We start from the raw sequence: 225,140 nt of genomic DNA, 5'->3' as shown, positions 1-225,140 counted from the left end.
AGTTCCTTCATTCTGCTTTCCTTGTAAATGGGACTCTTCATTGTCCAATGTGAATGAAGAATACCTTCAATAAAACACCCATCCAGCTCCTCGGCTGTAATGTAGCCTCAGCATCAGCCACTGGCAACTTCACATGTAAAACAGAACTAACTTCTGCTTTTAGTCTATCCCACTGAAACTGTTTCATGACTAGCTTAAGGCTCATTTTAAAAAAATGTAGGGTTTTTTTTTTTTTAGAGTCCGTTTTTTCTCTTGTCTATCTGTCCATTTTTATGGACAATGTCACACAGTAGCAAGTCTCTCTTTTGAGCTCTTAGTCTCTGATGGCTGGATTTTCGTGGTGTCTTGTCGAGGTAATCCATAGAGGTAAATAGAAATACACACCAGGAAAGCACCCACGGAGAAGGTAAGAGCTGGAAGGAGACAAAATAGTTTAAATAAACACCGCTGTATAAGAAGAAATCTTCAGAAAAGTAAGCTATATAAATTCTGATGATATCTGAATGACAGTATGGAAGTTACTCAAAACTAAGCAAGACAACAAGCTGTTAATAATTCACAGAATCTAGACTTGTCCTCTGTCACCGAAAACTCTTGATTATTTACAGTTCCCACACCATTTCAGTTAGTCTCATATCAGCAAGAACATGGTGATGGTCAGAAAAGCAAGTGTGAAACATCTGCAGTTCCAGACGCCATCCAACAGGCATATGTTACAATAAAAAAGACACAGTGGATGTGACAAAGTAGCCTGTGGTAACACATTTGGTTTGTCTTTCCACTTCTAAGCAGGGTTAACAAACACGATTGATGAGGCTTTCACAGAAAGATCACTGTCCTGGTTTCAGCTGGGGTAGAGTTAATTGTCTTCCTAGTAGCTGGTACAGTGCTATGTTTTGAGTTAGGTATGAGAAGAATGTTGATAACACACTGATGTTTTCAGTTGTTGCCAAGTAATGTTTAGTCTAAAGTCAAGGATTTTTCAGCTTCCCATGCCCAGCCAGCAAGAAAGTTGGAGGGGCACAAGAAGTTGGCACAGGACACAGCCAGGGCAGCTGACCCAAACTGGCCAAAGGGGTATTCCATACCATGGGATGCCACATCCAGTATATAAACTGGGGGGAGTGGGGGCAGGGCGATCACCGCTCAGGGACTAACTGGGCATCGTTTGGCGGGTGGTGAGCAACTGCATCGTGCATCAGTTGTGCATTCCAATCCTGTTATCATTACTGCTGTCACTTTACTAGTGTTATCACTATCATTATTAAGTTTCTTCTTTTTATAGTCTATTAAACCATTCCTATCTCAACCCAGAAGTTTTACTTCTTTTCTCCCCGATTTTCTCCCCCATTCCACTGGGTGGGGGGGAGTGAGTGAGCAGCTGCATAGTGCTTAGTTGCTGGCTGGGGTTAAACCACAACAATCACCAGTCCAGGTTTGATTTGTGTCAGCCATGAAGAATATGTTCTGCGCAAGTGAATTTTTAAAACTAGTTGTGTTTTTCACCACTTTAAGGTGCAATTTTTTCAGCCAAACACCAATGATTTTCTCCTTATGCAAGCTTTCCTTAAGTCTCATCTCACTAATGCCACATCAGAAAGCTAGTTTTTCCACCGTTACACCATACCATCTTTGGATTATGGTAGGAAAGTAAAAAATACCCAAAACTAAACAGTGAATGACTGCGCAGGAGCTACTGGGTACAGCATCAGACACAGACTTGATCAGGGAGAAAATCCATTGTAGTTGCGGGACAGCCCAAACCTGCGATTTCCTCTCAGAAATATTCACCATCTCAGTCATGACCTCAGCTGCTGTTTGACTCGCTCTCAGGTGGTGGTGTCCACAGCGCACAGGGAAGGTAAAAGTTAATGCAGTAGCAGGTATAACTTAACCAGGATGTGTAAAACCCTTGCAGAAATAGTTGAGGAATTAATTTGGCACTGGCTCTACTAAAACCAACAAGAAACGATAACTTATCAACAGCAGTCTCAGGTAAACGGCTGTATCACAAACTAAACTGCATCAGAAAGTGATTCATGAATAAAGCTGTATAAACTTGTAAGCTCTTTAAAATCGGAAAGAACCTTTCCGCCTGAGGTTGTAGGATGCCTCTGAAAGAGCAAACCGTGAATGCCTTTGAAAGCACAGGATCACCAGGCACCTTGCGTAATGCAACAGGGATGATATGTTAGTGCATAGGAGTCCTGGAGAAGACTTGAAGTTAAAACCAGAAATAATTCAAAGGAGGCACAGGTGATCGCTTTGGTATGAACTGTGTGCAGCCTGCTGGCCAGGAAGGAAACACGCACATACCATCAAATCAAAGACAAAAAGGCACTTACTTATCTGGAGGCCAAAGAGGATGTAGGATGCCACAGTAGAAAGAACAATGGCTGCCGCTGCAGAAAAGCCTTTCATAATGTTATCTGTGTACTTAACAACCACCGAAGTGTAGAGGCCACCAACGCTGGCAAGAACTGGAAAGCAGATGACATATTTCTATTAGAAAAGGTGCAGCAGGTTACTCTTGAAATGATGCATTTTACTCCACCGGTGTATTCCTTGTTTGGGCTACGTCGTCCTAATTGGTGATTTAACACAACATTCAGCAAAATAGGATGTCTACGTGGCATCTAGATCAGATATGACTCACTTAAAGTGGATCTGCTCACTACTCAGTTATTAACACTGCTGTTTCAGCACAATTTTAAACTGAACAAGTGAATAATTTCCAAGAAAATGATACTTTTAAATAAAATCCCTCAAAACACCGTAAAAAACCCAGTGTGTTAGACTGAATTTGTAGCTTCATGCCATCAGTTCTATCATAGTTAAAAAAGCAAAACAATGTAACAAGACCCTAAAACCACAAGATACTTACAGATGACAAACCAGACGTAGTATGTATAGCCATAGAAAAACCCTTTCTCATGAACTTGGGCTCCGTCTGACATGTACACACCGAATAAGGTCACCACAATCCCAGACAAGTACATCTGAATGTTCCTCACCCACAAGGAAGTATCTGAACTCTTTACAACCTTCTCAAAATAAACTCCTGAAAAAAAACAAAACAAAACAAAAAAACCCAACGGTTTCAGTGAGATGAAGTGTCATCTTTAATGATTCAGCATTCATAGTGTTTTAAAGCCACACAAGACTACTGGAATCATCTTGTCCTACAGACTGTTAAGCTTCACAGAAGTTCCCAATGCCAAGGACCCAACAACACATCCTACAAAAGCGTGCCTTCCACAACAGGATCATTTTAATGGGTACATAACATCAAAAATAGATTCTATTTCTCTTTACAGTTGTTGTAACAATGAACCTCATCGACAACTGAAACTACTAATTTCTGCTTGATTTGCCAGGCTTCTGTCCAGCAGAGTTTCTTCTGTACAATTCTACATCAGAAAAAAGTGTTTCACCTTGGCACCTGGTATTTTATCCCCCGGACAGTATTTATGTATTTCAGTATGATGTAGAACTTTTTCTTTTTTTTCCCTCCATTGGGATACTTGGCAGTAAAAAATTAAAAACAGGGGTGGGACTATATTACCTCAGTACTGAAAATTCCTCAGAAGCCTTGTGCCTGCAGAATACTTGGCAGAGTGGTGATGTTCTGAAACCACCACTTCAGTGGATTACAAGAGCAAATCAAAACCGATGCTTTCTGCTAATTGAAACTACAGATTCGTTTTGAGGAAATGGAATTCATTTTAACCTAAAGCTCTTGTTCACAATGCCACGCTGATGAGTGTGACTTATGCTCTGAATTACTGAAATTCCCCAAATACTTTCTCATTAGTACTCGCTAGTACACACTCAGGAGGTGTAGGTCAGACTAAAAGGCCGACATTTGACAAGGCCGTCACTACCTGCCTTTTTAACCACTGCTTCCACACCAGGACTCTGCTTATCTCTGGAATTTCCTCAGCATTTGAAAACACAGACAGCAGTTTGCAGGACTCTCATCTTCTCAGCCACTTCCACGAGCTTCTGTTGCGATCCCTACTGACTACAAGTTTACTGCTGATTAACATCACCCAAGATCCTTCACACGATATGAGAAAAGTATATGGAACTGACAAAGAAGGCACAGAGAAAAGACCTGTGGGTTAGAAGCCCTAGGCACACGCTCCTCTGGAAATCCCCAAGTTAGCTTCAAGGAAGGTCTTGCTACTCTTTTAGTCATGAAAAATGCAATTTATAATTTCATACAGTACAGTGAATATTTATGGTGAATAAATTAGAGAACAGATTTATATTTCAGGGGTTCAAAGAATAAAAAAAACCCAAAGAAATATGATACTATCTCATATGAATATACATTTCTGAGGTCTAAACAACAATATCAACAAAAAACCTAGTATTGTTAATGACTGCAGTGTTTAAAAGAACCCACAGTAATCTATCTTGAGATTTCTGCCCGCTGAGAAGACCCATAGAGCACAACCAGATGTAATCAATGTACCAGAAATTTGGCTTGAATATGAACCATATTTGTAAATTTTATAAACTAAAAAACCAGTAAGCAAACCAATGAAACCATGCTTTCAGATTTCTGAAAATGCATAAAAATTGCTCCACTAGGCAAGATGGAGGAAAGAACGGGTGCTGTTTAGGAGAAATCACTCTTCAGTACTGTTTCAAGTCACAAACGATCTGGCATTATATATTTTCCAATGCTTCTATAAGCATTGTTGGGCCCCCGGATACTCGGAAATTATCACAGGATCAGCAGTTGGAAGAATAAAGTTCCTTTCCATCTCTGAAGGACAAAAACACATAACTTTTTTGACTTTGCTGGAATAATATAAAACACTTAACATGGTCAGTCCAGAAACTGAAGGTTTAATGCCAGAATAACTTCTTATGTGGACATGGGAAGGAAGAGGAGGAAAGGAGTTTGAATAGGATTTATGTTTTCAACATGTAAAGCCCCAAGGGCACAAGGAGCTCCACTGATGAAATATTCTGTCCTCCCAGCTGCCTCCAAGCTACAGCTGTCAGTGAGGAAACGCCCAAGCTGCAATCCTTTTGCAGAAGAAAGCTGTATGTGTCTAAATCCTCTAGAGCCGCCTACATTAGCCTTTTCAATGGTCTGAATTTGCAGACCTTTAGAAGCACAGCTGTCTACCCGCGTTAGCAGAGAAAGCTAGAGAGCTTTAGGAGACTCCACAGGCTTCACAGTGAATGCTGTATTTTGTCTCATAGCTTGGGAGCATCTGTTGAAAGGAGTAAATTTATAACCTTCCAGGAAAAGTTGATTGAGCTCTACAGTCTTACTTAGTATTTCTGCTTCAAAGTGCCCATTTCACTGAGAAGACACCGAACAAGAACGACACCCTCCTCCTTTCTTCCCCTGCCAACCAGAATGTTTTCTACGAGTAACAAGCACGTACGCACAGCACAAGATTATTCTTGCAGGATTGTACGGTACTAGAGGTGGGTGATAGTACCTTGTTTTGTTACAGAGGGAGGGGGAAGAATCCAGTTTACAGCCAAGGAAATATGCCCTTGTGAGCCAAATTTCAAATTAAGTAGTAATTTGATTTTCCTTATTTCTCCACACCAGCTCACTTGTCCTCAAGTTCTGGTCTTCTTCTGCAGAAGCCAGAGAAAAACTACTCTGAGGGGAAACACTGGTTGTAGAACAAAACCAAACCAAAAATCCTTCATGAGGTTCATCTAGGCTTCCCGCTACTCATCTTTCTCTCCGCCTTACTCATGCTCCCTCTGCATCTCAGTTTGATTTACCACCTACAGGACTACAGCAATGTGTATTTCGGGGCTGAGTTAGCACAAGAACTGAGCAAGGAGCTCAACTGCCCTTATAAAAAAATGCAAGTATTCCATGTGATCACCATAAAGGAGCTATTCACTGTAAAGCCAATTTTATAAAATTGATGTACATTAATTAATTGTTCGGAGTGAGTCATTATGGATGTTCCCCCACAGTATTATTCTAAGCATTTGAAAGACACTTCCACTTGCAAACCAGCATTCTAAGTTGCATCACATAAAACCAATATTATGTGCTCCTAGTCATTTGCTTGACAACTGGAGTAATCATGTCACGAATCTGCCACGATTACTGCAACTAGAAGGTAATTATGGGCAGAAGGCATAAAGTCCTTTTTTATCTTCTAATCAACAAAGACTGTTAACTAATGTAGTGTTCCGTTTTAAACAAAATGAGTTCTCCAGCCCTTTTGTTGTGACCTGCGTACAGGAATAATACTATACCTGCAAATCCTGAACACAATACAGCAACAGCAATCGCTCCAAACCCTAGCCATGGATTCTGCTCCACCTGCAACATCAACCATTATTTTAAAAAGGATGCAACACTTCAGTAATTTACAGTAATCAATCCCAGAGCTACTTTTTTAAGTACAGCAAAATTATTAGCATTTCATTACAGTATAAAATGTACTAGAGCTGTCCTTCAGATTAGCTCAGTGTAGCTGTGTGGTGTTTCATTTTCTGTGTGTGCTCTCACCAACCCTTGCAGTGCTCAGAGGCACCATCTACTTGGCTGTGGCCAGTCTTCCCAGCTGCATGACCTGCCTTTCCCACTAACTCCACTGACCAGCGGCTAAGACCTAAGAAACAGAAGACACTTGTTTCTTCCTGGAACAGGATTAGGTCAGTGCCTCTGAAGGGTGTGTTTAAATGACATACCCACACCCACAAGGCACTGGAGTTTCCCTCCTAATTCCGCCAAGTGCTTCCATTCCAAGTTCTCTGCTCCAACAATTACAATGATACCAGGGCCAACTGCTGGAAACAATGTATTACTCAGATACTCCTATGATGGTCCCTTAGACTGATTATGATAGAACTGTGGTAATTTATACTAATTGTAGCAATCAGTTGCCTTTCCAACAAGTGAGACTGGAGCAATACCGCAAGCCTGCCTGAACTGGTACACAATAAATGCAAAAGTGAATGATCAAACTAGTGGTTATGTTGTAGATGAAGTGGCTGGAAACAGGAAAGGGATACTGCTGTGTAGAATGTAAGGGACCTTACCTTAATCCCAGCTGCTGTGAAGTGAAATACAAAGCATAAGGCAGTTTATTCTTCATTGTGAAGCAGCATAATGTGAACTCTTACCTGTACTTTTGTAGCCTGAGCAGGCTTCCACTGAACAAGGGTAACACCACCGCACAGCATGAAGACAGAGAACCACTGCAACTTACTCAGGGTACGGTTTAGCATTAGGACTGTACATAAAGCTGTACAAGGGATCTTCAACTGGTATGTCACCTAAAGAAGATGGGAATATAGTGTAGAGGATGTGGTTTTATAAACTCCTCCCAAACAAGAAAATAAAACAGAGAATTCAACTACAGAATGACAAATAAAATTTTATATTCATTGATTTCCTACAGATCCTTGGTGTTTTGTACCATTGCCAATTACAACGAAGTGAATTTGAAGTGACTCTAGCAGTGAGTGGGTTAGCTCAGAAAACCAGAGCACTGCAACAGAGTGTATGTTCTGAATGTAACAAAGCATCATTTGGCTTTTAAGACTGAGGCTAAAGAGGGTACCGTATGCTACACAGATACCTAGCACACATGCCTCATGAAACCGTAAAGAGAAATGTATTTAGAGATCAGCTACTGACAAAAACGTGTATTACCTGGTACACCGCCGCATCCAAGTTGCTAAGAGCCACAAATGCCATATTGTTTTGGAGAGCATACACCAAAGATGGTACACTTAATTTTAGCAATTCTGTAGGACTTCCGAATACATTTTCTTTTAAAGATGTTATTAACCTTGTCAGACTTCCAGTTTCTCTGCAAAATAAAATAGGAATATAAATGAGGGCTCTCCTAAACTGATATTTGAAACAGAAATCAAATCAATGAATCCTTTGGGAAGGCTGAAAATTTGTTCTCAACAATCAGTTGTACCTTCTGCTCATTAAAGAAAAATTAATTGGGAAAAAACAGTGAGGTTATCAAGTAGAAACCCCTGAAGGTGAAGAAGACATTCTGGAACCAGGAGGTTAGATGCATTAATGTGTAGTGTAATAAAGTAAACAACAACAGCAACCAGGAACACTGCAAACAGTGGAAATAAGGCACCAACTATGCAGGCAGTGGGACAGAAGGTTGTCGTTCCCTCCCCCTTTTTTTAGGGGGGGTATTAATATTTGTGTGTGATGTCAAATGTCTGTGATTTTCCAGATCCCCTTTAACGTGGGCCTCACAGTACAGCCAAAAAAGATGGTATCCTTGCACACTGCTGAGCTGAAAACACCTCTCATTCCTCAGCCAGCCCTGGGTTCCTCTTCTCACCTGTGCTGCGGGAGATGCTGGACTGGCACCAGCACACACATGAAGAGGTCTGCTGGGGCGTGTGGCAGCTCCCTGTCACCTTGCATCTTCACGCGTCTCCTTCACGTAATTACAGTGTGTGCAAGAGCAGGCAATGGGGAAGAACCTGTTGCTTCTTGCTGCTGTCCCCTTTTGCGGCTTGCTCCTCAGCTTATTAAAGCTGACCTCTGCATTGCTAGTTCTCCCTTATCATTTTTACATCAATGTGACATTTCTTGCTTACTTGTCGCTGCCACTCAAGTCCTCCACTTCCCTTACCAGCTTTCCCCAAGTCCCATGTTCCCCTTTCCATTCTTCTCTGGCTTGGCCACTGACAAATACCAACATCCAAAATCACTTCTGTCCCCTCCCACAGGCCTCTCAACTTGCAACCTGTATCGCTCTTGAATTTAACACTCCTTTTGCTTCCATTATACACGCATATGAACAAATGGCTCACATCCTCCTCAGCGCCCCAGGAGCCCAATTCCCCACGTTTCACCCACATCCCAATTTCTTTCTTTTTCACAAATGTACATCATCTACCTGCCCCAAACTCTTATTAGCCATCACCAAAATTAGCAAACTCTCTATGCCCCAGGCTCCTTCATTAACCACCTTATTCCTGCATATTTTCCATTCCTGATCAACCCCTGACTCTGCGCTCCAGGTTCTTAAACTTTTCCTCTCCAAAGATTTATAGACTCTCTCTTCTCATGATCATTCCAGCCAAGTTTCTCTCCTCCCTTGCCTTCCTCCCTGCCTGGCACCAAGCATATACCTCCTTTTCTCCTTTCGTTTCTTGTAGTGAGAGCAGTCTTTATACAGGCAGCTACAAGGATTCTTTCTGTCATTTTCCCGTAACAGAGAGCACACACACACACACAAAAAAAAAAAAGAGTCAGGGGCAGTGCAGTTAGCAAACAGAGGTGAGTATGGTTTCCCACACTCTTGCTGTACAATCGAGGTCACATGTGAAGCTCTGTCCTCACATAAGGGGATACTTCGCTTGGGACAGACTTGGAGACACCGAGCATGTCACAGAGGTGTCTTCTGCAAGACATGTCAGGCCACAAGGCACAATCACTGACATGAAAATCTATAGACAAATAGTACTTAAAGCTAAGTTTGCAATACAAGGAAGGGGAAGAGTTCATGATACAGCTCACCATGGTTAATTGCACTAGACAGAGAACTGCATAAAATTCTACGAGTCACGGACATTATAGGCAAAATCATTGGTTTACTTATTCCTCAATGTATTTATTATATTGCCCAGCACTGGGAGATAAGCAGTACAAGAAAACTAAGAGTTCCTGGTAACACCCAAGTGCTTCTATTTCAAATGTCTAACTGCAAATAAAATATAACTAGTGCAGATACAGTTCTCTTACTCTGTGAGAATGAGAAGTCAAAAAAAACCCAAACCACACAGTAATGGTGGCTTCTAGTCAATACTAAGGTGGGCTGTCAAACAAGAAAATAATATTTAAACTATACCTGCTTCTGTTCCAGACCATGCTCGGTGAATTAGCTGGTCACAAATTTAAAGTCAAATCTCAGCAGTAATAGTAGTTTGTGAACCTCTAACTGTAAGTTGAATTCAGTACAAAGATCACATGGAGACAGATTTAAATCTACACAAAAAGGAATTTAAAACAAGCCTCTGTGTACAGCTGCTAATGCAAAATAAGGTCCCCAAAGATGTACGTTGCAAAATCAAATAAGAAAATAATGAATGATATGGCTCGAATTCAGTGTTCTTCACATTGATCTAGATTTGACTTAAAAAACATACTCTGTTTTTTTAATAGATCTGAATAGGTGAGAGATACTAACAACAATCAGTTCTGCAACAGAAACCTGCATTTGCTAGAAAAGCTGAAGTTAAAACTAGAGTTTGCAAAGCAGCTCTACTCTTCTTCATCCATTGCTAAGTAATTAAGTACCATCTAAGAATGTAGACAATGTAATTACCAGATGGTGAATTGGACTTTAAATAAATATGAGAAGTTGAGAGTATAATTGAGTAAACAATTAACAGAGCTTAAACGATCATAAACTTCTCTTTTGAAAGACAATCGTTTGGCATTCATCCATTCAACGTGCCTTCCAGGAGAAGCCTTAAAAGTAAACACAGCGAAGGTATAGTGTAAGAATGTGTAAGAAAACAAATTCTGCAGCCAGAACAATGCGAGAGTCACACTCCAGTATCCTGTATGTTGCAGTGATCAATGCTGGCTGTTTCAAAAAGAAAAAGGTACCCACCCAAATGTATCCCACTGTACAGAAAAAACAGATTGTATTCTACCTTCTAACTGGTTATTAAACTACAAAGGCACCTTGCCTTAGGTGAGACAAATTGGTTAAGACTTTACAACTGGAGGAAGCTGTAAAGGAGACACTGCAGGAAACTGTGCTGGAATTTATGCTGCTCAGTATATTCATAAGTGATCTAAAATGGGAGATTGCTAAGAAATTGGCAAATTTCGCTGATTATACTCAATTATATGTGATATCCAAAAGGAAACTTTCAATAGTTGCCAAAGGGTCTCTCACTACACCAAGCAGAATTCACCAGATCTTTTGCCATCTGGGAAACAGCTGTTACCTGGACAGCAAAGGAAGGCATCCAGACCCACCAGCAAGAGAGACACCCTACCAAGAAGAGGTGAGCACGGCCTGATGAATAGTGTCTGCCGGTGCCCATCTCTCTCTCAATGATGGAGAAAAAAACCCCACTAGCTGACCAGATCAGAACAGAAATTTTAACCTTCAAACAGCTCAGTGAATCAGATTCATCCCATTTTAATTGGCAAATAAAGCTCAGTGGTCAATAAATGAGAAAGAATCATAGGAAATGACAACCCCAAAATAGAGCAACCATCTCTAAACCAGTTACGGGCATTTGGGAAAAAGATGCGAGTAGCTCTCTGACAGCACCAGCTCAAGGCTCAGCTGTGTTCAGTGAAATGAGCAGAACATTACAAATCCTTAGGAGAGGAACCAAGACCAAGGCAGAAAGCATCTTCACCCCTCTGCCTAATGCCATCGCATGTTCACATCCTGAATGCTGCATGCAGCTCTGGATCCTGTTTCAAAAGGAATGTAACAATACTGGAAATGCTGTGGAGATGGGTACTAGGATGATCATGGAAAAATTAGACTAGGACTTCCAGCTTAGAAAATATATGAGTGATGAAAACACAATACAGATCTGTAGACATATGAAAATAAAAATGAAGGGAGAAAGATTATTCATGATGTCTGCCAACACAAGAAGACAGAATCCAGTGAAACTGCTAGATAAAGCGTTTATGGAAAAGTACTTTCACATATACTGTGTAATTATATTGCAGAAGTCATTTCACAGATACAGTAGCGGCTAACAGTTCAAAAAGAAACTGGACAATCTCACAGAGGACAGGATCGTTAGGCGCTAACAGCCACAGCGTGCACACAGCATCCAGGCCGGGAAATCCATAAGCTTCTGCCACCAGCTAAGGAAAGCTCAGGCCGTGCTTGCCCTATGGCCTATACTTCTGTTCTAAGCATCCTCTGCTGACTACTGTCAAAGGAAGGATGATGGGCTACATGGGTTTTTGGCTGTGCAGGGCTGTTCGAAAAACATAATAGACTTCTGAGTTAAAAGTAATTGCCATTTTAATTATATCAAGGGAAAAGACCATTCATATGTTTAACGAACACGATATTACTGACCCTGAACAAAAGGCAGACTGTTTAGCCTGCTGAACTAGGCCCCTCTGGTATACTATAAACAGCCTGGGTCCCAGGTGCACAAGAACAGATTGAGAAATTATACACACAGGTGAGGCTACCAAATGCCACCCACAGGTCCCTCACTATTGAGAAACATGGGCTGCTACAGTCTCCAGAAAGCAGACTGGATCAGAGTCCACACTGGCCACAACACTGTGAGAACCACAGCACAACCACTCGTCAGCAGAGACACTTCTGCCAACATTTTGTGCTGGCAGAGTGAGAAGCCCAGGCTGCATAAAAAGAAAAATAGAAGTTTGCCACTGGTCACACTTGCCTTTTCTAACGCATTACATTTAATGAAAGGTTAAACAAAAGGCAGCTCGCCACAGCTGCCTTACCAAATTCAAATATTGTCTCATTTCTAAAGCAAGTAAAATGCCATTTTGATGTTATGTAGAAAGATCTGATAAAAATCTGAAGTACACCATGTGACTTCATGATCCTCTAGCACAAAACAGCCAGCCTTCTGATGTACCAAAAGCTACAAAGGGATAGGCAAAGACCCTAAAAGAACAAATTCTACCACAACAGCAAGAACTAGGCTTTGGAAAAGTCCACAATATAAAGATTCTTCCAAGGATGTAGCACAGGGAAGCTGAGAGGAAAGACAGCAGACTGATGGCCTCCCTACGCCAGACGCTCACCTGTGGACTAAAGTTCTTGTTCGTAGTGGCAGTCTGAGATTACAGAAACTCCAATATTTTCTGACCACAGTCTTTCAGCATTGGTTCCCCAAGGTTAAGAGAGACAGCAAAATGTCTGTCTGCAACATTGCTTGGGAAAATTTATGGGTAGGAACATTACAATTAAATATAACTCAGCAGACGACGGCTCATAGTCCAGGTTTCATCTGCACGAATATTTTAAAGATCCGAAACATCGCAGATAATCCATGCTGACATTTGAACCTAATCCAAAGCATACAAAAATAGAAAATATGTAGAAAGGACACACCTGAATATTGTGCTGTTTACAAAGCAGTTTCAGTTGAGAAGGACTCACAAGCTCTAACCCACTCTAAAATGACTCTTCCACAGCATGACTATACAGCCATGTTCTCAAATGTATCCGTACTTCGGTATCTGAGAATCTGAGGTTAGAAGCAAGGATTCGTTTTCAAATACTGATTAGCATTCCCATACTTACTTTGCCAAGATGCCGACACTCAAGAACAACTTGATAACTTCAGTGATGCACACAGCCGTCGTTGAAAAGTAGAGTTCTGTATCCACTGTCCTTGTGTACCGCAATGCGACTGTGTACGTTGCAGCAACCAGGGTCATCACTGTGAGGCAGTACAACTTGAACAGTAAGCTGACATTTTCTGAAAGGAAACAAAGATGATGACTCAGCATACCCTTGATTTTAATTTAAGAACTGCAACAGGGTGTTCTCCAGCTGGAGGACTGTATCAAATACTACTGTGGCAGCATACAATAACTACAGTGTTGTGAAACACTTGCTATAAAAAGTTTAAGTCAAATTTTAAAGTCTCTTCTCAAAGAAGCTCGTCTAGGAATTTCAGGTGTTTGAAAGTAAGGTGTCCTCTTGCCCTCATAATCATCCTTCATTCTAGAAAAACTAATCAGAGACTAACATTTATCTGATAGTAATCAAAAAGTCTTTCTGTGCTTTCCTGCTCTTTAGCTGACAATAAGTGCTTGCTCTTAAAGGGAAGCTGATCCTCTCCACGTAGTATACTGAAGTCTGACACAAAGAATGTTGGCAGACTAGTAAAAGCAAGGAGAGAGGAAAAGTTCAGTATCAGCAAAGGGAATCAATCTAGCAAATCTTAAGAAATAAGGCAGCATTTCCTTCAGCCTTATTTTCCACCTAAGTTAGTAGAAGAGTTTGGTTAGAACAGTGACAGGACTTCACACAAAGGGCTTCCTTGAAAAATTATTCACTGTAGAAAACACTAAGGTTATGGCTTTCCAAGTAAATTAAACCAAACAAGGACTATGTATCATCTGTGTTATCCCCTGGATCTTCCCCACTGCTATACTCCAACAGTAGCAATTCTTCTAACAGTTTTGCCCTGGACCAACTACTAACCTGCATAATTTGGGAGTCAGCCTGTCCCAGGTCTACTGGCAAAAGGCAGTTTTTCATACAGCTGCCCTCCTCTGAGGCCTGAGAGTTTCATCGGGTGGACGAGGCCAGGCCACGCCAGTTCATTCCCATGTCAGAGAATGGCTAAGTCTGCATCCGTACCGATAAAGAGAACAGTGCACAACTCCAAACAGGACTTCTCTGCATGAAGGCACGAGCTACAACATGAGACATGAGCAAATGTGTGGTGTCTACAAAACCATTTTTCAAACTGGCAAATTATTCTTTGTTATGTATGGCATCTGACAGGTGGATGTTGGTCGTTCAGCAGCATCTTTCAGGCAATTATCTGTCGTGTTCTGAATATCCTAACGAAATGTACTTTAATTAATATAAGTTTATGTTCCTCCGCTGATTAGGGAATGAGCTAACAGATAAGCTCCGGGCAGATTTGTAATAACTTTGTTGATTTAAGATGGGAATGAATTGCTGAATCCAGTGCGACCGATGTTTTGGTTCATTTTTCTTTCAAGCCAGTGATGTCTTCTGTTGCATAACATTTCTGCAAGGTACAGTTAATACCTCCTGCTGCTGCAATCATTTAAATTAGCTAGTTCCTTATAGATAAAAATCTTACCTACGTCAGTAACCACTTTTAAAAGGTAGAGCCAATTAGTTTTTGGACTAACAATGCTTAAAAGAGACTTACAAGCTGTAATCCATTTTCAAATTAGGTTTGGATTGCGGGGAGGGTGGGGAGGGGCAGTGGGAATCCAAGGGCATAACAACCAGAAAATAAAATTAACCCAGTCCAGTTTTACAAAAATGTATTTTCTAATGATACTTTAGTGCTGACAGAAATTATATTAACCATGTGTTTTTACACATCAAATTTAAGTCTACGTACTACCAAACTAAAACTCAATTTAATCCTTGCCTATATTAACTACTCTTTAAAAAATAAGCAAGCGCCCCAATTCGGCAACAGTTTGCAAACTTGGGTAAACCAGATGCAGCAGGACATAATGAATCTAGTAAGCACAGTAGGCAGTTCTAGCGTTATGTAAAAAGCTACCTGTAGTTAGTTTTTAGCCTGAACATTTCTCCAGCCTGGCTCACATGCCTGCATCAGTACTAGTGCAGCACTGGGGGCAGAAGGAAAGCATGGCTGGGGCGCCCATATGCTTCTGCTGCTAAGTCTGAACTTCTACCAGCTTCAGGAAAAAAAAAAAAAAAAAAAGAAGAGCTGAAGGAAGCTGTTGTTTCTTTCCCAGAGCTTCTCTCCCTGGTTTCAGTAAACCCCACTCGCAAGAAACGATTTCCAGCAAAAGGGACCAGACAGGCCAAAAGCCTCAGGATAGAAACGCGGGCCTCCCACGCATCTCCTGGAACCACTCCGCCGGGGCTCTTCTCAACGGCAGCCCCGAGGCCAAGCCTGGCACACGAAGCACAACCCGCAGCCCGCCAAGGGCTGCCGGGGCGGCGGGCACCTCGCACCCGGCCTCGCACATGCTGCGGGGAACCCTCCTGCTCCCGGGGTTCCCCCCTCCCCGACCCCACCGAGCCTGCGGCCGAGAGCTGGCGGAGCCCTCTGCGAGGCCCCCCACGGGGGAAGCCGGCCGGGGGGCAGGCGTCGCCTTCCTCAAGGGTTTGAGCCCACCTGGCTGGCCCGAGGGCTCCGGCCTCGGGACGGCCGGGGCTCTGGCGCGGTTGCGCACCCTCCGACGGAGCCCCCGGCTCCGGTGGTGTTTTCGGGGACGCCTGCGGCGCCCGCAGGGTGGGTGCCGAGGAGCAGGGGGGGTGCCCGCCTGCACCAGAGACCGGGGCCTCACGGCCTCGGGCGAAGCCCCAGAAGCGCCGCGCCGCTTCCCGGCGCTCCCAGAGCGGGAACCGGCGACGGGAGCCGCCACCGCTCCGCAGCTCGGCCGCGGCTGAGGGTGGTCCCGAAGTGCGGAGGCGCCACCGGCGGCCCCGGGCCGGGCCGGGCCCCTCACGGGCGGCGGGAGGGAGGGCGGGAAGGCGGGTCGGGAGAGCCCCTCCCCGGCGCGGCCGCGCGCGCCCCCTCACACCCCCTTTCCCCCCGCCCCCGCGGTGGTGGCGCCCGGCGCCGCAGCCCCCGGCGGGGAGGACGGTTCCACTCCCTCTGGGGCGGGGGAGGCGGGGGGGGGGGGTCGCGCTTCGCCGTGCGCGGGGCGGGATCGCCCCCCCTCGTCCCCCCTTTCTCCGGCCGTGCCTCCCTCCGAGAGCCCACGGTCCCCTCCGGCCAACCCGCGCCGCCTCGCCCCCCGCCGCGCCGCCGCCCTCACCTTTCGGAGGCGACATCGTGCCCGCAGAAGGCGCCGAGAGCGCCGGGTCGGAGCCGTCGGCCGCGCCCCGCCGCTCCTCCCATCGCACCATAGAGCGCGGCGCGGCTGCCTAGAGCGCCCCGCCTCCCTCGTTTCACCATCGAGTCGGAGGCCCGTTTCCGGCGGCGGGGCGGGCGCAGGGCCCCGTGAGGCGCGGCGGGCCGGGCGGGCCGTCATCAGGGCGGCCCCGCCGCCGGGGAACCCCCGGGTGGTTTTAAACGGCGGTGCCGATGCGTGCAAGTGACCGAGCACAGCCCCAGGGCCTGCGGGCCGCCGCCGCCCGCCTCTTGGGGAGCGGCCGCCCCGGGTGTTTGCGCCCCGCGGCCCGGGCGGTAACGGCCCGGGGGTCCCAGGAGGTGGTTCCGCCGCGGCCGGACGGGGAGGGGGGTGGCAGCCGTGCCTTCTCAGCGGAAAGGAGAGAGGACGGAGGGCGAAAGGCGTCTTCGCTCACCGGTTTTCTTCTAAATGAGTGTATTTGTGGATTCTTGAAAGAGCAGTTTGGTGGTTCGGTGCAAGTTCAAAGCAAACGACGATTAAAAATGCGCGGAGGTGACATCAACGAAAAGCATCTCATCAAGCAGCAACAGGGTGTTTTTCTCCGAAAAAAAAAAAAAGCTGCAGCTGGTAATAGCAGTCATTTTTCTATTAATAAATCTGAAAATTGGTGCCGGCTTATCATTATTTAAAAACGTGGAGGAGCAGCACATCTGGCTGCTGCTGATTATTTTCACAAAAGAGAAAACCACCTAGTGGAAAGCCATTTAGCTAAGTTCTTTGTGTGCTCCCCTCCTTCTCCTTTTTTTTTTTAAATAATGCCTTGTGGATTTGTCCCAGCTGTATAACTTTAAAAAGTGAAGCCAAATACCTTGGAGATGGTCAAACAGAAAGAGAATGCTACCCTGCACAATGCCACAGAAAAATCACCCAGCAGCTTGAATCTTCGAGCTTCATTGTCACAAGCTTGTGTAACCATGATCTGGGAAACCATGCCACACCTGGCCAAAAAAGAGATTTAGAAACCTTAGCACACCCTATGCAATCACAGTCACGCACCGGGACTTTTCACAGATAATAACTCATGGAGCCCTTTGTTATTGTGAAAAGCATCTCTGTTTTAAAGCACCCCCTACTTCCATTTGAGAAGATATTTCATCTTAAAGCTCCACTTATTCAGGTTTTCTTAAACAGAAGTACTAGCTGCAGCTGCGTTGATCAGACCTGGCACGTATTTCCCAGCCACAAGGAAATAAAGCTAAAAACCTTTTCCTGTTGCACCTTAGTTTTTCAAACACAATGAAACACAGCTTTCGAAAAGGTACCCTGAACTCACATTCCTGTGGTTTCCAGTGTGCTTACCAGCATGCTGCTTGGCCAATGAATACAGAAATTACTAGAGACCTAAAAGGCTGCCAGAGCCATCCAAGGTAGATTTCCTCTTCTCCACCTCCCTTCCGTGGCCTACACTCATAACGCCTATTACCGTGCAAAGACACTTGGGTTAACAACAGCACGAGTGGACAGCCCCAAGGACCTAGACTGATTTCGCTTTCCTGGTTTTACCTTCTTGGCGATTCTCTCTAAGGGTGGAGCTGTGACATTCAGGCGACTCTCTTGAGATCAGTTTTATTTCACACCAATGGGAATTATGCCTCCGTAGGAGCTGCAGCATTGGCCGCGTATCTCACAAAAGCCAGTTGTCTTGCATTACGCTTTTCATGTACCAAAGACATGGCTCTTAACGACAATGTTTCAGCAAGCAATCATTGTATTAAAACCTCAGGAAAATCCCAGAACACACACTACACATTTAAATGTTAGTTTGCATTAAAGTCTTCGGGAACATCTCGATTCTAAATTGTTGTTTAAAATCTGGGTGCTTCAGGCTTACCATTTCTATCACTTAATGCCAGTCAGAAGCCCCAATAGATAAATGAAATAAATCAACTGCTCCTGGAATCAACAGACACAGTAAAATCTTTTGTATCTTAATTCAGATATACGCAGGGATTTTTTATATATACTTTCAATGCATATCTTCGGGTTTCTCGTTTTCACTTAGGTTTCATCTACTGCTCTTGTTAAGTCTACTTTGACCATATGAGTAGTAGGAGATGATCCTCCTTGGAGACCTTCCAAGAAAATCTGTGGTCTGGGTACATTGCTTGAGTTGTCACGCTTAGTCTGGGTGCTGACATCTTTTGGCAAGTACACTTGGGTGGAGTTCTCTCTTCTCATATGGCTGAGATCAGTCTGCATGGCACGGGTTAATTTGCGGCGCAAATTGGCCTAAAGACACAAAAAGAATGAGATTAAGCAAAATTTTGTTTGAATATTTTAGCACTAGTGTATACTTAGGTGTCTTTGTATATTTTACGTCTATGGGCTTCATAAACCTGGAACGTGGCCCACTTCACCCTGCTATCAATACACGGTTGCAACTGCGATTTGATAACTCCTGAACTAACAGGATGTGTGAACAGCACTGGAGGTAGCCCACACAATTCTAAGTCTGCCTCTTACTGCTTTCGTGTTGTCCTTTGGTTGCTGTGCTTCAAATTTTGTTAAATGTCGGAGCCTTTGTTTTATTAGAATAAAATGTTGTTTTCATGTTAAGCTCTTCCAGAGCTTCAAATTAACTTCAATCAGTCTGAAAGCACACTGAATGAGATAGAAACCTAAAACAAGCTTGAGGATCCCAAATATTGTGGATAATCAAACTACAGGATCAAGCCTTTGTCTGGTTTCAGACCAAATGTGATGAGGTTTAGTTGCTGGTGTCACAAAGCACCAGATAGAAGGGAAAAAATGCCTTCCTTAACGACATTGCTTATTAACCCCTTGGCAAAGGGCAAAAGGTAAGGTAATTTATGATTAAAGCTCCGTTTAATCACAGAAACTGCTGTAGATACAACAACAAATCCACTTCTCTCAAAGTGTTAATATTACTGAGTCAGCACTTGAAACAACAAAATGCTCCTTATTTCACTGAGCCTCCTATGTCAGCAATGATGTAAAACACTGTAAATCATATGACATAATGTTGTCATCAAAATATACAAAATACAGTCTCATGTGGTGGGATCCAGACCCTTACATGTAAGTGAGAAAGTCCCTGGAGTCCAGTCCAGTCAGCAGAGACTGGAGTCAGTGGAAGCTGGAGCGTGATTAAGTTGGACAAATTTGGTGTTCATATCAGGGTGAGTCAAAATATTCTCCAGACTCCACTAGCTAGGTCTCTCTCAGCTGGAATGGAAGTTGAAGCACGTATCTGTAGCCGCATTTTGGTATCTTAATCTACAACTGAATCTTACGCACAGTGTCATCAAGGAAAATATAGAAAAGAACAGTAAGGAACTTACAGAAGAGACAGCATGGAAAGAAAGACAATATTTTAGTCTTTTTTTCTGAGGGTTTTGATGACAATTCAAACAAGAGCAGGAATGAGATACTGTTTCTCTGTTAAGTTTATCCCTCTTGAAAACTGAATGTATGCTGTTGCAAGGAACGATGCTTGCACAGAGAAACAAATGGGAACTGAAAATTTTACTTCTAACATCAAACAGGTGTTCTAACAGACTCATATTTTAACACTTCATATCGCTACAAGTTTTCTGGCTAAGTATGAACAACAGAAAAAAACCCCAAGGCATCTGAGCTCATCCTCTAACAAAATCTGCAAATATGGCTGATGCTCCCCTAAAGTACTGAATTCACAGACGCATTGGTAAGCTATTTCTGTTATTTTAGCACTTTGATTCTAAATGTCGTATCACCTCCATATTACAAATTCACCATAGTCACTGTAGACAAAACACTTTTGCATGCATCTGGGATTTTTTGTTTCAACTCAGCATCACTAATCTCCCATATGGACAGTTGAGGCTAAAACACCCTTAGTACTTTAAAGTACTTTCTCTAAATATTTCAAACTAACGAACTACAAATTTGTTTGTGAGTGGTCTTCATGCTCAGCTGTTGGAAAACATCACCCTTGCTTACGCTAAAGATAAACCACTGACCACATCTTGTATTTATTTATGTACTTTTGTCCATTACAGAAGCAAATGAGGCTTTTAGCTAGGCCTCTTGTAAACCTAATTGGCTTCTTTATATACCTCAGTAACAACTATACTTAGAATCCTTTATAAGCCAGTTAACACCGGCAAGACTTCTCAGTCCAAAATTTTGCTTTCTTTTTATAACATTGGAGATTTCATGGCAAAAAGAACAACAGAAAGGAAATAGGCGGCACAGCAGACCACAGGCCTCCATAGTGCATCTGTTCACAGAAAAGAAATAATCAACCCTGCAGTATCCTGCATCCAGTTGATATTGATAACTGCAATATTCCCTGTACTCACAAGTTCATTTGGACTGAATTGTGAAGATTAGGTGCTATACCTTGGCAACTGCATGTGCTGGCAAACCCTAGGAAGAAGCTTTTAAAATATATACTGTTACTTTAAAAACTTTTATGTATACCGCCAACCTTCTGTGGACAGAATGTGATGTCCAACCCATCAGAAAATCACCATAATAGTGTAACAAACATTTCCTCTGGCTTATATATACAACAGAAAACCTACTTGCTCTATTTCTTACCTCTCCAGTCCTACATGAAAGAGGGATTTTTCTTCCCCCCAAAAAAAGCAGAATTGGTTTTAGCAAACGTGAAGAATCAGGATAAAATGAAAAGTATTTCATTACAAAGAAAAAAAAAAGAGGGGGGGAAAAAAGGTGGCATGCTCTGATACCTTTCAAGGATGAATAAATTAGCAGAAAGAAAGCTTCTGCAGGGTCAAACACATCCAAAGGTATTCCTCACCATTCTGTCTGCCAGTTACTACATTTTATCTCCTCTTACTTGACAGTGATGAACGTTAATATAAATTGCTAAACTTGCAATAATGTTTTGCCTGACCCAAACCTTTCTGCCATCTTTTTTTTTTAACAAAAACAGTATATAGCAATATCTTCAAGCTGTTAAATTTATTACAGTGTAGAGAAACAACTTTAAAAATCAATGCTAATCAACAAACTCTTATTACTTAAAGAAGGCAACTGAAAAATTTGGAATGAATAGACTTAGCAGTGGAAACACTGCTCAAAAAACTGGGGAAAAATATGGAAAAAGTGGGGGAGTAAGAAAGTCTAGGAATAAGGAGAGAAAATACCGGGGGAAAAAATATTGAGCCAGTTGTAACAAAGTGTGCATCTTTGAATAAGGTTAGATTTATGTTGCAAGGAAGTTTACAATAATTTATTCTGAACTTTGTTATTCAACAATGAAAATCTGGTACAAACCAATTTTATAGCTTTTCTTCTGAGTTCCCATTCATTCCATTCGTAGGATGTCACAATAGTTGGAGGCAAGATATGAGTCTCAGTTTGAGTACTACTGTCACATTTTGTGGTTGGTTTCAAACATTTGTCTGCATTTCTTGCCTGGATGAAAAAAACCACCAAAACCAAGCAAGGCATTAATGAGAAGAATACAAATATGTAAGAAAAACAGCATATGGATATGCTACTTTTTAAAAGCAAAGAGAAACATGCAAACCACAAGTGGATAACGATTTTTACATCCAACAATATTTTTGTCTCCCCTGCCCCCGCTAAAAAGAAGAAACCATTAAGTATTTGATGGATTTAATTTCTGACAGAAAACCCTTTAGGCAGGGGCCACAGCTGAATTTCAGGCTCCCACATCCTCAGTGAGACCTTAATAATTGGATTTAGGTAAAAAGGGGTCCCACCACCACCACCAATATTTTATGGTGCAGGCACCTCAGTTTGTCTTTATGAATGGACTAAAAATCACAAATCATGATTAGGACAAGTGCTTACAACTCTGCCAGAGCCAGGATATAAACTGTCTTTCTCACCAAGGGCCTGTTCAAGACTACATTCTTTCCATTGCTAGGGACCTAGAATTCACAGTGGATCACAGAGCATGTCTATGAATCCAAATCAAGTCTTTGGATTTCACATAGTAGCATGGTTGCATTCATTATTAATGAGTCTCCTTTAATTTTGTAATATTTCCATAATTCCTGTCCCCAGATATCGTTACACTCTCATCCAGCACATACTGATGAACTGCTAAACTGAAGTTCCAGATAATACGGTATCTGGGTTATCTTCTGTTCCATTTATTTACTGTCCCTTTAAGCTACTTTTGCAAAAATGAGGAAAAAAAACATCAGACACAGGATCTTCCTAAGCCAAGGACAAACAGCTTTTATCACTGCCACAATCCTTTAGCTCTACATATTCTCCTATGAAGACATAAGGTGATAAGAACATAAAGGGAAAATGTTTTGTTATCAACACCTTGAAGACCTGGAAAAGAGGGACCTTCAGACATTCTGTAAGATAGGCAGATGATTATACTTCTTTCCTAAAGACAGGTATCATCTGTTCTCTTTATGTTCTAGAAAGGACAGATCAACCAGTGACCCAACAGCTGTTTAGCATGAGGCATGGGCAATGCGTACCTGTGCATAAGAAGCAAGGTATTCAAACTGATGACGAAGCTCAAGCAGTTGAATTAGCTCTGCATGTTCTTTTGCTTTTTCGATGTTCAGTTGAATGAACTTATCCGGATCTTGAGCAAAGATGTATGCAGCTTCTTTGGAACTGAAAACATAACATCTCTCCTTGTGCTTCAAAATTCCAATAGCGGGATTTCCTAAAAAAACCAAAACAAACCCCACAAAATAAAATAGCGAACAGTATCATATCCAATACAAAAGACATTTGTAATCAAGATTCTGTGTTTCCCTCAAGTCAGTTTCACTTCCTTTTTTCTGAAATCAGAATAAATCCCTGAAAGTAAGCTTTTTTAAATACCGAAAAGTCTGTTTTGTTAGGTCAGTACAGCTGCTTTTGATCAGTTCACATCCAGCATGCCTTAGTGCACGTTTGTCAGAAAAACGACAGATAAAACACCTATAGCAAAGGCATAACAAAACAGCCCGTACACACAAATGTTTTCCCTATAATCCCCAGCAAATACTTGATTGCAGATCAGCAGTTCATTTATACCAAAGGTCATAACACTGAAATTAACTGAAGAAGCAGATGAAGCAGCTGAGAAGCTGGACAATGAATTAACAGAGAAAATGAAATGTTAATAAAGGCCAAATAACTTATATAGGAAAACAAAAATTGAGCTCAAGGACAGTGGCAGGCTCTGCTTCAGCTGTCATTGCCCAGGAAAGACCTAGAATCATCATAGACAGTGCCCTGAAAATACTACATGGCAATACTCAGTGGCAATCAAAAAAGCAAAAAGAATGTCAGGAATTATTAGGATGCAAACAGAGGTGGAGAAGAAAACCAACATTATAACAACCTATATGCTACATTTGTAATACTACATTTTGTTCCAACACAACAGAATAAGAAAAAGTAAAATGAAGAGAGTTGGGAGTGATCAGAGGCTTGGAATACCTTTCACAGAAGGAGGGGTTAAATAAAGAGGCCTCTTCAGCATTAAAAAGAAGCAACTGAAATGAAGTAATATGATACGGGGTTATAAAACCATGAATTGCGTGCAATATAAAATTACTATTTGCTAATTTTCCTAATAGAAAGACTATCAGGTCTTTGATGAAATTATCAAGCCAGAGCTTAAAACCATCGCAAAAAGAGGTACCTTTTCATAATACATATAATTACAATTGCAGGACTCTTGACAATAACAATAACCCATGGCAAACTCTAAATGGATTCAAAAAGCAATTAGATAGATGAAAAACCTCTATCAAGGATTATTCAACAGAAGGTTACAGACTCAACATTTATCTGAGGAAATCCCATAACCACTAATTGCTAGAACAGGGAAGGATATAATTAAGGAAGGATCATGCTAGAACAGGGAAGGATATAATTAAGGAAGGATCATTCCTACTTGATTTCTCATGATCTTCAAGTGTTCATGACTGTCCACGTCCAGAAATTGGATACAGGGCTAGAGAGACCTTCAGTCCAACCCAGGACAGTTGTTCTCATATGCAATACTAAATAAGTGTAAGTAATTTACACTGCCACTAAAATACCTATTTTTTAATACTGTTAAGTAATGGCAGTAGTTTCCTCCCAACCTCCTGTAGGTTTAAAAAAATTCTATATGGATAGGTTCTATAAAGGATAAAGGATAGGGAGACAGAAACCATGAACTGATGGGGTAGCTGAAATAAGGCTTGCTTTCAAGACAAATGACCCTAGAAGAGACCAAAAAATTTCCTAAGATTAGTTGACTTAATCAAGTGCATTTTCGTGTTCTTTTCAGAGAAGGTTTTTAGTACTTTATAACAACTATTTAAAAATACATATGATGTAGGAATGAATGGGTGCGTTTGCAACACACAGATACACAAAACAGAAGGAATGACCATTTTCCTATATCTGTATTAAAACACACTAACAACAGTAAACCTGCATCCAGCTGCAGTGTAGGTTATACAGATGCACATATAGCAGGAGGAAACATTTATCCATCCCATCTTGTTTCTGCCTCTGCTTGCTCATGCCTACTTTCTGTTGAAGCCCTCCTACCCTACATTTAGGGCAGTTTATTTGTGTGTTTTTAAAAGAAAAATACTTTAACGGGGAAATAAGTTATCTGGGGTGAAAATTACAAACATGAAAATACAGTACTCCAGCTTTGACATAAGAGGATGCATTCAGAACATGTCTTCCCATTTCCCCTAGTACTTGTGTACATATAAACTATGGGAAAGACCTAACTACAAACCATACCTGGGAGGGTGAGGCCTCTCACACCAATTGCATGTGCACAGAAACCATGGTACTGGATTAGCAACTGATCAAAATTATCAGTAGTCTCTGGAAAAAGCCATTCTTGGTTCTTGAAATCAGAAACGTTCACTCTGGTTCCTAACAAAAGGTTTAACAAAGGAAGGATTTCAGTAACAAAACATCAGATGTTTATAATAATGTTGCAGGATAACCAGATTACTCTGGCCTTCACAGGGTGACCTGCAGTGCAAAGATACCAAAAGCCAAACTTCAGCCCTGTCTTAAGAGAGATCCTACTGAAAAAACAGTCCTGCAGGAGCCTTCTTTAGTAGCAATAGCTTTCTTTTGGAAAGCTTTCTTCCCCCCCCTCCTCCCCCCCCCATATAGGGGACAACAACAGGAAGGTAATACCTTACTTTTCTATTTTGTTTTCACCCACTCATCCATTACTCCCCTGGAGTATAACTTGGTTGCTAGGGATACCATCTTACAAATACTTCCAGTAACCAAAGCCTTGTTAAACTAGCTTTTTTATTCCCCCCTCCATTTCAGAAGTTCTGAAAGGTATAAAAAGACATAGACAAACTTAAGAAATTAAAAAAAAAGTAGAAATATTCTTCTCTCATCATTCTGCCATTTTTATAAGGTATGTTTGTATCTAGTAGGTATATTTTATATATATAAATAAAAGCCCAAACTACACTACATGAAAAATAAATCCACATACTATAACACTCATTTTAATTTACTCTGCAAATTCTGATTATTAAAAAAATCAATGTGTAGCACCCTCTGTAAAGAAAATTCAAAGCACAAAATCTTGGAAAATGAAGGAAAATGAAAAAGTAATAACTTTCAGTACCCATGGTTTCTCTTATCCTTTCCTCATCACTTTTCACAGTCACTCCTTCCAGAAGAGAAGTTAGCACTTCCTCAGGAAAAAGCTGTGATTGGATTTCCGAGAACTGTTGCAGATTGTTAGTCATATCTGTGAGGAAGCTTAGCAGGAGTATCTGATCCTGAAAGCTGGTCCAGAGGTTAGAAAGTGCAACAAAGAGAGGCTAGAAAACAAAGAAAATTATCCAAAATCCAGATTTGTTTTATGTCCGCAGTGCAACCCAAGTGCTGTGCACAACAATCCCTGCTATGAACAAAGCGGGGCTGACCTCCAAGGCCTTCAGCATCCAGAAATTCCAGGGGAACTCCTGGGCTTTCTAAGAGGAGCTCCCATCACATATGCCCAAAGCACATACGTCCAGCATGTAGGACCATAGGCCAGTATGGTACTTTTCTACATTTTACTCCAAAGCCTTTCCTAAATACATTACTCTGAGCCTATGCTTGGAACTGAGCACTTCACTGACAATACAGTTTTATAACTGAAAATAAGGCATACAGGAATAAGAAGGACCAGAAGAAATGCACCTGGTTAACTACCAAATGAAGTAAAACCACATATGCATGTACAAACCTATCAGATTTTGTTATTTTGTCTGCCCTGCTTCCAGAGTCAGCTCTGGAATTCATCAGCATCACTAATGCTGTGGAAATGTTATGGTTACAAAAATGGAAGAAACTAAAGGAAGGGCAGCAAGATCAAAATAATTCTTACTAGAATAAACAAAGAATTTTAATGAAATCTACTCTGTTTCCTAAAACAAAAGTTTACCACAAAGTTAGGCGTTATGCTACGCTTTTTGACAGGCAGAATGCCCTGCCTCTCTACATGTGTAGAGGACCCAGCTTCTCAGCAACTAGCTGAAGACAAGAAGAACTATTTAAATGGAGTGTTAATACAGAAATCTCTACCTGTGAAAGACCTGAAATCAAAAGAAATCACATATTCTGTCTTCAGCAGAGAAGAAAAAACAACTAACCAACCTGAAGGGGGAAGAAAATCTAGGAAGGAAGCAGACAACAGCAGACAGCTTCTAGGGAAAATGGTAACGTGTATCAGTCACTTAAGCCCCATGAAGATATAGGAGAGAAAAAACTGCTTTAAGCAGCTGGACAGGAGAGGAAAATGTTCCCCAAATGAGAACGTCTGGCTTATAAAATCACAAACACACATAAACTGAAGTGTCAGATCACATCTGAGGTGTACCTCAGTTAAAGTGCTGTTCCCATGAGTTTCCAGCTCAGATGCCCTCATGGGAGGTGTAAAAAATACTCCAAGTAGGTGGTGGGGGCATGATCTTCCTTCCTCCCTCCTCCACAGTAGACTTTATTTTGCTTTCTAATTATTTGTTTAGAAGGATGAAATAAAACCTAACATATGTATGAACTGCATGCTAGTTCAATGGCTAACTACAAGGAATTAAAATGATAGACATATAACACAAAATAATGAGCTCTTGCATGAAGAGCAAATTAAATGAAGCTGGTTTCTGACATATTTCTCCCCCATTTCCTTTACACCATGTCATCATAATAATCCCAGGTTTTCACACAGTCATCGAGCACCCTCCTTCACAACCTGCAGTTCACACCACTCATTCCCTCTTCCTCCAACACCTCCCTCCCATGTCCTGTAGCTCCCAACTAAGGGTGAAACAGTACAGAACATCAATCATGCAGAGGTACGTGGCTGCTCACTGGCCACACAGCACACTAACCAGCAGGTAACTGTGGCATTCCCATTTCAGACTTAATCTTAGGAGGGCTCTAACTGTGTCTCTCTAGTTGTTTGTTTTTCACAAAACTTGCAGAAAATGAAATATTTTGAGATCTCTGGACTCTGACAAATTCAACTGAAACTGGCCAACAGGTTCAGAAGCTATTGGGAGGGGCAAAGTGGCTGAAACCCCCACCACAGAAAGCTGATTTCTTTAGAAAAATTATGTCAAGGAGTCATACTGTAATTACAGGAACTGCTATCTGAAAGGACTAAAGAGAACCACACTCTGATGTGCCATTATCTGTCATCATTGTGTTCTTACTACTTCTGCAAGGAACAGGAGAATGTTTACACAAACCAGGAAAATATCACTGTAAATCTACAAATACTGACAAATGACTCAAGACACTTAAAGTAAAATAACATTTAATTCTTTCCCCCCCGCCTTTGTACCTTGCTTTTCTTTTACCTTGAGATCAAGTCTTTTAATTTAGTTGCCCCTTTAAAAATCACAAATGGTGTTATAATAGAGAGAAAATAATGTAGCCTTTTTCTTAACACAAACTATACAAAAATACACTGGTAAAGTATTTTGTAATACTTAAGTAATTTTTTATAATTAAGAAGAAATAGGTTTTCCATTCAAAATACTTACAAAAACTTCTTTGGTATCTATGGAAACCTTATTCTGCACTGTGTTTTTCAACTGCTCCATTGTCGCTACAAACTGCACATTCATCTTTTCAACTTCTTGAGCACTTGTAATTGCATCAGACTGGAAAGAGAATTTACTTCAGGTAAGAAGCATGACAGTCAAAAAACCAAGTATTTAGTCACAAGTATTTACTTGGATCTTTTCATTCAACTATTTTCAGACAACTGTTTTAAGGAACGAAATGCACCCTAACTTTCCACAAAACATATTTTTCCTTAAGTGTTCAGGTATAAAACCAGGTGCTTCTCTCAAATATATACTAGTAATTTTTATAGAAAACCTCTACATTTTTATAATGAAGAGAACTGAAACAAATTGAGAATAAAATATTTTTTCCAAGCTTTATAATATACAGGAAAAACAAATTAAACCCTGCAGTTTCTCGAAAGACAAATTAAAAGGTCTTCATAAACAAAACAAGTTTCAAGAATTTAAATTGTATTCTTCAAAGACTTCCGATGACTCCATATGTGTTGGGGATGTCTGCAGACTAAAATTGAGGTGATTTATGGATTGAACAAGGACATTTTTTCTCTCATGCCTTTTGGGGCAGAGTGAGTATCAGTATGCAAGCAAGGAAGAAGTCCTACTTTTTCAGTCCTTTATTAATGAAATTAAACCAAAAAAGGAAACCTCCAGAAATTAAGTGGAAGCACAGTCACACTGCAGCAAACAATTAATCCATTTTGTCTTTTAGCTGACAGTAGCCAAACCCAACAAGTTAGGTACAAAGTTCATCATGACAGATGATGTAGGTTCTCATATATTGAGATAATATGATTTCACTGATTTCTGAATCATTTTTCTTATATTTCTGTCCTGTACAAGTAGGTAACTTGAATACATTCGATCTGAAATAAAAACCCACAGGATATAACATGATGGTATCTCACCAGAAGGATGCAAAGGAAGGCCTCATATTGTCTCACATTGAACAGTGCTTCTTTTAATTTAAAAGAACTAAGCTGTGTATATCTGTGTTGGTCTTCCTGCATGGATTCCAACAGAGCTGTGTACTGGTGGGCTAGCTTATGGCAAGTATTAAGACTTTCATCAACAGCCCGGGTAGCTGATGGAATGGCTTCATTCAGAATGGCTGGCACTTTTGGTACAGAATAAATGAGATACATGTAAAGAGAATTATTTAAATCATTAGCAAAAGATTACAGTGCAGTATTTGAGCAAAGTAGACTTCCAATAAAATTTCTAAGTCTTGTCCTTATATTCATGCATTTCCAAATGCTTGCATACTAGATTCAACCGCTGTATCTTACTAGTCGAGAGGTTCCAAACAGTCAGAATTACAGGTGTGGAAATATCACAGTCAAGTCAAGGACTGTGAGAAAACTTGCTTCATAGTAGTTGCAGTTCAGTTGATGCTACTGACATGGGTTTCCTGAGAGACTTTAGGCAATCTGCACAATTTTCAATTCTTAGTTTCTTCTAAAACTGGGCTGCAGACCTTTCTTACAAAGAAGACTCCACACTGAGTTACAATACTACATGCACATTCACAAAAACATTTCCACTGATGAGGATTCAAAATCCAAAAGATTTTGAGAACATGTTAAGAATCTGAAGAGGTTACTCTAAATTATCAGAATACACATAATGCCCCAGCAACTTCTATCCCTTCTCATTACACATATGCAACAGAAAATTTAAATTGGGTTGATAGTGTTCTTTCAAGATTTTAATTAAGTGCTTTTAAAGGCAAACATTACATATTTAATTCACTTAATGGCAAGGGATCAGGGAAGAGTTATCATGAGGTAAATTAGTGCATGAAGTTAATACACCTAATCCTTCCACATCAACCACATAGGGCTCACTCTTAGCTAAAAAGTAGTAGCCTACACAGAAACCTGTAAGTAAATACAAAATATGTACTTTTCCTTCAGGTTTTCAGACCCTGAGTCAAAGCTGTTTATCTAGAGATGGGATATTACTGGAGCTGCTCCAGTGAAGGCCAGGAAGAATTAATCTGAAATACACAGCCCAAATGCAGTTGTCTACTTACAGTCATCAATGCCGCTTCCTCCTTTCCTGCATTCCTTGTTGTACAACCGAATTCCTGTGACCAGCATGGCAAGATTTTTCAGCTGTTGCTCTTTGTTCTTCTTACTGAGTGAGATGAAAGTAATCATCTCTGTCTGGGGGAATACACTCTGCAAGGCAGCTAGAAGCATTACAAAGGGTGAGGAAATTCTCAATATGAGGGAACAAAAAAGAAAATCATTAACAAGCAAAAATACCCTCTCCTGAACAACTGCAGAAAGTAGGAAATCCATGGCAAATTTAGGCTTCAAAGTTGAGCAGTGACAGTTTAGGTAGTAAGCATTCATCACAGTTTACCATATCTGTATCTAAAGATCAGCACAGAAAAGGTAAAATGTTATTTTTCAATGAGAAAAGCCCAATTTCACAGCTGGGAGTTTACTGACCTGTTACCTCCCTGACGACCTTGATATCTGTTGGCGATCCCAGGCCAGACCTTAGCAGCACATAGCTCACAATCTTTCGATACACATTCTCCACTTCTTCTTGCACACGAGGACGACCATCTGTGATATCTCTGACCACAGGAGCCAGCCTTCCCTCCAGAACACGGTGCTGCTCACTGAGTAATTCAGCTAGGAAAGAAAGACTGTTAGGAAGCGCTATTTAAATTCCTTGCAATTTGGCTTATTCAGAGGGTGCAATTCATTTCCACAGTCAGAGCACCAACTTAAGGTTTCCGAAGCACAGACAGGTGGAAGAGATGTTAATTATAAAGTTATGGTACCTTGAACAACAGTGGAGTTAAACATTAACATAATTAGCATGATTAACATCAGTCAGTAGAGTCCAGGGAACTATTCAGGCCTAATTAAGCAGGCTGTCTGGACTCCTCTGGCTGCAGTAGGACCTAACACACACACATTTCATACACACCTGAAGTTACATACACAAATCTGAACACTACCCAGGATCTCAGAATCTTACTGGACTTATTGAGCTTACTGAGCTTACTGAGTCCAGAAGACTGCAGAGCAGCTTCCTAGTTTTGCTAATTTTTGGTTTTAATCCATGGTAACAAGAAAACATTTTCATGACCTCCTCACACAGAAATGTTTGTCTGCTCTTGTTCTGTTTCCCAGCAAGCCCTCATTGTCCCATTGAGATCTGAAGTTACAGCAGAGACATTCTCCCCATCATTTTTCTTCCACATTCCCATTCTCAGACCATATGACGTTACCATGGATGAGACCAAAACATACTCGGTTAAAACTGCAACTAATTGTTAAGATTGCTCATATCTCTCAATGAGGGATATCGATAAAACATCAAGTTCCCTTTCAGATACATAAGTGCGGTTTTGGGTACTGGTTCTCTTTCAGATACACAGGTGCAGTGCAATTTTTCTTGCAGAAGGCAGCTAGCCACTGCACCTGAAAGCATAGTTGTTCTCAAGCGATCTAATACATTACATCCAGTAAATCTCTCAGACAGGATGAGTGTACTCTCAAATATAATGCACATTTTTTCCCTACTATATCATTACTGAAACACCATACTCCTATATAGTACATTTCTCCAGGGATTTTTATTTTGCTTTACTGCCAGCAGTCATTTAACGGGAATCATTATTAGCCCTACACAGAGAGATATTAAATCCTAAACTCAGCATCAACTTCTATGAAAACATATTTGACATTACCTCTGTTTGCATAGTTCATATCAAAGTAAACTTGCATCTTAATTGTGCTCAGGGATGGGTTTGTTGTGTCAAGCAGCCTGGTAACACAGAGCTAAGAGAGACAGAGAAGTGAGTTCTTTCTCATCAAGAGGGAAATGTCTGAACTGACAGTGACTATGCTACAGGTTTCACAACAGCAGTAGAGCCCCTCCCTATCATTCTCTCAACATACTACAAAGACTATGAAGTATAAGGCATTTACTAATATGAGGAAACACATACTCCAGTCTTTAGCTACAGAACCATGAGAATAAAGTAGGGTTAATATTTTGAAAGTGTTCATATCAAAATAAAACGGCATTTTAATTACAGGAACAGGTAGCAGATAATGCTATAGTCTTAGCTAAGTACTGACTCTCAACATTGTGTCAGAATTACCTGGATAAGATTTTGCACTTCTGTTTTTGTAAGGATTTGATCCACACTGAAGTCATTTCTTGGATCTAAAACAACAGCTTTCACCTAGTGATTGCCAAAAGAAAACAATTTATATCTCAATATATACTGTTTGTAACTAACCTTTTGTTTTCTGAAAAATATTCATCCCATTTATACTACCTGGCCCTCCCTAAACAGAGAAACAAACAAAAGAATCCATCACAATAGAGGGAAGAGATAAATGTCAAAGAATAAATATAGCTGCTGCAATAAACATTCACCTATGCGTCATGTCTTTTTGTTCATTTATGAAAGTGGGAAGAAATGTTATTAAAACTTGGGAACACTTCTCATTTTCATTTTAGAAAGAAAAAAATGGTTTATCTGCCTGTTAAAGAAAACTGAGGGGGAACTATGAGTCAGAGCTCAAAGAGTTGCCAGGACTCAGAACCTGCAGCCTTTTGAGGGCCTATGCCATTGCATAGATGGCGTTTCAGAGGAATGAAATACTTTTTCAGGTTTTTAGGACCCTATACTGAATATCACTGAACGCCCCTTGAAAACTTCCCAATGTGGGCTATCAGAAACCCAGACTTTCCAAAGTTCAACTCACCCCTGCAAGCCTCAGCTGTTGCCATCCCAGCCTGGGCAGGCTGCCATGGAGCTGCCATTTGAAGTTTGTTGACTTTTAAGAGCAAAGGAATCTTTATGTCCTCGCTTCACATCATTCAGTCAGAGCTGCATCAGTCAGTGACTTCGAAGGAAAATGTAAAATTATGCCCCTACCTCATGAAAGCCTTAAAAACTGGTTCGAACTGCCAAGCTGTGGGCACCCAGGTTTGAAACTTCCGATCTGTATGCTATCAATACATATTTATCTTAATATTTTACGGATGACAACAGAATTTGAAAAACGGATTAGAAAAACACCCAGATGAAATAATAATGACACCCCCCCACACCCTGAACATTGAATTTGCGCTTACCACGAACGCCACCAAGGTTTCAGAAACGGTTTGTCCCTGGGCGGCACATTCTTGTCCGATTTCGCGAATTATTTTCTTGATGACACTTTCGGCCTGGTCACAAGACATACTGGACAAACACGCAGGTTAACGGGGTTAACTTTTATTTAAGATTTCGGGTGCGTCTCTCAACGTTTCTCCTCAAGCGGCTGAGGGTCCCCCCCTCGCCACCACACGGCCGGCCGGGGCGGGGGGTGGGGGGGCCGCCCGCCGCCCACCAGCCCCCGGGCCCCGCCGCTTCCACGCCTTGGCCGCTTTGCGGGGGCACCCCCGACCCCGCAGCGCTCCCACCGCCCTGGACGCCCCCCAAATTCCCGCTCTCACCTGCCCCTCCGGCCCGGCCCGGCCCGGCCCGGCCGGCGGCAACCGGCGAGAGCGGCCCCGCCGCCGGGCGCCAGCCGCCAGCCCGTTGCCATGGGGACGCGGCCCGGCCCGGCCCGGCCTCGGCGGCGGCCGCCGGGCAGAGCGGTGTGGGCGGGCGGCTGGATGTGTGCGTGCACCTGTGGGTACAGACCTGCGTGGGCCAAACAGGAGCTTACGGACAACGCAGAGACGCGCGTGGAGGGATGCGCGTTTAGGCAGAATGTATGGGGGGGTGTACATGCAAAACATACATACACAGGTGGCCGCGTATCTACCAAACGTATTTAGGGCATGGGGATACGGTTATATGTGTACCTAAACATCTGTATGTGCATACGAACCATGTATGAGGACATCTATGGCTACACGTACCTATGCATAAATGTAGATACTTAGGTATGTATAAACATGCACACATACCATACAGAGGTGTATGTACCTGAATATATACTCATGTATACAACAGACATGTATATGCACTGGCAAAATGTGTATATGGATGTATATGCAAAACATCTGTACAGGGATATGTAAGTATGTATATATACACATAAACATGTATGTATATATACAAAACAAAGAAGTATATGTATATATATACACATACAAAACACAGATATCTTCCAAAGGAGCTTACGCGGGTAGGAGGAGGCAGGAAGAGCAGCAGGCGCAGCTTCACTATTTATTTATTTGTATAGTCTCTGTTTTATTTACAGCTCCTCGGGCTGGTGCCAGAGAGAGAGAGGCTCCCCCAGGCGCGGAGGAGCCGGCAGGACAGCTCCTCCATGGCGGGCACCTCAGGGGCCAGCCAGTCCCTCAGCACCAGGGCACAGGCCGCCATCACGCCCCACACCAGCTGCCGCCACACAGCCCGTGAGCACTGGACGTCACCTGGGTCTTTGGAGACGCGGTCATTGTCCGGGTGGCTGTAGACCACCTTCCTCTGTGGTGGTCCACTCCCCCTGGTAGATCCTCCTTGAAGGGATACTTCTCCTTCACGCCCCAGAGGAGCCGAGCCGCCTCCAGAGGCTGTGGGCGGCAGCTCCCCTCCTGATCTCCCTGTGGGTAGGACGGTCCCTCGTGAGGAACCCCAGCTGCTGCACTTCCAGCTCTCCAGAGCCAGGCCACTGACCCCCATGTCCCAGCACCGGAGACGCTCGCCCGGCTGGCGGGTGAATTCTTTCCACCTCCTGCCTGCCTCCTCTCACCCGCGGGGCTGCCCCGCTCCCTCCTCCTCCTCCCTCACCAACGGGGGGGACCTCTGCTTCTCTGAGGTAGCCGACAGCCGGGTCCCTGTGGTAGCTGACAGCTGGGTTTCTACTTCAGCCGCCATGTCCGTTTGCACATCCTGGGACGCAGAGGCCAGCTTGCCCCTGTGAGGTGCTGGAGGAAGGCCGGGTAGGCATAGGCCAGGCCCCAGCACAGCGCCAGGAGCTGCCGTCTCTTCTCGCCGTAGACGAGACAACCGGCCTCCGCCACCGTGGCAGGCCTCCGCGCCTCTTTGGGCACGAACTCCCTCACCGTCGGGGGTGAGAACCGCCACCGGCACCTGCCCAGGGCCTCCCACACACCTTCCCGCCCAGGAAGACCTGTCCCCCGGGGAGAAGAGGAGGGAGGTGCGATCGCTGACTGCCTCCACGAGATGGTCCCCGGAGCGGTGGGACGGCAGCGCTGCAGGGGCCAAACACCAGGCTCAAGGCCACTTTTATCGTCAGTCCCCCCTGGGCAAAACACAGCAACGCAGCAAAGGCTGAAAGCAGCCATTACTCTGCCAAGTAATTGCCACACAGCTATAAATTCAGTCTAACACACTCTGATCAAATCCGTTGTTATCTCAACCCCCTCCTCAAGCCCCACGTTGGGCGCCAAAAAGGACGGTGGTGCATTGACCCCAGCCACCATGAAAGCACCCACACGGCTGCTTGCTCACTCCCAACCCCTGCAGCAGGGCTGGGGAGAAGATAGGAAGAGTAAAAGCAAGAAAACTTGTGAGTCGAGGTATAGACAGTTTAAAAAGTAAAGAAAAGAGAGAAAAACCCCCAAGCAATTCAAAGGCAATCCCTCACCAGCTCCCACAAGCAGATGGATGCCCAGTCTCTGAGCAGTGGCCACCTTGGAAGACAAAACCGCCAAAGCTGAAGCCAAAGCCCTGCCTCTTCTTCCTCTACCTTAGCTTTTGCAGCTGTGCATGATGTTATATGGCACAGAATATCTCTTTGGCCAGTTTGGGCCAGCTGTCCCGGCTCTGTCCCCTCCCAGCTTCTTGCCTGCCCCCCGGTGTAGTTGCTGTGGGGGCAGAGGGAAAAAGAAAACCTTGAGGCTGTGCGAGCAGAAAGGCAAAACACCTGTGTGTTATCAACACTGCTTTAGACACAAATCCAAAGCACAGCACCACAGGGGCTCCTGTGAAGAAAGCTAACTCCATCCCAGCCAGACCCGGTACAGATAAATATATATACACTTATAAATGCATACAATACGTAGATATATGCACATACATATGTATACACAAAACATGTGTGTGGTACACAGCGAGCACTGGAGGCAGAGGTGGCACAGGCGAGGCAGCTTCCCTCTGCAACATGAGCAAAAGAGCCAAGCTTGCTGTCAGGCCTCGTGCTTGCTGCTGGAGGTGGCAGTTCCCCCAGGTATAGCGGGGTTGCAGCCTGCAAGCAGCAGCCTGGTGGGCCCCAAGTTCATCCTCAGCTCTTGCACACACCAGCGAGCACGCCGGTGGCTGATAGCAATGTCTTGCTGTAACTAGTTCAGTTAGTCAATACTCAATTAATTCAAGCTTTTCCATGTCAGATAGAGGAAAGAGTAATAGCACGTTAATTAAATTTAAAAGCCATGTCCCTAAAAGGCAATCAAGTAAGCTCAAAAGGCACAGGGAGTGCAGGGATAAGAGCTGAAAATCTACACCAGTTTTCAACTGATTTAATTTTTTCCCTTTGGTTTAAGGTGTCAGACAGAGAGTACTCTGCTGAGAATCGTGATGAGATCAAGATCATATCTTTTTTCCTCTGTGATCTCAGACAAGTCATTCTTACCAGTAAAATTAATATGATACTATGCTACCTGGCAAGTAGCTGCAGGATTACATCCACATTCTCAGTGTGTGTACCAAGGTGCAGTGCAATGAGTCCCAGCATCACCTGTGGGAAACGCTTTGGGAAGGTCTGTGGAGCAGGCATCAAAATAATCCTGCAAAGGACATTGTGAAGTCTTAGGTTTCACTCTAGGGGCACAGCTAATGGGGCTTCTTAATACATCTTCTGCATTCCCATCTTAAAAAAAATCAATACCCTTAAGCTCAGTAATTATAGCAAGACATTTATCAAGAGAACAAGAATCTACAGGACTGCTTTTTCCACAAATTGCAGGAGGAGAAGATTTCATGGCCCTTCCCAGAGCAGAAGTGTGTGGCTGTTACTGAGCTTAGGGTCACAGAGATTCCCCTCTGAGCTTCCCAATAAATTGCACAAAAACCAGCTCTTCTGCAGCTGCAGGTGGGGAGGATCAAGGGGACAAGATGACTATAGTTCTGGGGATTAAAAAAAAAGAGAAGGTGCCACTACCAGGTTTCTCTCTACAATAACAAATTTCAAAAGGCAGTGATAAAACTTGGTGCTCAAAGCAGTGACAGTAACACTTTCTCCTGAAAAGATTATTAGCTAACGGTGGACAGTTTTACAGAGTTTAACCAAACATTATGTGCAGTAGAGATGGTGGTAGAATTTGCAACTGCACAGCCACAGACAGCCAATTCCCATCCCATAACAGTCAGAGGCTATGGCTAATACATTCACAGGCTTACACAAATACTTCCAGAGAGAGCAGGAAGCCATAGGTAGGATTTGTCCAGGTTTTTAGTATGTATGCAAGAGCCCGTATAATTGTACAGTTTTGACTTGACAATTTAAACACTTTTAAAAGACAATTTAAAGACTATTTCAATAAATTCAGTTTTCTTCTGGTATCTGTGGCCACATCTACATCTGCAAGTAGCGCAACCTCTGCAGAGCAAAGCAGTTAGTGCTGAGGACCGGGCGGCCACACCATACGTCCTTCAGCTGGTTGTTACTTCAGATGAGCTTTAGTCTGGTCCCAGTGACTGGTGGTATGTTTGTGGCTAGAGTGCATTAAGGAGACTCCTGGAGCACACCTTCAAGTTTAATTTCACCCAAAAGGAATCTGGTTCACATGCTTATAGCCTGCCCTGCTATGCAAACCGAAGCACAGTAGGTGAGGATTATCAAGAGATTCTCTCCATAAACATAATCTTGATCCTAAATAAACCCCCCACACACACCCCACACCCCCACCTGAGTTACCAATATTCACAGTCATGTTAGTTTGCTTGACTATTTCCTGGAGGAATAATAAGATACAAGAATGTATTACTTCAGTTGAAATAACTGACATTCTTTGATAAACACAGACTTTGCTGTTGTCAGCAGCATACATGCAAGCCAAAGAGCACTTGATTCAGAAGACAAAACATTGGGAATAAATATTATGAGTGACTATATCACAAAGTTACTGCATTCCTTCTGCAGAAGCTAACATTATATGGAACCATATATAGCACCAGTGCTAGCTCACACCCATAAACCCCAGTAGGATACATCCAACTGCCTATACACTTTTAGGCTGCAGGCTGGAAGGAAAGAACAATAAATTTGCAGCTTAGCCCATTGAGAATTTAAATTATTCTATTGTTTTAGGCCTTTCAGTAGTATTAACCTGTATTTCAGATAGTGGGATCGGAAAGTTACAAACTACCAGCAGCATTCTTACTACAGAAAGCAAGAAAGGAAAGAAGAAGGAGAGAAAGAAAGAGAAAGGCAGCCAATCATATATTTTCCAAAGCAAACCGTGGTTTCAGGGGAGGTTTGCAGTCTTTATTAGACCACAAAAGTTCATTTAACTTGATAAGTTACTGAAGTCTTTAGGTTGCAGAACACTATTTTATGATCAAAGCCGTCGAATTTCTCCCCTAGAATTAGTATTAACTAAGTTTTAAACATAGTTCCTGGAAATGGAGGCCTGATTTATCCAATGTTCTTGTAAGTAGAATTAAAGACCCTTCTTACTCCCTCCTCATAAATTCTCAGTGTACAGCTTCTAAGACGCTGCTTCATCCTCACTTGAAAGACAGATAAACTATTCCCCCTAGTGGTGTGCCTGAGCCATTGACTTCTGACAAAACACGCTAAAAAGATTCTTGGGCTTGTGATACAGAGATTTTAAATGTTAGTTTGAAGAGCTGTTAAAACGACACAGTAGTTTTTAAATTACTGTAAAGGTTGACACCATAGTCCTTTCTTCAAGGGCAAGCATATCACCTATTTGATGAATCTGCCATCACATTAGACTGTGGCTATCGCATTTAGAAAGTCACCTCTTTCTCCAGCTACATCCAGAAGCAGGATTTACTTGGTAGGCTGTTCAAGCCAGACCACATCCCCTCATTTTGCTGGTGCGGGGACAAAGTTGCAGCTGGGTTCTCTTGCACCACAGAGCTGAAGGGGAAACAACCTAGAACCAGTGACATGACTCTGCAGGCAAATTTAGGGCACAGCCTGAGCACTTGGCAGTCACATTAGGAGAATGGTGAGCTTGCACCCCAGAAGACACGACTGCCAGGATGGCAAAAAGCGTTGCCTTATGAAGCTTCATCCATTTTCCTGTGCCCCGTGGAGAGGCTAGGATGAGGAAGAGTCTGTCGGAGCTCCACTAAGACAGTCACATTCACCAAGGGATTCTGCAGTGACTAATCCTCCAGTCATTCTCGGTAATGACAGAGACACTAATCAAGCTGACCTTCGGGCTCAGTTAGCCCCGCTCTCTACTCAGGCCTCCTCTGCCTGGGAGGACTGCTAGTGAGGGAGCATCAGCCCTCTGGCCTGAAGGTCTCCTGCTGTCACAAACAATGCAAGGCACCAGTTAAAGCTCTTTGAAGATGATACACCTAAGTGCAGGGATTTACAGCTGACAATGCGGGATCCAAGCAGAAGTTGAGTTACTGTCCCTTTCTTCGTCTCTGAAGTTAAAATGTAAGATGTGCGATGCAGATTTTTGTTTGCTACATTTCAGAGTCCTGAAACTACCTTGCTCCTTGACGCAGAAACTAATGTACGCCTGATTACGCTCGATTCTTCCAAAGAAGCAGTGCAAGGAAAGCCTGTATTCACACAAGAATGAAAAGCCTGTCTTTTTCAAGAGGGAAATACACTCATTCTATCTGGCTTTTAGTATTTCCAAAGAGTCACACAGAAGTCTCACAGTCAGAAATCTACATTGTGAGGGCAGATGTGTCATGCCACCTTCTTCAGTTTGCGAGTTCACAATAAAACTGAGTTTCAAAACTGAGAATGTTTTGGTGCAAGAATTTTTATACGTTCCTCCTCCTCAAGCCTGCACATCAGCAATTGTGCTTGTGCTGCCTTGCTTGGAGCACCACATGGTGCCAGTGGTGCCAGTGCTGACCAGCTCAGCTTTAAGGACACATTCACATGAGAGTGTGCAGCATTATTTTAATTTTCCAGCACTCTCCGGGAAAGCTATATAAGTGGTAGGTATATATCCATTTCAGGCTCACTAAGGCACAGTGCAGATTAATGGTTTACATGTAAGGGAATCCCAGATGACATCTGTAGCAATTACTTAAGATATCATTAAGGGTTTGGAGCCTCCCTTTTAGAATATATTAAAGGAATGCTAGACCGCTCTTCTGTTATCTTCTCCCAGCTCCATCATTTTGCTGCAGTAAAGGATGTCCAGGTATGCTAGTGCTGTGTCTCCCCTAATTCCCACTATATCAGACTTTCACTACAATATGAGGGTACCTAGCAGGGAGCTTAGACTTACTCATTGTACAGGGAACTCAGATCAGGGAAGCTGACAGTTGTCCCCGGGATGAAAGTGTTGCCAAGGCAGCAAGATTTTGCTGGACAAAGAAGTCCAATTTGGCTTTTAACTTAGAAATCAAAAAATTCATTCACAGATAACATGGCACAAAACGTTTACCTTCCATTTGAGCATTTCTGGGAAAAAACCCAGAAGCATAGAAACCCAGTTAATAAATGCACTATTGTTAGTCTGCATCCCTTAGCAAGCACAATGGATGCACTGTATTTGCCAGGTTACAGAAAAGGGTGCGGAGCAATATTATTTGTCCTTCAAACCTTGAGAGCTCTGGCATTCACTGTGCAGAGGGAGCGGAGAGATTCCAGACATACCATCATCGAGTGCCTCAACTGGAAACTCCTGCAACAGATGCATTATTCAGCTGTATTCAGATGAATCACTACCTAAGGCTCCAAAACAATGTTAACATTAAATTAACATTTCAGTCAAAGGCATTAATAAAAATAACACAGATCAAGAGATTTTTCCATTAAACATCCCTCTAAAAAAATAGGCTGAAAATCAGACCCAGGACTTACCATATACTACTTGATACAGATCAAGGAGTTGCCATGTATTCCTGTTGAGTTATGTTTCAAAAGAGCTGCAGTTGGGCCAGAAGCACACACTATTTCATGGGTTAGCTAGATATTAACCAGTCCTTATGTCTGTACAGCTGATAATAACTCAGAAATGTTAATATTCTTTTTACAGGAGAACACCTTCTTGTGCAATGCTAAGATGAGTCATTGCAACAGCTCCAAATCCCACCAGTAACAAAAGAAAAAAAAAAGATGCAGTAATTTTCCCACAAGCGGAACAAGTGTAAGAAACAACTTCTGGGCAGCATCTCACACTGATGGGATCCATCAGGAGATCCAGGACTGAGGACTTCCTTCTCTGTTCAGGCTCTAGGAACTTCTTCCAAAGTTATGGAAGAACAACTATCCAGTAAACAGATGAAGGAGAGAATCTTATAGGAAATAGGCTGCTGTGGCTCTGACTCCCTTACCGGAGAAGAAAAAATGCACTAATAATGGGAATGTGATTATTCCACAGTTTGTCAATTAACTTCTCACTCAGCTCACTTTTACACAGCTACAGGCTTCTCACTTATGTACAAAGATGCTCTTCATTCATCTGTCAGAAAGGAAGGGAATGATCAGTGAATCAGACAGGGAGGGCAAGGGTTTATTATGCACACTACTCCAGAGCCCTCCTTGCAGTGTTTTCCCCATGTCAAGAAATGAGCTGGGAGTCAAATGGATACCCTTGCAGTTATGTACAAATTCACAAATCCTTCTCCAGAATTCTGAATTTTGTTGGCCCAAAGCAATTCTATTCCCAATGCAGCTTCTCTCCCCTAGAGCAGCTATTAAGGCTTAAGATCCTGTCAATTTGTGCTGAATACTTGGCAGAATAACTCTTTAGAGGGCTGTGCCTGTTTGTAGCCATCTTCAAAAGCAGCACTAAGGACTGGAAAAAAAGTGGTATTTTAACATCATGGGATGCCTGGTAACTCTTAGAAAACCAGAAGGATTGCTGAATTAGCATTTCTTACCTTTTAGTTTACAAATGAATCCTATGACTTTTCTACAGATAAGCATTGGCCAGCTGTGACTGTTTTTTCAATCTGGCATGTCAGCTAATCTTGATAATAGAAATGAAAACAATATTTAGACAGAAAATATCCTGAGGAGATAGAAAACCAATTTGTAAAATTACAAGTACAGAAAACATGTGATGTAGAAGTAACCATTTAACCATAGACATAAAATGTGACCAAAAAGGACTTAGAGATGGTCATTAAGTCCCTCTTGCTGAAACAAGGACAGGGGTACTGTTCCTTGGCATGCACAAATATTTGAGAAAGACAGACAGTTTTGCTTTGAATCAAAGGCATGTCTTTTAAGAAATTTTGAAAGTTCTTTGCTAGGACAGTTTACCATGCTGACTCCCTCTGGCCTTCCATTCAGCTCCTTCCCATGACAAGGAGAAAACTGAAATGAAACTGGAGATTTCTTTGTCTTTATGAAGGTGTAAGCTGGAGGCCATACAGACATACAGACTGACTCCAGTGTAAGACTACGGCACAGAGCTCAGGAGGGTTTTGAGAACAGAGTACCTACACTTTACAGTTTTGGGGCAGTTAGAAACAGATCTGCTGGTAGGTCATTTTGAGCACAGAAAGTCTTAATGGCAGATTAGAAGAGTTTTAAGTTGTTCTGGTTTCAGCTGGGATAGAGTTAACTGTCTTCCTAGTAGCTGGTACAGTGCTATGTTTGTGAGTTAGGTATGAGAAGAATGTTGATAACACTGATGTTTTCAGTTGTTGCCAAGTAATGTTTAGTCTAAAGTCAAGGATTTTTCAGCTTCTCATGCCCAGCCAGCAAGAAAGCTGGAGGGGCACAAGAAGTTGGCACAGGACACAGCCAGGGCAGCTGACCCCAACTGGCCAACAGGGTATTCCATACCATGTGACGTCATGCCCAGCATATGAACTGGAGGGAGTGGGGATCGCCGCTTGGGGAGTAATGGGCGTCGATTGGTGGGTGGTGAGCAATTGCATTGTACATCACTTGTATATTCTAATCCTTTTATTGTTACTATTGTCATGTTATTAGTATTATCATTATTAGTTTCCTCTTTTCTGTTCTATTAAACCGCTCTCATCTCAACCCATGAGTTTTACTTCTTTTCCCAATTTTCTCCCCCATCCCACTGGGTGTGGGGGGGACTGAGTGAACGGCTGTGTGGTGCTTAGTTGCTGACTGGGGTTAAACCACGACATAAGTATTTATAGATATATAAGACAAATGCTCTCCTGTGCTGCAAGAAGACATTGCTTTACTGAGAAATATAATGTGAAGCAACAGCTTCCAAAAAGCCCTCATCCTGGGCAGCATTTTCCAGTTGGTCATTTGCAACATCTAGGACTACTTGGAAAAAGCAAAAAGAAAATCCCTACATTCTCATTGAGTTCTTGCTGCCAAAGCTGTCCCAGTTGCTTCCTCTGGCATTTCCTTAGTAACAGCTCCATGTGGAGATACTAGGATGCAAAAGACATAACCATCAGCAATGAGCATGACCTGCTCCCTTGTAGCATCAGAGGCAGCCATCATTTCAAGAGAGTCACCAGGCAATGCCACAACCCCCTTGTCCTGAGGCAGACCACACTTCTACACAACCACCCTGTTTCTTTGTCAACATTAAGTCTCATTTTAATCAGAATTTCTTCTAGCGATATCTGTAGTGGTGCCTAGGAGGAAGATTATTAATAAGTTACACACATCTTGATATGCATATATGGATACCTGCACATGAGGGAGGTAGCATGCTAATAGCTGTCTTGGTCTGAAGCATCAACCAAGAAGAGCTGAGAGCTCTAAGAAATATATTTAAGCCCAGAGCATCCTAGCTGACACCTCCCAGAGTTCCTAGTAGGTATTTTAGTAAGATAACTGGTTATAGTTGGCTGCATTAGAAACAAAGACTTCATATACCTGACTTGGACCTCTACTGACGGCAGCCTTCCTTATAGCTTTGCAGAACTCACTCACTGGTGGGGAAATCACCTGTCCTGATTTCCATTCCTGTTTTTGCCTTTCAGACCCTAGGTCTTACCTTGTAGCCCAAATCTTCAATCCAAGCCCAAGCAACAAGGAACTCCTCTGCCCACCCAGACGTGGACCAAGAGAAGGTGTGGTCAGTATTTGGCCTCTCAGGAGAAGTGCCCTTGCTGTGTTCTAACCTAGGAAGAGATCAAGAGGGAAGTGAATCCCTCATTTTCACTCCTGTTGGAGCCAAGCAATCCTTTCAAGGTTGAACTGCATATAGTTTATTCACTTTTCAGAATTCTTAGCTTTTGCAAGTCTTGTGAGTCCTGAAACAGCTACTTACATCCCGCTCTGAGGGTGGCATAAGGACTTTCACCTACCCAGATGAGTATCCCACAGCAGTGTTGCAAATTGTGGGCTTTCTGCACATGAGAGAAGAGTTATTATAGATAATCCACTAAAATCTCTGAAGATCTGAGTTTGATTTTTTCCTCTGCTATGGAATATTAGGCTCTGCTTTAGAAGACAATTTAGATTCGTTGTCAGATGGTCTTTTAAGCTAAACCAAACACCCTTAAACACAATATTTATGTAAAAAAAAAAAGCCTCACAATAGTTTCTGTCACAGCCTGATTTTCTTTGACTAGCTGAACTCCTGTGTTGTTCCATTTGAAAACTGAACGGGATTATCTCACTGAAACAAATTTTGAACCAGCTAACCATAAAGCATAATGCTCTCTGTTCAACCAAGTTTCTTTATACTATTCTTCGTGGTTAGTTTGAGCTTAACACATGTGCAACTTCATGCTATTTCACTCTTAGGCCCCCCCAATAATGGACAAAGGATACTTGTTCTTAGAAATAGTTAAACTGGGTCATCTGGTTGATCATCTGGGTGTGATCAGCTTTGTAGGGTAGACAAGGAAGTTCTTGTTTGGCTTTTCTTCTGTGGTTTTAGTTTTCTGGGGGCTTTATCTCTGGTCTGGCTTTGTTCATCTTTTTGAACTTCATTTAATTCTCTCCACTTGTGTGCCACCATATTGCTGATGTTTAAGCAGTTGTAATCTTGAAATGCTGCTCCTACCTCAATTTCATGTAGTTTCTCTATTCTTAAGCAAGTATACTTCCTTTAGTCTCTCAATTATCAACTTAATCTGATTGTAAAATTCTTGTTTTATAGTGTTTGAAGGACTGAGTCATTTGTGTTAATGAAAGACACATCACATTAGCTGTCTTTAAGCTTGCACACACCAGGCTGAGAACCTGCAGAGATTTTACCTGCAGATTTACTGAAAGCTATAAACTAAGGACAACTTATGACTTAAATATATCCGTGAAACTTCAGGTTTCACAACCTCTTTTCAAAGATCAATTAGGGATAGAATTAATTTAAAATGTAAGTAAGTGGCCTCTAGCCTGAGGTTTAAAAGACAACACGTGAAGTATTGACATGAGTGTATTTCACAAAGACAGAACTCAGGATTGAGCTTTGATCTACACTATCAAAGCAGTAATTTACAGATTTGTAAAACTGGACACTTTGAGAAAAGCAAGGATTTTCATGCCAGTTCTAAGCCTGGTGGCTGCACTTCACACAATTCTTTACTTCAGAAGACCTTCAACTCCTCCAGCCAGCTCTACTGCTCTGCAAAAGGACATCCCCTTTTACTTCTCACAGAAGAATATCCTCTTTCCCCTAGTTTTTGAAGGAAGCCCACATTGGCATTAAAGCTTATTTCTAAGCTTTGTGGACAGCCCTGAATGCACAAACTGTTCTCAAAAGTAGCTGTGAAAATCTGGAAGGACATTTTGCTGAAAGACCACTGGTCATTTATTTGACCTTTTGCTTATGCTGGAGGCTTCACAGCATTCTAGATAATGGACATCTAAATGGGTAAATAAATATAGAATATCAAAATAAGTACATAGGTTTACAGCCTGCTAAGATCTGTATCCTCTCTATATCAGACTTCTCTAGAATAGTGCCTGAAAAACACCCACAATGTAATACTTCCCCAAAAGCTTGAGTTAATAACTACATATCAACAGGCATATCTGGCAGTAAACCTGATTATGTCCCAATCAAGCAGAACATACCCAAGCCACACCTTAAAATAAGAGCAGCGGATCAAACATTTACACAATACAAGACTGGAATGTTATTGTGTTCAGGGCAGACATGAAATAGCCTCTTGCTTTGTTCCTGCATTGCATCCCCTACTTCTAATGAAGACAGATATTCCTAGCACACACATTTGTGGTCATCTGTGGGGTGAGGCAGTCATTGGACTACTTTGCTTGTAAAAAATTCCCTACCCTGGTAACTCAGTGCAGCCTTGCAATGAGCTGCAGAAAGGGCTTCTGACCAGCATGTGAAGGAAAAAGCTGTTTCCATGTCGCATGGAAGACTTGGGGCTAACTAGAGGCCCACAGCTAAAGAAAGAGGTTTCCCTCTTATCTGTACTGGCAGTAGCAGAGTGAACATTTCCACCATTTGGAGCCAAGAAGAGAAGAAAATAAAACAGGTAAGAAAAATGGGCTATGCGTACAGCATGGGGCGGGGGGGAGGGTGTGTGTGTGAGGGTGAAATAAAGCAAAGAGATGACTGTATATGCATATCATAATTCCTCAGAATTTCACACATTTCTGTGCTGGTTCTGGTTCCTTGGCTCTGACTCCAGTAGATTAGTCAAAACCATTGAAATACTTTAAAGAAAATGTTGTGGTGCCTCCCTTCTGCATACATACTATGTGTGCACAAACAGTGACACCGTATGACGGTCACTTCCAGGGGGAGGGAGAAAGAAACTGCTGCAAAATATTCTTCAAGAGGTTCCTGCCTCCAGCATACATTCAAGAAAGTGGCTCTTAAACTCTTGTCAACTCTTTTGACAGTCATAGAATCATAGAATCATAGAATCAGTCTCAGCAGACTCACCACTTCTGTGGTCCACACATATCAGATTCATTAAGATAGCTTGCAAAGAAAGGGGAAAGGAGAAGAGTTTTGCCAGCCTCAGTAAAGAGTCACACTGATACCAGCTGACATCCAGCTTTTCCAGCACATTATGGTTAGTATCATGCCAACAAGACTTTTTACTGGAAGGACAATTCCAACTTGTAAAAGATAATTCACAAGAAGGTGCTGTAAGAGCATTAGTGCCTGGAGTTGTGGAAGGAGATCTGCTGCAGCGCTGGGAGCCTTGCTCACAGTGACAAATCCACACAGCATGTTTGAACTCAGACACTCCTTAATGCCATAAATTGGATTTACCAAAACATTTCCTGTCCAAGAGGGAAGAGGCCTGACAGGAACACATTGAGAACCAAGAAAAAGCCACCACCTAACACCAGCTGCCATTCTCCCTGTGGGGTCGTAATGGTTCTTGCTCTTCCCCTGGGCTTTAGACAGTAATGTACCTCCCAGGTTTTCCAGTCTGCTTCCTGTGCCAGCATTTGGGTGAGAACAGATCAGTAAATTGCAGAAGCAGAGCTCTTTTTGTCCTACATAAGGCTGCAAGGCAATTAAAATAAGATGTATACTGCTTCTATGTTCAGGATTACAGCGTCCAAAAGCCTTTTTTTTTTTTACTAGAGGAAAAGAAAGATACACAGTTTTAGAATTCTCAAAGGAAAAATAATTTTAGTAAAGAAAAAAAAGAAGCAAGCAGCAGGGACTTTAGAAACTTGTAGGGCTTATAGAGTTGAACCCATATTATTCACTTCCAAATGAGCTGAGTTCTTTCAAGCAGTCTTCCAACACCATGAATGTCCTCTTCCACTGCCAGACTTTCAAGACCCACTCCAAGTCACTCGACATATTGCTGCTTAGATAGAACCAAGCACAGGAACAGATGAAACTAAGGATTTCAGGCTTTTACAGTATTAGAAGCTTTTTGTTCAGGAGGATCTTTGAACAATGTGCATTCCAACATCTTAACCTTGGATTTAAAGCTAAAAAGACTGGGGGCACGTACTGAAAGAGCTCTGCTGGTGCGGTGTGTGTAGAGAATCCCAGGTTATTTTCCTTGTGAATGGAATAAAAGAAAGTTTTGCTGTCTTTTTGGCAGCTTTCCAGGAATCCTCTGGCGAGATCATAGTGGTCCCACATCATACTATGAAAGGAATCCAAATCCTCATTGTCCTTGGTGAAAGCCCTGCAGAGGATGGTCTCTAAGGAGCTCAGTTCAGAATTGGCAAGCCTGCAAGAGCATGTGTCAGCTTGCACAGCATAGACACAGATCAAGGTCTCAGTCACACGGGTGCATCTCTAATTGACCAGTAATAATGTCAGCGAATTACAGTTCATGTCCCATATGCAGCAGACTGAGTGGCTGGTGGTTTCTGTAACATTGCAAGTTTTCCAACAAAGTCAGCCAGGAACTCTCCAGTACCCTGCCAATGCAGCCCCTTCTGGCAGCAGAATTAAAGGCATAAGAACTTTTCCTTGGCAGTAAAGTTAGTAATTCCAAGCTTTCACTTACAAGGCTCAACTTACTGAACTGAGTATTATAGCCTTATCCGAGTCATGCTTTGAAACACTGTTCCTTTCACATGGTTTGTGAGATGGCATGGGAAGTTTCTGCTCTTGACTACAGCAATCAGTTTCATCTAACGTGGTTTGCAACAGAAGAAAGGATAAGTCCAGTTTGTGATGGAGATCAGATTTCTCTCATTATCAAATAGAGTATTCCAAACCATTTAGGAGTCTTTATTCAGGAGAGGTCAGCAAGTCTTATATAGAGCACTATCTGTTTAATAACCAAGAGATGGATATTATTGAACGTATATATATTCATGAATGTAACCCAGTTTCCATTCTCAATTATCCATAGACAAATTACTGTTTATATTTAATCAGTCCCTAAATAGAATGGGTAACTAATATAAGCTGGTCACAAGAATAATGGTTGAACAGCTATTTTCTGATATTGATTAAAGACATTAAGAAATGGGAGACACAGCTATTTTTTATTTCCTTGAACTGCCTCCTCTTCCTCATCCCAGTGATGGCGCCTGTTGTCTTTGCTTTCTGGTTCTTCTTCATTAGCACAAGGATGCAATGTTTGGGTTAAATATATTTATTGATGAAAGTCAAAAGTAAAACACATTTACAGTTTGTTTTATTTTCTGTTGTGGAATTCAAGAGTTGCCCTGTAAAGAAACACACCTCAGGCAGTTAATTTGAAGCCTAGACTCGTCCAAGTTATTATTCACAATGTGATCATGATCATTAATGTGACTTCTAGTTTCTAGTGGAGAAACAAGTTTTGTAAAAAAAGCCCAAAACAACACAAACCAAAACAGAATCAATCTCAGAGGTGAAAGAGTTTAGGAAAAGCTTAACACAAACATTACAGCAACAGCCAGCTCCTCCTCTGCATTCCCCACATGACTGATGATAATGCATTAAACATGCCAGCAAGCATTTACCTTGTTCTCTATTGAATCAAGAGCAAAGGTCCTGTTTTATAATAGAAGATCTATGTATACCTGTGTTGCCTAGACTCTCAACTCTCCCCTTTTAAAGAGGAATCAGGTCCCTGATCCAGTTCACAGCACCACAGCAAACAGTTGGGCCAATATACAGGAGGGTGGGGAGGACAATACTTTAATCCAGTTTTACTATGGGACACTTCATTCTGTGAAAATGTGGCCTTACTTGTAGGTAATGCAAATGTCTGTTTAGCAAGGTGAGGGTGCTTTTATTACCTGATTCAGAAAGCGAAGGGGCACAATCTGTTTTCAACGTGTAGCTCCAAGTTCAGAGTAACTTCCCGGTTTTAATGAGGAAAGCCTCCTTTTGTACAAATGGGGAGAGCCTGTATGAAGATTTACCCACAAAGGATCCTATCTTTAATGCTGCCTTGTAGCCCTGCAGTACATTGAGCAACATTGACACTGGAGATTCAGTGCTGACCCAGCTGGTGTTGAGACATTAGCCTTGCCAATGCTGGAAATGTTTCAAGCCTAGTTAGTGCTTTGACATACCTGAGATGCGTGCACCCTGGCTTTTTTGGATTAGAGAGTTTGCAGACCTCTGATATTTTCTGACACTTTCCTGTAGTGTTTGCCAGCAATTCTTCATAAAGATCCTCTTCATAAGTGCCATAAGCTACACTTTCCTTTTTCTAGGACCGCCCATCTTCAGACAACTTGCACGCACGTTCAGCCATGGCATGTCCTACTATAACTTGGCAAGAGCCTCCACAAGTCTCTGCTATGGATTTTTCATAATTTTTCTCCTGAAGTACCAGATGAGCTGTATAAATTATTCACTTCTAAGTCATTACCTTGCACCCATGTTTGTTACTATAAAGATTGTAAAGCAACCTTAGCCATAAAGTGCCTTAAATACTGTGAGCCGGTGCCCAAAAGAAAAAGTGTTCCTTTTTTTATCTAGTGAAACAAGAATTGAGAGAGCATTAGCTTTGAGAGTGCAGGTTGGTTCTACTTAACAACAAACTAATGAAAAGACTTGAAGGAGCGTTATGACTTCCCTTTGCAGTACCTTTTCAGTGTTATACCCTCCTCTTCCTAAAACACAAAGGGCTCTTTTCTTGTGTATTACATTTCATGGGCAAATTTAATTTAAACCAAAATTGGTTTCACTCACATTCTCATAACCATGCACTCATAATCAAGAATATGCTTGTATCCAGGTGGTCTGACCAGGATTCACTGCGGTGACACAGAGAACAAAGGAACATATCTGTCATGCCCTCACCATATTGCCTGGGTTAGAAGTCAGATTAAAGGGAATGGGGCATGAGAACAGCAGTAATGCATTTACTTGCACACCCATTACTTGCACCATCTAAGAGCACTTCTGTTTGAATTAATGTTTTATGAAAGCCTGTTGAACACGCCTGAATTAAGCTTTGAATCTAGAAAATATGGTTAGGGAGACCTTCTAGCTAGCTTACTTTAGTTAACAAGTGTTGGCATCTTGATTCCTCCATCCTTCCGGCCAGTGAAATTCACAAGCCAGAAAGAGCAAGTATTTGGCCATCAGAAGTAAGATGTTAGACCTTAGAGGAAGAAGTTTGGGACCTTCAAGAGACACTTTCCAAGGCTATTTAAAGCTATGTCTGCAAACAACAGCTTATGTAGATCATTTATCAAGTCAGGCTGGGAACGTGAGAGAATGTGTATCCTGCTGAAGAGTATTTTGAGAGTCGACTCCTCAGTCATTTTCTCATGACAGTTAGCTCTAAAGGTTTAATGCAATCAAATATTCTAGTCCAGGTAACCTTTCTAAGCATTAATCTCCTCTTATTACAATGACCTTTATTTCAGAAGACTCCACATTTCATTCCTTTATACAAAGGAGGTGTTTATAATACAACAGTATACAGAAAACCAGTTTCCTCAAAATATAGGAAAGGATACATTCAAGTAGAGATTATTATTGCTATTAGAAATGTCCTTCGTAACTGAGAAATGAGATGCAACACCCGAAAAGTCACCAAATGTGAGTGGTGAAGTGGTTCAGCTTGTCATTCAGCCAGCAACTAAGCACCACACAGCCGCTCACTCACTTTGCCCCCACCCAGTGAGATGGGGGAGGGAATTGGGAAAAAAAAGTAAAACTTGTGGGTTGACATAAGAACAGTTTAATAGAAGAGAAAGGAAGAAACTAATGATGATAATGATAATAATAACAATAATAAAAATAATAAAAGGATTGGAATATACCAAACAAGTGATGCACAATGCAATTGCTCACCACTCGCTGACCGATGCCCAGTTAGTTCCTGAGCAGCAATCCCCCCCGGCCAACTCCCCCAAGTTTATATACTGGGCATGACATCACATGGTATGGAATACCCCGTTGGCCAGTTTGGGTCAGCTGCCCTGGCTGTGTCCCCTCCCAAATTCTTGTGCCCCTCCAGCCTTCTTGCTGGCTGGGCATGGGAAGCTGAAAAATCCTTGACTTTAGACTAAACATTACTTGGCAACAACTGAAAACATCAGTGTTATCAACATTCTTCTCATACTGAACCCAAAACATAACACTATACCAGCTACTAGAAAGAAAATTAACTCTATCCCGGGCAAAACCAGGACACAGCCAGAAGCAGAATAGCAGAAAACAGGTTTTATGGATGAGATGAAAACATCTAGTCAGCTGACCCAGAAATAAGGACAGACAGATTTAGTATTTTAAAGGGAATGTCACAGAAGGGCTTCAGGTGCTCACTAGAATAGCTAAATGTGTCAGCATCAGATTCCTACTGATACAATGAAATTATAAGACTCTTCAAGGTGAAGTTTAAGGCTGAAGGTCCAGGTCACTAACTTTTAAATCCATATTGAAAATCAGAACTGGGTATAAATCAGGATTATAAACCTCATACTAAAGAGGGACTATCAGAAAGATATCAAAGATGGTTAACACCTTAAGTATAGAGTCAAAGTAGCTCAGATGCTAGCCTCAGAGTTAAACTACTCTTTTCCAAAACCTAATACTTGCAGTACTTGGCAGGTGAGGAAAAAATCCCCAAACCGTAACAATCAGGAATCATTGTGGGATGCCATAGGCAGCACAGGGAAGGGACTACAGGTTTTGCGGCTAGCAGCAGTAATACCCAGAGTCCTGCAACTAATCTGGCATCAGCATTATAAGTTCCTGAGAAGCTGTGAGACAAGACAGAATGAAGTGGAGCTCAACTTTGGCCAGCAATATTCCATTTATAGTGTGGCTTAAGTTTTCAAATAAAAAAACTGAAAGTGCCTGTGCCTTTTGGAAAGTTTACTAGAGCAAGGAAGAATGTAATCTTATGAGAAAAATAATGGAAAAATATGGTGCTCAGACACCTTGATGGATAGGATTTTTTTCTAGTCACTCAAGTTTTAGGGCAAGCATAAAAGAGGACTGCAGCTATTTGTTGGAAAAGTCCAAGTACACAAAAGAAAGGCAAGATCCAGTAATAAGAACAAGACAGCCGTACTCTTAGAAGAAGCCAAAACAAAGTGCTAGAGACTGTTTTAATAAGAACAAGACAAACTGTTGATGATCAGCTAGAAGTGCGAAGACTTGGCCAGGCCATGTCACAGTTGGGGTACAGCAATTTTATTTATCCTTCTACTTGGAGTTAGTTTACTAGCTGTTGTTATTCAAGCTGTTTACCTAACTCTTGGTTTGCTCACTGGCCCAAAGAAAGCTAAGGTGATGTGTTAACTGATGGTCTCAGTAAACTTCAATGGAGGATGCACAGGTTTCCTCACTCCCTAGGATGTTCCTATCATTGTTGGCCCAGTCTTCCTTCTAGGATTCGTCTTTCCCTCTGGTGACTGCCAACATGTCCCCTGGCAGAACCCTGCCTAGATATCCCCAAAACACCCATGTACTGTATTAATAGCCAATATCAATGCCAGTTATTCCAGCATCTGCATCTCCCACCAGTCACTTGATACATTTTGTGATTAGTCACTCATATTCCTTTACTCAATCTGTATTTCAACTAGCAGCAAACATAACACTGAGCTGTTGTTAATTAAGCCCAGCAAAGGAAATCACATCAGTAACTTAAATCACAATTACTGGGTTTATATCTGTGTGGGTACACTACATCCATGCATAGACAGAGTGTATTCGTTCTGCGGTCAGTTGTCCATGAGGCGCTGTGGTTCCTTAATTGCCTCACACACACAGACAGCGTGCGCTCACACTCCAAATGTTACCAGCATCATTAGTTCCTTTCACACTTCATTTCTCCATGCCAGGCATTCAGAGATTTCGCAATCTGCATATCCTCCTTTTAAGACATCACAGATCTCTTCGGCAGAGCTTTGAGGGACTAACGAGCAAGATGTCTCTAGTTTATTAATTAGCCGCTTATCAGCTGTACTCCACAGTTCCCTACTAGTTCAGCTGCTGGGCTACAGTAATTAGACAACCCACTTTTCAGTCTTTTATAGCATTGCCTTAGACAGAAAGTTTCACTGTTCCTGAGACTATGGTACTTTCTGGCAATTTTAGACATCTCCTGAATGACTAATAAGGAAATCCTGCTTTCTGTATTATTCATTGCAGCATTACAGCTCCCCATTCTAGGTTTTGTCTCATGCACTCCGCCATCAGTATGTGCCATCACCAGCACCCTAACGTCCAGATGTTATCTGAAAGCTTCTTTATTTGCATCATTCAGACAAACAGTCAAAAAGCATGTATTCACACTCTCTCTGATTCAGAGTGCAAGTAAAGTGGGTAGTGTTACTTTTCATGCTGCAATCCTTCTCAAACAGGAACAAAATCAAGCCAACAAACATATGCTGTCTCTGCTTCATGCAATGAAAGGCTTGCTTGTATGTCTGAACTCCTGATTTTTATTAGCTACCAATAGCTCGCGTACTCACAGATTTCATTAGTTAAGTATCTGACATGCAGAAACTTATAGAATATGAAAAACAGCCTTTCCTTCACCTCACCAGACAAACATAATTAATATTGTGCAGTGTGTACAACTAGAAGAAGAATAAAAAAATCTCTTAAATCAGGCTTAATTAGATACAATACTTTCTAAAATACTTCCTTGAAATACCAGTGTCCATGGGCAATTGCTCTCCAGATCCCACAGTGATTCTACTGCTTGCTATCTTGTCTATCCATTTATACTGCGGAGCTAATCACTTAGGCCAAGCTGTGGCTCCTTTTATCTCTACACAACCAAGCACACAGACTTAAGAGGACATGCTGTTTCTAAGCAGAGCCAACACAACTTCACCTTGAAATTTGAAAGCAGTAAACCAGTGCTCTTCCTTTTCCAAAAAGCATTGAGAAGCAATGCCAGTGACTGACAGACTGTTACATGCTGTATGTGCTGTGCGTACACTGGTGAGTAAGTCCACCCCAGAATGTGCCTGCAGTATACAGATGTATAGACACAGCTGACCAGATCTTGGGCCCCTGCTGCATGTCTCCAAACATGCCCCCAAGGCTGTAGGTCAGGAGATGCCTGGGATGTGCACTCACAGGGGCCTGTGGTATTGTCTGGATGACTGAGGTACCCATGACTAAGGTCCATCACAGAGAACACTTACCCCTGTAGACAGCCACGGTCTGTACCAGCCACTGTATCCCAGATAAAATGTGGGCTAAGCCTGTAAAGATAGGGTGATTTCTTTTTTTCTGAAACAAATGCTAACAGTAAGGCACTGCAGAACTATATGATGTTTGTATTGTATCCCTCCCAGTAGAGAAGAACAAAAAAATCTACTTATCTATCACTATAAGAGAAGTTGAACTGTTTGTTCAAAGGGAGTTGAAACACTTCATCATCATCTTGGTTTTCTGACATGCAAGATGCAGAATTGCCCAGACAAAGGCAAACAGCATGTGTGGTAGCTGGTCCAGACTTATGACCTTACCAGCAGCCAACCCTCAGACCTCACAGCCTCTCCAGTCACTGGCTTTGACCACCTGGTTCCCTCAAGTAGCCAAATCTCGGATGCTCTGGTCTCTCCAGTATCTTAGATTTATGGCCACTCCATCACTTGGCTCCCACCCCTCTTAGCCTATTTGTCAGCTAGCCTGTCCTGATATTTGCTAGTAATTACACACTGACATGCGTACCCACATAAGATGCACTCCAGTCTCTCCAATTGCTGGCACACTGAGCCCACAGCCCCCATCATCTGTGGTCCAACTCTAGCTGCTGGCAGGTAGACCTCCACGCATATATATGCACACAGAGAAAGCCCTGCACCCAGGAAAAGTTAGAAATTTAGTTCAATGGGAAGACAGGACAGACTGCACTAATCAGGCTCAGGGCATGGTCAGCTATGACCAGCTTGTTCACATGTAACCAGCCTCTTTTATCCCCTTATTCCTCTCTTTTCCCACTCTTTTTCTTCCCCAAACCACCTTGATCCCCCTTTCCCCACCTTTGGTTCTTTCCCTAAACATCCCATAAAAAGCCTTTGTACAATGCCCGTACAATCCCAAGATGCTCTTCCCTGCATCCCATATGAAGTCCCATACCTCCAGGCTGTATCCACTCTCAGTCTGCAAGGTGCTCTAGAAAGCCTCTTCTGTTGACTCATGGTGGTGGGTCTCACTCCCAGTCCATGTGGCTGGACTGGTGGCTCATTCCTCTGACTGGGTTGTTGGGGTTCCCGCCAGCTGCCGCTGTGCCTCTGGGCTCCATGGTGTGTGCTGAGGTGAGCCTTTAATCAGCTAACCCAACAGAGATCATTCATCAGCTTTATGTATCTCATGATGCAGCTGCTAGTACTTGAGTTCCAGTACTTTACTCCTGTACTTTCAAAGATTTTTATGCTTAATGCATGTGTAAATGTCTTCTTTAAAAAATGGTTTATAGAGCTTATGGAGTATTTCAGACTGCTGAAGAACTTTTAAAAACATGAGTTTTATGTTGGGATCTGTGCAGTTTATGCATTTGATTAGACAACTGTGAGCATGAAGTTTGGATTCTTTTCATCGGGAGCATAAGAGGGGAAATGAACAGGGAGCATCAGCTCCCCACAGAAAGAGCTTCCACAATTCAGTGAGGTAAGGTTTTACAGGCATTTAGGTCAGAAATAACACCAGAGAGTGCCAAATATCTGTTCAAAGTATTTTATATGAATTAAACTGCTCCACAAGAAATCAGTGACTTCACTTGTCTTCTTAATTTGGTAGAGTGATGGCTATCTGTGAGATTATTCTGCTTTTTTGTTTTCTGGTGTTGTTTTTGAGCATGAGGAAAAGAAGGCTGCACAGACTTCTTTTAAAAATTCCCTTAAACAAGATGCCTACAGAGAGTTTCCTTCACCATATTATACTTCCTATCACCTACAGTAAAGACCAGCTCCTTTAAGTTCTTCAGCTCACACTCAAGATGCTAGACAGTGTTTTCAGGTTAACAGGTAACAAATGAGATAGACACAAAGCTTTAGGGAATATTAAGCAAATGGTGTGAGAAGTCTTATTACACAGTGAAGACAAATCAGATATTGAGGCAGGCTGAACTTCAGATCCGATGAATGTATTGAAGCTGGCCTAAAGCCACGCAGGCTTCAAGCACCTGTGCATAGATAAACTTGAGTCCTCCCACAGGAAAATTATTTTGCATGCCTGCTGGCACACACTTTTTGCCCAACAGCTGTCTGTCTCTCAAGCCAGGTGAGTCTTCAGATCATGTAAACATTCACTTGCAAGTACTCTACATAGACATACACACTGTTACATAGAATAACCGCCTTGTAAATCTCAGAACCCAAGCTGCAGGTGTTCAAAGCTTGTGTGTCTTACTCCACACCCCACTATTCAGGGGCAGAACCAACAGTCCTCACAGTCCAAGTGCTGATGCTTAACTAAGTGACAGATTTTCTGACCAGATTTTCAGATTTTTTCCTTCTCAAGGAGGACTCACTGGGAAGCTCCTCAAGTGCTACATGTTCCAAACTCTACCCTAGCATTTGCAAAACAAAAATTGATGCATAATTTCTAAGCATGGCTCATCACTTCATTATTTAATATAGTGGTGGTCATTTTTCTCTGTATCATTCTAACCACACTGATATAATTCAGTGAACAGAAATGAATTTATTTTTCAGTATCACCTATTTGTAGTTCTGTTTAGCCATGGCTGTGAATCTTGCACTTCTAATACTAGTTCTCTTATATTCCTTGTCACTGTCCTCTGCTTCTTCTGGGGTCTCCTTTTGCTCAAATGCTTTTCTGAATGGCAGAATAAAATCTGCTTGTCCAGGGGACAGGTTAGGAAATGTGGCATCAATATACTTTTGAAAAGCTTGTCTTGTTGCTTGTATTTCACTTTCCAGGCTGTCCTTCCAATCTGTCATCTTTTCCAGTTCTTGTGTGAGAGTCTTTACCTGTTCTTCTGCTGCTTTCAGTGTAGCCAGCACTTTTTCCAGCTCATCAAGATGGACGGTCTCTGCTTCTTTGAGCTGTTTTTCAGTCTCAATCTGATTCTCTTTTTGTGTGATACTCAGGGCAATATTAAACTCATGACATTTTTCTGTGTTTAATTGCTCTATATTCTTACGATATAGTTCCTCAGCTAACATACTTTCTTCTTTGAGTTGCTCTAAGTGCTTTCTATTTAAAAAAGAAAAAGAAGAAAAGATTTGTAGGGAACACCTGCTATTAAAGATTATTTATAAAAAAATTTAAGTCTATTCAGGTTGTTGTAAAACCTCTCATTCAACTACAAATATACACGAAATCAGCACTTGATGATTTCACCTCTGAAACAAAATAGGGTAAAAGAAGGCCACTGATGACGCAGAGAAAGGCAGCTGCAGAAGATTCTATTTCTGCATGTGTCACATCCAGTGATAATTTAATGATGCTTTCTTCCAAATGAAAAATATAAAGGATTACTACTTCACTCTTCATTCAGGTCTCTTTTTGAGCTAGCACTTAAGTACACACTGATTTTCAAATAGACTTTGAACAATTCTGCCCCAAAGTAAAAATGCTGTCTTGAAGTGAAATCTAAGAATGATTTCTGGACTACAGATTCATCTGTAATTTTGTTTAAGTGGTACAGAGAACATCTTTGTGCTAGTAAGTCAGTATTAAAACATATAATTTATACTAGGTAGTCAAAACATTATGGGTGCTATTCACCAGAGTTGGCTCGGGGACAAGTAAAGAATGGTGCATCAGGCATCCATTAAGGTTATTGAACAGAGTACTTCAATGCAGAGAAAACAATTTCTGGCCTTTGTTATTGTTCCCTCTACTTTGCTGGAGATATTTTCGCAGAACTCTGCTAACATGAGAAGTCAAAGAGACCAGCTAAGTTTATGCGGAATGTGGTTTATCTTTGTCAGAAAGGGCATTTTTCAATAGTGAAAATGAAGGTATTAAATAATGCATCACAAACTTAAGTGTGAGACTGTTCAGGGAAAAAAAAGCATCTTACAAAGGAGCACACCTGAACTGATCTTTTCATTGCCAGTGTATAGTGTTATTTTGTTGTTTGTGCTTTCAAAAAATGAAATGTATTCTACTCTTAAGGGAGAGGGATGTGTTATTATTTTGACATCAAAGCTGTTTCATTCACAACACTTAATCTCTAAGGGTAGACTCTCCTGCGCCCTGCAGATCTCCATATGAACACATATTTTTCAGTTTTGCATAGATGAAAGGCACAATAGGCCCCTGAAATATTTATTTCTGATGACTCTAAATCAGCCATAAAAAGCAAAACTTTTTGACCCTTGGCTGGCTTTGTGATACTTGCTTTTAGGAACAAAACATGTTTTATTTCTACATGGGGCATCAGGGAGAAAGAGTAAGCCTGCAACTCTTGCTGGTCATTTGACATTTCTAAATACGTTTTTTTCGAAAGGGTCTATCGGTCTTTTCCTAGAAGACCTGCATCTGAGCAATACTGATGCAATCCCAGTCATTTTCTTCAGCAGAGCACGTTTGCCAGCCAAGTCAGGGGAAACACTAAGAGCACCTGTGCTGCCTGGCTGCTTCCTTCAGGGCCGCCTCCCTCTCCTGCTTCCTAGCTTCGGCCACTGCCTGCATCTTCTCCCGGGCACACTCCATGAGGGTGCACTGAATTCTGTGAGCCATGCGCTGCTCTGCAGCTTCAGCCTCTCTCTTCTGCTCATCTTCCATGTACTGCTGCATCTCTGCCTTCACCTTCCTCACCTCTTCCTTAAGCAAAGTTAAAAGTAGATGTAAGTAGTGACAACAACTTGCTGTTCATTTGTCTTTAAACAATCCCCGGCAAAGCCCAGCAGAACAGATTTCAGGAAATTATGGGGCAATTACAGTGACTTACTGTAGCATCATTCCACATCATCCATGTTTTCTACATAAGGTGCAAAAAGTTTCCTCATGTATTTTGTTTACAAGCTTACATGGCCAGTGACATGGTTTTAGAGTGAGATGGAGAAGAAGCCTGGTCCTTGGTATGCTTGTCAGCAAGATATTGCTCAGGCTGATAAATAAAGGTATGACAACACTAATGTTAGGTGGTTTGGATGGACATAGATACATCTGGAATCTCAGACAACTAAATATATACCAATCTACATCTGTTGCCATCATAGGCCATGCCAAACTCATGCCAAGCATGACCATCCAGGAAAGGAATCCAACCCACTTAACTCATTGCTCAGTGATCTACACCGCTTTGCCACCATTCACAGTTCTTTCCAAGATCCCCTGACAAGGACATCCTCTGTGGAAGTGGCAAGGCATTCTTGGGAAAGCTCTGGCTGCTTAGATGTTGGTGGGTTTTCTCATACAGGATGAGCAGAGTTACATGAGGTTTGCCATAAATCTTTTGCACACCCAACTATAAACTCTGTATTCTGTGTATTGTTGTGGATACTGGTGGTTTGTCTATTGCTGTCATGAGGAGTGACAAATAATGGACCTGCCTACAAGCAGCCTAACTAAAGCCATTTGACCATTAGTGGTAGTGGAACAGCCACATCAGCACTGCTGCAAAAAGCTATTCCTGAGGCTACCAGCTCAAAGCAGTTGTCTTTGGCCTATCCTACACATAAAAACACTTCAGTCACTCATTCACGTCTTATTGGCTGCCACTATCTGTTTACTTAGACAGATGCTGAGTAAATTTTCTGCTACCACCTCTCCAAGTGGGCTGCTAGTGAGCAATTAGCTCACTGTTAAGACACCTCTTAAAATTAACTGCAAGAAACACAAACCACCAGATCTAAAGCATCTTGCAATTACTTTAGTAATATCTGCCTCTTCTTTTGTTTCAGCTGTAGAATTCTGTATCTACTCCCTAATCCTTCGTCACTGGAGCCAATGTTATCAGGACAAATGGTACATGTTCAAATCCTGAGCACTCAGGTCTACGAAGATATATAATAGGCTTACGGCAAGTAATTGAACAGTTAAACACGAGGAACTGAGCTTCTGCCAGCTATTGTCGGCAGATGCTATCACAGCAAAAGACAGAGCTCCCTTGGAAAACAGCTCCATAAAATGGAATGAACTCAGCCGGAAACTTAAGACCACTGTAAACCTCCCTGCTTTTCCTCTTGAGATGCCAAGGCCATTGCTTTGACTGCCTGCAGTATAAACAGATAGCTATTTAGAAACTTGTATAAAATAAAATTCCAAAGCAAAACACTCTGTGCACCCTTCATCCGCCAGTGGTAGGCTGCAAGACAAAGGATGACAGGTGTTAGACGGACTGCAGAGTGCCTGACTGAAGAGTGCTCGGATGCTCTAGGGGTAAAAAGCCCTGTGAAGTGGTGCAGAAAGCAGGAAGGCTCAGATCCAGAAGGCAGTTGCCTTCCTTTCTCTCTGTGTATCTCTGAGTCTTTTCTCAGCTATCCAAACAGCCATATAAAGCATGTGCTAAGCATATATAGAAATTCAAAGCCACAGTTGGTATGCTTCATTTAGGAATATACATATGCTGGCTGTTTTCCTTCTCCTTCACCCCACTTAGGGTCCAGGTTCAGTAAATCAGTTAAATACCTTTCTAGCTTCAATGAGCATGAAACGTCAGGACAGATTTAAAGTTACGCCTGTATTTAACTGCCCTTAAGAAATGCACCTGATCTGATTCAGTGGCTGGCTGAATCAAGGCCTGACAAGGAATTTTCAACGAAGTCCACAAACTTCATACGATTAAAAAAAAAAAAAAAAAAAAAAAGTGAAACGTGCTGAAAGTGAATTAAAAATCCAGCTAGCTCAAGCTCACATCTCATCTAGCACAATGACAAAGCCAGTCATCATTCACCCAAGTGCTTCTCCTGGCACTAGAGTTCAAATCTCAGATGAATGAAGGTCCTGGTTATGGCAAGCATTAACCCCCCCCCCCCCCCCCTTTTTTTTTTTTTAAGTAGAACGACATTCTTGGTTGTCAAACACATGGTTCTGTCATGCTGGCTACTTCCACAGTAATGAAAGCAAACTGGTTCATACCCTTAATTCCTTTCCAAGTTTTTGTTTAAGGTCTTGTACAAACGCACTGTGGTTAGCGGCTGCCTCTTTGAGAGCTTTATCCACTGCATCTTCCTTGTGCATTTCAGCCTTTAAAACAAGTTATTATTTAAGTACAGCTGCTCACCTTCTATTAACATCCTATTAAGATGAAGCAGAGGTTACATAAGCAATAGTTCTGTATTTTCTATTTAAGAAATCAGAGCAAGTTAAATTTAAAACCAGATGGCAAAATACATTTTGGACCATTTGGCAATTTTATTGCAGTGATTCCTGTTAAAACGTGGCCACACAATAGCACTGAGCCGCCACGGTCGTAACCACTATACATACATGTAACATAAAGGGCAGTTTCAGAATCTTACATAGCACTATGGGGAACAGCTTTAACGACCGATAATTTCTGTGTGGTTTAGAGGCCATTTTCAGACCAGATGTAAAATTTGTTATTAATTCAATGTTTTGTTGTGATCAGAAACCGGAGAAATAGGTGCACACAGAAGTCTGTGAACAAAGGAGATGAAATTAATGACAGCTCTACAGCAGTGACCTCAAAGTTCTTTATTGACTGTCTTTATGCTATAGCAATTATTCCAAAGAATAATCATAATTTAAATGACAGGAACGTAATTTAATTTACCTGAGCCCAAAGTTCAGCTTTCATTTTTTCAATGCGCTCTTGTATCTCTGCCTCCTTCTTTTCATGTTGTTCTTGTTGAATGTCTGCTCCAATCTCTGCACAGTCAACACAAGCAGATCATGCACAGCAAACATCCAAAGTGCAGGAACCTGTGCCTCTCTCCCAACCCCTTTGCTTGGCTCCACAGCTGAATTAAAAATCAAAAACATGCACCCTCATTGCACATACAGGAAAACACACTTACTATTGCTTGTGTGGTTCCATAATGTAATAGGAAGGTGCTGAACCCAACTCTCACCTCCTAGGCAAGGCTGCACAACAGGAGAGCATCATGGGTGTCCCTCCTGACTCCTTGTCCCGACGGCCGTCCACACAGCCCAAGCAATAGGTCAGTCCTCAGCTTTCTTGGGAATGATTCACCCGTTTCTGTCTGCGACCGAACCTCACGGCAGCCCAGGGGATGGCTTTGCTCCTTTTAGATGCTACGGGTGAGATGGTGCCCTCTTTGGCTCCCTGTGCCCTCAGAGTTCTCCAAGGTTTTCAGTGAGGTCTCTTGCCCTGAGATGCCCTCAGATTCCTTTATGCCACTCTTGGGGCATAAAATGAATATTCTCAGGGGGATATGGTGGAGTATTTCAGGTGTTTGGAACAGACCATGCACATACAAAGCAATCCCTCTGTCTCTAGGGCTGCTGTGCCCGTCCAGGGCCCAAGCAGTCCCAGTGCTGTCAGAGGACAGCTAATCCCTTCTAGAAAGGGGGAGCCAAGCAGCATGGAGGTGAGCCACGCTGCTTCACAGGGACTAGGCCAGCGACGCTCCCTTTAGCAACGTGGATGGCGTCTAAATAAGATGTTAGCATCACCATCCCCTCCTGTGGACATGCTGTGAAAGCAAACAGGTAGCCCTGCTACCTCATTTGAAAGGCTGGTCTTCAGCACCAAGGATTGCCCAGAAGAGAAGCCACTGCAGAGGGAGGTGGATAAAGATGCCTTTCTGCAAACCAAAACTGTCCCCCCCCCAACCGTGGGATTTCAGCTCCTCCCCCTCTGCCTTTCCTACTCAATGCCAAGCCTGCGCATTGCTTTGGATCCCATTCTCTGTGCTTGACAGGGCCAAAGAGTCACATTTTCCTGGGTTATTATAAATAGAGCCACCGGAGATCTGGCTTTCACACAGCCACAGGAGGATTAAGTCTCCCTCTCTCACTCCAGTCTTCTGCCCCACTCCACATGGGTGGGCAGAGTCCTCTCATGGAGCTACCACAAAGTACATGGAAAACAGTAGCAGGAAAGGACAAAGGGGTCAACTGATTTAAATCAGCAAAATAGAAGTCCAACAGTGGACAGAAGTCCAACAATCTTAGCAACAAGCACGTTGTGTTCTGACCACATAGCTTCTCCCCAGTCCATTATATTAAGAAGTAAAGAAAAATAATTTTAAAAGAGGCTGTCTCTGGCCTTCTGGACATGTTTTACACTGTGTGTGTTGACACAGGGCTGAAGCCTCATGTTCCAAGACATGCACGGCACTCACGCTGCTGCTGGGACTCTCAGTACACTGATCATCTCTTGATACTGTTTAAAATAGAAGCCAAGCACACTCCTCTTCACAACGCATGGCAATTAAAATGCAAAACACGATTTCTACAAAACTTTACACTGTTGATCAGAAATCTCTATGACAATTAGGCGTAACATATAAAGATACTTCAGATTCTTGCTAGATCCTCAAACATATGAATACTACCATATGCTTTCCTTCATCGTTGAGGTTATGATTGTGGCATGCCAGAAAAAAAACAATCCTCAAGAGGCTCTGCAGAGCCTCAATCTAAGGTCAGCAGCCAGAATCAGGTATAAGGTAGGATTCAGGATAAAACATCCCAGCTGTGTCCTGTTGAAGGATGAGGGGATGATCTTTGCAAATGTTAAGTCAAGCGTAGTTCTTCCCAAACTACTTGAGCCTTAGAAAACATTTGCTAACAGTCTTACAGTCAGTTCTCTTTTGCACTTCATTATGCCCAAATCTGAATGCCTTCATGCACCCACAGGACAGCTGACCCTGTCCCCCCTCTGAATATACTGGATTTATTAATATTCAGAAGGTAAGCGCAGTTCTTTCTTACCAAGATGTGAATGCCTTCATGACTGTCAAGAACAGATGGATACAACAGCTCTTGGAGCTTTCCTAAATCTCAGATTGCGAGGAGAGGATTTCAGAAACAAACTTACCCAGTATATCACGATGAGTGTAATACCGCGTTCTGAAAGGCTTATACTCCCGAATCCGATCATAAGTAGCATTGGAAGGTGGTGGTGGTATTACTTTTGAACACACAGCACAACAAACAAAGGAGTCCAGATCGGGACTTCTAATCATTGTGGTATTCTAGTATTTTTCTGTAATACAGTTACTAAAATGTCAGAACTCTATTCCTGGTAGATCTCCCGCTTGCAGGCAAAACACTTTGTTGCTACAGGAAACATGCAAGCCAGTGAAGAGAGAAAAATCATTGACCATTACTTTTTACCAAGTTAGCTGAAACGTTTGCCTTCAGATAAGGATTCACACATGCTGACAACTCAGTAACATGCTGTAGGCAGATGATGAGGGAGGGCTGTATGAAGTGACCCCTTCCTGCCCTAATAGAGCTCCCTGCATAGCAACTGTTACTGGGCAGGGCTGGCTTTGCTCACAAAGAACTAACTTTCCCTTGTAATAGTTAAGCAGCGTCACAGCAGGCTTTGGCTTTTTAAATGCATTTTTTTGTTGCTGAATGTCAACAATTCCTATTCAAACCATGTAGTTTAAGGAGATTTTAGGAGCAGTACAATAGGTACTGTTTCAGATATTTGAATCATAGCCTTTTGCTGCTGTTCTTGGTAAAGATGAGAAAGCCAGCACAGGCAGTAAGGAATTGGCAAAAACCTGAAAGACTGTCTGCCTGGGAAATCATTTTGACTCACAGTTCCTGTCAAGCCAGCTATCACCCATTGTAGATAAATATTACTGTATTGAAGATGAAATTGAGAAAAGTGGAACAAAAGAAATTATATTGGTGCTGGTTGCTTATCCTCCAGATGCATAAGAGGAGCCGTGCTTTCAGAGTTAAGCAAACAAATTTTGTTACCAATGTAGTTTTGCTTGGGTGGTTTTTCTTCCCTTTAATCCCTATACACACACAGGTTTTATAATATAAATCAGGTACCTAAAACAGCAAATGCCAGTATTGATACTATAACACCCATAATTTACTACATTCTTCTCTGTATTTGCACTGCTTTATCTCCTTTTATATATAATTTTAGTAGCATTAAGAGAGTTACCTGTACAGCAGCTGCCACAAATAAATATGGAGAAGCTCCTTAATAATAAGGACGAGTCTAAATACTCACTCTTCCTTCACCCTGGGCAGTTCTAAATTAACCTGGTTAACAGGACTTGACTCCAGCCAACAGGTAAGAGGCCCCATCACAGACAGCTTTTCTATGAAGTGCCACTGGCACGCAGATTGCCTAGGCCCTGCCCCAGTCAGTCCCACACCTTTCTCTTTCGCCCCCTGCTTCCTTTCCCCCAGATTCCAGATTCATATTCACTTTACAAAATGTAATTCAGAATTTTGAGAACCCAAATCCTGCATTATTCCCAAATATGTGAAAATGAGAGACTGGGCTTTCTCACTTTGAATTACCTGCAGGTATAAGGATCAAAGTGTGTATTTTAAAAGCCTGCAGAAAACCAGGTTAAAATCCTTACTGTAGCACTGATTCTGGAATAATTTAGTTAAATTCACGCAAACATACGAGACTTGTACATTTTCATAAACTGGAGAGAGCTAAAATCCTGTGTGACCCTTTTTAAAAGAACAGGTTAATTCTAAAGATCCATCACATCCTATCAAAGAAAACATATTCTACAGGATATGCACAGCATGTGATAGTTCTGAATATTTGATCAGTTCACCTTGAAATGCCTTCACCAATCAAAAGGCAAGTGGTTTCCTCACGTGCAAGCTTTTGGATTTGCCCAGGACCTTGCCATTGTGAGGCAACTAGGCTCACAGAGGGGAATGCCCTTTTAAAGGCTGTAAAAATGCTATTTTTTAAATGGCTTTATCAAAGGTAGAGCTCACTTCCCTTCTCAGGAAGCAGGTAGCCAAACCAAGGTCCAGCTGAATTTAGGATACAGGTAACTATAAAACACAAACAGGAGGAAAATCACAGGTTCAAAGTGAAGGATTTAGAGGGAGATACAGAGAAATCCCATAGAGCAACTGCTGTCGCTCAAGGCAGTCAGTCACCTTTTTCATAACAAAATCCTTTGATAACAAAACCCAAAGCAATTACCAGAGCGGCAAAGCAGATGTCCCTGCATGTTCTTCCTTCTTTGGCCTGACAGAAGCCACCTTGGCCAGCAGAGGTTAACAGAGAGGTCTCTCAACTTCTTTGGAGCCCTTGACGGGGCTGTAAATATGAGGAGCTGAATGCAAAAATGCAACCAGAATGTTAATAAGGGTCTGTGGTGGAAAAAGGGCCTGGCCTGGTATGCGCCCTCCCACCATGCATTCTGGAGTTTGGTTAATGAGATACCATCTAGGAAATGTCAGGCACACCAAAGTAGCTAGAGAAGCTCACAGGAAAAGACACCAGTGCTGGAACAGGAAAGCACCCACCTGTACAGTTTGCTCAAGGTAAAGGCTCACAGATGACCGACCACCACATGTGCTAAAGGAACGCCACAACGCCCGCCTGCCCTCCAGCCACACTCACGGCAGCACCAACCAGCATACTGCCGAGGGGCCAACTCCAACTCGCATGCGGGGCTGTTCAGCAAGACTGGACTTGTTCAGGTGGATACGTTCTTTCCTCTGTGCCTGTAAGAGCCTGTTGATTAGAGACTTTCCATTCCTTATTTTGAGTTCAGTAACCTATAATAAATTAATGCTATATAAGGTACTTTGCAATATAGAGAAATTTAATTTTTGAATGCAGCTTAAATAAACTAGTCCTGCTGACCAGTCAAGAACACCTCACAAGCTCTGGCTAACCTGGAGTTACACGTATCGATTGGCCAGCTGATACTGGTCTGTTCACTATCTGCTGTCTGATGCCAAACAGGAAAGGTAATGGCCAAGTTCTTCCTGCCTTTCTCTTGGCACTCGTTTCACTTTTTCTCCTGTATCTAGCTACTGATTTATTTTTTTTGTTTGTAAGGAAGAGTATATTAACATCCAAGGATTATTTTGGCCAATATTTTACAAATTCCTTTATTAAATAAACCCTTCAATGACTGCTTTATCAGATCTTTCTTGCCTTATTTTACTTGCACCACAGTTAATTATCAACTTTCAACAGATCAACTTCTTCTTTTCACACACAATATATTATGCTTTCTATTTAAAAAATAAAAAACAAATCCCTGTTTCACTTAATCAAAGCAAACAGAGAAGTGAGCTGAACTATCATGTAAATTTCTAAGGCATTTAACCAGTCTTGACTGCACGTCCAAGGTAATTTATCTTCTTGCATACTGTGGAGATCGTAACAATTCTAAAAGTCACTTTTATGTTCGCATGTGTCTTAATTGCAATTTATTTGTACAGGCACAGTGTTTTATAAAGGAACTTAAATTGGATTAAATAGCAAGAGAGACATTTATCCGTTATTTCAATGGACAGAGAAAAAAATAGTAGTTGCCTTGAAAGGTTCTGTGACTGATTTGCTCATTTCCTTCCTTATGTCCTCAGTCCCACTTAGAAGTCTTCCTCCTCATATATCTGGACCCCTCGCTGTCAACTGCTTCATAGAGGTCCTTCTTATTCTCTGCTGTTGCATGCAAATAACCAAGGTAGGCCACACAGAGGGTAATGGCTATGAGTCCAAATGCCATCACAGGTTTGTTCTGACCGGAAAAAAAAAAATTAGTATGTGTTTTTAGTCAAAACATTTTTCATTCAGCACAAACATTACATTCTTCTATCTTAGCTTAGAGAGTGAACAGTAAACTATTGTGACATCTGCAAAAATCATCACTGCCTTCTTGCAGACTGATCCAAATGACTTTGGCAAGCAGCAAGAAGGGAGACTCAATTTTCTGATAAGAAAAGGAATTCCCTTTTTTTTCCCAAAGTCGTCTTTGAAAAAGACGACTCTTTCTGGAGACAGAACACTGCGCTGCCCGGTGCTCTGTCTTTTGCTGGTCGCAAATGCTGCTTGAGCATGCATGAACAGGCCAAAAACAGTTACTAAAGGCAACAACTACAAACTTCTAACAGAATTCATCTGGATATACTACTGGGTCAATGCACTCTGCTCCTGCCAAGCAACCTTGACTATATTCCTCTAAACCAGATCATGTATTATCACCACAAAATCTACTTTTATTATATGCACAAAATTTCATCCAGTCTTGCTGGGCTCTGCAAGTGTAAATAAAACCTAAGTATCATCAACTTAATGATAAAAGCAAGAAAAAGAAAAAAACAAAATACTGAAAAGCTACCAAAAATCCCCTCCCTTCATATCAAAAAGCTTGCATTTTATGATTTGTTCCCTTTTAAATATGAAAGGGGACTCTTATTACTTAACCTGTCAAAGAACATGGGTAATATGCCTGTAAATAGTCTTTCTGAAAGCAACGTGGCTAGGTACAAAAGAATCAGACAACATGACAGTGAAATAAAAGCTGGAATAAACAACATAATGTTCTGAGCTCTTAACAATCAGCGTGGAAAAAAAGTAAAAATATTTTTAGTTACATTACTGAGTGTTTGCATAACAAGAGACGGTTATATAACGCACACAGAATTGTGATGATTATGTTAAAGCAACCGTGTCTCTCCAAGCATAGTTAGTTTCTCTCAGAATGAGCCTCTTACAGGTTTAATAAAAAGCTCTGGGTTCACAGCTCGGAAGAGCATAGTTGTTTGAACACTCCTCAGTCCTGGTTTTCTCTCTTTGAGTGTTTCTTGTTCATTTGGAGGTCTGGTGGAAGACATTTTAATTGATGTTGAATACTTCCTAAAAACAGAATGAAAGATAAATGCATTTTTATAAAAATCTGAAAGAACTACATTCACTGAATATGAGTTCACACTCAGCTTGTCTTCTAGCATAAATTTTGCGTATATATTAGCGATTGCCTTTGGTGTTACCTAACATTCCCAGCTTAAGCACACTGATTTTCAATCTTGTCCATTTTGTGCATCCTAAAATTAACTTTTGGAGATGCAGATCTTCATATAGCAAATATAAGTCTCCTGATAACGGGCTTGGGGTTCTTTACGCGCCTTTGGCTAATGCTTTAGCTACCTGTGGACTGAGTAGCAGGCTTCAGACCACAGGCTAAAAAGACAATGCCAAGGAACTTTTTTTTTTTAAACCTTACATGTGACAGGACGGCCCACAACCCATTACAGTGCACTCTATCCACCCACCCCAGCAGCCCTAGGATGGAGGTCTCACTTTTACACACAAGGGGCAGATCACCTGCAAGACGCCACGTGAGCAAAGGTGAACAAAACATGCCCTTGGTTAACCCCGTTTACTGAGGGGCAGAGGAGACACGGTACTAAGGACGCCCCGCTCCGTAGTTTACACTTTAGTGGAGCACAGCCGGGGACTCGGGGATAGGATTCACAAACTCAAACCAGGAATCGCCGCGGGCCTCCTCCCGCTAGGCCCCAGGCACAGCAGGGAGGCCAGGGCAGCGCGGAGGTCGGCTCAAGGCCACCACACGGGCACGACGGGCTGCCAAGCAGCGGTGGCACTCCGACAGTCCATACGCGAGGCGCAGCCGCCCAGCGGCTCAGCCTGACTGCCCCGTACCGGCCCCCGATCAGCACAAACCCCGAAAGCGGCGAGGGAAAAGGGCAGAAACCTCCCTCAGGGCGGTGAGGGGGGCTCCTGACGCCGCTCCCGGCTTTAAACCGGGGACAAAGGGGGCAGTTTGCTCGGCGGGGACGAGCAAAGCAAGGCCTGGCCAGGCCGCGCCGCCGCGCTCCAACGGCGCCTCAGGAGGCGGAGGGTGACGGTTAACGGTTAAGGCCTCGCGGCCAGCGGGCGCGCGCCCCCCCGCTCCCTCCCGCGCTGCTAACTCACCCCTCGCCTCGCACGGGGCCGCCCCTCGGCGGAGGGGGTGACCACCACACAGGGCGAGTCTGCGCCTGCGCGGTTGCGCCCCCTCCGGGAGAGGCGGGAGAGCGGCCGGGCCCCGCCCCGCCCCGCCCCGCCCCGCCCGTCCCCTGAGGCGGCTGGCGGCGGGAGGATCGTGTTTTCCTCTCCGGGCACAGCTCCAACTAATAAGCAGGAGGTGGGGGAAGGAGGTGGCTCGGTCAGAAGAGGAGCACTTCACCGCTCCTCACCGCCCGGGCCGCCCCAACGCCCCGCGGCCCCGGAGCAGGCGTTGGCTGGCGGCTGTTGGCCCGCGGTAACGGCCGGTCCCTCGTCATCTCCTGTAAAGTCCCTGAGAGCTGTACGTGATTCGCCCAGTTGGTGCAAATCTTGGTACTCGGGCAATTAGAGTTTAAATGTGGGAAATGGAAGAAGAGAAGCGGTGAGATTCCCCTGTCTGGTGATCCCAAGTGCCGGTATCGGGAGGGGGTGTTTCACGTGGAGATGCATCTCTGGAAGGGCAGTTGTTAGAGCAGGAAAATTACACTGCGATTTAAGCATCCAGTTTCTGGTGTTTAGATCTGAACTCAAGGTTTCAGGTGTGGGGAAACTCCTGGTTACATAAATGCCGCTTTGCAGTGGTTTTCTGTTTTCTATTATTTGTAAACAGTAAAATTTAATAAAATTACCCAGAGTCCAGAGGAAACAAAGTCCATGTGATCACATTTGCCTGCTTGTGCCTCCCTTTCTGTCTCTACTGATTTCAATGCCATGGGGCAGTTTCAGCCACGTTGGAAAGAAGGGTAGAAATTTCAAATTTTGGAAAAAACAATACCTGGATGGTAGGGAGAGACACGGATTAGTGCTTCCCCTAGGTAACAGGCGGGCAGAACTGAGACGTGATGGATAATATTACAGAGGATTAGCTGCAGCCAGCTGCTGGATTAGTACATACGTAGTTCTGGACTGGCCAACCCCAGCTCACACTTTTCTGCATCTGGAGGCTGTGTGAGAGGACTTTGAGTGTGGAGCGTCTGGTTATTGCAGCCGTGGAGGCAGAGGGGGACAAACATAAATATAGAGGTATCCAGGCTCTCAGAACTACTCGCTCCATGTTTTCTTTTGCAGTAATCAAACTGCATTATGTTTTTTGAAAGATGGCTGGGTAATAGGATATCGGAGGTTAACTTGTCCTTTCTAAACCCAGATGGAGTATCTACAGAATTTTTTTTGCTGTGTGTAAATATCATGAGGTGAGAAAAATAGTAGGAAAATAAGTTTTGGTGTCAAGAGAGGATTGAGTGGTATGTTTGGGTTTTGTGTCAACATTTAATTCACAACATACCATCTGCTAATCTGGTAGCTATTGTTTTGGCAGCATATGCCACACAGCTGATTTTGTTTGGAAACCATTGAGTAGAAAGTCATGTCTGAGTGAAGGTTGCTGCTGTTGTTTGTTTTCATGTTTGTGTAATTGAAAGAAGCCGATGCAAGTTTTTTGCATGAGCCTTGGTTTTGGGGAAGGTTGCTTGGTTTTCTTGAGGGAAGGGGCAGTTTTTACAGTACTGTAGGAGACATTCTGCATACAACTCATAAGTAATTGACACACTGTATATGGGAATGCAAAACATTTACATCACCACCCTGAGAAATGCACTCGCTTATCAGCAGGTGCACCTCTTCCCAGCAGCTACTGTCATTAACTGACCCCATCCATGCAGATAAAACTTCTGACCCAAAGTCAGCCAGGGTCATGACAGTATTTTTCCAGGTCCTGGTAGGATGGGTTTATGCCACAACACATTTGCCTGATAATGGTGGCAAGGATTGTTAGATTGCTGCTAGTTCTCTAGCACCTCCCATCCTCCTTACAAAGGACAGGTAAGTCCCAGACATCATTGATGGGGGCAGAAATCATACACCGTACAAAGAGCACCATCGGCTGGAGAGAAAATATTCTCCATATGAAGAGTTGTGGGATAAGGCTTTATGTGTAGAAAGAGAAGCAGAGAGGGACGTAGAAACAGGGTTGGGTTTTGGCGTGAATGCTGGTACTCAGCATACATCGAGCAGGTGCTGACTAACCAGATTAAGTCTGCAGTGAAGAAAAGCTTGGACTGCTTACTGTTTCTGTTTTTGCTTTATGACTGTGGGAAAGTGTCTTATTTTATCTCTGATGCGAATATTATGTTGCTATCATCTGACGCAACAGGATGTTGAAATGCTCAATCCATCAAGGCTTATAAAGTTGTCTGGCATCTTTTCATAGATGAGACTCTATAAAGGGTAGAATTGTAAACATCTGTGGTATTTTTGAGTCACCCATCCTGTTAATATCTGAGTATCTCTCATGAAAAGTAACCATGCAAAAACCCCATCCTTTTCCAAACCTGAGGCTGTTACTAAGATTTATTTTCCTTTTAAATAAATTCCTTTGGGATTCTGCATTCGGTATTGTGCTGTATGCCGTGGCCATTCAGAACTTAATAGCAGTTTCTGCTTTTCTTAAGAATCGCATCCCCTTATTGTTTGAGCTGTGGAAGATCCTCTGTAGGGAACCGAGCAAATCTGATCCTGTGTCCCGCAGATGTCATTAGCATGCGATAGCCAGCCTAATGCAGTCCAGGGAGCAGCAGCATGCCTCTGTGTCTTTGCTGATTCACCTCACAGCTCCTGCTTATTTCACGTACCACACAAGAACAGAGCTTCACATTGTCTTCAAAATAAAGATAGGATGCCTCAAGCTACCGATAAGCTTATCCCTACTTTAGAGACACAGCTACAGAGCTGTTGTAGACAGAAAAAATTCTTTTTGTATCAACATTGAGACTTCAGCACTGTTATGACTTGTAGTGAGAGGGGCAACTTCCATCACATGTTTGTTAGGGTTTTCATACTTGAATGTGTAGTGTGTATTTCCATTCCTGTTTTGCCTGATTTTTACAATGTTTTATACACTGTGAGTTTCACAATCTTTTAATTAGAGTTGGCAGTTGGGACTTTCTTGGTCCTGAATAAGTCTGGGGGAGAAGGGAGAGCAAAAATTAGGAATTACAAGTACTTTCTCCATCTTACAGCTAATGGTGAGGGGAACCATTATTGCACTGAGGCATGTGAAACTATTGCCATATTAAGGACATAAATGCAGAAGAAGAAACAAACAGATCTCCAGCGAGACAGAGGTGGCATGGAGAGCTTTCTGTGTGGTTGTTGCTCAGCTCATGTCAGTCTCAAGAGCCCTTCTGCTTGCTTTTCAGCTGCTATTGCTCGTTTGTATCATTCCCATTGAAAGAAAGCAGAGTTTTCAGACAGCAACATGCAGTGGCTGGGAGCCTACCACTGACAATCCCAAACAGTTTTAAGGCAATATGCATTTTAAAAACTAAAATCTGCTAGAGTGAATCTTCTGTGTTTCATAACATTATGTGTATGTCTCCTATAACACTTGTTAGCCAGCTGTGTTTCTGAGAGACAAACAAATCGCCCAGCTGTGCTTTCCAGCAAAGATTAAAGCAATTGTTATTCTTCAAGTTGATCAAGCTTATAAATCTTTTAAACTGAATTCAGTATGAAAGGGAAAAGGCACTTTGTTTGGTTCTACTTTCATTAATGAGTGGGCAAATTGTTTCTGATTGGGAACAGAATAGAATTAAAACAAAAAACACCCCCTCTGGAAAGAAAAAGGTAGTTTCTACTAAAAAGGAAGAGCAGAGAAACATGTGCAGCACTGAATTTGCTCACTACAACAATACACAGCCAGATACCTTAGAGTGGGATTTAAAGACAAACTTGAACTAATCTCAGACTGCACCTCTAAAAAGGAGGGGGCAAGGGAAGGCCTGTTGTCATTTGTGGTTGCTGTGGCCTTCCATGCAACAGGACTCAGAGTTGCTCAGCCTTGGAGTACACCAATTTTGCTCCTTGCTCCAGCTGAAAACTAACATTGCCAGAAAAGAAAAAAGAAGAACAAGGTTTATTTTTCAATTGGATGGGTGAGACAGTCTGATGTAAGTAGGGCAATGCAGTTGGGAAGGCAGTTGGAAGTGGGTGCATGGACCAGGACTAACCTCTGCCCGCAACACCGGTGTTCCCAATCAGCTTAAGCTGTGATAAGTTAAAATTGTTCAGCAGGTGCCCTCTCTGGTCTAGGCACCCTTCAGATCTCAGGCAGGGAACACAGCTCTTAGGAAGACTCTGGAGGGTAGAAATTTCACAGGTTTAACAGACTGAACTCTGTAGTAAGGGCCTCTGATACTCTGTTATCTGGAGCTCTTCAGATTTTCTGCACCTTACAGTTATCTGTTAATATATATATATACCACCACGTTACAAAATACAGTAGAGAGTGGCAGTGTCTACGTTTATATACTAGATATGATGGGGATATAACTGTGGGTGTCATAAAGATGCTTAAACAGCTTTGACATCTAAGTGATGGGACTGTAACCACGCAGTTCCAATTAATAAAAAATGGGCTGTTGGGGCTTTTTTCTTCTCCATCTCTATAGGACAGTTACAATCGCTCAGGTGCCTTTAATGCCATCATAAAGTTTAGATTTAAGGTTAAATTTTAGCTTTCTCAGTACTACAGGTAATCACAATATTCCTACAGTGATTTTGGCCTTTGAATTACTGATGTGGACTGAACCTTATTCAGCTGCCTGTGACTTTTGTCAGGCATTCAGCAGCAGTACCAGGAGGAAGGCGCTTGCCTAGCAGGCAGCTCCCTCCAGCAGGCAGCTAGGAGGCTCTGTGCTACCTGCAGTCCAGCTCCGAGTTCTGGCACTTTCAGTCACCCTCTGGAGGCATCAGCTTCTCTGGGGACAGTACCAAGGTCCTGATTCAGGTGCATGTGTTAGGCTATGAGATACCCTCCTATCTGTAAAACTACTGAACATTCACATAGAATTCCCAGATAAAAGCCGCAGTAAGTTTAAGCTAAATGAATTATACTATGAATAAATTATACCATGAAGAATTCATTTAAGAGGCAAGGACTTCAGTCTTTCTGCTTTTTTTGTAATGTTACTCAGCACTATAGTCACATCCCAGGTCAAAATGACTGCCAAAGCATTGATGCTTGATAAGATGCATAAAGCAGGACATAAACACTTCTTCCATTGCTTAGTTATTAAAAATAAAGTTATGGGCTTTCTGGTGGGGAGTTGTTCAGCTGCCTAGTCCAATGTGGGAATTGGTTAGCATGTACAGTAACCAAAATACATTTTATTAACAAAAAAACAGGCTTCAGTTACTTGGTAAAACCACTGTAATTTAAAATTTTATAGAAAGACCTGTCTGAACATTTGTGTAATGTATTGTTAGCAGTAACGTGTGCTTAAAAGAATATTTGTTTTTAGTGGACAATTTACTTGCCCAAGAAAACCTGAAATACAAATCTGATGTAAAATGTCAAAGAACAAACAGGGTGGGAGTTAAGGCTCTTAGGTCAGTTATATGATTTCAGAACGTTACCATAATTCCATACAGCAGTTTCAAGTTTTTCACATGGACAAAGTTCTTCTGAAAAAAATGTAGAAACCATACTATGAAGGGATGCTAAGAGTCAAGAAGTATTTCATGAAGGCCTTTCTTGCTATTTTGATGTTGCAGTAAAATTAATATTGAAGAGAGAGCATAAGTTGGATGAAATAAAAGTTAGTAATGAAGCAGCACCTGAAATGGGGAGCTAGCCGGATCCTCCAGGTCATTCCTGTAGGAATGGCATATGAAAGGCAGGCTCTTTGCGGTGAGTCTTCTGCATGTGTTCATGCATGATTGATGTGGTCGAGTGACTTCTTGGCTTGCAAGTGCACAGGCTACACGTGTCTCATAGAGGGTCACTGATCATTGCCCACTGCTTTGGACGTCCCAGCATGCATGTCCTCAGGTTGTGCCGTCACTAATGTGAAAGCACAAAGCATGCAGTGTTAGAGCTGATGCCGATGAGCGCTCAAAAGATGCAGATAAAGCCTGCGACTTTAAACAAATGCCATAGTTTCCTCATATCTTTCTGATGATACAAGACCCATTATGGTTCTGGTTTGAACTGTGTGCCAGGAGAGGCGATCAGGTTTCACTCGTTTGGTTTATATTACCTAGGAGACGAGCAGTTTCCATTTTCAAGGCTTAAAGCAGTAACTCCCTTTCTCAGAAATGAATTGTTGATTGTTAATGCCACTAGAAAGCTGAGCTCCAGCTGTAATCATTCACTGAGACACAGGTGAGTTAGAGTTTCTTGTTATAAAATATAGTTTTACAAAATAAGAAGTTGTTTTTCTAATGTCAAACAGGCTTGATAATAGCCTTGTGAAAGTGTCCCATCAGCCAGCATAAACCACAGATACAATCTTCTTTTCATTGCACTATTGCAGTACTTTGTAACTGCTAAGGAGGTGCAAACTGTAATGTGGCCATTGATGATCACTTGTTCAAGTGGAAACCTTTTGACTTCGTCAATTCATTTTTTTTTACGAGTTGACTAAAGCATTACAACAGTAGCCAGAATGGAGCAGGAATACTTACTAATGTTGAAGATCATTTGCTGCAGAGGGAATTTTTGTTTACATGAGGAGAGCATGGGAGAGATGGGTTATCTGTTTTGGCGTGACGGTGATGAGAAATGCAGTAGCAGTTGTGTAGGTAGAATACAGACATCATGACTTAAAAAAAAAAAAGAAATTAAGTCATTTTGGCTACTTCTGAGTTTAATTTTTCTTAATTACACAGTTTACCAAAGTAACAAAGAGAACAGTGAACTGTGTCTGCCTTCTCTCAAAACCCATTCATTGCTCCAGAGGAGAGACCACAGCAATTAGCAGCTGGCAAAGCATCACACTCAGCAGCTGCTGGGTTATTAAGTGGTGTTTGTGGTTTCTCTAAATACAAAACAAGATGGGATTTTGCCACCACTGGCTATAAGAAAGAATGCCAAGCGTGCTTAAGTTTACGAAGCCTAGTGAAGATGTAGTTTAGAACTGATATTTTCAGAGAAGTGAATGTTTGGCAGCCAAGATCCTGAAGCCCAGAAAGGAAGATTTGTCCCAAGCCACTGCAGAAGCCTATGCCAAAGTCAGGTGTAAAAGCCAAACCAACCAGCTCTGGTCTAGTGCTAAATGACAGATGAGCTCTCTCCCATCTAGTTTTTTCTTTTCCTTACCGTAGTCCTTACTGTTGGCTAATAAATACCTAGGCTGATGTTTTTACACACCACTTGCATATTTTAAGCACTATTTAATTGTGGAATTCTACTTTTAATATCACAGTACCCAGAAGTTTATCTCCCAAAGTACCAAAGGGCTTATTTCTTGCTCCAAGGAGTTAGAAGTTAATAATAGACATGAAACAGTGGGAGGTTAGACTCAGTAAGCTAAGGAAGATGAAAGCAAGGGATGGGGCTATGAGAAACTATGGCTCTTTTTTTTAGCTCTGCCTCTGATGTGCTGAGTGATGCTTGATAAACCACATTACCTCTCTGGTGGACATCTCCTCCTCCACAGCATGTGTTTTTTCTGTCTAGATTGTTGATGTTTTGAGTAGAGGACTCAATTTCTTATTACATGTTAATGAAGGGTTTATACCAATGAAGTTCAATCTAAAGTGTCTATAGGTTACTTTTTGTCCATCTGTGAGAGAAGAGCAAGCTATTCCCACTATGTTTACGTCTGCCATTCAGGGGCCTCCACTTCCACTGCAAGCATCTGAAGGGTGAAATAGGTAGGAAGCCTTTGGCTCATGTCATCCTGAGAAACACAGACTGCTGCACTACCACTAGCAGCGGTCGTGGCAGAAGTGAACAACTTGGCCAGTACGCAGACCAGGAAGGCTGTGCTTGCTCATGAGTTGTCAAGCCTTACCTGGCTTGTTTCTGAAGAGCCTTAAAAAGCAGTAAGTATCAATACTATGCTAGTGTTACAGCTTTACTTATTTTACAATAAGAGATGAGTTGTCTGAATGGAGCAGGGTTAATTTTTATGTCCTCTCTGTTTTCTCTTGTTGGCTCTTTCATAAGGACCTGGAAATCACCTTACATTGGCACTTTCACTGTTGAGTAAGAAACAAAGGCATTGCAAGTTTAGTGACTTGTAGCAATAGTTTTTTCAGCTCCTATCGCAGATGTGCAACAGTTTGAATAGCTGGTGCACGCGCAGCTTGATAGGATGACTTTGAATGGAGTTATACTGTACCTTGGTGTTCCCAGGGGGTTTCCTGCTCCTTCTTCTTCCGTAGCGGAGCACTGGAGTAGATGCACCATGCTGGGGTGTGGTGGGGGGGCTACTGAAGCTTCCATCAATTTCAGAACAGTATATGTACAATGAAGCCATCTTAGGGCCAGAGAATGAAGCAAATCAGTGTTTCTCAGCCTGTGGACCTTACGCCTCAGGTAGTCAGTAAGGAAGCAGTGGGTAGTCCAGTCCATGAAACAAGAACAAAGACTCAGGAACCATAAACCGGCGCACTTCCTTATATCAGCAAACAAAGAAAATAAGGGGAAAATGCAGTTACTAAATGAACATCTGAAGTCAAGCTTCATTATTTGTTTGGTCGTTTATGGAAACCATTGTGCCAATGCTTTTTCTTTTCCTCATAACACTGAGATGATCCTTGGTGTTTAAAAAAAAAAAAATGCTGTGATGATGTTTTGATTAAATTGTAAAAAAAATTGAGAGGATGAACTCCCAAGATTGTTACCAGCTCTGCTTTTTTATGATCCTATATTATCCTCTGTGATTTTCTACTTCTGCTCTCTGCTTTATCATTTTTGCCGCTATTTACGGTTCTTTCTTCCTGTTGAAAAAAAGGGGGGGGGGGTTAAGTTGTAGGTGTGTAGGTGCAGCAAAATACTCCCATTAGCAATGTTTATATCAGAAAAAGAAAGTGTTTCTCCATTTCTCAGCCTGTGAGAGTAATTCAGCTTGCTTGTACAGAATTCATAGATCCACTATTCCCAGGCTCATGTTCTTTCTGTTATTTCTCAGCGTTCCATCTCCATTTCCCATAATACTGTGTCTTCTTCCTGTAATTTGCCTGCTCTCTGAGCTGCCTGCCCTCTTTGTGCCCCTAACACTTTGGATGTTTTCCCCACTTCCTCTCTACTTAGTCAGTTTGTTCTTGCATTTTCTTACTTTTTTTCCCCCCATTTTCCTCTGCACAAAGATACCTTCTCTGCTTTTAAAGTAATTAAAATAGCAGAGGCGATTGAAATCTAGGTGAAATAATTCTCTGAGCACTATGCTTTCCAATGGATGCATTACTCAATGCATATTAGCCAACCTTCGGTAGACCTCATTGAATGACAGAAATGGTATTTGATGAATATATTCAACAACAATAGCATTATTCAAACACTTTACTCCATAAATTACATTCAGCACACTCAGAAGTTAATAGTGCATTCAGGTTGCTCTGTTTACTCCACAGAGCACGTGTGCAGCCTTAAGGGGAAAAACCAAGTTGCTGATACAACCTGATCTAGTTGAAGATATCCCTGCTCATTGCAGGGGGGTTGGACTAGATGACCTTTAAAGGTCCCTTCCAAACCAAACTATTCTATGATTCTATGATACGTCTGAGGGAAACAGGGGATGTGGAGGCTATTCTGGTCTGTTGTGTCTCTAGTGAGCAGGACAGTGTGTGTGTGGTGTTGTTGTTGGGTGTTTCCATCACATCTAGGGAATAAATGATGTATGTGAGGAGGAAGAGAGATTACCTGCTCCATTTCTTGACTGGTAGTAGAAGCCCAGACACTTGTTTTCATGCTCATCCCTAGTACTTCAGCTAGAAATGAGTACAACAAATCAACATATCTCTAATCTTCAGCTTTTGTCCAAGTTGGGGTGTGCGTGTGTGTACGTGTATAGAGCAGGCGGTTGAAGTAAATCTAACTTCAAATCCCTGCTCTTCACTTCTTGCTCCATTCAACTTTTTCTTAAGAGCTTGGAGCAAATAATCTTTCTTTTACTGTTTAAGACTCTCTAGTGTCTTCTTTGTAATTTCCAATAGACGCTAAGTCTTTTTGTGGTCTTTATGTCCACAGTGCCAAATAGATCCTCCTTTGACCCTTTTGTTACTTTTTTAAACCTTTGAGTCATTTCATTCTTAGCCTCAACATTGGACATTACCTTGACGCAAACTGATGTCATCAACATTTTCCACAATCTACTCAATTTATTTAGCCAGCTTCCCTTCTTGACTCCCTTTGATTCATTCTGCACAAAATGAACCTCCTCTGAATGCTAAGGTTGAAATCTCTCTTTGGCTACAAGGGTTTGGATCACATTTTTTCCTCTCTTGTCCTTACATTAGTCAGAATATAATTTTGCTGAAGTGTCTTACCCTGACACTACTCTTGGCATCTGCTTCCACGTGTACTGCCACTTCTACAAGTGTTACGAAACCTCATACCACTGTCATCTTTTTCCTACTGCTCAACTGTGTGCTTGCTTGAAGATTTCTCTTTTTTTGTTGTCTGAATCCTCACCTTGCCCTGAATTTCATACAGCCCATATAATGTCTTTGTCTTCTCTAGCCTCAGGTAACTTAACCTCTCATCAGTCTGTGCCTGTGCTGTCCCATGAAGTCAATTTTATCTTGTTCACCTCTTGAGTAACTCCTTATGTTTGAAGTCCATTTTATTTTTTCCATTCTGTATGTTCTTTGCAATGCTTCAGTGAATTAATTGTATTTTCAAAGGATACAAAAGCATCAGTTAACATCCACAATCTTCTATAGCAACAGCAGTGCATAAAGCAAACATAACCTTTTAAAGGCACATTTGCAGCTCCTTTGAACAGAGGAGCTGTGCTGGTTAGAACCCAAACAATACCACAAAACAGGGTCTGTGGCCCTTTAGGCTTGTGGCTGAAGGTTGTCCTATACAACCATTTCTCAACATCAAGTGAAGGCTGCAAGTGGAAAAATATAACCAAAACTCTGCAGACTTCTGGCTGCAGAAACACTGCTAGCCACAAGACCTGCCTTGCGGTTCTTTAATAAATTTCAGTTTCTCACCAACAGAGCACACAGACCAGGAACCATCTTCATTTCTGTAAAATCCCTGCTGCCTCACTACCAGACATACAGGTACAAGAATGCGTTGCTGTCTTTCAAACTAGATTTGTGGGAATTTCATCCATCCTATCTTCTGGCTAGCTGGAATTTGCCCATTGCTCAGGATCTGCTAGAGATTTTAGTCAACTCCTTGATCCCCATTTTCTTTGGGCAGGACTTTCTTTTCCCCTTCACATCCTTCTTCTCAATGTGGGATTGGCAGAAGAAGGTATAAAGTTGTTCTTTTCTAATTGTTCTTGCTGCTTGGGTAAGGAAGTAGCAGCTCAGCTTTGGGAAAAGAGAACTCAAGGTAAATTTTTCAATCTGTATTTAGGTATCTCCATGGCCTGATTTCTACCAGTGATGGTTCCCACTGATTTTTGTGCCTTGCTGGTGACCCAGCATATCTTTCCTTTCTGTTCTGACTTGTTCAGCTGGAGGCTCAGAACCCCTGTAACTCCAGTCATGGATTGATAGGTGACATTAGGCTTTTTTACATTGGAAAGGGATGGTGCAGTTCTTACAGCCATTAGCAAAAGCCCACTCACAGCCATAGTCATTTTCCATGGAATAACAAAATTCAGTCTTCCCTTCTATAGTGCTTGTGTTCATCTTAAAATCCTAGGAAAGGCCTTTTGAGGTTTTCCTTCAAATCTCCTCCAGAGGACAGCTCATCCACAAGATGTGTTCATACACATTAATATTCACGCTCGCTCATGTGAATGTTTTGTTTCCTTGCCTGTGCTTTATTACACAGTAGTGTCTTCATGCTTTGCTAGTCAGCTTCTTTGAGACTGATGTATTGACTGTGTATTACTTATCTAGAAAGCATTAAAGCCCTAGTGCTGATGTCTTGAAGAGCTTGATTTAAACTTCTGCTTGAGCTCTAATTGCAGACATGGAGGACAGAAATAGCTCTTTAATGACAAAGTTATCACCCTGCCAAACATATTTAAAAGCATATAAGCATGTCTGGTAGGATATAAGCCAACTGATATTCCTGTTACTCTTTTTTACCTGCAGCATAAAGGAGTAGCTTGGTAAACATTCTTCGTGAGAACATCTTTTTTCAACATCCTTCCCAGTATAAATCAGCAATTTATTAATTTCTGCAGCTGTCCCTCAGCTCCTCAGGTAAGTCACCAGCTCTAATGGTAGCAACGTAGGAATACCCAAATAGGCAAATAACCTTGTTTTTCAGCAGAGATCTGGCCATAGGCAGAGGTCATGATGGGCTGCAGAATCAAGGGACAGCAAAAGAAGTGCTGCGCTTTCCATCAGTGTTGAGCTTTGTGATGCTGTGGCCTGATTACTACTCGTACTCAGACTTGCCAGTTGATGAACTTGCTCATACATCACCACTAACTGCAGCTGTGGCAGCAGGGTTTGCACGTTTGCATGTGCCACTGCAGCCACAACGGGATACATTTCCTCTCCTGCTAGGCAGAGCTTGCAGGAGCAGTAGATGGGATGAGGACATTAAAAGATAGAACACACAGATCTGTAAACTTCTCAGATTTCCCACCTCATGTCTCCCAGCCGTTCTGTGTCCTGGGAATATATCTGCTTTTTGGTCTAACAAAACAAAGCAGCTTGGTATCCTCCAAGATCTGTGCAAACCTCAGAGGTGGGGCCAGATGGGAAGATGACTGTATCCTCTTAGTGGTTATCTCAGGTCTTCTTTTGACACTGAGGAGAGTCTGGCCGCCCATGGCTTCTTAGGCAGCTCCTCCAAAAGAAGGGTTCCAGGGTTAGGACAGGGGAAGACTTGTGCAGAAGAGAAATTATAAAATAAAAACATTTTTGGAGTAAAGTTTAGTGCATTTCTTAAATGATAAGAAATACAACAAACAAAATCCAATTAAACAGGACAGGATTTAAAATATTGCACAAATTTACTGAGAAGTTAGACCACAGACAAAAAGAAAACAATTTGCATTTTGGTAATCAACTTATTATGTATGGGACACATGGCTCCTACACATAAATTTGAAAGTGAAATCTGATTTGACTGTGCTTAGTATTTGCATAACTGACAGGGCTAAGTTGAGTGTACCTCAGTGGCAGAGTGCTAGCCTGAACTTGCCAGAGAAAGATCTACCTGACGCTCAGGAGACCCTCAGGAAGAACAGCCACATTTACTTGCAGAGGACAGCTTAACAGAATGATTAGGCTTCAGCCTAACTGACAAAATCTATTTTAACAGCAAATAAATTTTGTGTAATAGCCTCAGAAGGTACAAATTACCAGAACTAAGTTTGTTGTTGTTGTTTTCCTTTTTAAATGCTTAATAATTTTAAATTGCTTCAGCTACTGGTTATATTTCACCTTGAATGAATGTCTCATTTTTTTCACCCAAGAGGAAGATTCTCTCTGATCTTGTGTTTCTTTGATACAGTATTTCCTTCTTTCCTTCAGGAGAAATATGAGCTGGGGATTCCTACGTGATCTGCTGAGTGGAGTGAATAAATATTCAATAGGAATTGGAAGAATTTGGGTAGCAGTTGTGTTCATATTCCGCTTACTGGTTTATATTGTGGCCGCAGAAAACATCTGGAAATATGAACATGATGAATTTGAATGCAATATCAAGCAGCCTGGTTGTGAAAATGTCTGCTTCGACCATTTTTTCCCTGTCTCCCAAATCAGTCTTTGGGCTTTGCAATTAATCATGGTCTCCACCCCTTCACTCTTGGTTGTTTTTCATGTTGCTTACCGAGAGAAGAGAGAGAAACACCACAACCAGAAACTTTATAAAAGTCCAGGAGAGATAGATGGTGGATTGCTGTGCACTTACCTTATCAGCCTTATTTTAAAAATGGGATTAGAAATAGTTTTTCTTGTTCTGTTTTATAAATTGTACAATGGATTCAAAGTACCACGTCTTGTGAAATGTGACATAAGACCATGTCCCAATACTGTAGACTGCTTTATTTCCAAACCCACAGAGAAGATGATTTTCCTCTATTTTCTGGTGGCAACTTCATGCCTATGCATTGTATTAAATCTAAGTGAATTGAGTTATCTCATTTTCAAATACTCCATAAAACGTTATCTGAAGAGGTACATCAAGAAATGTCAAGGCTCAAAAACTGATTGCCACAAATCAGGAATCACAACAGACCAGCAGCTGCAGGACGGTTCCACAACAGCTGCCCATCCTTGCCTCTGCATATACAAGACAAACGTGAAAAAAGTTCCCTGTTAACTTAAAAGAAGGCTACAGACCACCTTCCTGTTACACATGCTGTATTTGATGAATTGCTTTTCCAATCAGTGCTTTACAGAACTGAAAGGATAGTTATGTAGGAAATACTTTTTCTCTATTAGTTCCCCCTTACTTGAGTGGATAAATTCAGTTGCATTACATATGTCATATGGAGAATCATCTAGATCTTTTCAGGTTGCAACGAGGTGTATAAGTCTGAAAATTCTGTGAAGTTTTAATATAAACACAGACACGATAAATCATGCTGAAACAATTGTTCAAACAGTTGTGTTTTGAATATTACACAGAATTGCTTTGGTACAAGCAAAAAAAGAGGCTTTTTATATGCAGAGTTGGAAGAACCTGGGATTGATTGAGACACAGAATGGTAAGGGGATGTACAGCATCTGTCAGGTGGGTGGATCTGGTAACTGTTGAAATAGCGATTGGGAAGCGCTGGCATACAGTGGCTGCTGGTGTCTTGAAGTGAGCTGGACGGTCACAAGCCCATTCCACTGGCCTACTGTAAAACATCTCAAAAAAAGAAAAAAAAAAGAAGAGGTAGACATACCTAGTTTGGCCCATGGTGCTAAAGACGGACCTGGTTATTTAGCTATTTGTGGAGCACCTCCTTCTGGAGGTATTTGAGCCCTTTACAGTTTTTAGGGTATTTATCACCAGAACGCATCCGGTAAGAAAAGGTACTTGGCTCAAACTTGTGCAGGCAGCACATACCAGAGTACAGAGTTAACTCCTGGTCGGCACCAAGCAGGTCCTGGGTCATTAGACTTTTCTTCTGCTCTGTGGCTGTGCCATTTAAGGGAAAAGATCATTCCCAGTTCCCCAGGATCTGAGAAGAACGTAGACCGCACAATATGGCAATTGTAGTAGCCAGTAGTCCTAGTATTCAGTAGCCTGGAATCTGGTCCCTTTAGTAAGGCTGAGAATACTGCTGCTCCTTCAGTACATTTCTCTGCCATAGAAGAACATGTAAAATCTAGAAATACAAAAAGCCTCTCATAGAAACAAAGATCACCTATTCCCTCCCCCCAAATTTCAGAAGTATTACTTAAACACCACACACCTCTGCTCTTTGTTATGTGTGTTGCTTGGGCTAACAGGAAAGGGACAGAAATTAGTCAAGACGTCTTCTGTTGAACCTAGACTCCTGAGACAATAGAAATTAGAGCCTAAAAAGACTTATTTCAGGGCAGTGTTCTCTTTCCATTGCTGGGATGAAAGAACTTAGGACATGCATCAGTACTGAGCCTGATCAAAATACACCCTTTAAGGAAAAATACGACCTACCATAAGTAGAGCTGCCTGAATGCTGAACCAATTTTTTTGTTCATGCCAGGATAAAGAGGAGAAAACAGTAGCAAAAGCACATTAACTATTATTGCTACCTGCATATTCAACCAATGTTATTGTTTGTGCTAGGATAAAGAAGAGGAAACAGTAGCAAAAGCATGTTAAGTATTTTTTCACTCCAAACCCCCCCAGCTTTGGTTAAAAAGCATTACTTTTATAAGTACTGCGGTAGCAGTTACAGAATTACCTTTTAAGAACTAATGAATAAACTACATGCCTTTGGCCATGATTTTCAAGCTTTTTTTGCCAAAATAAGCTTGCCTTGATAAAAGGTGAAAATACACTTGCTGCTGCTGAACTTCGCAGCACAGCAGTCCCTCAGATACTAGCTTGCCAGCTTGTGGCTGGTTAAAGTTTTACATCTGGATTGACGCTGAATCTGTGTGTGTATCGAGACAACGCGCTTTACACAATTCAGAACATTTTCTATTAAATCTCTACATACACAGAATGCGGCTCATGACAGAAATGCAGTTAGAAACTCTTTTGCAGCTACTGAACAAAACCCACCAAGGAGTGCATGAAGCAAAACCATTGCCCATCAGCCCTGCGTAACTGTGTCTGCCACAGTCTCAGTAACTGAGAACAAACCCCCAAATTATCTTGGCCCTTTCGTACCTTAATGCATTATTTTTTAAGACAAGGGTGTCGTGGATGGAGTGATGCACTTCACTTGTAAGAGAGAAGTAGCAATATGTTTATTGATATAAAACAGCGTTTTAACCAAGTTTGATAGTAAATGCAACAGTGGTTTAACAAGATTCGATGGCAGGGTTCACTTGAGTATTTACTGCATAGAGGACAGGGTCAGACAAGACTGTCAGGGAGACCCTCCCGTTGAGTCAGGAGGTTCAGAAAGGAGCCCCTTGCGTTCTGAACTCCTTCTCAGAGGGGAGTCTAGGTGCAGCTGGATCCACTCCTAGTCCCAGACTTGGTCAATGGTTTATGTCTAAAGGATTATGTATATGCGATCAATCCTTTACCTTACCTAAGATTTCAAAGTTTAGCATGCCATTAATCACTTACTGAGAATCTGTTGCGGCAAGGAATCCCTCAGCCTCGAGGAGTAACCTTGGGAGGGATCCCTGCTCAAGGGCAGATCCTGCCATGCAGGAGAGCTCAACAGGCCCTCGGCTGTCCACTACTTACGGAGTAAGATAATTGACTCATATTTACATACTGACTACAGGTATTAGTTTCTTCCAAATTTGGCTTGAGTCGGACATCGACCAGCACTGTGGTTAGGTGGGCACATTGTTCAAATTAGCCCTTGGCTGTTGTGTTGTTGTCTTGTCTTCCCCGAACCCACTCCGAGCCAGACGCAGCCGTCACGACCAGACACATCCACTCCGATCACCACTGGTGGTTATCGGTTGAGCAGGGTTATGGGAAATACAGGTCCAGTTTGGGGGGGGGGGGGCAGGGAGCACACCGCCACAAAGGGCAACACTATCAAAATAAAAAATGCTTCCAAAATGACTGTTTTTTAATTACTGAGGACCGATTTTAAGACAGCACATTAATGAAAAAGTTTTTTTTTTTTTAAAGCAAGGTTTATTTGAGAGAAAATGAAGAGAAGCAAACACAGTTTAGCCAACACAGATTTCTGATTAAATTTGTGCATTAGCTGCTCTCTAATAAAAAAGTATATTAAGTCAGGGCTTGATGGGTTTTAGAGCACCCCCTAAAGCTCTATGGCTGGTCAGAGCTTCTTGCTTAGACCAAAAATTTGCCTGTGAAATAAGAACTTTAATTCTTTGGAATGTATATTCAAGGTTTTATTTCTAATTCTATCTTCAACAGCCACAAAATGATAAATAAATTCTAAAATCAACAGGTTTCAAGTCTCAAAGGATACTTCAGTTTTGACAAAGCCAGTACCTTACATGAGAAATATTCTGAAAAATTATTATGGACCAACTCTGTAACCCCAACTCACTCGTAGCAAACCGCCAAGCGGCTTTTACATCACACGCTGCAAAATTAGTGTTTGACAGAGCCACTAATGAAAAGGAAATGAGCATCACATGAGGCAGCTCCATCAGATCTTACTTAACCTGAGAGAACAGAAACAAACTCACCTCCTTTCTGAACCCTTGCTCTTGGCCAGCATTTGGTCTTTTACTGGCTCCTTTCCTTCCACAGCCCCTTCCCTGCCTTTATACTCCTTTGTCCTCCAGTTTAAGTTTCACTCATCCACCCATCCCTGAAGTAATTTGCTCTTACATTTTTGGTTCAAATGAGTTTGTAGGCTCGGTCCCTAAACTAAAGGTTTAAGGGCTTTTTTGTGTATTCAACTTCCAAGTCACTCAAACAGGCAAAATTGAAAAAAATTCAAGTGCTACGTTTTTTCTTTTTAAAGTGTAAAAGTACAGTCTCCTCAAGCACATAGCAATTGGTAGGAATCTGATCTGAGCCCATACTGTAATGGAGAAATAACATGATCACTCCATGTGCATTCATACAAAAATATTTACCCCATTCATATTTCAGAACATCTCTGCAAACATTAAAAGATCCAAGTCTTACACAGATCCTCATTTTCTTTAAAACCCAAGTAACCTCCTTGCCTTGTGACAGACGAAGATTGAAAAAAGTCACAGGAAAAAATATTTCCCTCTTTGCTGATAGCTTCTTCCCTGTACTCCCATCTCCAGTACCCCGGCCACATTTCCCACCCCTTCAATAGGCTCATCTTCTGCACACCAAGGCTCCAGCCAGGGGTGAGCAGAGCACGAGCAGGAGCTCCTCTAGCCCGGGGCACCTAAACCTCAGGGCAGGGTGTCCCCGCCTGTGCAGGTGCAGCCCCAACCAACTAATTCTTTGGCACAGAAACTAATTGCAAGAATACAGTCAACTACTTTTCCTTGCCCGGACCACGGACCGTTTTCAGCGTTACTTTCACAAGCATCGCTCCCTCACCATCCAACAGCCACAGGCAGGACATCCCAGCAGAACGCTCTAGGACCAACGGCCACCCCAAAACACGTGAGGACAAACCCACTGCTCTTATTTACACCGAATTAGGGCTCAGACAATGTAAGATTTCTTTATAAACATAGTTAACTACAAGGGAGGCTGACTGCCGGTTTAAAGATGTCTTTCAATCACAAAATAGTCCATACTCTGCATCCAGACTCCTCGATTTGGTTGCTTCCCCATCAGCAACAACTGCGACTAGGGGTTTAAAAGAGTGTCCTTGCTCAAATGCACCAGTTCACGGGTGACATGTCTGGAAGACAAAAGACATAGAGGAGGAGGAAGAAGAAAGAGAGAGGGAAGAAGAAAGAGGGAGGGGAGAAGACGGAGCGGGACCGGGTGGCGGGGCAGGGCCCAGCAGCACCCATGGGTGCTGGGCACCCCGCAGGTGGAGGTGGTGCTGGTAGAGCTGGGCTTGGCCACCCTGGAGCCCCATCCTGCCCGGCAGCCCCAAGGGCAGGGGTACGGCTCCGGGCTCTGGAGGAGCTGTCAGTTCAGCTATAGCAGGAGGCTTTATACATCGCTCAAGGTAAAATATCTAATTGCAAATACCAGATTTATTTCCTCAGGAACTTTTGTAGGTGGCTTTACCAAACCACAGTGCCCCCTGCAGTCCATGACATCTTAAACCCGACCCTGCCTTCAGTCCCCTGCTTTAAGTTTAAAATACTTTTTTTGAAAAGGAAAAAAAAATACCATACTAGCTTACCTGTTGGACAGGCTGTCAGTACCCACCCAAAAGAGTGTGCCCCGGACGGCACTGACTATATTGGTACAGCACTCACTGTAATTGGATTAATTGGGGTAAGAATGAGACAATATTAAAAATTTCATTCTCATAAATTCAGACCCCACATTCAGATCCAAACCAGAAATTACTTCCTAGATATTTATGACATTGGAATTTTTTCTCCTTTTTTTTTTTTCTCTTTTAATTAGCATTCTAGTATAGCACTGTGTAGCTAAATAGTTGTATGCTATTCTCAGTCTAAAAACTGCAAATGATACGGTATCTATCATCAGGAATGTCAATGTTGAAACTATTTAACTTACACAACACAAAATTCTTCTAAAAATTAACAGTTGTGAGGTCTGTCAACAGTGACTGTAGTGGTTAGGTACATCTGAAAACAAGAGATTTCAGGCAAGCTTTGTGGATCCTCTCCAGAGGAGGTTCTCTGCCCTCTTCTCCCCTGCTGAAGATCTCTACAATCACTGCGGCTGGCATCCAACAGCAGCTCCATCCCGGGAGGCCACATGGCCTCTGGTAGGTAGAACGTGGCATCATGCATAATCAATGCAACGATTATAATGATTTCTCCTAGAGTTAAACCGCAAGGATTTGTTCCGGTTTTATCATTCTCAGACCACAACTTTGATTTACTAACTTGGCAGAATTATCAGTTCAGTCACTCGGGAGGGATCGAAAGCAAGAGGAGTGAACGGGCTCTGTTCAAATGGAAGCATGGGCTGTCTGAGAAGGTATGCAATTTAGCACCAGATAGCAAACCAAGGGCTATGCCCAAGTTGAAATGCTGTTGCCTTTCCGCTTTTTCATACATAATCCTCACTCGCACAAGTCACTTCATTTGGTTGTAGGAATGTGCCCTCTGCATTGATATTCAAGTAAACTGTCAAAGATTCCAGGTGAATAGCTTAAAAGCAATCAAGTGTAGCATTTAATGCAAAGCTTTACATGGCAAGACAAGTTTATAGGGAAAAAAAAAAATCAAGCCAATCTCTCCCAAGATAAAGACTATTTTATATTACTGAAGGTAGGTCACATCCAGTAATGAGAATAATCCAAGAAAAATTTTTGGTACCACACAATCCAGCTGGCTTGTCCCATCCGAGTTAAGCATAATCGCGCATGAAAACCAACACTGAAGATTCCTGGGTACTGACAGCTCCCACCAACGCATTCACGCTTTTGGTTACTCAACAAACTGGATACCTGTCGTTTTGGTTAGCAGCATACAGAGAAATTGCTCCAATCCCGGGCACTACAAGCGGCACCGCTTCTGAGGCTCGTTCCAGTGTGGAAAAGAGAGAGGTGGTGAGAGTGCTGCCAGGTACAGTCAGCAAGAGGCAGAAGAGCGCGGATGGAGCCTGTGCCATCAACAGAGCACAACCACCGAGTTTATCTGCAAGATCACAATCTCACTTCCCTTTCAGAAAGTGCCTTGTTTATTCAGTTTTTAATGGTATGGCATAAGGACTCATGTATTTTATAGATAGATACCAAATTGGTATTATCAAAATAAACCATCTGTTTTATAAACCCACTATTTACAAAAACGGTTTCTGAAGTTTTTTTGTTTTGTTTTTTTTAACAAAAATTAAACTATACACCAATCTAAGTTACAGAAACAAAAATAACCTTTATAAGATCACATGTATAAAACAAGAAATGAAATGTGATTTTATTTAAGGCAATACTGGGCTACTTCACAAATCACCACCTCAAATATATACACTGCTCCACACTACTAATTTTCTATCACATTCACAACGGATTCTTTAATACCAAATATTGTTTTAAATCTCCAATGTAGCAAACTATTTTTATTCACATTTCCATTTTTATTATGGAATCATAAATGCTTTGTATCCAATTAAAAGCAATGAAAAATGTAGCTATAAGAAAACTATTATATTTATGAGTTAACTACATATGAATATCATCCATAGATATTGGATGTTAAAATCTACAAAAATGAGAGTGTGTCAGTACGTTTAACCTATGAAATGTGATCTTATCCAGCTCCTCTCCTGTAAATAAATGCTTTATGCAAAATAAACTGGATATGGCAGACTTAACTAGTTTTAGTTCAAAAGTTCTTAATTTAAAATGATTAAAGGACAGTTTTAAAAACTTGCTCACTTAGTTACAAATTAAAATTCCGAATATAAATGTGTCATTTAATAGTTTAGACTTACAGACTGCTGGTGGCAGCAAATGATTTACAATAATAAATATATACAAAAAAAAATGTATCTACAAATAAAGAGTACTGTTATACATGAGCAGTGACCTGGTGAAAGATACCAATCACAGACAACTCACAAAGATTTAGTTCATGGAAAGGACAATCTTGATAGAAAGTTGAGGTTTTGATCAAGTATTTACAAAACTGAAGCAATTACTCTGTTCTTCAAGTCCCATAGGGATAAAAACAAATAAGACATTTACATGACTCATGTCATGTTTTTTGCTAGATTAAATCACTTCAAAATAAAAGAGCTCCACAGTTACTAGCATGCTTGATGGCTTCCTATTCAAAATAAATTTTATTACAGGTCACGGTTAAACACATTACGTTTTCAGTATTTTGACTCCCCTTCCTCGGTACCCATAACAATTACTTTTGCAGCTGTAACCTCTGGATTATCCTCCCAACGTCCTTTGAGCTTTCTCAAACTGACGATAGGTTTCATTTCCTGAAGTTGCTTCAACACACGCTCAGTGCAGTCTTTAAAAGTCTTGTCTAAAACTATCTTTACGTTATCACCACATGGAAGCCGTGATGGGTTGGCAAACGGTACAAGGGTTTCAGTTTCAGAACATGACCAAATGACATTACTACTTGCTACGGAGGTCTTCTCGTTGGATTTTCTTGAGTTCGAATGGGATCCTTTTTTGGTTCCGCTGCTGTGGTAGTCTCTTTCGGTGTTTTTCTTTTGCTTCACAGCAGACTCTTCAAGGAACTTGAGGAATGACACTTCAAAACCCATCGGCTTAAACGAGCTCCAGTCGAAAGCTGCAGGTTGCTCTTCAGCCGTTTGAATGGCAACAGCAGTCTCTTCCTCCCTGTGCATGCTACTCATGTCTGCAGGCAGTACTTCCTCAGTTTTTTCGGCTCTCCTCCTCTTATTCTGAGATATGTTTTTTTCTTTGTTTGCTCTTTTTAAATTGTTTGATTTTTGCTTTTCTGACGGGCAGGAGCTGGTCTCCTGCAAGTCACTATTTACACTGGAAGAGATTTTTGCTTGATTTTCAGCACTTGAACAATCCTCGTTAATCAGTTTAGTAATGAATAGTTCTGTCAGTTCGTCCACTTCATCCTTCTCACCTTTTTCAGTTTCCTTTTGCGGTAATGGAGATGTGCTTGAATCATTATTGCTCACTATCAAACTCAGTTCAGGCTCTTTCACATCACTTTTTTTATCAGTCTCCTCTTGCTCACAAGAGGCTTCTTTTACTTGTGAGACAGAGTGCTTTTTAGATACAATAAGAAGATTTCTGTGTTGGGAAGTAAATGCTTTGGACAGCTTGTGACATTTGTAATGCCTTATTATGTTACTTTCGCTTGTAACTACGGAAGAACATCCCTTTATCATACATGGATACTGAGTTATGAACCTACTTGTACATTCTGATAAGGCATCATTTCTAGCCTTTATTGAAAATACGTGCTTGCCGCGTTTCAGTGAATAAGCCTTATTTTCTTGAACTTGCATTCCTTTTGAGTTTTTGGTTTCCAAGTTCACATTTTTCTTTCGTTTTGTTTTCACCGACAGCCTGTTACCTTCTTTTCCCGATCGGTTTTTTAGTCCTCTCTGTTTGGACTTTAATGGTTTCTCCTGATTTGCTTTGCTTGAAATGTTTTCCTGACCTGGTGTCAATCTCCTGGGTCTTATTAGATGATCTTTATGCTTATCATTATGTTTGTTAAAAATATGCCTCAACAGGTTAGACCTAGTAGCATAAATACGGTCACAGCCTTCACAGTCACACTTGAATACACCGTCATCTTCTACTTTGTTTGGCCTTATCTTAATACCGTGATCTGCCTCAAGATGTACAATGTAGTTAAGATATGCTGTAAATGAAGACTTACATTGAGACTGATCGCAAGAAAACCTTCCTGCCTCTGGAGCTGATTTCATGTTTCCAATTTGCTCTGCGGTCATGTCATGAAGCTTCATATAATGTTGTATCAAGCTGGTAACTTCCTGGAAAATTCGAGAGCAGTCACTCACCTCACACCTGAACTCTCTGACGGCAGGTTTGGTTTCCACCTCATCACGTTCCTCTTTGCCGGGCTCGTTCTCCTCCTCCACTTCAGCAGAGAAGGCAGGGAGGTCTGATTTGTGCACAGCTTGGTAATGAAGGATTAGGTTTTGTTGTATAGTAAAAGCTGCGAAGCAACCCTGATGGACGCACCGGTATGGTCTGTAAGGGCTGTATCTGGTAGGAAACTCCAGAGATTTCGTTACGGGCTTCCTACGTTTTCTCTCCTCTTTTTCCTTCCTGTACCTCCTAACCTTGCGTACTTTGGGTTGTGCCTGCGTACTACCGAAAGAGGCTGCATTATGCTGCTCTGGTGGAACAGAAACCACCTGGGGAGGTCTTTCCAGTCTTTCAGGAATATTATTTTCTGGTAGAAGTTTTTCCAAGACTTTTACAGGCTCTACAACTTCCTTTATCTGAGCTTCTTTGACCAATGGAGCTGCAGTTTTGTTTTCTATTATTAGTGTCTGCAAAGTTTTTATTTCAACAGGTCGCGGGGCTGTGTTTACAGTTTCATTTTGAGATCTTCTGCCATAAGGCCTTTTAATTTTTAATTTTACCATCTCCTCTGTTGTAAAATGATGTACAAGCTGACAGTGTGCTCGGAGATTAGAGTTTCTTGTGAATGTTTTTGGACAGGTAGCTACAACACATTTGAATGGGGCATACTTCAGTTGATGTTTCTTAATTTCTAGTATCATTTCTGCAGTGTACTGATGAACCTTGCCATAGTGTTTAAATAATGCATCTTTTGTCATAGCACTATAATTACAGCCTGGATCCTGACATACAAAAGGCTTATTAACTTTATCACTAAACTGAATGTTACTTGCCTCTGAAGATATCTGGATGAGGGGTTTATTTTCAGTTGATACAACAGGAACTGCTGGTGATAGTGTATCTGCTGGAGGGCACTGGGAAACAGTCTCAGACACCTGAATGGGTGAATCATTTTCTAGTTTCAGTTTTTGCAAGCCCTCCAAAATTTCCAATATTTGAGTATCATCCTTTTGAGATGTCTCAGACTGAGCAGAGCTACTCTTTGCAGCAGTGACATTCCCCACGTGCATGGCAAACTGTGCGGGAGTGGGTAGTTTTACACTATGTGCAGAATTTCCCGAAGAAGCCTGTGCATTATTTACTTGTGAGTTCTGTCCTGAAGCAGCAACAGTATCCTGAATTTCAGTTTTCACCTCAAGTATCTGTGAATTCATAGCAGTTTTAATTATTTCCAGAGTTTTTTCAAAGTTCTGCATAACATTGTCTTCTGAAATCTGTTCCTCTGAATTTGCTTGCACACAGGAATTTACAGCCATCATTTGGGAATCCCCATTTTCAGTTTTTACTGTTAAAGAGGGTAGCATTGTATGAGCCTCGAGATTTGTTTTGAAGTTCTCTTTGATACTGGTCATGAATAACTGATTGTCAACATTATTGAGTTTCTGTGTGAGATTTTCCACCACCGCTTGAGAGCCACAATTTGCCAGCAAGTTGGACTGAAACCTTTCTCCCTGTATTTGCACATTTCCTTCGGTGCTTTTGGTGAGAAGTCCCATCGTTGTTGTATTATTTACTGCTACTTTCTGTGATGTATTGGGCACAAGCAAGGGCGTAGCTGCTTTTCTCTTCCTCTTTGAAGCACTGGTTCCCTTCTTATTCAAGTTGCTTGATCCTGAATTCTGGGGACTACTTATAACTGAAACTCGTGAACTGTTCCCTGCAAAGTTTTGCGTTGCTGCAACAGTATTAGAAAACGAGCTAGGACATAAGCCATTTTCAACAGTCTTTAGCATTAAGTCTTCTGTTGCAAAAACAGGCAAACTCTTGCATTCGTTTATTGGAGGAATTTTGGCATTGAGGGTCCTGTTTTGGTCTGTTAGCAGGGTACTGGGGTTACAGACTGTCTGCAGCAGAGGGGACGTGGTTGAGTTGGGGAGAACAGGTGCATTTATCTGAGTCGTACCAGTGACGCAGCTTGTTGTAACTACGTGTGGAAGTACTTCTGTGTTATCAAAGGTACTCGGGATGCCTGCAGTTTCCAAGGCTTGTTTTATAATTTGATTTCCTTCCTCATTCCCACCGGTATTAAAGTTAGTCACATTGGCCCGTGGAAACATAGTCTGCAGTAAGGCTGTGGAACGATTTTCAGCTGCAAGTAACTGGAGGAACGATGGATCTTTAAAACATGTCTCTGGACTGAAGGTAGACTCCTGGGGTTGCTGCAAGTTTAATGAATTTGAGGAAAGAATCATACTGGCAAGCAAAGACTGTCCATTAGCCTGCAGAGCTTCTGGAGAAATTTCTGATCCTTCAAGAGGCTTACAGTAAGACCTCTTAGATAAGTGACCACCAAGTGATCTAGGATTAGTGAAAACTCTGAAACACCTGCTACAGATAAATTTGCCATCCCTAATTATTGCTGGCCACTTTGCCCGCTTGTTATGTTTTGGCTTCCTTTCTTTCCCATTCGGGCCCCGGCCACGATCTTTTTTCACCTTTTCTGAAGCTGGATGTTGAGAACTAGTTTCACTGAAGTTATTTTCATTACTCAATCGTGAGGGAAATATTTGATCAACAGTCTCCTCTTTTGGGAAAGCAGAACTAGTGTTTCCTTCTAGTTGTGATGAAAAGTTATTTGTGTTATTTTCCAGTTGTGAGAAGACTGAATTTGGAGGATTCTCTGCTGATGAAGGAAAGAGAGACATTGGACCGTTTTCTGCAGGCAAAGGAAGAAAAGGATCTGAACCACCATCAATATTCAGAGGCATAACTGTTTTTGCCAGATCGTCCAACTGCGAAGGTAAGGTTGCACCAGACAAATTTTCCATCTGTGAACATAAAACACTCTCAGGCTCACTTTTAATACGAGTAGACAAACTTGGATTTATGACACTTTCAACTATAGGCAACATAGGACTGGCCAAATTTTCTAGGTGGGTTGGAAAAAGTGTACTTGAGACATGTTGCACTTGACTGGAACAGGTAGGATTCATATTAGGTTTGTTCTGTGCGGTAAAAGCAGCACCACTGGGATTGCCCACTTGCGACGGCATAAGATAAACAATCTTCCCATCGTTCGGCACATTTTGCAGATTGCTGGATTTTCGTGGTTTCTTATTTTTACGCTGCATTTTAAAAGCAGCATATTGATCGGGGTGTGCTGCCTTCATATGTTTGCCAATGCTCTGTGACGAGTTGTATGTTCGAGTACAACCCTCAACCTGACAATTAAATTTCTGAGTTGGGGCTGCTGGTGACACAGCTGGAACTAAAGAGCTATTTATGTTAGGCTGCGAAGGAATAAACGTTATACTTTCTAAAGTTTTTAAAGGCAGGTTATATAGATTAGCTGCAGCCTTAATACTGTCTTCAATTTCAAGTTTGGAAATGGGTACACTGTTTCGATATCCTGCCTGATTCTGCATGCCGAATGGATTAACAATGCTCACTTGTCTTTCTAAGCTTTTTGATTCAAGGGCTTCTGGTTTTAGTGTGTCTGAGGTCACAGAAATATTTTGAACATTCTGAGTTTGACTGAGAGAGTCTTCTTCCTTTCTCTCTTGGAAAACTGGAAGACAAGAGTCAACCGATGAGCACAACTGTTGGGCTCCAGGTTTAGTGGTATCTACTTTACTGGCAGTAGCAGCCAATTTACCTCTTTTTACAAAGTTCTCTCGGATCTTCTGGTTAACAGCAGGCACCTTAATGCTGCTTGCTGGAATTGCCACTTCTGTCTTCACTGAACCTGTAGAAGACTGCTCCGAACCAGCATTAGGCAAGGAATCGCTTTGCTGCAATATACTCACTGATGTGTTTACACTTTCATTCCCTACTGGTTCTGCTTTGATTTGATTCCAGACAACATTTTCTCCTTCAGTAAAACTACTTCGATTGTCAGCCAGAGGAGATGTCAATTCCTCTTTAACAGCAACTCCATCGGTATTTTCATTAGCTTTAGAAGGTTGACTAAGATCAGGCTGATTAGTCTGGCTTTCAGGCTGTTGCGCTTTTTCAGGCTGCTTGTTGTGATCCTCAACATGCTTTTCCAGTTCGTTCTGAGAACGGTATACCTTTCCGCAGCCTGTGACTTTGCAGGTATAGGTATTATAGTGTTGTGCTTCGTGATCATAGAGTAAATAGGCTTCAGAAAACACTCTGCCACATTTAGGAAACATACACTTGGCTCTGAAGACTTGATGCTCTTTCCTATGTGTCAGCAGCTCAGCATAACTGTTAAAACCAGCCTTACATTTCATCTGTATGCAGATATAAGGCTTGCTGCCACAGTGCATTTGTAAATGATCATTCAGGTGAGTAACACTTACGAAATGTCGTCTACAGTACTGGCAAATCACTTTTTTGCTTTGCATTTCAAGAAAACGCTTAGCTTCTTCATTATCTTTATGCCCCTTTGCATGTGCTATTAGATTTTTAAAGTATTTAAAGCCTTTTTTACAAAATGTTACAGGGCAGGTGAATTCATTAACAGGGAGTGGCTTTTGAACTGGCACTATCTCTGGTATGTAAGGTTTATCTTTGTCATCGTTCTCATCGTCTGAGCCATCGTTATCATTAAACACAATGAAGTCTGTTGAATAGAGACTGTTCTTCTTAATGGGTCGCTGCTCCTGTTTGGATACAGAATCAGTTTTCTGATTCTCGTTGGCAGTTGCTATTTTAGGAGGTCTTCCCAGTCTTCTCAGTGGTTTCATAGCAGCCAATCTCTCTTTGCTGGATTTTTTAACATGCAAAGTTACATGGGGAACAAAGTTTTCTTTAGAATTAAAATTTTGGGCACAAATAGGGCAACTGTAAATTCCATCTTTATAATGTTTTTGTGCATGCCTAACTATTCTATGACCTAGGAATTCTTTGTCACATAACACGCAATACTGCATATAAGCTTGCCAGTTCCTAAATCTAGCTGAAATGAACCCCCGCTCTCTGAGTTTTTTAATTTCTCTCTTTTTCTGCTTTTCATCTCTGATACCCTTAAGAAGGCTTGTAGCCTCATCAAAAGTGCCAGCAAGCCCATTCACAGAAGTTTCTTTAGTCTCTTCTTGGCAATCCTCAACCTTTTCATAAACTTCACTATCGTTTAGTTCATCTATTGATGACACGATGGATGCCTCCTCTCCCATAAGTGCCAGACACTGACGCTTGAGAGTTTTCCAGTCCCAGAATTCTGGATCAAAAGGCCACTGAGTTTTCAGTACAAGTAAGAGCTCACAGCGCAAAGAATTTGGTATTGGAAGATTCTCTTCATCATACTTCTGGTCAGGCTGATTATATAGCATTTCAACAGCATAATATGCATCCACAGTGGGTTCGAGAAGAAATTCACTCAGCTGACAAGCACGTTTAACTTCCAGATCATCTGGAAGCAAGCAGGAGATAGTCTTGCAAATAGATATCTTGACATCTGTATTTTCACTGGATTCCAAGCGCAATGCTTTCACACACAGTTCAATGCAGGTTGCAAGTCCAGCACCATCGATCTGTAAAGCAAGACTAATTTTAGTAAGCCAACTTATCATAACCCTTTCTACATTTGTAAATAAAAGGTATCACTATTCAACCTTAAGTGTCAGAAAAAATGCACCTGGAGTTTATAACAATACTTTTTCCTTTAAGAAACATAATGGTTTGTCTTTAGATGCTATTCCTTAAGTTGCATAATTTGTCTTCATGGTACTAAAAAAATATGAAAGTTTACAAACAACTAAACCACAAATTAATTTTATGTTCTGTCTAGTTTGAGGACTTTAGGACTGTATTTTACAGGTGTTCAGTTTATATTAGAGCCATATTGTTTCTTTTCCACGAAAGAAAGCCTGCTGGTCATGTCACAGTTATTTGAGAGAAGCTTCTATGAAGCATTAACTTAACACTAGGTAGAATTCAAATGGTAAAAAGTGCTACAGTTAAAGTAAGGGAAGCACATGATCTTCAAAAAGACCTACAATTTGGAAATCGCTTAAGGCATAAAGTTTTATTTTTATTTTTAAAGATTATGCCACTTCAAAGTCAACTGCCCTCAACTGAACACGTGGCTTCACTCCAACTGAAAGGAGTAAGTATAGTTAAATGTTCCATCATTTAAGTGTTCCAAAGGTCATGTGGTCTTTTCTCATTCATACCCCCAGGCGACATAAATTACATTTATGTCCACTTTACAGTCCCTTTATGCTGCCAAGGAAGCACAGAGAGGCTGTGGTATACATGAAAATAAAGGCCAGCGAATTTATGAATGCACAAGTCTACTGCCCACGTGGTCTCCAATTTCTACCATCAATAAAATGATCCACAGCTCACTAGAGAAAAACCAGTATGGCATGGAGCAGACAGAGCTCTTAATATCATAAGACTCTCTGAAAGTTATTTTCCTCCCCCTCTCTAACTCCAATTTAGTTCAGATCTTTGGAAAAAATAATCTTTAAGATCAGAAGCCCATGATTAGCCATACCAGAACACTGCAAAAGGAAAACATGAATGTTTATTCTTACAATTAATATACCGAGTTACAGAAATCTCCCAATTAAAAGCTTTTGAAGAGCTCAATTTAGCTATAAACATTAAATAGTGCAGCCACTAAAGAGAGGAAACTAGGAAAATTAGATGATAAGGTTAGCTGAGAAAGATTAACAGAGTTTTTAACACAACATTGTATCTAAGTCCACAAAAGGCAAGTATTTCATTTATCAAAACAAACTGCATTCTTAAATGGCAATTCAAAAGGGTTTTTTTTTGTGGGTGTTGGTTTTTTTTTTCTTTAAAACTTTCTGTAATTTTCTTATATATTAATATTCAGCCTTTATTTCCTCTCCTCATAAGCTTTTCCTCTCCATTTTCTGTAATATTTGAAATACAGAAAATAATGAAGAGAATGTTAGGACCTGCTAACAAAATACCCCATTTAGAGCACACGGACAATAGTAGAGGCTATAGCCTCACCTTCAGTTTTTCCTTCATCTCAGTTGTGGCATCCAGCTCTTCTGTTTATCCCTCAAATTTTTTTTTTCCAAAGGAACAAAGAACTTTAATGACTCAAAATGAATCAACTTACAGTTTACCTGCAGAAGGAAGTTGCTATGGCCTTTCCTAAAACCAATTAGAATCACCCCAAAGCTGTTGCTACACAAAGAGACAGGATGTCTAAGCAGCTTTCATAAATTTTCCTGATTACAGTTCCATTAAAAGTGCCAAAAATATTCTTTCAGGAGTATCCTTACCTCTGAATTAATTACTTTAATCAGGAAGAAAATGTGATAAACAGTCTTAGTTAACACAGAAAGTTGACGACATCTCTCTAGATACACTTGAATAGAAGGCTCTACCCTTTGCTGCAGTTTACTCCAGAAAAGAGTCAGTTCCCTAGAACAAGAGAACAATATTTCAGGGCCAGCAACACAACCACTAATCTGATCACAAGAAATGCAAGGTTGAGAACAGTTTCTCTTTTGTCTTTGGGAAAGGCAAAAAAATCCAAATTTATTCACACCTTATCTTACAGAGAAAAGCTTTTTATTAGTATACCCACACTATTAGTATCTAATTTTCAAGTTTATTACAATGACTCAATTCCAGAAGGACAGATCAGAATAAAGCCAGTACTACCACAATTCATGCCACATAATTTACAGACTCATGATGTGGTCTTGAAAAAAGTCTTGCTAAGTAGTTTACTCTTCACTCTACAGACTGGAATTTTACACTTCTGAATTCTTAGTAATTACTAACAGCTACAGGAGGATGGCTTTTCTCTGTGGTAGATACATTTCTCTTCAGCTGCTCTGCTTTAAGAGCTGAATTTAACTGTGATTTAGTGAGAAATTAGCCCCCAAAGCCAAATAGTACTACTGTATCTAGCTTAACTCACTAGTTCATTCCTCCTTAGGTGCAAATAGCCAAGAGTATTTAGTAGCTTGTGGAATGGTGTAACCCCCAAAACTTTAGCAGAATCTGTTTAAGCAAAATCCTGCATTAGCAGACGTTCTCCTGCTGCTGCACATAAAAAGGAGGTGCACAAACAAAGCAAATTATTCAGGAATTGTACAAGTTTGGAAGTACGACCCAACTGTTAGCAGCTGGAAATTCAGAGCCTACCAGCTCAAGTATCTGCCAACAAAGACCAGTTATTTGTTCCCACATTAATGAAAGCAAGACCCAAACAATAATTATCTTCATCTAGCTTATTATTTTGGTTAGAGTAGTAAAGAGCTCCTTCTTTTCTAGAAGTTTGTTAGAGAAAGAAATACTGTGTTGTGAAATAAGGACAGATGGGAACAGTACTTATGCATTAAATGTTGACATAATGCTGACTAGCTGCCTGCAGATATTAAATTCCTTATTTCTACAGTGTAAGATTGTTGTCAAGAAAAATTATTAACCAGCTACTGGTATTGTAAATGCCTCATCATACATGCAGCCTTCAAATACCCATAGTGGAAACTAATCTTGTCAAATACTTTCTTTTTTTTTTTTTTTTTCCTTTTCTTTTTTTAGCTTTCCAAGAGCCTTATCTCCTTTCTCTTTAGCTCATAGATTTTTATCAGCTAAAGAAAAGTTAACTTATGGCTTATGTACCAGCTCAATCTTCCCAAAACTAATTTTTGTTCCACTAGACATAAAACAATATTCAAACTCACCAGGCACAGTACATCTCTCCTTGCTGCAGCTGGCGAGATAAAAATGCTGCACATAGAATTAGAGCACTTTTTTCATCTCCATCAGATTCTAGGTTACAGATCATTTCTAGAGCATCTTTGCAATCCACTTCTGCAATCTAGAAGGGAGGAAAGAAAGCACGACCACGCCTAAGAAAGTGGTTTCATTTTCACAGTCATCTGATCCTTTGCAAAAAGACAGTGATTTAAACTTAGTGAATATTTAACCCTATCAGATAGAGATAAGCTTGAAAGCAAATCAGTGCATTTCTAGATAGAGTGTCAAAACTGATTATGCCACCAGAAAAACTGTTTTATTAAAATGAATATAAACTTGTTTCTCAGACTAAGATTTATGTAACTACTGTCCCAGTCACCTAAAAATTTTAATGTACATTAATTATTCATATATATTACATACATATGATAATTGTAATAAGCAGAGTTATAACTTTAAATTGCAGCCTAACACAATAAGATTATTACCTGAAACTCTAACCCAGTTTACTAGTTACTGATGTTACTACTGCTTTAATACAATAGCTGAGCAACTAATGAATTGGAAGTTCAACGTGAAAGTTCCAGCATTTTTAAAAAATCAAAGATAAAAAGAAAAGGGAAGCTGTACAGTAATAAGCAGGTCAACTGAATGCTTTTCTAGAAGAACATTACAGTCTCTGCAACGTAACTTACTTGTTCAAGCAACGATGGAAGCACTTAGTTTTGTAGCAAAACAACAGAAAAACCACAGTCACCCGGTAGTACTAGACAGTTGTATCAGTCCTTAATCAGCACACTTGTTATAACAACTACTGTCTAATTTGATTCTCAGCAGACTGGTTTGATTACATCAATTAGGACATCTGACAGGACATGCTGGTATTTATTCTTTGACACTGGCAGTTGAAGAATAACTTGACCATTGCAACAGCACTGCTGGAAGGCTCTCTTCAGAAATCACAAGATCACCCAAAGCAAGAAACGGAAGCACCCACCCAAATACCCAGCTAGTTTGGTAGTTTGGGTAGGGTGGCAGCCACAGCTTGGTTGAGCACCATGGTATCCAGCTATTGGTCCAGCAATCAACCTACAATTTTGAAGAGTACAGCAACTCATTTTTTTCTCTAAATTGACATTTTGTAAATACACTAATAACCCTTCATTGAACATCATTTGAGGTTTAATAACCTCAAATACATCTTCTGAAGAAAACTGCATTTCTCAAGACCTCAGAGAGGATGGATTAACATAACTGTAATACCAGTTTAGGGTGCTGAGCAAAGCAGACCTTCAGTCTATCTCAGACAGGGACCATCAGTTAAAAGCTTAGGGAAGAATATGGGAAACTGAACTTACAATAAAGGGAATCTTTTTCTGAAATGTTTTTCCAGCCTCTCAGAATTCCTAAGGGACCCAGCTTCCAGCAAAGGTCTGTACAGGTCCAGCCATCAAATCTGTCAGTCTAGCATTTCACATACTGCAGATTTGCATTCTTCACATTATTGAAGCAAACTATTAGACTAATCCAAGCTGAGAATGAGCTCAAATGCTACTCTGCCTATTCTGAATGGATATCAAAATCTCCATACCACTAAGGAATAAGTTGTACTTCTTTACAGTTTACCTTTTTTTCCCATTTTCTTACTGTTCTCACACTACAAAACGACTATCCTTCTCAGTTCAGAAATCCATCTTGACATGTTAATCGCATAACTGCCTTCTCTTGGTAATACATGAACTTTCCAGAATGGTTAGTAATACTGCAAACCATGCTGCAGCTGAAGCTGCAAAGCTAAGCAACCCAAGCAATCCAAGGTTTGGAAATATCTGAATTAGGTCCTCTGTGATAACCCAGTTTGAACTTATCTGTAAGTTATGGCATCCTAAGAAACAAGGCTACCCCATTCCTTTTGTCCATGGGATTCACAGTTCATTCATTGACTGAGCCCATTCTGCTTTGGGAGCACGGTGAGGCTGAGTAATGAAGGAAGCATGTTTGTGGGGTCACAAATTCCAAGTTCCATTGAAAGCCTTCAGCAAACAAACAGGAGATTGCACAGCCTTGTCACAGCTCCTCTTGAGCCTGTTCTGGAAGGGCCTACAGCAGCCAGAGCTGGGAGGGCAAGACTGATCTGATCCTACTGAGCATCGGAAGAACATGCCCAGTCATCACCTTAGAATTTAGTCTATATCTAGGGTAGGAAACTTTTCCAACTCTGATCACTGCATAGTTTTCATCCCTTTAAGATCAATTTCAACATGCTTAATAGTTATTATTAACATAAAAACATGACAGGGACAAAAAACACAGAGATGCAGACAGTCAAGAAAACCGACAATTGCAGTTAGTTTTCCTTTAAGAAGGGAAAAAGCTCAGATAAAACTTTGGTGTGGGGTGAGAAATGAAGATGTCATCTGAAAGAATACAGAAGAGCAAAGCTGTCATCTCCTCTTTGACTTTTGTATTTAAATAAGAAGGATTTTATATTTCAAACCAGATCAAGTATCTCATTTCACCTTCAATTTCACCCAGGAATTTGGGTCAAAAAAGGTTACATTTATTCTCTGAACTGAGAGTAGCATCTAAAGGGCCCCATCTTAGGTACCACACAAAAAGTTATAGTTAAAATAGTAAGAGTGAGAAAACCATTATCTTCACCTTACTAACAAGATCTGAGGCAGAGTTTTAAAATACTTCAAGCAAAATCAAACAAAGTTGTGGCAGAGCCAGAAAATGCCTATTAGTGACCTAATATTACACTTCCACAAGTGTTTTAATCAAGTCATTACTAGTCCGTTTAAAAGTGACTCAAGTGAAAAAACAGAATACCAAAAATATTTTAGATCATATTTTAAAGGAAAAACCTCTTCTACAGAAAGACAGCCTATGGTTAGTGACTTCATTATCATTAAAGAAATAAGTCTAAAAAAAGTTATTCATTTTTTACTTACTTCTTCCATTAGCTTTTCATTTGGTGATCCTGAACAAAGACAGACCAGGTAGGTTTGCTTGAAATTGCCTTTTGCACTGATTTCTGGATGGTCAGAGCACAGTTTTGCCAGGGCAGTAGCTTGCGTTAATTGCTTTGTTTTCATTAGGTGCTTAATACGCATATCCAGCAGGACAGGGCCTTCAAACACTAAAAATTCATTCACTTCAAAGAAAAACAAGCCAAAATATTACATACGCATTTCACAGCAGGTTACAGAGTTAACAGATGGCATTTATTCATTTATGGTTAACCCCTAAAATTTATACAAATCAAAAAAAAGTACAAAAGGTATGAAGCAAAGATGAGGAAAAGCATCTTTGAAAACTGTACTTATTTATTACAAGGATTCCCTGCTACAGACCTTTGATCTACTTGCAGGTTTTAAGTCATTCTAATTTCTTGGCAAAATAGCTGCACACAAAACAGATCTAGAAAGCATATAAATATTAAAATATTTAGATACCATTTGATTATAGTTCTACAGAAAGACAAACAACACAAAGCCACTACTCACATCCTTAAAAGACAAAAGGCCTTTTAGACCTTGCTATGAAAGGATAAATGTGACAAGCATTGAAGTATCTTAAGTCCTTTTTATTCGTGTTAAATATTTCATATTACACCTCCATAGAATGCAGTCAAACTCCTTTAGAAGTTTTTCAGCCAAATAAGTTTCCAACAAAAAGAGGCCTATATTGTATACGGTTGACTGTGTATAGTTTAAAACTCAAAGACACAGGAATGGCTATATTTTATTCAACTGTATTTTGTAGCTATGCTGCTACCAGAGTTTAAACTCTACTGTCTATATTAACAACTCAACTCTAGGTGCTTCAGTGGAAGGCGTAAGAATCCTACAAAAAAGGGGAACACAGGTTAATGTTCTTACTCTTACACATACAGCTCAGGTCTCATCCAGATCTTCAAGATCAAAATTGCTTCAGCTTTGAAGCATGAGGTTTAGTACTACCTCCAAAATATTTAAAGTCAGTTATTAAAACTAGATAGACACAGAGACAATCAATTTTATTTAATCCTTTTGACATCAACCCCTCCCTGTGACAACTGTTTCCACAAGCTAGTTACACACTGCATGAAAAATCTTTCTGGTTTTCAATTATCCACATCTTAATTTCATGACAGATTCCCTCATCTTTTAAAAACAACAGAATTTTCTTCTGTGTTTTTGTTTCCGTTCTTTAATGAAAACCAGCAGATTCATATTCTCTCAGTGTTAGTGTAAATTCTTGATCTTTTCTAAATGAGATTTTTTTCCACCCTTTTGAGTATTTTTATCACCCCTTCCTGAAACCTCTGGGCACTTGCAGTGCTCACTTTCTGACACATCTTGATAGAAACATTCACTATATTCCTCTTAATTTACTCGCCTTGGATTTCACTTGGATCATGTTCTCCACTCACCTAATTTATATTTTCTTGACTTTCAAAGTCCTGTTTGGTCTTGATGAAATAAATAAGTAATTTCAGCATCTGCAAAATTAATTACCTCTCTAGTAATTGGAGTATTAGTATACTGAACATGAGGTTTACTGAAAGAAAAAAGATCAACTCATTTTATTCTTTGCTTCCTCACATCCTAGTTAGTTTTTGATTCATGACTGTCTTTCGTTTTATCCCATGATTTCTCCTTCTTCTAGCTACTTATATAGGATATTACTAAAAGCCCATCTTGCAACTGAAATTAGGTCAACCGTTTTCTTTTTTACCATTTCAGTGCACAGAATTTTAGGGCAGAAAATATTGCCTTTTGCAGAAATCAAGCCTGTTAGACCCCATCATTATCTTTCATGCATTTTCAGATTTATGGTTGAATTGTCATTTCAACCAACTTCTTAGTTATTTGTTCAGGATCCTTGTGCACTATTACAAATGATCAGCTACGGCTCACTGATGTGTAAGAATATTCAGTCAAATACGAGTTCTTTCTTCCTCTCTCCATGTCGACAAAGATATGACCAGATTTTTATTCATGTAGGAACAAAGGAAAACTAGAGCGTGCTAACAGACAACTGGTAGATGGTAACCATTTTCATGTTTATCAGCGGACATCTGCCTTTTAAGCAGGAGAATAAATGTTCCTTTAATGTCATTACCAATGCCTCACAAAAAATGCTCATACTCTTGTCAACCCACAAAAGACCCAGTGATTAATTACATTCAGTAGTTTTAGCTTTGCCCTTCCCTCCTACCAGGTACCAGTAATCCTTTCACCCACAGCGTTTATTCGCAGCTAGTCTTCCTGGAATAACATTGGAACATTTTACCTTATTTCTGTAACAAGATACAGGAAGACCTTAGACTTTATGCTATATTGGTAACCCAAGACGTTTCACTCTGATTTATTATTAAATTACTGAATTTAATATTTTAGAGACTGTGTTCTATCTGCTAGTCCTCAGTAATCCTCTTCCTTTAGTGTTTACTGCTTCAGCCAGCCTACCTTGCATAAGCATCAGAACATTTTCTGTTATCTTCTAAACAAGACACAGGAAGACCTCTGGGTTAAAGCTACATATTAGCTCTTAAGCCTTTATTCTAATCCAAGTGATCATAATCATTACAGTTAACATTTGAAAGCTCATTCAAAACATAAGTTTTAATTACATTTATTTCGTAACTGAACTATATACAACATTTTAAGGCAAAAAACAGTGCTGATGTTGCAAAAGCCAGTCTATGGTGGGGAGGAGTCTTAAGATTTTTTTTTCCCCCAACGTTTTATAAATATACTTTATAGTGCAATGTCTATTTCAAAAGTTATTGTAGACAAATTGTTAGTTTACCATAACAAATATAACTTCACAAAAATGCTTTGAGGCACAAGTGCTTTTTCAGCACAAGTCAGTTAACCTCTATGAGCACAAAAATTGAAGAATTTAATGAGAACAATCTAGTTTATCAATAGCATGATTCTTGAAAAAATTATTAAATATCGGGTTTGCGCAATGTTCCACCATTCATTAAAATTCACAATCTTATGCTTGTGCAAGGCATGTGCAGAATTCATATAAAATTACGGAATTAACATGAGAGAAAAAAAGACAAGTAGATGACATCTGACAGATGGTACTATGATCTATTAAATCTGGCAAATAAACTTGGAGATACTGGAATCTAACATTTTAGACACATTTTACTTGTTATTCCCTTGAATCCCATAGCTGGAGTCTCAGGTCATACTACCAAGTGATTCTATGTGAAGCCTGCAAGAACTACTATGAACCTTTATTACAGTTAATACTTATACCATACATGAATTGAAAAAAGAGAAAAGGTAATCCATAGATTAGTAGCACACAAGAACATGAATAAGCCGCAAGCACAGTTCTGTAGTAAAAAGTTCTCTACTGTGCACAGTCCACATGTATGCCATGTTTTGGCTGACTGGAGGACTTGTAGAGCACAAAGCAAAGAATTTTTACCTTACTTAAAGGACTCATCATCCTACTACTCAACCCTTTGCCAATTCTTGGGTAGGTATAATCTACCACAGACCTTTATGTCTTCTCAAGCTGGCTCTGGCCAAGGCGGGTGAAGGCAGGAGGTGAATGTACATGTGGACTACCCATCTCAAAGAACTTCAGTTACTAGTCAGTAACCTCTTTAGTCATCTTCAAGTGTTAGTCCACATGTGCGTTCACACCGTGGGTGACTCTGAGCTGTACTCAATACTTTCATATTTAGCTGGAGCTGGGTCTCAGAATCCTTCATGCAAACAACATCTCAGCACAATTCTGCTGAATGCAGCACCAATCCTTGATGATTCTATGATAGCATACTCTCTGGTGAAACGGTAAAAGAATTTCCAGGTGGCTGCTCTGAATATACCCAGGATGGAAACACTATTTTTTTTTTTTTTTAAAGTGAGGCTGCTGGTATCTTTTGACTTCTGGTGGTAGATGCTCCAATTATTGGAAATAGTTCCATGCTGGCTGTTTAAATTCTAACCTCCCTCTTATCCACCTTGATAATCTCCAAATAGTGATGGTTGTATCCTTGAACCTCTTCTCGGTGGGACACACTTCAGGAGTCTGCCTACTACATTTAAACTTACGAAAAATTCAAGAACTTAATTCTTGGCATTGTCGTGGTTTAACCCCAGCCAGCAACTAAGCACCACGCAGCCGCTCACTCACTCCCCCCCCCCCCCAGTGGGATGGGGGAGAAAAATAAGGAAAATCTTTAAGGATAATCAGAATCAGATAAAAAAACAGGAGCAGCAGCTGGCTTTTTGTAGGGTTATCTCAGATTCTTTTCCTCTGGACAGTTCCACCACACACTCTTAGTACCAGCTGAGGAGATACCAGTGACAGCTTTGAAGGATTTCACCATCACTACAAAAAAATGACAACCTCGAGGATGGAGAAACAGGTTCATGCTAAAGAACACAAGCCACACTGACAGAAATTGAAGATGGAAATGCAGTAGTAGAGTGTTTTAACATTTTATAGGTTACCACATAACCCAAACCACTGAGGCACACTTTGACTTTCAGTCTTTGGTACACTAAGCAATAAGGCCAAAGAGATCAGCCATACAACTTCAAGAAACATAAATTCTGGTTGTCATGAATTCAGATCAGCTTCAATTCAAGATTAAAATCAGTCCTGATCTCAAATTAAGCTACTTGGTAGTTCAGGAGGCCAGTAAGACAAAAGATTCACTATCATGTGAAGAATTAAGACTATCTTACTAAGGTTTCCTTCCCTAACCAATTAATGAAGCAGAGAAACATGGAAAATTCCTCTCTCCAAGTACAACTGCTTCTTGTTCATCATATGCCATCTCAAGACAAAAAGCAGTCATGCAGCTGAAACCTGAAGTAGTAGCAGGTCCAGTCAAGATGCAAATGCAACACAACGTCTGATAGCAATATGAAAACAGCTAACAAGTGCTAAAGCAGGTGGGCCATTTACTTTCAGACTAGTCAATGATCAAAGCTAATACTGCCACCTTGAATTTAATAATGTAGGTAAGGTATTTTATTTTCACCTGTCTAGGATATCTTTCCAGATTTGTTTCTGCTTTGATACTGAGACTAGTTTTTCCCACTATTTGGGGTCAATGGCAACTGGCTGAATGGTGCTCCACAGCAAAGAACGTTACCAATGCGCTCATAAGGGATCTCTAAAATTTTATTTGGGAAGATTGGTACTTTACTATCCTCATGACCCAATGAGATCATATAACTTTGGATGCTCTCTCAAGTCTAAAAGTCCATGATGCTACACAGACAAAACTCAAAATTTGACAGACATTCTTTAAAGGCACAGGAGACAGGTTTAGGTGGAAAAAGAAGAAAATTCACATGAACAAACAAGTAGTTTACAGCTCCTGAGCACACTTTTAAGAGATAATACTGTTGAGAAACCAAAATTTGAATCAAGAAGTTGCAGGCCTAGTCACATAATTGTTGTGGGACAGAAGCAAGAAACAACAAGATATGTGGAACCGGGGAAAGGATCTCTCTTTTTGGCAACGAACTCTCTGAGGGAGTAGAAGATTGCCTGGGAATTCTTCAAATGAATATAGATTGATCCATGACACAATACAAAACAAATTCAGTAAGCTCAAAAGGAGTTTCTCTCAGAAGATCTCTCAGATGGCAGCCATGAGTAGTGCTATCAACTCCAGATGTCCACTTAGGGGGCCCACAAATGACATCCAAATACCCTGCTGACAATTCAGTTTCTGCAAATAAATTCTCTTTGGAGTCACTAGTCAAGAATAAGAAAAAATATATTCCTCAGCTCATTAGGAATCCAAATTCCCATTTCCAGGCTAGTCCTCCATACAAAACAGACTAGCATTTGGGGAACAAGCACAGCCCTGAATGACAACACTCATGTTCCACTTGCAGGAGGAGAGAGATAAATTTTCTTCAGAAACAACTCAAGTAGGGTATCAGCATTACAATAGTTACAATTACAAGAGGAGAGTCTCTTATTTGGTGACATCTGTTGCACAGAATCTGGTAACTTAAGCTAGGTTTCCCAACATTCATGGTCAGAGATGGGCTAAAAATCCAGGGCAATGCCAATGTTTGTCACCCAAGCAGGCGACAAATCAAGTGTCTGGAGAATATTTCTGGTCTGAGAAGATTTTGTGTGCACACAAACACAAATCTGTATCTACCCTATGCATTATTTCCTGCAATACAGTTCCAGGCAGACTTTACTATTTTACATCATAGTACTGTATGAATATCTTGCAGCAATACCCATCAGCAAATAAATCAGTAACAGGCATGCTGTTCTTGTCAGTGCTTCAAACAAACGGGTATCCATCCTCTACTTTTTTGAGCTCCTTAGTGCATGAATCCTTACAGACACACATTCATCAGAAAACTGAGCTGTACCCAAGGCAGTCAGGAGTAAGGCAGTTACTTAATGACATGGCACTCAGAGAACAGTCTCCCTAACATTTTTGGAAGTGAGTACTTGCTGCTCATATTTAGGTGGAACCCATGCAACACTCCATTCATAAAACTAGGAGAGCAAGAGAACAGTCCAGTTCAGAGAAGCCTGCATTTGCTTGATTGTAATGAGAACAAACCAGCTGTGCTGTGTGGTCAGAGAAAATGAACTTGTCTCTCACACTATGTCCTGAGTTTGTACAATTTGAAAACAGAGGAATTCAAAAGGATCTGTCTCTGAGATGAAACAGACGCCTAGTTGTGCTTCCTAAGGAGACCCAAAGAGGCAAACTGACCTTCAGGTGTCAACAACAGAGGCCTTCAAGAAGGGATAATCAATGACCTAAAATTCAGCAGATATCCGGTTATGTCAAAGATTCTGAATAGGTTATAATTATTCTGAATAGGTCATAATTTAAACTACCAAGACTGAATAAAATAAACATGAAGAAATGACTGAAACAAATACAGGCAACAAAAGCTTAAGAGGGTGATATTAGGAAAAACACCCCCAGTCTCAACTAGTTGTTTCATTTCCAACAGATAAATGTTTACACTAACCATTACCCAAAGACCGAGCTGACCAAATCTGCCAAATGATAACATCCAGTGTAACAAGCTGACTACTTAAATACTTGGGAACTTCTGAAATAGCAAATGGTAAAGGCAACACGAAGAACAAAACCAAAATACTGTAAGTGAAGTTTACAAATATTCCAAAGACTGTTATACTGGAGTTAAGGTTGAAGACTGCTGAGAGAAAGTTGTCCCCTGACAGAGGGTAAGTGGTAGCCAGTAGGAGTGCTGGATTACAGACAAGAAAGGCAGCTCTCTGGGCAATGGAGTTTTGGTATTACTAAAATACTGTTCAAATTATGAAAATATCCTTCAAATTAGCAGGAAGATGTCACAAAACAATGCAGTATTACAGAGGATGACAACAGCTAGAGAACAGCTTGTCAACTGAGTAACAAAAATATGGATACGTATCAGTGGCAAGATTGTCATACTACAAGTAATAACTGTAACAGGAGTCAGTCAGTCAAGTCCAAGGCAGGAGCATCCTTGAGTAAACAGCATTCAAGAGCAAAAGGAATCCCGAAATGTCCATAAAGAACTTCACAGGAAAACACTAATAAAACGAATAGTCATCAAAACCAGATTCATGAGGGAGTTCTTAAAAAACCTCAAATATAAGGCAAGTAAAATACTAATTAAACCTCTCTCTTAGAAGTACCTTACTGTTAAGAGGACTACAAGGTGGTTGATATGAAGCTAGTAAAAGAGTACTCTGGGGGACTCTGAGAACTGCATACCAATCCAAAATTTGTATTAGAAGCATAATAAATTATTAAAAGAAGCGGCAAAATGCAAATCTTGTGAAAGAGTAAGCATGGCTCTTGTAAAAAAAAAATAAATCACTTTATACATTTACTGGACTTATCTGAGGGATTTGTGATAATATAAATAAAGGAGATCCAATTAATTTTCTAAAGGCATTAAAAGAAGTCCCTCAAAACCCCCAAAGATACCAACCTATTTTGGTAGTAAAAAGAAGATACTTATACGGATAAATTATCACTTAAAAAAGAAAAAGAAAACAAACTCTCAGTGGGCTCCCTGAGGATCTGTACCAGGACCTCTGCTGTCCAGCATTTTTATAAATATTTGGAAAAGGGGGGTAGAGAACAAGGTGACAAAACATGCTGATAAAAGCAGGGTAGTAAAAAACATACCAACAGTAAAAGACTAAAGAGGACAGGACTTCATAACATGGCGTAAGAGACAAAATTAAAATGTTGATTAAAACCCCAAAGTGATTTTCATGGGGAAAAATGCAATCCTAACTACATACAGAAAAAATAGGCTGGGTGTTAGGGGGAAAATGCTAACAGTGAAATAGGTACTACTCCTCAAGAAAGAAACCAGGACTAAACCAGACAGTTTTAAGAAAACAGTGGTTCAATGCTCAGTCAAGAAGCAAGTCTAATGTTAGGAAATATTATGAAAAGAATGCAGAATGAGGCAGAAAATCAGTACGTGTTGACTGCTGAAAAAACCTTTGGTCCCCCATATGAGGAATGGGACAGTAAAGCTAGAAGATAGTATGGAATAGGCACTACAGAAGAGAGAAGTTGGGATATGACAGCAGTCTAACGAATCATGTCTTATGATGCATTCATTAAAAGACCAGAGAATAGTTTACTTTTTAATACATAGAGAATATCACATGAAATAAGCAGGCATCAGGCTAAAAGGAGGCAGACAGTAAGAGGAACTACTTTACCTGATGTGAGAACTGTGTAACTCTGCTATAGACACTTAGATGTGATGGTTCATACAAATTTTAAAATCAATTAGGCAAAGAATCAAAAAACCAGCTAAGACTTATTAACAAAAGTATACCACTTCTGAACTGCAAATCATTAACGATGGAAATAATACATCAAGAAAATAATATTGTAAGCCTCTGCTGATCATACACTCTTCCCCATGGAACTGCTGTTAGCCATTCCCAAAACTCTGGTCTACATGAATCTTCAGTAATGGCCCTCTTTGCATTTCATAACTGAGTAAATGCCATTCTCATTAAAAAAAAAAAAAAAAAAAAAAAAAGGTATTTTTTATTTTTTGTTTTATGTCAAATAATCTTTGTATATCAGTACTGAACTTACCCCACCGTAAAATAGCCTGTATGTAATCTCCCTTCATGCAGTTTATAAAGAAAATGGCAAGAGATCTCCAGGTATGATTGCCTTTTATGCAAAATACCAACATTAAATTCTTTGTATATTCTTAGGAACATACTGTCTTAATAATTCAGACAATGCTACAAGTGTATTTATATAGATTATAAATTATCACATAAACCATATTCAACAAAAGACTTCCATATATGATAATAATATTTCAAAGTATTACAAAAATGAGGCATATTTTATCTCAATCATCATTTTAAATTTTACCTTTATCTGGATCCAACTGTTCCTGGGAAAGAATACCACACAACACTGGGTTCTTCCACACTCCCTTCTCTTGTGTAAGTGTAGTTAAAATGTGCAGTTCCCGGCTGCCATTTTCCATCAAGTTTTTATGAGCCACCTGAAGAATATATTTTACAAAACAAAGTATTGTTAAAAAGAGCTATTCAGAATGTCTTTTGTACTCCTTTATACCTTATGTCAAAAAAATCCCCCCTTACCAGATAAAGAGTTAAATGCATAACAAAACAATCTTAATATTCAGCCTATAGAGGCTTTACTTCTGCCTCTGTTGTCCAAGATTTAGGCTGAGAAACCAAAATGACTGAGTGCCCCAAACTCGCCTTGAGATTTATTAAAAGGGCTACTTCTTAAATTTCTGAAACTATATTTTGAAATAGGCCTCCCTTTTAAAAATGGATGAGCAAATTCTCTGGTCCACGTATTGGTCTGGCACCAGCTGCCTAAACTCTTAGACTTTTCAGACTCTTCAGCAACTCAATTTTTTTGCACTGGAGACACTGAAAAAAAAAGTATTTTTGTAAAGATGAAAGATTTAAAGTGTAAGACCTCACTGCATGGTTCTATGCAAATATGATGAAGGCAGGCTGGAGTTTTAAAATTAATTAAAATAGTTTCTACTGCATTTAGATACTAGTATAAACTCTGGAAGCAGATGTATGCTTGGGAGCAAACTAAGTACCTGTGAAAATCTGCGGCTTAAATAGCAATGCACAAACACCACTGGTCCTTAAAAAAAAGAAAGGACTCACCTCTCTCTTCACTTTTCTTTTACTTTTCCACCTGCTCTGAAGGCTGTGGAACCTCCCGGCACCAAACAGAATTGATTTATATCAGGCAGTTGCTAGTCAAAATGCTACTCTAAAAATCAGCCTTGCATCTTCCTATGTTATTTAGGCCGAGAATCCTGAGGTAACTGTATCTGGTCTTTTTCACTATTATTCTTTCCTTCTCTATAACCCCCCCCTTTTTTTTTTTAAACTGTAGGCAGGACCTCCCACTACATATTTCTGATAAATACTGAGGAGCAGAACTTGTTTCAACATCCTTCTTTAAAGCAGAGCTCTAATCCTTAACCAGCTAGTGCCCCATGGGAGATCTAACAATCCTGCAGTATCAACAGATCTTTCATTCATAGGAAGTCTCAAATATACAGCCATAAATAGTAAAGAATGACTTATATGATATTATTTCATTTCTAACAGTGTTAATAGACAAATACCTTTTAAAACATGAGCTTTCTTTCAAGTATCTGAAAATATTTTTTTTCTCCACAGCTGCTACATGACCAAATGACAAGAACATGCTACATGCTCCACAGCTGCTACATGAACAAGACAAATTATATGACTGACAGCAATTACTGCACAGAATCTCCAGCTGAAGGCCTTGATCTTTATTAGCCACCAGGAAACAAGACTTCAGACATGCTACATACTTAATATCCCTAGGTTTCTAAACCATTCTTGAAAGCTATTAAGTCTTCATTTCATGAATCAAACTCACCTGTACAAAAGCCTGAAATTCTTCCCATTTATTTTCAGGTAAATCAAGAGGCAGACACAGTAGAAGTTCAATACAGCTTCTGGAAGTCAAATGGGAATATTATTCGAGGCAATTTTTGGCTTTTAAAATGTACAATCAACAATTCTTTATTCTAGTATCCAAACAGTTATTTGTTTGAAATGCCAAAGTCACAAAACAGTTTGCTTTCTTTGAACATATAAAGAAAAGGTGGTCATAGACACTCTTGCAAAAACTGTTAAAGCAAACTCTCTAAAAGAACACCAATTTAAAGAAAAATATTGGATTTATCATTCAAGTCCAACCCTGTAACAGCCTGTGTAAATTGATGCACTTTCAGATTGCATGCAGATCAATAGTAGCTAAGTGTTTCAAGCCAGCGATGTTGGCTTGGCCTAGATCAGGAGTCCTTCTCAAGACTGCCCCATTTCCAACAACCAAAGATGTTCTCTCTCCCATACAGCATTCACCATGAGGAAGGAAGGTGCTTCCCAACCTATTTAGAATTTCTATGGACTGTGAACTGGATTGGGAAACCATTTACGCAGTGAAAAGTTAATACCATACAGGCTGGTTTTAGTAACAGAAAAATATACTCACAGTGCTAAACGTTCAAGCACAAAGGCTACATTTTCACACTCAGAGGTAAGATAAGGTCGTGCTTTAACATAACTTCGGATAGCCACTGTATACACCTCTAACAGGGGCAGAGGGTCTTCTGATGTTTTCCACTTTTCTGCATATTCCAGCAAAGTCTGTTTAGGAGAAGGAAAAAAAACACCCCCAAATTCAGGAACAAATGTAGGTTTTTAGTTTTATATTCCTCACTAGTAGACTATCCTTCTTAAAGATTACATCTATCTCCTTAACATGAATTACATGTTCTCAAAGCATGCCTTTTTTCCTTAAGATTTATTGTTTCATTAATAACTGGAACTTAAACTCCACATACAATCATTCTCTGATCATACAAAAATGTTATGAATGACACCTCCCCCCTACGATATTGCCATACGATTAATTTTAAATTTATATTTTCCAAATATAGAAGCCAGAAGAGCATATCTGGGAACATCATACTTTACTTTTTTTTCAGAAATTCATAATTAAGGGACTGAAAACTCATTTTTTTAGACATTCACCTCTACGGTTCAGCTTCTAAAGCAAGTAAATTTGAAAGTACTAGCTTTTATTTTAACTTCTCTACTTTCAGGAACAGCTTTACATTTCCTTTCTTTTGCCACCTTGCCAATACAGGTATCTTCAGGCTACCACTTTTCACATGGTCCTGAAAGGAATATAAACTACGCATTTTAAAGACACTATTTATACACCAAAACCTCATCAATCAAAAAGTTGTCTTCCTACTTGCCACATAAATACCTACAAACAGTGATTTCAAAATAAAACTCAGAGTGATGGAATAACCACCACCACCCAAAGTACAAAAGGCTTCCATTCATTTCAGTCAGGGCCAGGGGACTCGGACTCAGACACACATAAAGGTGGAGCAGACAGTAAGGTTCTGTGCTGGTTTTGGTTGGGGTAGAGTTAATCTTCATAGAAGCTAGCATGGGGCTGTGTTTTGGATTTGTGCTGGAAACAGTGTTGGTAAGGCTGAGATGTTTTCATTCCTGCTGAGCAGTGCTTACCCAGAGCCAAGGGCTGTTCTGCTCCTCACCCCACTCCACCAGCGAGGAGGCTGGGGGGGCACAAGGAGTTGGAGGGGACACAGCCGGGACAGCTGACCCCGACTGACCGAGGGATATCCCAGACCATAGGACGTCATGCTCGGCACATAAAGCTGGGGAAGAAGAAGGAAGGGGGGACGTTGGGAGTGATGGCGTTTGTCTTCCCAAGTCCCCGTTAGGCGTGATGGAGCCCTGCTGTCCTGGAGATGGCTGAACACCTGCCTGCCCATGGGAAGCGGGGAATGGATGCCTTGGTTTGCTTTGCTTGCGTGCACGGGTTTTGCTTTACCCGTTAAACTGCCTTTATCTCATCCTGTGAGTTTTCTCACTTCTACCCTTCTGATTTTCTCCCCCATCCCACTGTGAGGGAGGTGAGTGAGCGGCTGTGTGGGGCTGAGTTGCCATCTGGGGTTAAACCATGACAGGTTCTCATGTCAACATCCAAACCATGTCACCATTGGATCTCTGCTGTCAAGCCTGGGGTAGCTTAAAGGATTGCAAACTAATTCCTGCACTATGGCAGGTTGCAGCCTGTCGTATTAAGATCATCAATTTTGCTGTTTGCTTCTTGGGGGGCATAACAGACAGAAAGCTCAGAGTAACAGATAGCAATTTTGGTTGTCCGACACCCTGCTCAAAGCAGGGCCATTAGAGTAAGTTCTTTGGAGTAACGTCCAATGGAGCTGCGAGTACCCTGAAAGACAGAGACTTGACAGCCTCTGTGGGCAACCTGTTTCTGAGTCTGACTACCATTTATTGGGATCTCCCCCCACCAGTACCTAGATGCAGTCCCATGGGTTCTGTGGGATTAATAAAGACATTAATCTCCCTCAACCTGCTGGCCACGCTCTCGCTAGTACAGCTGAGGGTGTAGCTGGTGCTCTGCCGCAAGGACACGCTGCTGGCTGTTCAGGAGGACGGCTGGGTTGGTGTCCGCAGAGCGGTTGCCCAGGTACCCTCTACTGGTGCACGGGGCTACTCTCTCCCACACTTGGGGCTTTGTGTTCGCCTCAGCTGAACTACGTGTCAGCCCATTCCCCCGGGATGTTGAGGTCCCTTCTCAGCCATCTCCCTGACCTCCCATGTATCGACTGCTCCCACCAATTCGGTATCATCTGCAAATGTGCTGAGGATACACTCTGTCTTCTCATCCAGGTCACTAATAAAGAAGTTAGAGAGTATCTGCTTCAGTGTCAAGCTTTGGTAGGATGCCACAAGTAGCCTGCTGCCATCTGGACTTTGTACTACTAAGCACAAATCTTTGAGACCCACAGCTCAGCCACCTCATTATATTGCCTGGATAAGTGGACTATTTCACGATTTATAAGGACACTACGGGAGACGAAGTCCAAGGTCTGGCTGATGTCAGGCAGAAAACCATCTGCTGCTATTCCCTCATCTGCAGAACGAGCTATTTCATCACAGAAGGAAATCAGGTTTGTCAGTGTGAAAGCTTTTTATATAGCTCATACTGTCAAGGCCATTTAGCAAAAGTCACGGTTCCCCTTTTTATTAATGTCAGCTGTAATTAAAACAATTTTAACAATATTGGTTCAATTCTGACAAGGTTTGCTCCAGTAAGGAAAATCAGAGCCCTCTGGACAATAAAGCTGTTCTGCTACAGAATCCCCCTGTAGCATACATACCTATGTATGTAGAATACATACCTGAACAAAAACCAGAATAAAGTGGTTCTCAACTCATCTTAACATGCAAACACTAAAATTTTGTTTAATTTTTAATATGCAAAGGTAATAATTTTAACGAACTTGCTATGTCTGGGATATAATGCAAATCAAACAATAAAATCGGACTTTGAGCAAGTTGTCTCTGGCTTTATGTATTAGAGTAAGAAAACTGAACATTAATTCTTCAGGAAAGGCAAGTCAGTCACATTAAAGGACAAAACAAAACTAGGTTTAATCCTGTCTTCAACTCTACTAAGTTCAACATAAGTTACATTCAGCATTGCCCTGTCTATGTTAGATATATGTACTGAGTTAGCTAGTGGTACTACTAAGAACATACTTAAAATTCTTGTATTTGGCAGTGTCCAAAATATACACTCTCAATAAAAAAAAAGTCAACTATATTAACCTGAATCAGAAGACTGTTTAATGTGGTTATTCGCAGTCACAATACCACCACCAGGTTATAGCACAGACAAAACATGGACCAAAGGTATCCCAGTCAAGGATGTAACAGGTAAGAAATACGCAGTTTTTGGCAAACTATTGCATTAAAACCTATTTTGGTTTTAAAGGAGTTCTCAGTACACTGTCACCTTAAAAGAAGTTACATACTGTACCTTCCTGCTGCGGTAGCAGATGTTTCTGCAGCATCTAGTGCTCCCTACTGGAACCTTGAGCTCAACTGGAATATTGTCTGTTTTACTGTAATACCCAATATGATGCTCTCCTAACAGCAGCAAAAAAGCATCACAGATCACAGCAGAGAAATCAAGGAAGAGTAGAATACAGCAGAAGCATGAAAGAAGCAACACAGGAGGACTGGATAAACAAGCTAACAACGTTAGCAAACATCTATTTTGGTACCATTTGGCAATTTTGATCAATGCACTAGAATAATCAGAACAAAGGAGTCTGCTTCAAAGAATCTTGAAAGAAACTCCAGTAAAAAGTCTCCCTCTGACCAAATACTCACATAACCAGATTTACTATGATTTCAGTTATTGATCTGTCATAGAGGACATGTTTAAGGATGCTAGCAGTAAAACAGCAAAGCTGAAAAAAAACCAGCCTAAAAAACCCAAGTGGTAGCTAACTTACCAGACCAAGGCAGTAACAGGTTGCATGAACCACCATTCAGTTTTATCCCACTGATTGTCCAAACTTGGTAGAGCTGGCCTGGCCATCATAAATCTGTCAAATAGCTTCTGCCAGTAAGGTAAGCTTATATTTAGGAAGTTGATATATGAAGTCATGAATCCTTTTTAATACTAGAATCACTAGGTTTACCTGTTAAAGACTTGATGTAAATCTCATTTTGAATGTGGCCCATCTACCTTTACTAGCATCCTCTTCAGAAGAGCACAGCAAGCAACAAGGTTAATGCAAGCTTTGCAAGTGGAGGACATTTCAAAGTTAGCTTACAAGCCAGGACAACACTTTGAGACTTTCAGGATATGTTAAGTTGAGCAGAACGGGGAAGAAGAAAGGGGTGAGGAAGGAGACTTAAGCGGGGAGATGTAACTAAGCAATTGGTCTTCTGAGAAGCATCACTGAAAAATTATCAAGAGGATTCTCACCAACTGTTGCAAAGACAGCAAAACCTAGAATCTAAAGAAGAAACTAAAGGCCTCAATAGAGACACACTAATTCATAAAGCAAGGCATGACAGGTGACCATGGAGACCTGTAACAACCAGATCAGAAGATCTCAAGTTTCATGCGGCAGGAAAGAGAGACCTTAACGGTAGTCAGCACGCTATAAAACCTCCAGCTAGGCAGTATCACCATCCAATCTGCATAAGGGATGACACAGGCCCATCATGACAGAACCCAGCTGGAATTCTCCCAGATAATTAGGAACTTTACAGAAATACTATGTAGTCATTAACACCAGAAAATTGGACTGGTGAAGAACTTCAAAAGCACTTGCAGAACCTATGAAAGCGCAACCAACACTACTCCAATCCACATCCAGATTAATAAGGACAAATTGAAGCAAGTAAAATTTAATTTTGAAAATATGAGGTCCAGTAGTAGTTAACCAAAACCAAAATAAAAGTAGACATAATCCACACATCAGCAAATTCTCAGAATCCACCACTTAACAAAAAATATTTGGTAAGTTGGTGAACTGTTACTACCACTACTGTCCTTTAAAAAGCAGCATGTACAGATGCAAACACACTGTATAAAGCAAGCAGGGAAGTTTGTGCTATAACACAGTGGCACTAATTTCAGCATTAAATAGTGCTATTTTTATCTTGTATATATAGATCAGCCACTTCCAAGCCATTACATGAACTATATTAAGCACTTACGCCCACCACGCCCTTCAAAAGTATTCGTCAGTATGACAGATTTCCTTGTCTGGATGTCCCCAGACTACACAGCACTGCCACTGTACAAAGAAAATCAAATTCATTCTGCTTTCCTTAATGAATCATTGTTGTGCTCTGCTTACAACCATAAAAAGAAAGAATTTTACCCCCAGCTCTGGGCCTCATTAAGTTATTTATCTCCCTAGTCAGGACATGCTTGTTAATCAAGCCAAGTACTGTATTCAGAGCACAGCAGCAAAGTTTTGTTCCTCTGTGAGACTGAAACAGCATTTTATTTCAGCAGCAGCTTACACAGTCAAGAATGCTCCAAAAAATGGAATAATCTCAATTTGTACAATAAAAATCAGTATGTATTATATCTGTGATTTAAACTGTAGAAAATATTTAGCCATGAGTAATATTCAGACAAGACATTTTATCCTTTTCCATCTTTACCAGAACCCTTACATGAATGTTGCAGTAGCAATACAGCCACTGGAGGATGCTTTTCTACTTTCAAAAGTTATACTGAACAATCTTCTTTGCTAAAACTAGCCCTACAATACCAAAGCTGTGTTAAAATGTTTCATACTAAAAGAAAGCATTATTTACTATTAACCAGAGTTTCACATGTACAGTCCACATCTACATGCTTCTTCAGCTCTTAAAATCAGATTCTCACCCCTGTAGGTATCTGGACAAGGGCAAGCTTACTTAAATACGTTCAAACATGCCTGGGACTGCCACTTCCATTCCCTGCTCAGCCCAAGGGACTAAACTAAAACCAGTAGTCACACAGGTAAGCAGCACTTCTCAAACCACTCCAGTAACTAGCAAAACCTCTATTTCAGTGACCTCCCTCAAGCACATCCACACAGGAGAAAAGTCCAAGCAACAAGCTTGATAAAATCAAGTTATCTGGAGATGAGCCTTTAGGAGCTGCACACAGAGTGGCTGCCAGAATGCCTTCCACGAAGTCAACGTCTGCAGCGGCAGAGGTAGCTAAGTGATGACTGAGCTCCCATGCAAATAGCCAAGTTCAGGAGTGACAGCACTTCTCAGTGAGATTGCTCTGCCACTTCATGTTCATGTGGAGCACATTCCCACAAAGTCAGGGCTCCCCTTCGGCTGGCACAACCCCACTACCCACTCCTCCAGTACCTGCCAATAACTGACTGATCCAAAAGAGCAGCTGCTTTCACAGGAACCATCAAAGGGGCTGATTCAAGAAAACAGGGCAAGCTTTATTCAAAGGTGGTAAAGGATGGCTATAATTCTGTTGGCACCAAGAGAAATTTCAAAAGAAAGTGAAGGCTACAGTCAAGAAAGGGCATAACATAAGAAAAATCAGTGAAGAAGGTCTCCCATACCAACTATCCACATGATTTAAGAACCTTTTCCCTGGCTTAAGATTCTCTCCTGTGAAGAAGGCAGGTACGCTCTAATGACCAGAACCATTCACAGCTTGTATCATTAGATACATTATGAGCAAATGAAAATGAATTGGGGATCCTGAGTTTGGTATCATCACATAGAGGAAGATGCAGAGAGATGCTGTATGCCCTAATGAGCCTGACACCATAACTACTTCAGTCAAATCAGGTTCCACTGACTGCTCTGGACTGGTTTAGAGTTGGCTGCTTGGGATTAAAGGGACTGCAAGGAAGAAGACATATACCATAACTTGATCCAGAACAAAGACATCCTAAAGACAAGATCAGGAGAAAAGAAGCTAATGTTGCTGACTAAACTCTGCTAAATGCCTTGGAATGTCAACAACCCCAAAGTATGGACCGCAACATGGTAGATTAGGTCTATCACGGTAATGTGGTTTAATATGCTATGTCAGGAATAATGTGTAGCCATAATGGGTCTGTATGAAGATTGTGAGGGATCATTCAGAACAAGAAACATTTTGAACTGGAGGCTACCTGAAAACTGAAGGCAGTTAGCCACGAGACTCATACACAAAGAACACTTACATCAAACAGGTATTCAATAACAGCTTGCACATATAAGCGTCACCAGGCAGCATGCTGCAACTGTGAGTGTGTGGTCAAGGATTCCACCCCTGGGTAGAAAGCCCATCTACATGAGGCTTGTTGGGGGAAAATGCCAAGGACTGAACGTCAACAAAGATTGCCAGTAGTGACAATGGAAGATGTAGCAGTCTGAGCAAAGGAATTAAGGTATTGCAGCAATGACTCTGGAACACTTCGTCTTGACAAATCTCCTAGAAAAACCAGAGTTGGTGAAGTCTCCTTCACATACCCAAATACTGAACTGGATGGGGCAGAGGCATAACCTCTAGCAACACTTCAAGGATAAAGAAGTTTTTCTGTCTTAAATAAATATATATGTAATTTACATATGTGCAAATATATACACAGGCTATCATATTATGACAAATCTCCTTTCAGTTACATTATTCTTGCCGTGGGACTAGGATAATTTTGTTGTTCTCAAACCAAACTGGTTTTTTTGTTACCTGAAAAAACAAATTGGACAAATAAGCTACATAACCAAAGGGAGTATAAGTAAATTTAAGAAATTAACGTAGTTTCAGAGATGGCAGCTTTAAGGTGTGTTATCTGTAAAGTATTTCTGTAACAACTCAAGAAGACTTACTTGAGTCTTATGGTTCCTCTGTAAGAAAACTACTCCTTTTCTAAATTCCAAACTATCAATTACTCTGAAAAACCAAAGACAACCATATGAGCTAACATACATGGTGAACATTTTTGGCTAGCATCCCATGTGAGTAAAGTTCAAAACCCAGCTTCAGGCATCTGAAAATTTTATATAGCAAAATGTATACTCTATGGTGTATAAGAAGTTTAAGTTCAGCAGTACTGGAATAAGACAAACCAAACAGGGAATAATTTATATAATTTGAAAAGGCACGTACTTTTTTGGTGGATGAAGGAGATGATTTGAGGTATTTTTTGGTGGTGGGGATAATAAGAATAAAGCATTTACAATAGTATAAGAGAATTTACAAGTTATAACCTCTCTCATGGACTCCTATCAAATTTGTTATGTTCTGGAGTCATGCTACTTAGTATGCACGGGAATTATTGCCAAACTGTTAAATGAATGCAAACAAAACATCATGCTTCATATTAGAGTAGCTATGCAAATGCTCCTCCTTTCTCAGATAAGACTGTTGTGTTTCCCCGCAGTGTGGCAGAAAGTAAGGTAATCTAAATCCCAACAAAAAAAGAGAGGCAAGACTTCACATTTATTGTGTGTAAACCCACAGACACCAACCACAGAATATGATGGTTAACACCTATAGTCTTAAAAAACACAAACCCATCAAAACAACACATTATCTATATAGCTAAGCTAAATAATATTACATAATTATAAAAACAATTATCAAGCAGGGTGTGCTACCGTAGGGTGTTCAGTGACACATTTTAAGTTATGACGCTGTCTTTATCCCAGTCCACACATAGTTAAATACTGAGTGTAGCGGTGAAGCACCTAAGCCAAGCTCACAGCCTTTCACTTCAAACTGCCTGGAATCAACACTCATCTGTAATTTTTAAATAAAAAACACTGACATTTTTCCACCTGTCAATGTGACCAGGAAGTAGTTCAGAACAGGAATTGATCTTCCAGGTTTAATAGGTACTAGCACCACAAAAGCTGAAGGAGTTTTGATTATTTACATCACACTGGCAGCAACTGCAAGAACATAATGTAGACGTTAGTTTAACATGTGACTATTTAGTATTTAATTTGTGATGTCATAACACTTCACACTTGAACAAAAAATTTTGGTTGATTGTCAAAATCAAAAGCCACCCAGATTTTTTGGAATCCTGATAAATTTCCAACTTAATGTAAAATCTATTATTACAGCACGTTTATTATAAAACATGTTTTGATTTCAGAATTAGCAGCTTGTGAAAATATTCATCTTGTGACTGCTTGTATTTTCTTGAAGATCTAGACTTGAAATAGAAGCTTATGATTACACAAACCACAGAATATCTCAGAAAGAGGTATTTATCAAGACACTGGTATCAGTTAGTAGAACAGAGCTAATTTTGTGCTGAAGAGAACATCAACATCCTCCTGTATATGCATGTGCACAAAAATACATGCAAAACCAGGTCCCGATATGCTGATCCAGGCCAGAAAATTAATCCTGGAGCCTGATCCATGGGCCTACAGCCCACAGAAGTCTTGGCTTTCATTTAAAAGAAAACCATTTCTAGCTCTTGGATTTTCTTTTTCTGATGTTAGCTGATATAATGATAGATACTTGACTCTCCAAATGGAATACAACGTGCCCTTCCCCACAAAACACCAGTTCTCATCAAGATCCTTGAGGCAGTACTGTGAATTCAATGACTTCATTGCCCCTCTCTTGTTAGGAGGTGTCATCATGATTTCAAAACAGAAAACCTGAGAAGTAGCTGGAAACAGCAGCACAGTATATAGATAATTTAAATCAGTAATTCTAGTTTCTTGCATAGGCAAACATCACAGTCTTTATTGCTTACAGTTTCCAGCACTCTGGGGAAAGAAAAACCCCAAACCAAGACCATGGCCAGCTCCCACAACAGACCAAGATAGATATGGTAGACATGACCCCAACTCACTGCCCTGCCTTTCTGTCTTATCCAGTTTAAGGGTATGGCAACATCTTCATTTTTTTGTTGTTCCACATGTAACCCCATGGTGGAAATAACAGCTTTGCACAGATTTACACAAACTGAGAAGGAACAACTTTTTTTTAATTTCTCTCTGCAGTGCAAGTTTTTAATATGCTTTAAAGAACAAGGTCTGAAAGTAAAGTTAAAAGGATTTTTACCCAGTGCTCCCAATAAGGAAAATAGCTTATACCACTCCTATGGGTTGCAGTAGTCCAAAATACTGAATTATACCTTCATTGATAAAAAAAGTCTAAATCAAACTCCCATAAAGAGTGTAGTGTTTGCTTTCCTTTTTTTCAGCATTACTGACAGTTTAAAGAAGTTGTGATTCTGTGCTTACTAGTAAGTTCACTTGTACTCTGCACAGCCATTTTCCTAATGTTTGTTCTTTATCATCTTTTAACTAACATTTATGGAGTAAGGGCTATTAGTACCTTGAGAAAAATCCATGACCAGAGCTAATCCTTAATCAGCAAGAAACAAGTTTTAATTCCTATCAGCTCCCCAAACATGTTCAGTGTGTAGACTCAAGTGCTTGTGCCAGCACAAAGCAAAGAAAGCAGAATTATTTCTTTCCAGGAGAATGTTGTCTTGAGACCCTTACACTACTGCATTCAATCAGTAGGACAACATGAGCAGATTTATCTGATTTCTTCTTTGAACAATGCTAATAACAAGCAATGACTTTCATAACTGCCTTGCAGGACATGTACCCTGCTTCTATGTTCCCTAATTTTATCTCCTATATGCTAATACTTGTAAAACATGCAACTCTGATCCACTTTGCTTAATGTACTTTTTGAAATGAGCAACTGGAATTTCCTCTAGAACAGTATGAAAATTAAGAACTGGCCACAGATGTGTCATATACATTCAATCCATGATTTATGAATTGAATATGACTAGTAATTAAACTACCAAGAACTTTACCAGTCATAAAGCTAAAATTCTCCTCTTTGCTGTCTTAACAGTCTTCTGAGTTAATTTTCTAATTCACTTCACTATTCTTTGGCAACCTCAGTATGTTGCTAACCAGCTCAGCTGAAGACAAGTGTCAGTAGCTGTTCTCTTGCAGAAACGGCACCCTATCTGGAGCAACTCACTTGGGCATCATTTGCAAAGCAGCAAGACTAGATACAAGCCCCAAAGTTACTCTCCTTGCACTAGACAGGGCCCTTTTCTGGTTCTGTTTAGTCTGTACCTGCTTTATTTCTCAATTTTCAATTCAATTTTGTATGAATATTGTTACATTCAAACAGTTCTGATAAATTTCATTATTCTTGATTTAGTGAGATTTCTTTCTATATTTGGATGTCTAAAATTTGTCTGTTTAAGACTTCGAGTTTACTAGACTGCTATGGGAAAAATCTCAAATAATTATTCTTGCCAAAGAGTTAGTTCAAAAATATTAACTGCCAAAATATTCATTTTCCTTTTCTAAAAAGTACATGGAAAGATGTTTCTTGTCAAAATCCTATGTAACTTTTCACACTGAGAAAAGCAGACAATTCTCTTAATTTAGCTTGGAATGCCAGAGATACACACATCTCAGAAATAAGTAAATGGTCAGTCAGTATCCTGAAAGACAGGGGTTTTTTTTATTTGAAGGAATAAATCACCTTATTGTGGCAATACTATTATCTGACTATAAGACAAGGAGAGTGAGAGATGCAAATTGGTATGATTTAAATAGATGTTCTTTGGAAACAGCTGTCTTCTACATTAGGTCTTGTTATAAACTCAGATCCGTTGCCAGACATTGCCTTTTAAAAACATGCAACAAAAGTGAAAGGGAGTAGAATTTGTAGCACCTTGTACTGTTTCCACCACTCAAGCGCTACTCATGATCTATGTAGTTTTCTTCTTCCATACAAACTGGGGAACTACAAGGCTGTATGTTATTTATTTCCTTCAGGTCATGAAATACATTGCCTGTGGTCAGCTAGAGAACAGCACAAAAAGAGAGTGCTAACTTTAATACTCTGACCTTTAAAAGCTCCATGTTACTATCTGCTTGCAATTATTTCAACTCTCACTTCCTCAAATTTCTTGTGTAATACTTCAGATGAGCAAGAACTACCTTTCAAACATACATAACTGTATTTTAAGAATGTAGTGCACAATAATAATCTAAGATACCTCCTGCTGGTCAATGTCCAAGTGACTAAAGCTAGCAATGATGAGCCAGGGGAACTAGGGCAAGCCAGACTCTGCAGCTGTAAGGATATGAAAATGCTTATCGCGCTTACTGAGAGTCTTCCTATGCTGACTGCTGCTGAATGGGAAGAACACTGACAGTGCAGCCATACTGACCTGTGAAGAAAACAGATGATGCCTCCCAATTTTCTATTACCAGCACAATCCTCTCTTCTGTATTACAAAATTGAAATGTAGTCCTGAAAGTAAGCTATAAGACTCTTACCAAAACTTCAACTGAAATTAAAATGGAAATGTCGGTTACTGTATCCCAATATCCAGCACCCTACGCATTTCCTCAGTGTTGAACTGCCATCTTTCTGCTTTTGATACTTCAAAAGTAACTTTACTGAAGCTTAGACAAGTGAGATTTACTGTATTTCTTGTAAAAAACATTTTTTCCCCTTCATGAATCTGTATTTCATTTTGTTGCCTTTTTCGTTTATCTCCATACCTTGCAGCTAATCACTAACTGAACATAAGGATTTAAGTCTCACTAGTAGGCCTACACCAATTCTCCCTGCTGTGTTCCTTCTCAACAAAGGAGTTGTCTACTATACAGTTACAAAAATAGCCCAATTAGTAAGATCAAAGATCCCCCCCAATACCAACTCCAAGTGTTTGTAATCTTAAGTCAGTTTTCACTTCCAAAACTAAAACGTTATCTGCTTCTCCCTGAAAAAGTATCTTCCATTCATGTGCTTCACATTGTTGACCTTTTAGGTATGGTAGGCAGGAGTTGCAACTAATTGCTTATGTTTAACTATTACTCCAAAGAAAACTGAACAGCATTGAAACTACTGTTAACTTTCCTTTCCCAGGGGACTTAAGAGCACCATGAAATATTTGTTAAACCAGTAAAGTTCTTGCAGTATCCATGTTTCTGCGAAAGGTATTGTTCATCAGTACTGGAACATACACACAGACACAACTATGCTCAAACTTGAAAAGTCTCCACCAGTTATATCTACACAGTAAATATGCTCACTGCAAGCTCTTGCATTCGGGACCAGTGTCTTAAAGGAGAAATACTGAGGCATCTCAGATGCGCAGCACTCCAAGACAGAACCATGCAAGGCAGCTGTGCACAAGCACAGTTCTTCTAGACACATTCACACTAAAGGTGTGCACACATCCTTATAGTAAGGTCACCAAAATATTTTGAGATCTCAGTATAATTTTGGCAGGTAGGCCACCCAATATAGATGCTTCAAAAACCATTCAATGAATATGCAGGTTGATACAGTCGCTTTGAGATATTTGAGACAAACACATTTCTTTAAAAAAATGAATACATTGGTGGTTTTTAATACTGATAGATTCACTACTGACTTATCTACAGGAGATACATATAAACAAAAAGTATTTCACAGATCAGTGGGTTAGACTATTTCAAACTGCAATATGAAAATAAAGCTATTACACATAAACCAATTCCTCAGATCAGGGATAGAACAATATGGTGAGAAAAAAAATGCCTTCATCAAAAGAGTCAAAAAACACTGAATGTCCACTGTATAAGACACTGCTTTCCAGGAATAAAGATAACAGGATGAAATGCTCTCTATTCTTTTTAGGATAGGCAAGAAGGAATTTCTCAACTTGCATGCAGAGGTGACAAGCCCCTAAAACAGCGACAGAGCATGGGTACTGGAGGGTAATCAAGTGCTACAAATTGTAAGACAGCTTAGCTCATGGCAAAACCCCTGAATTCAAAGAGATGAAACACGAGGAACATGATGACTTGATCTGTATCCTCGATCAAGTAGCTAGGTATAGAGTCGTGATGTTGATGATGTCTTCTGACTTAACAACGGGGGAATAAAAAAGTTTTTATTTTCTGGGAAACATAGCTAATGTGCTGATTCTTGGGCTGGAGCTAGGCATTCATCTCATTCAAATGAAGTTCATTTTTGAGGGCTGTGTTTTCCAAAGTAAGACTCTAAGCCTGAAGCATCATCTCACTGGCTGCTACAACCATTGAAGAACTGAGCATGTCATGAAAATGGCACTGCTCAAATTCCTGGAAAGCTGGTAACAGTCTACTTTGTAAACTATCATAAATTGTACCTTCAAACTAAGCCAGATTTCTGGTCTCGACTCTTCTGTGCAACTCCAGCCCTGTGCCAGTATCATTACAGAATCAAATGAAAAGTCAGTCACAGAACTGAACGGGTAAAATAAAAACAAACCTGTAAGTGAACAGATCTCTCCCTTCAAAGTGGAGCATTAGTCCCGGTTTGCAATGCTGAAACCATCCCTGCCTCAAGAACCCACTGTAAATGAGAAGATGACTAGGACGACAGTACGCACGACTGATGAACAAAAGATGATGCACTGGGCAGTCATGTCCCCAAAGGCCCACAGCATCTAAAAAGGATTTGCTTCAAGAAGCATTTCCAGACCATCTGAACTTGATTAAGTGAATGCAGCAACGTTGCCTGTGATGCCTGACTTCTGTACCATGAGGAAAATAGACTGACTGGTTAAGAATAGCCTTATAACATGTTTTGTTTTTAATGAAGTAGTTGGGATACTATTAGATATCCTAGTTTAGACATCTCTAGAGTCAAGAGGCTTTGGTACCAATGTATCAGTACCAGATGATCTCTTTGTGAAGTCCCACTACCAACTTACATCCTAAAGGGACACCAAAACAATCTTTACAGGTGATGAAATACCATTATTCTCAGCCTCGACAATCTACAGCTCCTACAGCTGAAGACCACCTTCTTTTTGTGATCTGCTTTCTCTCCTCCTTGTTGTTCAGCGTTTTACCAGAAGATGGGACAACAAGCCTTTCATCACATAAAAAGCAGGAGTCTTTTGATAACTGCTGCAACTTTTTTTTAAAAAAGGTTGTTAGGTTAAGGTTCCCATGAAAGGCACTTTAATTGGAGGAGGCTAAAGGCAGCTAAGGAGTAGTTGGGATGCAAGCAGCATTTATGTCCACATTGTACGAGGAGAGACTACCCAACTAAGATGTCAATCGAATAGAATATTCAAGTAAAAACTTGAATAGTTCTTGAACTAGTTCTGCATGTTAAAATAACCTTACTAATACAATGTCTAATTTAAACCAGGTCTACCTCAGATTTCCCATGAGACTTCACTATTTAAGACACAAATACCATGACAGAGGATTTTTAAAGCATTTAGAAAAGTAAGCTAAATGTTTACATACAGTATGAACCCCATCATACCTCCTTCCCACTTTAAAAAGCAGGGGTGGGGGGGGGGGTGCGGGGGCAGCAAGAGTATCTATTCCTTTCTCTGTGGTATAACAACCCTCTGATCAAAGCATTTCTCCCTATCACCATAATCATAATCAATCTATATTTCCCTTTCACCTTTGCCTCCAACAAAGAACTTAAAACATAAATGACCTGTTTCCATTTTGGTTTTTTTTTAGTTGGGATGCTCTACAGGCAAACTGATTTTTAGACTAGAACAGAACTTACATAGAAAAGCACGGATATTTCAAACCTGTCCATTACAAGCATCAGACAGAACAGCACCATCTGAAATACTGCTGCCCTCACAGATACAACAAAATAAAGAATCAGGTCATATCAATGTAAGTCAACAAAATCAGTTTCTATTTATTTAGACCTGTGCACAGAGAGGTCATTTTAGGACAAGCCAACACAGCATTGTAATTCTAATTAATTTCCAAAGCAGTTTAATTAGGCAAATTAAAACTGGTACCTGTTAACTAATTTAGTATTTTTTTACCAAGGCTTAGCACTGTTACCTTGATTTTGCAGGTAGACAAGTGCTGCGAGAGTATTAGCTCTTACATGTTTGTTATTATAATACAACACAATCCAGAACCGACAGCAAAACTTCAGCAGGTACAGAACATGAGATGGCATTTACAAAACTAAGGATGACAATCAAATCTGATTATCTTCTTTAGTGTACAAGTACTATTTAAATTATGGTTATGATCAAATAACATCAATCCCATTTTTTACTCAATTTTACTTTTTAAAACCATTCAAGATTTTAAGTTGTTGATGTGCTATTTTTACTTTGAATGTGCTTTCTGAATTGTTTCACAATAAAGTTGTTACGCAAAGTATAGCTCTAGAAAGCCAAGATGCCTTTGGCTGAAGAGTCAGCTGATGTTGCTTTACTTCTAGTGGAGATATTGACTTGTGCCCAGAAGAGAGGACTGAAGCCAGACTCTTAATTCCATCATTTACTACAAGATTGTATTTAAGCAATTGTTTTCATTCTCAATTTCTGCAGGCACGGTGCAGAGCTATCCAATTTTTTTTCCTATTACTACTTCTCCACTGATAGGCTGCAGTTCCAATCTTCTTCACTGTTTTTTCCCTTTTCTTCCAACAGAAAACTCCAGCTGCTTTTACACTTTACACCCCCATCCTAACACCATTGGCTTCTCTATTCTGCAGTTGAAAGCAAAGAAAAGTCAAGTCAAGATTAGTGAGTACTGAATTAGTGAGTCCAAGAAATACTCACAAAGTCAAGACTGATTCATTCAGAGATGAAGTTCGAAACCAAAATTTGAGTTTGCAATTAAGTGCTGGTCCACAAGAAGCTCACAATGACTATAGCACTTCAGTACAATGTACTGCATAAGAAGCAGATCCACACAGCAGAAAAGCTGGTGCTGAGAACGCAAGTGTCCAGTGTATCCACCACAGGAGATCTTATTTCAAACTAGCTTTCAGGCGGTGCCATTAACTGGATACCTATTAGTGGCTAAAAAAGACTGCCTGCAACTGCTTCTGAAGCACAGCTTGTGGTTTAGTTTCACCCAAAATACATTGAATTTCCACACTGCAAAGGTGCTCCACAATGTAAAACAAAGTGTGGTAAGCAGAGATGATCAGAAGATCACTTTCAAACTGAACTTCTTGTCTGACCCAGAGTGTCAATGTATAGGCACCCACTATTTTGGTTCACACGTATCTTCTCTGGATATGTTACATTACCTGAAAACTGCTCTTTCAACCACTCACTTTCTTGTTAGTCTACTGAAGAGAGATACTCAGAACAATAAAAGTAGTTTTGTTATAGTGTACGAGCATGTATGTTTTTACACTCGTCTCTATTACAGTGTTTCTCCTTCCACGGGAAAAAAGCCCACGCTCTGTTCTATACTCAGTGTGAAGTACCACCTACATGATGGCACGGATTTTTATTACTGGTATCTTCAGTACCCAGATACATAGGTATGCACTCTCTGGTACAGATAACCATCACTTATTAAGAACTAATGTGTTTAGGTGTTACCTAAACAAAAAAACACTAGCTCAAATATTTTCTAGTACTAGTTTCCTGCACAGTTTTAAAGGTAATCTGCAAAACAGTATTGCAAATTCTACCCATCTACAAGTCCCCTCTTTTTTTTAAATAAACAACCTCCTCTCACCATCCTCTTCATTTTTTTCATTCAGTTTGAGTTTTCTGAACAACCATGTAAATCTGAAATGTTGTCCATCAAACCAGAACACAAAGAATAAACTGAATTATAACTGCAGTTTTCTTGTGGCAAAACTGCAAAGATATAAAGATACAAATCTAAGTTTTATGCTCCAGCCTCACCAGAAAAGGAAAAGGAGATGCACAGAAACAGCAAGAAAACAAGTCTTATACATTTATCTTGCAGTAACTCATGCATATATTCATACTGAAGGAAAGCTATCCTCCTGAAGATTTTCAGAGACAACATTAAGTTCAGAGAAATACACACACACACAGAAAAGGTAACTGTTAAAGAACTGATAGTAAATTCTAATGAATTTTTATTTAATAGAAAGAATTAGAATACATTTGAAATCTAGTAAAGGTGATCAACAAAATGCCTGCAATGAATGAGGCATTTTCTCACTTTATTCAATCCCTACACATTTGTACATCTATACAGTAGTTTATGTAGCGCATATATATATACTATATATAATAGTTTATTATCCAAAATAAGTTTCTTGAATTTCATTCCACGAAAATTACAAAAGACAAAAGTTGAGGAAAGATAGAAAGTTAACAAAAATTATCATTAGCTACTTTTTGACTCTTGCCTAAAGAGTCTCCCCAAACAAGCACATCTACTGAGGTCTCTTTCATGGATTATTTTTTTTTTTTTTTAATAAATCTCACAGCAGCTTTAGTTACATGAATATGCAATAACTAAACAGATTTCAATGCTTCTGAAAATGCAAGAGTGCATGGATTATTTGAACTCCCCCCTTCCTTTCCCTACATTTATTTATACCACCTAAGGTGTTAATGACCTTGATGGTTCTTTACAACTACTTGACTGTAGCTCACACTCTCATGGCTGCACATCTCTGGTAAAGAGAGTTAAGACTAACTGCAGGAAGAATCCGTGTAATGATGATCGACAACATAAAGAAACTCACCCTTAAGATTAACTTTTTGAAGATTTTTTTAAATTATTGTTACAATTCCGTTTGTAAGGACATTAGCACCCTGAGTCTTCAGCACACAAGCATAAAAAGTTAACCATGCCTCTGATCCAACTATTTCTACTTCACTAGGCAGCTAACAACAAAAAAATCCAGGTTTGTCTTCTAATGCGTGTTAACTTTGAATAGCAGGGAAGTACCACTGCCCCAATTTACACATACAAAACCAAGACAGATTTAAGTACACTGTCAAAAAAATACATTTACATTTCTAAAGCAGAGTCTACATTGGAGGAAGGTTTGAAAAAAAGCACCTCAGTAGATACAGAGGTAGAAGTAGAAGATAAGCTTGCGGGGCTCTGCTACACCCCTCAGAGTAGTAATTGTGTCATCTACCATTACCAAGAAAATATCACAAAACAAACAGCAAGGAAAAAAGACAACTGACTCTGGAAAGTTAACTACCAAACATAGAACCTTCTGTTAACCGATAGAGAGATGTTTCTTTCCCCAAATGTTAAGTCAAAAGGCACAAGCAATTTGTATGTTTTTCACCTGGCCATGCTGAACATACTGCATGAACTCAGATTGCTAATTATTAAATTGAAAGGGACAAAACAAAAGAGAAATTACCTTGGTGCTATTCTTCCCATTATTCTTCAGTCACTATTTTGCTTAAAATTCAAAACCCAGCTAGTTTTAGACAAAGAACTAGAAGAGCCCAGAAAATGAATGGACAGTCTCTGCTTACGCCCATAAACTGTTTTAAAACAAGTAAATTATTTAAAATACCAGGAAATAACTTCATTAAGCCTCATGCTTTGTCATATACAGTAGTAGAAATTATCCTTCTTTAGGCTTGCCTTTAATCTTCAACATTTTGCATTCAATATGCTCCTTCTGATCTTGTCAGTAGTACCTGATTTCTCTCTTGCATCCTTACATAAGAAGTGAACTTGTCATAGTCCTAGGCTACCCTTCTCTCTATTCAGGTTTTTATTCAGGTCTCAATTTAATGTTGTCATCCCAACCTTCATATTTTAGTCTGTTTAGTTAAAACCAATATTCAGCAGTTGGCTATTAAACAAGCATTTCAGGAATGTGGTGGGATGTTCATTACAGTAAACTTTTATCCACTGCCAGGAAATCCGATTTACCTATTCTTTTAATTATCAGACTGGCATATGGGCAGATTAAGAATAGGAAGATAGCCAGAAATAACTGTGTCTAATATGAAAACATGAGCATTTCCTGCCATATAGGTGTCTTGAACCCGTGCTCTCAGTTAAGTGAAATGAGACATTACAAATATTGCTGTAGTTCATCTGCATTACATTTTTGTATTAGCTGTCTTTATCAGGTGAACTTCTCCCACTGATACTTCAAATGTTTTAAATTCTGATCAGAACTTAACTGATAAGCTTCTTCCTCAGTAGAGAGGTTACTTAATTGCCATTTTAAGCTTGTCTATTCAGCACAGTCAAATTGGCATCCCAAAGGATGCCTCCATCTGATCTACACTTCCTGTGAAAGAACAAGGCAAGGTCTACCCAATTCACACAGATCCTAATAACTAACTGTGTTCTTATACCACAGTCAAGGTCCTGCCACCGTGTCCACGTGTGAGGAAGGAGAGGAGCCAAGCTTATACTTTCTCTTGAACATATTAGCAACCTTGAGCAGAATTCGGAGCTTCTGCCATCACACCGATGTGGTTCATGAAGTCTGGCTGGGTAACCAAGAGCAGGGTTCAATTGCCATGCCCGTTTCAACTAGAACATTATACAAATTCCGGGTCTGTAGAACTGGATATTTAAGTTTTATCATCTTCACTATTATGGATTCGTAATCAGACGTTACTTTTTATCCCAGCTATTCTCTTCATAAGAGCTACTCACCAATGATTAAAGTAAAAATGAAGTTCAGATTATGTCTTTTGTGAACATTTAATCTCTTCTTGTCCTCATCCTTGTGTTCATTCTGTTACAAAACAGTGTATTATCACAAGCTCCTGAGACAAGTAGGAATCACAAGACAAGACTGAGGAACTCCTTACTCATAATTTGATTTAATGCCTGATCTCTGAATGTACTTTACTGATTCATCAAAACAATATTCAGTGTATTAGACATGTAAATATCAGACAGGATTTATCTATTCACCAGAATAAATTCTCTCCATCATTTTGAATAACAGAGGACAGAATGAGTTCTATCAAATTCTGTTATTTATGATATACAGGAGACTGAGAAAGGAACACCATTTTTGCTATCAGCTCAAATTAAAACTCGTAAGATAACTGCTATATTCAACCCAAAAGACAACAAAGAATTACAAAACAAACACTGGTCTTTATCTTAAAGAAATCCTAAAGAATTGTACTCCATGGAGTTGAGTTTCTCAAAGCAACAAATGCATCTGTCCAGCAGTTAGGAGAGAATGAACACTAGGAGTCAGTATCTGAATCCAGATGGAGTGCTGGCAGAAGTTGTCCATGTTAAAGGAGTCCCTATAAGGACAAAGAATTGTGTGACTAGGTCAGAATAATTAACGAAATAATCAAGTGAGAACTACATTAGCTAGCACAGGATTTTCCTGATTCTCTGATGAAAGATTAGTTTACTTTAGCTTCATACAGGGAATGATGAAGCCAGAAATATTATATACCAGAAGACTACGTAACAGTTTCAGAAGAGAAGATGGAGAAGAAATTTCATCAAAATATTCTTACCAAAAACTACAGGCACACGTTTTTGCAAGTTTAGTCCAATTTCCTATTGGATCAGACCTCTTTTCAGAAAATAACTTTATAAAGCTCCATTGCCTTTTTGATGTTACATACACCTTCTTGCTGGATGTCTTTGTTCTGCCAAGTACTAGGTGTTATTAGATTAACTCTTCCCAAATGAAAGCAGTGCAGTTCACCCTTAGAGATGAAAGATCCCAGAAATAATACCATGGAGTTGTCTTTAATGCATATTTGGAAAGACAAATAGAAAAAAAAATACTCCACACCTCAAAAAACCACCTGCAGGATTCTTAAATGCAAGACATTAAATTCTTAACATATGCAAAAGCACAGACCTAATAAAATGGGGAATACTGTTGCAAAAAATAGTTTCAAGTCATATTGCTTACCTGTTATTTAAATTTAAATTTGCAAGTTGTTGTACATCATCATTTTAGAGAAGCTGATGGCATAAGAATGTCATGTTAGTTTCCCTCATGAAAACTAAATAATTATACACACTGTACTGCAACTACTCAAGGATTTATATGGAGGCCTTTAAAAACAATGCTAAGAAAAAAATATTGATAGATATAAATCAATGCCTGGAGCACTACTTCTTGAGGTTATGCTCCATACATACATGAATTTGAAATAGTTTCTTTGGCTTGTGTGTCAGTTTAGGTAATACATCACAACGAAGAAACAGTATGTTGATGTCTCCTAACGGTTTCAGTTTGATGCTTAATTTAGGGAAGTCTTATGTAGAAACCACCTACAATATACAGTATGTCTGCATAAAGCCTGGAGTAAAACAATATTATGACATTTAAATGGCAGAGTAAATGGAAAAGGCCAGATATTCCCTGATTCTTAGTCACAATGGAAGCAAAGATTCCCCGGAAGAGCACCTTTTTTTTTTTTTTTTGCTGCCGTCCCTCCAGATCTGTGGTTTATGAGGTATTCATTCTCTAACAAAATAATAAATTAAAAAAAATTGACAGAGCTAGAAAATGGACTGAACATTCAAACAGATATGTAACTTCCTTATCAAGAAACTGAGACACACAATGTGGATATTTTGATAAAATGAGATGCCTTACTGAACATTAACAAATATATATATTCCTTGTACAGTCCTGCACAATAAGGAAGATGTTTTCCATAGTCAGTATTTCATGGTTTTTTTTAAACAGTTAATCTTCAATTATCATAGTTTTAGAAAGCAACTTAGATATTATTGATATACATTATTCAAAACTGGGGAATCAGGTTTGGATTTGTGGGAAAAGGTAAAAGCAGGAGTGCATGTGCCAGTACAGAAAGTACCCAATATGTTTAGTTACGCTAGCATAGATGTGCAGCTATTGTTTATAGCCAACTACTATGGTAAATTGAAATCTACAGTAAGGTATTCAGACTTTTTTTTTTTTTTTAAGATGGCTGAAGGACTGTGTAAAACAGAATGCCTCTCAGTCTTTGAATGGGCAATAAGAACCAAGGACATTACAGAGGAAAACTAACTGTAACTACACTTCACACCCTGTAAGTGTTAACTTTTGGCTGCAAGTATTTATTAGAGAAATGGTAGTTTGCTGATAGGAGGGGTTTTCTTAACTTCAGTAAAAGCATCAAGTAACTTTAACCCAGGAAAAATTGTGCATGAGGGTAACTATGAAACCAAGTATCTATTCGCTGAACAGAAAGCTTTTATTCTTACCCACAGTAACTAAAATCAAGCATTCTGCTTAATATCATATGCAGCACCTTACAGAGGTGAGCTTTTGTCAAGATTCTGAAGTTTTATTAATTTTAATCCCTCCATCTACACTTTGTCATCTTCTTAACTACCTTAATTTGTTACGCTTTGGAGAACTATCACTCTTCTCTGGACTATTTGTAATCAGAAGGATAAATAGCGTGTTTTACAGGAAAAGTACTTAAGTCTTACATGGGTTGTGACCTTCTTACCAAATTCTTAAAAGATTGTTACCTTCCCTGCAAGGAAGCACTTCAAAACCACATAGATTCTGAGGATATAGTAACAAAGCAAAAACGAAAGGGGAAAAAAAAAAGCCAAAAATTAAAATCAAGGACTGCAAAAACTCTGGTCACAAAAATAAAAACAGGAGAAAGACTGAAAATAGCCTTGAAAATCTAAGAGGTGCTTCCAACAGAAAAGGAATATGTTACTTTCCATGTCTACATGGGATAGGATAAATCATAGTAGTCTTAAATTGCAACGAGATTAGAGTTCAAGTTAAAACTGCAAGAGAGGGAAAAAAAGTTTGAAGGCAAAGATAACTGAGCTACAAGGTATTATCCAGGGAGTTTTTTGGAATATTTCTTACTGGAAACTTTGAGAACAGGTTAAACAAGCATTTGTAACTATGGCTTACCAATAATTAATCCTGCTTTGGAATCATGGTCTAGCTGACTAACTTTGAAACAGCAAAAATGTTATTAATGAAAACTTATAGTACAGAGCTCAGAAGTTCTATTGAAGACCAGCTCCAGTCTGGCATGATGCTGAGGCTTGATGCCATTACTGAGGACAAGGACTAAAAAATTAGGCACTGGTTAGACTTGCTCTAAACAGTGAGGTTGTTTTTTTCTAAACACATACACATTAATACTTCTAGATATGGAGACATACCATTTTATTTGAAAGCAAGACAATTCCCCTGACTCCCCAAAGTTTAACTTAAAAAATCAGGGGGTGACATTTCCACATGCCCCCCCCCCCCCCCCAGTCAGTAAGATGATAATGACTGTTTTAAGTGGCAGGTCTTATAGCGATGAAGGAGCACAAAAATGCCTGAGGCAGCTCAAAGTTTGCATGAGATGACACAGCGATGACAGTTGTTATTCTCCATGCACTTGGGAATCTGTGTGGCATACTATAGTTTAGTGGATTCCCTGTGATTTCTGGCAGCTGTACATCTCTCCCTGAATAGCAGATCATCTGGAGGTCACAGATACAAAAGCAAAATGGAAAAGTATTTGAGATTATGATGGAAATCTTACACTCTTGGTAATGTTTGTAGAAAGAAACTAGCAACTGTGAGACCAGGAAGAAACACAGTGTGGCAGAGGCAAATGCGCAAAGACATCAAAACAGAAGCTTTTAAGGGTTAGCTCAGTGTAGAAATCACTCACTGGACACAAAAGAAAACACTTTTTACTTAAGAAGAAGTTGTAGAATTTGTGCATACTCAAAAGAAGAGACAGAGACCTAGTTACACAGGAAATCATTAAACTGAAAGATCAAAAAATAGCAACCTTACCAACATTCACATTCCAGCAGTTTGTGACTATATTTATGTAAAGATCACTATTAGCTGTTGAGCCAAACAAAATCAAGGGTGGACGTCTACCTACACACTCAATGAAGAGTTCAATAAATGTTGCCTGGAGTTAAGAGACCAGGTGTGATATTAAGAAAAAGAGGGAATGTCTTCTAGCTGATGGTATTTTTCACTGTCAGTGAATACTATTCTTACGGTCACATCAGGAGGAAGTACATCACAACTGCAGGTGCTTGATGAAATAGCAAACAAACCCTTCAAAGACTGTGGAGGTCTTTATATACAGAATGACTCTTGGCAAGGGATCATACCCTAACTCCTACAGGAAAAAATAAAGAAGCCTACTGAAACACTTCTTTGTCATTGGATTAAGACAGACTAGGCTTGGATAAATCCAGAAGTTGCAGCTAAAAGGTTTAAGAAAGGCTTTATTTAAAAATTCTATGGACAGAAATGAAGATTATTTCTGTCATCTCAAGTCTGAAGAGGAAGCTGAGAATACAGAGACTAAAGGGGAGGAAGATGACGACAGTGGAGAGGGTGACAGCACCAGAAAGTTGTGAAGTCTGTGAGGTGTAAAAACTGAAAGCCAACTGTAGTAAGGTATACAAGAAAATAAGACTAACCTCCAATATAAACAAATCATTAGTGAAAGCTTTATAACTTTATTATGTATAAAAAAAGCTTTTTATGTAGAGCTATGCATGTTTGATTTTAGGAGGGACATCTTACATTCAGATTAGTACAGTATATATTCCCCAGCATTACCAAGATCTACTCTAGCATGTCAGCACAGAGAACAACAACAAAAAAAGGGTAGGAACTTAAGGTCCTAATACTTCACTAGAACCTCAACACACATAAAAATCAGTTTAAAACAGTAGGAACAAACTCTATGCAGTCATATCAGTTAAAAACAAGCTTTTTACAAAGAAGTTTTGGGGTTCCTTTTTAAGTAGGTAAAAACCTTTGCGCCCCTCAATTTTTCTGTCAGCATTACACTTTTGCTACTAGTGTTAAGAAGATCCTAGGTTACTACTGAGTAAACTGTCTACACTAGACGGACGTTAATGTGTCTACTAATGGCTAAGCACACTTGTTAACATATTTTAACACAGGATTTTTCTCATAACAGGCAGATATGACAAGACAACCAACAGATGAGACAAAAAGTACAGGCAAAGTTATTGAGGAAGGACTGCACAACAGTCCAAATATTTTCTTACGTCTTTGATATAGGTCACTATATGTTGACAACTGGTACCTTAGTACAACAAACGTAACCACCTTACAGTTTTGGAGAATTTGTACCACAAACTACAGCAGGAGAGAAGGGGGGAAAAAAACCCAACTCCAAAACCCACAAACCAAACCCAGAAGCAGATTCAGAAAAGAGATGGAAAGTCAAAAATAACAATGGAGGGAAGACTAATAAGCTTGAAGATGAAACATGTCAACTATAGAAAAATAGTCAGGATAAGTAGAGGTACCACAAAGATTTCACAGCTAACTAGCAACAAAAGAAAATTTGTTACCAACCTGCAGTCTGATATTTAAGAAATTCAAGGTTACATTGGTAACTGGAAAGGAACACAGCCCATAGTGAAGAGCTCTGATATATCCATCAGCATCATGTTCACCTAGCTCTCAGGGGAAAAACCCAAACATTTTGATCTTCTCTAACTGAATACAATCAACAGATCACCTTTAAGAACAAAGTTTGAAAAGACTCTAATCAGCCACCACATGGTGACAAGAACAGCAATCTTTCTTTGGACTATTCTGAATTCTTGCAAAATTCACACTTTCAATTTTTAGTCACTACAGCTGAAGATACTTGTTTTGTCTGCCCCAGTCTGCACACATATTGTTTGTGACAACATAACTGTTTGTCACAGATTTGCTAATTACCAAATTGCAACAGAAGAGTATGAATCACAATTAAAAAGTCATTTTACATATATCCGTACGGATGTGAATTTCACTTGATAACAATTAAAAATAATGCTATTGCATGCTGACAACAGAGAACACAACTACATTCACACAGATATGGTACAGGATTAAGGTCCAGTCTATAATCCCCTTAAAATTTAAGAATAATTGAATCATTTCAGAGTGCCATCAGCAGCAAAACACAAAAATATTTACAGCTAATGAAATGCTGTATATAAAATACATCAAAGTAAACTTTATTCTTACAAGAGAAGAAAACAGTTCTATAATATTTTCTGTCTTGTTTTTCTGTGTTTGTAACAGTCGTTCTACGCTGTTGGGTTATAAACATTGAAACAGTTCAAACTGAGATTTTTCAAAACCAGATAAGGCATTTGGCTGTACATCTCCCGCTTCATTTAATGAGAGTACTTAAATCCCTTCTTCGCCTTTGAACCTAAGGATGTTTCAACGCTGTACTGCATATTCTTAACTTCCTTCTGTATGAAAATATGCTTATTTCTTGAACATTATGCTACCTACTTTATAAACAAACAAACAAAAAAATTAAAAAGTCGATTTATGGCAACAAGCTATGTAGCTGCTGGGCTCGAGAGTCACTACCTGGCAAAATAAAATAAGGACACAAGACTTTCCAAGTTCTGTGTAGTTATTTCATGCCTAGAAACTAGGCATGAAAAAAAAAAAAAGCAGGTGAAATCATACAGAGATAAATACTAAAATATTTCTTCAGCACTGCACTTCCAGACTTAAGATACAAATAAGACTCTAAGTTTTGTATATATGACCAGTCAAATTATTCTTTCATGCACATATATTCAAAGACTTTATTCTAGAAATCATGGCAGATGCCTTTAAACTGTTATTTAAAAGAGATTTCTGAGATGGCTTTTACTATTACATGAATTTTCTATAACCTCTGTCATGCAGTGCAAGCTAAGTAGCTAAGCCTACTATCTGAATTGTGAATACTATTTTGTGTTAGCCCCAATAAAGGATTAAAACTGTAAAAGAGGCTGAATAAGTATTTTGGCACCATGAGCACAGGTGAACAGATTTAAAAATCTCTGTTGAACCAGTATAAAAAATGTCTGCCAAACACCACCACTATTTAATACATTAAGCATCTGTTTAGACCTTAGTTTGAAATTTGAAAAGCAGGATCTTTCAATATTGAATGGCATGTCTCAACTCTCAGTGTTACACATTAGTCTTCAGCCTGCAAAAGAGATGCAGCCTTCCTATAAATCTTGGTGTGGACAAGACAGTAACTCATTTCAAAACAGCATGGATTTTTATCTAAGTCAGTTTCTACACAACTGTTTTGTCAGTGAGACTTATTTTTAAAAGGTGTATGTTTAAAGGAATTAGTAAGCTTGGGCCTTAAAATGGACTTCTGCAACAGCCACTAAAATAGTAAGAATATTAATTTTTGTTAAACTTCAGATCAATGAAGCCACTCACTAAGCACATGCAACCATAATTTCAGTGATAAATCAGCTTTAGACACCAGTAATCTACTCTGTACATGTCAAGGATGGTGCCTTCATTCCCACCTACCCAACTACTTCGGTTCAATGAACAGCTCATTCACAAGTTAGAAGTCGAGCTGGAGCCAGGAAAGCCAGATTTCCACCCCCCAGCGTATGAATTTAAGAAAGCAGGCACAAAGATTAAATAGACTGAGAACACAGTGATCTGAACCAACATAAACCAATCTCGTTTCTGTGCATCTACACGGACATTCTACTCAAATACCATAAGATAAAATTTGACCAGAGAAAAAGAACCTGAAATACAGCTCCTGTACATATATGAAATAAAATACGAGAAAGGAGTATGCTTAAAATATTTAGTCGCGCATCTCCCTGGTTAGCAAAAAGTAGAGCCCAGTTTAATCCAGAAGTGACAGACATGTAAATTAGCATGCTACAATGGCTACCACCAAGAATTAGCTCTTTAAGAAAACAGATAGAAAATCACAAATAAAAGACAATTCAAACCGACCATGCGAATTCACTCTTTTCAGTTCCACCTTTTAACAATTTGCCTGCATTCCATGAATGGGTGACAGTAATGTGTAAACAAGCATCATCACTTTTGTCAGATAGACTATTAAACACATAGTAAAGCCACAGAAGTAGGGGTTTCTATGAATTTCTGTGGCCTAAAATATTTAAGAACTTGTTTTATACGTTGTGTCACACCGATGCGAGCTGAGAAAGGACATCCAAGAGAAATCAGGGCAACGTATGGACACATACGTGACTAAAATGGAGCAGTTCAACTGTAGAGCTAGCACCACGAAGTTTGTTTGGAAAGGCACACTCGGCAGGGTCACCAGTTCAGAGGAGACACCTGCAAACCCCTCTGCTTCAGGACCAGCCCAAGCCCTCGGGAAGCAGGCCTTTTCCCCGACGGCAGCCACAGCCAGAATAATCACACACAATGGTGCGTCGAACAGGGCCAGCTCAGGAGCCCTCTCCCGAGGTGGGATTGCGCTCCCTTGACAGGGCGAGAGAGCAGCATCGCAGACCCACAGACCTGCCACCATCACTTCGTTTAGTCCACCACCGCTCCACCGCCTTCCCTTTCCCCAGGATGGCAAGAACTCCGCTATCCCTCCAGGGGACGAGATAGGGAAGGGAGAGGGGCAGGGGCGGGGGGGGGACCGGGGCACGGAGCAGGAGCCCCGCGGAGAGGGGACCCGGGACGGACTTTCAGCTCCTCCCCGGCCCCTCGGCGGAGAAGCGGAGCCCCCATCTCCCGGACCGCCGCCTCCCTCGCTTCGCCTCCAGGGGAGGAGGGGTGCCGGAGGGAAGGGGACGGGGAGGGGGGGGGGACGGGGGACGGGGGCCCTCGGTCCGCCACCGCCAGGAACAAAGGGCCCTTCGATAAGCCGAGCCGCAGAGCACAACAAAGGGGCCTAGAGACCGCGAGAACCGGGGCGGCCGCCGGGGAGGGGGGGGGAGGAGAGGCGGGGGAAGGGGATTACAGGCCCGGCCGGAGCGGCTCCCGGCGCAGGGAAGGGAAAGGCGGGGGGGGGGGGGGGGGGCGGGCCGCCTCATCTCAGCCCACAATGAGCGGCGGCAGCGGCGGCGTCAATCGCCCCGCGGCGCCCGGCCCGGCCCGGAGCACTAACTCCCGGCGTCGTTCGTCCCCCCCCCCACCCCCCCGCCCCCAGCCCGGGCCAACCGCCCCACCGGGCCGTTGGCTCCGGCTCCCCCCGGCGCCCCGGCGGGGGCGGCGCTGCTGCCGCCCGCCCCCCCGCGCTCCCTCTCACCCGAGCACACACGCAGACACACTCGCGCACACACACACACTCACTCACTCCTCACACAGCCCGCGGGGGAGGGGAGAGCGCGGGCGGGGGCAGGGAAGGGAAGGGAAGAGGCGGCCTGACCTGGCAGAGCTGCTTGCAGTACTCGGTAGCCGCTTGCACCGCCGGCTCGGGGCTCTCCCGCAGCCCCGTCTCTAGCTCCACCAGCCGCTCCCGCAGGCGCCGCAGCTCCAGGAGGTCGCCACCTAGGCTACCGCTCTCCTGCTCGGCCTCCTCGTCCGCCATCTTCGCACCCCGCTCCGTCGCGTACGCAGCCCCCCCCCCACCCCCCCCTCCCTTCCCTGCCTCGGCCTCCCGGCCCCCCCCGCTCCGTTTCCAGGTCACGTGATTACACAATGCCACGTTCCGGGGAGGGGTCACGTGCCGGAGAAAGACGGGGGGGGGAGGGGGGAGGAGGGGGGAGCGCGCGCGCGCGCGCGCTCTCGCGCTCTCTCTCGCGCTCGCTCTCTCTCTCTCTCCCCGTCCCCCGCGGCGCAGGACCCGGCCGGGGAGGGGCGAGAGCGGGAAGGGGGCGCGCCTCCGCGCGTCACGTGACGCGACGCCACGCGCCCGCCGGCCGCGCAGGCCACGTGACGGCCCTCTCCGCCCTCCCGCCGACGGGTTTTTGGCGGCAAAAGGCAGCAAATGGCGGTGGCCTGGGCGTGAGGGGGAGGCCCTGCCTCTCGGGGCCGCCGCGGGAGAAGGGCCTCGCCGGGGCAGCCCTCGAGCTCCAAAGGCGGGGACGGTTTACGCGTGGCCTGGTTGTGCCGGGGCTGCGTCCCTCTGGCTGGCCGTCGTTGTGTGGAGCGAGGCTGAGGTTCTCCCCAGGGGCCTGAATCGGTTATTTCCTGCCCCCTCCAGCCTGAGAGTGCCGGGGAGCACCAACTGCTGCTGGGTCAGTCACGGTCAACGCCACTGGAATTTTGTTGCACGTCGTTCCCTCTTCTTTCTTCCTTTGCAGGAAGTAATGGGGTGCGTTAGCCTCAAGGGCGCCACTGAGTTGTCTTCTTCATACCTGGGTCATCCTACTTTTAATATAATTGGAGGTGAGAAGTATGGCTTTGCTCTTCAAATGAAGGAATTGAGATCTGGAGGTTCTGGAGAGCTTTGTTGCCTATGCGGTCCTGGTGCTAGGCTTAGCTCCCTCTCGCACACTGGTGATGTCCTCAGAACAGTAGAAAGCTCCAGTGATGGGCATTGACCTCCCCGGCATCCGTCTGAGAAGCTGAAGAGACTCTTTCACCTGTCGCAAGTATTGGAAATACTGGAGATTGGCCTGAGGCATTGAATCTGACGAGGGGGAAAACATGGACCTGATGGGCACTGAATTGGCATGGATACATGTTTTGCAGTCTTCTAGGCTGTATAGGTTGGCATGTGTTGACAGCTTCACACCCTTTGCGTTGCCAGTGTTCATCAAGGAAGCAAGGAGGAAATGTGTTACTGCAGGAAGAGCGCTGTCTGTTGGGACTGGATCGTTTCTCTTAACCAGCAGCGAGAGAAGATGCACTGTGTTAAGCTGGGCATTTCACATCATCTGGAAAATGAGGAACACTGTGGTATTTTGCGCTAACTTAAATAGGGTGTAACACTTCTTTGGCTGGAAGAGACTGTAGCTGCAGACTCCTCAGTATGTCAGTCAGTCTTGCTCAGACCCAGGTTTAATACAATATCCTACACCCACTAACTTATTTTGTATGACCATTGGACTGATTTGATGATTATGTTTGTTGGTTGTTTTTTTTGTCACAATGGAGAAGTGGCGCTACCTACTTCTTGCATACAGTTGAAACCTAAGGTGTATGGTGGAATGAATGCTAAATCGGAGCTGGAAAGGCAAGAAGTTCCTCCGAGATTGCAGAAACCTTAGTCTGCAAGTGTAGACGTTCACAGTGATAGTACTGAATACACAACATTTTGGAGACAGGGCTGGGGATCTGGTCCAAAAATGACAGTGTTTCAGGTCATAGCAGTAAACCCAAAGTGGTATGTTTGTAGTTTCACATACAGGTAGCCAAGTAAATATCTTATTTGCCATTGCAAGCCTGAAACTTTTTGAGTTTCTGATTTTTACCGTACATGAAACCCATTCTGTTCCAAGCACAAGAGAAAACTTTCAGCTTTCCCATTTAAGGCTTAATGTAGTACCAGCAAAATCTGACTGGTTTGCATATATTCCTCGCCACCAAACTGCCTGTAACACCAGTACTAATGAGTGATGCAAATACTAGGAACAACTGCAAAAAGACCTATTTATTCTTTCTCAATCACTTAATTTATCTGTAGGAGCTAAAATAGCTTCTCCTCTGGATAACTCTTCCAGTCCTATATTGTGCTATTTGTAATTATTTTCACTTAAGGGTAAACCACAATAGCCAAATTCATATTCATAGTCTGTCCTTGTTTTAGCTTGCTGTCTTGTTTCCTCCTTGCCCGGAGGGTTTTCTGAATTGAGCCCAGGCCAGGAATGAAAGAGAAATGTGGAGCATGAGTTTCTTGCTCATGCAAAAGAGTAGCACTCGGGGATGGTAGGGTGAGGGTTGCCTGTTTTGTTGTCATCAGGATCAAGTGGAAAGGAGCCTGTCCACGACACCTACCCTGAAGAGGACTTGCACTTAGGCCTCCGGGGGCTTTGTGCAAGGGCGGATTCCTGTCTTTAATCACGGTTCACAGGCATTTAATTGCTAAGCTTATACCTAAGAGACCAAAGAAGGAATTAGTAAGTACAAGGAACGACCACAAACAGCGATGAATAAGGCAGCTCTTTTTTTCTTGTTTGACAACAGTGAAAATATGATGACAGTTACTGAGGCAAGCGTGGCAGTGGCCTGAGGAAAAAAATGCTGGGCACAACCAAATACAAACCTGTGGTACTCGTCCTGTCTTTGAGTCCTGACAGAAACTACACTGCGGTAGGTAGAGCTCATGGAAGAGAGGAGCTGGTGCTTGACAGTGACAGAAGAGAAAGAGATTGCACAGAGAAGACAGTCTTTTCAGATACCTGTTTTCTCCATGCACTTGTGGGGCAGACTATGCAACAGTGAAAGCGTGTGAATATAAGAGAGACGATGCTTACTGTTTCAGGGGAAATACAGTCAAGGAAGGCATTTGCTGTACTGGAAAATATAGAGGAGAAAGAAGCAGAGGAGAAAGATGCATGTGTGGGGAAGGACAATGAATCCCATGTGGGGAAAAAAACCCAAACAAACCCAACCAAAACAGTCCAAGGAATAAAAGAGGGTGGAGACTGTGAGAAAGAACAGAAAAAGAATGGAAGACTGGAAGGGGAAGGACTGAAGTTTTACACCAATACAAAGATGGAATTTCTTGTTAAGAGAAATTGACAGGCTTATTACTAGGGTGTGTCAGAAATAAAGATTTAAGATAAGGGCTTGTGGCAGTAAAGATTCCTCCTCATCAAAAATTCCTTTGGGATTCAGATACACTCTTCCCCACTCTCTTGCCATTTCCTTGACTGACTCAGTATTTCCACAGTGTGGCGTTTTCCTAGCTCCACACTTTGATTCTCACGTCTCAGATAAACGTGTCATTAAGAGGAGTCATATCCTATGGCTCTTCAGATACCCTGGTTGTATGTTTGGGGATGCTGGGCCTGGCTAGAGTTGCATAAGAGAAAAAGGACTCTTCATGATCTAAGGTCACCTGCATGTGGGTTATTTACCTATCAGTGGTTTGAAATAGCTTGTAAAAAAAGAAACCAGTTATGTGATGTCCCACTGTTGGTTTTAAGATGCTGGAAGAGGAAAATCAAGCAAATAGCAACAGGCGTACAAGAGGTTAGGACAATGGACAGCAAGGAGAAAGAGGTGGAATAGCGATGAGAGTGTTGCTTAGACTGTATGTAGCCGATTGTTGGAAGGACAGGTATTAACTCTTCCAGGGAGATTGTCGTGTTAGCAAGAAACAACTGTGATGTTTGTATATCATTGGAGCTCAGACAACAAAACTAGATCCTTTAGGGGTAAGAGAAGATATGACAATAGAAATTAGGACAGGAACACACAAATATTAAAACACTCATGCTGTTTGGGAGGCAAAGGGGATTGATGGAGGACTAGAATTTGCAGTGCGAGAGATTTTAAAGAAAGAAACAGAGATAAGAAAGATAAAGTAGAACTTGTAAGAGTCAGTATTGAGAAAATGTGGTAAAGAGCTTCTGTTAGCATGAAGATGTACTAGAGATGTTTGGGTTCAAGTCTGGAGAGAATTAGTTTTCGTAAGATTATTAGGAAAAATACCACTTGGAGCAAAATAGGTTGATAAGTAAGTTCTTGATTTCAAAGGTCGAACTTCAAGAAATTAAGGGAATGAGTTAGTGATGACAACTGCGTCTAGGTGGTCGAGGACTTGCATGTGGAGAAGCCTTGGCATCTGTCAAGTCTCTCTGCAAAAAAGTATCTGGAATTCATATCTCAAACAAGAGGGACAGTCAGTCCCAGCTGGATAAATAGCCACTTTGAAAGGGTTATTGGGGACAATCAAAAGCTTGAAAGGAATGGAACAAAATGATTGCTTGAAAAATATTAAAAGAAGGGTAAGAATAAAGTGAGAATTGTCAGAAGCCCAGCTGAGTTTCCTTACAAAGGAAATTGAAGCAGGGGCTAATGAGAGAGAAGATATGAAAACAAATGTTTCAACATTTGAGATGAAAGCAAAAAAACCTATCGCATACCCATCTGAAACATCAGAAGATCTTTATTCAGCCAGAAATTTCCATTAATGATGTAGGTACAAAAATATAAGCTGTAATAATGAAATGTGCTGATGTCAGAAAATAGTGAGACACTTTCAATATGAGAGGGATCAAGACTGGATGACCTTGAAAACCTAAATAATGGAATGGATTAATTTTAATAACACAATGTGCAAGGAGACCGATAGCAGTACTTTCTGCTGGGGTGGGAACCTCATTAGTTGGAAGTGACAGTAGGTAGGAAGTGCTCATTGTATTAGTTGACGATGACCAAATCAGATATGATCCAGCTGCAAAAAAAGTTACTAAAATCACATGACATGACAGGTCAGGTATTTCCATTAGATATTGCAGATAAAAACGTTGGTCTCGTCACATCTGAAGCAATTTGTGCAATTCTGGTCGCTATTATTCAGAAAATATTAGATCGCGCTGCAGGAGGTACAGAGGAGGACTCGAAGGATGATCAGTAAAATGGAGAATCTGTTTTATGAGAGGAGAAAAAAATTATTCATTTAGCTTAGTGAAACAAATGGTGAAAAGAAGTGTGATTTCAGTCTAGAAACACTAAAAGTAAACATCAGGACAAAAGCTTTTCAAGCTAAAGGGTGGTACTGTGTGAAGAAAAATTGGTGTTAACTGCTTGCTGAATATGTCAAAACAGACATAGCTATCACATTAGACAATAAATAGTGCTATTTCTAAGGCACTTATGTGTTCCTCCACAACATTGCAAAAGAAACTTTATGAAAACAGTAAAATGGTAGATTTGTGTAAGGGGATCTGATCATGAAAATTGATTGCAAATGAAATATGAATTCCAAAAGGGGGAAGAAAATTAATCCCATGTAGTCACATCATTCTTAATGATACTGCTGGCTTCTGTCAAGGCTGGGGCCATTTTCACCCGTATTCAAAATCACTGATGTAGGGCTATATATTGCTCGGTAATCAAAGTGGTCTAAATTTCCCACAGCAAGAAAAAAAACCCAACTGTGCAGAGTGTGGTCTGGAGGTCTTCTGCATGAGCTGGGAGGAGGAGAGGAAAAAGTTTTTGCAACATCCACTTTAAGGTTGCATGAAGAATCTTTCTGTTCCAGAGGGAGCAAATTAATGACAAGGGAGGACAGCACATTTGAAAATACAGCCTGGGTCATGACTTGAGCTGTTTTCTCAAAAGGGAATCTTACAAAATAGTTTCAGAGCTATCTTAAAAGCAGGGGAGTGGTTGTGTTCTCATTTTACATAATATAATACAAACCACAATACTATTACCTGTAATTAATGGTGCCTTTCTACCTTTCCAATTGTCTTTTCTTTTTATCGTTTTCTTTTGTTCTCTTCCCAATGCACACTGCCTTAATCCTCAATAGTTTTATTCTTGTTGAGATGGATATGGGATGGATATGTTTTCCCATCATTGCATTCTTGTCTTCATTCCTTTCCCCATTTGACAAGATAGGTGTTTAAATTAGGATTCCACGGAAACACTTTTTTTTTTTTTTAATTTTGTGTCTAAGAACTGGTTCTTTTTCATGAGCACAGAATAAAAGGGATTGGGCATCAAGATAGGGCAGTTGTTGTGAACAACTCAGGGAGGGTGGGGAGAGAGTTTATTTAAATTAACAACTGCAAATATCCCGCTAAGAGGTAAAGGAAGAATTTGCTGGTAGGTGTGAGGTCAATTAAAAGAAGTTTTTGTTTTTCATATTGATCTGCATTCTGCATTCCTGACTCTGTGATTTAGCTGGTTTATAATCAGTTTATTACCTAGTAGTGGCACACAGCTCTTCGCTGTGATAAAGGATAAAAATGCTTCTCAAGAATATGTTTTACAGCAACCTATTTCTTTTTAAAAAGAGTATATAATTGAATTTTTCAGCAAATTAATACTGAAAACCTTTCGTGTAATACAGATCCCAGTGTCAATAGAAGGAAAAAAAGGTACAGCCTGCAAAGGGCAGGAGGGGCAGGTAGAGGGATGGATTTTAAGCATGGGTAGTATAAATGCTCTAATCCCTTACCATTCTCTGACTGATGATGAACTACACGTACTGCCTGTTCCAGCAATATTGATTGCAATCAGATGATAAAATCATTGCACAGAGAAAGAAACCACTGCAGTGAAAATGAAAAGATGGAAATGTAATGAATTCTTGATTAAAAAAATGATTTCTTGGAATAAAACGAAAAACTCATTCTTACAGCTGAGAGTTAGTCATGGGAATAACAAAATCCTGAAAAAATATAACCATTTTAAAATAAAATTCATTTAAAATTATGTATTTATCTTCAACAGCCATCCCACACTTTTCATCAACATTCCTTATGCTGCAAATTTTCCTCACACACAGCTTTAGCTTTACTTACAATTAATCCACTGGTATTATAGTGATGGAGATTCTTGCTGGAATGCATTAACTTCCTCCGTTAAATCCCCCCTGAGGCAAACCACTTGAAAAATATTTCCTTTGTCTAGGACACACAGTTTAGTAGCTCTCTTCTTACAGTGAGATAGCAGTTCTTTTTGCAGTGATTTAGGTATACTATTCAAATACAAAAACTGCATTAAATTATGTTACATTAAAAGATCTGAGACATGCATTCCATTACTTAGGCACCATTGTGTAAGGGAAAAATGTAGGTCTGATCCTGTAGTCGTTCAAGCCCATGCTTACAGAAACACTGAATCGTTGCGATGTGGAGTTGCAATAATGTAGAGTTGTTAGGAATTGAGTATCTTTTGGCTTACACAGACCAAACAGGCCTTTCAAACTCACTGATGACCATGTACACCTTATTTTTATTAGTCATGCAAACAAATTTGCTACACGCTATTTCAAAAGAAGTAGGATCAGGACTTCTGGAAGGAAGATTTCACAGCCTCTGAAATAGCCTGTTTCAATGCTTTGCAATCCTAACTGAATGGATTCATAATACCCAACTTAAATCTCTGCTGCAAATTCATCTGATCTTTGTCCTTCCTCTAGTTGTCACGGTGGAACAATGGCCACAAATCTTTTATGGCAGCTTTCTACATTTTGGAATGCTGCTATAATGTTCCACCTTGATCTCTTCATTTCTCAATTTACGGCTCTATTTCTAAGTTGTGTAAACTCCGTTCCTTTAGCTTTCCTCACAGTTGATGTTTCCTAAACTCTCCTTGCTGTCATACTTCCCCCGCAATGGATTGCCATTATCTTTCTTGGGAGTACAGTGACCAATGCCAAACCCAGTGCTACACTTGCTGGGACTTTGCCAGAGCTGAGTTAAGTGGAATAATTACTCTTTGTGTCATCTATTACATTGTTGACTCTTTAGTTTGTGATCTCCCACATTGTTTTCTGCCTACACGGCCATTTCCTATTCTATACTTAACTTTCTTCGTTCGTTAGATTTCTCTTTCCAAAGCGTTATCTGGTTTGTATTTTGTCTGGTTGATTTTAGGCTGCTTCTTGAATTTTTGAGGCCCGTTTTTAGTGCTATTTCCATCCTTCGAAGCACTTTGCCACTTTCCCCAACCTGATGTCACTACGAAACTGTGGCAGCACACCCATGTGCCATCGCCCAGGCTGTTAATGGAAGCAGGGAATAAAACTGGCCTCAGGACAAAGTCCTGTGGCTCTCCTCTGGATTACCTCTGGAACGCACTGTCATGGCTTACTTAGGAAAATGCTGTGTGGGACAGTGTCAAAAGCTTGTCATTGTCAAGATGCATCATATCTGCTATTTGCACTTATTTGCAAGAGCAATTATCCTGTCAGGGAAGGAGATTAGCATCAATTGATAGGATTCTTTTCATGACAAACCAGTTTCGACTGTTTTTTAATAATTATCATCATCTTCCAGGTATTTACAAATCCTTCATTTAATAATTTGTTCTGTTTCAAGGGATAAAAGTTAGGCTGAAGTGCTCTATCCTCTCTTTTTAAAAATAAGTATTGCATTTATACTTTGAACCTTCCTTGCTTGCTGTTATTTCTTGATCATCAGTGATAAAAACATTACTTCAGCTATTTCTCTGAACATTCATGGTGAAGTCATCACAGCCCACTAATTTAAACACCTCTAACTTTTTTTCCCCCAGTATCATGGGATCAAGGGCTGGGCTCTCTGAGCTTGTACTTGACGATTCCGATACCATTCTGCAGTGTGTGTGCTTAGTGTCAAAAAAATTGTTGTAATCAGCAAAGCATGTGTGCTTGTGTACATCCCTGCTCAGCCAGCATGTAAGTGCATGATTAAATGCTTCTGAAATCACTGGGACTTGCTACATTGCTGAAGTTAATGAGACTTCACACCAGTGGTTGCTCTGCAAACAACCGCAGACTGCTCAGTCGGGGACCTGGTGTGATCCCCTGCCCTAAATTGTATTTGAATGTCTACTTGCTGTTGGAAATTCTCTCTCTCTCCGCACACCAGGATAGAAGGAGACCGTGTTGGTGGGGAAGGAGGGCAGAAGTGAGCGTAGTCACCGCCGGGCACGAGTGGGTTGCCTGCCAAGGTGTTAAACCTAGGGTGTGTGCCAGCCTACCCTCGAGCACCGAGTCTTGTCTGTGGCCTCGGGCAGATTGATCGGGTGAGCTCCACGCCGAGCAGGGAAGCACGTGCAGAGGTGCCTAAGCTGTGCTGGTCCCAGGTACGGGAGCAATACAGTTGCACTGGGATATCTCTGTGACTCTGGTGACAAGCCTTGCTTCTCAGCTGACCTTAGTAACTCAGATGTGGCAGCACGCTGCTGTGTCTCTACTTCTTTTGGGACTGAGCTGGTATGTTCCTACGGGGCCATACCACTCGGGTGGATGTCCTGGTGCCATTCGGTGCCTGCAGAATGCCTTCTAGATCCTGTGTTGATACCCTCCTTGGCCTTTTTTAACCTGCTTGCAGAACCTCAGCATCCATAGTGATGCTCTGAGGAAAGCTGTAGTGGTTGAAATAGGGAATAGATAGAGTAAATTTAGGCAGGCTGCTAAAAAGTGAGTTTTTGGTCTTTGGGTCTTGCTGTGAGCTTTATCTGGCCAAATGTAAGAATTTGCAGTGCAGCTGTAGATGCCTACGTCTGAGCTAGTTGTCTAGGTTCCCCTTATAACCAAGGAGAGTGGTCAGTTTACCTTGTCCTGAAGTAGTTGTCAAAAATAGTGCCTTTTTTCTCTTTTGATTCTGAGGGAATCTAGACAGTCAGCTCAGGTGTCTATATGGCATTGCAGTTGCCTGCGTTCGATCAGACAAATCTCAGGCTTATTCAAGTGAATTTTGCAGAATGTGTGTAGCCATACCCTCAAAGATACATACCAAATATGGTGAATAATGAAAGTATCAGTTCTTATCCATGCCTGCTTTTTTTCTCATTTCTCTTCCCCACTCTTTCCTCTGCATTCAATTTTATTTTGTTAGACTTTAATTTGCTGGACTGATGAATCACTTTCTCCGTGGTTAGTGCTTGGTTTATTCCTCATTTGTAGATGGTACTGATTGCAACTTTGTATGTAGGTTTTGGTTGAGTGGGAGGGGAAGCATGTGCATAGGATTTAAACTTCTTGGAAACATTTTCTAGACGACCACCCCAATATCTTGTGACCCAGCAGTGGTTCACAGACAGCAGGATGAGTAAGTCTAATATAAATTGAAGGTAGGCACAGAGGACTCTTCTGTAGACCCCAGGAAACAGAAACCATTGCTCAATACATTCCCTGTCCTGCCTGTTTGCACAGAGCAATTCTGTAAGTTGTGCTTTGAAGACTACTGGTCACATGTCTGAGTCCTAATTCATGATTTGCTTAATATAGCTTTTTAAAGCACACTGCTATGGGTATCAGGGCTGAAAAAGTTCCCAAGGACATTGCTTCCTCTGTTTCACTGCAACATTGGTGGAAGAGCTAAAGCAGACAGCCAGGAAACTGTTAAAACACAAAGACATTGGCACTGAGCTTTACTTTTCCCTGTCAGAGTGAGCTGATTTCACACACACGACCCTTTAAACCAATAAATCAATGGCAAACTCGTGACCTTATTTGCTGTAATGAATCAGTTGTGTTGCCATGTTCTGCAGCATATCAAACAGCAGCAAATCTGGTTTCACTGGCCAGTGCACTCTTTTTACTGCCTGCTTTTGTGCTGCAGTGAAGCTCTGTTTAAAATAAAAAATGTATGTTTCAGCTTGATAAGGCATATCAAATATTAACATTTGTTACCTAGTCATACTTCACCCGGCAGTATTTGGTACTAGCCAGTAGAAGTAGCAAAGTTGTGCTATCTCTGAATTTCCTGTCTAACATTTAGATATGGCATTTTAAATGTTTAGAAAAATACCAAAACAGCTCTAGAGGATATTCCCAGGAAAAAATACAGTCAGTTAGTGAATGGTGGCATTGAAGTGTTTTTATTAGCTTGCTTGCTAAAACCCCTGGCCGCCTTCTTAGAGTAGTGTACAGCGCACTCCTGAAAAAAACATTAACATCCCAAAGTTGGAGCTGGGGGTTTGCTTGCAGGACCTTGTGTGGCACCTACCAGCATAGTTTTTCACCAGTACGTGAGTATCTGCCTGTACCAAAGACTCTAAAACCTGAAGGACCTCAATGCGTATTTCTATGAAATCAAAACAAGTACTGTTAAAGGCATTTTGTGTTATTCTGTGGGCTTCTCTATGCCTAACAGGCTCTAGGTCTCTGTGAAGTTATTCCTACCTGGGAATAGCTCTAGGAAGGTGATTATGTTTCTGAAAGTCTGCTTACTGTCATCACAGCAGCTGCACTTGCAGCACCATCCTTTAAAAGGATGCAGTGTGTTCCCTTCTTAGTATCAAGCAAGCAGAGTGTTGGTCTGTAATAGTTACACCGTTTAGGAGCCCTCGTCATGGATAAAAATAGTTTGAATAAAAGGATAGCCTTTGCTTCAGAGAAGTTTCAAGCTAAACACCAAATAAGACAAGAGATGGCAAATGAGCACAGACAAAGGGAAAGAATCTAGGAGGCAATTAACAGATAAGATCAGTTCTCGTCTTCCTCCCCTTCCTAACCTCCTGGAAGGGCTGTAGGAAGTTACAGAGCACTTGGGTAACAGCATGGACCTCAGATTGTCTAAGTGTAAAAAAAAAGCATGATTGTATCTATTCCTGGCATATTAGCCATAAAGTGAAAGATGCTTTGGATTCATTTGGTCAGGTGCGATATCTTAATAAATGGATATGACTATCTAAGCCAGTTTTCTTGACCCGTCTATAACCAGTGGAGAGAAACAAGCAATTGAAGGACATCACCCATTTCATTCTAAGGAGAGTGCTAAAACAGATTAGATGAACTGCACCCTGAAAATGCCAGTGTCTTCCCATTGACTGCGGACGTAGCCAGAGCAACCAGCTTGGACATTGGCCATCTGTACCGCAGATGTCTAAAGTTGGGGGGAATTGAATCCCACTGTGGTATATTTTCTCCTTATGTGCACTTGTGCAAGGGTAAAATATCAATAACCTGTACTTCTTGAGAGCTTATTATTGAAATGCACACAGAAGTTTGCACAAACAAAATAATTCCTGAGTGTTGAAGCAGGGAGTGACCCCCTGAAGCATTTCCCACTGTGTTTCTCTTGTCTGGAAAGAGGACACATGCACCATCTAGACCATTTGAGCTAGGAGATTTTATTTAGTCCTTTCTCAGCTCTTTCATTTTATAATCTAAGCTTAGCTTAAGAAATAACCTGGACCACAAAATAATGTAAAATAGCATCTCTTAAATTTTTACTGGTTTTTGGACCGCCTCCCTGCCCTCTCCCTCCCCCTAAATTTACAGCTTAGACCTTTACAGTCTACTTGGATAGACATTTAGCTTAAATTTGAGACGTAACTATGATTCATTGCTGGCCCTCTGAGGACATCCGTGTAATGTTGCTGGCAGCGAACGGCTACTGCTCTGCCTCTTGAGAGTGGCTGTATTTCAACGATGTGGGAAATCAGCTCTCAATATCCAGCTTTCAAAGCACTGTAAGATCTATGTTGAAGTGTTATGTAAATGTAAGCCCTTTTTATTTCTGAAAGACAACTGTATGGAGGTGGGCATCACTGGCCTGCTTTACTTTCTAATATGGCATTAATTATAATGCACTAGCCCATTTTCCATGCGCTGAGTCACACTGATAATGAAATACCACATATAATTCCCTTCATTCGTTGCTCTGAAAGTCTCTGGCAAATGTGAAACATATGCTACACACAGTTCCTCCGGAGGGGCAGTTGGCTGTGTGAAGGGATCGCTTAGATGTGAGATCAGAAGAGATCCCTGTGAGTGTGGGAACTGGCCTGCTGCACTACGCAGACCTAGAACCTCGTCCGGAAATTTTGGTGGAGCCCAGAACATCAGTTTGAGATCTGATGTCTTCAGAAAAATACCCAGGTGGGTGAAACAGGAGGCATTTGGGGGAATGACTTTACTCCTCTAAACCCGGTATGAGACGGTGAGTTCTCCAGGGCAGGGGACCATCCCTGCTTGGCCTCTGTGTGGGTTTCTTAGGTGCTGCTGCAATACGGATCATAAGTATGGTGAATTTTTTATTCAGCTGAATGACCTGGGAGACAGGTTTCTCTGTGCAGTGACAGTAGAGAAGGGTAACAGCAACCTGGTAACGAGCCTCTTGGCAATGTGATAGAAATAAGCTGTTTTCTTCAGAATCCCTTTTCCAGCTACGTTTCTATGTCAGTACATTTTTTTATTATCAGCACTGTAGGCTACTTCTTGCTTGCTGCAATTTGATCGGAATTTGATGAACTTAAGCATTTTTTCTGCTTTCATTTGTAGAAAGCAAGAAATACAGTTCTATGCAATGTAAAAGCAATTCATAATAGAAATCTCTACTAATAGAAGAGGTGATACAGTGAGCATATGAGAGTCTTCAGATTTGGGGCTAGAGAAAGATAATAGCTAATTGTCTGAACAATTATTTTGGTATTAGATAATGAGAGTTGCTGAAATTGCTAGTTGTATAAATGAGACATCCTGCATTATTGATCAGGCTTCTTTGTTTTAGCTGCACTGGAAGTATGCATTTCACTTTTACGTGGCTATTTATCAGATCTAAACCTGACATGCAATGATCTATTCACATGGTAATTATTTTTTTTTCATGAAAAAAACTAAATACTGAAATATGTTTAAAGTAAGGCTGCTTTGTCTGTCTCTCATGGGCTACCCTTATGGTGCAGGAACATATTCGTTGACATAATCAGTTTGATCGGTAGTCTATCTAGTCTAGTGTTTTACCTCTGCCTGATAATAAGCACTTAATGTTTCAGGAGTCTAACAAACCTGGTTACTTCAACTGAGCAACATTATACGTAACAGGAATAGTCCTTCCTGACCTTGTGAGATGCTTTAGTCATTATATGAAGTGTAGTTACTTTTAGTAATTAAAAGTAGAGAAAAAGAATATTGAAATACAATCTCTAAAGCCCTTGAGGTCAAACCTACACGAGTGACATTTTGTTTGCTGTTCCACAATTCTGTGACTGTTGTAATATTATCTATTCCGATTTTGCTCAAAGGAATTGGATTTCAAATAAACCCATTCCAAAAAGAAGCATGAAAACAGAGCTAAACAGAAGCCATCATCCTGTTAGTACCATAAGTTGCCTAATAACATGCCATGATTAAACATTTTGACCTTGACGAGTTACAGTAAAAAAGGGGAAAAAGTATATGTATTCCTTATAATCTTACTATTTTTCTTCAGAGGCACAATTTTTACTTAGCTTTGGTGAAATAATGATTATTTCATGTATTTCTGAAGTGCCATTGTCTGTAATATTAATTCCTTTAAAACCCCCCCAAAAGATATGTATTAGTGAACCCTCTTTACACTACGGTTTTAGAATAGGAGAGGCTTTGCAGTCAATTATTTATGTGCAATAAGTACTGAAAGCCTTATTATCTCAGAATAATCAATGTTTGGCTGAAGCTTGAGAACACTAATAGCTAATCTTAAAAGTCCTGATCCAGTGTCATTTGAAATAATGGCAGAACTCCCATTGATTTTAAGCGAAGGAGGATGAGGCCAAAAAGTACTGCTTTGAGAGATAATTTTAGATAATCAGTTGAAAACATCTGTAAAAGAACAGAAAACTTGACATTCACTCCCCACATAATACAGTATGAAGTATTTTGGCAGGCAGGAGCTCTTGACTTCAAAATGGTATATATCTGTATTTTCTGTTGCCTTGGGGAGCCTTGTTTAAGTGTATATCTACTGAGCTGGTGTTACCGTCTCTGGGAGTAGACAGATGGCAACTGGAAAAGTTATGAGCGAACTGGGGATGAGTAAGGACACTCAGTGAAGTATTGAAATACCTGCATATCTTTTTCTTTAACGCTCAACGTACTTCTTTTTTCCTTGAATCCCCAGCAAATTTTTCTCTCCAGGATATGCTCTCACTCATTCTTATGGGGCCTTTCATTGTTATCTCTCTTCAGCAACTCTGATAATTTGCCTGATAATTTGCAGAGCGGCTTGTGGTATGTGGGGAGCCTCTCTCCTCCTGGGACTCCTGGAAGATAACATGAGAAATAAAGGAAGTGACACCCAAAATACAAGAGATAGTACCAGTGCTTCGGGACGCCTTCTGGTGCAGGGTCTGGTGCAGGCTCAGACTTGTGGGTCTTGGGTCAGCTTGTAGGGCAGGGCTGGACAAAGAAGCCAAGGAGGTATTCAAAGATTGCAAGGAAGAAAGAAAGAGGAGTTTCTGGCATTTGGTGAGCCATTCCATTCTCAGATGGGGGGCTGCTGTTTTCTGAGTTTGCATGAATGATGAAGGGTAGATTTTGGCTACATCTGGAGGAAGGTCTGAAATGTGATTTAATTGTTATTAAAAAGAAAAATCCTCCAGAACTCAACCTGCTTGTCCATCCAAGCCAAAAAGGCTATCAGAACTTCATTTTAAAGGTTGTTTCTTCTCCTTTGCTTATCTGCAAAGAATAGGAAAACCAGGAAAGAAGGCAGGAATGGTTCTGATGAATGCAACAGCAATTTAAAAAAAAAAAAGAAATTAAGTGTGCTCTGTACTATCTTTTCTGCAGGGGTAAGGTATAGCAAACCTTGTATTGCCCTTATTAAAAGTAAGTAGATTCTGTTTAATAGTGCTAATCTGTGACCACACTTGGGGGGTGTGTGTCTGTTTATTGATTGGGTGGAGTTATTTTTTAATAGAAGAGTTTATTTTCTGAAGAAAGGGAGTCCTTTTCCATTCTTTTACTGGCAGTGCTGGGGGATGCCCAGCACGGTCAGTGTTGAGTGGCAAGCTAGAAAAGCTTTCCTCTAGCGAGGAAGAGGCAGCATCAGGAAGCAGCCTGCAGATAAGCAGATATCACTAAGTAGGGAAGTAGGACAGATACCCTGAGACAGCATCTGGCAGAGCAAGGGAAGAGACGTGAACTCTCCTTTCCAGAGAAAGCCAGAGAAGGAGCTGGAGGGACCCAGCTCCTAGAAAAGAGCCAAAAGTTCTGAAACTCCATAATATTTAGGTGCTGAGTTCACACTGATTTCAGTCTTAACAAGTGCTATATTTAGTTTCACTTCTGTTCCTTAATACAGTCCCAGTCCAATTTAGGAACAGAGTGGCCTCAAAGAAACTTGAAAATTTCAGCAGTTTGTTGCCTTTTTCCACCTCAGAATGGCTTTTTCTGCTTCTGCAAATAGGAAACAAAATACTGATCTTGGCAAAGCATATTCGATGGTCCAGTTTGGCATATATATTTACCTATCTTTTCAACATATACTTATATAGACCATGAAATCATAGTATCAGAGTGTAGCAACAACCTGTGACAGTATTGCTAAGTGATTTAAGAATACCCTGTTTAATAAACTAGAGGGTTTTTTTCCCCTCTCTAAAACAGTGAGCTACATTCTCTCATTTCTCATTCACTCACACATTAAGACAGATTTGACCAAGTATTTTTAGTTGGAGATTTGGAGCGGCTAAAGTAAGAAATCCTCTTAATAAAAATAGGAGCTTTTTTTAAACTATCTTTTATACCAGTGTAATTCCATTGACTTCACAAGATTTATTCCTAATACATTCTGATAGGAAAAGAGTACCAGGTTGTGGGCACTTTTATTTTTCTTTTATGCTGTGGGGGTAACATTGTCACTGCGCTCAAGTCCTTCCAAAGACAGAACTATTTTGTATAGCGTTTCCTTTTTACTAATTGATGACATGCTACAGTACCTAGGTAAATAAGTACTAAATATGAATATACAATACAATCATTACTTATTTTCCTGATGACAAAGATAGTTTTCTGTTTTTTGTGAAGCATCACAAGTCATCCTGGGTTTCCTGCAAGCTGGGGTAAGTATGAAATGGGCAGGACAGAGCCAAGTCAGAGGCACTCTATAAACTTCAGCAATTTTCATCAATTTTGCTTTGAATGACAAGAAATATTAAGCTTCTGTCTTCCAGGGGAATATTTCTCAGTAAACTATGTTTACCAGTAGCTTTCAAATTTAACCGTATGCTTTTGTTATTAAATGAAGCAAGATTGTAGGGAGAGAGACTTTATTTTATTTATCTTTTATTAGACCAGCTCATATTGTTGGATAAAAAACAGACAAGCTTCCAGGTGCAGAAATCCATCTTCAGTTTTGAAACAGAAGCCAATTTCAAGCCAGATGTAGGCTAGAGACAATTGTTTTGAGTTTAACTTTGTTATAGTGATCAGTTGAACAAATAGAAGAGGAAAAAGGCGTCCGACACCTTGAAGCAGATGAGGATGTTAGTGAAGCCAGATGTGATAAGGTTGCGATAAATGTGTCTGAAATAGCTAACAGAGTCCGGGGGTGCTGCTGTTATTAAAAAGAGAGTCAAGGTAAGGGACAAGAAAAGTGAATGGTAGAAATCTAGACAGGTGCGATTCACCAAATCCAACTGTACAATAAACGTTTTGGAAGAGACTGATTGAATCGTGAATCAAAGCCTCATTTTCATGGGAACACAAGAAGCTATAGGGGTCTCTTTCAATATCGCAGTGAGTGACAAAAAGTAGGTGCTTATAAAGTAATTTTGAGCCTTTGGATGTTAAGGAGTTTCTTAAAGCTGTAAAATATTTGTAAATCTCTAAGGGTAGGACAGTGAGCAGTCCAAGCTACTTACCCTGGGCTCTCAATGGTGAAAAACAGGCACACTGGAAGAGTGACTTAGTCTTGTATTGAACCAGATGTTTAGGGCTATTTCTCTCCATTGATACAAAGGCAGTCTAGAGTGAGTAACTCAGGTTTAGGCAGTTAACATCTGAAGTGAGCTTCTGACATCTGAAGTCAATCTCCCTCAAGTTTCCAGGACTTAAAAACACAATAGGGTTGCAGGAATGGCCTTGAGCTCCGACCCAGGACTGTCTGCATTGCCAGGCGCTGCTCCCAGTAGGCGTTTGGATGTGTGCCCCCCCTTTGGGAAGGCGAAGGGAAGAGCTGAGTGGATGCAAGCCTTGCTGTGCCACTTGGCCTCGGTGCCAGAAGGCAGAGCGGGACCTCTCTTATTTAACCAGCATCGACACAGACTCTGTCACTTGAACTCAAGGACTTACAAGTCCCTGAGCCTTAAAAATCTGCACCCTGGTGCCGTTTTCAGAAGTGCCTCCACTGCATTAGGCTTACCCTAAAAACAAGATGAGATCTTGCGAGAAATCTTGTCTTTATAAAGGTAATCCTTCTATATTTATCCATGCATTCATTCTCTGGGTATTAAATTCAAATAGAGATTATTCTTTTAAATGTTTGCGTAGATCTCTGCTACTCTTTATTTTGTTATTCTTTGCTAAAACAATGCCATTGCTGTAGAAGTGTTTTATGTTTGTTTTTTTAAAAAAATTATTCTCCACTTTAATAAGAAATATTAGGAAACCTTAGTAACCCTTCCTTTTTAAAAATGAGATTCTGTTCACTGAAAACTGCAGCAAATGACTGGATGCTCGATATTTGAGTTCCCCAGGAAACTCATACAGCACAGAGTTTGTGCTCGCAAGCTGACCTTTCTTTCATTATATAAGAAAAAAAATAATCTTTTTGAAAGTCAAGTTGAAGATAAGATCAGCATGGTGGGCTGGTAATTACATAAAGTAATGTTCAGTCATTAGATAAAATGTACAGTTAATCCTATGGCTTAGATGTGGGCGAGGAATATAATCTAGCTTTACTGGTATAAAAGAAAGATGCAACTTTTTCATACATCAGGAACGTACATCCAAGCATCAAGGACAGCTCACCTTCAAACACCATCCTGCAGTTTCTCAGCTGATTTATTCTTGTTGAACAAGGGAGGTAATATATTTTTTAATTTTTGTTACTGTTAAAGACGAACAATTACATTTTTTTTTACATTCTCTTTCCCTTCTCTCCAAAAGTTTTCTTCTTCCATTCTGTCAAAGTTTTTACCTTGAAAATTAATTTAAAGGTTGCTTTGGGACTAAAACATCAGTGCTTGGGGTTAAACTAGCTTTGTAAGTAAGAGAAAATGAGGTTCTAGAATTGTATTGCAGCTAAATGTTGATATTTTGCGATTTCTGATCGGGTCTGGTAATTCTTCATCAGTAACTTTGTGTTTTTCTCCTCGTCAACAGTGTTGCTGTCAAATGTCAAGTGTTACACAACCTGTGGTACTGACACATCTTTTAGAGTCTTTAAATTACCGGTAATGATTAAATATGTTAAGGGAAGGGGGAAAAAACCCATTAGTGAAGAATTCTCAGTCTTCAGTGATTTGCTAGCAGGTTACTGCGTACATGACACTGGGCTGCAAGTGAAGAGCTGGCAGTTGTACTTCGTTGTTGCTGTGACACAGCTGTAGCTCATGGCCAAGCATCCCAGAAAGAAATGAACACAATGTGCAAAGTGTTTAACTGTTGTTGGGTATGACAGCACCACTGTCACCCTATGGAAAAGTATAGAAGGATGTCCCAAGTTTATGCTGAAAACATTAGGTTATTTTGTACAATCAGTAAAAAGGATGCCCGTTGAACAGAGCTTGCTGGCATGTCTGTGCCAGGACATGGACCACAGAGTTAGACGAGGGATTCTGATCCAGTGGAGCTTCACATGAATGTAAAAGCATCCACAAAGTCCCACGCGTACCTGAACAGAAGACCTGTTTGCAAATACAGATGATTGCCTGTCTTTGTGAGGGTAATAGGTAACACGATAACTTATTTACAGAAAAAGACAAGATATTGTAAATAATGAGATGAGACTTTAACTGCTGGGGAAGATTTAAAATTACTATCTTTCCAAAGAGCTGCTGAACTTCATGCATTATATAATGTTCCAATAGCTTAAGAAAGATAATAATTAATAGATTAAAGTAAAAGCTTCCTTTGATTTCGTGGTGAGATGAAATGAGTGGTGTAGACACTAACTGCGTTAGCAGCATATGCACAGTCAGAAAACCAAGTAAGACCATCAGGCAAAATGGCTGTTGCATTGGAAGAGTAGAGAAGATCACATCTGGGTTTTATTGACAGGTATCTTCAGTGTTTTTGGTATGAGCCTGACAGTCTGACTCAATAGAGGAAGTGCAAAACTACAATTTCAATTCCCGTTTTTGCTAATGTAATTTAAACAACTTCCCTCTGGGATTGCCTCAAAGCCTTATGATGTACCAAATCATAGCATTATATGTTCTTAGAAAAATTAGGATGGAGAATGCCACTGTGCCTTCAGCAAAGAGCATGAAATCATGGAATAATCAGTCAAGGGTTGTGGTGTTATTCCTGTGGCTGGCATCTTATTGGAGCTGGTGGAGCATCCAGGCTATCAAAAGGCTCAGGATAATATGGAAACAGGTCATTTGGAAAAGGCTGTCTGTCTTCTCTTGCTGGTGCACGGGACCCTCCAGCCAACTCCTCACACTCTGGGCAATGTCCCCTTGGATGGAGCAGGGCTTGATGCTAAAGTGTGGGATTGTGTCCCAGTGCAGGTAAGTCTGCCAGCAGTCACACCCCCTCTATGGGGCTGGAAAGAGCGTATGCAGTAAACAACCTTAAAAAAAGCCTTATTTGCTGGAGAGAAGGATCCAGCCAATTTATTCAGCGCGACTCCATAGATGTGGCTGAGCTCAGTTCAGTTCCCAAAACATTTGGCAGGCCCATAGGAGGCTGTGGATCTAAATGGTGTGAAGGACCACCTTTGTCCTGCGGACACAGGTTACTCTTGTCGAGGGAACAGGGTGCAGAGAGCTGGCAGCTGCTTCTCACAAACCTGAGAGCCATGCTCAAAGCTTCCGTGGGGCTGCCGTGTTAACGGCATCCCTCCCTTTCCTTTGCCACCCGTTGACTAATATCAGAAGAGTATTTCTTGTACTTGGATGGGGTTTTTTTGGTAAAAGCCCAAGCAGAGATGTGTAATTACAGGTTGCATTCAGCCTGCATGCATACATACATACATACATTGAACTGGCTTTTTGATACCTCTTCCAAATGCTTTTTTCCAGTGCTTCCACAATTGCTACCAATAATTTTTCTTCCTGTTCCTTACTGGCTCTTTTAAACTCCTTTATCCTCTGTTTTCTGCCAGCATGAACTGACTCACTGTGCAGGTGGGAGGGAGGAGGCGAAGTTACTTGTACCCAGCGCCCAACCCTTGCCACCTGTTAATTGCAACTTCATTAGCCTCTTAGCCATTCAGTTTAGCTGGGCTTCAGATCAGTCTCTTACCTCTCGTTTTTGCTCTCTTAATTAGAAAGAGGCTTCAGATCAGTCTCTTACCTCTAGTTTTTGCTCTCTTAATTAGGAAGAGGCTTGTTTCCACCTTGTGCCTTCATTCATTGCACCAGAGAGCACTGCACATCACTCTTGCTCATAAACTTTGTTTCTTTCCGCTTTGCTAACCCCAGTCAGGCAAGGGCCGTGCTCTTGTCATCCTGCCTTTGGTCTCAGCCTCATCTGCCTGGGCATGATCTTTTTCTGATTGCTGCAAGAACGGAGCTCTCTGATTTTGTTTCCTGGTTTCAAAGCTACCTTGTAGGGCCTGTGCTCCGCTGCCATCTGAACTGCTACCTTTGATGACTGCATTGTACGTGTGTTTAATCAATGAACCAAGACCTGCTGACCTGTGCGTCGCAGCCTCACGTCCCCATATATCTCTGGGAATTTGTGCAGTGATGGAGCATCCCTCTGCTAATCAATACTCTCTTTGCACACATCCCAGTGCTCCAGGTTCATTCTCAGGTAATGATACCAGGCAAGTGGCTTCACTCCTTGGACCACCTCAGGTTTGCCTTTCCCTCCAGTTGTGAGCAGGCGTTACTTGAACATTTGCATCATTGTGGCAGTCCTTGCAGGGATTCTGCTGGACAGGTGCAAAATCTCCAAAGAAATAAGTTTCCATTATGTGAAAGCTATCTTTGTTTAATTATACTTCATTTTCTACCGTCTTTCCTGGTTAGGGTCGGCAGTGCCTTCTCTGATCAGTATAGCATGCTTAAATAACCTCTGCACCAAAACTAAAGATCGATTTCTTTGTTGCTGGCATTATTGTCCTTCTCACTGCCACCTCATTTTTAGAAATATTTGGGGCCACAATTTGATCTTTCCCTGGAGAATATTTATCACGGAGTAGCAGCATTGAGCGGTGTATTTGGTGTATTTGGAGGAAGAGAAGCTTTTAAGTATTTTAGGATTGAATGCTTTTTTTTCAGTATCTAAAGTGTACATATCAGTGTTGTCAGCTTGGAGGCTTATCCCGCACATCAGTCATTAGCACATCATGCTCTTGTGTGACAGTTTCAGTCTTTTAAAGTCAAGGGATCAGGTGGTCTGCGCAGGCACAGAAGAAACTGTTCAAAATATCCAGTTGCAAGAGTCTGGAGATGCCGTCAGCGCTGCAGTTCAGACACAGCCCAAACAAGCTGTCAGTTAGCTCCAGACACAGCCTGGGGAGGGGGGGGGGGGGACTGCAGAGGTGGAGAGATCTGCACGATCAGCTAATGTTTCTGGGAAGGCAGGTAAATAGCTTGGTGATTAGGAGCAGGGGGCTTGGGATGCTGCCTGGGGTGCTTGGCTGAAGCCAGTCAGGAGCAACTGGGGCCAGTGAACCAGGCGCTGCTGCACAGCCACAGCCAAACACCCTCTCTTCAGGGGGAAGATCAGCCCAGAATCCCTCACAGGGTAATCTGAAATGTGCTCTGTGTCTCAGCAATAAAAAGAACTTGAGACTCAGTCCTTCAAGACAAGGCTGTCCCCAGCCAGCCTGGCTGGGTACAGGAGTGCTGCTGTCTCTGTCACCTGCACAGGCTGCCCCGGGTGGGCAATTTCATACTTCAGCATCCTTTATACATCCTCTTCTCCAGGGGCTCAAGTGCTTCACCACGGGATATGTCATTCCCGTTCATTTCTAAAGGAAGGGCTCAGGCCTATGCTTTAGAAGAAAATAATTTTTAAGGGGGAAAATCTGTTTTCTGAGTGAGAGACTGGGCAAAATGGTCTGTGATTGGGCACAATGAAATTGTCAGTACAATACAGGGGCTTAGTGCTTGAGAAGGAAGGTTATAAACTTCATGCCTAAAATACTACATTTTAATACTGACAAGAGAAGAAGTGAGGTTCAGTATTTTGTTTTAAGTGTTCATAGCTCAGGTGAATCCAATATTTTTAAAAGTAGCATTAGTTGACCAGATATTTATAACATGAAGATCTGAAAACATATGTGACCTCTTTAGCCTAACTCAGGTCCTGCCTGACTTTCCAGTGAGGGAGATCCTCCCAGGCCACGGCACAGGCACATAGCACTTCTCTGGCTCAAAAGAAACAGCAATTTCTTATGAACAGTTTATGACCAGTTTTTTGTCTCTGACCAGGCCTGTACAAAGTGCTTCAGAATAATTTTAAAGGTCCTATGGTAGTTACCAAAAAGCATCCTGCTGATCTGCGTGTAGCCCTTATTTAGCACATCTGAAGTTTGGATATGGAGAGAACTGAGGTTTCATGTCCTGTCCCCCCAGCTGCCATGAAATCTTACTGCAAATGATGGTGAAAAAAGTTAATTAATTTTAAAAAATCAACCAGAGTATTTGTTATGGTATTCATATAGTTAGAACTTATATATTCTGCATCTTTAATATTGTAGTTCTCCCAGTTATTCATATCAGAGATATGCATTACGGTGTGATATGGATTTGATCTGGATCAAATATAGCCACACAACTGCATTTCTGTCGAATTACCCAGAGAACAAGCGATATGCTATTTATGGCCACTTCATCTCATGTGCTAGCTGTAGAAGGACAGATGTGCAGTGCCGCATTGTAGCCTTCTTGCACAAAATTAATCTATTGAAAAGATTTTTAAAAGTTCAAGCTGACCAGGATGTGTTTATACCAAACCATCTTTCTGCTACTCAGAACCCAAAAGCCAAGTTGCTGCATCAGTAAAATGAAGCCTAAAAGAAATCTCAGTCCAGAAGGTTGCAGGGATGCTGACCTCCCTGGGACTCCCCTGACCCTAGGTGATGCAGGTGGCCCTGGGGCTCTTTCGAGCCCTCCTGAGCTCGCTCTTGGCACCCTGAGCTCGCTCTGGGCACCCTGAGCGTGTCCTCGGGCACTCTGGAGCACAGCATGTAGTGCCACTCTCATTACATAGATCAGAGGAGCCTTCTCCCACCGAGGGACAGGACTGTGAAAATCTGTTTGTGGGGACTTTGGCACTAAAGAAGTCGTGGAATCCTAGAATCCTAGAATCGTTTAGGTTGGAAAAGACCTTTAAGATCATTGAGACCAACTGTTAACCTAGCACTGCCAAGTCCACCACTAAACTGTGTCCCTAAGCACCACATCTACACGTCTTTTAAATACCTCCAGGGGTGGTGACTCCACCACTTCCCTGGGCAGCCTGTTCCGATGCTTGACAACCCTTTTGGTAAAGAATTTTTTCCTAATATCCAATCTAAACCTCCCCTGGTGCAACTTCAGGCCATTTCAGTGTGTGGACAAATAATCTGACTCTTGGTTCAGGAAATCATGTCCTGATGTGAAATCATTTTCCTTGAAATTAGTCTTTCCATGTCCCAGATTCTGCAGATTCTTTTGTCTTCTCTGTAAGCATTTGCTGGCTTTATCCAGTCTAACATAAATATTAGACAGTTGTGACATTTGAAGTTTATGTGCTGTGGCTTATATTAATATTCAGAAAAAAATTGTTAAGGCCAGAAAGAAAGGCACATTTTTGTTATTGTGATGAATTCAATTTTCTGAGCCTATAAAATGCACATCAGTACACTGCATTTTCAGTTTCCAATCCCGGTTCTAAATTGTCTCTGTTACTTGCACTGAATGCTGTATCAGTGTGTAGCCTAGATACCGGTATTGTACCCAGTGCAAAACAGTCCTTTAAAAATGTGTATATTTGTATTTCCAGACAGATCATGGATTCCTACGGGAAGTATGCAGCTGTCACTTTGACCATTTTGTCTGTATTTCTGCATCTTCTTCATGCTTTCCCAGATGGAGAGTTTCTCATGCAGGGTAAGCTGCTTTCAGCGTTCAGAAATAGGTCAATTATTCGTAAAGAGTATTAATTAAACTTTCACATGTTTTATAAATGTGGTCATAAATCTTAGAATTCTGTTGCATTTATTGACACTGAGATATGAAGGTATAATAAATCAAGATAATTTTGCTATGAGTATACTTCCAATTTCTTCTCTAAACTTGATTTCTCCAGGTCAAGAGTCTCCCAGATGACCATGTCCTCATGTTGACATGGGTGATCTTAACCTCGAAACATTATAGAATAGAAATGTTTGGGTTTCTTGTACTCTTGAGATCTAAATGGCAACGTAACATCAGGAACAGCAGAACCATAGCTTCTCCTCATAATATGCAGAATATTTTTCCCCTGTAGATCCCAGAATATGGGACGTTGGTGGTGTAGCATTCTGCAAAAGAGTATTAGGAAGATTTTAGGGGTGTTTTGGAGGTTGCGGGTTTTTTTATTCAGCCTCGAATTGAATATAGAAAAATGTGAGCTACAAAAATCTCAGGATCACTGGGCATTTTAAAAATTCTTTATAAGAGAGTCTTGCCTGAAAACAGGCAATGTCTAAGAAGCACTACAAATCCTGCTGGTACTATTTAACTATCTATAGCTAGTAGGAAGTTTTCTAGGGACTGTTAGTGCGGTAGACATACAAAAACCCCTCCACAACTGTCAAAAAAATTGAAAAGAAAACCAGAAAAGATACAATAATGCTTGTGCCTCACTGAGAAAGTCACAGTCTAGTTTTACAGCCGGTGCGTGTTGCAGAGTTGAAGGACCCTAAAGAGGGGACCTTTTGTGTCTGTGCTTTTCTGTTCTGCAGATGTCAAGCAGCAGAATGCGGCCGGTGCTTCCTCTTACCTCCTGCACTTTCCCTTCCTTTTTGAAAATGAAAATGCAGCTGGAAACCAAGTAAAAGTCTTTTCCTTATATTTTTGTGGCAGGTTGTCCAGAGTGCAAGCTAGGGGAGAACAGATTCTTTTCCAAGCCAGGAGCACCCATTTACCAGTGCACTGGGTGCTGTTTCTCCCGGGCCTATCCCACTCCGATGAGGTCCAAGAAGACCATGCTCGTTCCGAAGAATATTACATCAGAAGCAACGTGCTGCGTAGCAAAGGCTTTCACCAAGGTGAGGGTGTGAATGAGACCTGTTTAAGCTTCTTTTGGGATGCAATGTTTAGCTGAAGCAGTGAATAGAAAAGAACATGTTTTTGCTGGAGGACATTGGGGAACAATTTGAGGGAAGCATTCTTGGCATTTATATCCTTTGCGCTTGGGTTCTTTCTTTTTTCTAAAGAGGAAATTAAAGTGTCAACCAGTACTGAGTCTGATATTCAGTTGGGATGTGGAAATTTGGTGCAGTGCCACTGACTTCAGTGAAAATGCTTTGACTCCTGACATCTGCGGTTCTGGTGGTGGACTTGTTGTCCTCTCATTTGCAACTCTCCTGAATGTGCACCCTCCCCTTAAATGCTATGTAGTGGGTATTTGATTTTAATAAGTCATTTTTCTTGCTTCTTTCCTGCAGAGGCAGGAGTTCTCTGGGAAGGTGACTGGTCAATACCATCAATTACATATATGGGAATGAGGCACCAAAACCATCTGTGCTCATTAGATTAACTGAGACTGTGTTTTAATAGTATAACCAGGAGGGAACTGTAAATGTGTGCAACTACTTTGAGCATTTAACACTCTCATCTGGAACGTTGTTTTAAAGAGAGATTCTGCTAAAGCTGATTATTTTGGGAGTGATTCAGCTCCAGGTGAAGAAACCTTAAATTTGACGTAATAAATGGTGAGCTAGTTGAAACAAGCTAAGGTGTCTATCCTATGGTGATCTGAATCAGGCTCATTAAGTGTGTCGACTAGAGGCTCAGTTCAGTTACCCACTCACAAATGTGGTGCCATTTGAGATACCCTAGGGTACTGAAGCCATCTGTGTATGGCTGGCAGACACAGGACCCATAAAAGACCTTTTAGAGTTGCAGCTGGAGGCTTGGTGAGATCCCCTCTGATGTCTCAAATGGCAATTGACAGCTCTGTGTGCGCAGCTGAACGGAGCACTGGGTCTCCACTGGCTCTGATAAGAGCCCAGATACCTGACTTACCTGTAGACACCTACAGCTGAACCCATCCTGGCTCTTCATCTGAGTAGAGCATAGGTCTTTTTCTAGACCACCAACACTATACGTGCCCTGAGGCAGCAACAAGAATTTGGTTGAGATTAAAAATAAAGATGACTCATTGTGTTTGTGGTCTCCATTTTTACAATCCCCATGTGAAATATTTTAAGGACACTTCCTGATTTTTCATAGATTGGTTACTTAACACTTTTTGAAAATCAGACACTTTAGAGAAGTGCCAAATCAAGGACACCAAACCATGTCACTATTTATGTCACCATTGAAAACTTTGTCTTTATGGCTCTGAAAACCACTGATGGTGCAGATTTACAAGCTGGCATTCAGAGGCCGTTCTAGTACACAAACCTCAAAAAGCCTATGAACCTTCTGGTTAAGAAAAAGGCCTCAGACATCTTTTACTTGAGAATGCTGTTTTTACTGTGTAGCTAATCCTAATTATTTGTTATATGTGTGTGTTTTCTTTTTTTAAGATTACCCTTAAGGACAATGTGAAGATAGAGAACCATACAGATTGTCACTGCAGCACCTGCTACTATCATAAATCCTAAAGCCTGTCCCTTTGTTAATGATCAAGGACAACGGTGAATGGATTATTTGTTTTTCAGCTTTTATAGCACTGCTGTGTAAAATCTTATGTTTTCTGGTCAAGACACTGGGTAGACCTTTGAGTAAGATGGATGGCTGTTTTATTTCCTCTTTGCTTCTTCATGCATTTAAGTAAGTTTAATTATTTCCATTAGGGATAAAATACAGCACTTGCATGACAACCGAATGCTTGATCTATTTTTAAAATTAACTGTCAGTTAAATCATCAATGTTTCTTGAGGAAAAATGATGATTTAATAGCTTAAAACAAAAAAAAAAGATTCTGCTGTGGTTAATTTCTAGATTTCTTTTTTCTATGGGAGAGGGAGGGAAGGAGGAAGGGAGGGATGGGAAAGTGCACAGAAAAAGAAGCAATAATTTCCCCTTATTCATTTAGTGATCAGACTTTTTCAAGACTCAACATTTTGTTTCTTCTGTTTCTCTTCTGTTTTTTCTTTACCTTGTGGACAGAAACTATAACGGTATATCATCTATGCATGGTGCTCTGTCTTTCTGTGCCATCTTTTGTTTTTCTTTGAACTTAATCTCTTCCTATATAGATAGGTAAATGGATGCAGAGTCAGACGTTATAAAGAATTGTACAGTTTCATGTAGCAACAGTGGAAGAGAGGAGTGGTACAACAGTATTAGCTGTTTAAGGTATGCCTGAGCAGCTTGGTATAGGGCTTTAGTAATTCCCAAATGCAATGTGCTGGACCCAGATACACAAATGAGAAAGGCAGGGAATATGTTAAGTGAGAAGAAGACCACAGAATATGTACTCAAAATACATGACCTTAATATCATAAACTGAGATTTTAGAGATAGTACTTGTTCAGTTGCAGTGGGTTGGCTCAGGGTCTCTGGAGGAACTGCTTGCAGGTCTGGAGCCTGCCCATGGGAACTGAAGTGAATGAATTCCCCTGGTCTTCATCCTAATTTCTGGGGTGAGAACATCAGCCTTGCTATGGTTGCTGGCTGCAAGGGTTTAAATGTACTGACTCAAAAAGCCTCAGGTATATTTGGGGGGGATTTCCACGCAGCAGATGCTGTGAGGGTAGCAGCAAGAGCTTCTAATGGGGACAGGGAAAGCTGGCTGGGGTGAGGCTGTGAGGGTGGCTGGATGTCTGCACCAGTGCCAAATGACTGAAGTAGTTTAGACCGGTCTCCAGGGCTAAGCTGTGATGGGGCTCTTGAGCAGCCCAAGGCCAGCAGGATCTAATGATGGTTTAAATCCGCTATTCATCCACCCTTCTTTCTACTGGAGTGCACATTCAGTGCTATTTTCTAAGACTACAATCATGGTGCTTTGTGGAGAAGAAAAGACTTCTCATAGAGAGGGGAGATGAGGTTCTTAGAGAAGCATTATTCAGCATACGTCCAGCAAACCTTATTAGCCTGATCTCCATGCCTTAACCCCCTGCTTCAGTCTCTCCCTGCTGGGAACCACTGGTCTGGTCCAGTCCGATGTCCTAGTGCAGAAGCAGCTGCACCGTGCCATTCCTGGGAGATGTTTTGCCTCACTTGCTCTTGAAAAAACCTCCAGTGGTTATTCCAGAATCTGCCAAGGAGACTGATCTTGTTGCTTCACTATTCTTACTGTGCTGGAAAACTTAAACCTTCTGGAAAGTTTTTCCTTAATGTTTTATCTGTCTCATTTGCTTTGACATTACTTTTTGTCAAAGGGGAGGTAGTCCAGTAGGGTGGGCTTTAGGATGAGTTTAATAACATCACTAGCACAGGTTTTCACAGTGAGAAGTCCAATTTCTTATGCTGGATCATCACTCAAGATATTACAGGAATACATGTCAGCAGCTGCTATAGCTGACTCACAATTCCAAGTTGTTGTACAGTTTTATCAAGCTTGATTGATGCGGGTACTTTTGCAGGAGAGCCAGGTCCTGCCTGGGATTTCTGGGCAACGAGAGAGGAGTGATTTGGAGCTGCAAGACGATTACCTTTGGGAATGGTATTGCATTTTCTCATAACTCTGACAGGACTGAAAGGGAGAGCAGGGAAACACATTCTCTGAAGTTCACCTGCAGGGGAGATGTGCCTTTTCACCTTGCCAAACTTCTTGGACGACCTCTTTCTTACTCAAGTGAACTCCTCTGGCAGTATCAAGTACTTACTTGTCTAGCTATGCCTGTGCTGCCCGCAATAGCAGGTTGGTGATACGATAAACCTCTGTTTGCTTCTTCTGAATCAACTTCCATATTTTGCGTTGTAAAACCACAGAAATATTGAAAACCAGTAACCAATGAGAGTGAAACCCGTGCTTTAAAGACGACGTGAGATGTTGTAGCCCCCTGCCATTCTAGGATGCCTGGTCTATTTTTCAGCGGCTTTCCCCTCTTGCTTGTACAAAGCCATGAACTTCTCAACTCGTGGATCCCTCTCCTCCCTAAGGCACCGAGAGCCGGCCAAGTGTGTATTGCGAGGGTATGTGGAATGCGGGAGCATCCGCCTCCTTAAGTCATCCGGCTCCAACTCCTCCGTTTAGAAGAAATAACACATAACAAGGAAAGTGATAAAATAAACACGCGGATACACAAACCTAACAGCAGGCGGTAAGGGAGACAATAAGAAAGACCAGACCTCTTGGGCCACTGATGGATGGGCCATTAGCGATGGTCCCCGGGCAGGGCTCGGCTCGCTAACCGGGGGGGGGGGCTGCCCTCGGTGCGGGGGTGTTTGGGGGAGGCACGGGGGGACTGTGCAAAACTCCTTGTGGGGGGGACTGTGCAAAACTCCTTGTGGGAGATCGGAAGGGGCTTGTGGGACTGTGTAGAACTTGTGATGGGGTGTTTAGAGGAAGGGCCAGAGGTGGGGAAGGGGGGGGGGATCAGGGTGGGCTGGGGAGGAGGAAGCGTGGGAAAACAGAGGAGAGGGGTGGTAAGGGGCCGGTGGTGTGTGCGAGCTGCAGTCCGGACACTTCTCTGCCCCAGCCTCTGCTTGATCACTCCAGTCTGCCCTATCTTAGTAAATCCTTAACTTTTTTTCCCCCCGTGTAATCTCACTTTGCATCCCACGTGTGAGTGCTGCAAGTGCTAGCAACTGGAGCAGGGACCCGCAGGTCTTGGTGCCAGCAACTGGAGAGACCAATACTCAAGAGAGTCACGGGTGGTCCCAGCTGCAGGGACCGTGGGCCATAAGGCTTGGAGGTCTTGGTGTCAGCAACTGGAGGGACCAGCGTGTGTGTTTGTGTGGGAGAGGCCTAAATAGCACCACCCGTAAATACCAAAGTGTGTTTATTCCCCTCCCCCCCCCAAGTTAATTTAATCCTCTGTGCATGTGTACGTGTAATTGTACAGCAAATTTTAGGATGGATTAATCGGTGAGCAGGAGGAAGCCTGCATCTGGAAGGACTTGAGGTCTGAGCCCGTGCTGGGTTAGGGGACCCAGGGTCTGGGCACGGGTGGGCTGAGCAGCTGTGCTGATATTCAAGGAATCCACGATTGTGGGGACACTTGTGAGACAAGTGTGTAGCACACGCATCTGCTTGCTAGCAAACTTCAAGTTGGGCTGGCTGGAGAGCAGGAGGAGACCTGCTTACTGGGCAAGGGAGCCTGAGCACGGGTATTAGTGGGCTTTACAGGCTGGGCTGATACTCGAGGATCTGTGAATGTGTGTGACTGTGCTTGTGAATCTAGAAAGCGAGGGCACAACTGTTTTCATAGAGGACTTTGATCCTGATCAGCCAGAGAAGAGGAACGGGACTGGGTTTACTTATATTTAAGTGAAGGCTGTTGGTTTTTATGTGAGTGTGGCTAAAGGCAGTGGTCTGTCAGGTAGTCTGTGTGTCCAGCTGCCTTGGTGCCCTCTGTGCGTATGTGTGTGTGTGTGTGCCTGAGCCAGATGCTCAGCTTTGCTGCTGGCCAAACCTGCACACAGGGACAGGAGCCGTGTCCATCAGGCTGGGATGGAGACACCTCCTGAGTCCCTGCATTCCCCCGACTGGGCTGCGGCAGTCAGCAAGGAGGGATCCCTGGGTCCTGGAGTCCACGGGGCTCAGCAGCCAACATTTACATCCTTAACATGTATTATCCAAATACATTTTTTGACATTATAGCTGTTAGAATCAGGTCAGAATTTAATTGTTTATGTTTGAAAGTGAGTGTAAAACCCAGGCCATAGTCAGAAGAGTAGTGGTGGTGGGTCAGCGAGGTCATACACAGTCAGGACTAGGGAAAACAATGCTACATGTCATTAGGAAGCTAATACAGTTTACCATAATAGAGAATAAATGGGACATAAATGGGAATATATGCTGGAAGACAATCTAGATTTGTATCTGTAGGGATTAAATACCAGATTTCCAGTAGGAATGGAAAACAGCAAAAAAAGTACAATATAGTTTCCTTACATTAGAAAATGGCTGAGATAGAGGCTAGATCAGTCATATATATTCGAGAGGACATGGAGAGACAATGTCACAAAATCAGAAGAGAGACTAATCTCTTGTTTACACAGATAGCCAACATGCACCTTCTATATTTTAGGAACAGGCTATTTGTGCATGGAGATAAAATGAAGTCCTTGTCAGTGTGTAGTAATAAATCAGTCAGGCTGATACTGCAGATTAAAAGTGCTGAAGATCAAGCAGGCTGAAGATAAAAATGATATGTTTTTACTGTCACAGTGACCTATATAAACCTACATCACCATAGTCCTAATAACAAATTCATTCTGTGAGAAGAGGGACTAGCGAAGCTTGATTTCCTGATGATCTGTGCCCTGCCTCACTCAAGATCTGTTTTGTCTCTCCCTCCTCCCTGGGCAGCACTATCGGGTGCCCTCCTGAGCTGCTGCAGAGCCATCAGCCAGAGCCAGGGCTGTGCCCCTGTTTGGCTGTCCGGCATGTTTTCTTAGGGCTGCTCCTGACTTCTTTTCACTCAGACCCCAATTTTTATATTTTGCCATTAGCAGGTGTTGATTTTCACAAAACTGGTAAGACCTTCCAAGGGCTGAGTTCATTACCCATCACCCCAAAATCCTCAAGACCGACCGAAGGGTTAAACAGTTGCTGAGGAACGGCTGTCAGACAGCTGTGTGGACAGACAGACGGCATGAGTGCCTCACTGTTTTGAGGTGCCAGGCTAAAAATTCTTCTGATGATTCATAGGTATTGTGATTTCCAGTCCACAGCTGGTGAGTGCGGGAAGCGTGTCTCCTCGGCAGAAAGATAAAGCTCTCGAGCTGTAGAGATTTTAATGAACTGAAATTTCAGATCAGGCTTCTCACTCCTAGCAAGCCTGAGAAGCTCCAAGTGAGCAGCAGCCTTCCTTTTCTCTCCCTATCACCCTGCCTAAACAATAATTTTAAAGAGTGGTGAGGGAGAAAGAAGGTTATCCCAGGGCTTGTGTCAGATAAGTACAGGCTATGTGTCTCCCCTTTACAGCTGGGCAAAAGCTCCTTACTAACTTGGAAACCACCTAAATATATTCATATATAGCAGGAGCCTCTTGCAGTGGAGGGAAGGGTGTTTGGCTGTGTCAAAGCAGATTGCCATGAAAAAAGAGAGATTTGAAGATGATGTCAGGAAACATGTAAACACATTTGATGATGGAATAAAACTAACAGTTAATCACTTCATTAGTCTCTGGAGGATTTCCCCATTTAAGGGGTTTCCCTGTTGCTCCGCAGTTTCCCACGTCTCTGGCATATGTTAACCCAGCACTTGGCCCGTGGTCAGGTTGGAATAAGATGCCATCTCATTATATGCACACATGTAAGCAGTAAATCTAACAGTTAGTGTCCTGCCAAACCATTCTGGGTGTTGAGGTATGACAGAAACCAGTATTCTTTTGGTTGAGGGAAACAAAAAAGCCAGCAAATTTGCTTTGGGAGAGGATTTCAGCTCAGTGTAATTTCTTGGGAATTTGTTTTTTATTTATTTGGTAATTTGTTTTTAAAATCATCTCTCTCCATGATTTGGATGGTCTAAAAGCATAAGAAATGCCTTTCTGGTCAAAGCAATCATCCTTCTAGCCCAAGTACTCTGTTTCTGACTCTGGCAAGATCAGATGCTGTTTATGGGAGCACATGGGTCTGGCCACTTCTTGCAGTCAGTTCCCCTTGTGCCACTCCCAGTATCCACATTTGTTTACTGGGGTGTGTTAGAGGGTACTTCTCTGCCTTGTTCTTTTTGTATCTACCCATGCACTTCTTTTCTATGAATTTATCTAGTCTGGTTTGAACCTGCTGATACTATCTGCCTCCATAACCTCTTGTCACAATAAGTTACAGAAGTATAAAAAATACTTTAATCTGTTTTAAAATAATTTCCTAGATACTGCCTTCGTTAATTTGTAATACTCAACTGTTCCTCTTCTTAGCATTTTCCTCTCCATTGCAGAGCCCAGCATTTTTAGGTCTTCCCTTGTCCGGCAGCTGCTTGATCATTTTGATTGGTTTTCTCTGTACCTGCTTTGACTCTACTGCATCCTTCCTGAGATGCAGAGAGCAGACCATGAACTGTACTCAAGTGTGGTTACACCAAAGTTATATGTATCATCAAAATGATGCCCTCTGTCTTGTTCTCGGTACCCTTTTTCATGATACTGTTTTGGCTTTTATTGATGACCAGAGACTTGTCAATCATGACTCTTAAGATCTTTTTTTCTGACATGCCACTGTCAGTTCTATATTCAGCATCATGTAGGTGTAGTTTGGCTTATTTTTCCCTAGATGCATTAGCTTACATTTATGTACTCTGAAGCTTTTCTGACACCTGTTTGCCCATTTGGGTTTTTGTGGTCTTCCTGGTTCTTGACCATCAGCATAAGAGTTGGCTGCCTGAAAAAGAGTTTAGTACAATCTGTGAATTTGGAAATTTCACTGTGGATTCCCTTCACTAGGTCTCTGATGAAAACGTTGAATAAAACTGATTCCATATTTTTTTCTTGAAAGTAAAAAGCCCCATTAAGCCTTATCGTTTGTTCCCTATCCTTTAGCCAGCTTTTACTTTGTAAGAGAAACCTTTCCTCCAACCCTGTGCCAACTTAAGTTTCTTTAAAAACACTCTTTCAGCATTATTTTGGCATGTCTCCATTTTCTGCAGTTATAATTGTAAACCACCCCAAATCTTAGTATCCAGCTCAAGCTGTCTCAAGCTGTTGCTTGATAGAGATTGAACAACCGCCTGGTAGCTCCTAAGGCTTCCTTTACCCTGCCGCTGGGTTTGGAGTCAGGTCTCCTTACAGCTGAGCCAGTTTTCCTTTCTTGAAAATTTCATAAGGATATTTTCTTTTGGAGCAAGCCTAGCTATAGTTAGGCTCAGAGACAGCAACGCTTGAGCTTCCTGGCTGCTTCGCCACTTCCTACACCTCCGCGTGGGGAGAGCCTGGAGAAGAATCAGTCCAGAAATAAAACCACCACTCCGACCACAGCTCCTGTCCCTGTTTCTCCTCCTTCCAGAAATGATTATAGTAAGTCACTGCTAGCCTGTATCAACACAATAACTTCTACCACATGGTCACAGCTAAGGTAACCAGTGTTAAAAGAGGAAGAGCCAACATGCTTCTTTTCTCTCTCTTTTTTTCTTTCCATTTTCTTTCCCCTCATCATTCTCTGCCCATCTTCTCCATAGTGATACTTGAGTGAGTGCAGAGGCCCATCAGCTCTCATCCTCAGCAGACAGAGATAGAGGATGTTCTTCCTTGTTCTCACTCCTTAACATGAGTGTACACTCATTAATTTGCCAAGTAAGCTAAGGCCAGATGAGGGCATGAAGGGAGAATTTCCCCCCTCCCCGCAAGTTTTTGAGTTAGCTTGATTTGGAATAGCTATGTTTTTGCATGTGTTTGTCGTTTCATTTGTTTTATGTCTTTATACTAAGCAGTTCATAATGTTCCTTTCATGCAAATATACTCCCAGAGGAGGATACAACAACAAAGCAATTCTGAAAAGTCACCAAATAAATTAAAGTGCAAAACATTGAGCCATGTATTCTTGAAAAGACATAAGGGCACGCAGTTTCCTTGGGGCCCGGGGTTTAACGTTTAAAAGAGATGAGTAATTGCATGGCCATTAGTAACATTTTCAGCTATGAATGCAAAGATAATGGCAAGCATAAAAAAATCCAGTGCTTCAAGAAGTAAGTTGGCCCTGTAGGCATTAGGAACAATGTTTTTCTTCATTGTGTTTTGGTCAGATCAAATACTTGTTCGTGATAGGGTTTTTTTTATTTTAATTTGTTTTACCTTTCCTTGGGCGTGAGGCACTCTTATATTTTCTATCCCAAGCAGAAGAGAAAACATAACCTTGTTCTGGATGTGTTGTCAGGCAGGGGGAAACTGAAAAACAGCAAAGTGCTCACAATAATAAAGCAGTCCGTAGAGACAGTGTAAAGCTATTTACTTTAACAACTAGCCTTTCTGCGCTCTGCAGTTTCCCCATCCCGGGCAGCATCAGCCCATTGGCTTTCTGTTGGTGCCATGGGTGCAATAGATTTCTGTGAAGTGCTTGGGAAGAGAAAGGGTGGTGATGCGAATCAGTCCGGTGGTTATGCTCTGGATCAGTCCGATGGTTGCCTTGTGAATCAGCTCAGGAGGGACTTGAGTTCCTGGCTGTTGAACTGGATGCTGGGGCTCTACAGGCATAAGCTGATGACCGTGGAACAACATATCTCATTAGCTGATGTGATTCTGGGTGTCCATGTGGCTGTGAGTGTAGTACAGGTAACGACAAAGTGTTTTTTCCTTTTGAGCTGTTTGATTAGAGAGTGGCTAAGATAATGCTGGGAATCTTAAATAAGGAATGTGTTAGAACATAATGCCTTTGTTGTATACATAATCTCTGTTGAGAAATGATCATATATTTGAACTGTGCTTTGTAGTTTCTGAAAACCAATTTACAGTCACTGTTTTGATACTTACAGTTAAAACTCTGCCCTTGATGTTTCCTATTTCTTCTGTTTTATATTACACTGTAGTATTAAGTGTCAAGTAAAATTGTTACTGTTTTCTTCCAGGAAAAAAAAAAGTGTCTTTTTCTGCTTTTGTTGTTTTTGAAATATCATTTCAGTGGGCTGGACAGAAAATCTTGTGCATGGTAGATAGTAGTTTAAGACTGAAAAACACTACACCCACTTCGACCCCTTCAGGTAACATAAAATGGGCCTTACAGGGAAGAGGGTTTGGACAAGGTCTTTGTCATCTGATAAGGAGTCCTCTGAGCAGGTGGTGTAAAAGACCAGCAGATTGCTCTCTGAGAGCCTCTCCCTGCCCTCAAGGCCTGATGTGAGGAATAGTGCACAGGCTGGGAGAACAAGGTTGTACGTGCAGGACTGTTGTAACTCCATCACCTTCTTTCTAGGCCTCATAACCTAAGCAGAGAGACAATTACATGTTATCATATATCAAAGACCAAGAGACCAACATAAGCCTCTCCAGAAAACCAGCAACCAAACACCCCTAAAAGCTGTGTGTCGCTGGGTTTTAAGCTACCACCAGCCTGTTGTGAGGAGAGCACCCGTGCGCTGCTGGGGATCTTCTCTGAACAAAGGACACATCTCCAGGGACATGAGGGTATATATATATTTTATGAGCTACTTGAACACTACATACACATTTACCGCCACAGGAAGATGAAGCCCCATCAGCTGTACACTTCCCTTTGTTGTGAAGTGCCCTATATAATAACTGGAGAAGATCACGTTTCAACTTAGGTATTCTCAGATCCCCCCCCTCTTTGTCCTCAGGCATCTATTCCCTGAGCCATGGCAAAATCCTCACCAGAAGCACAGGTGTCCTGTAGCCATCGTACCCCAAATGGAACTAAACTGCAGCAAGGCAGAGAGCCCTGAGTGCATCACCAGAAGCGCTGTGAGAACTACCCCAGGTAGTACAACCTGAGGAACGCAGCTCACCAAACACCTTTGCGCCTGAGACCAGACCACCACCACCAGTCACACTCTCTGCAAGCGGCGGGAACAGTGCTTTCCCAGGGCAGAGTTACAAAAATTAAAGAGGGAACTAAAATTCAGAGCTAGGGTTTGTGGCAAAAATTACAGGCTTGACAGGAACACTGGTTTCCCGGAATACCACAGCTTTTCCTGATGAGTCTTTCCCTGCTTGTACCCCGTCTTTACACCGCAGGGGCCGTGCCTCTGTCGTCTCTCCTCTTCCCAACCTTTCTTTGTACCACGGAGCTGCAAACTACCGTTTTCCTTGAAGTCTTTTAATTGGTGAAACACAGCAAATATCACCTGCCTGTGACTAGCCTGGAGCTTGCTGTGCTCTTTCAGACCTGAGGAGATACTCGTCTGTTCCGGAGCTCACCCCTCTTCCCCGGGTATTTCGGCTGGCGTGTAAAAGCAGCCGCCTCTCTGCAAACTTGATCCTACTCGCACTCCCAGACCCTTACAGCTACACCCCCACAAATGCTGTTACCGCTGCGGGATGCTCTTCTTACCTATAAAAAAAAGTCAATCTGTCTTTAGTCTGAATGAGGCCATGGAAGCGCAGGGTGGTCCGGGCGGGGAGGGACCCCACGAGGTCTCCAGCCCGACCTCCTCCTCACAGCCGGCTCAGCTGTCAGATGGGTGGCTTTTAAGGATGCTGCCCCGCAGTAGGATGAGTCTGAGCTTTAAAGAAGGAAAACAAAGGCAGAAGTGCTTTAAAGAGCTTTTTGTGTGTGCAGTTGTTGCACAACCAGGGCGTCGTGTCTGTGTAGGCCCACGGTCAAATTAATACATCTCACTTTTTCTCTCCCTGTTGGGTCCATACCTGGAAGGAAAAACAAAAGTTCCATCCAATTCTCTCCAGCCAACCCGTATTAATGTTGATGTAGACTGAGTCGCCTAGATATGACCGTTGGATTCTCCTAATTAACAAAAGTCCCATCCAATTCTCTCTGGCCAACCCTTACTAATGTTGATGGAGACTGAGTTGCCTAGATATGACTGTTGGATTCTCCTAATTGAAATACTGCTTTCAGACCTCCTATCCCATGTCCTACATGCATATTCAGTTGCGTCTCAGAGGAAAGATCCTATCTCCTCAGAAACTGTTTTTTTATTTTTCTGGATTTATTTCCTTGGAACTTCAAAACCACAAATATATTACAGAAGCATTACCAAGAATCCAAAGGCTTTAAACGCTTTGTGTTTTATTGTCTGAGGCATTTTCTTTTCCTGGAGTTCCTGATGTGAGTACTTATGGCCCTTGAATGCCATCAAGTGGTGGAAAGGCAGGGCATCTCCCAGCCTGCTGATAAACTGCCTCCAGCCACGGCAAGTTCACACGTAATGTTATTTTTACATTAACAGCATATCATACTTGTGCCCTATTTGTAGTGAAATCAGAAACCGTAAAAATATATTTTATATGGCAGGTCACAGCAACAGAAAAGCCATCTGGTGTTTCACAGTTCTTTAAAATGTGAGACAGAAATATACTCTATTTATAATTTGAATTTGTCTAGCTTTAAAGCTCAAGCTTTAAACAACTTTAAGCTTTAAACAACTGCAAGGGCTGGCTCTTTCATCTTCATCACAATTTTTTTCAGCAGAATTTTCTCTTGGGATTTGCTAGATCAGGAGAGCTAAAATGTGAGCTCAGGTGGAGAAAGACTGCTTTGTTAACCATTTTCATGCAGAGCTTTGGAATAACTGGGTATTTCAGGAACTTGACACCCAAAGATTGCAAAATATGCCTTGTTGAGAGTACATTGTTACTTAAGCAGCTACTTTCTGACTTTCCTATGGTGTGGATTCAGTAAGGCTTTGATTCTATGCAATTACAAAAACAGAGACTGCAGGTAACAAGCAGCTCTGTCAGTTCAGCCTGTCCAATAAACAGCAGGTTTGTCTGGAAGTTAAAAATATATGCTATTTTTTGAAAAGTTTGTTTTTGATAAAAAAGAACCAAACAAGAAATATACAGAATAAGCACAGTTCTTCAAACAGTTATCATTGCTCAGTTCTTAAACCACAATTTAAAAGTCAGGTTTTCACCTTTTTCTCTGCCCACCCAGTCTCTGCTTTTCCCCAGCCCTGCCACTTAATGGTGGCAATATAGAATGAGCAAAGACGTAAATGGCCAGAAAACAGAAAGCAACAATTAAAAAACCACCCCAAAACAACGACAACAAAAGAGTAATTCCTTATTTGCTTATTTCTTCTTACAAAGAAGAACATCTTTGTTTTTATATCTCTGCAAAAAATTTGATTTTCAGTCTTTTAAAACTCACATCATTTGGGGCAAATTTTCCTATTTAAAATATTTTCTGCCCAGTCGCTTCTGCTTTTCAGTGAGGTTCATGTCAAATTATGATTTCTTGCCCTCCAGCAAGATTCCCCACTTGTACCCTGAGCTGGGACCACTTATGCTGCCTGGTGCTAGACCACCGATTTGAGAATGAGGGTCAGCCCTTCTCCTGAAGCCTCAGGCTCCTACGTGGACCCTTCCTCACCAATTGCCTTGAAAGGATTTGGAGCGCAGAGATGAATGGATGTTCACGCTGTTTGCACCTAACAGTTCCCCTCTCCTGGCTACTATGGGACAGGGCCAGGGGACATCCCCAGCTGCTTGGTCATTCATACTGGTGACCTGGTAGCACAGCCCATGACACTGTGTCGGTTTATGCCATCTAGCACAAATCCCAGACCTGGTTCAAGAGAGCATGTTGGGGACTCTTAGAGTACGACTCCAGTTTTGGAGGACAAGTTTGGAGGACAGAGAGATCCTGAGCAAGGACTTGTACTTTACTTGGCTGAGTGTCTGTACCTTTTGTGTACAAGTCCTGGGCTTCTAGAGTGTAGTACTCAACTATCTCCTGAATCCCAGACAGTTTATAATTATGTTTCACATTGGCTTTAATGGCTACTCAGTCCTTAGCTGTTGCGGTGAGGCACAGAATGGTGCCTACTCCTGTTTTCATTTCAGTCTGAGTGTTTAAACAACTTGCATGTTTGGGACGACCGCTGTGGGATGGGGACTATGGGATCAGCTATACCACTGCCATACGTAGGGATAATTTTCAGGGAAACTATTGCTATAACCGTGGCATGCATTTTGGGATTAACACTCCGAGTCTGCTTGTCTCCGGACACTAATCCCAGGAAAGAGGTATCACTCAGTTCTGTTGGTGTTACTTTTCTTTACCCTTTGCTTTGACAGGCATATTCCCAATGCCTTTTTCATCAAGATCCTGCATACACTTCTCTTGATGAGGCAAAGTGACACCTCTCTTTTATCTGCTGCATCTCTCAAGGAACAAAGTGCTCCTAGAAACCAGGAGTCATAGCAGTTTGCCAAGTGCTGAAAAATTAGCACATATCAAGCCTCAAAAGTTAAGAACCTAGTGTAAAAGTAATGAAATTATTAGCAGCAGTAGATTGTAAGTTTATTTGCCTGCTAGTTTTACAGCCTTTAGCAGTACCATATTTTCAGGCTTCCCTGCCTTCCTTGTACCCCCACATCTTGGAGGAAGGCACCCAAGTGGAGAGAGGCAGGTAGAGGCAGGCAGGGATGGACCGAACTGATTCAAGGAGCAGAGGGGGAATGTGACTTCTACACTAAGTTAATCCTGACACAGGTACCGTTTGCATGGGTGTTTGTGCCTGCCTGCACGGTACCCTGCAGTCATTGCCACATGTCCTGCTGGTGCTCAGGACGGCGGCGATGTCAGCAGGCAGCACAGATCTCTGGTCCCAGCAAAGCTGGTCCCCGTTCATGCCCTACACCTGCTTTTCTGTCAGTCCTGCACGATCAGAGGCTGTGGCTCTCACGTCTGAAGAAACTGATGGGTACGTTGTGCAGCTACGTTGGGACCTGTGCTACCCTAGTGCCACACAAGCACCTTTTCAGCCTTGCAACAGGGCTTCTGCCTGGAGCCTCTCCTGGTATTTCTGAGCCTGGGTAGTGTTGCACTGTTTGATGTGTTCCTCTCTATTTGCACGTAGTGTAAAGTCTTGTTTCCAGCAGCACGGGAACAAGTTTGGATGCTGGGTAGAGATAATTTCCTCACAAAACATCCCCAGTTTCACTAGGACCTATCCTTACAGTTCTGTCTCACTTTGTTTTCTGTCATGGGGCTGCAAATATTCCTGTTGACAGACCGTGTCTGTCTGCTGGCTCCTCTCTATTTCGCAGCAGCATATCCCATGTCTGCCAGCAGATGCCATCAAAACTAATCAAACGTGAGAAGCTAAAGGTTCACAAGGGGAGGACAGACCTGCTTCTTTTCTGCGCTCTCCTCTCTTCCCCACAACAAGACAGAAAGGGGAAGGAGTGATTAAAGAATAGACTAAAAATAATTCAAAGAACATGTAAGTTTGATGTCTTCGGGCTGACCGCATACAATTAAACAAGTATGGAAAGTACTAGTCAAAGCCACCTCTGTGTAATTAACAACTATCACAGAGAATTAAAGGAGCGTGGGGAGGCTTAATGTGCCTGCATTTAGAAAAGTGCAAACAGGGCTTGAATATTATAAATCCTAAAAAGAAAAACCTTCTACAGGCCCAGCCAGACTAACTCTGACACCTGAGAAGATGTAGGACACACTTTTAAGCAATCAGTCTGTATACACCTCCTCAAGTAAAAAGAAATAGTCAGCATAGATTTGTTGAAAATAAATTGTGTCAAAGAAAACTAGTTTCATTCTTTGACAGGATAATGGCCTACTCTATGAGGGGAAGTGAGAAATGTAATTTACCTTGCATTTAAGTCAAACTTCTGGTACAGCTGTTGGATATATTTTCAAATCATGTCTGGGTCTAGAGAAAATTCTAATTCCTAGATGAATGCACAACTAGCTGAAAAACTGTGCTTATAAATAATTTTCAAGGATTCACTGTCAAAGAAGGAGGACTTTGCAAATGCAGTCCTGTGGGACAAGATCTGAGGGCAGCTCTAATCATTATTTTTATTGATGACTTAGATGATAAACTAGACAGGATATTTGCAGAGTTTGCAGATGACATCAAGTGGTCAGTGGTTTTAGGTACCTTGGAGGAGAAAAATTTGCACTGATTTTGATAAATTGGGCAAATGTTCCAAAATCAAGGAAATGAAATAAAAACAAAGGCAAGTGAAAGCGCAACACTTAGGAAGTCTAATGCAAAGCACGTATTTAAAAATAATTATCTATATAAAAGCATTGCAGCAACAGAATAGAAGCCTCTTGTCACAAGCTGCACGGAGTAAAATTGTCATTGCTGACTCAAAAAAAGTCAAATGACACCTTGTACTGAATTAGCTGGACAGGAGTCTGTAAGAGAAAAAGGTATTTACTTGGCTCTGTTCAGCTCTGGGGGAGAAGGCATTTGTGGGCAGACGGTGTCTCATCAGCTGCTCTTTTGTGGACCTTTTCCATTATTATGGCAATGCAACTCAGCTGTTCTCCTGAAGACTTGTGGTGGTGAATTATCTGAATACATAGCTGGGGTGGATAGATAGCAGATAAAAAACTGGGACTGCAAAGCAATCCCAATCCAGCAGGAGAAAGAAGTCTGACTCCAGTCAGTGCAGAGCTGAGGCTCCACCCTGGTGGTTTGGGAATGCTCTTGGGAACCAGGAGCTTTAAATGTCAGTAGGCTAAAGAGAGTCAGCATCGGAGACCCCCAGGACTGAGGGGGTCTGAACCCCACAGGACAATAAGCCAAATCAGATTACACCTTCCCTATAGAAGATGAGTTTGACAGAGTTCGGTCCATCAAGGATGGATGGGAGAAATTCCATGAGAAGTTACTGTTTTGCGGCTGCCTGTTAAATTTTTAACTAGGAAACTTTTCCTGTTGCCTTACTGGAAAGTGCATCAATACCCTTGTTTAGAAATCATCTGCAGAGCTTCTCCAACAAATGCCACCTGTTGATGCTCTACTGCAATGCAAACAAATGGAAACTTTAGGTGACACTTCATGAAGTCATTTGCTTTCCTGTTGCTTCTACAGCCACAAATGAAGCCTTGACTTTGATTTTCTGGACTCTGCCAGTTTTGAAAACATGTTTTCAGAGTGTTTCTACCACTTGCTTCATGGAAACTCTTTTCAAGGAATTGTTAAGATCCAACATTATACATTAGTGATTTAACACTGAGGCTAATTGGGAAGACTGCTGTTTCAAGATGCCCAAAGCTGACGGCCATACTGCTGGTTTGTATTGAAGATCTCCTGAAACAGATTCCTTTGTCTAACTTTTCTCCAAGGGAGGAATTAAATATTTGGAAATGGACTTCAGGAAACATGATCATTCTAGTCTGTCTTTGATGTCCTTTTAAAGTCCCACTGGTTGCAGCTGCCACTGTACTGTGCAGCCATGTAGGAGGAAAAGGAGAATGTATATAGTTGCATTAATGCTATGTTACATAAATTATTAAATCACTGAACTTTAAACTGCTCAAGAGGAGATGTTTGACCTCTTAAGCTATCCCTGCATCAGGAATGCTAACCTGGAGAAGGGAGGTGGGGAACACATGTAGGAGCTTCAGCTGTGCCAGCTGAACTCGTCACCCAAAATCAGTCAGTGCTCTCTTTCCATAGTCAGTGCCTGCCAGGGACATTTGAGAATGCCACCTGAGGATAAATGGCTATTTTATATACAGGGCTTATATACTTCACTGAAAAGCAACTTTTTCATGCATATATGTGAGGCATATGAAAAGCGATTGGCTGTAAAGCCTAGAGCTCAGAGATATGCATAACAGATCTCTCTTGCTGCTAAGGGTCATTTCTTTTTCTGGTAAACACATGCTTGTTTAAGTGGTGTGCTTCTTGGAATACTTCTCTCCTCAGCTAAGAGTTGCTGAAGACTATTCTGATAGTTAAATGTACGCTGTATGGGGCATTTCATACTTGTAAGTACTTCTTGTAATAGGCACTCAACTAAAGAGGAATAAAAAGAAAGTGTGTCATTCTGAACTACTTACTGAATATAGGCTGGGTTCTTCTACTTGTGGTGACTTGAGGGGAAGCCGATGGTCTTCTTTTTCACTTACAATTCATGGGTCTCAGGCTCCTCGTGCACCGAGATCTGCAGAAAAACAAGCATCTTAAGAAAAGGTAATTGTCTGTGCAGCAAGGCTTTGATACTGACCTTGACCTCTTCACTATTAGGTGTGAGAGTCATATTTTGTTCAAACTCTGCTCCTTGTTTGAGCTTTGTTGGAAACCACGTGAAATCCAATGGCTTTGGCATTGATGATGGAAAGTATTTCTCTTCACTAGGAGTAGAATTTGTTAAATCGCCTAGGAACTAGGGCTACCCCATAACCAGTGGAGAGAGACACATCCCTGTACAGGGGTCATTTGTGTCCTTGTGTAGTGAAGACTACATGCGTAGCTCAGGTGTCTCATTTCCGAACGGCCCAACCTAGGTGAAACAAATCCCACCCGAGTGTTTCCTACAGCACCAGTCACTAACTGGTGAGATGAACCTCAAAATACTGCCACCATTATACATCATGATGGTAGAGCAGCATTCACCCTGTTGAGCCGTGCTCAGCTTGCTCGTTTGGGCTCTGCAGTGGCACTGCTGGCGCCTGAGGTGGAGAGGACACTGAGGAAGAAAAGGTGGTTCGTGGTGCCTCAAGGAGGAGGCTGATGGGTCAGGACATACAGACCACTGAGGAGCCCAGGAGGTAGACCCTGGGTGAGGGTGCAGGTAGGAGGTGATGGTGAGGACTGGTGTTAAATACCTTCTTTTGTAGTGCATGGTTTCCTGCACTGAACACCGAATGTCTTTCTACAGCCAAACTTTTGGGCTTGCTTCCCATATATTTTTGTGCAGCCAGTTTACTCAGCAAATATTAATATTAAGCAAATTTGAAATTTGCTTTCAGCAAATACTCTTATCAGAAGCTGGAGTATAAGTATTAGTGCCTTCTTCCATGGCTGAACTGAGCAGAAGAGGTCTCAGGGGGTCTGTGAAGCAATTGCAGCGAAGCAGCATTCTTCAGATTGGAAGCCTTAAAAACACATGACATTTTGAAGGAAACTTTTCTGACCATAATGTCCGAATAGCTGCAGTCTGTTTATGGGCAAGACATAAGCAGAATAGGAAGGAAGATTTGTCAGATGATAAGTGTTCAGAAGCTGCTGCAAAGAATAGTGCATTTTTTTTTCCTCTTTGTCTGTAGTAGAGGGAATGAAAAGCAACATGCCCCAATTGCAGCAAGGGAGATTCAGGTTAGATAGTGAATAAAGCTTTCTGTTGCTGAAAGAAATGAAGCAGGGAAATAGGCTGTCTGAGGAAGATGAGGCATCTCTATCACTGGAGGACTTTAAGAACAGATTGAACAAACATTTGTCAGAAGTGACATGGCTCTAGGTGACCCTGCCTTGAGGCTAGGGAATGGATGAAGCCCTTCCAGCCTTATGATCTGCTGTCTGTCTGAGATGGATTATCTACTATGGACAAGTCCGTTGGCATCAACACCACAGCAATGTGTTTGTCAGACTGTTAGACCACTGTGAGTACAAACAGCAAGCCTAACAAACAGCCATGAGTTTAATGCTTCATGTTTAATTGGGGTTAATTTCCTAAAATGAAGTGAGGGATTGGGGAATCTTTTTAGGAAGTGTATTTTAAGAGGTCTGATTGTAACACTTGCTGCTTCTAATATTGCAGACTGGGTCATACAGCACTGCAGTTTCTAAAGAACTTGGGGGGGGTTGTTGGTTATTTTTGAAATGTGAGTTATTCTTGGTTCAGGTAGGACCCGAGTGGTGTAAGACAGACCTGTGTGAATTACAGCACCTTCCTGACACCGCCCTGTGCACAGTGCCCCTTCCCCGTGTGCTGCCTGTGCTTCCCCTTCTGGCTCTCCCTGTCTTGCTGGGCTTTTAAACAGAGCCTCAGGTGACATGATATATGTCCCTTACAGGAGCCACATGGACCAAAGCTGTGTCCAAGGTGGTCAGCTGGCTGGGCAAGGGCCCTTCACGGTGTCTGGTCTGCTTCCATCCGCTCAGCATCTGCTTCCCACCATTTCCCATGGCATGTGAAATGCACGGTTTGGTCGCGGTGATGTAGGCAGCCTCCTCGGCTCTGGCTGGTTTTGTAGCCTTTGGCCACCAAAAGCTGTGCTCGACAGCATCAGGTGGGAAGTGACAACAGGGTCGGTGTTCCAGTGACCACTGTGATTGCTGGGATGGCAGAATGGTGGTAAAAATGGTGGTAAAATCAGCAAGCGTCATCATCATTACACCCTAGGTGTCAGTATATGTACATGTCTTAGAGAAAAACCAGGGCTCCAGAGTATGCCAGCATCGTATTTGCAAATGATGTTGTGTTTGAATTGTGGCAGTGACCGGTGGGACCTCAGTGTATAAAGAAGTTGCTCCTCCCGTGACTGCAATAACCACTTTTTCCTAATATAAGGCAGGGGGGATAGGAAACTGATGTGACCAGATTTCAGAGGAGAGCAATTACCTGTATCTGTATGGGGATTGAGGGAGGGACACTGGGGAGCTGCCACTACAAAGCTGGTGGCTGCTCTGGACCCAGGACCATGAAGATCCGCACCTTCAAATTAGTGGCCTAGCACTCTCCCAGATCAGAAATGTAGGGTAGTCCCAACAGGGTGCTTGTGATGTGTCCATAATAGTCAAGACGTAGTAGGTCTTCAACTCATGGCAAAAGCTCCGGGCAAGGGGCCGTACTTTTGGTGTGTGACAGACTGGCTGTTGCTGGTGTCGGTGCTGGGGCTGCAGCTCCTAAGATACCCTTGGGATATCTACAAGTACAGATGACAGAGAGCAATGTGGCATGACCCCACGTGCCTGGAGTGTGCAAGGATCTCCTGCCGCTTTTCTCTCCCTTCCTGAGCGGGTCGGGGAGGCTGACACAGCAAGAGCAGGAGCCTGTGGGAAGGCAGGAGCCTCCGACTGGAGACGAGATGAGGATGGGAACCTAGCAGGAGTGTTAAAACTGCCTGTGGGGTAGCTGCTGTGACTGATATTACCCTGTCTGTCCAGCAGTGTCCATGTGGTCATGACAACCTGACAGAGCAGTGAAGCCATGGTCCTGGAAATTAATCCCCCAACCGTGCTGCTCCTCAAAGCGCTGGTGCTTCTCTTTTGTGCAGCTGAGCAAACCAGGCATGATGCTGCAGCTCACATGGATTTATGGCTATTGCCAAGGCAAGGAGTTTCCACCATGTTTGCATTTCCTTTCTATAGACCAAAGGATGTTTTTATACAGTCCATTAGCAAATATTTTAACAACACACATACACTATCAGTTAAAAAAAACCAACAAAACCCACAAGGAAAATTGTGTTAACAAAGCCACATGTAGCACATGAACTTGTGAGCAGAGAAACTGTACTGCCTTGGCTGCAACAATTATTTTTAAGCCTTTTTTTTTTTTTTTTTTTTGGTGCAGAAACTTATTCTTATCTCCAGGTTTTCATGTCTTTTGCTTGGAATTAGGTGACCCATAAGACTGGCTTTGTTTGCATCCCTTTCCCCCTGCGTGGTTATGTATTCACTGCAAAAAGGCGGCTTTTCCTTCATCTGAATTTATATTCTTACCTTTATTTCCTTGGGTAGCCTTGCTGTTTCCAGCACCCTGTTGATCTACACGACTGTCTTGAAGAAGTAAAGTAGAAAGTACTTTTATGTGGCAAAGAAAGATCAAAGCAAGTGCTTAGCAGGAAAGAGAAGAAAACTATCTCTCCCTAGAAGATGGGTTGCTCACACAGAGTGTGTTTTTTAAAGACTTTATTTTAAAAAGGTCAAACTAGAAAACTCATTCTTGGATGACCGTGTTTCAGCGTTCAAGTGTGGACATGCAGTTGCCTACAGACAGGGCAGGAGTCCAAGCTCCCATTGGAGCCAGTGAGAATCTAGGTCTTACTCCGGTTGCCCACAGGTAGGCATCTAGTGGTACCTGAGGTGCCCTGAAGTGTCCTGCTGTTGCTTTGCAAAGGTACAGATCCGTGAGGACTGTGCCATGCCTGGGTGCAGGGGTCTCTTCCAGGATGAGATGAAACACAACCCCTGACTGCAAAGGCTGCGTTGAACAGATCTCTCTTGACTCTAATGGGAAGAGACAAACCCAGCACACATGTAGGTATTTCTCAGAATACATCTAAATTTGGGCGTCTTCATATGCAGCCAGATCCCGTCCTGTCTGTCTCCATTCCAGACGCTCTCTGATACCCCTCTTGTGCTCCCAATCTCAGCCTCGTTAGGCTGGGGGTATGATGCAGCCTTGACCATTTGGGATTTCAATTCATTTTGCATCTGCTGGCAAAGAGCAACTGAGCTCTATGCTCTCTCCTTTTTAAGCAGAGGGTTACGTGAAATAATCAGAACTTTCATTTTTGCCTTTAGAAAACAAAGCATTCATGAATTGGGCACCAAAAAGCTTTGGATCATTGAAATGTCTATACCCCAGGAAGCTAAGTACTACATTTCCTGTTCTAGCAAGAAAATGAGCTTCATGTAAGGTATATTGTAGCAATTAAGTTGTCAGGAATTAGAAAAATAAGTGGCAAAGCTGCTTTAGAGCCAATGAGAGGTCTTACAGTTATGGAAGCTTTTGATTTTTCCTGCACTTGTCAATCACCTTACATAAAATGGTAGATAGGTTAAAAAGATCATGAAATTGTGGCTTACCAGGAAAAATGAAAAGCCTGCTGTGAAGAGCTGTGTGCCTAACACACCTGGTGAGCAGTGAAAACAACATGTGTACTAAGTTGGTTAAAAGCCAGAAAACTACCATTGGAAAGTATTCAGTGTAAAGTAACGGGGAAGGTTAGAGCACAGAGGCAGTTCATCAATGTAAGTGAAGGCCTAAAGGAACAGATTCATCTCTGGAGCACCCCTGGCTGTTTCCTTCTACTTAGTTCAAAATGCCCTTTAAAAAAATACCATTTTTCTGCTGCTTTCAATGAACATTTTAAATGGGATTTGCCCGAGTTTTAGGCTTGTGTATGTTAATTTCTGATAATGCTTTGGCAAACTATATGTCTAACAAATGATGTTCGAAGCCTGTTTGTGAAGTAAACCTTCCTAATAAACAGAACTTTATAGTTAACTTAATTAATAAACAGCTTTCCTTTTTCAGCCCAAACTCCCCTCGGGTTCTGTAGCTCTGACACAGGCACTTGTTTGCACTGCAAAGCAAGCTGGGTGTTTAGGAGTGTTCCCGAAGGTGACTGCCTCACGCTCATCCTGAGAAATGGAAGTTTTCAGCTGTGGGTGCCGGGTGTGCAGCCGCTGCCTTCCCGCTGCCTGCCCTGGCGCAGGGCGGTGACATCCCTGACACCGACGTGCTCCTGGGGCTGGTGGCTGTGCTGGTGGGGTTGGTCGCTGGCTGCCTCTTCGAATCAAACTCTTCAGCGATGTTATAAAAAATACGTGATGCCAGCCGCAAGGGGGGAAACAAAGTCAAGCTCGGTGTGGGTAAAAGTGCTGTTTCTCTAGCTTATAGCACTTGAGAGAGCAGGATGCACAGCCCTGCATCCAGCTTCCCTGGGGTCCCCAGCCCCATGGCAAAGTCCATTTTAGCTGGATGAATGAGGAACAGGCTTTGGCAGGAGGTTTACTTCCATACCTCTGTTTTCCCCGCAACGTGTCATCTCCACTCTGCAATCGCACTCCTGGGCAGAGGAAGACAATACTTGACAACTGTGAATTAAACCCAGACTTGAGCTGTGTCGGTGTTCAAGGTGAGCGGAGCGTCCCTGACGAGTGCCGTGGGGGTGACAGCGCAGCGCGTGTCTGCTCTGTGACAGCCTAATATTGGGGCTGGGGCCGGGCAGCCCACCCCTGCCTCCTGCGCTACGGGGATGTGTGGGAGCACCAAATTACATCTGCCTCCAGCCGCTGGCCTGCCAAGAAGGCAAGACTCCTTATTAGAAAAGTATGCCTTTTAGCTCAGATGACAGCAGCCCCTGGTTTTCATGCTGCTGACAGTAGTTCTGTCCCTAATGGTGCACGTATTTATGTAAAAGCATAATACATTTCACCTGTCACTTCTTCATCTTGCTTAGCTTTTTCCCTGTCACTCTAATGACAGAAGTGTTGATCTCAGAGTACCACATAGTACAGAGTGCTCTTGCAGAGATATGGAATTGCTGAGAAATACAGGGAGGACATGTAGGGATCAAATCAGGAGGGCAAATCGACCCTCATCCTGGGCATGTTCTGCCTCTGCTGGTGTTCCACGTCCTGCTGCTCATGTTTGCTGTGGCTTTTGGTTAACTGTTTGGGGAACGCACATGGTAACCTATGTGCTGCTCCTGAAGTCAAACTGACCCATTGGATCTAAGGTCATAGTTCACAGTAAAGTATTAGTCCAACAGGATAAGGGGGAAAAGTGTGGAAGAAGGAGGAAATAGAGAGGTGGAATCAAGACAAGATCTCTCATCTAAAATAATCAGCATTTAGACATCATTGGTTATTGTAACTCTGAAAGGCAGATTTTAAGCCAAGTTTTCAAACAACCTACAGAAGTAGCTACAAATTTTATGCATCAAGAGTCTGATTCAAAGGCAGATGAAGACAGTACCAAGTTTACCACTGACTTGTGTGACTTTGGATCCAGTTCCCAAAATTTTATGGGTGTACAATACACAAAAAATTAACACGACGAGCAGATCACCAGGCTCCAGAACTTCTCAAAACTTTGTCCTCGTGAAACAATTCTCCTTTTGAAAATACCCAACAAGCTGTTTCTTCAATATAGAAATAACTGTCATCTCCAAAGGGAGTGCAATTGGCCCAGAGGACTGCCAGCCTTCATGTGCTGTTAGTCACCACCATTGACTCGGGGTGGCTGTGCTGTGAAAATCAGTAATGATCGATTTTTCCGAAGAAGGAGAAGAAAAGGAGCAAACAGGAATATGGAAAGAGGAGAGAGGGTATCAATTAGCCAGGAGAGCCCATGAGCTACTTCATACACTTTTAGGTGCCTGACTGCTGCTGAGTGCCACAGCTGCTCTTGATGGTTGCCACATGGCACATTTAAGGGTGAGCTAAGCCACCAGCTGTGACGGAAATTACTTTATCCCATACTTCTGCCCACTCGGAGGGTGGGGAGCAGCAAGGCCACTGGTCTGTGGCTGCTTTGGGGCTGTGGTGGCACCAGCTTGCTGTTCCTCAGCCTGGGGGCAGAAGGACCTTTGGTCTCTTCCATTGCATTTCCTCAGCTCTTCAAGCTGGGTCCTGAGCTGAGAAGTTGCTGTCACCGCAACAGACCCTTTAAAGACTGGTAAGACCTTGGCAGTGGTTGCTTTTGTGAACACTGGCAGCCGCTGTGTGAGGTGCCGGGAAGCCCAGCTACGGTGCTCGGGGGTTAATGGTGTCACTGCACGGTGGGTGTTACCAGCCCCTCTTTCGGTTTTGGCAAGGAAACCTTCTAATTGTCTTGGTGATGAGTAATGGCTGGCCTGTGCCTTGGCTCTCTGTGTGTGGGCTAGGGGTGGTCTCAGCGGTGCGTGCGCTGTCAGTACCTCCACTTTTATTTTGGTCAGAGGTGCCCCGGGTCCCCTGGGTGAAGGTGGAAGCAAGACGCCCCAGTTCTCAACCCCCTTCCTGCCCGTGGGCTCTGCATGCGTGGTAGGAAGGGGTATGGCCTCCTACCAGTCTTAATTAAAACCATGGATAACCCGCTCTTTAGCAAGGAGTGAAACTGCTGTAGTGAAAAATTAAAGGATTATGATCTGTGACTTGTGTGTATATGCAAGCATCGGACCAAGACAACCATGCTTAATTTTGCAATCCTAGATTAACTTCTGTGACCTAATTGGATTAATTTTGTCTTTCTGCCTGCTTCAGGATGACTGTCCGGTCATAATACAAAAACATTCTCCTGAAATTGCAAAAATAAGAGGTAGGGTGTTTTCTTGTTACTCTAAATTTAAAAAGTGGTTCTCTTTATTTCTCATATTCAGACTTAGCAATGTAAGAATGAGGAATTGCAGTGAAATATATATGGATAAAAATAAAGCTCTAGTTGATAGGCTTGATTTTAGTGGTAAAACTGTCCAATTTAAAAACTCTCAAGATGGAGGTGTTAGCCTGATTTTTTTTATTTATTGGAGAAATAAGCTTGTTGAGGCTTATCCCAGCGCTTCAGCAGCTTGTCAGGCTGTTCCTCCTATAAAGGACTGAGATATTATTTCTAGTGGCATCACAGAAGTGGAAGCCATTTGTGTGGAAATTTCTATTCCCCTGAAAATGTTGTTGTAGAAAGCTTTGGAGAGAAACAATTTTTTATTGTAAAATCCACCAGAAGGTCACTCTGCTCATTGCAGGTAGTTCAGGCATGCACGTGTGATTTTGTATTTTTTTTCTTAGTGCTTCTTAAAAAATTAATAGCCAGAAGCTGAGTCATTTCAAATTATGTGCAAAACAACACTTTACAAAGGAATAGGAATTCTGTCCTCCCTCTTCCCAGAAGTTACATTTTGTTTCTTAATCGACAAATGTGCATCTTTTATAAAGTGTAGTTGAAAGGAGATAGTGCTTTCTGCCTCACCTCATAGAAATGTGTCCATTTGCAGTCATGTGGCGTATGAAACGAGTATTGGAGACACAGTGGTTTAGAAGATTTGAGTACCACAATGACATGGGATCTTGCACCAGATAGAAATGAGGTGAGAATTTTTCATGCAGGAAATTAATCCACGAAAACTTCAGAGAGCTGATCTATATGCTAATGTATTTTAAGAATGCAGTGCAAGCAACTGGAAGAGGGTGAAATATGGGGGTGGGGTGGGAGGAGTGGAGTGGTGTGGGGGGGTCATTTCCAACACCGCTTATTGCATCTGGGAACCATACTAGCTGTGGCTTTAGTTTCTACTCGTAGAAGCTGCATGGGAGAGGAGAAGAGAGGGAATTATTAAAAAGAGATCTTAAAAAATCGTGACACATGGGTGGTGTATTACGCAGCATCTTTCATTTGGAAGAATCTTGACGGATATTAGAAATCTGATTTGTTGTAAAACTGCAATAAAACAGTAGCAGAGGCTGTGCAGAGCAGTGTCGTGGAACAGAGCCTGCAACCTGATTTCCTAAAATCAAGAGCTGAGTGATGCTTAGGTGGTGTGTATCAACATAGCACAAGGTAGCCTTGCTTCTTGCTACAAGTTACTAGATGCCACTGTAGTGCAGAGGAAGGCTGCAAAGAAAAGGAAGGAGAGATAAGAAATGGAGGGAAAAATTAGTGAACAGGAGCCACTGAGCAGGAAATAATGAGATGAGGAGGAAAGAAAAGTGATGAAGAAGGAAAAAATTTGAAACAAATAATTCTTCTGTAGGTCTTTGAGCAGAGGTTCATACCATTTGCTACTATATGGTTTTTTTCCCCACAGCTTGCTCATGGTTACATCTTCTGCTTACAGTAAACCACTAAAACACTAAAAGTTTACCTTTAAGGGCTGATTCAGTGCTCATTGAAATTAGCAGAATTCTTCCCAGTCACACTTACTGAGCAGTGATTGGCAGTGGAGTTATTGTATACTTAGGTGGGGACACATTAAACTGTGAGAAATTTTGTAAATTGTTCTCCAGGGCTGACAGACATGGCAGGAGATCATTTCCAGTTTACATTCATTTAAATGTAGCAAATGGTTAGTTTAGACTGAGTGGGAAGAAGTACTTTCATCATATAATAACATCTATGTGTGATCACTTGCATGGGATTCATGACAAAGTAAAAATCTCTTGGCAGTGGTGGGGGGAAGGGAGCAATGTTGGCAATATTATGTACATAGCATAAAATAGAGAATGTTAAAGAATAATTTTATAGCTGATGAACCTGGCATTTATCCAAACTCATATAATTTTTAAAAATTTTATTCTTTTTGGCCTCAAGAGAAAAACAGATAGCAATTACAAAGGGAGTATGTGCTGTATGGGACTTTTATGAAATACAACTTGTAATATATTGGCTAGACCAATAAAAGATATCACAATATTTACTGTGTCCACTTAAACAATAAAGCAATTTAAGATAATTCTTCATACAAATCATTTGGGTGTGTAAAAGATGAACAGAAACCAGCCTGTCTGTTATTGATATTTGCAATGGTTAAACAATACGTGGGCACAAGGACAATCTCTGCACTTGTGCTGGAAACCTGTATTTCTCCTCAACACTGCAATACTCTTTACTTTTTGATAACTGGGGTTCAAAACAGAGGAGTGGAAATAGAGTCCTTAGAAAAGATTCCCTTATTCTTTTAATATCTTGCCCCAAGTAAAGCCACTTTTGTTGTTGTTGGTTGTTTCTGTTTGTTCCCTCCTGGTACATGCAAAGGACAGAGTCTGCTGGCAGTACAGAGAAATAAGAAGTGATGACTATTGAAAACCGGACAGCTCAGGTATATGGCAGTGAAGTCTGAATAGTGGCAGCCTTTTACATAAACTTGGTGAAACAGGGACTTTGTTTTAAACCCTTTTGGAAAGTTCAATCCCATCATCTATCTCCGTTCAGGAAGATCAACAAAATTAATCTCACATGCTGCAAACAGCTTGGTACATTACCGTGTAGGGAACCCCCAGCTTTAATGGGATGTGGATGAGCCAAGTCTAACTGGCAGCTCTTAACGTGTTTTTGCTGTGTCTAGGATGTGCTATGCACTAGAGAGAGATAGCTCACTTTGGGAGATGATGTAATCTATGTGGGAAAGACAGAGAAAAAGGACAGACGATACATGCACAATAATTCCTCCACTGCCCACATTGACTGTTTTTCTTTCAGGAGTTGTGTCAGAAGTGGATTTGAGAATGAAAAAAACATCAGCTGCAAGGAACAGGAGAGATGTTGCACTGCATGGAGGTGGTGAAGACAAAGCTTTTAGAGAAGAGAGCTGAGGTTGGCACGGGCAGAAGAGCAGGAGCTGAGTGCAACCTGAGTTACCTGTGCATGTACAGGTCCCTAAAAGTGAAGACACAGGTCCTTAAAATGATAATATGAGGGTCAATTTTAATGTAGTGGAAAGGGAACAACAAAGATAGGGTACAGAAAGAGGGTGACAACATAAAAATAGCAAGTAAAATAGCATTTGAAGAGTATGTCTTTTTGGGGAGGCCAACAGGTTGATGGGTGCAGTCTTCAGGGCTAGGGATGCATGAACTCACTCCAAAGCACTGGCTGCTTACACAGACTGAAAAACTTCTGGATGTGGCCTGGACACATGTAAGACAGAGTAATACCTGACAGACTTGAACACCTGCAGTCATGGGAATCCTGATAACAGCACTGGGACAGGCGGAGAGAGTGGGAGCTTGCTCCAGTAGGTCCATGATAAATTTAGGAATTGGAGTCAGAAACCCAAAGGCAGGATGGTGAATTGGGGGTGTAAAGATGGGAGGAAATAGCACTCTGAGAAAATACATAGAAGTGACGAGAGGGGCTGAATAGGCAGGTCTGTATGAACCCCGCTGTAGAGAGGGGAGTAGAGGGGAAGAAAAACCTTTCAAGAAATATAGGAAGAAAGGTAGGACGACAACTATGCAAAGGGAGCATTAGGGAAAATAAGACTTTGAGGAGGAAGGATGTTTTAGAGAGGCTAAGGAAGATGGATGTAGGCTGAAGGTCTTGGATACATCATTAAGAGCTTGCTGGGAAGGGATTGCATTGCAGAGTGTGGTGTGGCTGGGCCTGATCTGGGATAGGTATGAATGGGGAATTGCCATGGACAAGAGGTCAAAGTTTAGGAAATGTCTCCAAACCCTTTGTAAAAAAAAATACTTAACACAGAAAAAAAATGAAGTTGCCAAACAATGGTGCCAGACTAGAAAAAGTTTCTATTTCCATGAGATGACAGGTAATTTCTGATCAAGTCAAATTGTTTTAAGTAAACAATCCTTTTATATTGTTCCAGACTTTGAGTCTGAGCATGGGGAAAATATACAGGATGTCTTCATCAGTCTAGTAACATTTGTTGGAAAACATAGCTCTGTGTTTAGCTAATGACTTAATTAGAAAAGCAGTAGTCAGCTGGCAGTGAATGGTGAGTCTTTATTTAACAGGGAAGCACAAAAATTAGCCCTCCATCTGTTTTTTCCTGTTAATTACCTCTGAATATTAAAATTGAATACAGTCTTCAACTTGATTGGTAGTTTGAGTGCTAATAGTGGAGATCAGATACTAAAACAAAGACATCAGTAGAAATGAAGATGATGCAGCTCCTGTATTTTACAGCTATCATACCTGTCTCTGAAACATTTCTACCTACCTACAACAGCTGCTGCGGAGGTCATGTTCATAATTTCTGGTCCTTCAGCCATACTTCTGGCTTTAAATGAGCATCAGTATAGGCAACAGAGTTAACTGAGCCGTTACTTTTGCATGAGAAATGTGACCGCACGCTGCATGCCAGCAGCAGTGTGTAGCCGTGGGGTTGTCCCACTTTGGAGGTTGTTGTTAGTGGGGGTTGGACTAGTTGGCCTCCAGAGATCCCTTCCAACCTAATTATTCTGTGTGCGCCGTCGTGCCCTTAGGAGCAGCAGTCAGAGCTGGCGCCGTATCTCATTTTGTTGGTTTTCCCCTCTAAAACACCTTTCACCAGCGTTGTTGCTCCCACCTCTTCCCTTCTCCTAGCGAAGACCCCTGTGCTGCCCACCCCGGGGCTGAACCCACGCCCCAGAGACAGCCCTAACGAAGCCCCATCTCAGCCAAGTGCCTCGGGGTGACTCAAACTGTCTGCTGGGGCAGTCTCGCACATTTACCTTTCCCTTTCTGATCATTACTGTAGCTGGGCGCTTTTGTAGCGGAGCAGCAAACTGCTCGTGGGACACCAAATCCTACTCTCTTCTAGCAGCAAGTGCCTGTGTGTCCTGTCTTCCCTGCAGTAGTTGCCTTGTTTGGGGAAATTATGCACAATCCTTGTTCTTTATTAATGAAGTCTATTGAGCTTGCTGAAAGAAAAAATAAAATTGTTCTGCAGCTGTTCTTACAAATTCTACTTTTTCTTTTAATTACCAGCTCTTTCTTTTCCTGATAGCATATGTACTCTGGGGAACCGCTTTGGAAATTTTATAGATAGGCAGAGTCAGGCCACTCTTCCCCAGCTTTAACCAACAGTTTCCGCCTCCAACAAGCTGCAAAGAGGAAAAACCATAATGGATCTCTGGGCTTCCTCACTAGAAGGCATTTTCAGTGGCTGAGATTATTTTTTCCCTCTTTTTAGATATTAATGTTAGCTTCAGAAGGGCAGCTGGAGGTAAACCTCCTTAACTCAGGCATGGAAAACTTGGAGTCCTTAAAGCAGAATCCCACTGCATGTGGGTAAGCAGTAGGTCACACTTTTGTCACCTTCAAACTTGATTTACACTCAACTTGCGGCACTGTATCTTTCCAGCTGAACGCTTTCTCTCCGAAATAAGGATGTCATTTCTCAGCTCTATCTGGAGTTTATTACTCATATGTTACTTACACTTCCTTGACTCTTGATAAGAAAAATGATTGTCATCTTGTAAATTTTGAAAACATTTTTCAGAGATGGCTTCCAGTGCTGTTACAACACTTTTGCTACCTCTAATATTTGTTTTGATGGATTTGGAGCTGCCATGCTACAGTTCACTGCTATTGCATGTCAGGTTGATGTATGTGGTATTTTCTATACGGTATGTCAGTGTAATTCAAAAAGAATTTGTCCAGAAAAATGGACAGGGAAGAAAATTATGGTGGAAGGTAAGTAACCAATATTTAAACGGTGCTTAGGAGTTGCTAATGGACAATACCAGATTCTCAGCTTTGATTTTGCCCCTTCCCAGTCTGATTTCCACAATATCTGAACCAGGACATTTTAACTTTCATAGGCACAGAAGACAGGATACGAAGGACTCTCTGCCTGTCTCTCAAGATGAGGGAAGTAACTCCATGAAGGACTCCTAGAACAAGAAATCCTGTTAGAGGACCCCACCATAGGTTAAGTTGTCAAGAATGTCATTGTGAATTGTAAGATGACAATAAGGCAGACGTGCAGACTGCTATTTAAAAAAATAATTTTCCCTAATTTTTTTTTTTTGCTGCTGCTGTTCAAACAGAAGATAATTCAGTTTTAGATGATGTTTCTGAATTTCCGTATATTGCTGACCTGCTGAGAAGTGATCCAGTTGTTCAAGTCTGCAGGGTAAGATCAATTGATCCATGGGGTTGTGTGCTGCAAGGTCCAGGTGAAGTGTGGCACAAGTGAATAATGCTACCCCAGAACTGACCAAGGCACAAGGTCTGAGCCCTGAAGAAATATGGCTAGTGGTATTAAAAATGTCACCAGTCAGACATGCAGCTGGTCTTACAAGTGTGACACTTGCTAGCTGCATCCTCCCAATTGCTAAACAAACTGCACAGGTGTCTGCCCAATACTTTGAACATAAATCCGAAATCTTAGACAAAAAGAGCTACTTACATAATTATTTTGGAGTACAAAATGGGATCCATTTTTAGATGGAATGAACTGAACTTTGCTTTCTGTTTTGGGACTGTATTCCTGAAGAAAGGAATGGTTTATTCTGCCTTAGCCCTAGCTGGAAATGGTGGTTATCTTCCTTCTAAATGGCTGTTACAGTTTTCTCAGAATGCCGCAGTAAAGATTTGCTGTTTAGCTGTCATGACCATGAAGTGTTTATTAATTTTTGCATACGTATTTATAGGGTTCAGTTTATAAGCCTTTCTATTACTACAATGCATGATAATTTAGACATTTGATTCTTAAATGAAAAAAGTATAAAAGTGAAATATTGTTGTATGCTTCTTGAATCATTGATTACACAAAATGTCTTAAACATGAGTATCTAATAGTTTCTTCTTTTTGTTGTTTCATTGCTAAAAATCTGTTCCTTTGTAGAATAAATTTATTTCAAACTCTTTACCATGAATAACACTAGAGGTAAAAAACAGCAGAATGAATTACAGGCTAAAGATAAGTCAAGCAAGTAGGCAAACACAAAAATCCCCTTTATCAAGGGAAATGGTGACAGAGTCAAATTATTTTGCTCGTTCTTAAGGCCAGGAGTCACGTCGTCATCATCTCCCGGTACTTCTAAGTATGTTCTCGACACCTGATGAGCTTTCTAAAGGCCAGCTTGAAATCTTCGTTAAAGCTAGTGTACAGCAAAGGGTTGATGAGGGAGTTGACATATCCAAGCCAGGTCAAGAAGTCTGCTACTTCTGGAGAGACAGTGCAAACGTGGAGGCCCACAAGCAACTCCTTGATGAAAAAGGGCAACCAGGACAAAATGAAAGCACCTAAAATCAGCCCCAGAATGCGAGCAGCCTTTCGTTCCCGCGTCGTGGAGATCTGCTGCCGGTCGCCGGCCAGGTCCAGGTCATTCTCAAAAGGAGGGATCCTCACGGACGCGTTGATTTTATCAAACTCTGTGGTTGGGTCGGACGTGGAGAAGTCCGAGACGCAGAATGTCTGTGTGAGTTTGCAACTGGCGAAGGAGTTTTGGCTGTCGGTGCTCCTGTTGCTGAGGTGGCGGCTGGAACCCCGCTTTTGGTAAAGGCTCTTTGCAGCGTGGTAAATTCTGTAGTACAGGATCAGGATCAAAGTCAAGGGGATGTAAAATGCCCCAAATGTGGAATAAATAGTGTAGATGACATGATCGTGCTGAATGCGACACTCACTGGGGATATTGACGCTATGGTGATTTCTCCAAAACAAAGGGGGCATGGATATGAAAATGGAGATAGTCCACACAGTGACTATCATCAGCCCAGCCCTTTTTGCTGTTCTTTTCCTGGCGTATTCGATAGCGTCTGTGATTGCCCAGTACCTGTCCAGAGCAATGACACACAGATGAAGGATTGAACACGTGCAACAGGTCATGTCGACGCTAAGCCAGATCTCACAGATGAAGTATCCCAAAGTCCATTTATCTATCATTATGTAAGTGATGCTCAAGGGCATGACGAGAACAGCAACAAGGAGATCTGTCACAGCTAGTGAACATATTAAATAATTTGCCGGCTGGTGGAGCTTCTTGGTTGTAGAGATTGCCGCAATTACAGCAGAATTCAGCAGCATAGTCAAGGTTGTGATTGTGGCCAAGGTCAGGGTAATGAGCATCTTTTCAGTTACTGTTTTTGGCTTCGTAGCCACATTGGCTTCAGTGGTGCAATTTGTGAAATTCATTTTCCCCTCCAGGATGCACAGTGAAAGAAGAAGTTGCTGCTTCATGTAATGAAGAGTTCCAGGTTCAGAAGTCACCCATTTGAAAGAGAGACAGAGATGCTCCAGGTGCAACTTTTTTTTTTTTTTTTTTTTTTTTATAATCCCATATTCAACAGAGCAGCAAAAAGCTTCCAGGTTTCCTCCTGTTCATTGTTTTCCTAGAAGATAAAAACACATCTGTTAGTGAACCTAGAAAAATCCCACCTTTTGGCAAAAAGTCCTACACTTCTAATACTGCCACCTCAAATAAAAATTTTGGTCCGTTTTTCCTTCTCTTCTCCTCTCCTGCCTTTTCTCCCCTTTTTTCTCTGCATTCCTAGTTTCTTTCTTTTTCTTCTCCAAAGGGGCCTTTGGGCCAGATTTCCTGCTGATGTGAACTGGTTGTTTCTCATTTGGCTTTGGAGATCTTGCTTAAAGTGGGAGACTGGACTAAGGGACCTCCAGAGGTCCCTTCCAACAAACATTTCTATGATCTCTGTGAATTATTGATATTAGGAGCTAGTCCTTTTCCTGCTTGTTAAATAGGCTCCAGCAGATGAAGAGCTGAGGAAATCTGCCTTTTCATTTTAATTGCTGTGTGAGAGGGATCAATTACTTCTATATATCACCTCTGGAAAAAAGAAACAGAGCAGCCTATCTCAGAGAAGGCATGCCAGCATTTCATAGTTTTCTATTCTGCTTTTTCATATCCATGTCTGTATTAATATCTTGGAAACTGTACTTAAAAATTACTCGAGTTACCTTTAACATGCAGCTTTCAAACAATGTTTAAAGCTTTATGGCAAACGCTTAGTTTTACACAGCACATCAGTGTTGCTAGGAGCTTATATAGTTTTGACTAATTATTCCTGATATTTCACATATCCCACTGCATGTGTCTTCAGAGGAGACAGACGAAAAGCTTTTGCTTTTGCTTTGAGATTTCTATCAAATTGTGCTCCCTGTCAGGCAGTCCAGTATGATGCAAGGTACAAACAATAATTTAAAAAAAAGGTTTAATTTTGTTTCAGGAGTTCATATGTCTTTTCCGTATATCCCAAATGTTGACTGAAGCCAGAGTTAGCAGTCTGTGAGATGCAACTTGGGATACCCTCTGGGGACTTGCTTACTCATTTGTAATTTATCTTGGCGTAAAGGATGTAGAAAACTGAAAGCCTGAATCCTTCTCCATTAAAATAAACAGAAAGATTCCTTCCCCTGGCTTCACTTAAAGAAGAGTAAGGAGTCCTCTAGGATAGTTGTACAGGTTCCCTCAACAGGCAGGGGAATGAGATAGCGGCTGCCAGAAATACACTTGTCCCCTCTCAAGACAAGTCTTTAAGGCAGACGGTGTGAATCACATCCTGGAAATGCTGATCTTTCTCTATTTTGACTACAAGTGGTTCCTCCACAGTTGCATTTAGAATACATGCCTGATTTTTAGATGGCTAAATTTGAGAGGTAAAACCCATCCTCACTGACACCAGTGGGACTTGGATTAGGCTCTGAGACAGAGTTTGCACATGCAAGCTAATGAGGAATTAAGAATTTGAATGAGGAATTATGAATTTAAAGCTAGTCAGCTGCTTAGCCCTGTGTACATATGCTCTTATTCAGAAATTGGAGTGCCGCCTTCTGAATGAGGAACAATCAAAATTAGAAACTTTATAAAAAAAACATTCTTTGCGGATAGGCCCTAGGACAGCAGATCTGTGTCATTGTAGACTGTGTTAGCAAAATGTGAGTTTTGAATTCTACCCAAGGGATAGCAGAAGCGCCTCCCCCCCGCCCCCGAAGTAGATTCTGCTCTTCAGAGACTGCTTTAAAGTATGAATAGCCTTGGAGAAAATATCAGGCCTGCTTATTAAGAATAAACTGGATAAGCCAGGTGGAAATTCATCCGTCAGTCTTCAGGTTGTTACTGCATTGGAAATGCCGATTTGGTTGTTTAGGCCTAAAGCCAAAACTTCAGCTCAAACCTTCTTCACAAATTACTCATGGGAGTCTTCTCTGTCAAGCCAGATCTTGATTTCATTAGTTTGCACCCTTATTACGTCCGATGCTTTGACCAGAGGATAAAGCAAAGAGGCTTTCTCTACCTCTGCACTCCTGGAGCATGGACCAGAAGCAATTGCAATCCATATACTTTCCTCAGCATCATCACTTAGCAAGTACCCCCTGGTCCACAAGCACACTCAAAGGTACTGGAAGACACTATGGGACTCACGTGCGCTCCACAACTGCCTATTGATCTGGTTCATGCAGAGGAGAGCTCTTGCTGCTTCTTGATGTAAATAGCATTTTTTTCTGTTTGTCCTTCACTTCTCTGGGAGTCCTGAATTTTCATGGCCCTAGCATTTCTCCCCATCCTGCGTGGTCCCCACCATATTCTCTGCTGACCACTGCCTATATGCATCTTTAATCCAGTAGGAACTGAATTGCTGTGGTTCTCCCTCCAAATGGCCTTTCACACTGATGTAGCCCCAGGGAAATCCTTTCTGAGCATTACCCGCTCTCTGCACCACAAGGATACTCTGAAAAATAAATTCTTCCTTTCCTTAATGAACTTGTCTTTAAACAAACCCTGTCACACTTTATCAGACCCAAGCAGCAGTTTTCCATTAGGATGAAGGATGCTCCTGATCACGCAGGGGAGTTTGGTTGTTTAAGTCTGCTCACTGCTCAGCAGGGCCAACATTTTTTTCCTTGGAAAACCACTGCAATAATTGAAGACAGAGAAAAATATAAACAAAGCACCTTCTCTGCAGAACACCAGCCTGCAGGTACTTCAGACCAGGCAGGCTCATCACTTCATGTCAAAACCCATCACTGGGGAGTTACTGTTTTAATTCCCATGCTTCAAAAGAAACGTGACCAGCAGGTCGAGGGAGGTGATTCTCCCCCTTTACTTCGCTCTCATGAGACCCCACCTGGAGTACTGCGCTCAGCTCTGGGGTCCTCAGTACAAGAAAGACACGGACCTGTTGGAGTGGGTCCAGAGGAGGGCCATGAAGATGATCAGGGGGCTGGAGAACCTCTCTTGTGAGAACAGGCTGAGAGAGTTAGGGTTGTTGAGCCTGGAGAAGAGAAGGCTCCAGGGAGACCTTATAGCGGCCTGCCAGTATCTAAAGGGGGCCTACAGGAAAGATGGGGAGGGACTTTTTATCAGGGACTATAGTGATAGGACAAGGGGTAATGGCTTTAAACGGAAAGAGGGTAGATTTAGATTAGCTATAAGGAAGAAGTTCTTCCCTGTGAGGGTGGTGAGGCACTGGCACAGGTTGCCCAGAGAGGCTGTGGCTGCCCCATCCCTGGCAGTGTCCAAGGCCAGGCTGGATGGGGCTTGGAGCAACCTGGTCTAGTGGAAGGTGTCCCTGCCCATGGCAGGGGGTTGGAACTAGGTGGACTTTAAGGTCCCTTCCAACCCAAACCATTCTATGATTCCGATTAGTAACACTGACTGTAGGCATTGTGTTTCTCCTGCTGTTTCCCTTGCTGCGTCCCTTTCCAAGCCATCCTTGTTTCTATACGATCTAACCCTGCCTCCTGCCTCCCCAGAGCACAGCGGTCCCTCAGCCCTTGCTGTTCACCTCCCAGCTCACCCCCTGTGCCGGAGCAGCCTGAGCCTCCCCTGACCTGCTGCTGCCGTCTCAGCCGCTACCTCCGGCCGCTCGGCCAGGGCTCGTGTCCAGCCACCCACAGTGCCTGTGCCCCAGCCTGTCCCTTGCTCTTTCGCTTGTCCAGCTTTCGTCTCTCTGCTTTTGAATTAGAAGGCATCTATATGGAGCATTTTGGCCCAGAAAAGAGATGAGGTTTTAAAATGGGAAGTGATTTACTAGAAGATGTCAGTGATTGACCTTGGTTATTAATACAGGGCAGGATTTAAATGCTACATAGCATTAATCTTTAAAAATGCTGGTGTGTTTGTGGTCATATATTTTGTAGACCTTATATTTTAATTCATTGTTTACTTTCTGTCTTTGGTGGTACCTGGCAGCTCCTGAGCAGAGTCAGGGACCACCTACTCCAAAACATAACAAAAGAACCCAGGCTGTGATTCAGGAAGGCAAAGCCTCCTGGGGTAATCCTGGTGTAAGGGGTTCCCGTTGTTTAGTTTAGGATTAGCTTGGGGAACTTCATGTGGCTTCATGTTCTTCACACTCATTTTCTGGTCCGGCCAGGGCACCTCCATGCTTTGCTTCTCAGCTGAGGCTGCATGAAAGGTCAGGCTGGCGTGACTGGGACACGTACCAGTCCTGGGGCACTGGTGAAGGGGCACGGGGACTCTGAGATCTGGTCTCATGAAAACACAGTATTGGAAAATTTATAGTCTGAGCGTTAGGTCATTTATGGCAAACACATGTAGGAGACTAGCTACAAAGGATCCAGTGAAAAAGCCATGTATGTTAACAAGAATTTTCCTACCTCCAGTCAATAATAGCTGGTTTTCAGTATCTCTGTCACTTGCGTACTATTGTTATATACAGTATTACTATCACTATAGTAATTGATTGTGTTTTATAAGTGACTTCTTGGAAGGGACATTAATAACATAGTTATCTTATTTCAAGTACTCTCACTAAAAGCACTGCCGTGTTTACGTTTTGCAGCTGTATCCCTTTAGGCTGTCAGTCATTTCATACAGAGTGAATTTTTTACATGCACAGACTAATTTTACTGATTTGGTGGGAGAAACTCATCTGGATTCCTCCAGAATGGAATCAATCACTTTTCATATTAGCTGATTATCGGTAATAGCATTGAGTGCTGTCTGGGAGGAGGAAAGGGGGAAGACGATGATAAATTGTTCCTTAAAAGCAATCGGACAGCTTTGAGCTGTGAGATGGCAATGTCCATGTCTGCTCCTGCCAGAAAATATCTCCACCTTCTCAGCAGAGGACCACTGTGTAGCAGAATATTCTGAATTTCTGGTGGACAGACTGAATCCCATTCCTTGGCCACCCAACTTTTCACCATTTTGTAAGAAATGGAATAACATCACTTGGAGAGAACAAGGGGAACGGGCATTGCACATGTGTATGTGCAGGGCAGGTTAGTTCCTTTACATCCACGGTTTTAGGTTTCCTCTAAGTAATTATGGCACTGTGCAAATGATACATCTTTGTGCCCTTAACAGCAATAAATTCATTTGACTTTGTTAAACCCTGAATTGGTCTGAGTGCTTTTCACTTTCAATATTTCCATGATCATAGCTGTGAAGGGCAAGAATCTGTGGCGTGCTTTGTGAGACAGGTCGTTAGCTTATGGAAAATATGACTAAGCACATTTATGATAATGTTAATATTTCAAACTATGGAAAGATGCTAAACTTCCAATACTTTTCCTTGTTATCTCAAAGAAGTTGTCTCTTCCAAGTTCATATACAAAGCACTGAAATTCAAGCTTTTTGCTTCAAATTTATTTTGCAAGATCTTGCAACTTTCTAGATCATCCTGCTCTTCTAAAGTCAACTGATCTTTTGGACTTCATGGCTCCTTGGTAGCTAAATGATAGAGCTTAGTTTAATTGAAGATTATAGGTTTCCAAGTACTTTGTATTGTATTCTGGCATGCTGGTGTGGCTTTGGGCTTCTGAGGATCTCAGTGCTGCAGAGGTCATATTATGGCATCCGTCTTAATTGACTGCAAATTATAAAGGCACTGATGCTGTTTTTAACACGTCATAGTGGGAAAAGCAGTACCCAGAAGCTGAGAAAGGGGAGATGGTCAGAATCACACCAGTCTGTGGCAGGATTGTCAGCAAAATAAAATCTTGCTGTCACCAGGCAGCTCATACTCACATAGCATGAGATTTTGATGCCAGCTGTATTGTAGGCAAAATGAAGGCAAACTATCAGAAGGTGGATCGAGGTTGCCTTAGAACAGCGTAAACTGGGGTAGGACAATAAATGAAATGGCTACTTTTGCATGAGATCTGAAATTTTGTAAGAACCTGTCTTTGAGAAATTCCTGGCTGCATTATGGGGCCTCAGATTTAGGGATGTGACCCTTTTCTACACAGACTGAATGAGGCTGAGAATGAAATTACTATGAAGTTTGTACGAACTGAGCTACAAATTTGACCTTCAAGTTAGATTTTCCCTGTGCACACCGGTGAACTGAGCAGCATGATGGAAAGACAGGTCAGAGGAACTCAGCACTAAGCAAGGTGTGTGGAGGCATAGCTGCTTGTGTATTTGTATCTGTGGGCATCTGACTAATGCTCCTACGTGTACTCACCCAGACATAAATACCCAGAGCACAGTAAGTTGTAATCAAGGGTATAATGGCCTCCAGCCTGTTCTCCAGCGTGTTTGTGTAATGAAGATTGCTAGGGCTGCAGGGAGACCCCTGCTCGGTCCTGGCCACAAGATGGGCTGAGGGAACAGCACGGGGGACGCTGCTGGGCACGACGTGAGGAATCACTGGACGTGACAGATACCAGTGCAGGTACCTGACAAAAGTCACAGATGGTGCCCCAAGGGGTGGCTGGGTTTTGCAGGTGGTTGAGATGGAGTTATGTGAGAAATGGCCAAAATTCACAGAGAAGTGGAAGGGGAGAGCTGGGGACTTTCTGGGAGCACAGCCTTGCAAGACGCACAGCACCTCAGTCACCACATCAGTAATTGCCTGTAAAGCTGAGCTTGCCTATATAACTGTATCAGAAATACCAGATTTGGGTATGGATGTTGCAAAACTGGGACTAGTGGGGAGGAGGTAATTTGGGCAGGGTTGTCCATCTGGTAGGAGAGGGGAATGGAGAAAGGGGCGGTCAAGGCTGGTGAAAAGAAGGGATGAGAAGTGGGAGAAGGGATAACATGGATAAAAGGGGGTACATATTGCTCACCTGCAGCTGAAATCAGGGCAATAACCCAACCTGTTTTTCAGGCCAGAGCACAACCTGCCACCACAGTTGGCAGCCCTGGGGGGAGAGGTGCTTTCCCGCCTGGTGGCCAGCATGGGGACCCAGGGGACAGAGGGAGGCAGCAGCCTGGTGCTGCTGTGCCGATGCCTGCATCAGACCTGATGGCTCTGGTAGCTCCCCATCACCTCCTCGGGGCGATGAGGTGTCACCGTGTCCTCTTGCCTGTGCAGGAGCAAAACCAAGTGCTCATGCGGGCCAGTTTTGTGTGTGTGCACTTTCTCTGGTGACTCTGCATACTATCCATTGAAAAATAAATGCTGGCTATGGGGTTTCCGAAACGGCAAGCTGTGAAGCGGTGCGTTAGCACTGTTATTTCTGCCACTGGATCTGCTGTTTTGTTGCTCTCCAGCTCTTTTGCTGAAGAGCTTAGGATGACCACCAGCGTGACCATGATGTTTTAACTCTCTCAGCATTGGAAAGCAGATCTCCCCCAGCTTGTCAGCATGGCTTAACCTCCCTTGCTGGTGGACACTGCCAGCCCAGAGGAGTTCCTTCCCAGTTAGGAGCCCAGGAGAAAAATGATGGGTGAGGGGAGGTACTGCCTCCCCAAAAGCCATGGTGCTATCAGCAGCCAGCCCATCAATACCTTCTCTCTGGAGGGGCAAGAGAGGCTCTGGCTCAGGGTAAGGTCAGGACTAAGACTCATCTCCCTCAGTACATCCCAGCTCCCAGCCTTTATGCCCTCAAAATTGAGGAATTGTTTTTTCATTGCTGAAATTTCTGGCTGCAGTCTTGTCTAACAAAATTTATACAGTGATGCAATTTACTACAGGTATGCAGCTTCCTGCAGACTCTTCCCATCCACTTCATAAATGCTTCTGTTATGTTGGCAATGCTCACGATCATTATATTTGAAAACAATTATACTCTAACCTGAAATTCCAGTTATAAGGAAATGTACACTGTTAGTCAAACACTTTAGGGTGGGCTTATTGATTTATTTTCAACTTGTAAGGCACCTTCTTAAGCCAAATTGATGTATGCCCATTTTAAACTCATTTAAGAATCTCCAGGATGAGTTTTGCTGTGGTGTAACTAACTAATTTGAAAATGCACCCTTTTGCCTAACCACTGCAACCTGGGCCTGAATCGGTCTGACCTGGAGTCAATGAAAGACCACAAGTCGGTGGTTTTGCAAAGCTATTTTTAAAGAAATCCATCCAGGATCACACTTTAGAGGTAAGCTTTTCTGGTGTGGATCTTGGCACATGCAAATGAGAAACAATAATTAGTGACGATCTTCAAACCATGCTTCCTCCCACAAGCAGTGGTATAATTATCATTCACAGATGATTACTCATTTTTAGCTAGTTTCAATAAAAAAAATTAGTAAATATTAGGCAGTGAAAGCTCATAAGATGCTGCTGAGCTGCAGTCTGATACAAACTAGGACTCAATGCAGATTTCATCCTGTCTTTAGTCACACATAAATAAAATTCTCTGGAATGGTAAAATACCCAGATTTCTCATCAACAACTAGACTAAGTGCTTACTCTAGTTGTAATAATTTGTAATAAATAATACTCTAAATTTATAATAATTTGCTTTAAAGAGACTATCAAAGGAAAAAATAACTTTAAAATGCATCACTTCTCTTAACGCTTTAGATGTTAGCACTGTACATTTAAAAAATCCCTTTTGTTTCACACTACACTAAATACCCATATAATGTTCAGCTCATTCCTTGTAGTTCACTTCACTTCACTTTCCCCTTTTCATGCCCTACCTTAAATCCTGAGTTATTTAACCTATGAACACCAGAGGCTGTATTTTCCCATACCATGGAGCCAAGAGACATGGTAGCTGGATCTTGCAACCTTTTTCGGGCAGAATTTATACTAATCAGTTGTATAACCTCCTCACACTGTCAACACATGTAAGTGCTGCCTTTCCCACCAAGTTGTGGCAGGGATACCTTCTCCCTGTGCCTCCTCTTTCTCCAGAGATGAGTTACGGACATAGAAACCTTCTCCCACCATAAACCTGTGCCTGACAGTGCAGAAAAGAAAAAGATGTCCATTTCTTCTGGAGACTGTATTTGTATAAGTGCTGAAATGAGCTAGCTTGGGTACCAGAAACATCATGCTACGTTAGCGTGGAGTGCTGAACGGGTTAATTCACCCAGCCAAGAATCAGGGTAAATTCTTAGCCATGGAGTTCCAGGTCCCTGCAGCTGGACAGCCTTGTTACGCGAGTTAACCTGATTAAAGCCGGCTGACATGCTCTTCCCTGATACGTGGGACATCTATGTTAACAGAGGCAGGCAAGCTTGTTTGATTGCCCCACAGCAGCACTTGACTGCTTCAGAGCTGTGCTTATCAGCAGATCTTGTCTCAGTGCAAAGAAGGGGCTCTTGATCCCGGGTGATTTCCTAATTTAGTAGACAGCCACACCCAGGAGACATGTAACCTACACACTTAACCTCTCATCTGGGAAGAAAAATATGGTCTGCACAGGTTTCCGACCCTTGCAACCTTCATGCTTAACAGTTACTCTCACATAGAGAGGTTGTTCTCTGATTAATCTTATTATTTTTTTTTTAGAAAACTTGTGGTCAAGACTCTCTTACTTGAACTTCATATTTCTAAATGCTTTTTATTACCAAAGACCCTTTCTCTGCATTTTGTTTTACCTGTCTTTGTACATGCATCTTTACAAGATGCTCTGTTACCAACATTCCCTTCCCTGTGTTTTTAACAAAATTGTTAAAGCTTTTAATTTTTTTAACCTATGTTGTTTCATAAGGTTGACCATGGCACTGATCCCTGCTATGGATTTTTAAAGATGACAAACACAAAACCTGCTTCAGGAAAACGTATAAACTTCCAAGATCTGGTGACGCACCCAAATCTGTTGTTGTGGAAGAGGCGGCTGTCCCAAGGGAAGATATTTGCCCTGGGTTTTGTGCTGCTGCAGTACCCACTGCTGGTTGTGGCCTGGCTGTTTCGCTCTGCGCTTCCCTTTTGTTTTACTGAATGGTTCAGCGAGGCGCGCGCACAGGCACAAACCAAAAGTGTGCAGATGCTGAGTATCGGCGGATCCGTGGGGCCCTCCATAATCCGTCCTCCTACTGCTCAAACTTCCATTCAGACTATTTATTCATTGACTGTATGACTAAGACCTGCAATCAGATAAAATACAGGTGGGAGGACAGCTTGGATAATGAGATACCGTATCAGACATTGGCAGCTAAGCTCCGCGATCGCTCTGTGTAATTCGTACGGGGGGGAGGGCAGAGGAGCGAGCCACTTCCAGCGCTTACAGCCCTCCTTAGAAGAACAACGCTTGGGATCATGCTTGACTGATGGGTGGCCCAGGGACAGATATTCATAAAGCTGGTTAGTCAGGTTTAACTGTAAAGTGGAGCCCTGCAACATTTGCTCTCCCGGTGGCATGTGAATGGTCCTGAGCAGGCGAGTCCACCCCCAGCACAGGGTCTGCCTGCAGCCACATTGCTCGGTCAGCTGGGCAGCAATTATGATGCAGATCCATCCATAACAAGTCCCAGAAACGTTTTGCCAAAGCAAAATAAACTACACTCACATTTGCCTTTAAAAAAAAAAAAAAAAAAGCCAGTAATTCTAACCGTAGAGGCCATGCTATCACGAGACTGAAAGACCGGTGCTGAAGTGATCCACATTTCTTGGCTGGGAATAACATAGACAGTGTCTTGGTGTTTGAGGGAAATAGAGAATGACACAACAAGGTGCTGGAAGACTTGGCAGGAGAGAAGTTCGCTCTATTATCTTCTGAAAAAAATTCTCTTGCTTTAAAAAATAGATCCAGGGACAAAATGTTTCAGTGTCCCCTTGGTCACTTACTGTTTAATCTCTCCAAGTAAGAAATCTTTGTTTCCCCTTTTGAATGGGCTTATGAAAAGAAAATCCATTCTTCAAAAGTAATTTTGATTAATGTTTACTCTTTTTTAAATTCTTGACTTCCCCAGAGGTTGCAGTTCTGTGGAGAATGGAGGAACTATCCATAGAGCTTCAGGAATGGTAACTTAGCTAACGAGCCGTTTTGAAGGTTAGTATCCTGTGAACTAATATAATGTTTTGTTGGTTTTGTAACTAGAAACAAAACTGCCTCGTTGTGAATCTCCTCCCATGGTCCTTTTGGAACAGAAATCATGCGCAACTGGAAAAATTGTTTTAAATAAAGACTATTTTGCTGGAGAAAAATCCTATGTGGGAAAAGTATTTCTAAAAAAATCCTTTGTTAGAAAGAAATCTGTTTCATTTGCCTACTATTAAAGCACCTCACTGGAACATCTTAAAAATTCCCCTGAAGAATAAGAGGACTGTGTCTAATATAACTAGAAAAAGTTGCTGAAGGAACAGTTGGGTTTTCTCCCCAGCTGGCAATTCTTATTTTTACTCTCTGAGCTGAAGATGCCAACACAGTTTGCAAGCCTAACACTTCACATACTGCTCACAGGCCCTGCAGGAGGCATGGTCCAAATCCTTACTTATTAACGCCTTGGGGAGGGAAATGCAGTTTGCGAGTGGGAGACGGTGTGAAGACAACGGGATTGACTTGTCCTGCAGCCTCTGATGCCCAAATGCAGAGTCAGCACTAGAAATTCAGCACCACTGTAACCTGCCAATGAACTGGGCTTATCTCAAGGCGTACACTTGAAATCCTACTTTATCTTCATTGTTTTATGGCCTAAAGAGAACCTAAATATGTTTCTAAGACTGCACCTTGTAGGGAAGACTTGTTCCCTGTGGTGAACAGTTATTGCCCAGCCACCTTTCCTGTGTCACCCATAGTTTGATGACCTCTGTTGTCATCAGTCAGACCCTCGATTTTCTCTTTCCCACCCGAAGAGTCTGAGGCTGTGCACTCATTCCTCGTACTGATGAACTGTGCTGTTGTTCCTCGTGCAGAGGAAAAACTGCAGGTGCTACATTATTAAAGATGCTTAGGTCACTTAACTCCCACCAGAAAGAAACCCTGGGCCATAAAATCCCTAACTCTCATATACAGATAGTGAAACATTATCTCATGGGTGCATAAATCCTTTCTGAATATGGGTATGAGGCTCCTAAATGCATTAGCTACTTTGGGTTTTCTTTCTGAGGAGTGTTTTCAGGCTTGGAGCCCTGCAGTGTAGCACAGCATGAGTGGCAGGGTCAGGAAACTATTATGCTGTGGTCTGTTGTAGTTTTGCTGCTTTGCATTTAAACCACAAACTAGGAAAGGAAGCATCTGCTTTTCAAGGTCTCCCAAATGCGTCAGAAATACTGTAAGAAAAATCTGCACTGAATTCTCACCTGCGAATGCATTTTCAACTCAATTTCTCATCTTGCTGCTTAGAGACATGTCAAAGACACACAAATATTTACCGATGAATATAATTTATTCAGCTCTGGGGAAATGGTGCTGTTTGTATTTATATAGAGACTATCACTTTATACAAGCTAAATGTCACTGTACATGCATTGTTTTTCCAGTCAATATTTGTTTCTTGTTGCTATTCTGTGTCAGGAGACCGATGTTGATGGGGTTTATTTAATCTCCGCATGACTTGGGTCTGTACACAACTGCTCTGCAATTCATAAAGGTCCCAAATGAACAAATTTGACAGACTAAAACTTAATAGTGTATTAAGGACCTTGAAGCTTGATCTGGGACCCTTTGAAATCAATGAAAATAGTTCCACTGTGAGCAAAAGATTTCAGATTAAGCCTTAGTGAATATATGCCCAATTTCTTGCTGATAAAATAAAGCAGATGACTCATAAAATGGCTCTAGACTTGCTTTGAAAGGAAAATTTTGTATAACTGAACAAATAGTTTTATTGTAGCAGAAGGTGCTGTGGGTCCTTACTCATGCTGAAAAACGTCTCATGTTGGTGAAAAGCACTGGGCTGGTGGCATGAGACTGCTGCTGGGGACTGCGCGCGTGGGATTTCCATCTGGCCAGTGCGCTTGCTGCAAGCACAGAAGTGAATTACTGACAGCCCACATGGTGTAGAACACCCTAAAGGTCAAGGACAGGCTCCCATTTAGTATGAGAAAACAATTCTTACACAAGTCCTGGGTGCAAATCCCACTGAGTAAGAGACATTCAGATATTAGACTGGCTGAGCTCTGACCTCCATGGTGGCCTGACGCACCCTCAGTTTGCCACGTGGGAAGAAGATCCAGGGATGCTGCAGTACATTTATGGTAGCATGAGTTTGTATTTGAACTGAACTTATGGTACCATCACAGTCTTAAGGCAAATGGTCATGGGACTTGGGCCCTGGGTCACAACTTGAACAAAAATCTCAAGCTAAACTCGTTCAATAGCTCCTGAAAAATCACATGAAAAAGAGAATTACTGCTTTTCTTTCTGGTACTTTGCTGTTGGTAGTGGAAGCCATGGGAACTGATAGATCAATGCCAGACACTCGCTGAGCTGACAGCACATATGGACAATTTTTTGGTTACCCATATAATACAGCCACTGTTGTGATACTGCATTCTTCAGGGAGTTAGCGATAACTAGTTCTAGCTGTAGCTTTCATATGAAGGCATTCTTTTTCCTCTGAAACCCTTACTATACAAACAACCAAGCTAAAATGTTTAATTTCATTCATTGCCTGGGATAACTGAACTGTATCTCTGCTTTTGGAGACTTTTAGTTGCGCCTAAGCTCACATAACTGGCACTGTAACTACATGTCTGTAGCAATTACCATGTAAATACAAGATAAGCAAAATATATCATTATGAAAACAATTGAATATCAAGTATTTCAGACATGTCATTATATGAATTAGTGGTAATTAGCTGTCAAAACCCGTAAGCACAATATAATTAACTCAAAAATACAACATAAATATAGAGTAATTACAAAAGTTCATCCGCGAGAAAGATTGAGCTGTCTTCTAACAGGTGTAATAAAATATGATGAATCAAACTCTGGTGGAAGTAATGTATGTTATGATAGCAGGAGTTGGTGTGTATGTTGGAGAAAGAGAAAGGACAGTATTTGGCTGTAATTCTCAGCAGAATGCCACTGGAAGGCATATGTTTTTCAGCTATATGCTATACATACCATGTTTCTATTTTCCCTTTTTGCAGTAAATTGTTTATACTGAATACAGAAGACCGTGGTTCATGCTAATAACATCCTATGATGACTAGCACAACACATTCTTTCATTAACTAGAAAAATGCTTATGTGAACATTTATCCTGCCCTTGGTTGGGTTTTACTGCAGCAGCTAATACACATAACAAATAAGAGGTATTAATATCATGCTAACAAGGAAAGGATCATCAAAATAAACCCCAAATCAACCAGAGTCCCCCACCTCCACTGCTCCCCCCAGGTGCCTGTCTCAGTGGTAGAAGACTGATTTTAAAGGCATGATACATTTCACACCTACTGTGTGCATTTCAAATATATTTTTCTCACTAAGAACAATATTAATTTCTGGAAAAAACCAGAGCACTTTAATCATCAGCACAAGCAAAGCCTTGATTTATGCTGCCTCAGAAAATAAGGGAGACGGTGAGGGGGTAGAAGATGGAGAGTGTCTGTCTCTTTTGCTTTACCAGACATCTACTTCAGGAAGCTTGGGTAGACAGAGGTTTGGGTAGAACTTACCATGGGAACAGAGGTGAATATAGCAAAGCAAAATGTTTTAAAATTCATCAGTTCTATAAAATTCAAACAGCATACGTTCCCTAACTCATACAGGGACTAAAAATGTGTGCATGTGTGTATGTATGTTTTGTACATACACAATTACCATGAAATTGTACAACGAGTATGCTATTCCTTAAATACTTATTGAAAGTCTGTGGATCTGAAGATCCTCAACAGTTTGTGGATTTGATTTCTAATCATGAACGCCACAACTGTGCTGACTCACGTGCCCCCGAGATGACCAAAGGAAAGGAGCCGACATTGCACGACCCCTGTTCACCCCGGCAAGGGCTGAACACGCTTACACGGCATTTGAGGCTTCCTCATCCCACGTGGGAAGACTTTGCTACCTCCCTTTCTGGATCCCATGAGCTTTGCAGCTGATACCCAGCCCAGCATTGCTTGCGGTGAGAGATGATGGGCAACATCCACCCAGGCAACAATACTAATCCTTTTCAGACAGGCTGCCAGGCCTGACACCCCTCCTGCTCCATTAAGCATGGAGATTGCTCACTAATTGCAACACTTCTCTATCTCCAAAGCAAGCACATACCGACCTGAGTGACATTAACTGGATGGAGAGTTAGTTTCTGAATGGGATGGTCCTGAAAACCTACCAGACTGAGTAAATTTTTCTCTGTCAAAACTTGTGCAAGGTAAATATTCCTTCTTCACATAGTGGAGTTTCTAGGACACTATACCAACATAACAGAGCAGAACTTGGGGTAAGAAAAGGAGCTGCTGTGATTCTGTGTCACTGCTACATGAGTTTATTTCTGGGCTGACACGGTACCAGTCATGATGAGGAATTTAGAATTCAGAAATCAATGAAAAAGAATAGATCCAAAGGAATAGCTTAGGAAATAAACAGAAATATTTGTCTCCAAGCAGAAATCTTCTTTGATTACAGTTTTAACTACAGGTATAGAAGACCTGGATCCCCAGAATGTATGTGTGAGTTCATTTCCTAAATTAATAATCAGACAGGTAGTGTGAGGTGAGAGAAACCTTTGCAGAAAATATAGGGCCTGGTAGCTAAAAGGTGGTTTTTCCCTCATACCTGTTTACCTGCCTCTGCCAGCTTTATAAGTGGGTGGTCTGCATTTGATCTCCTCAGACAAAGGCTTGAGATGGCTCGGGCTAGGCATGCTTTCTGGTAGCTGGTGAAGAATCACGCCAGTCTGCCTGTCAGTCTGGGCATCAACATCTTCAGGCTAGGGTAGCAGATGAGTCTTGCAGGGTCTGGCACTCTACTGTAATTTCCTAGGATGTCCAAACCACCACTGTGTGTGCAGGCTTGGGAGGCAGTAGAGAAAAATGTCTTCTGGTGCCTATGAAGGGGCAGAAGCGCTTCTCAACACTCACAACATCACTACGGTGAATGACTGCTCTGAGGATCCTGACTGAGCGTAAACCAGTACCAATATTTCTTTTTATAGGTGGACAAGCTGAGGGGCAGAGAGGTGAAGTGTCTTCTCCAGTCACACAAAGACATCCTGGAAGAGCTGGGGTTGAAGGCCAGGTTTTCTTCATCCATTGTTCTACCTGCTCTTCACAATCGTGTACACCCAGGAAGTCTGGCCAGTGAGAACTATAGCATCAAGTATGCAATGTATAATTTTGATCTGAATATTAAAGCCACTGGACTCAAGTTGGAGCAAACTTTATTGATGGGCACACAGAATAGTGCCTACCATACTATTTGGTGGGAATCCTCCTACAAACTTTTAGCAAGCTCTTTTTTAAGGCAGGAATGTCCGGGTTCTCTATCTTGTCTAA

General features: G+C 41.5%; 8 protein-coding genes across 13 annotated transcripts; 2 read left to right on the top strand and 6 right to left on the bottom strand.

The window, feature by feature from the left end:
* Nucleotides 1–6: 6 nt before the first annotated feature.
* Nucleotides 7–16,551, bottom strand: SLC35A1 (solute carrier family 35 member A1). Of its 4 annotated transcripts, XM_075046575.1 has the most exons (10): nt 16,484–16,551; nt 15,253–15,391; nt 14,181–14,395; nt 13,272–13,449; nt 7,661–7,820; nt 7,129–7,281; nt 6,256–6,322; nt 2,885–3,061; nt 2,346–2,480; nt 7–413 (listed from the first exon to the last, which is right to left on the bottom strand). In XM_075046575.1, the coding sequence occupies exons 4-10, from the start codon at nt 13,406–13,408 to the stop codon at nt 283–285; spliced, it is 960 nt and encodes a 319-aa protein (XP_074902676.1). In that variant the 5' UTR covers nt 13,409–13,449; nt 14,181–14,395; nt 15,253–15,391; nt 16,484–16,551; the 3' UTR covers nt 7–282. The 4 variants fall into 4 exon arrangements, with proteins under 4 accessions (XP_074902676.1, XP_074902677.1, XP_074902679.1 ...); XM_075046576.1 differs by lacking the exon at nt 14,181–14,395; XM_075046578.1 differs by lacking the exons at nt 14,181–14,395; nt 15,253–15,391 and having other exon boundaries at nt 16,484–16,514.
* A 1,597-nt stretch (nt 16,552–18,148) lies between these two features.
* On the bottom strand, nt 18,149–33,831 carry CFAP206 (cilia and flagella associated protein 206). Its single transcript, XM_075046360.1, has 12 exons — nt 33,724–33,831; nt 32,738–32,821; nt 32,321–32,411; nt 31,065–31,253; nt 30,641–30,799; nt 29,514–29,722; nt 28,561–28,680; nt 26,151–26,349; nt 25,289–25,426; nt 23,020–23,213; nt 21,827–21,967; nt 18,149–18,808 (listed from the first exon to the last, which is right to left on the bottom strand). Exons 1-12 carry the CDS (start codon nt 33,829–33,831, stop codon nt 18,578–18,580), a joined length of 1,863 nt encoding a protein of 620 aa, XP_074902461.1. The 3' UTR covers nt 18,149–18,577.
* Nucleotides 33,832–57,646: 23,815 nt separating this feature from the next.
* C15H6orf163 (chromosome 15 C6orf163 homolog) lies at nt 57,647–68,492 on the bottom strand. Of its 2 annotated transcripts, XM_075046573.1 has the most exons (5): nt 65,390–68,492; nt 63,158–63,252; nt 62,500–62,607; nt 60,038–60,240; nt 57,647–58,662 (listed from the first exon to the last, which is right to left on the bottom strand). In XM_075046573.1, exons 1-5 carry the CDS (start codon nt 65,535–65,537, stop codon nt 58,164–58,166), a joined length of 1,053 nt encoding a protein of 350 aa, XP_074902674.1. In that variant the 5' UTR covers nt 65,538–68,492; the 3' UTR covers nt 57,647–58,163. The 2 variants fall into 2 exon arrangements, 1 of the variants encoding a protein (XP_074902674.1); XR_012653045.1 differs by lacking the exons at nt 57,647–58,662; nt 60,038–60,240; nt 62,500–62,607; nt 65,390–68,492 and adding an exon at nt 62,771–63,021 and having other exon boundaries at nt 63,158–65,350.
* Nucleotides 68,493–68,718: 226 nt separating this feature from the next.
* Nucleotides 68,719–71,364, bottom strand: SMIM8 (small integral membrane protein 8). Its single transcript, XM_075046572.1, has 3 exons — nt 71,258–71,364; nt 70,036–70,177; nt 68,719–69,059 (listed from the first exon to the last, which is right to left on the bottom strand). The coding sequence occupies exons 2-3, from the start codon at nt 70,153–70,155 to the stop codon at nt 68,901–68,903; spliced, it is 279 nt and encodes a 92-aa protein (XP_074902673.1). The 5' UTR covers nt 70,156–70,177; nt 71,258–71,364; the 3' UTR covers nt 68,719–68,900.
* Nucleotides 71,365–84,743: 13,379 nt separating this feature from the next.
* GJB7 (gap junction protein beta 7) lies at nt 84,744–92,106 on the top strand. 2 transcript variants are annotated; one of them, XM_075046570.1, is made up of 2 exons: nt 84,744–85,447; nt 91,965–92,106. In XM_075046570.1, the coding sequence occupies exons 1-2, from the start codon at nt 84,744–84,746 to the stop codon at nt 92,089–92,091; spliced, it is 831 nt and encodes a 276-aa protein (XP_074902671.1). In that variant the 3' UTR covers nt 92,092–92,106. The 2 variants fall into 2 exon arrangements, with proteins under 2 accessions (XP_074902671.1, XP_074902672.1); XM_075046571.1 differs by lacking the exon at nt 91,965–92,106 and having other exon boundaries at nt 84,744–85,526.
* On the bottom strand, nt 92,046–148,064 carry ZNF292 (zinc finger protein 292). Its single transcript, XM_075046569.1, has 8 exons — nt 147,873–148,064; nt 118,112–118,266; nt 117,494–117,572; nt 115,952–116,087; nt 106,509–106,711; nt 103,539–103,675; nt 102,123–102,264; nt 92,046–100,388 (listed from the first exon to the last, which is right to left on the bottom strand). The coding sequence occupies exons 1-8, from the start codon at nt 148,032–148,034 to the stop codon at nt 93,201–93,203; spliced, it is 8,202 nt and encodes a 2,733-aa protein (XP_074902670.1). The 5' UTR covers nt 148,035–148,064; the 3' UTR covers nt 92,046–93,200.
* A 12,759-nt stretch (nt 148,065–160,823) lies between these two features.
* On the top strand, nt 160,824–175,847 carry CGA (glycoprotein hormones, alpha polypeptide). Its single transcript, XM_075046579.1, has 4 exons — nt 160,824–160,886; nt 172,881–172,987; nt 173,945–174,129; nt 175,615–175,847. Exons 2-4 carry the CDS (start codon nt 172,888–172,890, stop codon nt 175,690–175,692), a joined length of 363 nt encoding a protein of 120 aa, XP_074902680.1. The 5' UTR covers nt 160,824–160,886; nt 172,881–172,887; the 3' UTR covers nt 175,693–175,847.
* A 31,835-nt stretch (nt 175,848–207,682) lies between these two features.
* HTR1E (5-hydroxytryptamine receptor 1E) lies at nt 207,683–208,792 on the bottom strand. Its single transcript, XM_075046359.1, has one exon. The coding sequence runs from the start codon at nt 208,775–208,777 to the stop codon at nt 207,683–207,685; it is 1,095 nt and encodes a 364-aa protein (XP_074902460.1). The 5' UTR covers nt 208,778–208,792.
* Between the last annotated feature and the right edge of the window lie 16,348 nt (nt 208,793–225,140).

Source organism: Buteo buteo, chromosome 15, assembly GCF_964188355.1.
Source record: "Buteo buteo chromosome 15, bButBut1.hap1.1, whole genome shotgun sequence".
Taxonomy (NCBI): domain Eukaryota; kingdom Metazoa; phylum Chordata; class Aves; order Accipitriformes; family Accipitridae; genus Buteo; species Buteo buteo.
Note: the sequence above shows the minus strand (reverse complement) of the source record. Positions and strands in the feature narration are given on the sequence as shown.

Bases quoted from the DNA above. Each gene is read 5' to 3' on its own strand.
- SLC35A1 (XM_075046578.1), bottom strand. The intron at 2,481-2,884 runs GTAAGTATCTTG...TCTGCTTTCCAG, and splicing joins CTACGTCTGGTTTGTCATCT to TTCTTGCCAGCGTTGGTGGC. The intron at 414-2,345 runs GTAAGTGCCTTT...GTCTCCTTCCAG, and splicing joins CCTCTTTGGCCTCCAGATAA to CTCTTACCTTCTCCGTGGGT.
- CFAP206 (XM_075046360.1), bottom strand. From the start codon at position 33,831: ATGTCTTGTGACCAGGCCGAAAGTGTCATCAAGAAAATAATTCGCGAA. The intron at 32,822-33,723 runs GTAAGCGCAAAT...GGCAATCACTAG, and splicing joins AAACCTTGGTGGCGTTCGTG to GTGAAAGCTGTTGTTTTAGA. The intron at 18,809-21,826 runs GTTTGTACCAGA...TTGTGTCTTTAG, and splicing joins GAAGAAAAGCTATAAAATTG to GCCAATTTGCGCCGCAAATT.
- C15H6orf163 (XM_075046573.1), bottom strand. From the start codon at position 65,537: ATGATTAGAAGTCCCGATCTGGACTCCTTTGTTTGTTGTGCTGTGTGT. The intron at 63,253-65,389 runs GTAAGTTTGTTT...TTGACTGTGCAG, and splicing joins CACTCATCGTGATATACTGG to AGATTGGAGCAGACATTCAA. The intron at 60,241-62,499 runs GTATGAACCAGT...ACTTTGCTTAAG, and splicing joins AACTTGGAAAGGAATTAAGG to GAAGAGGTGAGGAAGGTGAA.
- SMIM8 (XM_075046572.1), bottom strand. From the start codon at position 70,155: ATGTCTTCCACCAGACCTCCAAATGAACAAGAAACACTCAAAGAGAGA. The intron at 69,060-70,035 runs GTAAGAGGCTCA...TTTTCCGGTCAG, and splicing joins CAGAGCTTTTTATTAAACCT to AACAAACCTGTGATGGCATT.
- GJB7 (XM_075046570.1), top strand. From the start codon at position 84,744: ATGAGCTGGGGATTCCTACGTGATCTGCTGAGTGGAGTGAATAAATAT. The intron at 85,448-91,964 runs GCTGCAGGACGG...AGTCAGCAAGAG, and splicing joins GGAATCACAACAGACCAGCA to GCAGAAGAGCGCGGATGGAG.
- ZNF292 (XM_075046569.1), bottom strand. From the start codon at position 148,034: ATGGCGGACGAGGAGGCCGAGCAGGAGAGCGGTAGCCTAGGTGGCGAC. The intron at 117,573-118,111 runs GTGAGTATATTT...TTTGACTTCCAG, and splicing joins GTGCTTGAACGTTTAGCACT to AAGCTGTATTGAACTTCTAC. The intron at 106,712-115,951 runs GTAAAATTTAAA...TTTTCTTTGAAG, and splicing joins ACAGTTGGATCCAGATAAAG to TGAATGAATTTTTAGTGTTT.
- CGA (XM_075046579.1), top strand. From the start codon at position 172,888: ATGGATTCCTACGGGAAGTATGCAGCTGTCACTTTGACCATTTTGTCT. The intron at 172,988-173,944 runs GTAAGCTGCTTT...TTTTTGTGGCAG, and splicing joins TGGAGAGTTTCTCATGCAGG to GTTGTCCAGAGTGCAAGCTA. The intron at 174,130-175,614 runs GTGAGGGTGTGA...TCTTTTTTTAAG, and splicing joins TAGCAAAGGCTTTCACCAAG to ATTACCCTTAAGGACAATGT.
- HTR1E (XM_075046359.1), bottom strand. From the start codon at position 208,777: ATGAATTTCACAAATTGCACCACTGAAGCCAATGTGGCTACGAAGCCA.